We start from the raw sequence: 288,358 nt of genomic DNA on the forward strand, positions 1-288,358 counted from the left end.
TGCTTTCCAAGGCAATTGCTGAAACAAATAGCTCCATTGTGACTGACGTGGGAGTTCTAAATTAGAGGTCTAGGGACAGATTGCCTTCAGTATTCTTCTTGGGGGAAGGTGGACCACTATCCCCAGAAAAACATCTGGAATAAATAGTGTGAAAAGAAAGCATTAAAATGTTAACAAATAAACTCAAAACAGTGGGTTAAAGTGATTATCGATCCACGCTGGAGTAGACTAGATGAAGCGAAAGGGAAAGAATAAAATAAGGTAACATCTATAACCCCAAACTTCTTCAGTGAAACCTGCACAGGAAATGTTGATGACACCCCCCAGTGTCTGATCTGTTTTGCTTCCCTATATCAGTGGAGTGGGTTGTGTGGTGCTAGGAATTGGGCTGGAGTTAGTACATCCATTAAATGGATGAAAACTGCATTTTGCTGCAAAAGGGCTGACATGATCCAGGCCAAAGAAATACAAGTTCATCTTGGAAACAAATCCAAAACAGGAAAAGGTGAGTCTGCATCCAGCTTTGCACTTTATCAGTTTTCTCTTCCATTGAAGTCAAAAGCAGGTTGAAAGCAAAACGAGCTTCTGGTTTGCTGTTGCCACTTCTGCTTCCAAAGTCAATATACACTCCAGTATTTCAACATAGTCATGTTTGCTGCAAATTATGTTGGGATACTATATACATATGTGTGTGTCTCTTAAGATTAAAAGGACATCCTGGCACCATTTTTGTTTTTTAGAGCATGGTTATGGTTGTTAGAGACCAATCATACCACCCCCAGGATATCAATGCAGAAGCTTTTTGGGACAATGTCCGAGGCTAAACCATTTTTTTGTTGCTTAATCTTTCTTCCAAGGTAAGGTCAGAAGTGGGGATGTTCACTGATGTTTGCACAGTAATCATTTGCATTCACAAGTGCTCAGCAAATGAAGCAGTCCATACCTGCGGCAACATTCAGGCATGGCCTGATAAGTGTCAGGTAGACAATGACCATCTCAAACAAGAGAGAACCAAACCACATATCCTTGACATTCAATGGCATTACCATTGCATAATGCTCACCATTAGCATCCTAGGGGACACTATTGACCAGAACCTCAGATGGACCAGCCACATAAATACCATAGCTGCAAGGGCATATAAGAGACTGGGGTATTCTACAGAAAATGACTCACTTCCTGACACCCTAAGTCCTTTCCACAGACTACAAGGCACACCAGGAATGTGATGGAATACTATCTACTTGCCTGGATGAGTGCAGCTTCGATAACTCTCAAGGAGCTTGACACCAACTAAGACAAAGCAGGTCACTTGGTTGGCACCTGATCAACCACCCTAAACATTCATTCCCTCCACCGCCAGCACACACTGGCTGCAGTGCAGTGCAGTTACTCTCTTAGGCTACTGAGAGGACATCTGCCAACCCATGACCTCCAAAAAGGAAAAGGGCAGCAGGCAAATGGGAACACCACCACCTACAGGTGCCCCTTCAAGTCACACACTATCCTGATTTGGAAAAATATTGGTGATCCTGCATTGTCATGGATCTATATCTTGCAACACTCTACCTGACAGTAGTGTGGGAGTACCTTCATTCGAAGGATTGCAATGGTTCAAGAAGGTAGCTCACCACCACCTTCGCAAGGGCATTTAAGGATGGGGAATAAATGCTGGCTTTCCCAGTGACATTAAATCCATAAACATGAATGAATAAAAAATAAGGGTTATGATATCCATTCATGTCTTCCCCACTCCCCCACCATCATCAATGTGACATGCAGATGATCTCACCAAAGCAGCCATTCTACCATGCCACTGTTTAAAAATTCCATAAAACCATGTGAAAAATTTGTTGAGTTTACAAAGAGGGTATCAATTGCAAGAATACGCCCATGACTCTGATCATATCACAAACCACAAGAGTGGATTTCAAGCAGTTTATAGATGTCTCAACCACAAAGTGAGCAAGATGAGACTTTGACTGATCTTGTTCCTCTTGTTTGCATGTGCAGGATTGTTCTTTTTAACCTCTGGTTCCAGCCAAAAGATAGGCACGTGGGGTTTAAAAATATCTCAGTCAGGTATTCACACTGCCCATTTTAATGGGAGGTTTAAGCCAATATGAGAAGCCTTTTGCCCAGGTTGGTCACAGAGGTTGTTAGTTGATATGCAATGCCCCCATGTCGAAATATTAAGACACATTTGTATTTTAGCTTCTGTTCTTGCTTTGCTCTTTGTGATATGTAGTCCCTTCTTATATTACAGAGCAGTCTCTGTTTGATTGACTGCTACTGAGGATATCAACAGTTTTTAATGGTAGAAAATGTTTAGGATAATGCATTAGGGCAATCCACTTTGTCAGAATGTTAGATATGTTTGGTTCAGTATTTTGATAGTTGTAAGGACTCCTGGGGGGACATGCCAATGGTTATACTGAGGCTGGCATGTGCATAATGCAGTTTGGTAGGCTTTAAGAGAGAATATTGCACTGCTTGGCTTTAGCTGGCTTGAGAGTCAGGTCAAAAACAGGCACAAAAGTAACGTTGACTACTTTTGTAAAGATGTGCGCCTATAGTTGCTTTACTTTAACCCAAAAATGACAATATATCTGCTATCTAAATGTAGTCCTTTATTCACTGTCAAACTATAAAGAATTTACTTGTCAAAGTCTTTTTGCCACAAATGTTCTGAAAATCCTTGCTTGTTTCAATGCTAGAGAGTATTGTTTCTGTGTTCAGCATTTAGAACAACCAGTGTAGTATATAATTTTGCAGCCCACTTGATTATACAGTGTTCACTTAGCTGGGTGATTTAATGACCCTGCCTTTCATTTTCCTAAATCTCTTAATTGTTTATTTTGATGGGGCCATTAAATTTATTGGCAAAAATGCACTTCAATTACTTAGGTGTCAAAAGCATTCAATCTAACCTGTAAAATTATGCATTGGTGATTTTACATTTCTCTAATAAATCTGCCCCATCAGTCATGCATTTGTACTCACCCATTTTGCATCCTGCCACCAGATGCTCACTCACACTTTCACTGCTCACAAGGCAGTCATTAGCATATATACCTATCATGCATTTGCACACCAGATACTCAGTCCTGCGTTGTTGTGTCATCCCCAGCCCAACAGACAAGTCATGCACAATTATGCATTATATCCCTAACTACCATCACCAGAGAGAAACACACACACACACACACACACACACACACACACACACACACACACACACACACACACACACACACACACACACACACAAACACCCTGTCCCTTGCCCACCAGATAAGCATGTTCCACTATCCCATGCTCTTCCCACGTTCTGTGACTTTTTAATGAAAGCTTTTTCTTATTCCCTGCGTGTATCCACAAACTCATGAGAAACAATTTGCCACTTTACTCCCTCCTTAAAAAGTACAAAAAAAAACAAATCTGATCCTGTGCTTGTAAAGGCTCATTTGATCATTTCTTACAATCATTGTGCTTTATTGCAGGATGAAGTGCATCCAGCGGTCTATGCAGCAACTCCCTGGGTCACCAGCTGACAGCATCAGCACTCTAAGTACTGAACCTTTCCAGCTATCTGTGCTTCTTGTGAGCAAGTCATTAAGATCACATAATGGAGAGTGGAAACCATTTTCCCTCTGGTTCCACTCTGGCACTCCTATCATAGAGAATGTTGTGTGCAAAAGTAACATACATAAAGTTGTTCTCTGCATTAAAACACAATGCAGTCCATCCCTGGGTTACAAACGCCTGACTTTCGGAGACCCATACATACAGTCGAGTTCCCATAATATCATTAAATTCAAAAGTCCTACGAACAGCAGAACTAGTTTCCTCTCTTTCTCCACCTTTAGTAATTGTTCTTTATTATCTGCCTTATGTGCTTTTGATGCCATTCATTACAATCCGGCGGAGGTATAGTTACCATATCGAGTGATTTTTGTGTATTTTCCAAATTATGGACAAAATCAACTTAAGGACGTCTATAAAAATTGAACCTGTTTATGAGTGTAAGAAAATCTATGGACTACTGTATTTAATTCTATTAGAAGGTGATATAGGAATGCTGGATCTGACGTAGTTTCAGTCCAGATGGCAGGAGAAGCAATAATCAAGCATGTGCTACAATGTGCCGTGAGCATTAGAAATGAAATCCTGGTCTTTATGCACAAAATCATGCTTTAAATTTGTGTTAGAAACAGGGTCTCATGGTGTGAGCACCACTTTGTATTTGGGACTGCCACCTCAATAAGTGGGGATTCATCAAGGCAAATTTGTCCCCATATAGCAAATGATTGATGGCGGACAAGCATCTAGACTTCAATGCCGATGAGACATTATGTACTCAGTGGGGAGCACTCCAGTATCGTACTGGTCAGGATCTATCAGCAGTAAAGAACTTGAGTTCTTATCTTAAAGCAAGGTGATCTCAGGATGAAGAGATTTGCTATTTCAGCCTAGGCAGAGGCAGGACCTTAAGTAATGTAGGTTCTGGCCTTCTCTCGCTGGTAAATGCCTGCTCCTGCAGTTGAAGCCAATGCTGTTCATGAGGAGCACATTCACATTACATTAGTGCATAAAGGATCTCAATGCAATTTGCTTAAGTATGCTGTGTGTAATGGCGGTTAGCCTGATTTTGCGTGGTTTGTAACTAAATCAGGAAAAGCACAATCCAAAAATGTCACTTCAATGCTTGTTGTTGACCACTGAATTCTCCAGATTCTGTTCCCCGGATCCCCATCTGGCGACATACAAAACAATGCCAGTGCAGTTGACTGAAATGAATAACTAGTCAAGAATACACCAACATTCTAAAATATCTTCAAATTACAAGTTTTCTGATTTGGCAGAGTTTGTGTCTATTTTTGAAAAATCATTTTAGTCCCCTTTAATAATATTTCAAAAAAATGGCATCTCTGTGCTATTAAAGTAACTTTTACTGCAGGATTTGGCTCTATTCCCCAATCAATCTTTCTAATAACATTTCTTCTGTACATCAGGTCCCTGGCCATGTTAATCAATCAATCAATTCTCTTCTTCCTCATTGGTTATCTGTTATAGTCTCATTGTGTTTTCAAATTGGTTATTTTCTGCTTTTGCTATTCGCTAACTGGATTGCTTGAAAGCTTTCTCCATAGTATTTAATGTTCAAATAATAATAAACTAAGTAAAAGAATGAATGAACATTGCCAACAAATATAGCTATTAGGTGAAGTAGCCAGTTACCTAAAATCTTTAAAAACAAAAAGGAGTGATGACACACGGACAGGAGCCTTTCTTGCCTGTCCACTCGTCCCTGAATCTTGCATTGCACTCCCACTGAGTGTGGCTACATTCAATAACCATGAGACCATGGCATTCCCACTATTAAACTTGTCAATTAAATAGTGCATCGATTTTTTTACACTCATAAAGGACCTGTTTAAAATATTAATGAATAAGATTGTTATCATATATTGATCAGAGATTATTGATTGAAAACTTCTGTGGGGCTGGTGGCATAGCTGTCTAAAAAACTATGGTGGTTGAGAAAGAGAAGGTTTGTAAATATGGAGGGCTGCCCTGTGACCCAAGTACTTAATCATTATATTTGTCAGTGCTTGACCTTGTGATTGCTTGAAGTATGAACTGGCAGGAAGGTGAAATAAGCTTCAGGCACAAACACTTTTACTGATCTTCAAACAGAAAGAGGTTAAGCTGGAGCAAGTTGAATTGTTAAGCTTACTGCAAACACACAGTGCCGTTAGTTACAATGATTGCTTTGATATAGCACCTTTAAAGTAGCATGATATGACAAGAATGGCTTACCAGAGTACTATGTTTATATGAAGAAAGGAAAGAACTGTCTGGGAAAATGATAATGGGAGATTTTAAACTGCACATCTTTTAGGGAAGAAGCAGTGGTAGCAATAGGACATGGTATAATTTACAATGCTTTCCTGAAGCAACATGAGCCAACAAGGCAGCAGATGATCTTAATTTTACTTATGAATAATGACAGAAAATAGCAGGCAGTCTGGTATGTAACATGATTGAATATCAATATTGGGTTTGAAGAGGAAACAGGAGGGTTACAAATCAGGGGTCAGGCTATAACAAAATGAATTTTGAAGAAGAAAGGAAGGATTTGGCTGGAACTGTATGGGAGAATTTACCGGCTGTCCAAACTATAGACCACATTAGGAATTTGTTAAGAAAGTAATTGATGGATTACAAACCTCTCAATTATAAAAGCAAAACTTCAGCTTTAATGTTGAGATCAATGACATTGGTTAGGACAATTATATAACAATGTAAAAGCAAAGAACAGTGGCAGCAATTTAAGATATACAGAGCATAAATGGGGAGGATATAGAAGTAGTATAAACGTAGTAAAGTGAACAATAAAGGAAATGACAGCCTGATAAAATTCAGCTTGAATGTGACAACTTAAGTGACAATGATAGAGGATAAAGTAAGTGCTTAGCTTTGGTTATCACAGTGATAGAGGAAGAGAGGAGAGCAGTGATTAGTTAATGAAGTGGTGGGTGGAAGACCTTTAATCAAAGACATGGATTGTCCTCAAATGTTAAAGTGAATGTACTTTTACAATATGGCTAAAAGAGTGGTTGGAGATATAAAGCTTAGAGTCAAGATAGAAGGAATATCCTTAATTGGTGAATGATGACAAACAATATACTTCATGGATTGGGAATGAAAAGGAGTGTATGAAAATTCCCCACATAAAAATGGACGTTAATTTCTAAGATATGCAATACAGCATTTCTTATGGCAAGAAATACTATATTGATGACTTAGAAATGAACTAGGCCAAAAATATTGGCTACAAAATTTTTCCGGAGAAGAATATGAAAAATATGAGGCAAAATTGAAATCAGCAAACTAAAATATACTGTAAATGTAGAAACAAATAACTAAGTACAAAGTAACTACAAAGGGCTCCATGTCTTTTTTTTTGGTGTTAAAATGGTGTATTTCTCCCAAAAAGATGGAAATATTGCACAGCATGATTTAACAAACAGTGTGGTCAGACTCCCTTGCATAACATCACACTTCTACAGAAACAGGGCAATTCTAAAAAGCTCCAGTTGTAATCACTGAAATGCACAAGTTACTCTTGCCTCTCTTCTCCTCCCTTTTCCTCTGCCTCTTGCTCCTCCCTCTGCCTCCTGCTGTGTTTGTATTGGCTTCTGCTCCTCCCGTTTCTCCATCTTGGCAGACGATGTCTGAGGTCTTCCGATGGTCAAATATTGCAGGAGAGGAGCACAAAGAATGATTTCCTGGCTGCTCAATACTGCAGGGTGCAGCATAGTGGTCCTGACAGGGATGCCTCACTATTGGGATGTCTGCTCAGCTCCTGGCAGTGGTGTGCTTGTTACTGTAGCTTTGGTTATGTGGTGTATTTGGAGCTGTGAACAGAGTGATCAGCCATTAGAGCAGAGCAATGCCCTGTCCTGCTAAATGCATTCTTTAGGGCAGTGTGGCACTGGAAAGATGTGGCACCACACTTAACCTTCATCATGAGAGCAGTGAGGCGCCAGCGTGAGGTTGGACCTTAGATTTTCTAAGGTCACGGATGTGAGTAAGGACTCCCTCGAGAAAGCTTAGTCTACATAGACATTACTCCACCAAGAAGGGTGGACCAGAATGAAGCTCACTGTGAAGCCTAGGGGGATAATGTATTGGGTGCTGAGCGATTGTGTGCCTTCTATTACTTGGTTTCTGTGATGTCTGGGGAGGTGCCTTTTGCATGCCCATGTTATCCATGAAGAGGAGTGTTAGATCTAGACAAATGGGCCCTTTTATGTTAGTTTTAGTTGCAGATGAAGATCCAAGGAAGGATCGGTCTTCAGTTTGAGCATTGTGGAGTTGTGACTGCAGGTTTAGTGTGACTAGCCCTTTAAATAATATTGTTCCTGAGCCCTCAGCAACAGTGAAAGCTGATCCTTCTGTCAGTGAACAGCAACTGTCGGTTTTCAGACCAGTGTGTTTGAACATCTTGCTGATAATGAATTTTGGGCATTTCACGACTGTTGACATAATTGAGGGAATTTTGACTCTGTAAAATTGTTCAATAGCACAAAATTCTTGTCTAAGCATGAGTGGATGATATTCACAACCAATGCTAAAGCACTCAGAAATGTACAAAATTAATTCACTCAGCATTAGTGTTATTTTAAACCACAAACACCTTTTTTTGGTGGTGTGAAAATTAATTTCTAGTCCTATTGCCACTCTGAGCTTCCATTTTCTGCATTCCAATTGGATACTGAAAGGAAATAAGGTGCAAAGCCAGTACAAGTGACACTTGAAACTTTAATGAGACCTGCTCTTGATTATAATTATCTCCAGAGGAAAAAAATGCTGGCCACAGGGAGCAGGCAGGGGAGTGAGTCTAGCTGGATTGCTGTTTTATAAATCTGGTTATGAACTTGATGGATTGAATGAGCTCCTTCCGTACTCGTTCTGTGATTCCATGTTCAAGTCCTTTGTGTAGCATATAACACTGCCTGGGACTTCTCGCCCAGATACTGATAACCAAAATGTAAGGTGCAGTGGCTTGAGCAAATCACTGGCCAAAGTAAGCTATGAAGAAGGGAGTGGTAAATTTTAAAAGGTCATACGTGTATTAGGCAAGTGGGCAAATGGATGGCAGATTCAGTTGACTATAAGAGAGTGTGTATTAGTAGGAGAGTGGAGCAATGGGAGATGAGTAGTTATCTGATTGTGGATGAACAAAGGGTTTTGTGGGCATAGGTGGATGCATAAAAGCAATCAAAAGATAGCCAAATGTATAGAGGAATGTTTACAAAGTGTACAGTATGAAAATAATGAAGGCAGATGGAGCATTTTTATAACATCTCTTCCCAAGGACAGCACATCCAATGATACAGCACTCTTTCAGAGTGTCAGGATAAACCTGTGAAGTAACATGCACAAACTTATCTTTGACATCTTTACTGAAAGTATAGGAGAGATATTTCTTTGTCACTTATCAGTAGCCTTTTCTGGAGAACTGCATACCAGTGTGTATTAAAATTGGAGGGCTTAAAAATCACAGGCAATTTTCCCAACTTTTGATTGGAGGCTCAAGTGGAAAAATTCAAATGAGAGAAAGAAATGAACTAAAATGAGTTGCTGTGTGGTAGTGTTGTACATTTACTCTTGGGAGGTCATAGGGTAGTTTTGCAAGTGTTAGCCAGCTTGGTGGTGTAATGTCTTTCACAAGTTGTGAGACAGCATACAAGTATGGAATCAGGTAGAGATTTATCACGAGGTAGTACTCTTAAGACTAATTACGTGTTGATCCTTTAAGACTTTCTGGAGACTAAATGTTTGTGACGATGTTACATTGTCAAGGTAAATGTCCCTGTCTAATGGGACCACAATATGGATAGAAGAAATGACAACATGCTCCATGCATAAAGATACGTTACAGGTTGTTTTAGCTCTGGCAAAGATAAGAAGATCAATTGGGGGATGGTATCTGCTGCATTGCCATTACAGGCAAAAGGGTTCACTGGTGAGATGGTGTGCATTGTATCATTGACTGAGTTCAGGGACTTTGACCCTTGAACAAGGAGTGTCATTTTGGAAGAAGCAGTGAGGTTTGTGGAATTAAACAATCTCATAGAATAAAACAATAAACACTGTTTCTCTTTATTTCAAAGACTCGCTTCTTACAGGGGAACACTGAAGAGTATTGGCTATCTATTGAGCCCCTCATTCTAGTTCAGCATTCTATTAAATCAGATCTGTATCTTAATATTCTGTTACAGATCTGTAACATTCATTAACAGATCTGTATCTTTACATGTTTTCTACTCATCTTGGTCCCATAATGCCCTTAACAAAAGTTTATCAATCACAGTTTTGGAATTTTCATTTGGACCTCCTAGTTTCAACAGTTTATAGAAGGGGAGAGTTTCAAACACATTATGTAAACACTTGCTTCTTGGCATCAGATAACCTTCCAATTTTTATCTTGTGATCTCCTGTGGTGGACTCACCCGTGCCAGAAGCAAACCACCCATTTGCCATTGCTGCTCTCTTAAACAGCCAGTCTGCACAGTGCTACCACAAAGAGGTCTGTCTCTTTAAGAATGGCTCCACCATGCCCATTTCCTCAGTCTGAACACGTAGCCTGCAGCCATAGAGCACTGTCCTTTGCTCAGTTTGGGTTATCTCTGGCCTGACAAATCGAAATGACAAAAAGATCTATCAAAGAAAATTAGACTGCAAGCAGATTCCGGCTCTGTTTAGATTGGTAATCTGATCTGTGTCAGACTGAATGTTTAGCCCAGGGCGATGCTGCATCCAAATCAAATCAATGACTGCTGCATTCTGCGGCAGGACACATTTGTGTATAAACATCTGTGCCAAAACAGGATTTGGAGAAGTTGTGCTTAATGCATGATAACAACAACAACAATTTCCATTAATGTAGTGCCTTTAGTGTAGAAAATTGTCCCAAGATGTTTCATTATATTGTTTGCAAACAAAAATTATTGATACCAAATTACAAAAGAAGATACTAGAATCCGTGACCAGCGGCATGGTTAAAAAGGTGGCTTTTAAGGAGCTTCATTAAGAAGGGAAGGGAACCAGAATCTTTTTGGGAAGCACTTCTAGAGCATTGATATCAGAATAGTTGGCTGTAAAAGTAAAATGTTTTTCGGGGGGGAGCCTGAGGCCGGAATTGGAGAAGCACAGATATATCAGAGGGTTATCGGGCTGGAGGAGATTATGGAGATTTAAAGGGGAGAAATCATGGAGGTGTTTGAAAACAAGGATAACAGTTTTAAAGTTGAGGTGTTGCTTAACCTGGAGTCAGTACAGGTCAGCAAGCATAGTAATGATAGGTCAGGACTTGGCCAGCAGGGTTTTGGGTGACCTTAAGCCTCTCTAACCCAGAAGCAGGAGTAGGGCATTCAGCCCATCGAATCTGTTCAACCATTGATCATGCTCAACCATAACTGATTTTCTGCTTTGTCCACATTCCCAGCCTTTCCATGTATCTATTTATCTCCCTGAGTTTAATAGAATTATGGATGTTTTACACAGTTGGTCCACTGTACTTGTCCTTTGTAGCAGTATTTCAACCAGAAGAGGTTATACTGGGGCAGAGGTTATCACTCAGGACATCATCAGTGGTACTCGGCAATCACTGCCTCTCTTTGATGCTGCAGATCCAATAAAGTATCATAGAGTTGCACAGCACAGAAACAGGCCTGTTGCCCACCATGTGCATGTCACCCATTGTATCTATCTGCACGAATCCTATTTACCTAAATCAGGTCAATAGCGTAGATATTGTGATCTTTTCTAAAGATGTGAGAATTGGTCAACACTTATTCATTGTTGGAATGTATCAGCACCTCTGCAAAAAGACCAGACCTGAGGTCAGGAATCCTGCAATAGAAACTTCTTTTTTATTGATAATATCCCTCTTGATTTTCTCCTTTTTTGCCCAGTTTAGTGTTTCTATTTCCATAATAGCATTCACATAGAATCCTCAGAATTTCATTTGGCTCCTTTCCCCTGTGCTTACTTTTTGGTGAATTTCTTACTTCCATTACCTTTCTCCATTTCCATTTGTCTATTCATTACAAATACTTAAACAATTAGCTTTTAAAATATATCTACCTCAATAGCCACTTGCAGTAAAACATTCCATATTCTAATAATCCTTGTTCAGGGAAAACCTTTAATGCAGCATAAATTCTCCACGTGATAGCCTTCAATTTATTCACCTTGTCATTCCTGTGCCAACCAATGAAAAATGGTCTTCCATTCTTTACTCTGAAAACCTGTCATGATTTTGAAAACTTCCATCAGATTCTCCCATCGTTGCCAACTTTAAACCTTCATTCTAATGGATCTTTGCTCTATTCATTTTCCCATGGAACAGGCAAAGGGTGTGGAAAGAGTTTCACAAATGGTCCTTGATGGAGAGCAGTCCCTGCTGCACAGGCTTAGGACACACTCATAGGTGCATGCAAATGCACTCAGATCACACACACACACACGCACAACACACACACACACGCACAACACACACACACGCACAACACATGCACACACAACACACACACGCACGACACACACACACACACATACTTGCCCACCCTCTAACCCCTACTGGTTCACAGTTCACTATCAGTCAGCAACGCAAACTTTGATTTTTGTCAATTCTTCTCACTGTAGTTGGCTCTAATGACTAAGGCTGAGAGTGGAAACTCAGCACAAAGGATCAAGAGCTCAATCCCTTGTCCTGACACTGAAGTTCCACTGTGTATCACTAGCATGCTGCTTCACTTTAATCCTTAAAGAAACATCTGAAATCATGAGTTTTTTTATTCAATCTCTTTCGGCTTAATTTGAACACAAAACTGAAGATGAATTGAGTTGTGCAGTCTATTTCCAAACCTTTAGCTTTTAGTTCTGTGTTTTTGTACCTCCTAATAGCATCTTTGGAAAATGCTGAAATACCTTTATGTTCTTCATTTCAGGAACTTGCACCTATAAGTAATGCTGATACCTCAGCCAAGGCCACGAGACCCAAATCTCGGCGATTACGTTCTCTTGATACTTTTCGTGGGTAAGGCTTTTCTCTTCATTTGACTGTTGCAGTTCCCCCATGTTTGTATTTTAACATATTCTGTTACTATTCTGCTCAGTTTTATTTTTCTTTGTCACTACATTTTAATCAGCAACACACTGGAAAATGCTGAAGCCATCACTCAGCCACCTGAGTCTCTACTTGTTGGAAAATGTCTACTTTATTTATTCAGGGTGTCTCCATCAGGGTGGCAATACTTACAGGGGTTCCTGAAAGGCTGCCATTGTTCCCAGAGTTGTCAGTGTTGGTAGAGATTCTTGGGAGGTTAATGTGCCCTTATCAAGTAAATTAGTTTATTATTGTCACATGTACCGAGGTACAGTGAAAAACTTGTCTTGTATACCTTCCATGCAGGTCAGTTCATTACAACCATGCATTGAGGTAGTATAAGGTAAAACAATAACAGAATGCAGAATAAAGTGTAACAGCTACAGAGAAAGAGCAGTGCAGGTGGACAATAAGGCAAAAGGTCATAATGAGGTCAATTGTGAGATCAAGTGTCCATTTTATTGTACTAGGTAACTATTCAATAGTCTTATAACAGCAGGATAGTAGCTGTCCTTGAGCCTGGTGGTAGGTGCTTTCGGGCTTTGTGCTTCGTTATGTGGAATTGCCTCACAATTCCAGGAGCCCAGGCTAAATTCCGTGTGAAATTTGCATGATTTCACCACGACTGCGTGGATTTCCTCTGAGTGCTCTGGTCTCCTCCCGCGAAGATGTTGATAGTTTAATTGGCTGCCGTAATCAAAGGGGAGTTAGTGAGCATGAGAGAGAATGAGTTGCAGGATTACAGGAAAATAAGGGGGTGAGGGAATAGGACTGGTGGGATTGCTTTTTTGGAAGGCAACATGGACCCATTGAGCTGAATGGGTTCCACCTGTGTTGTAATAAGTAAGTAAGCTCTCTAACAGGAACTTGAGCTGCCATTGAAAATGCAAGATGCAGAAGCTCGTGCAGCAGCTGGACACATGATCGCTGTCCAAGATGTAAAGGGATTTAATAGCTATGACAGAATGGATTGTGCCGTGAAGTGGTGAAAGGTCATCGCCTGGTTACAGGGCACATTAAAAAAACATATTGTTTCTGGTGTGTGTGAGACGTAGTCCATGATGACTCAGAACAGAATACTGTTTATTTCCTTTTGCTGTTTTTTTAAATTATTAAAGTACAATCTGGAATGAGTGGTTTTTAATCTGATTTTTATACTGCACATATTATATGGTACCAGTCTCTAGGATGTTAAACTGCTTGCTGCCATTGCAAGCATATGCTAATTAAGTGAAGTGACTGCAGCTTGTAGGTCTGGGGCTGTAATAAGACAGTTGCTTCTTATATTAGCAGTGTAAATGTTTGTATCCAGGAAATTACTTTCAAGAAACATACTTTTCTATCCAATCAGAGAAAGAGAGAGATCTTATCCGGGAAAGTGGGCAAACAGAATTGAATTTTTTTGAGGCAGTGAAAATTGGACACCTTTGAGGAATCAATGGCGAATTGCGTCTGTGATCATTTGACAACCCGGGGTCTGTAAGAAAACATATATTTGTGTTCATGCAGTACCTTACTATACCTCTCAGAAGTATCTCCAAGCCCTTCAGATGTGTTGAGCCACATTGAAATTCATTGCTTGTACCTCTGCATCAAACATGGCAACCATTTGTGAAGATCCCATGAATTCCAGTGGCGGTTCATCTGCAGTGTTGGGTGATGGAAGAATTTTGCCTATGCACTCAGAGACTCCATGGTCTTTGTGAAGTTATGTCCAGGGTTCTCAACATTCGCTGAAACTGACATTGATTTAAGATGCAAGGATGACATCTTCAACAATTTCGGACAGTCTCAGGACAACACAGCAGTAGCAGCCTACATTATGTGCTTAAATTCTGGGGTTTGTCTGCACATCCTTGTGTTTCTTTTGTAATATCTGAGCCAAGCATGAACCAGGAAGTAGCTTTTGTTTCTGCAGGGAAAATTTGATGACTTTGTTTCATCCTTACAGATTCTTCTTCAAATGTTTTTGGCAGGATAGAGCCCGACGTCAGTGTAATACTCACAGTAGGGTGCCACCTGTCATCCTTCCTTCCTGTGTGTTGCAGGATTTCTGATTTGCACGTGTATCCATGAATGGCTATTTAATATTGTTTCCCAATACTGATTAATTGTTGCGTAAACAACAGAAAACAAAATGGCTTAAGAACTTGAAGCAGATGTAGGCCACGTGGCCCTCCAAGTCTACTCTGCAATTTAATAAGATCCAGTCTGATCTGATCTAGGCTTTGGTTCCACCCCTAATTCCTCTGTAAAACAAAAATCTATCCCAGTCTTGAATATATAAGATAAGATTTCTTGATTAGTCCCATGTACATCGAAACACACAGTGAATTGCATCTTTTGCATAGAGTGTTCTGGGGGCAGCCCGCAAGTGTCGCCACGCTTCCGGCGCCAACCTAGCATGCCCACAACTTCCTAACTCATACGTCTTTGGAATGTGGGAGGAAACTGGAGCACCCGGAGGAAACCCGCGCAGACACGGGGAGAACGTCACCGATCTTTGGGTTAGAACATTCTTAAAGAAGAAATTCCCCTTTATCTCCCTCTTAAATGGGCACAGCTTATTTTGAACTTATGCCCCCTAGATTCCCACGTGAATGGAAACGTCCTCTTAGCATCTACTCTGGGGTTGCCGTTTAATTTTACCTAAATATCATTTTATTTTGAAATTTTGTGTTTCCTGTAGCCAAAATGTCTCTCATCATCCACTTTGCCAATGTTACTGTCACTTCAAGAACTGGTTAGCTTGCATGTCCTTTTTGTTATTAACAGAGTGCATACTATGGACACTTGATAGCCTGAATTTCCTTGGAGCTTCTTTGGTTTTGCCACTGTAACTTTGCATGCTGCATGACAGGAAATGTTTATGTGGTTGAAAGGAAGGAGTTGTTGGTGATTAAGTGTTTGATGCATTCTATTCATGGCTAAATGAAGAGCCTGAATGACATTTCAGACAAAGCAGTTTATAGCCAACTTTTAAAGTACAGTTCTAGTTTGAACAGGGCAAACACAGGAGCCAAACTGTGCAAAGTAAGCCCCATAATGGGTAGTTGAATGATATTTAGTTTGAGGGAAGAATATTGCTCAGGACACTTGTAGATCTCACTTTTTGAATCATGCTGAACATGACAGAGCATCAGTTGGCCATCTCATCTGAAACCTGGCAAGATCATTAATTCAACATGTTCTACGTACTGCATTGAAGAATGCGCTTAGACTTGTACTTAAGTCTACCACCTGAGAAAAGTTGCCAAATCTCATAAAATACAGCTTAATTCTTGGGCACAAAATATTTTGTACCACACAGTTGTTTTGTGTGGTGTTAGATTATTTTAGCAAAATTATTTGGTAACTTCTACGTTTTCTAAAATTTTTACCACGAGAGTCCTGTAAAATCATAGTATCGAAATTATCATTCTAGAAATGGACACTGGAGATAAGCAATGAATGCAGCCTTAGTAACATGTTTAAAATATAAAATGTCAGCAGTTCGTAACCCAGTGCATGAAATTCTCCTTTGGAGTTAAAAAGACACAAATTTACAACAGCTGGAATTTCTGTTATTTTTATACATGCTTTTTTAGAGTTCTATTTTAAGATTTTGGATAACACCAAAACTTAAATAATTTTGTTCAGTCCAGTTGAAGGGTCTCGACCCAAAATGTTGAATGTCCATTTCCCTCCATAGATGCTGCCTGCCTTGTTCTATTTCCTCCAGCATTTCTTGTGTTACTCCAGATTCTAGCATCTGCAGTCTCTTGTGTCTTCATTTGGTTACAACAGAGATTCAGAGAGTTAGAGTTACTTACTTTGGAGAAATCATTGTTCTTTGGCTGTAGCTTAAATTCTACCATGACTGTGGGTAATAAATTTGGGTAGTGGCAATAGAACAAGTGGACTTGTCCATGAAAATTTAGGCAATAGGCCAGGATGGATTCCAGGACGGATATTTTCTGCACATTAACAGATTTTATATCAGAGGGCAGGCAAGGGCTTGGTTTAACATCTGATGGTTTAGCACTCCTTCAGTAATGCACAGGAATATCTGCTGAGATTGTGGACCTTGAACTCATAACTGTTAGATTCAGAGCTAAAACACTCGCCACCAGACCATAACTGGTATTGAACTCTGGATTTTGTAGAACAAAATCTTTTGAATTTATGTGATATTTCATGGAATTCTGGATATTCTTGCTGTCCACATTTTCATAGGCTCTGAGTGGGATGGCAGTTGGTGCAAGGGTTACTGCTACTGCCACAGTGCTCCAGGAGACTGGGAACTCCAGGGGTTCGATCCCAGCCTCTGGTGCTATCTGTGTGGAGTGTACATGACATCATGGGTTTCCTCTGGGTGTTCTAGTTTCCTCCCACATCCCAAGTGCATGCCGATAGGTTAATTAGATACTGTAAGTTATCACTTGGTGTAAGTGTTGTGAAACAGGTTCGGGGTCTCAGAAGGCAAAGGACTCTGAACACAGTCTGGCAGGAAAGGATTTTATTTACAAAAGACAAACAAGGGAAAATGGTAACAGGGATAACACACACACACACACACACACAGAGTTTATAGTGAGCATGGGAAAATCGCAGTGGGGTAAAACACACACACACACACACACACAACAAACTGGGTACATACAATCAAGGAAAAAACAATATGATATCCGCCACCCCTTGACTCATTGCAGGCATGGCTCTATGCTACTAGGGACACTAACTAAGGTGCCTCCAACCCTTAAGCAATGCACACATCACCAATGATTTCTTCAGCGCCGTTTCACAGTGCTTGGCCTGGAGCGAAGCAGGGTGAATCCCTTAGAGCAGACAAAAGAGAGAGAGCCGAGCACATGTGGCATTCTTTGTACTGCTGGAGGGCTGGGGGGTCCAGCCCAGGTAATTTACAAAGGCCAATGGCCAGGTGTGTGCTGATGGGTGAGGCGGGGCCGAACATTGATTGGCGGTAGTGCATCTTCTGATCAGGTAGGGGCAGTGCTGTCACGTGACACAGTGCTGTCATCCAACCAGGTAGGGGGCAGTGCTGCCATGTGACAGCCACGACCCTCCACAATACAGTAAGCTAATGGCAAAAGGAATCAAAGGAGAGTTGTTGGTCATGTATGAGAGAATAAGTTGCAGGGATACAGCACAATAAGGAGAGGGTGGTCGGAACTAATGGGATTGCTCCACCGGGAGCTGGCATAGACCTGATGGGCTACATAGCCTCCTTTGTTGTTGTAAGTAAAAGATAAAGATTGAGATTTGCACTTAATTTTGGTGTTCTGGTTTTCTGCCGTAAATGGAAGAACCTGTAGAATACAGTTCCCAAATCAATGAAAGGATTCTGGAATCTCATGGAATTTAAGCTCAGCAACTTCAGTGTCCAGTTTATCCTTTGTGTATTGTAGTGAGGTCGATTGAGTTTCTAGTCCCAGAAATCCAAGGAATAAAAACAGAATCTGATGAAATCTGCCATGGGGAAGAAGTAGGCTTGGATTATCCCTGGAAATCGGGCTATGTTACTGATTCACGTGCATGAGGTCAGCACTCTTAAGGTGGTCGCAGGTAACAGAGAAGGAGCAACGTTCTTTTCAATGCACTCTGGGTCCACCCATGGCTCTGGGAGTGAAATGGCAGTGCATGTTAACCGAACACAGAAGCCAGTGTACATGGAAATCAAATACTAATCACAATGCAAAAGCAAATTTCAACAGTTTCTGTCCCTGCATCTGGGATATATTAATAAAAATATTAGTAATTTTGTGTTTAAATGTTAAGCTGGGTCTGTTGATGGAATCTCAAAGTTTACAATTTCTGATTGCAAAGCAATTGGTTCTGCTGATTGATGGAGGAGTCAAACCCACTGAAGCAAACAGCAAAACTATCAACACCTCATTAATCCCAGTAAATGAAAACTAGCAATAAACATGGAAAAGCAAAGGCCAGACCAAATTAAAATGGTGATATCTCATGAGCAGTTTGCTAGAAAAACAGAATAATTGCCTTTCAGTTAAATTGTGGTGGGATGACCTTTAAGATCAATTCTTTGAGCAAGAAAGGGATGCTGGCATAAGGCCTGAGAAACACTATCACATAATATTCCAGTGTTCAGTGTTGTACAATTACAAGTGATTTTTTTTCTATAGTGAAATGTGATAACAACTATTTCCAGATTGCTCCATATCACTCTGGAAATTCGATGGGGCACTTCTGTGTGTGACACACCCTTCCATCCATTACGTGAGTTCTGTGTCACGCAACATGGAATGACGTCAATCTCTGTGAAATGCTCTTTATGGAGCATTGCAAGCAACTTGCCCATCACTCACACAATCCTCCCACTGGTTCCCCTTGCTCACTGTTCCCATCTGTTCCCCCACCCCACCTCCCTCATTTGATTCCATGCTCCACCTTTCCTATCAGATTCCACCATCTGCAGCCCTCTGTTGCCTCCACCTCCCACCTCCCAGCCTCTGTTGCAATTCCCACTCTCCCTCCTCCATCTGCCTGTCACCCCTCCTCACCTGGATCCATCTATTGCTTGCCAGCTCTAACTCCATCCTTTCCCTTTGCATACAGGCTATCTCCCCTCTCTCTTTCAGTCCAGACGAAGGGTCTCAACCTGAAATATCGACTGTCCATTTCCCTACATAGATGCTGCCTGACTCACTGTGTCCCTCCAGCATTTTGTTTTTGTTCCAGATTCCAGCATCTGCAGTCTCTTACATCTCCATTATCCTGTGTTTACTGGGCACTCCTTGGACAACTATGTCTTTCAAACACAGGAATACCAACCTTTCTGGCCCACCATGCTACACTTCAATGTCATTGCTCAGCATGTCCCCAGCTCTCCCAGGGCCTCCAGTCATCATGAGCACTTGATAGTGATTCCCAAGGTCTATGGGTGGCCATCCGTACTCCTAACCCTACTAAACCTCAACTCTGACACCCCGCGGCACATTCCCATTACTTTGAATATGTGTTGCCTATTGAGTTGCTGCAGATGGTTTGCTGTAGAAGGTCCATGACTGAGGTCATTAGTGCCCTGTGGCATTGCCCGACTCATCCACCCAAGTGGGCTCATTAGGATTTCTAGACCATGGTATACAGTATATCTTTGTTTATGCTGCTCTGAAAGTTGAGTGTTAATACCTATCAGCTGTTATTCTACATGACAAAATGAGGTATTTTAGTGAAAGTTGGGGTCTTTAATTTCCTTATGTTTCACCCTTAGAATGGATGGACCTACTTAACTTTATACATTATTGCTAAGACGAATTAGTTTGTCTGAACTAGTCTGCCCAACTTCTATGATGACCTCTGATGCAAACAAATCTTGTTCAACTATGAATTTTTCTGGATGGTTTTCTTGATTGTTTTTTCAAATGCTGCCTGGATTAGAGCATATGGAATATGAGGAGAGGCTTAAGGTGCTAGGGCTTTATTCACTGAAAAGGAGGAGGATGAGAGGAGACAAGATAGAGGTATATAAAATATTGAGAGGAATAGATAGAGTAGACAGTCAGTGCCTCCTTCCCAGGGCACCAATGCTCAGGACAAGAGGGCATGGCTTTAAGGTTATGGGTGGGAGGTTCAGGGGAGATGTCAAGGGGAGTTTTTTCACCCAGAGAGTGGTTGGTGCATAGAATGCACTGCCTGGGGTGGTGGTGGAGGCAGATACATTGGACAGGTTCAAGAGTTTGTTGGATAGGCATATGGAGGAATGTGAGATAGAGGGATATGCGGGAGGAAAGGGTTACATAGTGTGAGGGTGGTTTGATGGACGGCACAACATGGTGGGCCGAAGGGCCTGTTTTGTGCTGTATGGTTCTATGGTTCTTTAAGTAGCTTTATCCTAGTTGTTTTTTCATTAAACAACTTATTGTCCTATCTTCGTGTGTTCTTCTTTCTCACCATTGCAAAATATCAAAATCCATTTCATAAGTCAGCTGAAAATAAGCTGCATCAAAAGGGAGGTTAAGAAACCAAATGAACAAACTAGGCATTGACAACTGCATTTAAGTAAATGGTGGTAAAATAGTAATTGATGTAGTCTTACCGCTTTAGGGAAAGAGGTTCCCACTAAATTCTCCACTGAATTTCTTGGTGCCCACCTAAAGTTGATGACCTTTAGTAATGTTCTTCCCCACAAGTGGAAATATTTCCCTCTTTATCCACTCTATCAAAACCTTGCATCATTTTAAAAACTGCCATTAAGTCACCCTCGGTTATCTTCTCAAGAGAAGAGACCCAGTTTGTTCATCCTTTCCTGATGTGCATAACCTTACATTTTTGGCATCATCTTTGTAAATCTTTTTTCTGTACCTATCCCATGTCTCTATGTTCATATTATAACATGATGACAAAGCTGTAAGAGTACTCTTAAGTGTGCTTCAACCAAGATCGAGTATAACTTCCCAACTTTTCAATTCTGTCCCTTGAGAAATAAATTCTAGACTTTGTTTTCTTTTATATATATGACCATTTATGGTAATTTTATTACAGATGGTTTATTATTGGGTTTTTTACTTATAGGTGACTGGTTGGAACACATTCAGTTCCATTAACTAATGGGATTTAAAAAAAATTGCATTTCATGTATTTGCATAACCTGTTTATGTGCATCAATATTTTTGGCTATTTTGCAGTCTGTTGCCTTGTATTTTTTGTATTACCATTTGTCGTTGATGCATTATGATCTAGTGCAAATGCAAGTTCTGAGTACTCTGTTGCCTCTGCCACAAAACAACAGCAAAACATGAGATGTGGTTCAGTTTGTGAGCTGTTTTGCGCAATGTCTTTTTTTGTTTAATCAATGTGTTCCATTAATTGCATAAAACATTTTGTTCCTGACACTCTGTAAGTGGTGGGCCAACCATCATTCAAACCAAAGCTCAATAAATTACATTGCAAAGTAATATAGGCATATGAAGAAAAACTAATATTATATCCTGAAATAAAAGTGTTTAAAATGGATCATTTTATTTTCAAGGGGGTTACAGAAGAGTTGGATATTTAATTTATACAGACAGAAGTGGAACTGTTGGCAGGTAATAAAAGCAAGAAAATGTTAATCATGCACTGCTGGGACATTGACATCTGGATAGAGAAAAGATATGTTAATGTTTTAGTTGCAGGCATGTCAGAAACTCTGATGCAGTGCTTGTCTGGGACATTAAATCATCTTTGCTCGTTTCAAAGGACTTCTGATGTTACTTTAAGCATTTACATTTTTTTCGATCTAATGTGACTTCAAATGCAGAAAGAGAAACCAATCTGAGAATCTCATCTAGTTCCAAACACTTGCATTGGTTGGTGCTTTATCACTAAGAACAGTGGAAGGAATGAGAGCTGCACCTCCCAGTCAGGCAGTCAATGGCGTCAGTGCCAAAACAGGAACAGAAATCGTTTTAGAGACTGCTGTGCCTGTATTCCTTACCTCTGAATCTCTAAGCAATTTCTGGACCTGATTGTTAGCTTTTTGAAAGAAATAAAAAACTAACATCCAGAGAAAATTCTGATATATTTTGTGGGAAGCAAAAGATTGAGGAAGGCACACCTGCCAGACAGAAGGAGCTAATAAAATTGTAACGACTATTATTTGTACATTCCTTGGCAGATTCAATACAGTTGTAAAATTAAGTCTGGGCTTTTGGATGCAGCAGAAACCGTTTTTTGAAATTTCAATTATCCTATGATTTTTATAAAAGAAATTGTTGTTGATGAAATGTGCACTAATCACTAAAAGTTGTGCCATAGGTCAGCAAGGCCACAATAAAAGCAAATGAGGTACCAAGTTCATTTTTAGAGGGTATAGAATTGAAAAATTGGGAAGTTATACTAGACCTGTATTGAACCTTGGTTAGAGGACACTAGAAGTAATTGTACAATTCAGATCATCATATTATGGGAAGGACATAGAGGAATAGGAGAGAGTAAAAAGATTTACAAAGATGATGCCAGAAATGTAAGGTTATGCATATCAGGAAAGGATGAACAAATGAGATCTCCTCTTGAGATAGATATAGATAGATAGATAGTTATTTATGAGTCACACGTACATCGAAACGCACAGTGAAATGCATCTTTTTGTGTTACTGAGAATGTGCTGGGGGCAGCCCGCAAGTGTCGCCACTCTTCCGGCACCAACATAGCATGCCCACCGCTCCTAACCTGTATGTCTTTGGAATGTGGGAGGAAACCGGAGCACCTGGAGGAAACCCACGCAGACACACGGGGAGAACATACAAACTTCTTACAGACAGCGGCGGGAATTGAACCTGGGTCGCTGGTGCTGTAATAGCGTTACGCTAACCGCTACACTACAATAGCCGAGAGTGACTTAATGGCAGCTTTAAAATGATGCAAGATTTTGATATAGTGGATAGAGAGGGAATATTTCCACTTGTGAGGAAGAACATTACTAAAGACCATCAACTTTAGATGGGCACCAAGAAATTCAGTGGGGAATTCAGTTGGAACCCTTTTCCCCAAAGTGTTGAGACTACATCAATTACTATTGTTACGAACCAGCAACAGAAGAAACACACCGAGTCATGTATAAGTGTTAAAAACTACTTTATTAATAACTACTTATGATAATAAGAAAAATAAAAGTAAAAATGTTAGAATGTTAGAAGTAAAACTGTTAAATCTTAAATATTAACCCCAAAAACTAAACTCGAAGTGTGTGTGTGGCAAATTCCCAAACTCCATGTCCAGGAATGGTTCTTAAAGTTCAGTTCAGCAAGCCATAAGGTGAAATGTGAGCAAAGGCTTCTTCAACAACCACTGTTGACTGAAGACAAAACGTAGATGTAGAGAGAAAATAGAGAGAGTAATTACGAAATACAAATGTTCCACGAAGGAACCCATACGACAATCACTGATGATCTCCATTCTTTTGTTCCAAAGTATCTGCCACCCCAAAAGGCATTCGAATCGTGGCCGTCCACACAAATACCTGTTCTCTCTCTCTCTCTCTCTCGCTCTCTCTACCCCCCCGACTGACTCCAACTGACTTCTTCAAAAACGTCATTACATCCTTTATCTTCTGTTGTCGTAACCACACCACACACGCACACAGTATGCTCTATCTTAAAGGGACATTCACCAATAGTAACCTAGTTCATAACACTATTTTACCACGATTTACTTAACTGTAGTTTTCTAGCAAATCTCCTCTATGCCTAGTTTGTTTATTTGGCTTCTTTCCCTCCCTTTTGCTGCAGCTTATTGTCAGCTGACTTATGAAATGGATTTTGATCTTTTGCAATGGTGAGAAAGAAGAACACATGAAGACAGGACAATATGTTGCTTAGTGATAAGTCCCTTAAAGAAAGTAGTGTTTTTTAAAATAATGCAAGGTTTGGTGGAATGAATAAAGAGAAAATGTTCCACTTGCGGTGAAGAACATAACAAGAGACCAATTTTGGATGGTCACCAGGAAATCTAGGAAGGGATTCAGCAGATATCCTCTATCAAAAGAGTGGTGAGACTGTGAAACCTGTTATCACTGAGAATGGTTGAACTATACAGTGCAGATGTATTTAAAAGGGGGCTGACAGGCATAAGTGTGGGAGAAGAGAATCGCAGGCTTCGCTGACAGATTTACATGAGGAGGTTTGAGTGAATCATACATGCTGGTATTGATTAATTGGGCTGAATGGCCTATTCTGTGCCTTATGCAATTTTTGTGTCAAATGTTTCCTGTTTTTTTTTAAGATGTGCTTTTAGGACATGTATGTGAGTCAAAATTATAAAAGCTTCTACAATTGCATGTTCTTAAACACAATACAGTTGATATGTTTTGACCAATGGTGAAATGGTTTGGGACACTAATTTACAGATTTAAAAATGGAATATATGATGTTTCTTTTGTCCTTTTGCCCCTCGATGTTCTTGCTGGTTTCCCTTTGTTTATGCTGATTTTGAGTTCTGTCTTACGTTAACGAGATTGACTGCAAAAACATCGTAAATTGAAACAAAATAGAAAATGTTAGAGGTTCCCAATAGGTCAGATAGCATCTGTGGAGGGAGAAACAGTCAACATTTGAGGTTAATGATCCTTTAGTTCTGATGTGTGTGTATCGCTCCACTGATGCTGCCAGCCCCTGCTGAATGCTTCCTGAACTTTCTGCTTTTGTTTCACATTTCCACCATCTGTACTTTTTTTGCTCCAGTTATCATAAATTGACATTGGCAACATGAGCAAAGAATGTGATTCATTTCCACAGGACATTCCACCCATAATTTTGTGCAGTACATGTTACTTACAGAGATCACTCTCAGACACCTATTTGATTAGCATAACCAATCCAACCTAGATTAGATTAATTTTAAACATTCGTGTGACACTGTAATGATTATAATGCAGACTGTGCAGTGCTATCTTTGAGATGAAGCAAGACAAGAATAATGTAGCTTGTAATTTTAGATTGATAGCTTTGAGGTCAGTCAACTTCACGAGACAGGATGAATCTTCAGAGGTTTACCTCCCCCCAGTTTCCTTATGGTTACTTCCCTCCCCCTGGAGGTTAAGTAAATTGGTGAAACTCCATGTCCCTATTGGTTGTACACCATCTGCTGGAAAGAGCAGCCTCATTGCCTGAATGGAATTTCACTTTCACAGAATTTCTTCCACTCTCCCTCTATTAATCATTTTCATGAGTGCAAATTCTGATGAATAGCCTGCCGTAACTTGAGGTTAATTTTAACAGTGGGATATAGCAATAATCTTTATTGCATATCCAAATGCTGTCAATGGAAGAGCATCCAAACTATAGCCAAGTAGCATGCTAACCCCAATGTTCTGACCCACAGAGCTCTGGCAGTACAATTTGGACATATTTCTTACTTTTTATTTTGCCTTGTTTGAATCTTATGGAGGGCTGTTCTCGATTCTTTTGTCTCCTTCATCTGAGCACCAACAGGTCAATCTTAAATTTAACTAATCTGTTGGCCACTGGCCAGGTTATTTAACCTGGCTAGATTCCAACTACTCTGACCATTTGCAGAACCAGCATGGTTTAGCAGAAAGATGAAGAGCCTGCTTATAACTGGCTTGAGTCCCATGAATGCAGACAACTGGGATTCTGTTGCATCAAGTTTGACTAGAATCCAGGGTGTTTTACCCACTCGACTGAATGAATTCTAAAACTGGTGGATGTCAGAAGGGAACGGGGGTTGGATTTGTCTAGACCCTTACTTTGTGGCACAGGATAAGCAGATCCTCAGGGCCCAAATAGAAAGATAATATCATCTCTTGCTATCCCTTTCCCTTCCTTCAGTTCTATGGAAGCTGATGGTTCATGTGAATTTCAGCAACTAAGTGCAGCTCTGCACTTTCTTACAAATTAGGAGCAAGGAGTAGGACATTTGGCCCCTTGAGGCTTCTCCACCATTCAATAAGATCGTGGCTGATCCAACGGTAACCTTAACATTGCAGTTCTGCCTCCATCTGGTAATCTTTCACCCCCTTGCTTATCAAGAATTCCCTAATCTTTCAAAAATGTACCTACTCCTCTTTAGACACCTCTAATGATCACACCTCCTCAACCTTCTGGAGTAGAACATTTCTGAATTCCAGAGATTCACCACCTTCTGATTGCCACTTGATTCAACTTGTCTTGGTTAGGAATGCTTTGAGCATTAAGTCAGAAAGCATTGGGTTAAAGCTCTATTCTAGAACCAATGCAAAGTGTATGCTGAGACTCCAGTGCCATGTTGAAGGAGCTCTTGCACCTTCAGATGAGATAGTGAACTCTGTTCTATCCTATGTGCTCTTAAAGTTCAGATGAATGCTAAAGATTCTGCAGTACTATTTGAAAGAAAGTAGGGCATTATTTAGTCATTTATGGGATAAGGATGTTGCTCTAAAGGCCAACATTTATTCTCCATCCCCAATTGCTTCCAAATCAAGAAGGCAGTTCCAAGTCAACTACATCACTGGATCTGGAGACACATTTAACCACACTGGGGTAAGGATGGCAGATTTTCTTCCCTGAGGGACATTAATAAAACAGATGGGTTTTTATAACCATCCAGTAGTTTCAAGGTTACTGTCACTGAGACCAGCTTTAATTCTGCCTATATTTAATTACTTGCATTTAAATTCCCCAGTTGCCCACGTGGAATTCAAGCACATGTCTCTGGATCAACAGTTCAGGATTTCTGCTACTATTCCGGTAACTGAACTGCTGCATCGCCATATTACACAGTGGGTCCTCTTTCTCAACAAATGCTGTCAATGACAGAAGGTCTGGGCATTTGTGTTCTCATGGTTGTGGATCATTCTAAGTACACGATAGCCGCTGTCATTTATGGTCCCAGTAACAGTCAGTATAATTACCTGTAATGTGTTCTGTGATGGTATAAGTTTGGTGCTTATGTAAATATAATTCGTTTTCTTACAACTGTTCACAAAAAAGATATTTGAATGGAAAACCAGCCAGGGAAAATGGGTAAATTTCTTATTTCCATAGCACAGGATGATCTAATTATTTAGTTGCAGAAACAGCAAAAAAAATCAATTTGCAATGCAGCTGCAGGTTTCTGGGAATATCTCCCTCCCTCCCTCCCTCCCTCCCCCCCTCTCTCTCCCTCTCTCCCCCTCTCTCCCTCTCTCCCTCTCTCCCTCTCTCTCCTCCACCAACTCTGCTTCCCTTCTTCTCTCCCCATTACTTCCAGTTGCTAAAAAAGTTTGAACCTCAAATAAAAACATATTTGGCAGTTATCCTTTGATCTGTTAAGCAGCTTTACCTATGAGACTGAGGGAATAACTTGTCAATGACAAAGTCACAAGAGGTTTATTGTCTCCCTGTGAAAATTATTTATTATATTACAGTGTTGGGCATCAGTTTTCATCTGTTCACATTGCAGAGTATAAATGGTTGAGTGTAAAGTAGTATCTTAGATGTTGCATTTTTCAGATTCAACATTCACATATAATATGTGGTGCTGCAGTACGGAGCTACATTTCCCAAATGTTATAGATCATTGCTGAAACTCCAAAATCCTGTGGCACGTTGATTTATTCTAATTATTAAATTGTTATTAAATTAACAGAGTTACACCTTTCAAAAATGTGTTAACTTAAAGTGATTTAGATTTCAAATGAACTTTGTGGTTCCTTGCAATATCCCTCTGCCTTCATACGTATCCCTTTATTCTGCTGGTGAAAGTTAAGGGCAATATCAGAAGAAAGGGAATGTATTTTTCATCTGTGCAATTACAACTACAAAAAGACATTTGTACTGGTTCATGGGTAGGAATGGTTTAGAGGGATGTGGCCCAATGCGAACAAAGGGGACTAGCTCAGGAAGGCACCTTGGTCAGCATGGATGACTTGGGCCGAAGGGCTCGTTTCCATGCTGTGTAACTCTGTGACTCTACCTGACCGTCACAAGATCTTCTGAAATACGTTCAGTTGATTCTTCTAGTATACTCTCTAGTTTGTGAGCAAGGTGATTAAGCACAGTTAGAAGTTAGAAAAAGTGGGAACTCTAGGCATTCTTTTCCATATTTAAAATTGATTCCTGACTATCTCCATTCCACAAAGAGCATTTTCATGGCACCATAAGAACTGGAGTGATACTTTTTTTCCAATTTAAACATTTACCCCGATGCAAAGCTCATGGTCTGCTGGACAGCAGTGATGCTGTGTACTTCAAAGACAGAGACAATGGACAGTAGGCAACTCAAAGTGCTTTGTCATGACCAACACTGTCTCCACACAATCCTCTAAATGTACAGGCAGAATAGGTAAACCAATATCATTGCCCTCTCCCAGACCACTATCCCCAGCACTGAGGCTTTGATTGTCCTCAGGCATCTCTAATGGGTTGACCACATCATTTGCATGGCCGAAGTCATCCTTTCATAAAAGGCAGTCCAGTTTAAGTACCATCATTAGCAAAGAGTTTCAGGGAAGATAGACAAAATGCTTCTAGTGCCAGCAACCTGGGTTCAATTCCGGCCACTGTCAGTAAGGAGTTTGTACATTCTCCCCGTGTCTGCGTGGGTTTCTTCTGTGTGCTCCAAAGATATACAGGTTAGGAAGTTGTGGACATGCTATGTTGGCACCGGAAGCGTGGCGACTCTTGTGGGCTGCCCCCAGAACACTATGCAAAAGATGCATTTCACTGTGTGTTTTGATGTACATGTGACTAATAAAGAAATCTTATCTCTTATCTCTTGAAGAAAAGGTAAAATCCTCACTGACCCATTGGAATCTCTGGTCTGTGACCACTTAAAATGGAAAAGGAGCATCTAGGAAGACACCAAGCTCCTTGAGTGACTTTGGGAGCATGTAGAGACCAGGAACAAATAGCAGAAGTACTGCACAAAAAAAGCCTTACTCACCAGCCAACCTGCCTTAGGTCTGGCAGAACCCATGAATCTCCCTTTGGACTTCTAAACCACCTCAGTACCCACAGAAGTGGAGCAGAAGCAAGACATCCTTAACCCCAAGGGACTGCCTGTTAAGAAGAAGGTCCTTTATTTCTAAATGCAAGAGCTTCAGTTTTAATACTCCAGCTCATTTTTATTAAAGGAATTGGGAAACCTGAAATTAAGGGCAAAGAAAAGACGAGGATTTTTGTTCAAAATATTCACCTTTTGTAGAAGAAAATAACATATAAATAGAGATTTCTTTGATACTTTGCTTTAAAGCATGATTTTTTTGGTTGTTTGGAGGTTATATAAAGACAATTCAGCTCTGTGAACCTGTTCTGCCATCAATGAATTAATGACTGCTCTGTGACCTAGCTCTGTGTACTGCCTTTTCCTATATTATACCTCCCATTATCAAAAATTAATCATTTTCAGATTGAAAATCAAAAATTGACCAAGCATCAGCTGCTATTTGCAAAAGAGTTTTCTAAATTTCAGCTGATTGTTTCTGTTCACTGATATTATCAAATGCTTTTTGGAAGCCTAAATAAATTACACTCATAGATTGCCCCAGTCCAATACTTGGATATTTCTTCAAAAAAAAATTCAGTCAAGTTCAGTGGTTGATCTGGTGACATCATTCACTGAATGTGCTCCTGAGCAATGCTGGTGTTATAAAATAGGTGAATTCACCCTACATTTTAGGTGAATTAAACTTTTCATATGCCTTTTCTCCAATTGTCAACCTTTGCAACGTTTGTTGCTTCACTGAGTTGTGAGGTCATTCTCACCCCTGCATTATCTGTGGCGTTTCAACAGTGTCCCATTGACTTTTTCTGCATCCTACTGCTGCATCCACTAAGTGTGTAGCCATCGTCAATTATATGGTGTTTATTCTCCTCTTTCTTTCTGTAGTGACAATTATACTCTATGATGAATGTGATAATTACAATAAATCAACAGCAAAGGGCCAGATATTAAGGCTTTATAGTTGGACAGTGACTTTTATGGTTTAAGGAAAAATGAGTTTGTGCTTAATCTAGTTCTCAGGGATACAAGTCTAGAGCAGAGCAATGCCAATAATTCACCACTAATTGAAGAATGTCACTTCTGCGTAGGAGGAGATTCTCTTCAGGGTTGAAGCTGTTTTTTTCTTAGGTGCTTTGTGAGTTTTGCTAGATATTTGAATACATGGTCAATGTATTGAAAGTCACAAACAGCAGATTGGCTACTAATTTTCACAAGTTTGCATAAGTCGAAGAGTTATAACTTAATATCTTGCCTCCATAATGGGAGAACGCAAGCAATCATAGCCACATGTTGTCTACCTCTGAAGTCTGGGCATTATCTGTTGTGATTTTACAGTTTGTTTCAATGACTGCTAAATTGAGACCGGTTTCTGATGTACACTCTCAGTAGCAGAGTTTCCCTCCTGGGAACAGAGATGAATGCATTAAATCAAAACATATTCACTTAAAGATGGCAGCCTGGGATTTCCACCAGGAAACATTGGTTTGTCAGACAGAAATGGAGAACTTTCAACATGGAGGTGCAGCAAGCAATTTGACTAATTTATCTGAGTTCTGTAAAAATGTGACAAGTAGAATAGATAAGGGGGAACCACTGGATGTTCTGTATTTGGAATTGGCTAGTGGGATGTTGCAGGGATCGGTGCTCAGGCCCCAGCTACTCATGATCTATATGAAGGATTTGGTTGAGGGTACAAAATATCATAATTCCAAGTTTGCTAACGGTGTAAACAGCAGGGTTGTGAGCACAGTGGAGAACACACATCCTTTAAGGGAGTATGGACAAGCTGAATGAGTGGGCAAGAACATGGCAGGTTGAACATAATGTGGAAAAATGCAAAATCAATTACATTGGAGCACATAACAAACAAGGAGTGTATTTGTTAAATGGTGAGAGATTGAGTAGTGTTGATGCTCAAACAGACCCAGGCCTGCTTGTACATATGTCACTGAAAGCCATCAAGCAGTTTGAAGGGCAAATAGTAGCCTTTATTATGAGAGAGTTTGAATACAGGAGTAAGGAAGTCTTATTGCAATCGTATGGGGCATTGGTAATTCTGTACCTGCAGTGTATATAGTTTTGATGTTGGTACCTAAAAAAGAATTCACTTGTTATAGAAGGCATGCAGTAAAGATTAAGCAGACTGGTTGCAACAATGGTGGGTTTGGTGTATGAGGAGAGAGTGAGCTGAGACTGTATTCTATAAAGTTTAGAAGGATGAGAGGAGATCTCACCGAAACTTACAAAATATTTAAAGGGCGTGGAAAATGTTTCTTTTGACTGAGGAGCGTAGGACCAGGGACTGCAAGTTAACAATAAAGGGTAGGCTGTTTGAGACTGAGATGAGGAGAAATTTCTTCACTCGGAGAAGAGCGAATCTTTGGAATTCTGTCCCCCATATGTCTGTGGAAGCTCAGTTGTTATGTTGAGATCGATAGAGTCAAGGGACATGGGTGCAATGCTAGAAAATGGTGCTGAGAAGGAAGATCAGCTATTATCTTGACAAATGGTGGAACAAGCTTGAAGGCTTACTTCTGCTCATACTTCTTATGTTCAAAAAATACATCCAGTGCCAATCATGTCTCCATCATCCATTTTGTGGTGGCCTTGTCCACAAAGCTGTCCACGCAACCAGACTGAACATTTATTATGGCAAGTTTCTGACAATTGCACTCTGAGGAGGCTCTTTAAATTGAACCTGTTGTGAAGGTACAATGATAACTTTAAAAAGACACCATTAAAAACTATATTGTTTACTAAGACACTGACTACTATACAGCAATAAAGCTTGTAAATGATCCTGTATAAATTTTCCAAGTTATTTAAAATCAGCTTACTCAGGTTTCGGATAGACTGTCTAAAAAAAAATTACTTTTTAAATTGGTACAGTATATTATTGTCACATGTACCGAGGTACAGTGAAAAACTTGTCTTGCATACTGTCCATACAGATCAATTCATTACAACAGTGCATTGAGGTAGTACAGGGTAAAAACAATAAAAGAGTGCAGAATAAAGTGTTACAGTACAGAGAAAGTGCAGTGCGGATAGACAGTAAGGTGCAAGGTCATAACAATGTAGATTGTGAGGTCAAGAGTGCATCTTATCATACAAGGGAACCATTCAATAGTCTTATAACAGCGGGATAGAAGCTGTCCTTGAGCCTGGTGGTACGTGCTTTCAGGCTTTTGTATCTTCTGTCCGATGGGAGTGGGGAGAACAGAGAATGTCCAGGCGGGGTGGGATGTTTGATTATGCTGGCTGCTTTACCGAAGCAGCGAGAAGTGTCGACAGAGTCCGTGGAGGGGAGGCTGTTTTCTGTGATGTGTTGAGCTGTGTCCAAAACCCTCTGAAGTTTCTTGCAGTCATGGGCAGAGCAGTTGCCGTACCAAGCCGTGATGCATCCAGGTAGGATGCTTTCTGTGGTGCATTGATGAAAATCGGTGAGGGTCAAAGGGGACATGCCAAATTTTTTTAACCTCCTGAGGAAGTAGAGGTGCTGGTGAGCTTCCTTGGCCATGAGTTGGACCAGAACAGGCCAATGGTGATGTTCACTCCTAGGAACTTGAAGCTCTCAATCCTCTCGACCTTAGCACTGTTGACGTAAACAGGATCATGTGCACTGCACCGCTTCCTAAAGTCAATGACCAGCTCTTTTGTTTTGCTGACATTGAGGGAAAGGTTTTTGTCATGACACCATATTACTAGGCTCTCTATCTCTTTCCTTTGCTCCGACTCATTGTTATTTGAGATACGGCCCACTACAGTGGTATCATCTGCAAACTTGTAGATGGAGTTAGAGCGGAATCTGGCCACACAGTCATGAGTGTATAGGGAGTAGAGTAGGGGGCTGAGGATGCAGCCTTGTGGGGCACCAGTGTTGAGAATAATCGTGGCGGAGGTGTTGCTACCTGTCCTTACTGATTGAGGTCTATTGGTCAGGAAGTCAAGGATCCAGTTGCAAAGGGAGGTGTTGAGTCCCAGTTTAGGAGCTTGTAGATGAATTTGCTTGGAATGATAGTATTGAAGGTGGAGCTGTAGACAATAAACAATAGTCTAACATGGATGTCTTTACTTCAGAGATGAGTGTAGGGCCAGGGAGATGATGTCCACTGTAGACCTGTTTCAGCAGTAGAGAAATTGCAGTGGGTTGAGGTTGTCTGGGAGGCTGGAGTTAATGTGTGTCGTGATTTTATGATAAACCATTTTTATGATAAACTAATTTTAACTTGTATTAACAGTGCTGAATCAAATTAATCATGGAGTTATAGAGAGATACAGGATGGAAACAGACCCTACATCCCACTGAGTCTGCACCAACCACCCATTTACACTGATCCCTCATTAATCCCATCTATTTATTCTTCCCACCTTTTTATCAATTCCCCCAGAGTCTACCAATCACCTACCACTGGAGGCAATTTACAGTGGCCAATTAACCTACTAACCTACATGTCTTTGAAATATGGGAGGAAACTGGAGCACCCTGAGGAAACCCAAGCAATCACAGGGAGAACGTGCAAACTCCACACAGACAGCATCTGAGGTCAGGATCGAACCCGGGCCTCTGGCACTGTGAGACAGTGGATCTACTGGCTGTACCATTGTGCCACCCAATTTCTTTAAGTGGAATTTCTTTAAAAATTAAAAGCTTGCTTTCTACAATAGTGCCAATTGCATCAGCTCATTGAAAATTTCATTTGCCAATTATACGAATTTATTTGAGCTGACACTTGAGGAAAAAATTCTTTTTGGAAAACTAACCTAATTTGTGCCAGATTGCAAATTGAGCTCACAGCAAATCTTTATCTCTGGACTCTGCCTTGTGATGGTGGTCCACATAGTGCTTATGGAGTTCTCTGTTTCAAAAGGGTAGCACAGTTGTGCAGCAGTTAGTGCTGCTGCTTCACAGTTCCTGGGACCCAGTTTTGATTCTGGCCTCAGGTGTTGTCTGTGCAGAGCCCGCACATTCCCTCTGTGACCTCGTGGGTTTCCTCTAGATGTTCTGGTTACCTTCCAAATCCTAAAGACGTGTGGGTAGGTTAATTGGCTACTTTAAACTATCCCTCAATATAGGTTAATGGCATGAAGAATCAAAAGGGAATTGAAGGGCAGTACAATGGCATAGAAGGTAGAGTTGTTGCTTCCTGGCTCCAGTGACTTAGTTTCAATCCCGAGTTCAGGTGTTGTCTGGAGGTTGATCTCCCTGTGATCACGTGGGTTTCCTCAGGTTCTCCGGTTTCTTCCAAAGACATGCTGGTTCACAGGTTAATTATTGTAAATTACTAAGTACTTGGGGAGGCGATGGGCATGTGAGAGAGAGTAGGTGACAGAGAAATAAGAGAGGGAATGGGATTAATGGGAGTGCTCTGAAAGCTGGCATAGACTTGTTGGGCTGAAGAGGTAAGAAAATCATTGAGACTGGCAACAGCATGCCCTCACAGAAGACAGTCAGCCATCAATAAACCTAGTCTTCAGCATTAGCTCATTCTTCACTCCATGCTTCAGATGTTCTTTAAATCTGCTTGATGTGTAACATATTTAATAGAGACTTTGGACATTCCGAAGTCATATTTATAAGCATCTGGTGGAGATCCTTTAAATCCCTTAAATAGGAAGCTACTCTTATGCGAGCTTTGACCTTTATCTGACCTGTCCTATACAAAGCTAAAGTTACTTAATGTTGCCTCTTCCTCACAAAATGGCACGGGGAAAGTTCATTTCCCTAACACTATAACCTTACACTGTAATGAGGATGAATGTGGCAAATAATGAGTGAATTGGAGTGCATATTAAGTGTTAATTGTGACTGCTGAAAAGCAATGGTGGCTTGTAAATTTAATCGGTGCTATTGCAGTCTGGCTTCCCAAAGGGCGCATTATCTTTCTGTAATCTACACAGCTTGCTCTCCTGTACTCATAGATCCTTGCAGGGGGATTGATGGAAAGGAAGGGCCAGTGTATTAAGTTAATGACTTGGGTGGGAGATCAGAGGTGGAAAAATCCATTTCCAGTCATGGCCTTGATAAGCGGAGACCGAGCATAACAAATGACGTGTTTCCCAGTTTACCAAAGATTGTAGATGGGACAGATAGAACATACAGGGATTTTGAATGTTTCAGTTTTTATTTTTTGTTCAGTTCAAGTGTGTCTTTCCTTCTCTTTTGAACAAATCCAAAAATCAGGTATTTTTGATTTTGTTTTAACCTTTGGGCAAATATTTCAAATTTCTATTATAAATTGAAACTAAATTGGTACTAATAATAAATAATTCCTGCACATTTAAAGTCTTCTGTTATCACCTGCATTTTTACTACTTGGGTTTTTTACTCTCAAGATACTCAGTCACAGTATATATGTTACACAAACAACTCGTTAATAGCCTAGGGACAATGTCATTGGAGAGTTGCATTCTTAAAGCAAAATGCACGGTTAGTATTACAAATTATAATGTCAACAGAGTTTTTTCAATGAAAAAATACATAAGCCAATCTTTTAAAGTAGGTTGCTGTTTTCTGCTATTCCTAAGAAACAAAAAGATTCAAGGCCTAAGTATACATTAGAAAACTCAGGGCACATTCCTGTGCATTTCGATAGCTCTTAGCTCCCCTTACAACACTGCATCAATTGGTATCTACTGATTATATTGGAAACTCTCTGGGATCTTTCTTTATCTCCGCGCCTATTGTCAAGCCTTTGTCCAAAAGATAATCTGTATTTTAAGTTCCCATTTACTTCAGTCATCTTGAAACAAGATGCCTTAGTCATGTAGGGTTTTGGTTGACTTTCCCACTCCCTTGCCTCTCTGCATTGAAATTCAGACTGAAAACATAATCTCCCACTCTTTGTTCTCTCTCAGGATTTCCCTGCTATGGAACCTCTTATCTTCCTGGTCATACTTTCTTCCTATAATTTTCAGGTACTTAAAGACACAATTCACCTTCTGATGAAAGATCTCTGACCTGAAATGTTTATTCCTCTCTCCATGTGTGCTGCAAAATTGCTTTTTCCAGCATTCTCAGCTTTTATCTCAGCATCCAGAGTACACTGCTTTTGTATTTGCACTGATCTATCTGTCTGACCGGTCCTGTCAAAGGGAAGTGGTATCACAGATGGAGGGGTAAAGTCATCCCACATGGTCTGTGATAACTTCTGAATACTGAAGATGGTGGGTATCAAGACCACAGGTCCTGGAGATTGGTGAGTGATTAAATAACCTGTATAAGAACTCATAACCGTGGTTAAATAGCAATGGCAGAGGTACTGAGTCAATGCACAGGTATATGTACTAAATCTTTTAGTTTCTCTTGTAATAAATGCCATGAAATCCAAACACTCAATGGAATATGTGACTGAATTGATCATCTGGTTCAAAATCTGGCACAAAGACAATGTGTCTAATGTTCTTTCTATGCTCTAAGGTTGGTGTTAATGTGAATTCAAAGGAGGAAGCCAAGATCTTACAAAGAAAGCTCAGCAATATTTGCATCCATGTTGAACAGTGGTATTGAAACTTGGACGTTGCTGACTTATATAGCTCATTATCACTTGTCACTATATATTGAGCCACTGGAGGGAGCCCTGCTCCCTGCTTTAGGGCCAGATTGTCCAACCTACTGGCTGGTGGTTCTTGGAGTAATTGCCAGTCAGAATTGCTGGATTGTTGGAATAAGTTGCCTGCAAAACTGTTCCCTCACTGCGAAACTGGGAAGTGGAATCTCATATTTCCTTACAACACAGAAGAAGGCAATTCAGCCCATCAAGTATATGCACTTGGACCACCCCCATAAGTCCAGTTACCCCACTTATCTCCCTGTTAACCTATTATCGCCTAAATGCCGATCAACTTCCAAAGTGCTGCCACACACCTACAACTAGGAACAATTTACAATAGCCACCATCACATCTTTGGGGACGTGGGAGGAAACCGGATCACTTGGGGGTAACCCATGCAGTCACAGAGTGAATGTGCACAGTCCACAAAAGCAGTGCCTGAGGTCACGATTGAACCCAGGCCACCAGTACTGTACTGCAGCGGGACTGAATGGTGCACCACTGTGTTGCCCCATAAACCTCCCGACCTTTATATTGGCCAATAGATGCCTCCATTCAGTGATCCGGTTCCCCTGAGATTTTTGGTGTAACTTGGAGCAGGGCCTCATTTTCATTTACATATTTAAGAAACTGCACAAAATGTGACACAGGCTGCATATTTCAATTCAGTACCAGCTGACCAGAGGCTACTCACCAAACAATGCTGAACTATCAGGAGTTCCATTAAATTACAGATAATAACCTAGAATCAAAGTGATTTCAAGATGAGACTTAAGTTGCAAAGTGAGAATTGCAGATCCTGCCTGCATTTGATTTGCCTGTCTGTGTTCACCATCACATTTTTGAGGAGAGTCCATCGCAAATGTGGCTTTCTGTAATAAAATGTATGCTGCATTCCATCTAACCGATTCAAATATTTCTGGAACAGACATAAGTTAAGGCTGAACAATGCTTAAAAAAACTCAAAAACGGGATAGAATTCCTCATGTTATCTGCTTGTCTCTTGAGATTGCCGGGGTCTGAAATTAGGTGCCAATTGAAAGAATATTGCCCTGGGCTCCAACTGTCATAATCAAAGTCAAAGTCGAGTTTATTGTCATGTGCACGAGTGCAATGAAAAACTTACTTGCAGCAGCATCACAGGCACATAACATCAGATAAGCAGCACTCACAAGAAAAACATAAATTAAACATAAATTATACACAATTTTAACAAGAGAGAACACATTTAGAACCCAAAAAGAACAAAGTCCATTGTAGTGCAAAATGATCAAAGTGGTCATAGTGTTGCTATACTGTGGTGGTAATTAGGTTTGTGCAGGTTGGTTCAAGAGCTGAATGGTTGAAGGGAAGAAATTGTTCTTGAACCTGGTGGTGTGGAACTTCAGACTTCTCTTCCTCCTGCCTGATGGTAGCTGTGAGATATTGGCATGGCCTGGATGGTGGGGATCTTTGATGATAGATGTTGCCTTCTTGAAGCAGCGCCTCATGTAGATACTACTGATGATGTGCCTGTGATGTATTGGGCTGAGTCCACTACTCTCTGCAGCTTCTTATGTTCCTGTACATTCAAACTGCTGTACCAGACCATCTAGCTGTTAAAGCTATTTTTCTGCAGGTGACCATTGAAATTAATGGAAAAATTCAGAGAAATTAAAGAATCATCGAAATATACTCGGGTCTCAGGAAGCCATCATCTACACTTCATGACCACCGGAATGGTTCAGAATTAACCACAATTAGGCAACATTTTGGTATCCTGAAATGGGATAACATTCAGGTCATCAAACTGCAGACTAAAAAACCAAAGTTGCCTTTACAAGCTGTTCCGAGTTATGAACGGATTCTGTTTTTACAGATGTCCACAGGTTCATTTTGTCCATAAGTCGGAAAATACACAAAACCACTCGATACAGTAACCGTGCCTTTACAGTATTGGTGTTGATGAGGGCCAATTAACATGAAATTAGTAAATTGGTTCATTATTGTCACATGTACTGAGGTACAGTGAAAAACTTGTCTTGCATACCGTTCATACAGATCAATTCATTACACAGTGCATTGAGGGAGTACAAGGTAAAACAATAACAGAACACAGAATAAAATGTTACAGTTACAGAGAAAGTGCAGTGAAGGTAGACAATAAGGTGCAAGGCTATAACGAGTAGATTGTGAGGTCAAGAGTCCATCTTATTGTGCTTGGGGACTGTTCAATAGTCTTATAACAGTGGGATAGAAGCTGTCCTTGAGCCTGGTGGAACATGCTTTCAGGCTTTCGCATCTTCTGCCCTCAAACTCATATCCAAACTCTTAGACCTGAGACTTAACTCCTCCCTTTGCAACTGGATCCTTGACTTCCTGACCAACAGATCGCAATCAGTAAGGATAGGCAGCAACACCTCTGCCACGATTATTCTCAACACTGGTGCCCCACAAGGCCGCATCCTCAGCCCCCTACTCTACTCCCTGTACAGTCACAACTGCGTGGCCAGATTCTGCTCTAGCTCCATCTACAAGTTTGCAGATGATACCACCGTAATGGGCCATATCTCAAATAACGATGAGTCAGAGTACAGGAAGGAGATAGAGAGCTTAATGACATGGTGTCATGGCAACAACCTTTCCCTCAATGTCATCAAAACAAAAGAGCTGGTCATTGACTTAAAGAAGGGGTTGGTGCACATTCTCCTGCTTGTGTCAACAGTGCTGAGGTTGAGAGGGTTGGGAGTTTCAAGTTCCTAGGAACCAATAACCTGTCCTGGTCCAAACACGTAGATGCCATGGCTAAGGAAGCTCACCATTGCCTCTACTTCCTCAGGAGGTTAAAGAAATTTTGCATGTCCTCTTTGACACTCACCAGTTTTTATTGATGTACCATAGAAAGCATTGATCCAGGTGTATCATGGCTTGGTATGGCAACTGCTCTCCCAGAAGACTGCAAGAAACTGCAGAGAGTTTTGGACACAGCTCAGCACATCATGGAAACCAGTCTCCCCTCCATGGACTCTGTCTACATGTCTCACTGCCTCGGTAAAGCAGCCAACATAGTCACAGACCCCACCTACCCCAGACATTCTCTCTTCTCCCTCCTCCCAGAACATTTATTTACTGTCTTCCCCTGTCAAGTTACTGATGTGGTTGTATGTAAATAGATTGTAACTGATACAACAGTGGTCATGTTGATCTTTTAGGGCATTGGAAGAAGCCTTTTGTATTATTGATCTGAGGAGGTGAGAGTGTTGAAGTGCTTAGCCATGCAATGAAGAATCAAGGTGCCATTGGTTAGTGTTACAGAAGGTTCGCTTGCAGAGGCCTCCGTGCAGCAAATTATGGGACCTGGGATAGCTGTGGGTGTTTTTTCAAGCAATCTGAAGACGCTGCTGTTGTTGGTCATTTTGGAGAATAGTTTCCTGATTTTACTGTATATATTCTTCTCACCAGCTTGATGAGGGATGAAATGCTGTGAGCTGCCTTGCTTTTCCACTCAGACTTGACAAAGGCAAAGTATGATATCAAGTCTCCCATGCTAGTTCACTGTAATTCCAGTCTTGAAACAACAGTCCGTACTATGCTGGTGTAATGTTTGGTGCCAAATTGGAGACACTTAATGTTCTTCAGATGCATCTAAGAACAGATTTTGTTTTAATATAAATCATCTATGGTTTATGTGGGCTATGTGCATTGACATTCAAATGTCCTGGTACTCCTAATGACAGTTTATTAATCTGTATGTATACATTGTAAATTAATAACAGTTTAACTTGTGATCACCTGGAAGCTGACATAAACCTTACAGCTTGTTTGCTGGGGTTTGAAGACAGATGAATCAGGTCTCTTAGCAGATGATTTGCAAATGTTGACTTTTCCAGCAGGTGTTTGGATCTCTTCTTAGTCTAGTCCTGAAGTTATTACCTTATTTCTATTTTCACTTTACCTTGTGGAATAAATAATCTCTTTCTGTTTAAATTGCACCTGTTCTTTTTCAGCAAAAGGTGCCTAAGGATCAGGGAGTTTTCTTTGGCTAGTATTCTGCAGCTACAGTTTCAATCTGCAAACAAACTTATTGATCCTTTTGTATAAAACCAACCCTCTTGACTGTACCCACGTTGAAATGAAGCACCAGATTTCCAAAGCACAAGTAAATACAGTACGATAAATCTGTTTTTTTTCCATTGTTCCCCATTAAGTACTATGTACTTGATCATTTATCTTGAATCATTTTGGACATTGCCATTGTGTTTGAGCTAATTATTGAGACTAATTTTAGAGCAGTTGAATACATGTACTGTAACTTTTTTTTTGGTAAGTTCACAAGATGAGGGTGTCACTCGTAAAGCCCAATATTTATTTCCCATCACCAGCTGTCCCTTGACTGAATGATTTGCAGAGCCATTTTAACCAACAGGATGAGTTAACCATGTTAGTAGGACTTGAATCTCATATAGATGCCAATAGAATTTCTTTCCTAAGGACCATCAGTGAACTGTATGGAATTTTAGGACAACCTAGTGGTTTCATGATCACCATTACTGATACCAGGCTTTTCTCCATACTTATTTAATTAACTGAATTAATCTTTGCTGGATGGGAATCAATAGTCCAGTCCTCTGGATACCACTTCACTAATTTAATACTGCTGCTCAGTGGACTGCAAGTTTGGTGCCAGTTTTGAGGTCTTGGTCTTTGAACAGTTCCTTTGCCCAATTGGCTAAAGACTAATGTGATGGTGAATTTTGGCATCAATGTATCCCTCTATTGAAAGGTGGCTCCCAAGTTGGCTCCCATTTTTCCAGGGTCTTGTTGTGAATCTTGATTATGGGAGAGGGGGAAAGTGGGTTGTCAGGGAATGTTAGACGTGGCATTGTGGACTATGGCAGATTAATGAAGGACCATTGTTCAGTGGTTATTTAGTGCACGGTCTATCCTCTCGCACACTTCAGAGAAGGATTCAATGACAAGGAGCTCAGTTCCTGAATGTGCAAATATATAAGCATTGTCTGTACACTGTAAATCAATAACTTGCAGAGGTCAACACCCCCAGTGTCAAGTCTCTGAGCATGCTCAGCCAGCTGTGGTGGGCAGGCCACAATGTCAACATGTCCAACACTAGACTGCTGAAACAAGCACTGAACTCTAAGCTCCATCAGGGGAGGAGAACTCCAGGAAGACAGAGAAAGTGTTTTAAGGATATCCTGAAAAGATGTAACATCCCCATATCCATAGGAATCCCTGACCTGTGACCGATCAAAATGCAGGTGGAGCATCTGGGAAGACACCAAGCACCTCGAGTCTCTGTAACAGGAACACAGGGAGGTGAAGTGGAAGGAGTGATTAACATCCCAAACAGATGACCCAGCCACCCCATCAAGCATCTCCTGTCCCACCTGTGACAGAGTGCTCATCCCACATTAGTAACCTCAGAACCCACAGAACTGGAGAAAAAGCAAGTCATCCCTGACTTTGAAGGACTGCCTAAGATGCTACAAAGCAGCATTTTTCATTTGGATATACAATAACCTCATTGCTTGATGTTTGTAGGTTTTTAAACTGACAAAAGAAATGGTAAAACTGCTGTTTTGATAAGAAATTGATACCTTAGTTTAACCAATCCTTGTCTCTGATTCACAAATTCATATCTCACTCCAGGATTTGAGCTCATGGTTTAAGCTGTCCTTTCAGTGCCATAAGAGGGAATGCTCCAAGCTGTCCTCCAGATGTTCATTTGGGCCATTTTTGGTGACTTAACGTCAGCTCTTCCAGGAAGAGTGGTGAGTTCTTGCGTTGACGAGCTGCGCAGCCAATTTCCACAAACAGGAATGAGATTCAAAATTAGTCCAGCTGCTTTCTCAATGATGTGGGTTGAGGGAGAGTATTCGCTAGGTCAGCTTCCACTCCCTTCGATGATGATCTGCGATCTTTAGCGTCCACTTGAGCAAGCTGATAGGTTTTGGTTTAAGATCTCATCCAAAGTGCTAATAAGTGCTTGGCGCTGACCAGATGATTTCAGCGTACGATTATTCCCAGAAGAAGCGTGATCTGAGCACACTTATGCACAGAACTAGTTCGTCGTCCAAATCTCTAGCCTACATACATCCGATTGCTTCAAGGTCCAAATACGCACTGCGGTACCAAACCAGTTTTAAAGCCTGCTCTGGGATTCCTCGGGCCTTCTTGACACATTGAATAACTTGCCCGAAATCTGTTTAATTGTGATGGGAATATGGGCCCTCCCACCCCTGCTCTCACATGCTTTGGCTATTTACTGGCTAGGAAGGGAGCTCTGTGTACAGGCACACCTGCGCAGAAGTGTCGCCTGGCCAAAGAAATTCAAATCAAAGCCAGGCAGTCTACACCAGGCGTGGTCTGATTGCACCCACTGGTGTCAGACTGATGCCGACAAAATAAATACAACTGTGAATCCTAAGCTTCCTTTACGTTGTGAAGAGCAAACCTGTGATAATTTCTGCTGCCTTATCTGTGCTGTATCATTCTTTGGTTATAAGATCACGTTTAGTTACTCTGCTGCTCTCCAAGTGTTGCCTTATTCCATGAAGCTGTGCTTTGTGTTAATTAGCTTGTCTGCTTCCTTTATGCTCACGTTATTTATGAGGATTTGGCAGCAAAACCAGCTGGTGATTTTTTTATGAGGGTCTGTTTCAATTAAGAGGGACGTATTCCCAGGAGAGCCATACATAGGAAAGCGAAATCGCTGTGCCCTGGCAGGGAATTGATGGAGGAAGTACAATGTGTGATGGATCCAGTGGAAACTGGAATTTCTTTTCTGTGGACAATTTTAGGTGAATACGTTAAGTGCAAGTGACAATAAACAAGCGTTTCAGAAGAGTAACTTCCATTCATTGCTCTTCCAGTTTTGCATTTGGAAAAGATGTACTATTAAAGGATACAGGAAAGCAGGGAGGCTGAATGAGGTACTAACGGGCGCAGTGAGTGAAGGGAGAGTGCAAATACATGTTGAGACTGAGATGAGAATAGATTGAACATTGAGATATTAAAGCATACAGTGAAGGATTTGTTCAGAGACACAAGAGGCTGCAGATGCCAGAATCTAGGGCAACAAACAATCTGCTGGAGGAACTCAGCGGGTCGAGCAGCATCTGTGGCGGGAGAGAATTTATCAGAATCAGGTTTATTATCACTAACTTGTATGTCATGAAATTTGTTGTTTTGTGGCAGCAGTACAGTGCAAGACAAAAAATTACTATAAATTACAAAATAATTAAATAGTGCCATAAAAAAGGAGTAACGAAGTAGAGTTCATAGGTTCATGGACCATTCAGAAATCTGATGGTGGAGGGGAAGAAGCTGTTTCTGAATTGTTGAGTGTGGGTCTTCAGGCTCCTGTACCTCCTCCCCAGTGGTAATAACAAGAAGAAGGCATGTCCCGGATAGTGAAGCTCCTTAGTGATGGATGCTGCCTTCTTGAGGCACTGTCTCTTGAAGATGTCCTTGATGGTGGGGAGGGTTGTGCCTGTGATGGAGCTGGCTGAGTCTACAACCCTCTGCAGCCTCTTGCAATCCTGTGCATTGGAGGCTCCATACTAGGCTGTGATGCAACCAGTCAGAATGCTCTCCACCATACAGCTATAGAAATTTGTAAGATTCTTTGGTGACATACCGAATCTCCTCAAACTCCTAATGAAGTAGAGCTGCTGTCGTGCCTTCTTTGTGATTGCATCAATGTGTTGAGCCCGGGGTAGATCCTACGAGATGTTGACACCCAGGAACTTGAAGCTGCTTACCTCTTCCACCGCTGACCCCTCAATGAAGACTGGTGTGTGTTCTCCTGACTTCCCCTTCCTGAAGTCCACAATCAATTCCTTGGTCTTGCTGATGTTGAGTGCGAGGTTGTTGTTGCAACACCACTCAACCAGCTGAACTATCTCACTCCTGTACGCCTCCTCGTTGCCATCTGAGATTCTGCCAACAACAGTGGTGTCATCTGCAAATTTATGGATGGCGTTTGAGCTGTGCTTAACTACACAATCATGAGTGTAGAGAGAGTAGAGCAGTGGGCTAAGCACGCATACTTGAGGTGCACCTGTGTTGATTGTCAGCGAGGAGGAGATGTTATTACCGATCAGCATTGACTGTGGTTTCCTGATAAGGAAGTTGAGGATCCAGTTGCAGAGGGAGGTACAGAGGCCCAGGTTTTGAAGCTTGTTGATTAGTACTGAGGAGATGATGGTGTTGAACACTGAGCTGTAATCGATAAATAGCAGCCTGACATGTTTTGCTGTTGTCTAGGTCCTCCAAAATAGCCTGGAGAGCCAATGAGATTGCGTCTGCTGGGGACCTGTTGTGGTGGTAGGCAAATTGCAGTGGCTCCAGGTCCTTGCTCAGGCAAGAGTTAATTCTAGCCATGACCAACCTCTCAATGCACTTCATCACAGTAGATGTGAGTGCTACCGGTCAATAGTCGTTGAGGCAGCTCACCCTGCTCTTCTTGGGCACCAGTATGATTACTGCCCTTCTGAATCAGGTGTTAACCTCAGACCACAGCAGTGAGAGGTTGTCCATGAATACTCCAGCCAGTTGGTCGGCACAGATTTTCAGTACCCTGCCAGGTACACCGTCGGGGCCTGACGCCTTGCGAGGGTTCACCCTCTTGAAGGATGTTCTGACATTGGCCTCCGAGACAGAGCTCACAAGGTTTCCAGGTGCTGTGGGGATTCACGCAGGTGTAGTGTTAGTCTCCCTTTCACAGCATGCATAAAAGGCGTTGAGCTCACCGGGGAGTGAAGCATCACTGCAATTTATGCTGTTAGGTTTTGCCTTATAGGAAGTAATGGCATGCAAACCCTGCCACAGCTGTCGTGCATCCGATCATGTCTCTAACTTCACACGGAATTGCCTTTTTGCTCTCACGATGGCCTTCCGTAGGTCATACGGCCTTGTTTAGACTGGGCAGGATTTTAATTAAATCCTGTTTGGAGATAAATGAGAGATGAACATATTGTAGTAGGATATGGAACAGTCTTGAGGAAAGTGAAGGAATTGTTGGAAAACATCCCACGAAAAAACCTTTGAAAGGCATTTGAACATGTACCTGGATAGGAGAGGTATAGAGGGATATGGGCCTAATGCAAGCAAATGGGATTAGCATAGGTAGGCACCAGAGTCAGCATAGATGAGGTGGACTGAAAGGGTCCATTTTTGTTCTCATTACAGGCTTACAAAAAAAGTCTTCCATCCGCTTCCCATACATAGGACTAGCTCAGGTTGATATCTTGGTTGGCATGGATGAGTTGGGCTGAAGAGCCTGTTTCTGTGCTGTATATGTTTCTATGACATTTACACCTCCCCATTGCCTCATTCCGAACCCTCCTGCTCTCATTGTCAATCACTTATCTCCCTCTCAGAGCTCACCTGTTCAGATTTTGGGAAGTATTAAAGCTCCCGATGCTGGAGACCTGGAATAAAATGTGAAAAATGAGATACTCACCAGGTCAGGCAGCATATATGATGAGAGAAACAGAGTTAACATATCAAGTTGATGGACTACCATCAGAGTTAGAAAAGTGAGAAAACATCTGTGTTTTAAGATGCAGAGATGGGGAGAGGAAGAGAGAACTGAAGGATTATCTATGGTGATCTATGGGCGGCATGGTAACGTAGCGGTTAGCGCGATGCTATTACAGTGCCAGCAATCGGGGTTTGATTCCCGTCACTGTCTGTGAGGAGTTTGTATGTTCTCCCATGTCTGCATGGGTTTCCTCCGGGTGCTCCGGTTTCCTCCCACATTCTAAAGACGTACGGGTAGGTTAATATGGGTTTAAAATGGGCAGTGCGGACTTGTTGGGCCGGAAGGGCCTGTTACCACGCTGTAAATAAAATTTGAAAAAAAAGATGGAGACTAAGATTGTCCAGGTGACAAAAATGTTGTTGGTGCTGTCTCTGGGAGATGGTGATGAATGTTTGTTAATCATAGCTGATCTGTCTGGAGGAGTGTTAGGAAGAGATGAATTAGGGTAGTAGAGACAAAAAATACAATGCTGGAACTATGAGATGCAGAAAATGGCAATTGCTAAAACCCTGAAATAAAAGAGAATGCTGGAAGTATTCAGCAGATCAGACAGCATCTGTGGAGAGACACTGAATCACTGAATTAATGTTTACATCAGAAAACTTGATTATCTGAAATAGTTGAATTAATTATTGCTTTCTGATATGTGCAACATGCCTAGATGATAGATGTGATGTTCTTTGAGCTCACATTGGGCATCGTTGGAACTGCATAGAAGACCAAAGACATGGAGAAAGAACACAATGGATGGGAACAAAATAGAGAATTCAAGTGACTAATAACTGGAAACTCAAAGTAGCCCTTGTGGATTGAAGGTGTTTTTCAAAGCGGTCGCCACACTGCACTTGTTTCTCTAATGTCGAGAAGACCATATTGTGAGTTGCGAGTGCAATACACTAATTTTGAAGAAGTACAAGTGATTTGCTGCTTCACATGGAAGGAGTGGGTCCTTAGTACAGGAAAGTTCTATGAGAAGGGGAGTGTTTGGTCTAAGGGGAAGAACAGACCAGGGTGCCATGGAAAATGTGTCGGATGGTGGAATTGCTTTGAAGGTGTTGGAAACTATGGCGGATTAGTTCTGGCTCTAATGAGCCGCATCCAATGCAATGGTTGCTGTGTTTATTATGACACTAATTATGTTTCTAAAAATACTTCATCGGCTGGAATGTGCTTTGAGATGTTCTGAGCTCATGAAAGGTTCCACCTACTGCAGTTGCTACTTTGTTTGTCTCAAACTTCAATGTAATGTTCTGGATTCACTTCTCCCACATATTCATCATATATACACACAGGAAATGCTTTGCCAGATCTCTTTTGTGGTTGGAGTGCAGGTTCTGCATGATGCTGTATTACAGTGGATGGTCCAGTGAAATGTTGAAATATGGGACTTGAGCTTGATAAAACAAAATAATTTTTGTTCTCAGTTTGCTTTATTCTCGAATTACAACTGTTGGCTTTAATCTCACTGAGCTGTATTTTGAATGGTGGGACTCAGACTGTGGTTAGTGACAGAACCTTCTTCCATTGATTTTCTTAATTGCTGTTGGACTTCCTTTTGAATATCCTGTGACTGACAACACTCAAATAAATCATGAGGCAGACTGAGCAAGCTGATCGGAAGAACATGACATCATGACTTCCATCCCTGTTTTCAAGAATAACCAGAATTCTTTAAGACCAAAAGCCTTTGTCTTTTTTTGCAGTCACAGTAGCCAGTTCTGATCACACAAATTGTCCTTTAAAAGATAGTGTCTTGCAGCCCACCCTCAGGTGCTTTTCTGCTCCTGATTGACCCATTGCAAATCTAATGGGTGCAGTTTAAAATGCTACAAACAGAGAGAGAGAGAGAGAGAGAGAGAGAGAGAGAGAGAGAGAGAGAGAGAGAGAGAGAGAGAGAAAACACGTGACTATAATGGGAGAAATGCTGGAAACACGCAGCAGATCTGTCAGTATCTACAAGGAGATAAGACAGCTTAATATTTCAGGAAGCTCTTTGCCAGAACTTCCTTTCCTTTCTAATGGAGGGTATACATCCAAAACATTGATCTACTCTTTCCACATTACAGGTGCTTATGGCTCTGCAGTGGTCTTCCATCATTTTCTATTTTATGCATTAATCATTAAAACTGCGAGACTAGCTGTTCAAAGGCGTGCAATGTTTAAGTTGTCGATAACTGTCATATTATCCTGAGTACAAATAACAAAGGTCTCAAAATTATATTGTAGGGTAATAATTGTTTGCTTAAAAGTCTTTCGCTCACTGTCTAAAAGCCATTAACTTATTTACAATAAATATATTACAGCTTTGGGTAAAATAACTGTAAAGAATTTCACTTGATAAATATCACAAAACTGCAGATGCTGGAAATCTGAATAAAAATGGAAAATGCTTTAAATGATCAGATGGCCAGATAACATCTGTGGAGATAGAAACAGAGTTAATGCCCAAAATTAAAGAACCTTCATCAAAACTGGGAAAGAGAGAAGACAAGTTAGTTTTAAGGCATAGTGAGGGCAGAAAAGGATGAATAGGACAAAGGGAATATTTCTGATAGGGTGGGATTGCCATGATAGTGAGCTGTTGGTGAAGACTCTTGGTGAATAGATTAAAGAGGGCAATTAGAAAGGGAGAAAAACAAAGGGACACAAGAGTTGTGAAATACAGATCAGAGCTGTGGGAGTGATCCTGAGCTTCCAGTTGTTTGCCGCTATAATTCTCCACCTCACTCCCACTTTAACCTATCTATTTGCGGTTTTCTGTGCAGTTCCAACAAGGCTTAACATAAAATTGAGGAATAGACCCTCACCTTCCTTATGAGCACGTTGCAGCCTTCTGAACTCATTATCGAATTCAACAGTTTCAGCCAACTCACTTTCTGCCTGTATCAAAACTAGCCAGTTCTGCTGCAAGGGTATCCATCTCAGAATCAGAATCACAAACAGATTTATTATCGCTGACTTATATGAAATTAAATGTGTTGTTTTGCGGCAGCAGTACAGTGCAAAGACATAAAATTACTATAAATTACAAAAATGAATAAATACTGTAAAAAAAGGAATAACGTGGTAGTGAACGTGGTGGCTTCATGGACTGTTCAGAAATCTGATGGCGGAGGGAAAGAAGCTGTTTCTGAATTGTTGAGTGTGGGTCTTCAGGCTCCTGTACCTCCTTCCCGATAGTAGTAATGAGAAGAGGGCATGTCCTGGATGGTGAGGGTCCTTAGTGATGGATGCTGCCTTCTTGAGGCACTGCCTCTTGAAGATGTCCTCGATGGTGGGGAGGGTTGTGCCTGTGATGGAGCTGGCTGAGTCTCTGCAGCCTCTTGCAATCCTGTGCATTGGAGGCTCCATACTAGGCTGTGATGCAAATAGTTGGAATGCTCCCCACCATACATCTTTCAAAATTTGTAAGAGCCTTTGGTGATATACCGAATCTCCTCAAACTCCTAACAAAGTAGAGCTGCTGGCATGCATTCTTCATGATTGCATCAATGTGTAGGACCTTTGATAGATCCTTCGAGGTGTTGACGCCCAGGAACTTGAAGCTGCTCACCCTTTCCACTGCTGACCCCTCAATGAGGACTGGTGTGTGTTCTCCCGACTTTCCCTTCCTGAAGTCCACAATCAATTCCTTGGTCTTGCAGATGTTGAGTACAAGGTTGTTGTTGTTATGACACCACTCAACCAGTCGATCTATCTCACTCCTGTATGCCTCCTTGTCGCCACCTGAGATTCTATCAACAACAACGGTGTCTGTAATATTAACTCAGTGTATAGTGGCACTGCCTGATCTGAGGTGCAGTTCTAATAGCTCTGACCTGCATTTCACAGCTTTTTCATGTCCCTTTGTTTGTTTTCTCTCTTTCTAATTGCCCTTATTAATTGATAAAACAGATGTCTTCATCCACAGCTCACTATCATGGCAGTCCTGGCCCCAAAGGTATTGTCTTTGTCCAATCCATTTCTCCTCCACCCTCTCTGCAACTTAAAACTAACTTGTTTTCTCTTTCTCCCAGTTCTGATGAAGAGTCTTCAACCTGAAGTGTTAACTCTGTTTCTCTTCCCATGGATACCGCATATTTCCAGAAATTTTTAGAACATAGAACAGCACAGCACCGGACAGGCCATTCAGCCCACAATGTTGTGCCGATGTTGATGCCAATTTATACTAAATGTCCTCCTCCTGTTTATCATCCATATCCCTCCATTCCCTTTATCTTCATGCCTCTATCTAAAAGCCTCTTAAACTCCACCAAACTGCCTGCTTCCACTACTACCCCAGGTAATCTATTCCAGGCACCTTCCACTCTCTGTGTAAAAAAAACTTGCTCTTCACATCGCCTTTGAACTTCCCCCCTTTAATCTCAAAAGCATGTCCTCTGGTGTTTGACACTTCTACCCTGGGGAAAAATTTTTGTTGAACTATATTAGTTCTTTGTTTTAGATTTTCCACCATTTAACTTCCAAAGTTCTAAGTTTCAAGTCTAAAATTAAGTATTTAACAGTGTCTGTGGGGCGGGTAACCAAAAGAAACAATACACAGAAGCTTGATAGCTTAGAATCAATATAAAACTGAAACAAACGTACAATTAACAGCGGCATTGTCCAGAAGTTCTATGGATACTGCTATATGTTTAGGAAGATTATTTGGGATGGTTTCCTGCAAGGACTGGCTGATTTATAAAAGGGAACATTAGGTCCTACCCTTTGGTAACTGATAGTAGGATATTTTAGAGAGAACTGCATTCCCTCTGTGAAAGACAATGGAACTTTTTAAGAAAAGGAATGTGAGGGAAAGCTATACTTATTCACGGCTAGTGGTGTATTGGTATTGGTATTGTACCGAGGTACAGTGAAAAGCTTGTCTTACAAGCCGATCGTACTGGTCAATTCATTATACAGTGCAGTTACATTGAGTCAGTACAGAGTGCATTGATGTAGTACAGATAAAAACAATAACAGTACAGAGTAAAGTGTCACAGCTACAGAGAAATATATAATAGGATATATAATAGGAGCATTATAGGTGCATATATATAATAGGTGCATATATAATAGGAGCTTTCATTATCTTCTATCAGAACTCCAGCCCATAAGGAAGCTGGATAGTCAAGCAAACTTTCAATCTCAAATGTTGCAAGAGCAATATACTGCATGTAACATATGCCTTATATAATAGTGGTTGTGAATAACTACCACTGTTTTAAGACTGTACCACTTTAAGAATTGTATAATGTAACCAACTGCTCTCAGTGTCCAGTACTGGAAGTTGCAATGTCTGCCTAGCTTTGTGGAGAGAGCCACAGGAAGAAATGCTGCCTGAATGTTTAAAAACTTTTCTTGTTAATAGTTTCACTTACCAACTATTTTCTAGTGACTTAGAGAGAGAGAGAGAGAATGCTTAAAACACTCAGCAGGTTAGCTAGCATCAGGTCAAAGAACTTTCATCAAAACTTTCGAAGCTCTGCATTGCAACAGCCTCATCCTGAAAGGATCTTTGATTCCTTTTCTCCTATCATTGGTCCATTTTTATTTCCATAATAGATTTAAGTCCCTTCTTTGAATTCCTGAATGAGAAATCATGGAGTGGTATCGCAGAGATAGAAGACATTCAGACTTTCATGTTTGTTCTCTGCCAAAGCTTTCAATTTATTCATCATCCATCAATAATCCCTGGATGCTCCAGGGATTAAAATTTATTTTAGTTGTTTCCTAAGGTTTTCTTAAAGCCTTGAATGACTTGAAGACCATTGTCCACTTGACTCACTGACCAAAGGCCAATTACTACATTGTGCCAATATTGTGTCATCAGATCTTAACTTGCTTCAGCCGCTTGCAGCCTTGTAGGTTTAATTTCATTTCAGGACTTGAATATTACCTTAGATTTGAACAGTAAAGCAGCATTGAAGGACTGCTGCAGTGTTGGAGATTCTGCCTTTTATCTCAGATGTGAAACCATTCAATAAAGAATTGTTTGTTTCCTCTAGCATCAAGCCAACAGTACCCTTCCAGTTAGTAGTAGCAAAAATGAATTAGCTTATCATTCATTCTTAAAACCACAAAAGGTTTGGATAGAATGTACAGGTAGAATGGTATTTCACTTGTGGCAAGAGCAAAACCAGAGAGCACCAGTGTAAGAAATTTGCCAAAGAAATAAAAAGAATTTAGGGAAAACACCTTTAAGCAGAGTGTTTTAAATGTGGAACGCACTATCAAAAATGTGTAGCGAGGGAGAAATAGTATTAATACATTTAAAGGGATGTTACAGAAAGAGATGACAGAGAACAGAACAGGATTGGAAAGGTCTGTTGATGAGTTAGATGAGGAAGAACAAGATGAGGCTTTAGAGGAATACAAATGTCAATATGTACTGGTGGGCTGAGTGGTATTTTTCAGTGCTGTATGTTCTGTGTAATTACGTATTAGTGACATCGGTCATTTTAGATCTTAATGTACTAAAATGGTTCCATTTTTACCACCTATATCACAGTGGCACTTAAAATCTGATAGGGAGCTACATAAATGCAAGTTCCTACTCAAATTAATTTCAGCTCTTATTTTCTGGTTATTTTGATAGCTGTGAAACCTTGTTGTACCTTTACCACTTCTCAGCCCTGTTTCACCTTTACAAATTATTCTATGCTCCATTAGTCCCATCTGTTGACTGCCCTCTGCTCCCAGCCATGTTTCTGCAATGCCAATAATGTCGATATTGAAGCTGGCTAATTCCAATGGTTTAATCATAATGCTTCTTCCATTAGTATAAAAGCATTTTAGCTTATCATTCAGTCTTTTTGGATGCTTGTTTAAACCTTTTATTTTATTTATTTCTATTTACCTTGAACATTATTACTTCCTCTTCCTCTCAATAAGTAATGTCCAGTTGCTTATCTATGTTCAATACAGATTCTTTTTAGCTGTTTCTCTTATCATTTTAATTGAACAACAGTTCTCTCAGGTTCTGATCCAATTTCTCAGCCAACCATCAATGTCTGGTTCCATGTACAACTTTACACTATTTTTCCTTTGTAACCATGTATGGATTGTTGGTGTCATCCACAATACCAGTATCATTTGACCATCCTTAATTCCCCAACACACTGAAGGAGGAGAACCACTTTCTTGAACTGCTGCAGATACTGTGGTCACATATCACTGACAATGCAGCCCAGCATAGATAGGGAGTTAAGGATTTTCATCTACTAATGATATATTAAAAAGAATATATTTCCAAGCCAGGGTATTGTGCAACTTGGAAGAGAACTTAACAAATAACTGCAAATATATAGTCCCTGAAGTTGACCATTGGGTGCAGGTTTCATCGGAAATAGCTTGTAATTAGATATTGTGAAATACGAGAGTTGTGTACAGCAATGCAGCATCTCCAGGGAAAACATAATGTGTTTTGTTCCTTCAAGAAAATACAAACCACAATTCTATTAAGGGTTATCAATTTCTGATCTTCAGCACTGAATTGGCTAAATCTAAAGATTATGTTGGAAAACAAAGTGTTGGTTAGTTCCTGTTGAATAATCAAGGACTATGCAGTATGGCTTCAGATATAGGCTAACCGTCTTTTAATTATGCATATATAGAAGTCAGTTGATGCACCTTTTTCACACACTGATACTTTTACAGTTATGTATAATCACTGTTCTTAACTGACTGTGTTTTTGAGCTTCCCAATCATCTATTTACATGGATGCTTGTAAATTGGTCCATGCACCCCCCCCCCCTCCACCGCCATGGGTCCCTTCTCTTTCCTTGCTATCACCCTGCCAGCTGAGCAGTCAGCAGTTATCCTAGCTCAGTACAATAGATCTGTTAGGTTTACCTTTGAAAAATGTGCGTGGTATTGCTTTCTTCTACAATGTAGTCAGGATTTTGTTTTTACTTGCTTTAGGTATATTGTATTGTGTGTTCTTATGAATTGGTCTAAAGCTGAGCATCATTTTCTCTCATTCACTCACCTTTGACACAATGCATCAACTAACAAACTGTTATTGCAGAAACCTATCTTTGACTGAAACTGCAAGCACAGTACAACAATGCCACAGTGAATGATCATGTGACACAGATAGGAGCAACCTACCAATCTTAAAGGCATCGGTTTCCTTTACAGCTAGTAGATATGCCATATTATGTCCCCCTTTAAAAAGATGTGAAGAATGTTGTACAGTCAAACATGCTTGCTTTGAAGGCTTGTGTACACTGATAAGTCAAAACAGATCAATTGTAAACTTGTGTGTTGAATTGCATCAAAAAATATAAACCTGTAAATGAGGTTACTTTCAAGAACTTTTATATCAAGCAGCAGCTCTTCGACATGTTGCAGGTTTCTTGTTCCCGATATAATTTTTCTCATAGTATCCTTTGCTCTGTATCTTCACTTTACTCTCAATCTTCCAGGTGATTGTGTCCCTGATCCACAACAGTTAAATACAAATTAACTCTTGTCTTGTAGAATATCCCTGCACACTCAGTGCATTCATTTTACTCCATTACTCTATGACCTTCACTTTTATGCTCTCTTTACTCTGATTTATACTCATATTCATACCTTTGGACACTCTCATTCTAGTGCTACCCCTCTGTGTACATTGTTTCTCAGACTCTCCCATTCCTGTGCTCCTTCTTTCCACTGTTGCTCCCTTGAAGCTTTGACTTACAGACATCATCACCTCTGTTTCCCATCTGGAGACATATCCTTTGTCTTTTATCTTTGCTGAAACTCCTCAAGGCCAACTCTGCCATACTTGGGTGCATATTACAGACTTCATCAGTATTCAGTCAGCCTCTATCTCATTGAACTGATTTGCTGTTTGTCTGGTTATCCCAATACTGTTTCCAGAATGTCATCCATTCTTCTCTCAGAATACTTCCATCTGTAACTCGGTACTTAGAATCTCCGAAATTAACAGACATCTGGTCAAGTACAAGCATTTCAACAGTGATTCTGCAGGTTGTCAATCATTGATAACTCAGGCTCTGGTGTATATTGTGGTCTTCGTTCAAGCTTTGTGCGCATTTCCTAAGACTTTCTATAAATCTTCCTTTCCATACAGTGACCAGACCTTCTTGTTTGTTATAGCTTCCCTGAATCAGTTATGTCCAATGTATCTTGCTGCCTTTGTTTCTGTCTCCTTAAGCTCAACCAAGTCCAAGGGAATCTTTCTGAGAGGTTCCTTTCTGACATCTTTGGTGACTATTCCCACTTGTTTAATTTAGCAAGTTAAACATCTTACTTAACTGTTTGATAAAGAGTGTCTGATGCAGATTCCTCTCTTTTGTGTCATTTCATAGACTTTCATTTTCTCCTACTCGGATCTCTTTATCAAGCTATTGCTTTGGTCATGCTCACTGTATTTACCAATATTTCACTCCGATTAAACTCAAATACTCTTCTCAAATTCCTTTAGGCATGGCACCTTGGCTTTACACCAGACTTGGTCCAGGCACCAGGACTACTGGTCCTTTATCCCAAATAAAGGATCTAGGTGTTTTTTAGAGATCTCTGAACCTGTTCACTTGGTCCCGATTCTTCACAAGCATCAGAGAGCCTCAACCATCTACTTCCACCTTCCCTTGAAGTCTTACTATTTTAACTGGCATACCCATCTCTGTGTAGCCTGTGTAATTGCATATTCTAGACAACTGAGCCAGTTCTCTTGCAAACTCTGCAATAGCTTGCCCATCACTTGCTCAGCCTCTGTCTGCCTCTGTGGTGCTTTCCATGGTATAGGTACTGAGGCACATCGTTCCTACGCTACACCCTTTCCTGATGCTGGCTCATGGATGTACTTCTTGACCCTCTAGGGTACTTCCTCTCTTCACTTGTACCATTGGCTCATTTGCATGTCTGTCATTTCCTTCCTTGACACTGTGCTGAATCAAGGGATTCTGGTGGGAAAAGCCTCGTTGTCTGTTTCTGAGTGTAGTCTGGCACAACTTTTTTTGGAACAACTTCGGGCCATGGTGCATCCCAGTCTTCACTTCTCCAGAGTATATGCATTATAGGACATTATCTTTCATTAACAGATAATTGCGCTTGTGAGTATCTCGCCCCATTACTGAGTGGACGTTGCAGTTTCCATTACTCATTACAATGTTTAAGTTGTGCTTGTGAACTGGCTGCAGTCTTTTGCCATGATGTAGCTGAGGCCTATATACAATTCAACATGTCTTCCTCAATGTTTTAGTTAATTTCAGTGGTATTCAGAGCACCCCTGGGTGGATTCATAGGTGTATTTCTTTGCCTTCAAGAAGATCGTGGGCTGAAATTCCTTGCCAGCAATGTTCTGTTTACCTTTGCAAACTGGTATCAGATGTCCAAGTTTAATATAATAATAAAAGTGGCCTGCTTTATGTGGGCAGCTGGAAGCTACATGGTTTCCATGACAATAGCAAATGGGGTCCTTGCCTTTTGCAATCATGTGAGCCAGAGAATTTTCGCCTCTCATGTTTCCATGGTCCTGTCGGAACCAGTCTTAAGCTTCATGTAACGAGGTGCTGTTGGAAGAGACAAGGCTGATGGCGCTATTACTGCTTTGCCACTAAACTCACAACTGTACTTTAAGATGGCTGAAAGCCCTTAAGGTGTCTAGGTGCTGTTTCTACTGAAAGGGCAATTCATGTTGTCTTCTCAGAAGGTCTTCTATGTTGAAGGGTTTGGCCTGTATTCTCTGTGCATTGATCAGTTCCTCAATGCTCAGTCCAAGAATATTCCAAATTATTCCATCTTGTTAAGTCTCTCAGTCTGACAAAGTAAATCCCAATGTCTCCTTTGGCATCCGATCATGAGTACTGAACTTGTAATTCTGATATACTTCAGATGCGCTGAATTGAAACTATACAATAGCTTCACCACAATTTCATCAAATGAGATGTATGTTACACACTTTTTGCTTGTGTCATGTGTCAGTCACCTGTATTAATATTATGACATTTTTCCAGTCAAGAATCACTGCATTTTATTCTTCAACATTCTTGTCTCTACAATACTTTTAGCTGAGAAAAATTTCTTGACATGCTCCACAATACCACACCTTCTATGCCTTATCATGTTTCCCATGCTCTCCAATTTATCCCATTTCTACCATTTTTGCAATCTCACCTTGAACTACTTTTTTTGCATGTGCTAATGGTATTTTATTTCGATTCTATTTTTCATACTTCTGCAGATTTGCAAATTCACCCAGTTTTGTTTTCTGCAGCTTGGGACTTCCTTACTTCCTATCTTCGTCACCAGTGTAGTGTATTACGAGGAACAACCTATCAACCTTAAGGCAGCAATTTCCTTAACAGCCAGTAGACATGTAGATAGCATAGAAATGAACCCTTCCACCCGCCACTTCATTGTGACCTTTTTTGTGCACCTACATTAATCTCATTTTCCGGTATACAATGGATTTTGTTGGCAATGAATTTGTTCTGAGTTATAAGTATTAGGGCTGTCCATCACTTAGTTCAGGGTGAAGCAAGTACAGACATTCCTTGAGTATCCCTGTGAATGGTTCCATGTGGTGGATTAACTCCTCCTTGTACCTTAACTCTTACACATTATGTCAGCTATGTGAATTGCATCATTTTACACTTTGAGCATGAAGTGGAGCCCAAAGAATAAGATTGTAATTTCATTTTGGAAACTTTCCACCCTGTTTTGAGATTGCAACATTGCATACCACCAGAAACTTACATAAGCCCTACCTCTAAATTAGACAACAATGCAATTAATTTCATAAAGGATGTATCAATTTCCATGTAGACAACTGAAGGTGCGTAACACACACAGTAAGTTGCTGGAAGCAGCAGTGAGATGCATGTCTATTTTAGTGGTGGCAGAAAAAGGAGAAATTGGTGACGACATTGCAATAACCATGCTCTCTTCAAATAGCTCCAAGGAATCTTTAATGTCAATGTCAATCTTTGGAATGGGTTTTTAATTCGATATCCCTTGTGGAGAAGAACAGGAGGGGATGGATGGTGAAGTGCAATCAAAGGGAGAAACAAGAAGGAATGAAAATTTCTGCTTGTATTTTTTTCCTCTACTAAAAATGCTGCTTTTGCACAGAAAGCCACTTCTGAAAGGGTCCATTAAAAGCTTTGGTCATTTAATGTGGATTAAGCTTTTATCTGTCTGGACAGTCATGAATCATTTTAGTCATCAATAAGAATTTCCCCAGAGGAAGGAGAAATCCTTCAGCTGCAAAGTAGCTCCACAACAGGAGCAAAGGGTAGATTTTGCCTCTGTTGAAAAATTCCTGCTTCAAAAATATCACTTCCTCTTCACAGTTTGCTGGTAAATAATTTTGAAAGAGTAATTATTGCTTCATCAAAACTAAATAACGGTGATAGGTTTCCTGCACAGATCATGTAACAAAATCATTAAACAGTTCTTCATAAACAGGGAGTTAACCATTTTATTGTAGGTGGTGCAGTGACCAGAAGAGATGGTCACTGTTTGAGTGCATCACCAATCTTTCACGGAATCTTTAGGCCATGATGCAGCAAGCATTGCTTGTTGTATCATAGCCTAAATGATACAACATAAATGATAAATGCTGCTTGACCTGCTGAGTTCCTCCAGCATTTTGTCTGTGTTGCTCCAGATTCCAGCATCTGCAGAATCTGTTGTGTCTCGGGCTTGTTGTCTCTTGATGTTTTTAATCTCAGTTGCGCAATGTGATGGGAAAACTGCAAAATTGGGTGTACTGAAATTCTGAGATCACAAGATCACAAGATAAGGGAGCAGAAGCAGGCCATTCGGCCCATCGAGTCTGCTCCAAGGAAAAGGGAAAAAGAAATGGGGTGGGGAAAAAGAGAGAGAAAAAAAAAACTATTCTAATCCCATTTGCCAGCCTTATCCCCATATCCCTTGATACCCTGACTATTTAGATATCTGTCTATCTCCTCCTTGAATACCCCCACTGATCTGGCCTCCACTGCTGTGCGTGGCAAGGAGTTCCACAATTTCACCACCCTCTGGGTAAAGAAACTTCTCCTCATCTCTGTCTTGAAACTGTACCCTCTAATTCTAAGATTGTGCCCTCTGGTCCTGGACACGCCCACCAAGGGAAACAGCCTAGCCACATCTACTCTATCCTTACCTGTCAACATTTTAAATGTCGCTACGAGGTCCCCTCTCATCCTTCTGTACTCCAGCGAGTACAGTCCAAGAGCCGACAAACGCTCATCATACTTAAGCCCTTTCATTCCTGGAATCATTCTCGTAAATCTCCTCTGAACCCTCTCCAACGTCAGCACATCCTTCCTAAGATGCGGGGCCCAAAACTGCGCAACAAAGAATCGTTTGCCCTCTTGATGGATGTGAAATATCCCATGGCACTACTTATAAGGAAAAGTGAAAGTTCTTCTGATGTGCTAACCTACACTTAACCTTCAACCAGAAACTTGAAAAACAGATGATCTGGCCATTTGCTTAATTTGCTATTTGTGGGATTGTCCATATTTTGTACATTACAACTATTCATATGAAGTGCTTAGTTGTCTGTAAAGTGCTTTGGGATGCCCTGAGGTTGTAAAAGGTTGTAAAATAATTGTAAGTCTTTCTGTTGTTTCCACCAGCTGTGCTCCCTAGTATAATCAATCCAACATTGCAGGAAACAATGGAACAGCAGGTCCAAGGAAATGTGAGGCTTCTTTTAAGTTAAAGGCAGCTTTTGGTATGAAGTGAATGCCTTTGTGATTTCTCACTAAATCTCATTGTTAATGGCAAAGTTCAGCTCACTTATGCAGAATGCCCCTGAGCATTGAATAAAGTTCGGAAACATTACATAAATGCACATATTTGCAAAAGAGCATAAATTTATGCATACTTCAAAATGTTTTGCATTCCTGCCTGGGTAAATTTGGAAAATGGTTGGAGCCCCAATCTGTCTTTTTTGTTTCCAACTACTTTCAGTGATTGCATTGAAGTATTCTTTATCCAAATTAGAATGATTTTAAGTCAAGTAATCGAATCACTTCTCTGAAGTGGGATTAGCTAAAAGTGGTGTTGAAACAGTTAATTCCCTGTGCCAGGAACTGATTCATATACAAGTAATGATTAGCTGTAACTGGAAGTGAAATGGTTAATATCTGTTGCTAGAAATAAACTAATTAGGGCAAAGGTGATAAGAGAGATAGGAAGAGACGATCAAATGTTTGATGACAAATGGAGTGGGAGATAGTTTGGAGCCAGTGGGAAGAGGCAGGTGAAGTGTGGACCTACTGTGTTAAAAGGATTAGTAAAGCCCTTAGTTTAATAATGTAGGCAGGTGTGTAGTAGCATATTGAGTTTGCAGTCAATATAGGCTCTGGACCACAATGTTTCATCGGACAAATTGGTCCTGAAATTCACCAGTGTCTGGAAAGACGTGTTAAAAATGTAGAGTGTTGTGGCCAACACATGTTTTCTGTAGGGATTTAGTAATGCAGGATCCTATTGTGCATGAGTATTGGGCATGTTAGAATAGGGCTTGAAGGCTTTCTCTTCATTTGTTCCACCATTGCATAGTGAGTAAAGGAAAATGCGTAGATTGTGCACCCAAGTAACAGGCCATGATGGACAATGGGAAAGGAGGGCAGAGGGGAAGGAGGAATTTCGCAGTTAAGTATCAATGCATTGGGGTTACAGCAGTTAATTCAGGTGGGGCTTGGTGGTTGCAATGGCAGGTAGAGTTGGACTCGGAATAGGTGGTGAGAGATATTTTTTGCTCTAAGAAGAGCTACCTTAAGCCAGTTCCAGAGTGGGAGCTGCTCCTCTTGGACCCTAACCCACTCTAAAGCAGACTTTGCATAACAGTGAAAATAATGGAAGAGGCATCACGATGTGCGCTGTTTAGGTGGCTATGCGCTCTAGCATGTTACATCACATGGAGGGCTCAGAAGGAAAATAGTGAACTTTGCGGACTGTCTGACAAGTCATTTTCACAATTTCCCAGAAATTTTTATTGCATAATGAAATGAACATTGTGCTATGTATTTTTTTATTAAAGACATTTGGTTTTGTCTAAGCTAAAGAAGTGTTGATTGTTTTTAATATGTTACACTTGAGTACAAGTAATATGGAAAATTGTACTCATTAACATTCCTATGACACAATGAGTGCAAAAAGACTACGTACATGTGTCAGCTGTAGCTCAGCGGGTAGTTCCCTTGCCTCTGGGTCAGAGGTGGTTTAAATTCAATTCTGCAGTCTTGTGTACTAAATGCTAGGATAACGCTCTAGTGCAATGTTGGGGAGTTCTATGCTGCCAGAGGTACCATCTCTTAGATGAGATGTTGGATTGAAATCCTGTCTACCTTCTCAGTTACACGTAAAAGAACCCATGACAATATTTTGAAGAGAGCAGGAAAGTTATTCAACGGTATCATTAAAAGCAGACTATGTTTTTATCCTGCTTGTGATGCCTTGCTGTCTACAAATTAACCACATGTTTCCTACATTACAAACAGGATCTGCATTTTAAAAGTACTTTCTTTGGGTGTTGTGTTGTAGGATGTTTTGAAGTTAGAAGCAGCAGAGCAGAAATAAAATCTTCCTTTATAATGAAAAACCTCATCACACTCTGTAGAAAAGTCCCAAGGTGGGACTACCTACCAAGTGGGGCTATCTACTAAGCTTGTTGGGCAATGGATTGTATTGAAGAGAGGTGATAGTTATTTATGCACTCGGATTCAGCGGAGGCCCACAAAGTCAGTTCATCTGTGCACTGAGCTTTTCTTTGAGAAAATGATATTGGCCAGAATATGCATTTATGAAGGGTGCAAGAATTGTCTCTCTACCTTTCTATCTCCAAGGGAAGCAGTCTTTAGATGCATTGAACAGACGCTGCATGGAGTAAAACTCCAACCCAGAGGTATGAGGGGGTCTCCTGGCTACTTTGTAAACTTGTACCGAGTCTTCTTACTGATGCTCCCAACCATGCTCCTAAAACATTGTACATTTACTCTAAATCTGTAAGTTTAGTCCTAATTATGACCATATGGATCTCCGTGCAAGTCTCAGGGTGCAAGTTGGTGAAAGTCACTTTAAACATAATCTGGCTGGAACTAGTTCTGTGATTATTCTTCTGAATCTGTCGTATTCAGTGTAAAATTGCTCCTTATTTCACTAGATTGTCTCCAACCTGTCTGAATTATCATAATTCTTTCACAGACCAAATGAAAATATTTTGTTCCATGACAACAAAGACTAATATAAATTGCTCAATGTTTCTGGGTTTCTGAAGGAACCTTCTCCATCTGATGGCATCTTTTCCCTCTTAATGTACAAGATATATTGCACCAGTATATAAAGGTAGCCCTAATGCAATAAGGCATGGTCATCACATTTCTGTAATATGCTGCTTGGATATAATACTGCCATTATTCTGTACTTCATTCAACCTGGATTACAGTGATATAATATTGCTACTATATGTATGTTGAACAGTTTGAAAATATATTATAACAGTTTAATATTATACTTTCATAAACTTTTAAAAGACTGTTCTAAACATCTGCCATAAATATCTTCATTAATGTCGTGTGATCAGATCACAGATGTACCTCGATCACATCTAGAACCAGATGTCACAGGATCAGAATAAGGGATAGGCTGTTTAGAATTGAGATAAGGGTGAATTTCTTTACCCAGGGTGGCGAATCTCTAGCATCCTCTATCACAGAGGGTTATGGAGGCTCAGTCACTGAGTTCACTTAAAAGAGAAACAAGTAGATTTCTGGATATTAAGAGAGTTAAGGGATGGAGGATAGTGCAGGAAAATGGTGCTGAGGTAAAAAATCAGCCAGACTTTGTTTGATGGAGCAGGCTTGAAGGGCTGGATGGCCAATGCCTACTTGTTCTTTTGTTCTCAATAATATAGTATGATGCTTGAATCTGTTATTATACACCCCCTATATAGTGCAATACTATACTGCTCTAATACACCTAAATTCAACATTTATTCACATGGATGGATTAAGTGGTTGTTTTGCAAATTTGTGATGAGGAAGATTCATTAAGGCATCTGTAAGGTAGAAATTTGCCCTTGGGTTGCTATTGCTTAAGATCAACAGAGCATCACCCGCCCTTTGTACTGTTCTGAAGACTAGCTCCATTGACTTCAAAACAAAGGTGAATTTTCAGCCTGAAGGTAAGGCGAGTTTTGACTGTGTTTGGTTTCCTTGATGCAGCAGCCTGATGGTTTACTAAGTCAGTTGACAAGAAGTAGATTATTGTTAAAATAGTTGGGGTGTCGAGGGAGCACCCTCGCATCAGCTCGTCACAGCTAGCAGGCAATTGTTCCCAGGCTTGCACAGAGTGAGGTCACTGTACCAACCCAAACATTTGCATGATTCATGGAGCTAAAATCACACTGTGCCTTGAGAAAATTTACTGGTTTGAATGAGCCAATTAAGTTAATTAGTTAACTAACCCATTACTCTTTACATTGCAAAGGAATAGAATATTAAACAACGAGTCAAATCAGGTCAGACTAATCCATCAGGGGAGGTGTAAGATTGAACTTGCTGCCTGGAAGGAGGTGTTAAATGTGGGTTGTTCTGCTGTCATTGGTCACCAATCTCTCAGCATTCCCTCTTTTCCCATTGGACTCCATCCTAATAGAATCAAATTTGTGTCCAAGAGTAAGAAATATATTAGCAGCCACATAAAATAAAAACAGGAGCGGGATGCAGTGTTTGGAACTTTTTTGTCACAGAATGGTCCAGTGACAGAAACAACACTGTTGGCAGATCTGGAGGTGCTTGATAGCAGATTAGAAATATCCACACAACAGTTCATGAAGTCCTCAAGTGCAGCTACTAGAGCAGCTAAAGGAAAGACAAGCCTTTAACAAACGTATGACATCTCAATGCACCTGCCAGGCAACGCACTTGCTTTCATAAAACATAGGGGCAGGAATAGGCTGTTCAGCCCTTAGAGTCTGTTCCACCATTGAGTATGATCACGGCTGATCATCTATCTCAATTCCATATTCTCACTCTCTTCCCATATGCCTTGATGCTTTTTGCATTTAGAACTTTATCAATCTCTTTAAAATTCTTCAGCGTATCAGCCTTTAAGGTCCTTTGTGGTGGTGAGTTCCACAGGTTCACCACACTCTGTGTGAAGAAATTTCTCCTCATTCACAGTCCTAAATCTCTTGCCCTGTAACCTGAGGCAGTGACTCCTCATTCTAGACACACCAACTAGGGGAAACATCCTCCCCATATCCAGTCTGCCAAGTCCTGTCAGAATTTTATAGGTTTCTATTAGATCTCCAGTCATTCTTCTAAACTCTAGTAAGTACAATCCTAGTTGGCATAATCCCTCCTCATATAGCAGTCATGCTCTTCCAGGAATCAGACAGGTGACCCTTCACTGCACTCCCCCTATTGCAAGAGTGTCTTTTCTTTGGTAAGGAGACCAAAACTCCACATAGTACTCCAAATATGGTCTTACTAAGATCCTGTATAATTGTTGCAAGACAACTTTGGCTCCTGTACTCAAATCATCTTGCTAACTATTTGCCTTCATAAATATATGCTGAACCTGAATGTTTGCTTACAGTGACTAATGTACAAGGACACCGAGTCTCTTTGTATGTCAGCACCTTCCAAAGTAATACAATTTAAATAATACGCAGGAGACAGAAGAGACTGCATAATCTGGAATCTGTAGCCAAAAAAAAACTAGCTGCTGGAGGAACTCAGTCTAGGTGAAGGGTCTCGACCCAAAAACTCAGCTATCCATTTGCTCCACAGCTGCTACCTGATCCACTGAGTTCCTCCAGTAGTTTGTTTTAAACAATACACAACCTTTTTGCTTTTGCTGCTGAAGTGCTTTACTTCACTTTACTCCAGGTTTTACTAGTTCCTCATTATCCAAGAGGGATAAGGACATAGACTTCTTGTGGATAACAACAATGCAGATACCACTAGACTCTATCCCTTTTACCCAATATATCTCCCAAATAAACATAAATATGCCTTATAATGTTCTAAAAGAATTACCATCCATTAATAATCATAGTAAAATATTTAACTACCTGAAAGAAATTGATATTAGCTAACAGACTACTTCCCTTGTATGTATTGTTACTTGCAAGCAGTGATCAGTTTTGAAATCACAAACTGCAGCTGTATCTACAAAGACTGCTCTCTCAAACAGTGCAAAGCAGGGAATCATTTGACATAAGTGATCTTGAAGCAAATTATTTTACATAGACAAAGATTGTATCCTCAACAAGTATAGATATATTTGTCAAAAAATTCCGAGATGCGGTGTGGGGCTGACCTTGTATGTGGACCCATGGATAGCAAATCAGCTGGCTACAGGGACTGAGTGTATACTGCTTCTGAGTGTAGAAAACCCAGCAGCAACTTTGTGCACAGAAAGATCCCACAAGAAATAGTACGATAATGACTACTTAAACTAATGAATTAATTTGAATTGTTACATCTGAATGTGTGCTGGCTGAGAGAGAAACGAGCAGATAATGGGAAAGGTGCTACACTGGAAGGATCCATTCCACTCTGAGATTCAACTTGAGAGCTTGAAAGGTCCCTGCCATTGGATAGAGGGAAGTTTCCAATGGGAACAAATTTGTGTTTCAATTGTGAATAATGTTCTCATTTAAAACATCTGAAGTTGTGCACATCACTAATTAAATATGTATTACTAAAAATGTGCACTGTGAGGTCAATGCTAAGTAAGCTTTTGTTGTTTAACTGAACAGTTAGGTAACCTCTCCCTAATCTCACCATCACCCATGTCCTTTGCCTTGGTGAATACCGACGAGAGATACTCATTAAGGATCTCAATCGCTTTCTCTGGCTCCAGGCACAAATACCTCCTTTGTCCTTGATTGGACCTACTGTTTCCCTAGATATCCTCTTGCTCCTAATATATGTATAAATGCCTTGGGATTCTCCTTAATCCTACTTGCCAAGGGCATTTCAGGGCCTCTTTTAGCCCTCCTAATTTCTTGTTTCTTTCCGGTTTCCTTTATATTCCTCAAGGGCCTTTTATGATTTCACCTTCCTATAAACCTTAGATATATATCAGGCATGCTGTATGCTTTCATATTGCTGTTTCTGTGATCTTGCTTTGTGAAGACCAACTGATGTTTTCTCCCATTACAACTGTGACTTCAAAAGTTCATTTTGGGACTTGCTGAGGTTGTTAAATTGGTTGGGAGACCGAGGAATCAATTTGAACCCGGTCTGAGGGAGAGAGCAATTAATAATCTGCATTTTGGAATTGGAATTGGTTTATTATTGCCACTTGTACCGAGGTACAGTGAAAAACTTGTCTTGCACTCTGTTCATACAGATCAATTCATTACATAGCGCATTGAGGTCGTGCAAGGTAAAACAATACGTAATCCAGAGTAAAGTGTCACAGCTGCCGAGAAAGTGCAGTGCAGGTAGACAATAAGGTGCAAGGTCATAACGAGGTAGATTGTGGGGTCAAGAGTCCATTTTACCATACTTTACCCATTTTGATCCCAATCTCTTATGTTTATTTGCAGTGCTGACCAGCAAGGCTTTCTAGGTAGATGAAGGTTCTGCTATAACAGTCAGGAACCTCATCAGCTTAGATCCATGCGATCCCAAAAGAATTCTGGTCAAGACTCAAAGCCACCAGTTTTCCACTACCGCTGCAAAGCCACCACAGTTTTCCCACTAAATGGAATCAGATCTGTGGCTGTTCAGACAGAAATATGCCTGAGTTACAAGATTTCGCTTCCTTGACTGTAAAGTTCTTTGGGACGTCCTGAAATCATGATTGGCTTTTGTGGAACAAGGAGCACCAGACCCCAAAAAATCAAGGCCATGGACTCATCCATGCTTCTGATCTACCCATCCACAGTGAGGCTCCTCTGACCTCCTCTCTGTAATGTACCTACAAGTAACCATTCTGGATCCACTTTGTTGACCTTTTCGGGCTTGATGTGAGTTGGTGGTGTTCATGAGGTTTGTCAGTAAGAATGTGTTTCAGGCCTTTAATTCAAATGTCAGTTGTCTTTCTTGAAATATTTCTGGATGAACCCACTAGGTGGAGCACCTTGCTGCACCAACATACCAGGCCAGCATGAAGAGGTCACTGATAGCCACTCCTGGGACACTTTCTGTGGCAGCAAACACCTCCTGCATGGGGCGATGACAGAAATTAACACTAAAGGAAATAAATTTCCTGTTATTCTGATCTGTATCTCTGTTAGTAGTCATTTTATTTCTTAACTGAAAAGCGTAAGTTAACAAAACAGTAAATGTTAATTCTGCTCAGCGAGTTGTTTTGACAATTGCCCATGTACGCAGCTGTGAACAGAAAGGTCCCTAACTCAGCTACATGTTATCACGAAAATTATGGGGAGGGGCTGAAGAACAGGTGCTGAGTCCTTTGGATTAAAAACCATTATGGATATTATCCCACTTAATGGTACAAAGCAGGAAGCTTGATGCTCCATTTCCAATCAATAGGGGAGCAGAAAGCTGGCTGGTCAAGCCCAGCGCCACAGGATGGATGACAGTAATTAATCCGCTCACTTTGGGGGCAGAAAGGAAGAATATCCTCTCTCCACAAATACATCAGAAATGAAGAGTCGCTGTTTAACTGCCTAGATAAGACTTTAATCTCCCCTGTTATCTTAGCCGGGCCATTAAAAATATAGCAATGCTGGCCGCGCACACTGGTGTAATCAGGTCCATTAGTTGCCACAGCAACCAAGACAAAGGTTAAGTCATTTTCCAGTAGACGAGCACCGCAGATTATAGCAATATGCCACCTTATTGTCAATCTTTTTAATTAAAACCTCCTCCTTAGGCTGTATTAACAGAGGGGGTCTCGTGGCCACAGTAAACATTAAGGGTTGAATTACCTGTCTCTAATTTCCCGTTGCCCTTTGAGGCTGCTGATCTTGCAGAATTATGGACTGCTCTACAGTGAGGTGGTGCACAGATAAGCTAGGTGAACACGGAGCTGGGCAACAAAGAAACAGGAATAGTTAACACAGTAAATGCAGTATTAGACTATTGTTGCCTAGTGGTTATATTACCAGACCAGAAGTCTAGACTGATAAGACCTGATTTCAGGTCCCAACATCATAGCTGAGAAATGTAACTTCAAGGAATCAAATATTGTAGATCTGAAATCAGTAAGAGTGGAGGGGGGAGACTGAAATTACTAGATTATTATTTAAACAAATGGGATCACTTGCATTGTTCAGAGAAGGATAGAACCATAGGACCGTAGAACACTACAGCACAGAAAACAGGCCATTCGGCCCTTCTAGTCTGTGCCAAAACTTTATTCTGCTACTCCCATTGACCTGCACCCAGTCCATAACCCTCCAGACCTCTCCCCTCCATATATCTATCCAATTTATTCTTAAAACTTAAGAGTGAGCCCGCATTTACCACGTCAGATGGCAGCTCGTTCCACACTCCCACCACTCTCTGAGTGAAGAAGTTCCCCCTAATGTTCCCCCTAAACCTTTCCCCTTTCACCCTAAAGCCATGTCCTCTCGTACTTATTTCTTCTAATCTAGGTGGAAAGAGCCTACTCGCATTTACTCTGTCTATACCCCTCATAATTTTGTAAACCTCTATCAAATCTCCCCTCAATCTTCTGCGCTCCAAGGAATAAAGTCCTAATCTGTTCAATCTTTCTGTAACTCAACTCCTGAAGATCCAGCAACATTCTAGTAAATCTTCTCTGCACTTTCAATCTTACTGATACCCTTCCTATAGTTAGGTGACCAGAACTGTACACAATACTCCAAATATGGCCTCACCAATGTCTTATACAACCTCACCATAACATCCCAACTCCTATACTCAATACTTTGATTTATGAATGCCAGGATGCCAAAAGCCTTCTTTACAACCCTGTCTACCTGTGACGCCACTTTCAGGGAATGATGTATCTGAACTCCCAGATCCCTTTGTTCCTCCACACTCCTCAGTGCCCTACCATTTACTGTGTATGTCCTACCTTGATTTGTCTTTCCAAAATGCAACACCTCACACTTGTCTGCATTAAGTTCCATCTGCCATTTTCTGGCCCATTTTTCAAGTTGGTCCAGATCCCTCTGCAAGCTTTGAAAGCCTTCCTCGCTGTCCACAATGCCTCCAATCTTAGTGTCATCAGCAAACAAAATATTGTCAACTTTATGCCCTTTGAATCTTACACATTGAAATAACATGTTAAGAAAGTGGATTCCATAATATCTTGTCCGTGTGGAATCATCACGGCACAGGAGGTCAATCACCCTGTTGAGTCCATGCCTGCCTTTTGGAGAGCAATCCACTTGGTCCCATTCACTTGCTCTTTCTGGCAGCTCTTAGGAGCCTATTCAGTTCTCTTTTGAAAGCCCCAATCAACTCTGTTTCATATCCTAACAGGTTATGAGTACTATGTCATCACTGCTCTCCGGGTAGAATACATTTATTAGCCAGCACTGACAGAGTTAACAATCAACAATTACTTGTCCGATTCTTTAAGCTTTGGTAGGGTGAGAGTACATGTATATGATTGCATCGTGGTTCTATTGCCACCCCAGAAGTCCAGACTAAGAAGACATGGTCTTAGACCCCACCATAGCAGCTAGGCAATATAACTTCGTCGATCTGGAAGGAAAAAGGTGGAATTAGGAATGATGGGTGAGAAGCTACTGGATTGCTGTGAAAACTCATCTGGTTCACCTACATCTTCTAAGGAGGGAGATCTGTCATCTTGGTCAGTCCAAGGGTTCCTTTAATCCCCTTTTCAATGATGGTGGCTCTTAAATCCAAAATTGTCTAGTGCTGCTACTTAACACCTTCAGAGATCTGGGTTCATTCCTGACCTCTAGTGCTGTCTTTGTGGAGTTTGCATGTTCTCTCTGTGACTGTCTGGGTTTCCTCTGAGTGCTTCAATTTCCTCCTACATCCAAAGAAAAATGGGTACTTGATGGTTAGCATGGGCTCAGTGGGCTGAAGGGACTGTCTCCATGGTGTACCTCTCTATGACTCTGTGCTGCTTGGGAAGTTACTTGGTTGCTGTTAATGACCCCTTAGTGTAAGTGGGTGGTAGGAGAATTGGGAGGGATAAGTGGGCATGTTAGAGAGGATTGAGTGGGGGGGAATGGAATCGAAGGGAGCCTGCATAGACTCGATGGGCCAAATAACTCCTTCTAAGTTACAAGGAATTAAAACTATAAGAAAGTCACAGTTCAAGAAATGAACAATGTTCTTGCTTTGCCAACAATGCCCTTATCTCATGGATGAGAAACTTCAACCATTTACAGTTTGGAGAAAAACTTGTTAGTAAAGGCCTCTTGTTCTTCATTAACTCTTGATTCGTCTCACTGTATGTACACACCTGCTTGTAATAAATTATTTCATCATAATTTTTATCTTCTTCCAGTAAATAAGCTCCTTTAACATTTATTGCTCTCAAAGGGTGCTTTATAAAATCCCTTTCAAAACAATTTATGAATCTATAGCAGAGATGTCAGGGTTTGGAGTTGTTTAGGCAAGAAGGCTCTTCTTTGCAACATGCCCCAGAGCCTCTGATTAAATTAATTAGCTGGAGCAGAAATCTGACTAGCTCACCTACCTTGATGCATGGCACCACCACCCCTCTTCCCCCATGCCACATAATGCAGTGTGTTAATGTGTCTGAGGCTAATGATTTTTGGAATTCTGAGGTGTCACGATAGACGCGCCTGAGTATTTCATTGAACTAATTACTTTGTGGTGCAGTAACTTGTGATGTAGGAAAACATGGCAAAAGTTTTGCACATGACCAATTCCAATGAATAGCAAGAGATGTTGGTGATTGAGGGTGGAAAGTTGGCCTCAGTGAAAGAATCACTACTTGCATTAGAACTTTGCTCTTTTCCAAATAGTGCAAAAGAATAATTACATTGCAAGAGAGCCTTCCTACCCAAGTGAAGGCGTACAGTCAGAAAGATGAGCACAGCAATTTCTACCACTGTAAACATAAAGATAATTGGCTAAAATCAATCTCTTTAAATATTGGAGACCTTAAATATTAATTTCCCTGTTGTTTGAACATGGGGGTTAACGAGTTTATTTTAAGTGGATTCACACCTCTGTTAACATAATAAAACAACTAACTTTGTTATTCGAAGAGTCAAAACTCAAAAAAAAATTGTTGGGTCCTTAATTAATTGAGTTTGTGTAACTGATGATAGGCCTAGTCTATTTGCCATCTATGTGGTTGATGCCAGAGGTGAAAAGTACCCTAAATAGCCTGCCACCTGCCTACCACAAGAACTGACTTCATCATTCTAAACTCTAGATTATGATGGAGGAGGGGGGAGTGATATAGTTCATTTTGGATGTATTTGGTGTGATAACGCAATAGTGAACTAATGTCCTGCTTAACATCCTCTCCACTAACCTGGGGATCCTGACTGGCCTGACAAATGAGCCTGTTCAAAGAGCAGACATATTCTCCCTGGGGTCTGATTTCATGTTACTATCTGTCGGAGCTTACTGTGCTCAATCTGGCTGCTGCAGTTGTCAGACTTCATGAGTGGTTGTAAAGTGCTTCATGAGTATCAGAGGCCATGAAAGGTGCTATGTAAATGGAGATCTTTCCCTTTGAAATCCTGAAATTTGGAGTCTCTGAGTAGCAAAACATTATGGAAGTTACTCTGCCCTTTAAGTTTTCCAGTCACATTGGGAAATTGTGAGATAAATTTTGATATACTGTGTTATAAATATGATGCCCAATTTACTGGTTTATAGGAAGCACTGTAATTGTTAATATTTTTATGTTGTTATCAATGCTCTGCTAGTTAGGTAATGATCTTGCACTTTGAAATAAATGTTAAACAAGTGGAATCCATCACTTCCACCTATCACCTCCCAGCTTCCGATGCCATTCCCGCTCTCCCCTCTCCCCCATCTGCCTATCACCCCCCTCACCTGGATCCACCTATTGCTTGCTAGCTCTTGCTTCACCCCTTCCCTCCACCTTTGTATACTGGCGGCCTTCCCTCTGTCTTTCAGTCCAGATGAAGGGTCTCGACCCGAAACGTCGACTGTCCATTTCCCTCCATAGATGCTGCCTGATCTATTGAGTTCCTCCAGTGTTTTATGTGTTACTCCACGTTCCAGCATCTGCAGTTGCTTGTGTCTCAGGAATCCATAATGCCTTGGCAGTACAGAATCATAAAATTGTTACAACACAGGAGGCCGCTTGCACCATCAAGTCCATAGTAGCCCTTTGCAGAGCAATCCAGTTTGTCCCATCCTCTCACACTTCCCCTACTCAGAAGTTCCCATTTGAGGGTTCTGATTACAGGAAATAGAGAGTTCCAGATCATAGCCACTCTCTGGAAAAATACATTTATTAACCTTCTCTGACAGAGATTACAATAAAAACATACTTGTGTTTTAGTTTTGTTGATGTCAGAGTGGAATTAGTACAATCTGCAGAGCATCTTGAGTTCTGATTACTGAGATGAGTTAGTCACGCTTCAGTCTAGGAGGAGGTTCAGTGGGTGAACTTAGTGTTAGTGGGTGGAGATACAAGGAAATATTATGAAATATGGGCTTTTCACCCTTCACTACAGCTAATAATAAATCTTTTAAAGATGGTAATACTGGTTCAAATTAATAGGATAAGGGACTTTAGGCTACAACCAATAGAAGGTAAATTAAGGACTGACATAAAAAAGATTTTCTGTAATGTGGGATATTGGAGGCAAAATTCAGGTATCATTGAGGAAAATATGAGGGAATTATAGGGTTTCACCTCAACATGACCTGGCACTGGCCAAACAATGAGTAGAAATTGTGCAATCACAGATAAGGATTTCCACTTACAGCTTCCCAAACTTCTCTTTCTGAGGTCCTTAAAATCATCAAATATAGCTGTTAATATTGACACTTACAGCAGTACACATGCGTCCAGGTAGATTTAACATTCACTGATATCCAGGAAAGTGGACAATGTGGACTTTTGTAGAGCTAAGATGTAAAAGGAAAGGTGGCCAGAATATAAAATAGGCAACTGACCCTCTACTGTCAAAGTTCAAATCCATGCTAAGTATTTCAGACAAATAACTTCTTCCATTTTCTAGTATATTTTATATTATAGATATTAATACTATGGATTGTCTGAATTATCTTCACTTTTGCCCATTCACTCCTTATGCTGTGCTGCAGTTCGGACTGTGAGTGTGGACCATCTAACCCAATGGACAATTCTTCACACGTGAGTTTAGATGGAGAATCCTGATTGGACACTCATTTTGACGCTGAATCTGTCAATAATACTTGTCTGCAAGTGCACATTTTTGCAGCAGGATGTACAATGATCAACTTTGGGAACCTGGGGCTGATTCCTCTCACACACATTCTTATTTAAGAACAGTCTAGGCACTCCTTTCCACATCATGGCTGAGACCACAGATAGAACCTGGGTGCCCTGATCCAGATGGATCAGTGTTAGCCCAGGAAGTGCATCTCTAGGGAATGCCACACTGTTGAAGGTGCTACCTTTCTGTGAGATATTAAACTGAGGTCCTGTCTGCCCTCTCAAGGGGTAAACATTTTCATGGCATTATTACAAAGATGAGTAGCGAATCAATCTCTTTTTCCTAGCTAATTCATCTCTCATGCAAAACCTACAATAACTGACTGTCTGGTCATTATCACATTGCTGTTTATGGGAATTTTCCACTTGCAACTTGCCACTGCATTTCCTACATTAAAGCAATGACTACAGTCCAAAATTGCTTCATTGATTGTAATGCACTTTGGCACGTCCTGAGGTTGTGGAAAATGCTATATAAATGAATTTTTTTCCTTTAAACCAGTGGAAAAATCTTGTTACATTAGTTTCTGTGGCTTTTATTGCTTTTCAATGTAATGTGGTCCTTGAAAATCTGGTAAGATCCTACAATGTCATTTTTAAGAAAAGGGAGCTTAAACAATAGTTAACATAAATGTGCAACCATTGAAATTCCCTCTTATCTAGCTTGCATTGCTGTGAAGCTGTTCCTTCCCGAAGATCTAACCCTGCAGTTTACAAACCTGTGTCTCTTATGAAGAAGAAAGGAACCTAACTTGGGTTCTTTAGCTGTCAATACTTATACTTGTGTCATTTACTTATAGCTGCAATAGCTCATCAAATGGATCTTTCCGATATACCACAGGATGGTTAGGGAGACGACCTGCTAGAATGCTCTAGCAACTGTCCTGGGACTACAGCTTTAACAGCATAAACTTCAATAAAATGAAAGAGAAAACATTTTAACTTACAAAAATCCATACACTTAAAACCGCTGTGCTCACTTAACAGGTAAGTAGAGCAGAGTGTACCCACTTAGGTGAGTAAGAGTGACAGCCTGTTGTAAAACAAAGAGGAACATTTGTCATACCATCAAGTCTAATGTATTATAGATAATGCGGAAATTTTAAAAATCAGCATATGCGTGGAAATTTGTGTTGGTAAGCGGATAGGAGTAAATGCTGGGTGACTAATATAATCAATATTGTAATAAATAGGAAATGGGCTGTCCATTGAAAATGATACATTAATCATAAGTATCACTTCTATTTATCTATTGAGGCTATCTTCCTGAGTATGTAAAGGTGCTTTTATATTTGGAACTTGTCCGGTTCCGATTGGGGAAGAACCACATCCTTGCTTTGTTCCTTGTAGTTTGAGACTACAGGCTTATGGTTTTTCTGGTGCAGATAAAGTTTCAGCAATATTCTTGCTGGCCTGGGTGTCCACTCCTTCATGTTAGCTGCTGAAACTAGCTTTGTTAACCTTGTAGCCATTTCAGTGGCCTGCATTTTCAAATATCTTCAATTCCTATCTGGGGAAAGCAGAGACACTTTTAACAGGATTAATGCAGCAAGGTAGCATATGGGGACACAGTCCTGTAATCTGACATGTAGAGCCAAGCCATGTTGCTGATGTTTTTAGCCAGGTTCCACTGGGGACATGGCAGGAGGATTAGTGGCTGTTCCATAGATTTTCACTGCTTTTTACTTACATTAATGCAGACAAATGCAGATCTTGAACATTCACTCCAAGGATTGGAGCACAAAATCGAAGCTGAAGTTCCAAAGTAGTACAGAGGGAGTGCTGCATTGAGGTGCCTTCTATCGGATGACTTAAAAATCCCATGGTACTATTTCTAAGAAGGGAGCACTGGCTGTTGGAAATCCCTCAACCAATCACCAACTAAAGTGATTGGGCTAGAAGTTCTGCCTCAGTTACAGGCACCGTCTGTGCTTACCGTGCAGAGAAAACACTTCCAGGTTATCCTCAAAGTCTCAGTGAAGAGCACTGATTTTGACAGTAGAGAGTCAGATGCATGTGTATAGCAGTCACTCTGCAGAAAGCTGGCTGCTGTCTTTCCCAGACTGCAATGGCGTATCAAATAGTAATTCACTGGATGCATGCATCTTGTCCTAATGTTTTGATGGGCATTAAATAAGAACAGAAGAAATAGAAGCAAGAGTAGGCTACTCAACCCTTCATGCCTGATTTGCCACTCAATAAAATTATGGCTGACCTTTTACCTTATTGCCACTTTTCTGCGTTAATCTCATGTCCCTTGATTCCCTTAATATCAAAAAATCTATTAATCTCTGTCTTGAATACGCTGAATGCCTGAGCCTTGACAGCGCCCTCGAGTAGGGAATTCCAAAAAAATTTCTTCTCATCCCTGTCTTGAACGGCTGACTTAATTTTCAGACTGAAGCCCTAAGTTCTACCCACTCCAGCAAGGAGGAACATCATTCCTGCATCTACCCTCAAACTTCATAAGAAGTTTTTATGTTCCAATGACATAATCTCTCATTCTTGTAAACTCCAGAGAGTACAGGTCCAATCTACTTAATCTCTTCCTGTAAGATAACTCCACTATTCTGGGAATCAATCAGGTTAAATTTGGTTGCACTCCCGCTATTGCAAATATACCCTTCTAAGGTGGGGAATCCACCTACTCGGTACTCCAGGTATGGTCTTGCCAGAGCCCTAGATAATTAGTGTGAGATGAATTTACTCGTTCTCAAATCCTATTGCAATAAAAGCCAACGTACTGTTTGTCTTCCTAATTGCATACTATATCTGGACATTAGCTGTACAAGGATACCCAAGTCCCTCTCAACACCAACACCTCTCAGTCTCTCACTTTATTTTCCTATTTTTTCTGTTATGACCTTGGACATCCACTTAACCTGTCTATAACCACTGCCCCCTCACCCCCAAAGTTTCTCCGCATTCTCTTCACCGCCCACATTGCCTTTAAGTTCTATCAGGTCTCCCCTCAGCCTTTGCTGCTCCAGAGAAAACAACCCCAGTTTGTCCAATTTCACCATATAGCACATGCCTTCTGATCCAGGCAGCATCCTGGTAAACCCCTTCTGAACCTCTCCATAGCCTCCACATCCTTCCTACAATGGAGCTACCAGAATTGCATGCAATACTCCAGATTTAATAACCTCCATGTAACCCCACCCCATCATCTTCCCTCCCCCTTTAACCCTTCACAGTATTGGCACAGCAGCAATTCTCATCTTCTGATCATACCTTAATTTAGTAACATCACCATTGGCTGAGATGCTCAACTTGCCAATGCCCTAAGCTCATGAATTCCCTTCCTAAACTCCACTGCCTCTCTGCCACTGATTCTTCCTTTCAATCATTCCTTAAAACCAATCTCTTTGCCAAGCTCTTGGTTAACTCACCAACTCTAGCTTAGTTTGATAAAGTTCTTGTGAAGCTGCTTAGGATGTCTTTGGTGCATGAAAGGAGTTATATAAATGTAAGTTGTTGTTCTAATTTTCTCATTCCTATTTGAAGATGTCTAGCCTTGTCATCTTCATGACATTAGAAAGAAGTTAGGAATTCAACGTGAATGGTTGTTAAAGGACACTATGAGTAACAATGCCTTGCATTTACTTTGTATCATTTTATGTTTGGTCTTCAGACATCAAACTGGTCGATAACCTTCAATCCTTGGCATTTATGCTCCACTCTCTCAATCACATTTTAAAATGTTTGTTATTGTTAAATCCACCAATTGTTACTTTGGATTTGCTTTGTAAGGAACTCTAACTGTCCCTGAAAAACAGTGAGATGAGCAACTGCCTTACTCGTTTCAGGTTAAGAGAGGAATATTGGTCAGGACTTTGTAAGACTCTCTACTCTCTCTCTGATGGGTTTTTAATGCTTACTTAAAGGAACAGGTGGGATTTCAGTCAGTGTTTCAGATTATATTTCAGACAATGTACTACTCATTCCTCCATCTTGGATTATGTGTTACAACCTGGATATGATTGTGAGCCCACAAGTCTCTTCTTCATTGAATTAGCCAATGCTGCTAACTTTACAACCTTACATCTTATATTCTTGCACCCATCCATATCCTCCCTTTCAATTCTTAAATTTCAAGTTGGGATCAGTGACAACATATTGGTATTAGTTGATGTTCTGAACTATCTTACCGTTACAGCTTGGTGAAGGGAATCAAGTTTGTGCAGCCCAAACATTTTTAAAGATTTTCTGCAATGTTAACACACTTCCTTGCGTTCCTTGCAAATCTTAGTTTGGAGACCCACTTTGCAAACCTTCAAAACATATTGTTGATTACCGCTGTTTCCTAACTTTTTTAAGGATCACAGCAAGAGAAGCAGAGTTGTCATTGCCCTTTTGTAGAGAGAGCTCTGATAATGTAAAAAGTCTAGTGAGGTTGGGATTCTTCTCTTTAAATCAGACCAGGTTAAGGGAAGGTTTAAATAAAGTTTCAAATTAATGAAAAGTTTTGTTAAAGACGATTAATTTCTCCTGAATGGAGTGTCAGAAGCTAGAAAATGCAGATTTAAAATAATTTGCAAAAGCAGAAAGGAGAATTATTTTTGAAGTAGCAGGTTCTGATCTATAATGAGTTGTGTGAAAGGGTAGTATGTTAGATTCGATTGTAACTTTTAAGATCAGACCAGTTAGCTAACAATTTATATGGATCTTGCAGAATTGTGCTTGTACGTGAAACTGACTAGACACTAGGGAGCCCTTGATTCAACAATCAAATCATTGCATGCAATAACTTTGTATGACAGTGAATGATTATTCTGTCACAGCGACAGAATTGTATGAAAAAGGTTCTTGCACTTATAAGGTACTACTCCTCTGTCCTCAGAATGTTCACTACTGATTTTGCTACCATTGAGTTGTGTATTAAATGTAGTCATTCTTGAATAAGTGAATTTTATTAATTTCTTGTCATGGAATTTTAAGAAATTGTGTGTGTTACTTGTATAATTCCTTTGCCTGTAAAGTTCACAATTCCAGTTGATTGTTGTTCTTCCTTTGTCTGGTGTATGTATGCTATGAATGAATGTTTGACTTGAGAAATCTCTCCCCATCTGAAATTTCATGGAGATGACCAAAACTCCTTTACTTTGTGTTTCTTGCCACTGCATGACCTCTTTGAGCTCATCTTCTGTGCAAGAGCCAGCTTCTGCTCCCTTGCTGTCTGCCTCTGCTCCTTTCCTATTGCTGTCAAATTGCTAACCACCCATCTTCCCTTCCAGGACCCTTGTTAGTTGATAATGTTAATGGTTTTCTCAGGGGCTCTCCGCTCTCCTTAAAATTATAACACCTAATCTCAAAATAAAACCATTGACCCCCCCCCCCTCCTCCCTGTTATTGCTTCATCCCCAAATGTTTCCTCTGCAATTTCTTAGAACTTGGAGCCTCTGAATTCCAATTGAATCCTCCCAATCGTATTTTCAACTCTGCCAGTGTAATGATATGACTTTGATTGAAATTGTGAACTAAAGCCTATGTCACTGTGACATATCTGCTGCATCCCTTTTCGATCTGTGTGCAGCCCTTGACGCAGTTGTCTATACCATTCTGCTCCAGCTCCTCCTCACAGGTGATAGTACCGCAAATGCCTGGTTTCATCCCTATCAAATGAACCATATTCACCGAGTCACTAGGTATGACTTCTTGTGATCAGTTCCACAGCTGCTCTCTAAGGATCTGCCCTTGCCCCTTGTATTTCTCATCTACAGGTTGGTCCTCAGCAACATCTCCCAGTGACAGTTCCTACATGTACACTGATGAAACCATGCTTGACCTCACTGGAATCTCACTCAATCCCTCTACTGTCACTATCGTGCCTTGTTTTTGTCACATACAGTTCTGGATGAGCAGAAATGTTCTCCAAATAAATACAGCTCCTCCCCAGGTTAGGACAGGGTTCTCTTCCTGTGAACTGTTTGTAACTCAAACAGTTCACAAGTCAGAAATGTGGCAGGGCAACCGAGTTCCCACACAGCAGGAGATGCCTGCAACAACACAGCTTCCAGCAAATCCACCCTGCCGGTCTCCCAAACACTCATTCATATATAAGTTGAGCATTTGTAAGCTGAGGAGGACCATCATGTTTGGTCTCCTATAATAAACTTAACTTCTATCCCTGATTCCATTCTATTCCCTGGCAACTGCATTAAAAAGAATCCCAACATGCACACTGTCCTATTCACCCATCATGCCTGTGCTTGGTGACCTAAGTTGTCCCTCAGTCGATCACTGCCTTTATTTTGTAAAAATACTTATGCTTGATTACAAATAAGAACATAGAACAGTACAGCACAGGAACAGGCCCTCCGGCTCATGATATTGTGCCAAACTAATTAAGTTAATGATGCCTAATTACACTAATCCCTTCTGCCTGCACATGGTCCATATCCCTCCATTATCAGCACATTCATGTGCCTATCTAAGAGCCTCTTAAACACCTTTATTGTATTTGCCTCCACCACCAACCATGGCAGTGCATTCCAGACCACTCTCTGTGTAAAAAAAAATCTTGCCCCGCACATCTCCTTTGAACTTGCCCCCTCTCACCTTAAATGAATGCCCTCTAATATTAGACATTTCTACCCTGGGAGAAAGACACCAGCTGTCTACTCTATCTAAGCCTCTCATAATTTTCTATCAGGTCTCACCTCTCACCTTCGCTGCTCCAGAAAAAACAACCCTAGTTTGTCTAATTTTGTCTTCTAGCACATGCCCTCTAATCCAGGCAGCATCCCAGTAAACCTCTTCTGAACCCTCTCCATAGCCTCCACATCCTTCCTATAATGGAACTACCAGAATTGCATGCAATACTCCAGATATAATAACCTCCATGTATGCCCACCCTATCTCTGTGGTATTCCCTCCCCCTTTAACCCTTCACAGTATTGGCACAGCAACAATTCTCATCTCCTGATCATACCTTAATTTAGTAATATCACCATTGGCCGAGATGCTCAAGTTGCCAATGCCCTAAGCTTATGAATTCCCTTCCTAAACTCCACTGCTTCTCTGCCACTGAATCTTTCTTTCAATCATTCCTTAAAACCAATCTCTTTGCCAAGCTCTTGGTCAACTCACCAACTTCAGCTTAGTTTGATAAAGTTCTTGTGAAGCTGCCTAGGATGTCTTTGGTGCATTAAAGGAGCCATATAAATGTAAGTTGTTGTTCTTATTTTTTCATTTCTATTTGAAGGTGTCTACCCTTGTCATCTTCATGACATTAAAAAGAAATTAGGAATTCAATGTGAATGGTTGTTAAAGGACACTATGAGTAACAATGCCTTGCATTTACTTTGTATCATTTTATGTTTGGTCTTCAGACATCAAACTGGTCGATACCTTCAATCCTTGGCATTTATGCTCCACTCTCTCAATCACATCTTAAAATGTTTGTTGTTGTTAAATCCACCAATTGTTACTTTGGACTTGCTTTGTAAGGAACTCTAACTGTCCCAGAAAAACAGTGAGATGAGCAACTGCCTTACTTATTTCAGGTTAAGAGAGGAACATTGGTCAGGACTTTGTAAGACTCTCTACTCTCTCTCTGATGGGTTTTTAATGCTTACTTAAAGGAACAGGTGGGATTTCAGTCAGTGTTTCAGATTATATTTCAGACAAGGTACCACTCATTTCTGCACCTTGGATTATGTGTTGCAATCTGGATATGATTGTGAGCCCACAAATCTCTTCTTCAGATTTGTGGACATTAACAATTAATAGACAGGTTGCATATTGCTTCAAGTTCCTGGGAGTAAATATCACCAATAGCCTATCCTGGTCCAACCACATAGACACCACAGCCAAGAAAGTGCACCAGCACCTCTACTTCCTCAGGAAGCTAAAGAAATTTGGATTGTCCCTGTTGACCCTCACCAATTTTTATAGATGCACCATAGAAAGCATCCTATCCAGATGCATCATGGCTTGGTACGGCAACTGCTCTGCTTGAGACTGTGCAAGAAACTGCAGAGAGTTGTGGACACAGCTCAGCACATCATGGAAACCAGCCTCCCCTTTATGGACTCTGTCTACACTTCTCGCTGCCTCAGTAAAGCAGCCAACATAATCAAAGACCCCTCCCACTCCAGACATTCTCTCTTCTCCCCCCTCCCATTGGACAGAAGATACAAATACCTGATAGCATGTACCACCAAGCTCAACGACAGCTTCTGTTCCACTGTTATAAGACTATTGAGTGGACCTCTTGTATGATAAGATGTACTCTTGACCTCACAATCTACCTTGTCATGGCCTTGCACCTTATTGTCTGCCTGCACTGCACCTTCTCTGTAACTGTAACACTTTATTCTGCATTCTGCTATTGCTTTTCCCTTGTACTACCTCGATGTACTGATGTGATGAAATAATCTGTATGGATGGCATGCAAAACAAAGTTTTTCACTGTATCTCAGTACATGTGATAATAATAAACCAATTTACCAGTTTTGGTGGATCTTCAGTTTGGGAATATGGATAAAGTGAATGTATTATTAGAAACACTGCTTAACATATCTCCCTATTTCTGTCTTTACAGTTTGGCACTAACACTTATGGTCTTTGGCAACTATGGAGGTGGCAGCTACTGGTTCTTTGAACATGCCCCATGGAATGGTATTGTAATCGAAATTACTTCTGGTTTGCATTACCAAACAAAAAGCATAATATGTAATGGATATTTTGCACTGCATTACACAGATGGAACCCCATGTATTAGTAATTAGGATAGTTACTAACTTTTACTTTCAAGCTCATTGCTCTATTTGACACTTGGGGCTTATGGAGAAAGTACAAAGTTTTGGTTTTCTTACAGAATTAGGCTTTGAATATTTTTCTTGATTTTCACACCTACATTGACAACCTAACACATCACCCCATAACCATCAAAGAGTATGTTTGGAAAACCCTTTTGACTGGCAGACTTTTTGGAGGGGACAGGTGGAGCAGAAAGAGTTGGAGACATACGAAACAGGGGACAGGCATTCAAGGCTAAGGCATAAAATAAGTGCAGAAAGCAGAAGCAGCTTTTGCATTTCATTATCATGCCTCAAAAACATCATTCAGAATGAACAATGGTTATTTGGGCATCAAGACAGGCAAGCGAAGAGATGTAGAAGTTACTGCTCAGTCAGTGGCCAGAGTGCTTGTTGCTTCCACAATATCCTCCTAAGAGGAGAGATATGAACTAGATAGTGGCTACACTGATGTTGCTGTACTTCAGGCTAACAGGAGATCTATCCAGCCTCTCCTGTTATTGCAGCTGATTATTTTACAACAAGGGTGGTGTAGTTGGGTGTGGATGTGCAGGCCAAGAACCAACAGTAATTATGTATTGAAGACAGTCAAGTTTTGTCCTGAGAATTTTATAAGATTCTTCAAATGAAGTACAGATGTTATACAACATCAGGCATATGGGACCAGAGTCTTTCCGAAGTCTAATGCAGAGCAAATTGAATGCACAGAGCTGAAAGTACAAATCCTTGCCCATTGATTCAAAGTAATTCTTTTATGAAAGCAATAAATCAAAAATTATTTGAGAATTAATATTCACCAGAGGTCTGCAACCTGAGTCTCTGGTGTTATTGATTGACATATTCCTGAAGGTTTTAAACCTCAAGTCAATTTTGAAGGAAGCATAATTCTGCAGGGCCACATGCTAAGCATCCACAGTACCATTCAGGAAACTTAATAAATCTCCTTTTGAGAGTGGGGGATGAGGTACTGGAAAGTGGGGGTGGGGGCTAAGGCTTACGTGACTTGAGGGCAAAATGGACATTGGACTAAAAGTGTGATTGATGGGGAGCAGAAGGGAGTGACCCTGCCTCCGTCAGTTGCTATTCCTCGTCGCTCCACAGGAGGGAGGATCCATGGAGGCTAGGATGCTTCCAGTCAGAAGAGATGGAAGGAAGACTGATGACAGGGGTGAAGAATTGGGTGATGACATGGGTGATGATGGGTACTGACAGACATGGGCATTTTCAGCAAGCTTTCAATGATGGCAGCAAGATGGGAGAGATTATTCAGGGGATTGGTGATGGGCTAAGTGGGAAAGGCCTAATTCTGCTCATACGGTCTTATGGAATTGGTAGTCTGATTATGGCATACAAATTTCTTTATATTTTTGATCCTAAAAAATACCTTGGAATTCTGAAAATATTCTGCTGAAGAATTACATACATGTCTGTCACTTTGCACGTACTCTTTCATATAGCAACTCATTTCATATTTTCCAGGATTGACTGTAGCTGACCTTGTGATGCCTTGGTAAGCAATAATGGAACTGAAGATGTATTTATACCAAGGATTCTCACTACTTGGCCCATGGTTACAGACCATACACATGATGCTTTTGCTGTATATTTATGCATCGCCAAAATCAGAAAGGAACTGGCTTTCAATGAAATAGTTGCCAACAAAAATCTACCATGATTAATGCTTGTACTATATTAGATAGTGTATCAGAAGGGGTGGCCAACAGCTGGATCATCTTGTCAGGAAAAATGGCAGATGGCTGCTTTAGAAAAAGCTAACTATAATGGTGGGATGTTGGATTGGGTTGTGGTTAAGAACAGATAAGATGGAGAGCCATCTTCAGCGGGAATCTGGGGTTGGAAGGCCTTTATTGGATTAGGCCACATTGCTGATTCTGCAGCAGTAATCAAAGAAAGGAAGAGAGAATTTCTTTTTGGATAATCCATAATTTCAGAGCACCTGAAAACATGACACTTGTTGGATGATGACTACGGTACTATTATTTGTCCATATATGATAACCAATTAATTACAACTGTGATTTGTTGTTTACACAACTCTGGTCTATCCATGCTGAGCCTAGCACCACTATCCTCAGGCATTGGGCACAGCGTATAGAATTTAGACTATAGAATTCTTCATCCATTGACGTCTTGCCAGAAACACACAAACACAGCAAATGCTGGAAATACTCAGCAGTCCAGGCTACATGTATGGGAAGAGAAACAGAGTCAATGTTTCAGGTCAGAGACCCTTCGCCAGAATTGAAAAGGAGAAAAAAGAAGCTGTAAAGCTGCAGAGCGGGTGGAGGAGAGATGGGGGGGGGGGGGGTGTATTGATAGGGTAAAACTGGGGTGACCATGGGGATAAGCTGTAAATAAGGTTACCTGGTCAGTAAGTGAATGGGAGCAGTTAAAGAGTGAGAACATAGGCAAAACAATGCAGGAGTGTGAAATGCAGAGCAGGAAGACATGCCTGGTGGGTCAGGCTGGGCATGTCCTTCACTCCCAGAGTAAAAGAAAAGACAAACAAGGGAGAAAACAAAAACAAGCTGACCTTATATCACACATGGCTAACTGACGCAGACTGAGAAAGCAAGTTACCTGAAGTTGCAGACTCCAGGAGGCTGCAATGTGCCTAGACGGGAGATGAGCTGCTATTCCTCAAGCCTGCGTTGGACCTCACTTGTAACAGTGCAGGAGGGCACAGACCATTAGATTAGAGTGGGAGTTGGATGGGGAATTAAACTGGCAGCAATGGGAAGCTCAACGTCGCCCCTGTGGATTGAATGCAGATGCTCCGCAAAGCCATCACTCAATCTGTGTTTGGTTTCTCCGATGTAAAGGAGACCACATTGTGAACACTGAATGCAGTACACTAGATTGGAAGAAGTGCAAGTGAACCACTGCTTTACCTGGAAAGACTTTTTGCGTCCCCGGATGGTGAGAAGGGAGGAGGTGAAGGAACAAGTGTGTCTTACCTGCAGTTCCAAGGGAAAGTGCTGTAAGACGGGGAGTGGTTGGTGGGAACAGAAGAGTGAAGGGGGGAGTCGTGAAGGGAACGGTCCCTGCAAAATGCTGAAAGTGGAAGATGTGTCTGGTGGTAGAGACTCTTTGGAGGTGACAGAAATTGCAGAGGATGATCTGTTGGATGTGGAGGCTGGTGGGGTGGAAGGTGAGGACCAGGGGATCTCTATCCTTGTTTTGTCCCGGAGGAGAGGGTGTGAGAGCAGAGGAACAGATGAGATGAGATCAAGGACTTTGTTAACAATGGAGAGCTTGTGAACGCAGATGTGTAACTGTAGAATGATTAAGTTAACTTTGTTAAGGACAGAAGGGGTTGGTGGGGGATTGGTGGAATAGGGTATTACTCTGATATTTTAATAATGTTGATTGATTGTTTGATGGGGGAATGATTCCCAGGATATTGGATAATTGCCCAGCATGTGCTGCCATGCAGTCTTCAATATCCACCTGATCATTCAGCCGCACTTCAATTTAACACCCTTATCTGGAGACTCTCAGTGTTATTCTGGACTGTAAGCATGGACTACATGAATTAGAGAATGTACTTTAGGGGATCCATCAGGAGGATGCCTGGTTTGGAGAATCATTCATACAGAGTGACTTGGTCAGATCTCTATCCACAGGTAGGCAGAAGGGAAAGTGGACATTTAATAGTTTGAAGAGGTAAAGATTAATTACTTTGATTTGGCAGTCACTGATGAGGAGTCATTGTTAATTAATGGATTGAGGAGAAAGTTAAGAAGAGTTTTAAGCAGAGAATTAGCAAATTTTTTGGTACAGAAGAGGCAGGATAACATGTTTTAATAGGAAAAGCAGAAACAGGAACGTATAAGAAAAGGAGAAGAGGGCCAGGCAATGGGATTACTTCAGGATTGTTATAACTTTTGACAGCACAGGCAAGTCGGGTTGAATGGTCTCTTTCTGTACTTAAGCTACAATGGAACTTGAATTCAGAATCTTCTGAGTCAGATGAATGTTCTGCATTATGAGCTAAACTAACAAAATACAAATGGTTTGAAAACAGACCAACTGGTCACCAACAGTTCTCTTGTGAGAAGGCTTCAGTGCTTGTGAACCTCCATGTTGCTCTCACACAATCCGTGCATAATAAGAATCTCCTGCAATATCCTTTGCTGTCAATCAAAAGTTGCACATCTGGATTCACTAATGCTAGCGATCCCACATAGAAAACTAATGGGTAACCCTGGTGCACCTTTCACCTCTGAATAACTATCTGTGTGGAAGTAATGTGGTCCTAAAGAAGGACAAGATTGTTTTGGCAGAATTGAGTTAGTAAAGAATTTCCTCATTGCATTGCATAATGCCCAGTGTCTGCTGAAAGCATTGATAGGCCCAGACAGGCTGGACCAGACGAGTGTAAACTTCAAATCAGAGCAGCTAACCTGAAGTAGAGTATGATGCCAGAGCATTAGATAACCGAGTGAAGGACAATCAGGGTTCTGTTTCAGTACGATTGTGGTTGTTGGTCAAAAAAGCACTTTAAAAAGGTTGAAACAGTAACTGCAAAGAATTATTATCCACTTCACAGACCATTAAAATTAATGGCACGCATTGTAGAGCAACGTAAGATGGAGCTTAACCGGCTCTACAATAGTTGATTTAGTTTGGGATGGTAGACATTACTGTATGGTACTAATGAGAATTGACTCAAGATAAACGCAGTCCAGAACAAGAAGACATGCATTTATAGAGCACCTCATCATATCTTTCAACGCTTTTTTTCCCCAAGTGCTTCATATGCAGTCAATTACTTTGAAGTACTGTGACTGTTACTGTGTAAATGAAAAACAAAGGCCAGTTGTTGCTGGCAAGATCCTAAAAACAGCATTGAGATGACAAACTCTTTTCTGGGGTGAGGGGGTGGGTTTTGAAGGGAATAAATGTGGGACAAGACATGGGAGAATCCCTTGTTTTATTGGTTTCATATTTCATCAGAATGAGATCGTTGCGATACTGCAGCACTCCCTCAACTTCACTACTGACTCAGTCCGGATTATGCACTTGTACCCTGAAGTGGAGTCAGAGACCCAGAGGTATCTGGTGCCATCGAACACTAACTCACAAGAGCATTTCACCACCTCTTCTCTGATTCAAGAACATGTAACAACAAGGAGAAGAAAGCATGGGTCCATGCACATTATTCTTCATTTCCTATCCCTCAGTTTTACTGCTGTTTTACACAATTTTTGATCCAACTGTGAATATAATTCTTTCAATGCTGGCAGCTTTAAGCTGTTACTTTAAAGGTCTGCATACATGCCCATTTGACATTGGACTAGTCTTTGTATTTTTTTTTGAAAGAATCAATTATAAATCTGAAGTAAAAAGTTAGTATCAATAATGGTACTCATAAAACTATTGGATTGTTGTAAAAACATACCCATTTCAACAGTACCCTTAAGGCAAGACAGCCTGGCTGGTCTGTGTGTCTTATTTCTTCTACAATGACACAGCTGGAAGCTGGTCAATGCCATCTTCTGGGAGAGCAATCGCATTAGTCCCAGTCCTCTTTTCCTCATTTCCCTGCTCTTCTGCAGTTGTGACTCCAGATTCACCAACATGTGCCCTCTACTGTGCCCTAGAAGGTCAATCAATTCAGGGTATTGGTATTGGTTTATTATTGTCACTTGTACCGAGGTACGGTGAAAAACCTGTCTTGCATACCGATCATACAGGTCAATTCATTACACAGTGCAGTTCCATTGGGTTAGTACAGAGTGCATTGATGTAGTACAGGTAAAAACAATAACAGTACAGAGTAAAGTGTCACAGCTACAGAGAAAGTGCAGTGCAATAAGGTGCAAGGTCACAACAAGGTAGATCATGAGGGCATAGTCCATCTCATCATATAAGGGAACCGTTCAATAGTCTTATCAGAATGGGGTAGAAGCTGTCCTTAAGTCTGGTAGTACATGCCCTCAGGCTCCTGTATCTTCTACTTGATGGAAAAGGAGAGAAGAGAGAATGACCCGGGTAGGTGGGTCTATGATTATGCTGGCTGCTTCACCAAGACAGCGAGAGGTAAAGACAGAGTCCAAGGAGGGGAGGCTGGTGTCCGTGATGCGCTGGGCTGTGTCCACAACTCTCTTCAGTTTCTTGTGGTCCTGGGCAGAGCAGTTGCCGTACCAAGCTGTGATGCATCCAGATAGGATGCTTTCTATGGTGCATTGATAAAAGTTGGTGAGTGTCAAAGGGGACAAACCGAATTTCTTTAGCCTCCTGAGGAAGTAGAGGCGCTGGTGATCTTTCCCGGCCACGGCATCTACGTGATTTGACCAGGACAGGCTGTTGGTGATGTTCACTCCCAGGAACTTGAAGCTCTCAACCCTCTCGACCTCAGCACCGTTGATGTAGACAGGTGTATGTACACCGCCCCCTTTCCTGAAGTCATTCAGAAGTAAGTAATATTGCTTGCCCCTTGAGCAAAGGAACTGAAGATTTTATTCTTAGACTATTGGCTCATCCCATATATATCAGTTGGACATCTACTATCAATAGTCATGGACCTACTGCAGTTTCTTTGGCTGAACTGAGTTTTATTTCATAAGAAAGCTTTTGTCCTTAAACTTCTGAATATTATCGTACGAATTTTTAAAATGTGCTCATAGAGAACTTCTTGTTCACCATTTCAACAGAGGACTTTAACTTTTTCTTCATAAATCCACTGAGTAACCCAACTTTTCAACAAGCTAAATGCTGAATGAGTCTCCAGAATGCACCCCCTTGTAAAGCAGCTCACTGGTTTGAGTTTTCTGAATGATGCTGATATAATGATGGTCCATCCAAAAAAAGACAATCAGTCCTTTCCATTCCATTGGTCAAGCCTGACCTCTTGACTAACCCTCCCTCTGAACTTGGCCTCCTAGGTAACTGTGTCCAAGACCTACCTCCCCAGAACAATCCTCCCACTGAATATACCCGACCTCATACCAATCTCCTTCATCTGAAAGAACCAGCCTTCTGTCTGATCCTACTTATGAAAGGTCTCCTGAATAAAATAAACTCTGATGACGTTTTGTGAAACACCTTCACTTGGAAAGCAGGGACTAGGAGGAGTTGGCATGGTTTTGTGCAGGGTCACAAATCTGACTGAGTTTTTTGAGGAGATAACTAGGAAAATTGATGAGGGCAGAGAGGCAGACGTGGTTTACATGGACTTTAGTAAGGTTTGTGACAAGGTCCCACATGGTAGGCTGGTCCAGAAGGTTAGTGCACAAGTGATCTGAGGCATGTTGGCAAACTGGATCCAAAATTGGCTGCATGATAGGAGGCAGGTGGGTGGTGGTGGATCGATATTTTTCTGATTAGAAATCTGTAACAAGTGGTATACGCCAGGGATCAGTACTGCGACCTTTGTAGTTTGCAATGTATTTTACTTGGATGATAATGCAGGAGGTATGATTAATAAGTTTGTAGACAACACAAAAATTGGTGGAGTTGTAAATAGCGAAGAAAGTTGACTAAGGATACAGTGGGACATATAAAGTTAGAGTAGCTGCAGGTGGAATTTAATCCAAACAAGTCTGAGATAATGCACTTTGGGAGGCCAAATGCTGGTATGTTAGGCAGAGTAAATAGCAGGGACCTTAGGACCATTGAGGTACAGAGAGACCTTGGGGTGCAAGTCCATAGCTTCCTGAAAGTGGCGACACAGGTGGATAGGGTAGTGAAAAGACATTTGGTATGCTTGCTTTCATAGGCCAAAGCATTGAGTATAAGAATTGAAACATAATGTTGCAGCTGTACAAAACATTGGTTAGATTGTACTTGCATACAGTTCTGGTCACCACACTGCAGGGAGGATGTGGTAGCAATAGAGAGAGGTCAGAAGAGATTCACCAGGATGTTGCCTGGAATGGAGTCCTGTAGTTATAAGGGGAGATTGGATAGGCTAGGTTTGTTCTTACTGGAACATAGGAAAGCTGAGGGGTGACCTTATAGAGGTTTATAAAATTATGATGGGCATAGATGGAGTAGATAGAATCTATTTAGCAGGGCAGGGAAGTCTAGAACTAGAGGGCACAGGTTTAAGGCAAGAGGGGAGACATTTAAAAGAAATCTGAGGATAAGTTCTTCCACACAGAGGGCTGTGAATATCTGGAATGAACTGCCAGTGTAGGTAGTGGAGGCAGATACAGTTACGACATTTAAAAGGAACTTGGATAGGAAAGGCGTAGAGGGATATGGACCTAATGTGGGCAGGTGGGATTGGCAAAGATGGCATCATGGTCAGTGTGGACGAAGTGAGCCTGTTTCTATACGTTTCTATGATTCTGTGAAACAAGCCTACCTTTCATTGGAAAGAAAGCAGAATATATTGGATACAGTCAGCCTGTCAGTCAGCATCTGTGCAGAGACCAGATCAGCTCATGTTTCAATCTTTCATCAGAACGAATAGTTCAAAGCTGCTGAGCCTGCGTTTCAAGCATTTTGTTTTTGTTTCCAGTTTCCAACACCTTTGCCTTTCAGACTTTCATGAAGCCTTCTGATTGATGCTCTCTCTCAGAAAACCTTTCCAGAGCCTTAGAGTGGCACTTTGAACATAACCAAGCCTTTCATAAGCCTCCTGAATGCCATTTTCTCAGGATAATTTGTGAAATGTTCATAGCTAAGTTGTTAGAAATTGCTGACAACATTTAGTACACAAGCACACATGCACTCACTCATTTACATGTGCATTTGCAAACATAGGCATGTACTCACACACACATGCACTCTCACACATTCTCCCATTCACAGAGACATACTGAAAGTATTTTCAGCTGTATAACAAGATTATATTGATACATAACAATAAACATTAAAAAACCTAACTCAGCACAAAACCATACCCACAAATATTTCCATTTGACTTTGTTACACCCTAATGTGTCTTGCTCCACAAAGGTTGCAATGGAAGATATTCAGAATTGCTGTAAACAGTTTATTATTAACAAATTATAATCTCCTGATTCAGATAATTTGATTAACAGTTGGTCTGTTTTTAGTTTCTTTGTGCAGACTGAATATATTGTGATATGTTTAATGACTTTGTTCGTGTTATTAAGCCGGTGAACTCACACTTGTCATTTATCTTTGAAGAGTAGAACTGTCTATTTAATTGACAATATAGTCTACTATATAAAAATCAGCTGCTGGTGATTATTTTTCCAAAGTGATGATATCAATTGAAAATTCTGCGCAGACAAGCTATTAACAGCTACTCTGAGCCAGTGCCCAGTTTCCTCATAGTTTTACGTTGTAGAGTGTGTTGTTTTTTGCCTTTATTTCCCCACTTTCAGTTAACACTATCCTTTGCTCCACACCATTCATGTAAGAACTACCTTTATAGTTGGTTGTCACTCAAGGTTGATTTGCACCTTGCTTTGCTTTGTTGCTCTGTCTGAGGGGATGCAATTGACTTGTACCCAGTGTTTTGAATGCAGCTTGGTGACATTTAGGAGCTGGTCACTGGGCACAAACTGCCTAGCTGGTTACATTCCACATACTGTTGAGCTTTTCACAGTGGAATGTGTGTGATCAAAGGCAAAAGTGACAAATGGTAACTTGTGGTGTGTCCTTAGGTTTGTTTTCATCATTGGTACGTCTGTAGCCCTGTCCTTCAGTGCTATGCTCCGACGAGGGGTCCATCGATTGCAGTTGCTACGAAAGCTCACCTGGAGAACTGCTATTCTGCTTCTGATTGGTGCTTTTTTCACCAACTATGGCCCAGCTGATGGTCCCAGTAAGTATATAATCCACACGGTACTGCTGTTCCAACTGGCCTGTCTCTTCCCATGCTTTTGATAGAGCAAGTGAAGATCAAAGACCTGAGCTAGAAATCCTCTGCATGAAGGAATTACAAACCCAACTGCATGACACAGTTCATGTATGGTAACACCCATTTGATCACGGGTTCTCTAGATGTGAGACACATGGAGGCATCAAGCCACATGCAGTAGTATCAAGCCACATTTGATGCCACTTCTGCCACATTGAGTTATATGGCACAACTTAAAGGGCACTAACAGGTAGGTCCCCTTTGGGTTTTCTACTTATCTCTTTTTCCACTCCCCCCATTCTGCAGGTCTCTTGCTTATGCCCTAGCTCCTAATCTCACTGCCTATCACATCAGCAACCTCTGTACATCAACGCACACCATCCCTCATCCCACATGCTCCAATCCCACCCTCAAGATCCCAATTCCCCCTGTCACAAGCTCTGACCCTCCTGCCAGTAACCTGTAATGATCTACCAGAGTAAACAGAAGAAAGATTTATTTGAGCATTTACTTACACAAGTCTGATTCTATCGCACATAATGTGTTTGACCTGGTACCTTTGCAATGTAAGAACCTTGACTAAAATAAATATAATGCTGATGTTCACAGGAGCCAATGATAAGGTGAAAAAGGTGCTATTTTCTCCTGGGATTTTCACCTTAATTTCCATCTGAACAGATAGGTAGTCCATTCCTGATCATTATATATAAAGTGGAGCACCTCAAACAAAACTAGAGCTACTCACCACTGCATGGTCCCAATAGCCTCTGCTGAAGGAGGGAACCTGACCTTAATGTAGATGCTACTATTGTTCTTCTTGAGATTACCACTGCGCCACACAAGACTGATAATAATTGCAAGAACCATTTGTAAGGAGATGTATGTGGCCAGGGGCATTTCTTACTGATTTGTATGAGGAGAAAGAAGAGAAATAATTTGTAACATTGTCTTGTTTAACTTTGGTCTAGGACGAAGTGGGGTCTTCACAGGTGGGGTGTGCGATTAGTTCTTAAAGAACCAAGTTTATGGCTCAACCAGTAAAGGTAGAAATTACTTCTTTTGTCTGTGAGTAGTGTAAAGCACTAAGCACACAAGTGCACAGGCTGAGGTTATCACTTCTTGCTATCCAGGAAGCTTTCTGTACCAGACTGAATGTCGCTCAGTTTCACAAAATGACTAAAGACATTCCTGGCTGGGGATGTCCAGACAAACATCGAGTTATCAATGTCAGGCATTCCAAAGTGAGTACTTTGGTCTGCAGTACTCCATATTAACATGCCATTATTGTTTCTCACTCTGGGGAAAAGATAGCTTGTTAATCCAGTTTCTGAAAATATTGATGGCAATAATCTGATTCAGGGATTTCTTGTGAATTATGATCAGATCAACTATTTGATACCAGACAGTCATATGATTTAATACCAGTCTCAAAGGCAACAGTGCAATCTTTCAATAAAATATGACTCCCTTTAAAGGCCACCATCTCCTCCTCCTCTGGTTTCATAAAACCTTTTAGTTTAGGAATTGGTTTAATCCTGACTTTGAGCGAGAATGTAATGTCAACCACATACCACTGGGCAAAAACTGATGTACAAGAACCCCAGTCAGAATCGGCCACCTTGTGGTATCTGGTCGCAGCTAGTGAACTGATACTACAGTGGTCCCAAATGGCTGTGTGTTGGTCTCAAAGATCTGATCATTTTAGATGTTTATGCCACATGGAAAAGTTTCCCACTGCCTATGCCATGTATGCTCCTCATAATTTTGTATCTTAATCAGAACTTCCCTCAGCTTCCTCCACTCCAAGGAAAACAAACCCAGTTTCTCCTCACAACTGAAATGTCCCATGCTAGGCAACATCCTGGTAAATTTCCCCTGCACCCTCTCCAGTGCAATCATGTCCTTCCTGTAGTATGGTGACCAGAAACATACACAATACTCCAGCTGTAGCCTAACCAAAGTTTTGTAGAGTTGTACCATGACCTCCATGCTCTTATATTCTAAACTACGGCTAATGAAGGCAAGCATTCCATATGCATTCTTTGTCACCATATCTGCATGTGCTTACATCTTTTTAGATCTGTGAAAGTGTATACGTTAGTGGAAAACAAAAGCGAACAAAGAGATAAGAAGAGGCTGGATTAATATGCCTCTCTGACACTGATCAAATAGTGAATGCTTAGTAATATGCTTAAGAGCAGTGCAATGTTTACTAGAATAGAAGTGTGGCTAGGCTGAATTAACAGACATTGAATTGTTCTTGCACTTTTATAAGTCAAAGCTCTTTTCCTTTTCTTCACTTTAACTCTCCTGACAGAAATTGCATCTGTAAATGTTATGGAGGTGCAATTTAGTGCACATCTCTGAATAAAGATGGTTTTTAATTAAGTAATGAGCAGATTTTAATAAATCTCTTAGCAAGAGTGCATCTAAGCTCAGGGTTAATTCTCTATCCAGCTGATGATTTATGTGCTGCTGATGTGCTTGTTCTGTCACATACAGAGTGCTGACCGCATTTAATCACTTAGGCTGCTTCATTTTGGCATTTTTCCTTTGTGTTGTTTTAGAATTATCGGTAATACTTGAGAGGCCTTGCTCTTCCAGCACAGCTCCCCATGTATATCCATGTCAAATTCTGATCAATAATGCTAATTGTGAAGGAGGTCTCATGGAATTCTATGGTCACATAAAATAATGAATGTCTGGGATACATTAGCAGGTGGAGTTTTCCAGCGATTAAGTGTATCATTCAGTGTTGGCAAAACAGCTTTGATAGTGCCATTGGTGATTCTGCTGACAAGGCTCCTGATTTTCATGTTAAAACAGGCATTGTATCAGAATGCTTATCTTACTGACATTCCCACCAAAGCTCCTGATCGACACCCTCCCCATCCCAAAAACAAAACCTCCAGAAACAACCTCAAAATTGTGCAGCCACACTAAATCAGTCTTGAAGGTGCACAGTAAAAATATCAGATCGCCTAATTCAGAGGAGGCTCTAAGATTATAGTTGGGAAAGGAATTGTAAATGAAGTGGTGAAGCTGATCTGTCCACTGATATTTAGTCAGTGCAACTTTTGACCTTTGTGTCAGGAGGCAGCGTGAAGTATATTTAGATAAGGAATCTTCAGAATCAGAAGAGGCTGTTGTAAACATCAAAGACGTGATATTATAGCTGTAACATAGACTAACATGCCACTGCTGGAACCAATAACTTGCAAGGTATGAAATGTACGCCTTATCATTTTGTTCACTATACTTTAGTGCAGAAGAGTGAAGAGTGGGTTGCTTTACAGCCTTCTGGCCTCAACAATGAGTTCAACAGCTTTAGACCATTATCACTGCTCCAGTTTTATTGGACAGCAGATGCTGGTAATGATTCTGCTGTATCCATTTACACCTCCTTTAGCTGTTCTTTTACTCGCCCACCCCTATTTTTGGCTTGGATCATCATGCCTGTTGTTATTTAACTACTGCTGTCTTTTACATGATTACTGACCCTCCACTGTCTTATCCCACGACCCCTACCCACCCTCCATCAACTTTTCCTTGTCTTTGTACTAAATTTATCTTTTATTTTACCTTATAATGACACAGAAAGAGCATTTCTTTCAGTCCTATTCCCCCTCTCTTTATTTTCCTATATCCTTGCAAGTTATTCTCTCTCACACATATCCATCATCTTCCCTTTGATTCTTTTTGCCATTAATGTGCACTAAAGAGTAATTCACAGTTGCCAATTAACCTACCAGCACATCTTTGGTCCGTGAGAGGAAACCAAGCACCAGGCGTGACCAATGTAGCCCCAGAGAGAACATGCATTGCCCCAAGGTCAGGACTGAACCCATGTCCCAGCTTCTGATGGAAGGTCATTGGTTTGAAACAATAATCGTTTATCTCTTTTTCCTGATTGCTGTTTATGTCCAGCATTTCCTCTTTTTAATTCAGATTTTCAGCATCTGGAATTTTTATTTATGCTTTTAAGTGAACTTTGAGTTGCCCAGCATTGTCAGTCGAAACAATGTTGAACACAGAAAGTGGCTTTTTTAAAGACCACCAGAATAAACCCCAAATCATACAAAGAGAGGAAAATTAGGAAATTAAATCATACTTTTATTTTCACTGTCGACTGCCTACTCCATTCTCTGTAGCAGCCACTCCTTTCGGAAGGCTGTTGTTGGCATGACCACGTTATGTACTTTTTTCTAAAAATCAACTCTGGTTGTGATCATCTATGGGATTTGTTGAAATCATAGTTCTCAAATTGCCTTGTATTACTGCTGGTGTTAAATGTTAAGGTGGTTACAAACCAAGCTTTACCTTGGAGACTAATTGTTCATTCTGGCAGTTTTTTGGCCATGTTTTCCTTCCTCCCCATTTCCTCCCCAATGCATATTCGTGTTTTGGTTCCCAGGGCACTTAAGAGAAAATGGCACAAACCTCTCTTAACGTGAGGTGGGAGGGAGGAGGTGGAGACATGGCCTGCAGGGTATGTGCTTAATCCACTCTGTGCAGCTGCTAACTTGGAAATGGAGGAGAGGCTTACAGGTCACGAGGAACCTGAAAGCTCTGTGGTGCTGCTGGAGAACTAAACTCCTGGTAGGTTTTGCCTTGGACCAGCTTCTGGTGAGACTTCAGCCTGAGAAGTCATCTGTTCCGCTATATTAGCATAAAGGAAAACTTGTGCTTGTGTGGTGCCCTTTATGTCTCTTCCTCAACATACCAAAGTGGTTTGCAGTGAATTTAAAGTTATACAGGAAATGCAGCAGCTAATTTTTGCATAACAAGCTCCCATGAATGGCATTGCAATAGTTTTCTTTATTGATGGATGGAATTGAGGAGAACTCCCCTGTTCTTTTTAAGGTAGTGCCATGGGATCTTTTATATCCATCTGGAAGCAGCTGGGACCTTGATTTAATGTCTCATCTGAATGATGCCTCTGAACAGTCCAGCTCTTCCTCAGAACTGTAATTAAAGTTTTGTGCACAATGCCTTGGAGTGGGTCTTGAAGCCACAACTTTCAGTGCCAGAGATAAGAATGCTCCCCATTAGCCTATGCTTATAACTTCTTATCACATTCTTTTCTCTGTATCTAGAACTAATGTCCTGTGACTCTGCCATAAATATGACATTTGTTTCCATGGTTGCAGAATGACTCTTTGTCCTTTGCCCAGTTGCCCATTATTTCTATGTTAGCTTTGAGAATACATGTCAAAAAGACAGTTTAACAGCAGTGTATGTTTAGTATCACTTGCTATGAAGATATGTTCTTTGAATGCTACAGCCTTCAGAAAGGATGTTCTGCTTATAGCTTTTTTTATATGGTTATGTAGTGAAGCACCACAGGTTTGTTCCCTCAGAATGTTCCTAATTAAAAAAAAAGCACCGTAAGCCCGTAAGGAGCTGCCGAATAGACAAGTCAATGCACAAAGAAACCCATAGAGACCATAGGCAGTGATGGGAAGAGGGTGGAGAAAGCATGTGAGGAATCACCAATATCAAGACTGATCCTCCTCTACCTAACGACCAGACAGGATCTATTCAGCAAAGGACATATTTTTAGTTTGTGGTGGAATGCTGGCAAATGATTTCTTCCCTAACCTAAGGAATCAAAGGCCAATTGCACATACCCACCTGCGACTCCTGACTATGTATGGTTGCTGACCAACATGTAGGCCAGGATTCCAACTTATCTGCTTGGCACCTCTTTATAGGTTCATGTGATTTTTATGTAACTGGGGACAAACCTGTGGTGCCTCACTTCAGGTTATAATGGGACTGGCCTTCAGCATAGAGCCAACCCGTCAGGTACAGCAACATCAGCAAGAAGTTAAAATGTCTTTCTTCTTCTTTCATAGTATCATGGGAAAGGGCCAGAATCCCTGGAGTTCTGCAACGTCTTGGGTTCACATATTTTGTCATTGCCATAATGGAGACTTGTTGTGCTAAAAAGGATCTGAAACAATATGTGGTGAGAAATTTTTTCTGGTGATCAGTTGTGCAACACCGCCATGCAATATTTTACTTGCTGTGGAAATTATTGCATTTCCTTCAGGAGGCAAGTGATCCATTATCTCTCCCAGCCTTTTAAGGCAGTACCTACAGTGCCTCAGAGACAGGTTCTCACCTGTGTAGAAAGTTGCACGTCGTCACTGTACTACAAACCACTGGTCTTATTTATGATCCATTTTGACCACGATGACCATTTCAGGATGTTTTTACCACCAAACTGACAATGAGTGGATTAAAAAGATGCTCTTGAAGTAATGCTCCAGGGCTGAGCTCTGAAACAACTTTACTCTGAGACCAATTGTCTTAGACTGTAACTCTGCTATAGTATTTGTGTGTGTGCATGTGTGCTCTCTCATTCTTAACTACATTTAAAAAAGAATCAAGTTTTTGGCTGCTAGTTGGATTCCCAGTCAGCAAGATATATAAGATATAAAATATCTTTATTAAACACATGTACATCGAAACACACAGTGAAATACATCTTTTGCGTAAAGTGTTCTGGGGGCAGCCCGCAAGTGTCGCCATGCTTCTGGCGCCAACATAGCACGCCCACAACTTCCTAACTCATACATCTTTGGAATGTGGGGGGTGAAACTGGAGCACCTGGAGGAAACCCACGCAGACATGGAGAGAACGTATCTGTTCCTGTCCATGGTGTTCTAGGTAGGATCTCCCCAGGGCCTTATATAATTGGAGCAATACATCAGTATTCTTGTACTAAAGTCCTCTTTGCACTAAAATCCTCTTCCACTAAAGTTCTCTTGCAATGAAGGCTAATGTACCCCATTTACTCTTGACCTGTGTTTTCTACTATCCCCTATTTCTATCTACTACTTCCAAGAAGTTGTCTGGATCTTCTTCCATGAAGAGAGACACAAAATATCAGTTATATTTCTCTGTCCTTTCTTTATTTCCCAATATAATTTCTCTGTTCTCAACCTGTGAGGGTCCCACATTAACTTCTGCTAGTCTTTAGCACTTTACATATTTGTTGAAGCTCTTACAATCTGTTTTAATGTTTCTGAAATTTGCTACCCTCGTATTCTGCTTAAACATTACCTTTCAGAAAATGCACGGCCATTTTTCAGGCCTTGTGTATGACAACTTCAGTATTTCTGGAGTGTCCTCTCACAGAACAGGAACAGCCTGGGAGAAAGTCATTTGAATGAATTTTATACTCCTGTTCGTCTCTTAGATTCCCCTGTAGTTTCGGAAATTATCTTTGCAACTTCCTCCATTTTAATGTCCTCTCTGTGTCCTTTTGACCCCTAACATCTTGTGTACTTCCCTTGCATTGCACCTTTTAAACAGCCTTCAGACACTTCTGCATTGCTCTTCGGACGTCCTTCCCTTATATCCCCCATCTCAACACTTCTCTCTTCCTTACCTTAAAAAGTTTTTTTCAAAACACAGGCCAAACTTTTCTGTCCACACTCAAACTCGTTGTCAGTGCTCTCTGAATTCTGAAATTTTGTCGGGCTTACTGTTTCATTTTAAAACAATGTTTTAAGACCATTTCTTTGACTTAGTACTAACTTTACATCTCTTAATAGCCAGAGCTGGACCTGCCTACCATCAATCCATGATTCCTTTTAATTTGCACATGTTTGTTTGTGTATTTGATTTACAATACTTTTACCTTCTCATGCATCTTGTGTATGACATGATTATATCCTTAGGACCGTATTTGGACTCCGGTTAGGGAAATTCTCATCTACTGGCTCGAGTGGACATTTATCATCATACTGGAAATATTGTGGCTGTGTCTCACCTTTCTCCTACCTGTCCCAGGATGTCCCAGGTAAGTTCAACCTGGGCTGGGGTAACCAGCTTTGCTTTGAGCACTTAAGATACCCATGGGATATATTGTTTATCCAGTAGATGTCCCTGGAAAACTTTATGCTTTGAACACAAAGGGGGAAATTGTCTGCTACCAGAGCCAAAGAGCTTCCCTCAGCAACCACACAAGCCAAGAATTCATTGGCCTGCTGCTCATGACTTTCCATTTGTTGATTGTAGTAACACAGTGACTGAGCCGTAAGGTCCAAGCTGTGTACAGTGGTAGCGACAACAACAGAAACTATGGCAGTAATACTTTGTGTGTCTGTTCCCAGTGCTACCGGTTTAGGAAGCTGGGTGGTCTCTGCCTTTAGTGGGTGACAATAGCACCCATCTAGTCATGGGCAGAACTAGAAGTGTAACCAACAGCAAAACATCATATTTCAGGGAATAAAGATTCACACACTAGGAGGAACCTCAGATCCTTACAATTTTGCCGGAAGTTACTCTTGAGAAACATCAGTGCCAACCTGTTACACCAAGCCTTCTGAACAGGTGGGTGAATGAGCTTACATACGTACGACACCTTTCAGGTTATCAAAGTTCAGAAAGAAGTATCAGAGTTGCAACAGATCCTCAGTACGGACAGAAGTGTCAGCCTCAATCAAGTGTTCAAGAAATGGCCTGAAACCCACATACTCCTGATTTCAAGGCAGTAATGCCACCACTGGACCAAGAGGACAGTCACCTTTGTAACTTACTATTAATTCAATGCCTTGGTACACACCTCTGTTCCACTTGCTTAACCGTATCTTCCTACATAAACTGTTAATTCAGAATACCAAATGTTAGTTTCTTTCTGACAGTACACTTGGATGTGACTGATTTCAGAGGTCAGAGGTTTGACTTGGGTTTTGATACGTTTTACTGGGGAGGAGAGAAACACTGAGCTGAAGGCAGGGAACTCCAAAGAGCAAGCTGGAAGCCTCTAAACCTGGGGTACAGGGAAGCACACAAGAGGTCAGAGGTTGAGAGGATGCAGAGGGAACATTAAGGTGGAAGTTGCAGAGATGGTTTCCAAAACCATCAAGGAACATAACATGGGAACAAGAATTTTAAATTAAATCAGATGACTTTCTCTTAGGCTGTTTCAGTTATGTGAGGGAACACTCCAGAAGTATTGAAGTTGTCACACATGAGGCCTGGAATGTGCCTGCATATCTCCTGGATAATAGGAACCGGTCACAGTAATGAAGCAACTCATGAAACAGATGCCACCTTGTGTGATTTATACAGCCACACAAGCCAGTTTTCTTGAGTCTGTCTCAGCACCTCTTCTGTTTCACTTCTGTTCACGTGCTGGGAATTTTGGATGAACAGGTCTAGCGGGTCCCACTCAGCTGCTATGGGAACTCTGTTTACTTGATGGGCTGTTCCTTTTGATTAATGGCTCATATTACAAACCTTGCTAGGGGATATTAGATAATCATATTCTGTCACACACAAATGGGTGGATGGAATGAGAGGGCATCCATCTTCAGCCCTGCTCAGCCAGAGGTGTGCCGCATTTAATTTAGAACTAATGTTGTGATTTTTTTCCCTCTGTCTTTCAATATTAAGCTCCTAGAGGCTACAGAATGCATTTGCAAAGAAGGTGAAGGCATATACGTGATTTTAGCAATAATTCCTAAACTATCTGTACAAATGAATACTTTGTCATGTTATTGCCAGAAAGTTTTCCATATCTTTTTAAGTATCATTAAGCCTGGAACATGCTGTTTTCTCTGTAGCTGTGTGTGAGTTTATACTCTGATCCTATTGGACAGCAGAGTCATATGGTGTGCTTGCTTCTCAATCAATGTAATAGGTAGACAAACATTCAGTTCTGTATCAAGAGTTTAGAGACTCAACAAATAAATATATGCTGTTTTATAAATAATTTCAAAGCCATTGCAATCTTCATCACATCCATCGTTTGAACAAGTTTGTTTTTCTGGTTTCAATGTCGTCTTCCTTCTTTTTGCAATTCTCACAGTGGGTATATGAACATACAGAGGATGGACTCTGTCTTAGGTGGTAACACAACGCAGGCAAGAGGAAATTGGCAATCAGTTTACTCTCTGTATCTTCTTTCTGTAAATTCTGTAAATACTGCAGGATAGCAGGTAATTTAAACTGAAAAAATAACGTGCTTTATTTGTAAAGGACTTTACATTGTGTAAAACAGAATTTCTTATGTGGCTTCTTCTGCAGAACCAGGCAGCTTCAGAAGCCTCCACACCGAAACATTTATAGCATAGAAAGAGCAGTTGTTAAAATTTAAAAAGGGGTGCACACATAATGTTGCCTAATCTGCATATGTTGCACTCTCCAAAGAATTTAGAATACTGACTCAAATTCTTTCCCATAGCTTGTTTTTTTTAGTCATGTTTTACTGTCCCCACCCATATAGTTTTGTATGTGTGCATGATAGAGTCCCCAGAAAGCAGGCACAATAGGGAAGAAGAGTATGGAATGAAATTGGACAGCTCTTTCCAAGAGCCAAGATGAGCAGGACAAGCCAAATAACTGCCACTGACCCTGGAGGAGCTGACTGGCTCCATCTGTTCCTTTGAGTCAAATAAAACTCTCGGAAGTGATGGCTTACCGGCCGAGTTGTACTTGGCTCTGTGGGACTGGATGGGCCCAGACCTGCTGGAAGTGTACAATGCTATGCTTCGGGCTGGCAGCATGTCAGAATCCATGAGGAAGGGCACCATTACTCTCATCTACAAGCAGAAGGGGGAGAGGGAGGACATCAGAAATTGGAGACCCATCTTACTGTTGAATGTGGGCTATAAGATCCTGTCCAAGGCCATCGCCAACAGGGTCAAGTCTGCTCTGGGACAGGTGATCCACCCGGACCAAACCTGTGCTGTACCGAGCAGGAAGATCTTTGACAGCCTTGTGCTGCTCAGAGATACGATTGCCTACGTGCAGGACACCTGCCTGGTCAGCTTGGACCAGGAGAAGGCCTTCGACAGGATATCACACACGTAAATGTTGGATGTGCTCGCCAAAATGGGCTTTGGGGAGGGAATCAGGAATTGGATCCAACTGCTCTACACAGACATCTGTAGTGCAGTCCAAATCAATGGGTGGGAAACAGACAGCTTCCCCATCAAGTCTGGGGTCAGGCAGGACTGCCCTCTCTCCCCTGTCTTGTTCGTGTGCTGTATAGAACCCTTTGCCGAATCCATCAGGAAGGACGAGAGCATCAGAGGGGTGACGTTGCCAGGCAGTGAGGTCACCCAGGTGAAAACCTCCCTGTACGTGGATGACGTCGCCGTCTTCTGCTCAGACCTGAGGTCTGTTCACAAATTGACCAGTATCTGCAACCAGTTTGAGTTGGTATCAGGGGCCAGAGTCAACCGCGTGAAGAGTGAGGCCATGCTCTTCGGCAAGTGGCCCGACCGATCCAACGTCCCCTTCGCCGTCAGGCCTGACTATCTGAAGGTGCTGGGGATCTGGTTCGGAGGGGCCAGGGGATGTAATAAAAATTGGCGGGAGCGGATTGGGAAGGTGAAGCAGAAACTGGGACTGTGGGAACGGCGCTCCCTATCGATAACTGGGAAGAACTTGGTCATCAGGTGTGAGGTGCTCTCAGGGCTGCAGGTGTGGCCTGTTCCTCGCTCCTCCGGCTTGGAAATCACCTGTGCCATTTTCCGGTTCTTCTGGGGATCCAGGATGGAGCGGGTCCGACGGGTCACCATGCACAAGTCCCTGGACAATGGGGGTAAAGGTGTCCCCAGTGTCGCCCTCATTCTGGTGACCACCTTCGTCTGTGGCTGCATCAGGTTGTGCGTGGAACCCAAGTACGTGGGCACCAAGTGTCACTACGTGCCGAGGTTCTACCTGTCCCGGCTGTTGCGAAGGATGGGCCTGGTCCCATGGCCACACGGTGTCCCAGTCAGCTGGACCTTGCCGCCCTACCTGTCCTTAGTGGAAAAGTTCTTCCGGACCAATACCTTGGACCATAAGTCCATCAGGAAGTGGTCAGCACGGAACATCCTGCAGACACTGCAGGAGAAGGACTCGATGGACACTGTGGGGTGGTTCCCGGAACAGACTATCCAGACCATCTGGCAGAATGCCTCATCACCAGAGCTCGCCAACAAACACCAAGACCTTGCTTGGCTGGCGGTGAGAGGGGCCCTCCCAGTCAGATCTGTCCTGCATGGTTGGGGCATCACCCCCAGGGCGCGCTGCCCCCAGAAGGACTGCGCTGGGGACGAGACGGTCGCCCACCTCTTTGTGGGCTGTGGGTTTGCGAGGAGGGTGTGGTGAAAGATGCAGGGGTGCTTGTCACGTTTCGTCCCCAGCAGCTGCGTAACAGAGGATTCTCTGATCTACGGGCTGTTCCTGGCGACACACACAGAGACGGACATCAACTGCTGCTGGAAGGTCATCAACTCAGTGAAAGATGCCCTTTGGTCTGCCCGAAAATTGTTGGTCTCCCAGCACTGCGAGATGTCCGTAGGGGAAAGCTGCCGACTGGCACATTCCAGGCTGCAGGAGTACGTGCTGAGGGACGCGCTGAAGCTGGGCGCAGCCAGTGCAAGGGCTCGGTGGGGAAGGACGACAGTTTAGGGTTCTTCTGCCACAGGAGAGGGAGGGGTGGGGTCAGGCGAGGAAGCCCCTCAAATATTGTAAATATGGGATTGGGGTATCATACCAGAGAGCCACACGTGTGGCATTGGTGCTGTTTTTTTAATATAAAAAGGTAACAGTAAGAATGTAAAGGTTTGAACTGCTTTATTATTGTATATAGTTTCCTTTATTATGAATAAAGTTTATTTTGTTAAAAAAGTGTTCGTGTGTGCATGTGTGTGTGTGTGATTTATTTGTGTTTACATCAATTGTGACTAATCACATTGAAAGTTGTTTCTTAAGAGCCCCAATCTCATTGGTTTTCAAACTCTGCTGTAAGGAGAGGCTTTCTTTACAAATTCTGCATTCTACCACAGACTTCCCATTGCAGTTTTCAAAGACAGTGCAAGTTCCATGGACAAAAAGATTGCAGGTCGTTTGCTTCCTCAATCACTGTAGGATTCAGGCTGACCCAGAAGTAACAGAAAATCTGGGAAGGACGGGAACCCAGTTTGTAGAGTAGAAATTTCATGCAGGGCCACCGGCATGGAAAAGGTGAACCAGATACACTATAAAACTCCTCTCTCTTGGGTAGTGGATCATTTTTAGGTCAATGTTTGGAGTAGAATGCCACATGCTATATCGTTACCTTGAATTTGTGTGAGACATGTGAGAGAAATAGATACCAAGCCATGGGATAGAATTTGAGTCAGTATTCTAAAATCTTTGAAAGAAATGTTTATTTTGGAGAATGTAAATTTAGGTGGATTTCCTCACCTTTCCAGAATGCTGCTGGTGACCAACTTTCTTACAGCTTCACTAATGAGCTGACCAGGTAGATGATTCCTGCATCACTGCAGTCTCATCACATCTTCCCTTGCGATGAATTGATTTCCCTGGTTGCACCTCTTTTGCTGCAGTTCGTCTCCTTGCTGCTCTTCTGTGATTGGCCCCAGTTGTCACAATATCTTTACAGGAAGGTAGAGAACTGGGCAAGCATTGCACCCTGTGGAAATTAAATCAGATGAAAATAATTTGCATGCTTGGTATTTGTTTCCTGCAGTTTTGTTTATTACTGTCAGAGCAAAATAATTCCTCAGAAATGCTGATGCTCTGCTTTGAAGTCCTGAACTTCCTTCTCAGAGCTTTGTTTTATCCCAAGCAACCCAGTATAGATTCATCCATAATGTTTTAGTTATTTTCCTTGCACAGTAGTTATCGGGGTGTATAATTCCTCATTACTGTGTACAACTCTTGTCTTAATCCAAGATTTATGTAAATTTCTCAAAAGGTAATTCTCCTGCACTGTTAGACTTCCATGAAAAGAGATAGTTACAGCATGTCAGTTTTATAAGAGTACTTTCTCATGGGTTGCATACAGTGGGAAGATTATTCCCAAACAGAGTGGAGACGCCTAGTTAATTCCCTAACATAAAACCCGGCAATTGCACTGCTGTAAGTGACTGCAGTGGCCTTTTTTCATGGAATTTGTATGTGATGATCCTTCTCCCTCTAAATTTTTCGGGAGGAATGATGCCATGGTTATCTGGAGAAATATCTCTGCATTTTCCAAGAGAAGTTACTGCAAATTATCTGCTTAGTTCTATTTCCTTTACTCTTTAAATATACCATTTTCTGAGTAAATTGACTTATTTTGGTGTCCAATAGCTTGTTTTCCCTGAACCCAGCTCCACGCATCACAACACCTCCAGCTCATTGGCTAATACAGTGCTGCCATTACACAGTCTGTTCGATATGAAGTTTGACCAGCAATTTATAAAGGGAAACATTTGTGAAGCTGTAAGATTTTGGATAAACCATTAGTAGTCTAACTTCAAAATCTGTTTGTAACTGGAACACTTATCTCTGCTGTCTGCTGTATTTGGATAAGATCAAAGATATTAAAACTAGACTGCTTCTGATCGCTCTATATTGGAAGATAGATTCATTGCTCAACCCTGACTTATGTCACTGTAATTGACTTCACAGGGGTTACCTTGGAGCTGGAGGAATAGGAGATGATGGAAAGTTCTCAAATTGTACTGGAGGGGCAGCAGGCTATATTGACAAATGGCTTCTGGGAACGAATCACATTTATAACTGGCCAACATGCAAGCTAATGTCTCCGTGGTACTCATGGCCTGAGTTGCGATCAATTACACTGAAATACTTGTATGGGAAATGCTGGATGCTGTGCAGCACTGGTAGAGAGAACAAAGGTGGGTCTCACACTTCTGGTCAGCAACCTTTCTTTGGAAGTGGAGAATGTTACTGATGTAACAGTAAGTGTAGAGACTGGGGGAAGGAGAGGAGAAAAGGGGAAAAGTTGAGGTCTGTGAGAGAGTGGAAGGCAGGATCATTACCAGCAGCCCTTGAGACCAGATGTTAGAATTTGATATCAAATCCAATAAGATATGAAGTGTTTAATTGAAGAACAAGTGGTTTTCCTCTGTTGAGCTTCATTCACTGTCAAACTGTAATCCTGCGCATGCGCATGAGAAGGAAGGCAAGTTTGTTGTGGAGTTCACCCAGAATGTGTTTACCCCAAACCAGGATAGAAACTGCACATAGCAATAGAAATTGCTTGAAATGCCCAGCAACATGAAAAGAGAAGAAAAAAAGGTTAATTTTCAGGCAAATTAAGTCACATAGGATCTAAAATTGGTCATACGAGACAGTGATAGAGGGGTATTTTTCTGGCTGGAGGTCAGTGGTGTTCTGCAATGTCAGGGCTGGGACCTCTGTTCTTTGTAATATATATTAATGATGTGTGTGAAAGTGTAGATGATCTGATTAGTAAGTTTGCAGATGACACAAAAATTGATGTAGGTGTGGATAGCAAGGACACAGCAGGATTTAGATCAGTTGGAGATTTGGGCAGAGAAATAGCAGATGGAGTTTAATCTGGACAAGTGTGAGGTGATGCATTTTGGAAAGTCAAATGCAAGAGGAAAGTACACGGTAAATGGCAGGACCCTTAGGAGCACTGATGTACAGTGAGACCTTGGGGTGCAAGTCCATAGCTCTCTGAAAGTGGCAACACAAGTGGATAGGGTGGTAAAGATGGTGTACAGCATGCTTGCCTTCACTGGTCAGGGCACACAAGTTGGGAAGTCATGTTGCAGCTGTACGAACCATTGGTTAGGCCACATTTGGAGTACTGTGTGCAGTTCCCGTTGCCACACTATAGGACGGATGTGGAGGCTTTAGAGGGTGTTAGAAGAGGTTCACCAGAATGTTGCCTTGATTGGAGTGTATTAGCCGTAAGGAGAGGTTGGACAAACTTGAATTGTTTTCTCTGGAGCATCAGAGGCTGAAGGGTGACCTGATAGAAGTGTATAAAATTATGGGATGGGGTAGATAGAGTCTTTTTTCCAAGGATGGAAATATCAAATACTAGAGGGCATAGGTTTAAAGTGAGAGGTGGAAAGTTTAAAGGAGATTTGCAAGGCAAGTTTTTCACACAGAAGGTGGTAGGTACATGAAACGTACTGCTGGGGCGGGGTGGGGGTGTAGTGGAAGCAGATACAACAGCAACGTTTAAGAGGCATTTAAAAGGATATGTAAACAGGCAGGGAAAGGAGGTTAGGGACCATGAGCAGGCAGATGGGATTAGTTTAGATTAGCATCATAGTCGGTGCAGACATGATGGGCCGAAGGGCCTGTTCCTGTTCTATCTTCTTTATTCTATGTTCAAATGACCTTTTGATTGAACCACCACTGACTTATGCCCAGGATCTGCATTTTTTGATCACAGACTTGTGAAATTAAAACATATCACACTGGAAATAGTCAGCACGTCAGGCAGCATCTGTGGAGAGAAAATGAGTTGGCTTTCAAGGTCAGTAATCCTTCACTAGAGCCCAGAAGGACCATTGGTCTGAAACAGTATCTCTGTTTATCTCTCCACAGATGCTGCCTGGTCTGCTGCACATTTCCAGCACTTTAGTTCAGATTTTCAGTATCTGTTAACTTTTGCTTCAAGTAAATTTGAAATCCTGAAACATCAACATTCTACCTTTGCACATTATTGTAATGATCAGGTGAATCAAATGTGGCAGAACCGAGGGAGTCTATTATTATAGAACAGCAAACATGCAAATTATGTTGAGTGTTTAAAACAGGGACAGAGCTGTTAATGCACACTTCCAGTGACCTGGGTTTGATCCTGACCTCAGGTGGTGTCTGTGGAGTTTGCACATTCTCTTTGAACGTATGCGTTTCCCAGAAAACCCCAATTTTTTCCACATCCCGAAGTCAAGCTGGTTGGTAGGTTAACTGGCTGCTGCAAATTATCCCTCGTGTAGGTATGTGACAGGGGAGCCAGGAAGGATGTGATTGGCTTATGAGAGTGAATAGTTTGATGGGAAATAGGTGGGGAAATGGGACTAAAGGGAATTCGCTGAGAACTGGCATAGACTCGATGAGCTAAGTGACCTCCTCAGTTTGTCAAACAATATTAAAATATATGAGAAAACCTTCATCTCTATTCCTTAACTGCAAATATCAAGATAACATGTATATTCACATTCAAAACCCATAGTGGGTGGCACTGTGATGTGATTAGACCCTTTTTATCTCAGGCCAAATGTTTTCAGTAGAAGTGAGAGGAAGTGCGATAGACTGCCAGCAATGGCAGAGGCACACCTACCAGGCTCCAACAAAGTGAAGGCTCAAGTTTCTGTCATCAAGTTGGATTTTTATGCCATGGATATGCCTTAAGGTAATCTTGTGGATGGATGTCAGTGGTGCCTCCTACTTGAGGAGAATTGCTGTGATTCCCAATCCAACAAAACACACACAATTCTACACAATACAGCCAATAATCCAACACCCTTGGGGCTTTAGTGGTGCTGGACTGGCAGATATTGGGTATTAATGCTATTAATACATCAACACTTTTAATTCACATTTTTACAGTTGTTACACAATGGTGTAATAAAATTTCCAGTGAGCAGGTGAGTTTAAAAGGAGCCCAGGAAACAGGGCCCTGGTGAGTTTAAAGAGAGTGTGGGAAACACTACCCTACTGAGTTTAAATCAAGCACTGGAAATGGGGCTCCAGTGAGTTTCAAGGGAGTGTGGGAGAGTTTAAAGGGAATGTGGGAAACAGGGTCCTGGAGAATATAAAGGGAATTTAGGAACGGGACCCAGATGAGTTTAAGGGGAGCGTGGGAACAGGATACCGGTGAGTTTAAAAGGAGGGTGGGAATGGCACCCTGGTGAGTTTGAAAGGAATGTCGGAACAGAGCCCCAGTAAGCCAGATGTTGAACCATTGGGATTTCCGAACAGCGGGACAGTAGTTTACTCGAGATTTACTGTTTAACACACCTCTGTCCAGCACTACTCTGCATAACACTACACAACTCAATGTTACATTTAACAACACAACTATGCGCCACATTATGCTGCACTACAAAATCAAACAACACGATATTTTTAAAATGATATCCTTTTGTATTAACAGAAATCTTCTGGTGTTTCATTCTAGTGAAATAAGTCCAAGGTCCATGTGAGCATAGAAGTCATCACAGAGTCAGTCGAGGCATTTCTGAACAATTTGAATTATCTTACACTCCTATACTTATCTTGTATTTCAGAAGCTGTATTACACTACTGAGCCATTCGATCCAGAAGGAGTCCTGGGAACAATCAATTCGGTTGTAATGGCCTTTATTGGATTGCAGGTAAGAAGGATGAGCAAACTTCACCTACATCAATACCTGTTTCAGGTTTAAATTGATTTTCCCTAATTCAAAAGTCCTCATTTAAGAATTTCATTTCCGATCATTTTCGTAAAGCAGCCTTCTATCATGAAGTAGATTATATAACAGCGTTATAAAGGAAATCAAGAACATACGAAAACTTCTGGAGGATGCACAGGTTGGATCTTGGTCATTCACACAAATTCTCTGTTGAACTTCACTGGAAGAAAATAGTTATAAGTGTGCAGTGTGAAATAACTTGGCTTCCCCAGTTTGGTTTCTTGGGGCTATAGGTTTACAACAACAACCCACTTCTTTCTTTTCATGTTGGTTCATGGAGGGCAACAAAACTGATCCCAACTTGACATGGATGAGTTCTGATGAAAGATTAAAAGAATTTACCGGCATCAGCTTATTGGTTACATTACTACATTAGTATCCAGAGGCCTGGACCATGGGTTCAAATCCCACTATGGCAACTTGGAGATTTAATCTACCTGGTATCAGTAATGTGAACTGTAAAGCTACTGGATTGTTGTAGAAATCCATCTGGCTTACTGAGGACTTCCAGACAAGGAAATCTGACATACTCACCTCATTTGGCCCCTATAAGACTCCACACCTACCAATGTAGTTGACTCCTACAGCATCCTTGGTTCAGAATCAATTAGGGAATTGCCAACAAAGTCCACGTCCAGTAAATAAAATAAAAAGTCCAGTTAAAGGAAAAGCTAACAAAAAACAAACTCAAAACATAAGTTGCATTTATTGAATCATTTGGCCCACTGAGTCTGCATCAACCATCAAACACCCACCTTCACTAATCCTACATTAATCCCATTTTCTTTATTGCTACATTCCCATCAACTCCCCCCAGATTCTACCACTAACCAACATACCAGGGGCAATTTGTAATGGCCAATTAACCTACCAATCTGCAAGTCTTTGGGATGTAGGAGGAAAGCAGAGCACCTTGAGAAAACCTATGTGGTCATGGACTCTGCGCAGACGACACCAGAAGTCAGGATTGAACCTGGGTCACTGGAGCTGTGAGATAGCAGCTCACTAGCTGCACCATTGTGTTGCCACGTCTGTTTAACAGGACAACAGGATGATAAGCCTAAGGATGAGATATAAGGAGGAACACATAAAAATTGGATTCGAGAAGGATTTAGAAGTGGAGATTTAGAGGGGGATTATCAGAACCTGGGGTTTAGGCAGCTGGAGGCATGACTGGCAAAGTTGGAGAAAGGGATTGTAATTGAGGCCAGAATTAGAGAGACCAAAAGCTTGAGGTGAGACTGGGAGATTGTATGGCTGTAAGAGAATGCAGAGATAAGATGGCACAAGAACTTGATATGATTTAAATACAGGATGAGAATTTGAGATATTTGGAGACCGGGTCAGAGATGGTCAGGGCAGTGGTGATTGGTGTTCAAGACTTGATGGCAGTTAGGGGACACCCACTTTCAAATAAAGTAGAAAAGCAGGACCTACAGAACAATATGTAAGAGTCATAGAGTCATACAGCATCGAAACAAGCCCTTTGGCCCAACTCATCCATGCCAATCGAGATGTCCATCTAAGCTAGTCCCATTTGCCCATGTTTGACCCATATCCCCCTAAACCTTTCCTATCCATGTACCTGAAAGTTATCAGTAAAGAACATATTGAATAAAATAGATTCTTGGAATCAATTACAGACCAGGGAAATAGAGGTAAAACACTGGATATTCAATTTATAAATTGGGTGATGCAATGAAAGGACATGGATATGTGGGCTTCAAGTGGAGAGTTTAAGCACAGGCAGTATGAGCTTTGATGGGCCAAACGACATGTACTTTGTGGGAAGGAGAGCCACATTTTAAAATGGTTATAACACAACTCGCATCGTGCCCTCTGTAAATTCAGTGTTCCATTATGCTCTGTGTACGTGATGAAATGCCTCCAGTGGAAGCTCCCACTCAGAAGAAAATAAATGAGGTGCTGCTGCTAATGCCTTTCAGCTGTTCCTCTCCCTCCTGAGAAAAAAATAGAGACATGTTTTCTTCTGATTTTCCACGCAGAAAATGTGTCTAAGGTATGCTTGCCTGATGTCTCTTACATCCTCCTTTGTGCTTGTAAATATCTGATCAAGGTGGTCAGGATATAGCCAATGCTTGACGAATCTTTTAGGATGATGTGAAGGGTACAATGTTATGACAAGCAGACACACAATTTGCATGACCCTCATCAACCCCCAGCTGCTTCTGAGGTTGCAGTTAGCACGGACTGTTTTATTTGTTGAGTTGCAAATGGAATTGCACATTGCGCAATTATCGGCAAATATTTCCACTTATAATAGAAGGAGGGTCATTGGTAGGGCAGCTGAAGATGGTTGGGCCCAGGGCACTGTTCTGAGGATCTCCTGCATTGATATCCTGGGCTGAACAAGCTGACCATGAACATGAACTGGATCCACCTTCCTTTGTGTGAGGTATGACTCCAGCCATTGGAGTGTTTTCCCCTTCATTCTCACTGACTTCAATTTTACCAAGGCTCTTTAACACCACTTTAATTCTCCATCCCACTCTGACCTGTTAGTCTGTGACCTCTTGCACTGTTACAATGAGGCAATGCAAGCTTGAGGAACAGCACCTCCTGTTCTGGGCAATCTTCTGGACTTAATATTGAATTTTACAACTTCATGTAATCTGATTTCTCTGTTTGTGATATTAGCTCCAACAACTGATCTGCTGGAGGAACTCAGCGAGTCGAGCAGCACCGGTTGGGGGGAAGGAATTGTCAACATTTTGCTTCGAAACCCTGCATCAGGACAGATGACATCACCATCGCGTTTTTTCTCCCATTCTTTTCTCTCTGGGAGTGAAGGACAGGCCCATCCTGATCTGCAGGGTCCTGATGCAGTTGAGGGGGTAGAAATTCAGTCTTGATCACCAATGCTCAATGCACTCATGAAGGCTCCATGATAGAATCAATTCAGAAATTAATTTCCACGATTTAAATGGAATTAAATTTTGGATGTGAACTACAATTGCAGCCACCATTGTATTGTCAGTTAGCACTCATGGCGAATTTTGTCTCTGCCTTCAGAGAAGGATAGAATGGTTATAGCATTGAAGGAGGCCATTCAGCTTGACGAGTTGATGTAAGAGCAATTCAGCCTGTCCTGCTGCCCTTCCTACTCCTTCTCTCCACAGCTCTGTAAATACTTTCCTTTTCGGTACTTAACCAGCTCACTTTTGAATGCGACAGTTGGATCATTACTGATCCCAGCAATGCATTCCAGACCTTACCACTTGCTCTGTAAAAGAGTTTCACCTTATGTCCTTTCTAGTTCTTTTGCTAGAAATCCTCATTTTATCTCAATGAAAGTAATTAAATGGCTCCGAGATTTTCCATGGCTGTGGAAGGCAATGAACAAAGGCAAGTTAATTCTTTTCCTTTCTTTCACTGATACCAAAATGTGTCTGGGAGTCACATACAGACTGGGAGTTTCACTGATCCTGCCCATGAAACTCATCATAACTTGTTTTTCTGAGAATGAATATTCCATGGCCATGTTCAGATTTTAGCAGCAAGCGACTCCAGACAGATAGTGTCATCATGGCTGATATTCTGTGAAGAATTTATGATGTCATTAACTAGAGGTTAAAGGTCAGAGAAGATATGGCCTGTCTGCGACATAGTTGGGATAACGTAAGTGGTTCACCTTTTTTTAATCAGAGCGCTAGAAGTGATTGAATGAATATTTCAGTGAGGAAAGAAGTAACAAATCAGTAACTATCTGCAAACTGAAGACATTTAGAGCCAATGTTAAAAGAAATCACACACTAAGGACAGAGCAAGAACTGCAGAACCACAGATTGATTTAGCCTTTGTACAATGTGGTGTATGCTTAGAGCAATGTCCTTCAATTTGGTTGACTTGATGGATGAGCGAAGTACATGAACAGGCTTAAATCTGGCCTAAAGACCTAGCAGGACTATCTCTGCACGCTGATGATAAATTATGTGCAACGCTTTTTGACAGAGGTGTTCTCTTTCACTTTTGAATCTAACCCAGGTCAAAGTGATTGAAATTCCACCTCTTGCTGAAGTCTTTAGAAGATCAGGAAGTCAGGGACAACTGCAACATTTGATTAAAGTAAATAGCCTCTGCTGTATTGTGCATTTGTTGTTTGCAACTGAGATTGAATTTCTACTCCTTCAATTTCCTTAAGATGATCATATCCCAAGTAAATGGATATTACCCTTATAAATACTCAACTGACTTTGGATCTGTCACTATGTAGTCAGTGTGTTTACACACCTAGGCCTCTATAAAGAACTTTTGTTTTCCCGAAGTTTGATTTTAACCAATTTAGTTTCAGCTCTTTTTTTAAATGTTTCTTGTCAGTTTGGCTCAGCTAATAGCCTTGGGGACAGAAAGTTGCCTGTCTGGGCCAAGTAAAGATCCTTTGGCACTATTTGAAGCAGAGCTAAAAGATCTACAGGTGTCCTGTGTACGATTCTGCAAACAACATTAGGTAAAACATAATAATTGATTAATTACTTCATTGCTTTTTGTGGGATCTTGTTGAGTGCACAATGGCTTCCACATTTCTTAACATAGCAACAGCCACTGTATTTCAATGTAGTTAGCATTTGCTTAGAAATTCATCCATCAGTTGTGTGATGCGTGTCCTGTAGTTGCAACAGTGCGTTCCCTACCTTCATCCCATCAACTTCAATGGAATGACAATTGGAACTATAATATAATGCAATGAGGTGATAAAATGGCACATTTAGTGCCACTGATGGGGAATGAATTTCTAGACAAATACACTTTGTGAAGTTTGAGAAATATGATATGTCACGATATAAGTACAACTTTTCCATACAGATTCATGCAAACAAGGAATTTCATTTCATCCTGGTGTATATGTCAATAAACTAAACTAATCTGATCTAATCTAGATTCATACAAAATACTTTTAAATAGTATCTTAAAACACTGATATTTATCGCACTACTTGCGAAAAATTCTTGATCCTTCTGTAGAGATATTCTGAGCACGAAATTCTTCTTGCCATAACCCCATGAGTTTCTGGGCTGCAATGACAATAGAGCATCATGGAACTGTAGTGAAAAATCACTACAATTGTCGTGATAGAATTAAAAACAATTTCAAAGGTAGCAAAAACAAGAACTCTGCAGTGCATCATTCGTGAAAGGCACAGATTTATATGGTACTTTATCACACCCAAATGCTCCTCACTTACAAATATAGCATGAAATGTATAGATTTGCATTATGCAAACTACTATTTGTTCCCAGTAACGTCTTCCATCAATTTTCTTAAAAATCCACACTTAGTCTATCTTAAGTAATTGGTGCCTTTAGGAAAGCAATAGAGAAACAAACTCCTTACAGATGCATGTACACAGCTCTATCAATGCATGTGGAACACATCAGGATAGAAATTACACACAGCCCTTAAACAGAGTTAATTCTGCTGTTGGAACTTGGTGACTAGTTTTGTCAGCTAGTTTGGTTTTGTTAAGGTGTCACAATCCTGTTTATGCTTTTAAGTTTCCTGTGGGCTTTCTGATCTGCACTGTACACTTGTTTTTGTTTTGCCAGGAATCACAAATAATTCCTGCAAGAGAAGTCTTCCTTTTTTTCCTGTATGCAAAAACCACACATGCTTAAGAAGTTGGAAAGGAAGTTTAGTCTTAAAATGGGTAAAATAGAATACTTAGCTTTTGAGAATTAATTGGCAGCTAACCATCGATACTTCATTTAATTAAATTGACCAAATTTAGTAATGGTCACCTTGAAGTCTACACAGCTGTGTGAAAAGGCAAAGGAAAATGTTCCTTGGAATGTATCGTATTTCCACCTGACTTGCATTAGCAGCTATGCTGTCTACACAAAACTCCCAATTGGGTCCAGCTGCCTTCTGATGTCACTCGCTCTGATTGTGAATTCCCTGTACATCATCCGGAATATGGAGAGAAGCATGCAAGGGAGAATTCCACAACACAATTTAAAGAGACAGATACACAGTCTTCGCTAAAAGGCTTTCAATCAGTTGTCATAAGAAGAAAAATAATATATTTACCTATGGGAGATGGGCCATTTAGGAACAGTTAACAGCACTTTGCATTGGAAGATCTGTGCTCCAGACATTGTAACTGCAACAACCAGTGAATCTTACAAGAGAATTTAAGGTTATCTTCTCCATACCGTTCGCATTTGAACGTTACTTTGAAAACCAGATAACCTTGTGTTTCTTACAACTAATCTCCTGCCAACTGCAAACAACGGTGATGCTTTCATTTATATACCATTTTATCACTTCAAAACATCTCAAATTGTTCACACAATTTATACAACCTTATAGTGTAGACAATCTACGTTCTGCAAACAATGAGATGAATGACCAGTTAATCCACCTTGGTCTCTTTCCGTGCTGTAGGTGTTATTCAGGAGGTCAGAATGACAATTTGCACAGTTAGCCTGTAGCTATAAACGATGTGGGTGAATACATACCATTACATGGTATTTACATGCCAGAAGTAAGTCAATCCATCCATGTCAGTCTTTATGCACTGTATATGACTGCTTCCACCCTGTTGAGTGAATTTTCAAGAATTTAATTGCTCCCAGTTGCTGAGCAGCAACATTAAGTGTCCTTTTTAGGGTTCCATTGGATTTCAGCAACCTGAAAGTGAAGAAATACAGGGAATTCAGTGTTTTCATGTGATAAAGATCAAGAAACTGTACCATTTAAGATCCATGACAATAGCAAGATGCTACAATCACAAGGATACAAGTTTTTTTTTGGCTGTTGCTAGTTCAGATATTCTTGTTTATGCTTATGACTCAAGTGGAACAGAGTTTTTCCAAGAGTCTGCAGGCTTAAGTGTTGTTAATCAAAGCCTGTGTACCAAAGAGGACAATCCGGGTGTTCCCAAACCAAAAACCATGGATGAACCAGGAGATCCACTCCTGACTGAAGTCCAGGACTGTAGCATTCAAATCAGGTGACCCTGACCTTTGTAAGAAATCGAGATACGACCTCCGTAAAGCTATCAGAGATGCCAAGAGACAATACCAGTCCAAAATCGAGTCCCAGACCAGCCGTCACTTGTGGCAGGGTTTACATGCTATAATAGGCTACAAAATGAAGTCGGGCAGCATCGTCAACAACAGCGCATCCCTTCCAGATGAGCTTAACGCATTCTGTGCACATTTTGAACAAAAGGGGATTGGGATGTCACCATCCACCCCAACAGCCTCTAATCCACCAGAACCCATAGTCACCGTTGAGGACATAAGATCAGTCTTTTGGCGAATGAACCCACAGAAAGTATCTGGCCCAGATCGTGTCCCTGGCCTTGTCCTTAGATCCTGTGCTGATCATCTGATGGGGGTATTTGCAGACATTTTTAACCTCTCCCTGCTTCAATCTGAGGTTCCCACCTGCTTTAAGATAACCACTATCATCCTAGTACCTAAGAAAAACAAGATAACGTGCCTTAATGACTACTGCCTGGTGGCTCTGACATCCACCATCATGAAGTGCTTCAAGACAGCAGACGGCATCTCCCTGGCCCTAAACTCATCTCTGGAGCATCTGGATAGTAAAGACACCAATGTTAGACTATTGTTTATTGACTACAGCTCTGCCTTCAATACTATAATTCCAAGCAAACTCGTCACCAAACTCCGAGACCTGGGACACAAGTCTGCGTCCTCAGCCCCCTACTCTACTCCCTATATACTCATGACTGCATGGCCAGATTCTGCTCTAGCTCTATCTACAAGTTTGCAGATGATACCACCGTAGTGGGCCGTATCTCAAATAATGATGAGTTGAAGTACAGGAAGGAGGTAGAGAGCTTAGTGGCATGGTATCATGACAACAACCTTTCCCTCAATGTCATCAAAACAAAAGAGCTGGTCATTGACGAGGAAGGGGGGCGGTGCACATGCTCCTGTCTACGTCAACAGTGCTGAGGTCAAGAGGGTTGAGAGCTTCAAGTTCCTAGGAGTGAACATCACCAATAGCCTGTCCTAGTCCAACCACTTAGACGCCATGGCCAAGAAAGCTCACCATCGCCTCCACTTCCTCAGGAGGCTAAAGAAATTTGGCATGTTCCCTTTGACCCTTACTGATTTTTATGGACGCATCATGGCTAGGTATGGCAAGTCCGGGACCACAAGGAACTTCAGAGAGTTGTGGACAGAACTCACAGAAACCAGCCTCCCCTCCATAGATTCTGTCTATACTTCTCACTGCCTCAGTAAAGCAGCCAGCATAATCAAAGACCCCACCCACCCAGGATTCTCTCTTCTCCCCTCTCCCATTGGGCAGAAGATGCAAAACCCTGAAAGCATATACCACCAGGTTCAAGGACAGCTTCCATCCCACTGTTATAAGACTATTGAACAGTTCCCTAGTATGATAAAATGGACTCTTGACCTCACAATCTACCTCGTTATGACCTTGCACCTCATGGTCTACCTGCACTGCACTTTCTCTGTAACTAACACTTTATTCTGCATTCTGTTATTGTTTTACCTTGTACTATCTCAATGCACTGTGTAATGAATTGATCTGTATGAAAGATATGCAAGACAAGTTTTTCACTGTATTTCAGTACAAGTGACAATGACAAACAATTCCAATTTCAATTCCAATATATTTAGAAATTTGTAACATTGGATATCACAGATTTTCTATATTCATGTCTGAGCTCACTAAAGGGTGAACTATTTCACATTGCATCCATCAGCTCCATGACACTGAAGATACAAAGCTGTTAGATTTCAATTCCTTGTATACAAGCTTTTTAAACTGCATTACCATAGTTAGAAATCAGACTTTTTAGTTGTTGCACTGGAAGCTTTATCTTGTGTCTAATTGAAACATTAGAGTGCTTGCCTACATAATAGGCATCACTATCTTTCAGAGTCAATTGAAATGCTTTGTGATGTTTTAAATGATTTGATGTGGTGGAATTCATTCTTGGATCATTGCTATTAAATTATCGGAGGGATCTGAGTTCGAATCCCTCACAACTGTTATCCATCCTGACGCTTTCACTGGTGACATTGATGGAATGCTACACTGTTGTACCTGTCCAAAGCCAAAATCCCATGCTCTCAACACTGATGGTCCTACAACTTCATTTGGAGATAGAAAGGAGTTCTTGCTGTATTGTTGCCAACATTTTTCTGATAACTATTAACACCCAAGCAGACTAAGTGGTCACTTACCTCACTCCTGCTGGAGGGAGACGTAGTTATCCATGTAGGTGTAGGACAACAAGATGACTTCAAATTAGTTCATTATGATAAAGGACTTGTGTATTTTTCTGAGTAGTCACAGTCAGGTGCTAAACTGAATTAAATTATTCCTATTACAAAAGTCAGTGCAGAAGTTGAGACCTTAATGTTTTATGTTCTTTAAATAGTTAGGATCAAATTGTACACCAGCACAATTTTATTGCCTTTTAAATGAGGAATAATGAATACCACCGTAATTATTGTCACTGTGGTGTCATCTGCCTGTGAAGAGGAGATGGGTGTGGTGAATAACAGAGCAAGCTACTTAGTTAGCAGTTGGGTAAGGAGCAGAGAAACAAAGTACACATCTTCTCCGGGAAAAAGCAAGGTAACTTCTCCAGCAAATGCAGTGAGTAAAAGATAATTAGATATACATTCTGTGTAAACAAAAACAATCACAACAGTCACTTACAGCAGCATGGTCACCAAACTTGACCAACAGTGGAATTATCCAATCATCACACACTGGCTGAAATCCTCAATAACTACAGGATTTAAACAAAAATGGGACACATGAGGTTATTTAAGTTTCTTATTCTAAAGTTTTTCTTCAGTTTAATTTTTGTTTGAAGGAGTTATTTATTGCATCTTAGTTTATTTAGTTCCTGTTGTAATCAGCGTGGACCTTGCTCTGGTAATTAATTACATGTTAATAAAATTATCTTCTCTCAACCAGGTACCGTATCTCAGGCACACATTGTTTCAGTTTTGTTACTGATTGTTAATTACTGAGAACACATTCTTTCATTCTTGTTTCTATTAAATGTATCTTTAACATCCATCAGTATGGTTCTCGTTGATCAGAAGAAAACCCTTAAGAGGTGAAATAACACTACACAACAGTAGTAAATAATGTATTAAATTATACCTTGATTCAACCGTGTTTGATTATATTCAATCACGTAATTGCAGAGGGAATGATGAATGAGTGAGGATAATTATGGAAAATATTTCTTTGCTGCTGAGGTGACAATTAAATCAGTTACTGCTAGGGAAAAGTAAATAGGAGCTTTGGGAGTTTCAAAAATATTGTAAGTATTTTTGTACAAAGAGGTACTTTGAATTTTTTTGTTATGAATGTAAATGTTCTACAACAAGGCTTGACAAATAGCAAAGAATTTGAGCTGTTTTTCTGGTTTTGGTTGACGAAGCAATGTAGGTTGGAACATCAATGGGAGATAAATACTTGAAAAAGAAAATAATTCAAGATAGTGGGACTAACTTCGAGATGCCACAGTAATATACAGGTCCTCCCCAGCTTAGGAACACTAGACTTATGTACAGCCCGTACTTACGAACGAGCATTTGGGAGACTGGCGGGATGGATTTGCTGGAAGGAGCCTTTGCAGACTCACTGTCCCAGTTGGTCTCTTTTGCTGTATTGCTCCACATCAATATTTCTACAGTACAGGTCCTTTCCAGGTTACAGCTGGGTTCCTTTCCTATGAACTGTTCATAAGCTGGACAGTTCGCAGGTCAGAAATGCATTTGCGAACCGAATTCCCACACGGCAGAAGATGCCTGCAGTCCTGCAGCAGTCGGCAAATCCATCCCGTCAGCCTCCCAAATGCTCATTCATATGTAGGGGCTGTACACAGTCAGGTGTTCGTAAGTTGGGGAGGACTTGTATGTTATTGTGGCGTCTATAATGTCCACCTAATAAATAGATATATGCAAACACATAGCATGTAGTTTTATAGGATCCAGATTGTGTCACCACATGAGCAGGAATCAGAGCAGTTGGCCTGTTAGTAATCCAGTTACCTTGCTTTTACAAACTAACTAAGTCCTGTATTTATTGCCCTAGATTTTGCCTGAATGATTTACACCATTAGTAACATTAACGAGTAATTGCTTCCCACCCCAAAAAATAACATGCAAGTGAAAAATGCAATATGAATTTGCAATATGTTGTAACTTTGTTAGATTATGGTTTCTGATATATCCAGAGTTTTGAAACCATCCTTCCAACAATTTTTAAATACATTCAAACAGCAGAGCAGCTGGGCTCTGGAGCCATTAACAGGGAAGTTCTTAGAAGTAGCCATCCTATTAGAAAGCTGAAATTTGTCAATCAGCACCCTGTTATAAAGAAGCTTAATGAAATGAATGCTTTTCATGCTGTTGTGACTTGCTTTGGAAATTTTGATGCTTGGTGGTGAAATGTTCTGTGATTGATGATCGGGTCTGGCCTTACCAACAGCTGGTGACCATGTGCTGTTCTTACCTTCGCCATCACTTACTGGAACACACAGGTTTAGAAAACTCACCTTCGTCGCGGCAGAGTGCATGACCTGTCAATCCACCTTTCACTCACAATACCTATTCAACACTACAACATTCATTAGGAATATTAATTTTCCATTGTACTTTGCCTAGATCAAAGACAACACTTCTATTTTCAGTCAGCAATGGATACCTCAACCAAATGAATCAGCAGCATTCTAGCCCACCCTGGATGTGGAATAATAAGAAACCTCTGGCAGTACTGCATCCTTTGGGACCTTTGCACATTGCTTGAATTTATTCCAGTCTGCTTCCAAAAACAAATGAAATTTATTTTGAAGACTGCTTTTAATTGGACAGGTTCTGAATTATTTGAACTTCTGACCATTAATACAGTAATACAACTTTTACCTCAGTGCAGAATTGTGCGGTGACTTTTTTTACATGAACTCTGGGGAAAGAGCAGGGGACGGGACAGCTCTCTCAAAGAGCTGATGTGGAGACAATGTGCTGAATGTCCCCTTCTGCACTCACTCTGTAATTCTGCACTAACATTATGTCACATAGTACTGAGATGGACAAGCATTTTTTTAGGTGATATTAGTTGAGCAGCAAATGTGGGACATCAAAAGAAAACAGTGGGTCTTTAATGTTTCCCTGATCCACAATAGATAGTGGTAAAATGTCTTGTGTTAAGCATGACACTTCTGACAATACTGTGCTCCCTCTGTATTGTAGTGTCAACCCACATTACCCACTCAGTTTCTGAAGTGGGGCTTCAACCCACAGCCTTACCTTCAAACCTCGGCAACACAGATACCATCAATGGGTATGTTCATATTGAGAAAGTGAGTGAATCAGTTCATTCAGCTTGCTTTGTGTTATATTATGATCCTTCATAGACAGAATATCACTTCTGCAATGTCTTAGAGGAAAATCTCTGTAGGCATAACAAAAAGCTGAAGCAGCCCATCTATATACAACAGCTGTTGTTATGGCATCTTTTTGGACGATATTTAAATGCTGAAGTGCACTGTAGTTTAATATCATTTAGGATTAATTAATGTAATTGAACCTATGAACTGGATGTTTGAAAATAACTGACCTTTTTAAATTCCTGTAATGCTTCGATACATGACTCATTGAGGGCCTTGTTGCTTTTCTTTGCCTGTGGTTGACTTAGTAGGGTTTACTTTGGAAATGTTTTAATTGATTAAAGCTAAGAAACATGATGAAAAAAAAGATCTTTTTATCCTAATGGTTATAAAAGTCCCAAGCAGAAGAAGTTTGAACAGTTTTACCAGGAGAATCTGGTGGATTACTCTTGGCAATACCTGTCCTTGAGATAATTTTTACTGTATTTTTATCAGACATTGGTCAGAGTTGGTGTCTACTTCCCAATCTCAGTGATTTCCTTAATGTTAAACAATGGACATAATATTTTGTATCTGTGAAAAGGAACTTACACATCCTTTCACATGGTAACTTTCACATCTTTTCAGAATGTCCCAATGTGTTTTACAGTCAATTAATTATTTTCCCATGTGCAGTCTCTGTCGTGTTATAGGTGAAAGTATTTTACAAACCTTAATCTTAGATCATTGTACCATGGCTCAGTCTATCAGTGCATCCACTGACTACAAAACTCTTAAGGTCAGAATGTATAGCATGGAAGTAGATTTACATGCCTGTTCTACATTATTTAAACCCAGAAGTGTAATCTCACTTCATTTGAAGACTACAGTTGATCTTGATTCCAATACAACTCCACAGGGGAAATCATTGTTTGAGTACAAGTTCAGAAAAGACATTTTAGCCTCACAAGCTTTCACTCTGAGGCCCACGTACAATCTGCATTGCCAGCAGCTTAATTCCTCGAAGGAAATAAATGAAAAACTAATGGGAAAAACTTTCATATTATACTCACATCTTTTCTCATTTCACCATGTGTTTGATGAGAAATTTCATTTCTGAACAAGGCAACCCTTGATTCACTTGCTCACTTCACTTTAGCATAAAGATAAATCTTGCACTGGTGAGCACGTGATGGAATTCATATCCAGAGTGTTCAAATAAAATAATTACGGGAGCTTGGTGGTTCGCTCAGTTTGGTGTGGGTGAGAGCTCGGGTGTTCAGTTTGAATTTCTTTTCTCTGATCTGTTAAATGATAGTTGAGGGAACTATTCACAGCCTCAAACTGTGAATGGCAACTTTAATGTTCGCATGTTAATTGGCTCATGAGGGAGCTAAACCAGGTCACTGGGTGGTGAAGTGCTGTAGTGGTTAGTGCTGTTGTCTCAATAGCTCCAGCAACCTGGTTCAATCCTGACCTCGGGTGTTATTTGTGTGGAGCTTGGATGTTTTCCCTGTGACCAAAGTCAAAGTCGAGCTTATTATCACATGCACAAGTACATGTGCAATGAAACACTTACTTGCAGCAACATCACAGACACAGCATCATATAAGCAGCATTCACAAGAAAGACATAAATTAAACATAAATTATAGAAGAAAGAACACAATTAGAACAAAAGCAAACAAATTCCATTGTGGTGCAAAGTAGTCAAGGTGGTAATAGTTGCTATACTGAAGTAGTGATTAGGATTGTGCTGGTTCGTTCAAGAACCGAATGGTTGAAGGGAAGTAACTATTCTTGAACCTGGTGGTTGGGACTTCAGGCTTCTGTACCTTCTGCCCTATGGTAGTTGCGAGAAGTTGGATTGGTCAGATAGTGGAGATCTTTGATGATAGATGTTGCCTTCTTGAGCAGCGCCTCATATAGGTATTTTTGATGGTGGGAAATCACTGGGGGAATAGGACTGATGGGAATACAGTGAGAGCCAGAATAGACTTGGTGGACCAAATGGCCTCCTATGTGATGAGAAAACATAAAACATGAAAAAAATGGCTCCAACATCTAGCAATAGGAGCTTGGAATCAGTTCAGCACCTGTTGAGGACTCTTTGATCCAATAACTAAACTGAACATCTCTGGCTACAGGGAGCTTTTGATGACTGACCAGACAGTCCATCTCAGCAGTGGAGCCTGGATGAAGAGTCTGGAATTATCAATGCTTCCCAGTTGGCTAGAGATAATCCTGCAAGCCAATGCCCATATAGGTAGGTTGTTCCTTGATGGACAGTCAGCAGGTGGCATCTCTGGTAACTTATCCAAATACAGCTGTCTAAGCTCTAGCCATACTCTTCACATACATTGAGGAATCCTGAGGCCATTTTCCTTCAGTGCATTCTGATGCATGAGCAGAAAAGGCTAAAAATCTAACAGATAATTGTTATATTTCTTATTTTTAAGGTATATTTTCTTATACCACAACAATTAACTGAAACAACTAATATTGAAAATAATGCTCTTCTTCAAATTTTGTAAAATGAAGCTTTGGTGGCACCATCTCCTTGGTAGCCAACAGAATGGCAAGAGAAATATTGCTCCAGTAAAGGCCCAACCAGTAATATAAACAGTTTATATTCTATTTCATTCCTTTATCATAGCCAAACATCCCAAAGTCTGCATAGGAGAATTGTAAAAGAATATTTAAGTGCTTTTGGCATTGGTAGGGCAGATAACCAAATACCTGAACCAAAAAAGTAGATTTTAAAGGGAGTTTTAACAGAAGAGAGAGAGGGGTAAAAAGTTTAAAAAAGCATTCCAGGGTTTAGGGTCTTGGCATTAAAGCATGGTCACCCATAGCAGAGTGATTAAAATGGGAGATTCACCTTGTGGGAACACAGGTATCTGGGAAGGTTATAGCATGGAAGATGTTGTGTGGCTTAGTAGGGGTGATACTAAAGTAGGATTTGCACAAAGTTGGACAACGTACAACCTCACAATACTATCATGTGGTTGCACATCTGAGTGAGCCAAAACTGGAGCTTCACTGACAGTGGGTCAGTCTTATCCATTGAGTCAGTTTCTTCCACATGCAAGCTCATGTGTGATGCATAAGAACATAAGAAATAGGAGCAGGAGTAGGCCATCTGGTCTGTCGAGCCTGCTCCACCATTCAATAAGATCATGGCTGATCTGTCCGTGGACTCAGATCCATCTACCTGCCTTTTCCCCATAACCCTTCATTCCCCTACTGTGCAAAAATCCATCTAGCTGTGTCTTAAATATATTTAATGAGGTACCCTCTACTGCTTCCCTGGGCGGAGAATTCCACAGACTCACAACTACCTGGTAAAAGCTGTTTCTCCTCATCTCCATCCCCAATCTATTCCCTCAAATCTTGAGGCGATATCCCCTAATTCTAGTCTCACCTACCAGTGGAAACAACCTTCCTGCCTCTATCTTATCTATCCCTTTCATAATTTTATGTTTCTGTAAGATCCACTCTCATTCTTCTGAATTCCAGTGAGTATAGTCCCAGGCGACTCAATCTCTCCTCAAAGGCTAACCCCTGCATCTGCAGAATCAACCTGGTGAACCTCCTCTGCACCACCTCCAAAGCCAGTATATCCTTCCTCAAGTAAGGAGACCAGAAATGCACGCAGTACTCCAGGTGTGGCCTCACCAGTACCCTGTACAGTTGCAGCATAACCTCCTTGCTCTTAAATTCGATCCCTCTAGCAATGAAGGCCAACATTCCATTTGCCTTATTGATAACCCATTGCACCAGCAAACCAACCTTTTGCGATTCATGCACAGGCACTCCCAAGTCCTTCTGCACAACAGCATGCTGTAATTTTTCACCATTTAAATAATAATCTGTTCTATCTTTCCTTCCAAAGTGAATGACCTCGCATTTACCAACATTGTACTCCATCTGTCAGACCCTTGCCCACTCACTTAACCCATCTATGTCCCTCTGCACACTCTCCACATCCTCTACACAATTTGTTTTTCCACTCAATTTAGTATCTTCAGCAAACTTAGAGATGCTACATTCGGTCCCCTCTTCCAAATCGTTAATGTATATCGTGAACAGTTGCAGGCCCAGCACCGACCCCTGTGGCACCCCACTCACCACTGACTGCCAACCAGAGAAACACCCATTTATCCCAATTGGTTTGTTCATCACTACCTCTGTAGTGACAGTGATTGTATCGAGGTCCTCACCTCCCATCACATCCATAACATCTCCCTTTGGCATGTTAGACGTGTCCTCCACCATGAAGACTGACACAAGATAGTCATTAAAGGCCTCGGCCATTTCCACATCATCCAATATTAATTCCCCCTTCTCATCTTCCAAGGGACCTACGTTCACTTTAGCCACCCTTTTCCACTTTATATAATTATAAAATCTTTTACTATCTGTTTTTATATTTTATGCTAGTTTACTTTCATAATCTATCTTCCCTTTCCTTATTGCTTGCTTAGTGATTCTTTGTTGCTTTTTAAAGTTTTCCCAATCTTCCAGTTTCCAACTACTCTTGGTGACTTTGTATGCATGAGCTTTTAGCTTGATGCCTTCTTTTATTTCCTTAGTTATCCAAGGCTGGCTCTCCCCACCCTTACTGTCCTTGCTTTTAACTGGAATATACTTCTGTTGAGCACCGTGAAAAATCTCTTTGAAAGTCTTCCACTGTTCCTCAACTGTCCCACCAAATGGCCTGTGTTTCCAGTCTACACTAGCCAGCTCCTCCCTCATTCCATTGTAGTCTCCCTTGTTTAGGCATAATACACTGGTTTTAGTTCGAACTATTACACCCTCCATTTGTATGAGAAATTCAATCATATTATGATCACTCTTTCCAAGAGGATCCCTAACTACAAGATCATTAATTTTACCTGTCTCATTGCACGGGACCAGACCTAAGATAGCATTTTCCCTTGTAGGTTCACTAACATGCTGTTCAAGAAAGCTAACACGGATGCATTCTATGAAGTCCTCCTCAAGACTGCCTCGACCGACTTGATTTGCCCAATCTATGTGGAAGTTAAAGTTCCCCCATGACAACTGCCATTCCATTCTTACATGCATCAAATGTTTCTCGGTGTATTGCCTGTGCCACTGTAATGTTATCATTCAGTGGCCTATAGACAACTCCCACCAGTGATTTTTTCCCTTTACTATTCCTAATCTCTACCCAGATGGACTCAACGTTCTGCTCCTTAGACCTTATCTTGTCTCCCACTATCGCCCCGGTCTCATCCTTAATTAAGAGCGCTACCCCACCTCCTCTACCTTCCTGCCCATCCTTCTGTATTACCTGATATCCCTGAATATTTAATTCCCACTCATCTCCACCCTGCAACCACGTTTCTGTAATGGCCACTAAATAACACCCCTTTGTACTGATTTGTCCCACAAGTGCACTGACCTTGTTTCGAATACTAAGGGCATTCAGATAAAGTGCCCTTACACTCATCGTCCTTTCAGAATCTAATAACATTTGTGTTTGACTTTTCTGTACTCCACTCTTATTTTTCTCTTTTCTAACTTTTGCTCTGATCTCTGCTTTGCTTCCCTCTGTCTTTCTGCATGGATTCCCATCCCCCTGCCATATTGGTTTAAACACTCTCCAAAAGCATTAGCAAACAATTCCCATAGGACATTGATCCCCGTCGTGCCCAGCTGTAGACCGTCCTGTTTGTACTGGTCCCACCTCCTCCAGAACTGGTTCCAATGCCCCAGGAATCTGAAACTCTCCCTCCTGCATCACTGCTCAAGCCACATATTCATGCATATATGCATGGTGGAGTGATGAAGAACCAGCACAGATCTATTGTGGGTGTTGTACTACTACATCTATCTGGTTTGTACAGTGTGAACTAAACCCTGTCTTGAAGAATCTTTTGTGTTGTAAAGACATAAAGTCTTCAATTAAAAGAGATTCCCTTTCACACTATCATTTTAATTATTGATCTTTATCTCAGAAATGATGAATGGTAGTTTATATTGGAGCCTTTAATTCATACGTGTAGATACAAAAGTATTTTATTTGTGGATTTTGGCTGTGTACGATTAAACAACTGCACAGTTGCAGGATGTGAGTGCTATTGTGGGAAATCAATGCACCACGTTGATCCAGTAATGAGTACTTAAGCAAAACATAGGCTGCTTGCTGCAGGTAGGAACATTACAATTACATAGGTTGCTTAAATTGAATTTCACTCTTTTGGTAGAAATACTACAAAGTGAAAATCATCATAAACATGTTAAGAATGTTGCAATAAAAACTGAAAATGGTGTAAACTCTCAGAGGAGTCATTGACCTGAAATCTTGGCACTTTCTTTCTTTACATATGCTGCCTGACCTGCTAAATGTCCCCAAAATTTTCTCGTTTTATTTCTAATCTTGTTTTTTTTTTGGTTTTCATTTACAATACTGTATTCCTCTTTGATTTTTCTAAGGCAGATACCTACTCCAACCTTAATGTCAGAAGATTGTAGTTCCAGCCCTTTTGTGAAGTTGTGCTGTAAACAGGACTGGCATTGAAGGAGAGAGGCATTGCTAATTATATTTTGCAGATAAAGTGTAAAACCAAGGCCTCATCTGGTTCAGGTGGATGGTGAAGATCCCATGGCATTTTATCAAGAAGACCCAAGGAAATCTCTTGGTATCTTGGGCAACATTCCCACCTCAACCAAGACCATACAAAAATAGATTATTGGATCATTTTGTTCACTGGCTGTTTTTGTTTTGGGAGGGGGGTTACAGTATGCAAAGTGGCTGTTGCATTTTCCTACAAAACAATGGTTGTCATTTATCTGCATACTCCGAGGAAGTATTGAGATAGGAGCTCACTCTTTGCTTGGCATCAGATGGAGACTATCCAGCTGAATGCATTCATTGGACACAAAAGAAGGAACAAAATTCCCCTTTCCAAAAGCTTGCAGTATGATTATTAAAAAGTCACTAAAGGAGAAAGTAAATGAGCATTAGTACCCCAGTCCAACATCTCCTGGAGTGTTAGACTAAAGTTGGATAAGCAATTAAGAATTTATTATATTCTGCCATGGATTCTCTTGTTAATCAACTGCTAATTATTTCTCAATAAGCTTGCAGTATTGACGTCACAATCATTAATCCTGTAGTGTGAAAATCTGCACACGCCAATGACATGGAGTACATTGGCACGAAGCCCAGAGCTAGACAAAGAAAAACCCCATAAAATTATAACTGAGGATCATATTAAAGGAGCAATGTGATTTTGAATGCAATAATTGGATTGATGTGGAGATTGTAAACCAGTTGTACATCACCTCTTCTCGTTTATTCCGTTTCCTAATCTTCACCTTGTAATTGTTCCTAATGAATCATTACTAAACTCTATAAGGATTAGCAAAATCCCTTCATTTAAATTAAGTAATTAACCTCAAGTGTTATGTGCCCATCTGATGTTACGGGAGGACTGACCAGGCAGCTTGGAAGGAGGAGCTACAGCAGCAATGAGTTGGTTGGAGGAGGTGGTGATGGAGGGGGAGTGGTGGTGGTGGTAGGAGCAAGTTGGTAGTAGTGGTGTGGGTTAACTGAGGCAGCAGAGGACCAGAATTAGAATTGAATAGGCCGGAGTAGAACTCTTGCTCTCCAGGTTCCGCTAAAGGAATTTTTCATTCAGATGTCACTTACTTACCAATAGATTCAGATGGTGAAGAGGCCATGAAAAGAGTCCCACTCGTACACAGATTAAAGTTCCATAAGAGACCCATCTATGTCTTTGGATCTGTTGGAGCCTTACTCTGAAAAATGTGTTGGTCTTTCTACTGTTGCATTAAATATAGAATTCCATGACATTGACTCCATGACGATGAATGAACAACCATACACAGACTACACTGCCATGGGTTTGATAAGCTATAGCTAAATTGTATGTACCATGAAGAAATTGTGGCCACTAATTACTGAGAGCTTGGAACAACCAAATTAATTTTGCTTTGGATAATTAATAGTCATGGCCCAGAAGCAGCTTGGATGGAATGGGGTTAGAGTCTAGGTTGCAAAAGGAAAATTGTTAATCACACTATATCCCACTCACCTGTTGGTTGTATCATCAACTGGTCTGGATGTTGGTACTGAAGGCGATGAATCATAAGTTAACACAGCTGTATCGGTGTTTCTCCAAAACAAGAAAATGTCCTCCTGTACGTTCAGGCTACATCAAAATTTCAGCAGTCAAACGACAGTGCTTTAATATTCAGCATCTTCCTTCCTTCAAGACGTTCCGATTCCTGATTCCTCTGCTGCCTAAAATCACTGATTTGTTCTTTTTTCCCAATCTCTTCATAGGCTGGAAAGATCATTCTTGTGTATTGTCCTAATCATTTCAGCATCCTCAAGCGGTTTCTGATCTGGACCGTTTTATTGGTAAGTGAAGTAGGCTGCACCCAGAACAAATAATTTTCAAAGGCAATGAGGTCAAGTTGATTGTCCTGCTGAAGAGAACAGAATTTGCTAAGATTTTTACAAACTTCAGACTATTGGAAATAAATGAGTTCGTGCATTTGTCAAAATGACCAGCAAAAGAATTTAATGTGAATATGCTAACTCTGTTGTTACCCTTCTCTATGCAGTCTTGGCTCAAAAACCGCTCTGAGCTGTTTTTATGCCAATAAAAAAGTAAAGTCGGCAGAGAATCAATGTGGACGTTGCTAATGCTCTTCTTCAATATCTAGAACATTAACATTTCTCGCTGGCTATTTTGAGACAGAGAGGCCCAGAAATTAAATTGGGTAGCAATTTATTCATGTTAAATTACTCTGTTCCCTCTGTAACCCTCCTTTGGAGGACGGTGAGGCAGCTAGGCCATATTGTGCTGGGGGCAACTATTGTTGGCAACAAACAATCTGCTGGAAGAACTCAGCGGTTTGAGCAGCATCTGTGGGAGGAAAGGAATTGCCAAAAGTTTGGGTCGAAATCAGGGTTTTGACCCGAAACATTGGCAATTCCTTTCCACCCACAGATGCAGCTCAAACTGCTGAATTCTTCCAGCAGATTGTTTGTTGCTCCATATTCCAGCATCTGCAGTCTCTTGTGTCTCTATTGTTGGGCACTGCATGGACAACCAGCTCCACAGTAGTGTGCCAGCCTGGAACCTTTCCAAGGTAAATCCCATGCTTGTAAGTGAAAATCACAAAGACTGCGGTTGCTGAAACTCTAAAATAAGAACAGAAAACGTTGGAAATACTCAGCAGGTCAGGCCATATGTGTGGTAAGAGAAACAGAGTTAATGTTTCAGGTCGAAGACTGAGAAGGAGACAAAGGAAGCTTGTTAAACTGCAGGGAGGGTGGTGAGGTGGGGATGCTTCTGATAGGCTAAAACTGGGCTGACCGCAGGGATAAGCTGTGAACAAGGTTATCTGCTCAGTAAGTGAATGAGAGAGTAAAAAAAAAGACAAAGGAATGTAGTAGTGTGAGATGCAGATCAGGAAGGCATGTCCTCCGCTCCCAGAGAAGAAAAATGAAAAAAGAGAAGTGTAAAACAAACTGAGCTAATATCATGATGACTAACATTGACAGAGAAATCAGGCTACCTGAAGTTGTAGAATTCAATATCGAGTCCAGAAGGCTGCAAAGTGCCCAAACGGAAGATGAGGTGCTGTTCCTCAAGCTTGTGCTGGGCCTCATTGTGACAGTGTAGGAGGTCACCAACCAATAGGTCAGAGTAGGAGTGGGATGGAGAATTAAACTGGCAGGCAATAGAAAGCTCAGCGTTGCCCCTGCAGTCTGAATGGAGGTGTTCTGCAAAGCGATCGCCCAATCTGTGTTTGGTTTCTCCAATATACAGGAGACAACATTGTGAAAAACCAAATACGATACACTAGATTGGAAGAAGTGCAAGTGAATCGCTGCTTCACCTAGAAAGGGTGTTTGGATCCCGGGTTGGAGTCCTGATGCAGGGTTTTGACCCAAAACGTCGACAATTCCTTTCCCCTCGCAGATGCTGCTCGACCCGCTGAGTTCCTCCAGTAGATTTTTTTTTGCTCTAGATTCCAGCATCTACAGTCTCTTGTGTCTCCAGTGAAATTGTCGAGTTCTGCATGAGTGCAGGAGGCAGCACCAATGCAGTCATCCATGTACCAGAAAAAAGTTTGAGGGAGTTTGCTCGGGTAGGACTGAAACTGTTACCACTAGCCCTAACACAAGCTTGAGGAACAGAAGCCCATCTTCTGCCTGGGTATGTTGTAGCATGCAGGGATTATTATTGGATTCTACAACTTCAGGTAACCTGATTTCTCTGTCTCTTTCAATCATCCATCTGTGATATTAGCTCTCTTTTTTCCCTTCATTTTCTCCTTTGTAGGAGAGGACATGCCCAGTCTAACCGGCCGGGCATGTCTTCCTGCTCTGCATTTTGCACTCCTACATCATTTTGTCTATGTTCTGTTGATGTTCTCACTCTCTAACTACTCCCATTCACTCATTGATCAGGTAACCTTGTTTGCAGCTTATCCCCAAGTCACTGTATTTTTACCCTTCCCCAACTCAACGGGGAGGGTGTTGAGTTGCACCCTCCCTGCAGCTCAACAAGCTTCTTTTGTCTCCTTTCCAATTCTGATGAATGGTCTTTGACCTGAAGCATTGACTCTCTTTTTCCCGCCTTGGATGCAGCGTGACCTGTTGACGATTTCTAGCATTTCTCTCTTTATTTAAAATCCCATAACTTGAAGTCTTAGAATCTCTCTTCCTGTGGCACTGAATTCCCCTTGAGGTCCCAGACCCAGCTGTCCCCCATGGTCACTGATGGGTACCTGAATCCCACCTCTCTCAGGGCTCCTAACCAGTTGCTAACCCTACCCTCTTCCTGCGGCTCCTTACCTGATCACAAATCAGACCTGACCTTGGGCCCCAGTCAGGCCCATAACTGTTGACCCTCTCCCCCCCATGACCCAGCTAATAGAACTGCTGCCTCGCAGCTCTAACGACCCAGCTTCAAGCCTGATCTCCAGTTGCTGTCAGTGTGGAGTTTGCACACTATCCCTGTGAATTGTCCCTGGTGTGAATGAGTGGTAGAATCTGCGGGGAGTTGTTGGGAATGTGGAGAGAGTAGGGTACAGGGAAAATTAGTTGAAGAACAGGGGAGACTCAATGAGCCAAAATGTCGTCCTTTTATAGAACATAGGACAGTACAGCACAGGAACAGGCCCCTTGGCTAACGATGTCTGTGCCGAACATGATGCCAAATTAAACTAATCCCTTCTGCCTGCACATGATCCATATCCCTCTATTCCCTGCATATTGATATGCTTATCCAAAAGCCTCTTAAACATCACCCTCATATCTGCCTCCACCACCACCCCCGGCAACACATTCCCAGTACCCACCACCCTCTATGTAAAAAAACCTGCCCCACACATCTCCTTTAAATCTTCCCCCTCTCATCTTAAAGCTTTGCCCTCTAGTGAAGAACATTTCTGCCCTGGGGTGAAAGATTCACCCTGTCTGTCCTAACTATGCCTCTCATAATTTTATAAACTTCTTTCAGGTCTCCCCTCAGCCTCCAACACTGCAGAGAAAACAATCCAAGTTTGTCGAACCTCTCCTTATCGACCTTCTAATCCAGGCAGTGTCATGGTAAACCTCTTCTGCACCCTCTCCAAAGCCTCTACATCCCTCCTGGAATAGGGCAACCGGAATTTCACACAATACTCCAAGTGCAGCACAATAAAAGATATCATAAGAAAATATGAAAAATATATGAAATATGGCCTCAATCCCTGAAATGTGCAATGTTCATACAGCAGGGCCCAAGACTCCACTAGAGTTTGCAATAGCAGGCCCATTGTCTAAATAGTCACAGGCCCACTGTGTAGTGACCACAGTGGAGTGGACTGAAATATCCAGCAAAAAGAGTGATCGGTAGTCATTAATTGTTCTTATGGCTCTCTGAGCACTGAAATGCACAGCTGCCTGTTTGTGGAATGAAGCACAACAAATGAGAGAAGAGGAACAGAAAGAAATAAAACATGCAAAATGAAAACCCCACCAAGTTCGAAGAGAAATGGAGTTACAGTCGTGACCCAAAATTTAAAAGATTCCTATTTCCTCAAACTCATGGTTCCTCTATCCTGGCCACCGTAGAGTGTCAGACTGGGACCTATCGAAATCCCATATGTTTGAGTCTCAGGGAGCTTCCTCCCATAGTTGTGTCGGCTGTATCTTCATATGTATTATGTCTGCTGTACCTCAGTGGTTGGTGCTATTGCCTCTGAGTCAGCAGTACGTGGATTCAAATCCCACTTTACATAACTTAGGCTGATAGGCCAGTACTGAAGACACACTGCAATGCTGAAAGTGATGTCTTTTGGATGAAGCATTAAACAGATGCTACGTCTGCCCTCTCAGGTAGATATTAAAGATCCCAAGGGTATTATAGGATGAAATATTTTCCTCCAGTGTATGAGTAGTTATAATAAAACTGAATGGATTGCTAGTTTCAGAGGGCAGTTTTACAGTCAACCACATTGTTGTGGGTCTGGAGTCATGAGTAGGCCAGACTGAATAAGGATGGCAGATTTCCCTCCTTGAATGATATCAGTTAATTTAGTGAGTTTTACGATAGTTACGTAGCTGCATGGTTGCTGTAAGAAGGCTAGCTTTCTTTAAAAAAGTTCATTTATTTATGTTATTTAATTAACTGACTTTAACTTCCACAGCTGCTGTGCTAACCGTTTATTTCATTGCTATTTGGAGTAATGTGTACAAACTAGCTGTCACGTTGCCTTTCTTTGAATTGCTTCTCTTAGTGCGGATACCACCTTCTCCTCATTTTAAGAGACTCAATAACTTGAAAACACTTACTTGACCAAGTGTTTGGTCATACTCATCCCTGCCAATTCTCTTTAGGCTTGGTGTTCATAATCTACCTTAACAATAATGCTATAAAACAAAATTTCTCTGAAGTTGTTGGAATGATGACTCCATTGGTGTGTTAGAAATTATGGGGGACACGTTTGGATTATTACCTTCATTATGTAGGAAGGTTTGAGTAATCTCAGTTAATGGTTTGGTGCAGAGCAGAGAGGGTGGTGCAAAGTCAGGATGCCACCCTTTGGATGAGATGCTAAACTGAGGTCCCATTAGCCTGTCCTTGGGGGTTAAAGATCCCATAGCACTAATGGACCAGAAATAAAAGTCATTCCTTATCCAGCATCCCCAATAACACAATAACTCTTAATTCATTCATCTGATCTTTGTGGTTTCCCTCTGTGATGGCCTGAAGAGCAACAGTCAAGCACTTCAAAGTAGATCATTGCATGCAAAGTACTTTGTGGCTTTTTGAAAGAGGGAATAAATTAACTGTAAAGGTCAGCTTCTTTTAGTTTCTTTGTTGATATTTTCCTAACTTGTTATTTTGAGATGTATAAGGAATAAATGGGAATCAATTGTTAAATGGAAATTAAGTGACATATAAGATAGAACCAATACAAAACATCTGGTTATGAGTGGGAAGTAAAAGCCTAATTTTGCAAAATTGTCCGTTAAAAGGACAGACATTATCATGTTTAATTTAGTAGGAAAAAAAATCATAAAATTTATGGCTTATTATGCCTTAAAAGTTGTAAAATGTCACCAACTACTCTTTGTCTATATATTGCAATGATGCTTAGGGTAGAGCATTCCAGAGACGTCCAGTCTGCTTCTGGAAAGGAGATGGGTGGGGAACCGGTTAGTTTGCCCACCTCTAAAATCCTCACAGTCCTGACACCCTGGCTCCAACCTGTTGCTCTGGCAGCACCCCCCCCCCCCCCCCCCCCCCCAGCCCCATTCTAGACGCCCACTTCTGGCCACACATCTGCCTCTGTTCCTAACCCTCACCTCCAGGCACATACACAGCCCCATTCCCAACCCCCAGCCCTGGTGCACACCTGGCTCCCTTCCCAACTTTGCAGAGATTCAGCTTTGTACAATGCAGGTATTTTTGTAATCACTTAAGTACCTTTGGTTGTTAGTTCAAATAGCTAACTATCTTTCAATGTATCAGTGAGTGGTTGAAATAAAGATAAAATAACATTTATATAAGAATAATCATACCCAAATGAAATATGTTAGTGAACTATTAAACATTTAATCATTAAGCCAGTTTCTCCACAACACGATCTCACTAATAATGGTGAGATGAACCACCAGTTTAGGTGGGAAAGCTGTAGAACTCCCTGCTGCTCTTGGAATAGAACCTTGGGCTCATTACTGTCCACTAGACCACCAGAACTGTGCTTTGGAAAATACAGCACCCTTTTGATGCTGCACAGGAGTATCAACTTAGGTTATGTACTGTGCAGACTTGCAGCCCATGCTGGTGATATTGCAGAGTCTGATTCTTTCTCATCTGCCGGATGAAAATCCCCATCACGTTCTGTGACAAACTGCAGTCTTCTGTCACTTTGTTTCAGAAGCACCGAGTCCTCTATCCATTATACAAAGATGTGCAGCCCCTCACATCATATGCGGTTCAAATCACCACAGCTTTGGATGAATCACGGACAGTAGGATTTTTTAAAATCAACCTTTCTCTGTTTATCTATACATAAACAAGGACTCCCATGTTCCAAAAGTTAATGGGTGGCTGGTTGAGATCCGTTCCCTTAAATTGATGAAGCCAATTTTCAGAAAGTGATGATGTAATGATTTATAACCTGCCTCCGGAGCATTTCCTATGTCTACACAGAACGCTTTAACTTGTGCATTGAATCCATCTGAGATTCATTGAAAATTGTGCTGTCTCAGTGGTACTTACAAAGAAGTGTACATCCGATGGCAGGCCAGGAAAGAATTCATTACCTTTTTGTCCACTAGATTACCAAAGCCACAAGGGTGCAATAAATACATTGAAATGGCGACTTACATACTGATCATTTTCAGGTTCCGGAGGTGAATGGACAGTTTTCTATCAACACTGTTTCGCCTGCTTAACTATTGAAGAGAAGAGACCTTTTTCTCTCAGTCTGGAGAGATTTCAACAAACTGCTACATCCTAGCAAACTACAGCAGCCAGTTGTCTAATAATGTAAACAGATAAAACCACACTTCCACATTGATTTATAACATTGAACAATATGGGCAGTTTAGAGAAGGAACTCCAGAGCTTGCGATCAAGGCAGCCTAAAATGCAGTCACCAGTGATGGAATGAATTAAATCGGGAATTGGCAAGAGTGTGAGTCAGGGGAATGAGGAACACCTGGAGAATTTAGGGCGTTAGATTGATAGTGGGGGCAAGGGTGTGGAGAAACTTGAAAACCAGAATCAAAGAACTAACAGATAAAGGAGAATTTCTGTCACATTATTTGTGATGTTTATTCAATGAAAGAGTTCGCTTTTTTTCAAACTCTATGTGGCATTCTTCTGATCCATAAACGTATCACCTAATTGTGCACAGATTCCTCACTGTTAATGCTAATCGCAGGTCTTTTATGTCTTAAAGGGAGAACTGTGCTGGAATGGAGACTTGAAAAATCATAGAACTGTTGTCACCAAATTATCTATGGAACTGTTGTCCAACTGTAACCTGTGCGCAAATATGGAACCCCATGCTTGTGGACAGTTTACCAACACAAGGAACCTGAGGACAAAAATGGTGCTTGGTTAACAGTCATTTGTCCAGAAATTCAATCATGTAGGGCTGGTTTATTATGTGTTTAAACATGGATTTAAAATGAAATAAGTTACATTTGTGAGGATTTTCAGGTCAAGTGGTACCGGCCATGAAATTCAGTTGGGCAGATCCTTACAGTGAGTCACAGTTGTGACTCCAACATGGTTTCTGTGTCAGGGAATATGGGATGATATCTTTTTGGAGCATTACCAGGGAACTGGGACCTTGTTGTCCATGGGGCACATCTCATCAGGCATTCACTGGACAACCTGGTCATAATCCCATGGTGCCAATCTGGATCCTTGGATCCTTCTCTCTTTCAATACTCTGACCCCATGACCCTGTCAACCTGTGACAATATTCCATGATGAACAGCTGATCCCAAGATCCCTTCCTCTGATGTGTGGGACATACTCTCTGTTGTATCTTCCAGAAACCTATTCTCACTCCAAACCTGATGTAAAGCCCAAGCACAATCCACCGCCCTTACCAAATGCTACAACCTCTTTTCTCTCTCTGTAACAGACACCACACCAAAAATTTTCCTCCCTGTCATGTCCAGAGTCCCAGAGTGCCTATGATGGTTAAGCTGCCCTTCTCCTGGGCTGCAAGCGCTAGTGAGTGCAGAGCTGTTAACTTGTAACTGAGGCTGCATCTGAAGAGTCCCAGGGAATACACAAAATAGATGAATCCTTGATTGGTGGGTGCACTGAGCTCAGCCTGTTTATATTTGATGCACCATTATTAATAGCAGAGAACTTCAATGTTATTAACATAGAAATTATTTTCTTTATTTGCTGATTTTTCATCATATCCTTTGCAAAATGATCAACTTTTCATTAGTCTCTGGAAAAAAAAACGGAAATGAAGGAAATAATCAACAGAACAAACAGCATCTAAGGAATGAGAAACAGAGTTAACATTTCGGGTTGAAGACTCTTTGTCAGAACATTCAGATGCTGCCTGATGTGCTGAATGTTTCCAGCAGTTTTTAGTTTTAATTTCAGACTTGCAGCATCTGTAGTTTCTCTCTAATTGGTTTGGGTAAAATAGACAAACTGGACAGAAACTAACATCAAATTTTACTTTCTGACTGAAGTTGCCCCCCCCCCCCACCCTTAAATTTTATGGTGATTTGCTGCATTGCATTGGACCTTGGCCCTCATCATTTCAGGCACCTACTGTCAGCATTATGATACCCTCAGAGTGAAGTATCATACAAATCAGCTACTGATTGAAATCTCCCTTGCCTACGTGAGAGGTTTATTCTCAGAGTTTAGCCATGAGACAGAATTCTATGGCAGTATGCTTAATATTTCCAATTGACCAAGTCCATTTTCCTGGAACAGTAATCCTTTCCTAAGTGCACCTTGTCCAGAGAAATTACTGAAGTACTTCAACCCACTTCACATAAAGCAATTGCTAATGCTTTCAGTTTATATTCTACTGCTTTGCAAAGTGCCTGAGGAGCCCAGTTACTAGGACATATTTGTACTGTGTAAACACAAGCAATGTAAACACACAGAGAGGAATTTAGCACCCTTTGCCTCTTGTCTTCAGAGCCTTGGTAGTTCTACAGATTTCAAGCAGGAGCCAGAATGGCTGCTGGATCCAGTGAAGGCATTGCATCTCAGATGAATAAGACAAAAAGACAGACATGTATCTCCATACTAAAACTAGAACATCCTGTAAATCCTCAGCAGGCCAGGCTGTGTCTGTGGAGAGAGAAACAAAGATAATGTTTCAGGAGAAAATTTACAAGAATGAAAATGGCACAGATATAAGGGAAGGATGAACAGGCTGAGTCTGTTCTCTCTTAAGAAGAAAGCTGAGGGTGAGTTAATACAATTACGAGATGTCTTGATAATGTGGATTCAGAGAGGATGTTTCCACTTGTGGCAAAGAACAACAAGAGGCCATCATTGTAAGGTAATTAACAAGAAAGCTATTAAGGGATTCAAAGGAAACTTCTTTTCCAAGGGGTGGTGAGAATGTGGAACTTGCTCCCACAAGCATTGATACATTTAAGGGCAGGCTGTACAAGCATATGAGAAAGGAGGAAATAAAGGGGCTTGCTGATAAAAACAGCGGGAGTCTTGAGTGGAGCATAAATGCTGTTGTGGACTGCTTGGGCTGAATGGCCTGCTTCTCTGTCATATATCCTATGTAACCCAATGTAATCCTAAACTCTTGCTGGCCCTTCCCCATGACCCCCCTCAACACCCAACCACCCAACCCTGGGGATCCAATAGATGATCGCGTCCTCCCACTACCAGTCCTCCCACTACCAGTCCTCCCACCCTAATCTTGATGAAACTCCGTCTCAATAATCCCCAGCCCCTAACTGATGCTCATCTCTCTTCCCCACAACCCCTCTCCCAGCTCCAGACTTCTCTGATTTCCTGACTCACTGGCAGAGTTCAGGGAGTAGAGGACTTTCCCACTGTAAGTCTGACCCAGCCTGAGGCATGGGTCCTATTGAATTTGCAAGCAGTGGGCCCAGAAGCAAAGAGTTTGTTGCCTCACCCCAAAGTGACTGTTTAACACACCTTTGCAGGCACTGTCCAACTCATTGGCCATAATTGGAACAGGTCTCCCGCAGTTTCTGCTGCATTGATTGAAGTTCTACCCCTTGGATAAGCAGACTCTTTCAGTAGTTATTGTGGATTTCAAAGGTCTCATGAGACTGTGTGAAGATGGGTACTCCTGATATCCTTGTCAGTATTCTTCTCTTGAAATCTGGCTATTTATCTTGCTGCTGTTCCTGGGATCTTCCTACTTGCAAAATGGCCGATACAATTGCCTGGGAGTCACTGTACCTTTATATGCAAAGTATTTTAAAATTTTGATGAAATGCTTTATTAAAGCAAGTCTTATTTTCTGAATTAAAATTGTAGGTCTGTCAGGAAATAATTGAAACGAATAATTGTTCGACTGAAGATTTAATTACAGAATGGTTCATGCTAGTCTGTCAATGCCTGCTTTCAGATCCTCAACCCAGTGAAATATGGTCTGGTATCTCATTATTGGTTCATGTCACCAGCTGTGATCCTTGTCACTAATGTAAACCAACAGCACAAGGAAAGAATCAAGCCTAATTCTCTTATAAGACAATACCAGAATGACAGGAGCAGGCAACACAATTGAAAATATGACAGAAGGCACTTTAACCAACTGATGTGATTTTTCCTTGAAAAATATGAGAATTGTATGATCACTCATAATCAATTAAGCACGGCCACTGACATCACTCGTGAGTTAATTGTTATGTACTGGTGTGATTTCCGGATTAATACTTCGTTTTTGAAAAAATAAAAGTTCCAATTTTACTGTCGGTTACATTATTTCAGCATCAGCTTGACTCAGTGCTAACTCTCAGTTTATTACATCCCTTCATAGTTACATGCAATGAATTAGACTGAAGTGCATGACTGCTGTGCAAGCGAAAAACAGCAGCAGTCACTTTCCACAGCAAGGTCCACTGAGAAAGGCAATGGGTTGATTAATGAATGACCTGCTCTTGTGGATTTTTGCCTGTAGGTCGAGTTTTGACATGCACATTTTACAAATAGGACAATGGGATCTTTGGGTGTGTTGGAGCAGGTGGTTAAGTAATTAAATGAATCTGGAGTTAAAAATCTACCATTAGTTGTGGCGATTCTGAAATTATCAATTGTTGTTTAAAACCCAGCTAGTTTCTCAGGAAAGGAAATCTGCCATCCTTATTGGGTCTGGCCAACATATGACTATATGTTCTATATTGCAGTACATTGTAGAAGGAGGCTATTTGGCCCATTGAATCCATGCTGACTCACGGTGCGATCCCTATAATCTATTCTTCCTATATTCCCATCAACTGCCTCCAGATTCTACCATTAAGGGCAATTTACAATGGCCAATTTACCTACCAACCAGCACATCTTTAGGAGCCACCAATGAAATCAAGACTTCACTGCTTTCTGAAATGGCCATGCGGGCCGTCTACGGGTGAACACTAAGTACCAGCCTTGCCAGTGATTTCCTGTTTGAAACATGATACGGACGACAAAGCAACAGTTGGTTTTTATCCATTTGTTCATGGGGTTTGGGCTTCAGTGACAGGGCCAGCATTTATTGAACTGAATGGCTTTCTGGGACACCTGAGAGGGCAGTTAAGTGTCAGTACATGCTAGTGGATTGGAATCACATATAGGCCAGACTAAATAAAGGCAATGGATTTTCTTTACCCAGGGATTTTTCAACAGTCAGGTGGTTTATTCCAGATTCATTATTGGTATTGGTATTGGTTTATTATTGTCACTTGTACCGAGGTATAGTGAAAAACTTGTCTTGCATACCAATCGTACAGGTCAATTCATTACACAGTGCCATTACATTGAGTTAGTACAGAGTGCAGTGAGGTAGTACAGGTAAAAACAATAACAGTACAGAGTGAAGTGTCACAGCTACAGAGAAAGTGCAGTGCAGGTAGTCAATAAGGTGCAAGGTCACAACAAGGTAGATCGTGAGGTCAGACTCCATCTCATCATATAAGGGAACCGTTCAATAGTCTTATCACAGTGGGATAGAAGCTGTCCTTAAGCCTGGTGGTACGTGCCCTCAGGCTCCTGTATCTTCTACCCGATGGAAGAGGAGAGAAGAGAGAATGACTTGGGTGCTACTGTGAGAATTAATGTCTCATGCTTCTGGATCATTGGTCTGGCCCTCTGGCTTATTAGTTCACCGATGTGACCATCCTGCTGCCATTGGTTGTCCCACTGACTGTAGATGAGAAGCTTGAACCCAGACCTCCTGCATTTTATGTGAGGAACTTCACCATGGAGCTTGGCTATCTGACCTGAGTCTGGCGGGACCCGACTATATGTGTTGGGTTTATGTCAGGTTGGGTGTGAAGAAGACTGATGTTTTTCAATGAGGTTCCCCCAGCTAGCTCTTTATAAATAAACATGCTAATGCTCAGGTCTTTATAAATAAATAGAATGCAGATAAATAAATATGTGTTAAATATATTCAGAGGCCCTGAAATGCTGGGCCAGGTGACGTACTCTGGGTGCCCAGGACAGGAGGTGACAGTCAGGTTAGGTCAGAACAATTACAAGCCCTTGAGATTGTGTCAGGTACAGACTCCCAGTGGTTGGGTTCTGATTGCTAGTGGTTGACTCAGGTTGGTGGGGCGTGGTCAGATTTTATTTTTATATCTGAGAAGATCTCTAGTACACTCTGAGCTTCTGTTGCCTCTGGAAAGTGGAAACCAATTTATATCCTGATGGGCAGGGAAGAGGCTGAGGTAAACATTGTTACCACTATGGGCTGTTTGGGCTGAATGGCCTGTTTCTTTGTTTATCGGGCTGAGGTGCTGTGATCTAAATGTCTTCTAAAAGTACAATATTTTATTCTTAAATATATGCACAGTAATTGTACCACAAAGATTGCTCACTTCATTTAAATAGTTTCTACATTGCCCATAAGGACATGACTGGTGGAATATAATTTGCTCATAGTTAGAGTAGTTACTTAAAGATCAATATCAATAAGGATCAGTTTTCAGCAAGGGATTTCTACCCCCTTGGAGTTGTTGGCAAAGCTTTAACTGTCTGTAAATATACAATGAAACACTGTCATTCATGTTGTAAAAATGCATCTCTGCCCTGACAGTATGGTTGCATCATTTGTTAATACCTGACCTTGAACTGAAAGGTTTGTTTTAAACTGGTGTCCATGCTTAAACAAGCCAGTGTCTCAATGGGTTTCCCAAACCTGACTGAACCCCAAATATAAATTGAACATCGAAATCAGACTCTGGAAGAAGGTGGGGTCAAACCTTTTGGTCTTCTTGGCTCATCCATCCAAGAAGGACCCCAATTGTCCACATAATTTGAAAAGTGAGAAGGAGCATTAGTCCAGTGTCCTGGCCAATATTTGTTCCTCACTGAAAATCACTATAATGCTCAAAATCCATCCTCAGTCTATTGGGAGAAACATGCAATGCAGTAGAGGATGCACCATGTTCTCTGCTTCCAAAATACACTTCTAGTGAGATCAACGGCACTCCACTTCATCACAGTGAAGTATGCACCTGCTACCACACTGCCTGCATGCAACTGAAGATGAATTTCTACTCTATTATCTGGAATGCAGTTTATGGGAGCATGCTATACACAAATTGTCTTCCCCATTTCCTATCTAGCAATTGGGACCACACTTCAAAATTATTTTTTATGCTCTACAAGGTTGTGAAGCAGCTACTTAAAATGTGGGTATTTCCTTTTCTTAAGAAAAAAATAAAGGATTCCAGATCTAATTCCTGTGTTGTCTCAGTCTGAGTCTGCCCTGCTAGTATACTCTCTGTATGGATAGCTCTCTGGATGGAGTATGTGGGTCTTAGAATGTGCATTTACTTGTTTAACTTGTTACCCCTTTGCCCTTTTGACAAGTTTCAGTTTGGAGATTTATTCTGGATTTAATTTTTATATCAAAGATATTCCCTTAATGCATTTTTTCCATTTTTCAGTAGCTATCTGTGGAGTTTATTACACAATGAAAACATCTTAAATATTGCCATAAACTTCTATCGTTTTATTTCTTGTTCCATGTGCTCAGAGATTGACCAAATCCTTATTTCCTGTGCTCATAGGGATTTATTTCGGCGGTCCTTACAAAATGCAGCGGGGAGGAAGGGTTCATCCCCATCAATAAAAACCTCTGGTAAGCATTGCTTCAACAATCTGGGAATAGAGATTCCATTGGAAAAAAATCAAATGGGAGTCCTTTAACTGGAGCCATTTAACATGTGCTTACATGGTTTCTCAGTCCGTTAAGAACAAAAGAAAGTTGTGTTTGCATTAATTCCTCTCACACATCAGAAATATTTCAAAATGCTTCAAACAAGCTGCAGTGTGGTGATTGTAGCAACTTGGGCAAATACAGTAGCCAATTCGCTCTCAAAGGGCTGAAGTGTTCCTTCTTCTTCAGGCCTTTGCCTCTTCTACCTGTCACCTCCCTGCTTCTTACATCTCCCCCCTCCCCCACCCACCTACCTTCCCCCTCTCACCTGGACTCACCTATCTCCTGCCAGCCTGTTCTCCTCCCCCTCCCCCGACTTCCTTATTCTGGCTTCTGCCTTCTTCCTTTCCAGTCTTGATGAAGGGTCTCGATCTGAACATCGACTGTTTATTTCCCTCTATAGATACTGCCTGACCTGCTGAGTTTCTCCAGCACTTAATGTGAGTTGCTGCAGTAGCCATTGTTACGTGGAGTGTGATCTCATTAGCAATGAGATTAATGACCTGTTAATCAGTACACTGTTGGTGGCTGGGGGAGATTTGATATCATATCTCTGAGAAAACTCCTCGTGGGAAGGTGGAGTGTTGCTTTAATTCAGTATCTGAAGGGTGATAATTAATCTCTCATAAAACCATGTGAATACCAGTCTGCATTATATGATCTTTCCTGTCGTAGGATTAAATTCACAACCTCTGATCCAGTACTGAGACAGCTATCACTGACTGAGATGGCACTTAAGATTGAGTACCTTGGAGAGGATGAAAATGGAATACAATTACTAGTGATGTGAAATATTGTTTGATTTCATTGCAAAATACGAATAATAGAAGTTCTAAAAGCAAAAAAAACCCTGCGGTTCTCAAAATCTGAACTGAAAACAGAATATACTAGGAATACTCAGCTGGCCAGGCAGCATCTGTGAGGAGAGAAACAATGTTTCAGGCCAATGACTTTTCACCAGAACTAGGAAAAGTTTGACATTGCATGTTTTAAGTTTAGAGAAGGGGGAGGGGTTGATGACGGGAATGTCTGTGATAATGTGGAGGCCAAGTGAGACCAAATGACACTATGAATGATTGGTGGTATCAGGAGAGAGAGGGGGGTGGAGGCTTGTTAATTGCAGCTGATCTGAATGAAAGAGATATAAATAGAAGGAAATGAATGGGGCTAGAGGAAAGAGACCCGGTGGGGTGGGATCTTTGGTTATGCTGGCTGCTTTACCAAGTCAGTGAGAACCATAGACAGAGTCCATGGAGGGGAGGCTGCTTTCTGTGATGCGCTGGGTTGTGTCCACAACTTCCTGCAGTTTCTTGCGGTCATGGGCAGAGCAGTTGCCATACCAAGCCGCGATACATCTGGATAGATGCTTTCTATGGTGCATCGATAACAATTGGTGAGAGTCAAAGGTAACTAGCCTTTCTGATGAAATCGAATTTCCAGTCTTTATCATTCGAGAAATAAAGTGCCAAACTAATGAGGCTAAATGCCGATATGTCCCAAGGCCGATTGGCGTGCATGCTATTATCTTAAAGGAAGTGACTGTAGAGTTAACGTGTGTGTTGGTTATAATCCACCAAAACTCCCTGGATTCTGAAGAGGTCTTCAGAATTGGAAAACTGCAAATGTAACAGCATAGTTCATGAAAGGATGGACATGAAAAGCTGGAAACTATAGGCCAGTTAGTCAAACATCTGCCACTGGGGAAAAGCTAGAATCTATTATTTAGGAGTTAATTACAGCACATTTAGAAAACTGTATGCCAATGGTTTTATGAGGGGAAATCTTGTTTGACAAGAATTCCTAGAGTTCTTTGAGGATGTAACAAACAGGGTGGATAAAGGGGAACCAGTCTCATCCCTATCACAAAAGTTCCATTTGTTTTATGTTCATTCAAGGAGTGTGGGCTTTGTAAGCTGAGTCAGCATTTAATTACCCTTGAGAAGGTGGTGGTGAGCTGCCTTCAGGACTCCAGCAGTCCTTGAGGTGTTCTTCCCACCGCCACCCGCCCCCCCCCCACCCCGCCCATTCTCCGCAACTTAAAACATGTTCAATTTCTATCGTTTCCAGTTCTGATGCAGGGTCATTGACTTGAAAAGTTGACTCTCTCTCCATAGCTGCTGACTGACCTATTGAATATTTCCAGCATTTTGTCTTTTATTGTAATGGAATTTCTTCCATTTTTAATGGACCCAAGCCCTGATCTCTCCCAGGGGTGTACTACAACTTGCAACCTGGGCATTTGAGTGTAGTGATTCAGTGAGCAATATTTCCATTATCAGATATTGTCTGCTTGTAACATCCACTTGCCAAACATCCTGACCCTTATAGGAAGGGCTCAGCTTTATAACCTGGGGCCAAAACAGCCCCAGCAGTCTGGTGTTTAGACGTGACAGTGATAGGAAAGGAGTGATGGATGAGGGGGACTATTCCTAGAAGTGGGATAGTATAGCTCCTGTCAAATTGAATGGGCATTTTTGGGAGTCTGGCTGTTGGATTGGGATGACTTGTGGCTCTTGTCCACAATCACAGAGCAGAGAGGATGGAGGGAGTGAGGATTGGACAATGTTTGTGATCATGAGCCACAGAGAAATGAATTTGGGATGGAGGACTCATGTATAGATTGCAGGAAGTGGGAAGCAGGTTAACTTGCTGGCCCAATGGGGAAGCACATCTGTTCTTCCTAACTTTGCCTACGTTTGCTTAGAATTTCATCCAGGGCCAGTAATGCTAAACACTTAATGTGGAAGCATCAGCTAGTTGTAATTTGGCTCTGAAATTAATGTATTGGAGGTAGGCTACTTACTATAGATAAACTTCTAGACCATTGTAATTCATTATAAAAGGACTGTCTCTTCACTTGTTGTGGCCCTTGCACCTTATTTGTCTACCTGCACTGCATTTTCTGTGTAACTGTAACTGTAACACTATATTTTGCATTCTATTACTGCTGTTCCCTTTGTTCTACCTTGATGTACTTATGTTTGGAACCATCTGTATGGACGGCACGCAAAATAAAGTTTTTCACGTATCTCAGATACATGTGTCAATAATAAGCCAATTACCAATTACTCCCCTTCTTCACCCTCCTCCTAATATTATTATTTTCTCTTTTGATCTGAAAACCTTGACACTCTTTCAAACCCGCTCTCTGTGAATGAGTTCTTCATATTCAAAACAAATATATCCCTTAATTTATAATAATGATCTTGAAATGTATATTTTGTGTGTAAATTCAGAATGCCAAAGCTCGGTGTACTTTTGGTGAACAGCATCCCTTCTTCACATTAAGGACAGCTTCTACCCCACTGTGATAAGACTATTGAACGGTTCCCTTATATGATGAGATGGACTGTGACCTCACGATCTACCTTGTTGTGACCTTGCACCTTATTACACTGCACTTTCTCTGTAGCTGTGACACTTTACTCTGTACTGTTGTTGTTTTTACCTGTACTACATCAATGCACTCTGTACTAACCCAATGTAACTGCACTGTGTAATGAATTGACCTGTACGATCGGTATGCAAGACAAGTTTTTCAATGTACCTCAGTACAAGTGACAATAATAAACCAATACTAATACATTCACAAAAGACACATATGCTTGTGTAATTATCACTAAACATTCAGTTCCAACTTTGTTTCAATGTTACAGATTAGCAAATCATAATTGAAGCTAGAACCTAGGTGATTATTAAATTATCATGTAGCAACTACATTTATTACCAAACACAATTATTTCTGCCTCTGCAAATTTTGCATTCTATGCTTTTCCATGTACTTGTGAAAATAAGCTTGTTAATTTTCACTCAAGCTTCTGAAGCAAATCGTTTCAAACTTACAATATATGAAAACATATTATATATTCACATATACAATTAACCAAGTTATTATCAGCAATTAAAGTAAATTTAAAACCATAGTTTACGACTTAAAATATTTAGTGAACGCAAATTTCTGCAGAATTTAAATATGCTTCAACAGTGAGAATTTAACCAAAATGATTTTTGAAACTTTCTTTTCCTGTCATTTATTTGCAACTGACAGTACTCTCCTCAGGAACATTGACATCTTACCTACTGTGTATTAATGAGGTTGTAACCTAAGCAAATGTTTTCCACTATAAAATTAAGTTGGTGCTGGTGCTGTAATGATAATGGTCGGGGGGAGGGGAGTTGAGGATGTTGGGGAAGAGAAGAAAGGGAAAGAATAATTTCTTCAGGCCAAACTCACAGCACCAATAATTTATGGTGTCTTTGCTGCACTTGAAAGTGGTGCAATTTGGTTTGCTGTGATTTTGAATCAAATGAAACCAAATAACATTTTAAGATCAATTTAGATCAGTTACAAAGTCAGAAAACAGCACCTGAACCACAAAACAACCAATTCCAGTAATGAATTCCACAAGCTTTTGTATTGTGCTTTTCTTAGGGGTCAGAAATGTTACTATATGATCAGCTTGCCAGAGTGCAAAAATCACCAAATCTGCCCAACCTATAAAAAAGAAATATTTGTGAAGATGCACCTAATATCAGACCCAGACAAATCAAAATCTGCAAGAACAAAGTTAATCCCTGAAATAAAGTGAAAGCAATGCAAACATTAAAGAAGGACCCAGTGTGTGCAGTGAAGAGTTTAGCCTCTGCATCAACACTAGTTACTTGGCCCAATCTCAGGAGGCAAGAACCCAATAAGTTGCAACCGTGTCCAACTGAAGAGACAGGGGAAGCCTCTCTTTACATGGACCATATCTGAGGGTGCTAAGTTAATAGGTTATTTATGTCAATCTACTTGTTTGCCATATATTATGTTTTAAATGATTGGCATTTTCAGCTAAAATTAAAACATCCTTTATGATATGGGTCTCTTGGAAACCTTTTCCTCTGGCCTGATCTCAAAGCAGTATTGCAACATAATGCACCTATCAAAGGGGAGAGGGTGGGGAATGGGTTGGGGAAGGATGGGGAAGGGGGAGTGGGAGAGGGTGGGGAGGGGGCTGGGGAGAGGGTGGGGAAGGGGGCAGAGGAGAGGGTTGGGAAGGGGAGAGGGGGAGGAAGGGCGGGGAGAGGGTGGGGAGGGGGGCGAGGGGAAAGGGTGGGGAAGGAACGGGGAGAAGGTGGGGAGGGGTTGGGGAAGGAGGGTGGGGAAGGGAGTGGGGAAGGAGGCGGGGAGAGGGTGGGGAAGTGGGGGGAGAGGGTGGGGAGGGGGGCGAGGGGAAAGGGTGGGGAAGGGGCGGGGAGAGGGTGGGGAGGGGATTGATGGGGACAGGAAGGGGGAGGGGACTGAGGGGACAGGAGTAGGACAGTAATGTCAACGAATACAAAAGTACAAACATGGAGTTCTGTCAGCAGCAGCATCACTGTGCTTGCCTTTGAAAGACTGAAATGAGAAAATAATGATACCAATTGATCAGAACTTTAAGTGATTTGGAAATAAAGGTGGCTCTCTGCCAATGTTAAAGCACTTCAGCTCATTAAAATAATCACTCCTGATTTTTGTTGTTTATTCATTTTCGTCCTCGATTGAAATTATTTTGCATACATTATCATCTGTTGGAAACCACATTATGTTGTATTGTTCATTGATTATCTGCCTCTTGACAAACTTGAGCTGCAGCATGGGGCAACAATGTATTTCCTTTCAACGTCAGTTTTCATTAGTGGTCAGGTTATGATTGGAGAAACAGACAGTGACAGTTAATGTACTTAAATGCTGGGCTGATCTCATATTTCCAGTGATCCGAAAGGGAGCTTCTTTCTTCTCTTGACCCTCATCCACGGAAATATTGTTATCGCTGTGAATATTCCATTAGGAACCATTGATTGTTATATTGTGAGCTGCTGCCTCTAAAGGAATTGTTTACTTCCTGAAACATCCCTGAATTCAGTTTCACCTTCAGTGGTGTCTGTGCCTTCAGCTGTTAAGGCCCGACAATCTCGAAGTCCTTTCCTCAACGTCTCACCCTCCCCGCCTCTCTTTCCTCTCTAAAAACACTCTTAAAATGTGTTTCTCTGAATACACTTTAGGTCATCTGCCTTCATATCTCTTTTTGTGGCTCAGTGTGAAACTGATAGCACTCTTGTGAAATACCTATATAGAACCAAGTAGTTGTTAGATAACTAGTACTTGGATTTGTACTCACAATCTAGGTCACACTCCACTGCGGTACCAAGGAAGTTCTGTTTTTCTCAAGGTTCTGTGAAGTTTTCCACATCTTTAATATTTGAAGGGTGGCTAGTCACCTTAAATTTACCTTACTGGAACCGAGAGTGTGGCTAAATATACAAAGTTTACATAGAAATTCAGCAACCAGCTGAGGCAGCTGTTCATATATTGAACTGTTATTGGATCTTGTTTACTTGTTCTGTGAACAATCAATTGAATCAGAAGAGGTCTAGATGTCATCAAAATATTCTGTTTTTTTCAGTTGCAAAGCCATTAGTGTTGATCAAAGCTTTGGCTACCTTTAGTCTTTCTTGTTGGACATCGGTAAAGTAGTTATCAGTCGATTCTTTTTTTCCTGATAACCCTTTTAGGGTCCCAGGGTCCATGTTCATCAGCTCTTTGTTTGTGTCATATTTCCATGCAGGTGGATGTGGGAAACTCTGCCGGCTCTCAGGTTCTCTTTCCTCGGCAGTTCCCTGGAATTGAGGATGACTTACTTCCATTGCAGGCCTTTGAATTCTGAGGTGGCGGATGAGGCAATTGTGGGATCTGCAGACTCTAAAGTAGCAGGTGTATGGTTGGGTAACATGGGAGCTGGTTCTCCTTCTATGTTTGTTGAGCTTCCTGAACTCCCAGCAAAGAGACTCATTCTCAATGCCTTTCTGAATGTGCCTTCTCCAATTTGATCTGTCCTTGAATTAGAGGTTCCCATGAATGACTGAGGATGTTGTATATTTTCAAGGAGGTTTTCAGAATAAGCTTGAGTTGTTTCCTCTGGACTCTTGGTAACCTCCTGTCATGTTTGGAGTTCAGGGTTGAATTACAGTGTGGATGTTGCCTCAGGTTATCAGTCGATTCTTTTTTCCTGATAACCCTTTTAGGGTCCCAGGGTTGCCTCAGGTTCACTATGATCACAAACAATGTACTCACCCAGAACAACATCTAGTTACACTCATTGAGCTGCATTGAGCAAACCACGTCATTAACAATCCAGACAGCAGATTTCCAAAATGTATAGTCTATTCCAAACTCTGTCATGGGAAGAGATTGCCAGGCAGACTGTGGAAAAGGTTCAAAGCCTCCTTGACTCTTGGGAATCTTGAGCCCATGACTGCTCAAGAAGGAGCTTTTGGGATGTCATTGAGAACTTCAAGTCCATGAGTCTGGAGCACTCAGAAGCCCTGCATAAATGGTGGAAGGAGCAGACCACTTCACTAGCTAGCCCCCCACGCTCCCCATCGGTATTGTCATACGGAAGGGTCTACAGTTCCCACTTGGGTTTCAACAGCCATCTCACAACCTGCAGAACTGGAGCGGAAACAAGTCATCCTTGATCCCGAGAGAATGCCTAAGAGGAAAGTAAAGGTCAACAGTAACATTTGCAAACTGTAAAATTTTCTGTTGTTTCATATCAAGGAAAGGACCACTGTTAAAAAATGTAAGCTTTTGCCTTATTCGTTCTATTTGTATGACACAGAATCTAACAAGATACTGTTTCTTCTACAATATCTAAAAATTCATGAATGTGCTTGTGGTATTTTGGTAATATTCCAATAGTAGAGGTTTGCTATGGTAGATATGGAGCGGGTATTATCATTTCTGGAGAATCCAAAATGAAATATAAGACAGTCACTAATAAATCCACTGGGCATTCAGCAATATAGAATATGGATCTGGGTTTTACAGGGAGTCTCCTGTCCTTTGTTCCTCACTGAAGTAACACCGTCAAAAACAGCTTAACAGAGCATTCATCTCATTGTGGAACATGGCTATCAAATAGGAGCTTTCTTGTAGCATTTCTTGAGATGTTATGAACTATCTATAAAGTTAATGTCTGCATAATTTAAAGTTGTGATTCCATAATCTGGGATTTCTGGTAGGGAATCATGCACGTGACCAGTGACTGTGTTGTATTCATTGACCTGAGTGTGCTTACCATGAATACGATCTTCTTCAGGAACCTCTGGATCCTGTTGAATTGGTACTTGATTTGCTGATGTGTTAATTTTATGTCTTTGTAGGTCCCTGTCCTTCATCACCATGACAGGCTGCTCCTCTTTCATCCTGCTGGGTCTGATGTACTACGTTATAGACATGAGGGAGTGGTGGGGTGGGGAGCCATTCATCTTCCCAGGTAAGTAGCCAGAACAGTGTCTACATGCTGTACACTAACCCTAATTCTCACTATTCAAGCCGTAAGCACATAGACTGTTGTATTGTGTTTGAGTAACTTGGAACAATGTAACTTGAGTAACTTGGAAAAAGCCCCTGGATAGCTTGAAATCAAAATACTCTGGATGCTGGACATCTGGTAATGGGCTTCCCTACCGAGGGCCAGAGACAGCAGAAAATGGCGAAGATGTTCAGCAGGCCAGACAGCATTCGGGGAGGGAGAGAGAGAGAGAGAGAGTGAGAGAGAGAGAGAGAGAGAGAGTGAGAGAGAGAGAGAGAGAGAGAGAGAGAGAGAGAAGAGTTAATGTTTCTGTCAATGATCTTTCTTCAGAAGGTGGGATATCATTGAGGCAACTTTTAAGTTTTGTGAATGATGTATTATTCATGTGATTGAAGTATGTGTTTTGATGCTCCCATGCACGGGTGGTGAAAACGGAGGTTGCATGTCAGCCAAGGTCTATGTTGCACAGTAAAATATCCTGAAGCAGTTATCACAATCATCAACAGAAAGGACAATTGTGCAAATCATAAACAATGGCACTATCTGTGCCCTGCTTCTCTCATTCTGAAAAATGCATGGTTTGGTTGTATGCTGTTTTCATTCTTGATTGGTTAGGCCAATCCATTGAAACAGTCCATCAATTTAAATTGATAAGATATTAACCCTTGGGGATAATAGTGACAAAGCCAGGTTAACTAACACCGCTGTTCAAATAACGAATGGAAAAATAACAGCCAGAATTGATATAATGTCTTTAATATGGTGAAATGTTCCAAAATGCTTCACCAAGGTGCTATCAAACTAATTTAGACATCAAGCACAGGAGATATTTGGCTCGTTCAAAGTGACTGGATTTAAGGGGCATTTTGAAGGAAGGAAGAATGGTGGTGAGGTTAAAGGAAGGGATTCCAGAGGTTAGAACATCGATAGCTGAAGGCGTGACCAACAATAGTGGATCAAATAAATTCAGGGATAATCAAGAGACCTAAATTAGAGAGTTACAGAGATTTCAGGACTGGAGGAGATTTCAAAGGTAGGGAGGGGGAAACTGTTCTTGGAAATAGAAAATGGTGATGAGAATTTTAAAATCAACCCAGTTCTTAATAATGGGTCAACTTAGGTCAGCAGGCAAAAGTGTGAATGGAATGATGCAATTAGTGAAAGTCAAAAAACTGCAGATGCTGGAAATTCAAGGTCATGTTTCTTGGACCCCTGCGTACCTGACATGATTTATGCATCAGCGATGCATGCAATGACTTCATTCCCTGTGCAATCTGTTTGAATCTTTTCAGAGGAACTTAGACCAGGAGCAACCATCACCAGTCACTCTGAGGACAACCTTTTCACTAACTCATTGCTTGAATGAGGCTCTCATAACTCTTTCTTCCTCTCCCCACTGTACAGATCCTTTTCCACACATTCTGATCTTAGCATCCAGCTCCCTGTTATCCAACCCCATGATTCTCCTGGATTCCTCACCCCGAGACCGAGTCCCAATTCCGTCTGTCAGAACCCCCCACCCACCTCCAACTGAAGACATTCTCAGATGCAAGGTTCCTCTACAGACGCAGAAATGAAAGAAGTATTTTTACAATACAATATTATTAGAACACATAATACAAATGAGGCAGAGATATTGACATACCATAAAAAGTCAGTTAGTTCAAGACTAGAATTTCGAGCCATAAGTTTCAGATAATTACAAAAAGTACAACAGAAAAGTCAGGAGAAAGCTCAGGGGTAATCATGCACAACCCATGATCACAAGTTGAGGCAAAGGGGAATTCAAGGAGAAATTGGATAAGAACTTGAGAGATAAAAAGCTGAATATATTGATGGGGTTAAATGAAGAAAGGGTGGGAAGAGATTGGTGCTGGGCCTGTTTTTGTGCTGTGAATAAGCTGTTGAGTAAACGGCAGACAAACTCAATTAGGGGACCAACATTTATTTTTTAGTCAATGGAATCCAGTTGGTTCTTGCAGTTACTCTGCCGGAGTTTGTCATAAATCCACTGGTAAACAAGAAAAATCTTGCATGTGCTGTGAGTTCCAGCTGATTTGGGGTGATAATTCACCGTGTGGTTTGGTGCACTGGACAGGTAGAAATGGGCATGCACGTAAAATGTCCCAGCAAAAAGAACAGCCTGAACTGTCAAAGAACAGCATTCATCAGATTATCTCTTTCACCTTGGTGGCTGAAGGGGAACAGCTGGAATAATAGACCAGGGTTGGCTGGGAAATCCCTCTCTTTTCTCCTCTCAGCCACTGAGAATCTGACCAGTGGGCAGCTGAGAGAAATTTTAAGCAAGACGGACATAGGGAGGGGATGAATGAAAGAATGGTCAAAGGAAGTAGGGAACAACACACAAACCACTGGAGAGACTCAGTGGGTCAGGCAGCAGCATCTACGGAGGGAAATGGACAGTCGACGCTTCGGATTGAGGCCCTTCATCTGGTCCATTTCCCCCCACAGATGCTGCCTGACCTGTTGAGTTCCTCCAGTGCTTTGTATGTTGCTCCAGGTTCCAGCATCTACAGTCTCTTGTGTCTCCAAAAGAAATGAGGAACCATTTAAATGTAAGGCCAAAACTGTTCAGGAAAGGAATCTTTGAAGGTAGGACTATGGGTAATGAACTGTCAGCTAGGTACAGCAGTGGAGGCCAGGTCATTGGAGGCGTTTAAGGAAGAGATAGACATATATCTAAATAGCCGGGGTATCAAGAGGTATGGGGATAAGGCCGGAAATTAGGGTTAGAATAGTGTGTTTTTTTTTCACCTGCCCCCACCCCCCCCCCTCCAATTTCTCATTTCTTTTTTCCCTTTTCCTTGGAGCAGACTCGATGGGCTGAATGGCCTACTTCTGCTCCCTTGTCTTGTGATCTTGTGAGCTACCAGTCGTAGAGATTGTGAATAGGAGAGAAGTTGAGTGCATACAGTTGAAGTTTGCTAAACAATAAGATTAAAATCTGAACCAAAGCCAATCTGAGCCCAAGGACTATAGTAAACCCACATGTTGAGAAAAAGAAGCTGCTTCATTTGATCCCTGCACTCTCCCAACAATCGTGCCCTATCATGCAGTACTGAGCCTCAGTGTATGTATTTGTAGAGAACCAGCCCAATCCAACTCCAGCTCCAGATCTTATCTTTTTTATATAGAACTATAGAATGTTTACAGCAAGGAGGCCCATCTTGTCAGTACTGGCTGTCTACCAGAACAACTCACTAGTTCCAAGGCTCAGGTTGGGTATAGGTATAGGTACTGGTTTATTATTTCACTCGTACCGAGGTACAGTGAAAAACTTGTCATGCATACCAATTGTACAGGCCAATTCATTACACAGTGCAGTTGCATTGGGTTAGTACAGAGTGCATTGATGTAGAATAGGTAAACACAATAACAATACAGAGTAAAGTGTCACAGCTACAGAGAAAGTGCAGTGCAATAAGGTGCAAGGTCACAACAAAGAAGATCATGAGGTCAGAGTCCATCTAATCGTATAAGGGAACCGTCTTATCACAGTGGGATAGAAGCTGCCCTTAAGCCCGGTGGTATGTGCCCTCAGGCTCCTGTATCTTCTACCTGATGGAAGAGGGGAGAAGAGAGAATGACCCAGGTGGGTGGGGTCTTAGCCAGGCAGCAGTGTGTAGGACAATAGAGTGAGAGTCTGGTAGGCCATGGAGACTAATCAAAATCCTCCTTGCTCTGTGTTGATCACAGGAATGAATTCAATCTTCGTTTATGTCGGACATTCTATACTGAGTGGATACTTCCCATTCAGTTGGGAAATGAAGTACGAGAATACTCATGCTGAGCGCCTCCTCCAGGATCTAGTGGGCACTGCTGTTTGGGTTTTCATTGCATATCTGCTGTATAGAAAGAGATTCTTCTTAAAAATATAATTGGACAGGAATAAATGGAACCAAGTAATGTGGTTTGAGTGTAATTAAAAAGTGCATAATCTTATTCATTTCCTTCTTGTTCTTTTTTTCACTTTTGAGCCTAAATTGATCCTGATCCTTAACACTGGGTGACGAAGTAAATCATTTTTGTTTTTATTCCTTGATTTACATGAGGCCCTTTTCTCTAAATATGCCCGTTTTTATATAAAAACTCTAAATCTTCTGCTGTGATGAAAACCATGAAATTATCCTTTGGGCACAGCAAGCTATGGATGATTGACAATTAGAAACATCATCCCAAAGCACTTCAGCTTTCTCTGAAGCACAGTGATGGCTGCTGTATGGTTAGGCTGTGTATTACCTGTAAAATTACCTGAACATCAGCACAACAATGCAATAAAGCCTCAAGCTTAATTTGACACACCTTATTAAACTGATTGAAAATCACACACTCGTTATCTTTGACGTAGATTTTCAATTTAGTGTTGAATGCTGGACTATGTTTGTGGTTGATTGGAGTCCGCAAGGAATGAATTGAGACTGACTAAATTCTGTTTACTTCAGACCTTTCCAATAGCCCATACATCTCTCTTACAATTTCAGCACAGGTAGATCGTTCAGACTATTGTGCTTTTGTTACTATTTTTGCTATTTTTCTTTAAATCATACCCTTTATTTTCCTCCATCTATGGGTTCTTTTTTAGCCCCTTTGAATACAGAGCTTCACTATTAAATCTCTCTCCGAACTAATTTTTGGAACCTCTGAGGTTTATTTCTCCCAACACCACAATTAACTTTCTTAGCCCTACTTGAAAGCTCAAACACTTCACACCTTTTTTGATAGGTATTCACACCAACCATCTAGCAGGTAGTCAGAATGGTCATGATTTGATCCAGGTCTATCAATAAAAATAGTTTTCTTAACTATTACTAAGCGATGTGCAGGAGATCGGGCAACGTGTTAATGATTGTCCAAACGGCAGAGAGTTGTGGACACAGCTCAGTCCATCATGGAAACCAGCCTCCCCTCCATGGACTCAGTCTGCACTTCTCGCTGCCTCGGTAAAGCAGCCGACATAATCAAAACCCCTTCCACGCTGGACATTCTTCTCCCCCCTCTCAGTAGACAAAAGATACAAAAGCCTGAAAGCACAGCTTCTATCAAGGACAGCTTCTCTCCCACGGTTATAAGACTATTGAATGGACCTCTTGATGGACTTTTGACCTCATAATCTACCTCATTATGGCCTTGCACCTTATTGACTGCCTGCAATGCGCTTTCTCTGTAACTGTAACTCTATATTCTGCATTCTGTTATTGCTTTTCCCTCTGACTACCTCGATGTACTGATGTGATGAAATGATCTGTATGGATGGCTTGCTAAACAAAGTTTTTCATTGTACCTCGATACATGTGACAATAATAAACCAATATACCAATAATATTCATGATGTGTTTAGAGTCATCAACATTGTCAAGACCATCAACAGCTTAAACAGTTAAGAGTCTATTGTTCTGAGAGCCAAGAATGGAGGAGAGCTTATAAAGGAGTGAGAGGCAGTCAATGCCCACTGGAAGGAGCACTTTGAAGAACTCCTCAATCCAAACTCTGTCCTTGACTTGAGTGTCTCACAGCACACCATCCAGCCCAGTATCTCCACCACCCCACACACCTGTCGTGGAGTTTACTGATCCAACACATGCATCGTCAGCCAACCCAGAACCCACTGTACTGGAGTGGAAGCAGGTTATCATCAAACCTGAGACAAGTGATAGTTCAATGGCAGAGGAGATTTGCAAATCTATAAGTTCTCATGAAGACTGTAGCTGCCGTCTGTCATAGTAAATAGTGATAGCAATTTTTTTAAAAGGTACTTGAATGTATGCCTGAAGGAAAATAATTTGCAAGTCCAATGGGAAATAGCAGGGAATAGGACAATGTGTGTTCATTAATAAAGGCACACTTCAAATTGTACCATGATCTGATGGAACAATTTGAAGTAGAGAATATTCACCTTGTGTCTTGGCCAACATTCCCTAAGCAACCTACAGCCCAGAACCTGGTCATTTATTGCTTTGCTCTTTTTCTTTATTCACATTTCAGCTATGAATGCTACTGGCAAGGTTGGTATTGAATGCCTGTCTCTGCTTGCCCTTGAGAAAGTGATGACTCACCTTCTTGATCTGCTGGAGTCCTCGTAGAGAAGGTGCTCCAGTGGCAACGTGGGGTAGGCTTTGGGGATTTTGACCCAGTGATGAGTACAGAATGAGTACTCTGGTCAGAGTGGACTGTGAATTGGCGGGGAACTTACAGGGAGTGGCTCTTTGCCTGGTCCTTATCCTGCTGCAGAGTAGAGGTTGGATTTGGCAGATGGTGTCAAAGAAGCCTTGGTAGTTGCTACAGTACATCATGTAGATGGTAAGTACTGCATTCACACAGTATCTATACTGGGACTAAATGTTTAAGTGTATTGCTGTAAACTGAATATTGTTGAATTTCTTGTGTATCGTTAGAGCTGCTATTATCAGAGAAGTGGAGAATATTCAGCCACACTCCGGATTTGAGCCATGGTTGAAAGACTTTGAGGAGTCACCACAGAACATCCAGTCTCAACCCTGCTCTTATTTATAGAACTGGTCCAGTTAAATTGGAGGGGAATTTGGCAATAGCGATGCCATTAATTGTCAAGGGGATCGGTTACACTCTTTGATAGGAGATGGCCATTACCTGGTTCTTGTGTAGCACAAATATGACATGTTATTTATCATCCCCAGTCAGAGGCTGTCTGAGTTTTGCTGGCTGCAGCTTGAGTTGATTTGTTTTCTTTATAGTATTGTACATGGAGTAGTTACTCCAAAACAAATCTCTGTTCTTCAAATAGTTCGTTATTTGTTCAGCACTTTGAGATGTAATGAGGCACATTATAAATATGTGTATTTCCAATTTTTTTAGACTTTCTGCAAGCTTTAGTTTATGTTTTACAAATTATACTTGTTACAAAAATGAAAATACTAATAGTCAAAAGCTAATTAAAAATAATGATATATTTGAAGTACCAGTTAATAGGATTTGGTGCTCACTTAAAGAAGGTGCTTTGTGTCATAAGGCAAAATGACCCTGTCAAGAGTGGCAGTCGTCATTTTTAGGGATGATATAATATTCACAGTAAACCATAATTATGCAATTGGCTCTTTGTATGGTAACATATGTCAGCATTTTTCATGTCTGATATCTGTGAGCTAGATTACTATTTGATGCAATCTCTTATTAATGTTATATGAGGAGAAAAGCCAACTTAAGGTTTCAATGAAGCCGTCTGTCAATTCACTTCTACTGTCATCTCATCTTTGGAATAGTTTCAGTTTTGAGTTATCGTTCTACATATCAGTAATTAGTAATCGGTTTATTATTGTCACAGGTACTGAGATACAGTGAAAGGCTTTTGTTTGCATCCATCCAGACAGATCATTGCATACATAAGTACATTGAGGTAGTACTGAAGGAAAAAAAAACAGAATGTGGAGTATATTTTTGCAGTTGCAGAGGAAGTACAGTGCAGGTAGACAAATAAAGAGCAGGGGCCATGACAAGATAGAATGAGAGATCAAGAGTTCATCTTTAGCATATAAGAGGTCCATTCAAGAGTCTTAAATCAGAGGGATAGAAGCTGTACTTGAGCTTGATGGTACGTGTTCTCAAGTTTTTATATCCTATGCCAATGGGAGGGGGAGAGAAGAGAGAATGACCAGGATAGGAAGTGTCCTTGATTATACAACTGCTTTCCCAAGGCATCAGGATGTGTAGACAGAGTCAATGGAGGGGAAGCTGGTTTTCATGATGGACTGGGCTCTGTTCACAGCTTTCTGCAATTTCTTTATGATCAAGGTGTGCAGTGCATCAGAAAATGTAGATCCTTGCTGTGTGGCCAGAAGTTGAGGAGACAGCTTAGTAACCCAATCTGATGTTCACTTTGCCCCCTGAGCTTTCTTTCTCTTATTTAATTGGAGGTCCGAGTGATAAAAGGGCCTTTCATTTGTCGGTGCCATTTTTGGAATTGTCCATTAACTTTCCCAACTGCTCTGCAGTCTAATGTGGTTGTAGCCTCAGAATGGACATTAAGCAGCTTGAGAGATTGGTCAATCATGTTCACTCCATTGAACCCAGAAACTAAGGCCATCCCCCAGCAGCCGAGCCTAGAGTGAGCACAGATCTAAACCTGTGATATACGATACATACCGAAATGTGATGACTGAAGGTAAGAGTTTAAAAAAAAGGAATATGAAAAGAAACTTGCAAGGGATAAGAAAATTAAGACAAAATATTTCAATTAAATTTAGGAAGAAGTGGTGGTTACAAGCAATGTTGGACTCTTTGAAAACTAATAATGGTGTTAAGTAGTAAGATATCTTTATTAGTCACATATACATCAGAACACACAGTGAAATACATCTTTTGCCTAGAGTGTTCTGGGGGCAGCCTGCTTCCGGCGCTGACATAGCATGCCCACAACTTCCTAACCCATATGTCTTTGGAATGTGGGAGGAAACCGGAGCACCCGGAGGAAACCCATGCAGACATGGGGAGAACGTACAAACTCCTTACAGACAGCAGCCGGAATTTAACCTGGGTTGCTGGCGCTATATTAGCGTTACGCTAACTGCTACACTACCATGCCTGCTCTGGACAGATTTATAGAATGATTATTTTGCTTATTATTGGACAACTCAAGAAACTAACACTGAATAAGAGATTTTGATTCACCAAAAGTAACGGAAGTAGAATTATGATGATGAAGAAAATAATGACACAGAAGAGCAACAAATCCTCAGGCTCAGTGGTTTCCATCCAGGTTATTAAAGGAATTACATGAGAATATTGTAGATACCCAAAGTATAACTTTACAAAGTTTCCATAATTGTATGGATTGGAAAATTAAACTATTAACTAGTTTCATTTGTGAAAGATTATAGAGGGAAATCAGAGAAATATAGACTGCTTTACATGATTGATGAGGTATTCACTAGAGACTCTGGTTACACTGGGAGTTAATTGAACATCTTGGAAACTTTCAATCAGTTAGAAAAAGCTAGCATAGATTTGTAAGGGAATGTCACACCTGACAAGATGTGATTAAGGTCATTGACATTGTAATATTTAAGGGTGTTATTTAAGTGGATTTCCAGGAAGCTCTTGATAAAGTTAGCTAAAACTGAAGCTCTTGGAACTGAAGGCAAATGATTGGGTGGGTTAGGAAACTGGCAGAACTGAGACAGAGTAAGGACAAGCGGCGGGTACTCTATGTGAGAGGATGTGATTGCTAGTATCCCACCACAATCTCTCTGGTGTCTTACCAATTTATAATATTTATTAATGATATTGACACAGATGATGGTATCAAAATCTGCATGACATAATGAAAGATGGCAGTGCAGACAGAGGTTTGCAATTAGAAAGATATATTAATCGATTATGCAAATGAATTTCTGTGTGGGTAAATGTGTAGTCATCCATTTTAAACACAAAAAGGGCAGAACATTTTTAAATGTTGAAAGGTTGGAAGTCTGTGCATTTTGAGACAGGAGGAGGGATTTAGAAGAGTGAAGATGTGAGTAAATTTCCAATACAAAACATAAGGCCAGTGATAGCAGGAGGTTTCAACTGTTGTAAAATCAGCTGTGGTTAGAATCAGTATGGAAGGATGAGAGGGTACAGAATTTTTTAAATATGCCAAAGACATTTTTTTGAAAGAAAGCCCAACAAGGGTGAATAGTTCTGGATAGATTTAGGGAATGAGGTGGATAAATTCTGCTATGAGAAGTTTTGACTAGGTGTGGATATTCTGCAGGTCAAGCAGCATCTGTGGAGGGAGAAACAAAGTTAACCTTTCATGTTGGTGAGCTTTTAGCGGAATTGGATCAACTTGAAAAGTTAACTCTGCTTCCCTCTCCACAGGCACTGCCTGACCTGCTTGAGTATCCCCAGCATTTTTTGACTTTATTTCAGATTTCCAGCATCTGCTGGTTTTATGCTTTTGAATTGGTTGGAGTTTAAAACCAGATTTAATTGAAATTTTTTAGCCGGTGAGTTCCAGACTCCATCCAAACTGAATGGAAAAAAAATATCCTCACACCATCTCTAATCCTTCAAATAACTTGACTTGAAGTTGGGTCTAAATTCATTTGAGTCCATAGCAAAGTCTGACACTCCAGAGTAGTACCTTGGTTCTACTGCATTGTCAGAGGTGAGTTGATTAGAAAAGGTGTTAAGCTAACATCAGTTCCAATGCTTCATTTCCCTTTATGTCCAGCTGAAAGAATGGATGTGGTCTTTGTTTAATGTCTCATCCAACAGATGGGACCTCTGACAGTGCAGCACTCCCTCAGTATTGAACTGCAGTGTCAGCCTACATTTTGTGCTGATACCTTTGGGAAGGAACTTGAACCTACAATTTTCTGACTCAGAGACAAGAGTCCTACCCACTGAACCACTACTTCACCAAAAATTATTTTTTTTAGCTACCAAATGTTTTCTAACTGCTGTGAGTGCAGTCCTGTGCATGCAAAATGTTGTGTTTGACTTGAATATTTTTTTTATCCATTGGTAAGAAAATAATTTAATTGCCCATGAGATAATGATAATGATTGAGCCTTCCACAGGCCCACATGATGGAGGCACTTCTATGGTGTGTGATGGTTTGGATACAACTGAATGAGTTGCTTGGATGTTTGGAGTCACATTCCTATGGGTATGGAATTTCATAAAGCTCCAACCAAGGTAGAAAAACAGTAGGTTTCCTTCCTTGAATTACATCAGTGAATTAGAGGGAAGGGTTATGGATCACCAGCGGATATGTGTAGTTAATTACTTGAATTTAAATTTCCCTTCTGCTATGATGGGATTTGAACTCATTTTTCTGAATTATTAGTCAAGGCCTCCGTATTATTGGACTGGTAACATAATCACTATGCCACTGTACCCCGGATGACAGCACTTCAAAGCATCTGAAGCAGTTTGAGTGTTTTGAGAGATGGAACAAGGGCAATACAACATCTGTTGTCTCCCAAAATACACGGCATCAACTAACTGAGACCTTGAAGGCACCTCAAAATTTACATGCATTAATCTGGACCCCACAAGGAACTAGTCTGAGATCCTCCTTTGATTCACGTAACTAATGAAAATGAAAGGTTAAAGAAAAATTAGGCAGTGGTTGGACTACAGCTTGAAGCTCTGTGAAATCAGGTGGTCACATCAGTTGTTCCGGAGGGAAATCCAATGTTTTGTTAAGTTTGTAAATTAATTCCTTACTATGAATGACTGGTCTGATTCAGAGTGTGAATATATTATGCACTGCTTCCTAAAAGTATAAATTTTCCTTTATAAAATTGCAGTAAATATATTTGTTTTAAATATATCAATACCATGTAAAGACAGCTGAACCCCTTAATTATATGAGCACTTTCTAGCTGGTTTGGTAAATATATTGATCTCTTATACAAAAAACAGCTGAACCGATTCCTCTCCCTTTCCCATCAAGATTGCTGCAGCATTATCACACACATAGGTCCCCAAGGATTTGGCAAAAGTCTGCTTTATAAGAGTTCATCATCGCAGAGGAGTTTGCCATTTGCTCATTGACGGTACTGCAAGGTGGTCGTTTTGATTACTTAAAAACAAAATCCTGGTAATGCAATTTACAATCAATTTCCCTTCTCCCCCAAACTGCCAATCTTCAGGACTATCCTGACTAGTCCAGGAGATGAAGATTAATGTCCAAGATGCTGCTGCAAGCAACCCTGGAGAAAAAACATAGAGATGCTTAAAAACTATTCACTCATTTTCTTTGCATACTTCACTTTATCAGATAGTGTGGGAAGGAAGCTGTTTCATGGAAGCATCCATTCAGTAACAAAATTTATTTTGTTTTTCAGTTGGTTCAAAAGACATTATGCATGAAGATGGATGTGTCAGCTGACCAATACCAATACCAATACCAGGGTTAGGGGTGGGGATAGTTGGAGGCAAGAAGTCATGAGATGAAACCTCCAGGGATGCAACCACTCAGAATTAGAAATTCAAACCAAACCCCAACAACTTCTGGTGCACCTCCATGTGGTGAAATGATAAAAGATGAAGAGGAACAAAGCTTTCTTTGATCACAGAAACCCAGAATCCTCTTGATATCGGACTTAGGATCGACACACTGTTGTTGGTTTATAGCCACTTTCCTCACAATTAATTAGATCACAAAACAAGACAAAAGTAGCCAGCTTTACACATTCCTTAAATGGTGCAAGTTCAGCATTTCATTGACATCTGATGTAGGAGTGCTCAGAGATATGTATGTGATCCACCCAGTGTATTATCTGGTCTTTTCCCAGATTTTCCCTTTACATTATTCCCTCTGCATTATTAAAGCAGATCATTTGGACTTTATCACATTGATTATACTGCAATATTACTTTGTGATTGTAGGGTGCTCTGAGATGTCCTGAGGTTGTGGTAAATATTATATAAATGTTGTTTCTCCTGTTATTACAATGGTGACTGCACCTTAAAAATATTTCATTGCCAGTAAAGTATTTGGAAATTTAGTTAGAGTTGTGAAAATCGCTGTATGTAGCCAACTTCTTTTCTCTCCATGGCTGAGACACATTAATGCCAGTGTAACACCTCACAGTGGCCTCTTGCCCAGTGTCAGTGCAGGATAAAGATTGAACCTGAACCTGAGACTGCATTAGGTGGTTCAAGGGGATGCTACCTCCCATATGTAGAAAAATGGAACTTGTAATGCAAATAGTCACCGTTGAGTTAACTGCCAGAGTAATAGCTTGAGGTTACATGACAACGTCACTGTGCTGGAGTTTACAGCCTGCAGTTAATCACTTGCATTCTCTGCTGAAATATTTGGTCATTTCCTTTTGTATTCCCACAGTTTTTAACTTTGTTGGAGAAATTTTCCAATCCAAAATGGTGAGCTATTAGGTGGCAGGGAAGAGCAATGTACAATGTAATGCTGTCACGTGGGTGGGCCAAAGCAAAACCCACCAATCAAAGGCTGACAAAAACTTTGACAGCTGGCTGAACCACGCCTCTGAGCTTAGCCAGCTTCTAACCTGTTAAAAATTTTGAATGTTTCTGAATATCCCTGATAGTAAGAACCTTAAAACAAATAAACAACTAAATCACATTAAGTTATTGCAATTTGAAAAAGGAATTAAACACTTAAAACACTTCAAAACTCTTTAAACAATATAAAAACATTGAGGCAAATGAATTTAACAATGTAAATGATCTTACACTTGCCCTTGTCCCTTGCAGCTGTTTCTGCCTTTTCAAATAAAGGGGTTTGCTGAGGAACTGCAGCATGTTCGTGCCTTGCCTTTGGATTTCATGGGCAGTCTGACAACAGAATACAAACTGGAAATTTCCAGTGGAACTTAGCCAATAAGTGTGGGAGTCCTTATCTTGAAGCTCAGGGGGACATATGCCGACAATTTGCTCTGGAAATTCCGTCCCACTATGTACAAAAAGAATACAACTCAATGATGGTGAATTTATTTCAACATATATCTCTTGTGCATAAGGTCCCTCTTGGTTTAAGTACAACCTAAAGTACACTGATTTTTATGGATTGTCAATATTCAAAGATACAAGCCCTTTCTATCAGTGCAATGATTAATAATAATTTGTCTGATAAGAGTAGCATTTGTTTCGCACTCCTCTGTAAACCTTGTACAATGAAGAGGTGTATCAGAGTGCTGCAGTGATATTCAAATTCTGTGTATGTACTAAAACCAAATATTTGCAAACCATGTCTAAAGACAGAGCTCTGGCACCAGCCCTCTTTCTAGAAATCGATGGTCCTGTCTGCAGCCATTAAGGGCTATTTTGATGGTAATTGTGAGGTAATTACCCTCAGTTCCCTTCCAACCTTTAAACTACCAACTGTTTATAATTGATACTCAAACTGCCACGGACGGTAAATTAAGATGTCCAATAGAACATTGCAACAACAACTTGCATTCCATAGTGCTCTTTGGACCAGATCTGTTGAGGTCTAATGAGTTCTCTGAGGTTACCTGTAAAACTCCGTCGGAGAGTACGCTGTTTCTTCCATACCTCTCCCAGGCACTACCTCCCAACAGGTGCCAGATCCCAAGCTCATCCACAAGGTGTAGGGCCTTTCCAACTGTAGGTGGCCATCTCCATGCTTGAATGGCATTGAAAGCCAGTGAGGTCTGGCTTCCTGGTTCAATTGCAGTTAATGTTCTAAAATCGAGCAATAGATTTTTGGATAGCAAAGGAATTGAGGGAGGTAGGGTTGGTGCCGGAAAGTAGCGCTGAGGTAAAAGGTTAACCATGATCTTGTACAATGGCAGAGCAAGCACAAAGGGCCAAATGGCCTCTCCTGCTTCTATTCCTTACATCCTTGTGTTCTAAAATAACCAGCAGCATTACAGACTACTGAGAAAGTATTGTAATGATAGTTCTTTCCCTGCTTTTTGCCTGACCTTGAAGCACATTCCTCTTCGTATTTGTAACTGAATTATTTTTGTTGTCTTGAATGGTCATTTGTATCTAGAAACAAAAGTTTTGAGGTCCACTTCATGACCACGTCTTGCTTAAATAATCAAGTTACCAAGCTCTGATGAAGGGTTTCAAACCTGAAACATTAACTGTTTTTGTTTCTACAGATGCTCCCTGACCCGCTGAGTTTTTTATGCATTTTCTGTTTTTATTTCAACATCTGCAGGGCTTTTTGATTTTCATTTACTTAATCTGGGATCACCTCATAAAGTGTTAAAAAGAAGCAGTGAAGGGTGATTTCAGGGATATGAGCACCAACCATTGTTGGGATGGTAACACAGCTCACTGTCTGCTATGGGTCTGGGCTTCTATCCCTGGCTGTAACCCCAAGATACCTGGTACCTCAGCAGAAGGTGGGGTGTTTGGACTCACCCCTGTGACTCACGCTCTGCAACTGAAGGACAAATGTTCCTGTTGTTCAAAAAAGCCTAACTGTGGAAAGCAAGAAACTGAAGGCCAGTGTAATCCAGGAACCCAGAATGTTTGCCCAGGACAGTCAGTTTGACCCCAGGCACTCAGAATTAAGCCTTGCATAGCCTGGTTTGGCTCCAGACACTCAGAACACAGCCCGGTACAGCCTGGATCTCATCGCAGACAATTTTGGGACAAAAACTAAAAACCAAAAAAAAAACTGGAAATCTGAAATAAAAGCGGAAAATGTTGAAAACACTTAGTCAGGGAGGCAACATCTGTGAAACAAGAAATAAAGTTAATGCCTTGGGTCCAAGACCCTTTGTCAGTTTTGATACCAAGAAATAAAGTGACAAGGGGACATTAAGCCCTCACAGTATCCTTCTTGCAGCATACCTGGGACACACTGTGTGTTGGAATGTTCACTCTATTGTCTGGCATTTCCTAAACCTCCTCTTCTGGACAGACGACCAATATCAATAAACAACAAGTTTTCAGAATATTGAAATAAATGATTGGAAATGTTGCTTAGTGACCAAGTATCATGCCATTCTTTATGTGGTTATGATCTTTTCTGTGAATTTTGACCTCATGAAAATGTGAGATGCTAGAATGATAGTCCCTGAAGTTCCTGCTTAACTCTGTGGATCCCAGCATGTGGGTTCTCAGTAATTCCCAGAATGGTGTCCAAGGACACCTTAAGGACCGGTCAGCAGATATTTATGCACCATATCACAGAATAGATGCATCTGCTCATTTGCCACAGCCAACTGTTCTGCAAAATCTTGTTGAGATTTGAGAAATTTCTATAGATGTACGGTAGAGAGCATTCTTACTGGTCGTATCACAGCCTGGTATGGAGACTCCAATGCGCAGGATCATATGAGGCTGCAGAGGGTTGTAGACTCATCCAGCTTCATCACGGGCACAACCCTCCCCACCATCGAGGACATCTTCAAGAGGCGGTGCCTCAAGAAGGTGGCATCCATCACCAAGGACCCTCACCATCTGAGACATGCCCTCCTTGCATTACTACCATTAGGGAGGAGGTACAGGAGCCTGAAGACCCACACTCAATGATTCAGAAACAGCTTCTTCTCCTCTGCCATCAGATTTCTGAATGGCCCACGCACCCAAAAACACTACCTCATTATTCCTTTTTTTTTGCACTACTTACTTATTTTGTAATTTATAGTAATTTTATGACTTTACACTGTACTGCTGCCACTAAACAACATATTCCACAGCATAAGACAGTGATAATAAATTTGATTCTGATTCTGATCACTTTGGGGAATCACCCAGTCTGTTAAATTATTTGGCATGGGTTAACCAAAATTTGAGATGTCTGAAATAACTTCTCTACGCTTCAATTCTTTCCATGGTAGTGTAGCGGTTAACGTAATGCTATTACAGCACCAGCGACCTGGGTTCAATTCCGGCCACTGTCTGCAAGGAGTTTGTACGTTCTCCCCGTGTCTGTGTGGGTTTCCTCCGGGTGCTCCGATTTCCTCCCACATTCCAAAGATGTACGAATTAGGAAGTTGTGGGCATGCTATGTTGGTGCTGGAAGTGTGGTGACACTTGCGGGCTGCCCCCAGAACACTCTACGCAAAAGATGTATTTCACTGTGTGTTTCGATGTACGTGTGACTAATAAAGATATATTTTATCCTTTTTGAAATGTATCCCAGTCTTGGTTTGCTTTTGTTAAGCTCTTTGTGACTTTTGTGTCTGAGTACACAGGATCCTTTTGCTCCACTTACACTGGAAATTCTCTTATGTCTTAAAGGCTCTCACTTTCTAAAGCCAGGTTGGATATTGGCCACAAGGGGAGAGTCAGAGGCCAGCATTTAGTCAGGGTTGTGCGGTCACAGGGTTGGAATTGGGATCAGTGGAACTGATCTGTTGTGGCAGTGAAATGAGGAACAGAACATCATGTGGCGGGGAGAGATCTGGGATGGGGGCTGGCATGGAGATTCTGAAGGGATTGGGGTTATAAATGCATCTCATAGCAGGCCTAACAAATTTTCCGGATGATACAAAGTGACCCAGAAATGGTTATTCAGGGACAAAAATGATTTTCAATTCACAGAAAAGAATTATATAATTGATTTTTTTGCCATTAAACCCTTAGCAAGGGTCTTTGATGGGTGTGTGGTTTCCTTTGTGCTCCAGCAAAGTGCTCCACCTCACTGTCTGCACTGAAATTAACATACTGTTTAGATATTGAGTCTGCGGCTTTATTAATGTAATTGGTAATTGGTTTATTATTGTTCTGAGATACAGTGAAAAGCTTTTGTATGCATGCCATCCAGACAGATCATTCCATACATAAGCACATCGAGGTAGTACAAAAGGTAAACAAAACAGAATGCAGAATATAGTGTTACGGTTACAGAGGAAGTGCAATGCAGGTAGACAAATGAAGTGCAGGGGCCATGGGGAGGTAGATTGAGAGATCAAGAGTTCATCTTTAGTGTATAAGAGGTCTGTCCTTGAGCCTGCTGATGCACGGTCTCAGGCTATTGTATCTTCTGCCTGATTGGGGGGGGGGGGGAGGTGGGAAGAAGAGATAATGACTGGGGTGGGAGGGGTCCTTGATTATGTTGATAATGTACTTTGTCATGGTCCTTCCTTGTATCAACAGTAGTCCCCATTTAGATGTAATCTGCAAATTTTGAATTGTATTTCCAATTGCCAAATCAAAGTTATTTACAAGAGAACTTGGAATGATTTCCAACCACCACAGGGAAACAGTTGGAGGGAGAAGTTGGCCATCACTTACGTTGGTACAGTTGGTATTCCATAACTGCAACTGGTCTGCAATTCAGGCACTGAAGATAAAGAGGAAAACCCTGATGCATAAATGAGCCCAAGTTAAACAAAAAACAACCTTTTACTTCATCTACTCCTCTGTGCCCTGGACCCTTTCAAAAGGTGTTGATATTCTTGCTTTGCATCAACTGCAGTTAGCAAGAGAGTGTTGAAAAGGTTACTGGTTATATGATATTTAACTACAGATACAACAAGTACTCCTTAAACGGGGGGAGTTGCTAATGGCCCTTAGGTTCTGTAACAGCAAACACTTCTCAAACATGTCACTAAAACTGTTCAAACAGATTTTATTACAAATCTTATGAAATGTCAGGAATATAGAACAAATGGAAGCAATCATGTGTGTTTAAGTATTCTTGTCAAAATATTGATGGCCGTTAACTACATATACATAGGTTGAACTCTCTCTCAAGCTTCTCATCTCCTCCTCTCTATTATTCATTCTTCCACACTCAGCTCTTTCCATCTTATTATTCCCTTTTCCACAATGATCCAATAAAACTTCCATAAAACAGGGTGAGACTTACACATGGTAGTGAAGTGGTTAGCATAATGCTATTACAGCGCCAGCGACCCTGGTTCAATTCCTGCTGTTGTCTGTAAGGAGTTTGTACATTCTCCCCGTGTCTGCGTGGGTTTCCTCCGGGTGCTCCGGTTTCCTCCCACATTCCAAAGACGTATGGGTTAGGAGCTGTGGGCATGCTATGTTGGCGCCGGAAGAGTGGTGACACTTGTGGGCTGCCCCCAGCACATTCTCAGTAATGCAAAAAGACGAATTTCACTGTGTGTTTCAATGTACATGTGATGAATAAATAAATATCTTATTTTGCTCTGTTGCCCTGGGCTTTCTCATTTAAATACCACACCTTCGCTTCTTGCAAGTTCTGATCATCTTCCTCTGACCCTCTGAATCTTCCAGCCAAAATCATTTTCTGTCTCTTTGCCTTTGTTAATGGCACTCTTGCCCTGAGCACTAAGGTTGTTGAAGAGCTGGTCTAGGGCCTGAATACACTATCAAGGTCGATGCTCTAGTTCAGGATTGAGGGAGTGCTGTCCTGTCAGAAGTGACATCTTTTAAATCAGATGTTAGACTAAGATATAGTATGATTTGCTTTGGACTTCTGTAGCGGTGTTTGAAGACATGCAGAAAGATTATCTGATGCCTTCCATCCTTGGTCTTTCTCTGTTCATCATACAATTGTTATCCCATGATGACATCATCCATACGCCTTGGGTTGGCCCTAATATATGCAAATCTATCAATCTATCCCTTTGACGTTAGGTGACTTCTTCCACATTCCCTGTGTTCCTCTGATCCTGGATGATTTCTTGTCCACACGTTTTTATTCACCATGTTCCTTTCATTCTGTTTTTATTCTTCATTCACTCTGATCTATCATTAGCAGTTGTTCACTTAACCCCAGACCCTTGTAATCCTTTGCTGAGACCACTGTAACTTGACACGTTTTGTCTAAGAGGTTCCTTACACGGCATCTTCAATTGCTCTATCAGTCTTAGTGACTCCTCATCTCCTTCACTTTATGTTCGGAGTCCATCCCAGCCTCTGCAAAAAGCCTTGATGTGCTCCTCCAGTGCATAAGTCTCCGAAATAAAAACAGAAAACGCTAGTAATGGCCAACAGGTGAAGTAGCATCTGTGGAAAGAGAAACAGAGTCAAAATTTGTCAGAGACCCTTTGTCAGGAGAGAAAACCAGTTAGTTTTAAGTTGCAGATAAGGTCAAGGGACGGATGGCTAGGACAAAAGGAACATCTTTAGCGGTTCTGACCAAGGGTCACGACCTGAAACGTTAACTCCTGTTTCTCTTTCCACAGATGCTGCCTGACCTGTTGACTGTTTCCAGCATTTTGTGCTTTTATTTCAGATTTCTAGAATTTGATTTTCACCTAGACTTCTGTTCGTAACCTTGGCACCCTCACTGAGGTTTCAACCATCATTACAGACCAGAGCTACCAATAGGTGTGTTGAAGCAAGATGCTTTTGCCTCTGGATAGAAGATCTGGATGAGCCAAAATGATGATCCAACCAGTTGTCAACATGGTAGATTTAAATTGTGCATCTTGCGTTGATATTGTGCTGATCCTGGTTAAACCTGAATAGACGACAAAGGCCATCTCACTCTCCTGGGAGTTCTGAGAAAGTGCAAAGTTTTTTTCAGTGTTTTGATTAAATTGTTGTCTCATTTCCTTTACAGGGTTCACCATAACAACCTATCAACGTATTGCAAACATCTAGGTGGGAAGCGGATTTTACAACCTTGGTGTAATTAGGATTTTCAGCTCCGTTCAATCATCTTCTTGTGGTACATGGGGAAGCTCCTGCAGACAATTGCAGCAGATAACTCAGAAGCAGGTGAGCCTTTACTGTTTAATTGTGAGCATCAAACTTCCAGCATTCTGCAAATAAAGCAAAGCAGGCTAGACATAGCTCATCCTACAATCAGGAGCAACAGCTTGAGCAAGACAAATGAACCTTGAAGCCAGCTTTTACACAGCAGAACAATATTCTGCACTTAATGAAAGGCTTAATCAGTTTCAATGTCCTTCAGCCCCCCACTCTTTTTCCTGCTGTAGGTGTGTGAGCAATGAACGACATTATAAATCAATGTAATAATAAGCTGAAACTGCAGTACACACTCATGAAGTGGTTAGATGTGGCTTTACACCCATGGTTCCCTGCTGGCTGAGTCTCTGATTCAACTGTAGTTTTGCAGGAAGCCCCAGACTTCTTAACAGATCATTTGCAAGGTTTCCATTTACTACTCATCCTTTGTTACAACTGAATGGTTTACAAAGATACTTAAGAGGGCATCTAAGACAACTGGTGCTTGGATCATGGTTATATGGAACATAGAACAGTACAGCACAGGAACAGGCCCTTCGGCCCGCTATGATTGTGCTGAACATGATACCAAATTAAACTAAGTCTCTTCTGCCTGCACATGATCTGTATCCCTCCATTCCCTACATATTCATGTGTCTATCTAAAAGCCTCTTAAATGCTGCTATTGCATATATAGGCCAGATAGCATAAAGGCAAGAAGTTTCCTTTCTGAAAGGAGGTTAATGGACCTGCTGTTTCTTTGCGACCACGAGACAGCTTGACAAACAAAGTCCAGCGTGCAAACTATTCAGATTTCAAACACAGCATGAAGCTTTAAACAGCTACAGAAATAGTGTGCATATACAGTGGTGAAACACAATTGCCAGATAACGACGTCAACCTTTAACCTGTTATGTCCTTTCTAAAAGATTAATTGTCAATAGGATATCTATATAATATTTCAAAAGGCATAACAAACTTGCCATTCATTCCCCTTCAAACTGATGAAAGACAACAACTAGGTTTTCTTGTATAACAATTGCTGTTGGGTTGGGAAGGATATCTTCTGTCCTTTCATCATTTAGTTTGAGAAGGTTGTTCAAATATGAAGCTCTTGAAGGTTCAGTCATCATTTTACTTGCAGACATTTGGTCTCCCATGCTACCTATGTCCAAATGTTTTGCTTCTAGACTTGTTAATAATGCAAAATAATTAGTGAATCATTATCCAAAGTAATCTTCTGAAACCTCATATCGTGTTAGCTTGAATCAGTTGGAGATGCTCTCGTCTCTAAGTCAGAAGGCTGTGGTATCAAGTCCATGCCAGGATCTCGGCTCATGACTGAGGCGGTCAGTTCATTGTGATAGGGGATGGAGTTTTGTATTGGCGTCTGGCAGGATTTTTAACATGGACTCTTAACTCAAAATGCTGCCTATGTGCCTGTTTGATGGTTCAAGTTATCATCTGACAAAACAGAAGTTCATTTGTCTAATACACTGGCAAAACTGTCCTGCCTTTGCCAACACTACCAAAGACAGGCTATTTCCTATTTACTGGGCCAGACTCGGCAGTGGTCATTTTAGTAAAATTATCAGCATAATCTTGGCAAAATCATTGGTTCTTAGCATCAGTGATGCAGGAAACTGACCCCAATTTTGGGATTTTCCACCGATGTGAAGTTTAACATGGAAGTCCTGAAGCAACAAACAATCTGCTGGAGGAACTCAGTGGGTCGAGCAGCATCTGTGAGAGGAAAGGAATCATCGGTGTTTCAGTTTGAAACCTTGCATCAGGACGGGTGACATTAGTATAGCTATTTTCTCCCTAAGCAACAATTCCTTTTCCCCCACAGATGCTGCTCGACCCACTGAGTTCCTCCAGCAGATTGTGTATTGCTCCAGATTCCAGCATCTGCAGTCTCTTGCGTCTCTGTGGGGGCCCTGAAGTTGCTGTCTGTGGCTCAGTGTTGCTGCCTAGGCTGCAGAGCTTTTCAGCCTCCTCCACCACAATCAAATGGAAATCACTTGAAATGACATGACCCCAATACTTTAGGTGGCAGTAAAATACCCTGGAAACTACACACTTTGTTGAGCGAGATCTATGTGAGTTTTGCTAATGGGGCTTTAAACCACAATGCCAAGCAAACCATCTGGCCTTATAAAAACTAATATAGTGCAGGTGTCTGTAATTCCTGTAGATAAATATTCCAAAATGAAAAGGATTTTAAAATATTTTTATTTATGGTATTTCAGGTTCCTCCATAATCACACACATACGTCAGAGTCTATACTCTGTATAATAATAATATTCCAAAAAGCAAAAGTGCGTATCTTGCTGTATGTGAGAGTTCTGGCTTCCCTACCAGCTTGATGACATCACATCTATTAGAAATTAGGCATCCCTGTAAACAAGGGTTGGAAAAGGGAAAATTCACACCATGGAGATACTTTAGTCTTTCTGGAGGGGTTTCTTTGAGGTTGACTGTGAGTGTTTTTGTTTCACTGCTGACCACAAGTTCTAGGTCTTTGTGATATCTTGTTATGTATAAGATGACCACTCAGCTTTTGCATATAACAACCATCACTGAACTTCATTGCAATAAATTGTATCTGAAGTACTTTGAGATTTTTTAAAACACATGGTATGATGCTAAACAAATGAATGCCTTTCTATTTTTCACCTTGTTTTGCTTGGCATTTCTATAAGCACTTTGGGTGTTTTCTCTTAGTCTGTATGAAATTGGAATTAGTTTAGTGAAAAACTTGTTTTAGTGAAAAACACCGAGGTACAGTGAAAAACTTGTCTTGCATACCGTTCATACAGATCAATTCATTACACAGTGCATTGAGGTAGTACAAAGTAAAATAATAACAGAATGCAGAATAAAGTGTCACAGCTACAGAGAAAGTGCAGTGCAGGTAGAAAATAAGGTGCAAGGTCATAACAAGGTAGATTGTGAGGTCAAGAGTCCCCTTATAGCACTAGGGCACCGTTCCAGAGTCTTATAACAGCAGGATAGAAGCTGTCCTTGAACCTGGTGGTACGTGCTTTCAGGCTTTTTTATCTTTTGCTCGATGGGAGAGGGGAGAAGAGAGAATGTCCGGGGTGGGTGGGGTCTTTGATCCTTTTGTCTTTCTGGAGAGCTTTCTTCGAGGTTGACTGTGAGTGTTTTTGTTTCTAGATGATATCTTGTTATGTGTAAGATGACCACTCAGCTTTTGCATATGACAACCATCACTGAACTTCAATGCCATAAATTGTATCTGAAGTGCTTTGAGATAATTTTAGAACACATGGTATGATGCTAAACAAATGAATGCCTTTCTATTTTTCACCTTGTTTTGCTTGGCATTTCCATAAACACTTTTGGGTGTTTTCTCTTAGTCTATTTGAAATGTGTTAAGACACATAAAAATGGACTGTCAGAGCTTCTAAACTATGTGAAAATGAAAGGACTAATGAGGACAAATGTGGGGCCCATGAAGAAATGACAGAGGAATTAAACGACTACTTTGTGTCAACAAACAATCTGCTGCAGGAGCTCTGGGTTGAGCAGCATCTGTGGGGGGGAAAGGAATTGTTGACGTTTTGGGTCAAAACCTGCGTCAGGAGAGGGGAGACAGTTGGCATAAAGAGGGGGAGTGATGAACCAGGGGCCAAAGATGATTGGTGGACTGAGGGGTGGGGGTGGGGAGGTGAAGGATGATGGGCAGATTGAGCCAGGTAGGGGAGGGAGAGGGGTGGAGTTGGGAGGATGGAGGCAGACACAAAAAAAAGGAGGAAGACGGAGCCAGGAGGGGGGAGCTCATCTACTTTGCGTCTGTCTTTGTGGAAAAAGGCACAATATACCTGCCTGAAATATCAGAAATTCAAGGGTGAAGAACTGATGGAAATAAGTATTAGTTAAAAAGTAGTACCAGGCCAGCAAGTTAGATTAAAAGCTGATAAAATCCAATGATCTACATCTCAGAGTTTTGAAAGAGGTGGCTGTAGAGATAGTTGATGCTCTGGCTTATCACTGCTGACAATTCTACGGATGCTGGAGTTGTTGCTGTGGATCGGAGGGTAGCAAAAGTGACTCCACTCTTTAAGAAGGGAGGGAGACAGAAAACAGAACAATCAATCTGGTGGCCTAATTCCACTGTTGGAGAAGGTGCTGGGGGTCTATATTGAAGGATATAATAATGGAATGTCTTGAAAAGAATAATAGGCCTGAGCAGAGTCAGCATGGACTTATGAGAGGAAAACCATGTTGGATTAATCCACTGTAGTTCTTTGACAATGCGACCAGTAGAATAGACAAGGGGAAACCAGAGCATGTAGTGTATTTGGGTTTTCAGGGACCTTTCAATAAAGGTCCACAAAGGAGATTGGTCAACAAGCACAAGGAGTTGGAGGTGACCTTGGTGAGGCTGCACCTCGATTATTCTGTATTTTGTTCTCATTAACTAAAAAAGATAGACCTGCCATGGGGAGAGTGCAGCATAGGTTGACTTGGCTGGTTCTAGGAATGGCAGGTTCGCTGTAGGAGCAGTGATTGGGTAGGCTAAGCCTATATTCCCTAAAGTTTAGAAGAATGAGAGGAGAACTTATTGAACATACAAAATTCTTACATGACTTGACAGACTGGATACAGGGAGGTTGTTTTCCTTGCCCGAGGAGTCTGGAATTAGGCATTGCAGTCTCAGAATAATGAGTAACCATTTAGGATGGAGATGAGGAGAAATTTCTTCATGCAGAAAAAGATAAATCCTTAAATTCTCTGCTTCAGAAGGCTGTGGAGGTTCAGTCACAGAATTCATTCAAAACCGTGATTGATATTAAGGGATACAAGTGATATGGGTATTGTGCATGACAATGGCACTGAGGCAGAAGATCTGTTATGATCTTGAAGAATGGCTGTACAAGCACAAAAGAACTAAATGGCTTACTCCTGGTCCTATTTCTTAAGTTATTTTTTCAGGGGAAAGTGTGAACGTAATCCTCGCTATGACAAATCTTAGTGTCAAGTATCTCGCATTTGGGAATATTGCAGGTATCAACACACCGGAAGTAACACTGGCTGGTCTCAGCCTGGGAGAACAGCCTTACTGATCACTGCTACTCATTTATTTAACTTTGTAGCACATGTCACAAAAATACCTGAAAGTGCTTCATTGCGACACTCGGTGAAACAGCATGTCTTATGATTCACTACAAGCACAGCCATCGGAGATTAGCTAGCCCATCAGTTGTCACTAATATCTACCAATATTTTAATATAATTCAGTTTATAATCATAGTTTTAATTTCACAGAATTTTTGTTAGTTTTATTTATTGCTGATATTTTATATATCTTTTGCTTTAAACAATATATTGCAGAAGTAAATAAACCTTTGTGTTCATAGATTTTAAAATACAAATCACAATATATTTACATCACTTGATTCCTTCATTTGACTGAGTGGTTCCTTCTTTATTACTCCTATGACCCATAGTTTTTGTTTCTCCTCCAGTCTAGTTATCAGGTAACATTTCAGGTAGGCAAAACAAATTTCTTTTTGGGTGCAGTTTTGGGAATGTTGTGGAGTTTACATACACTAATGTTACATTACACAATAACAGAGACATTGCATCTTTCACCTAAGCATACACTTCTCCACTCATTTGGGTGAAGAGATTGTACTTAGAGATATTAGATAGTCTGTTTAATTCGCACGAACATTGGGAATAATATAAATAACTTGAGTGGAAATCAGGGTCCATGATTAAGCTGTGGAAGAACTGGATTTGATAGAGTAAATGGCCTTATTCCATGCTTTCCTCTCCTTTAATACTCACTGGTGAAAGCTAAAGATCAAATTCCACATTTTATTAACTCAGAACTAAAAATTCTAGTGAAGTATATTAAAAACTTCAATAACATTTCCTTCTTACCATCAAGAAGGGCAAGAGTAGCAATGCTGTGGAAACACCATCACCTCTAAGCTCCCCCACATTCAGTTAAAGAATCCTCCTTTCCTACTAACATTGAATGCTTACTAAAATGACAGAAACATCAAAGAGCTGCAAAGCCCATCAGAAGAAATTAATCAGGAGATCTACCCTCTGCTGTATTATATAAATAATACTGGCAGCATCTTAACGAATTACAAAGAAAAATGTAATAGTGCGGTGGGAGTGAGGAGGTGACACAGGGGTCAAATGATGAACATAAACTACTTGACTTTTGTGGTTTATGCTGTAATCTAACCCTTTTGATTGGATTACCCACAACAAGGGGGAACCAGTATCCTTTCTGCAACCCTGTTAACTCAACACACAGACTTAAGGCTATGCATCAAACACTGACGTTCAGTTTCTGGTCGAAATATTTTATAATTGTCCCTCTCCTTGTATAACCGTAAACTGAGATAGAATGATTGAATTCACCTAAATGTTGTTTTTTTTAAAAAAAAGAAGAGAAAATCAATACTAATCTTTTAAGTACCTCTGTTTCTTTTTAATGGTTTCAGAAATTACCTGTTTTTCTTTCCTCATTTATTCGAATCTGAGCTGCCACTATAACTATGAGGTTAGATGGGGTCAAAGATTCCACTGGAAATGTGAATCTATCCAAAATCATTAACAATAAACCTGCCTTAGGAGAATTTCTAAAGCAATTTTTTTCCTCCAAAAAGCTTGTGGCTGCACCCTCTGTTTAAGAGATTTCTGCCTTTTATCATAAAGTAGATATGCAGCTGATTTATGAAAACCATCCTGTGAAATATTTTAGATACTTTAGTGGATCCACTTTTTAATAGCAAAATCTGTTTACAAGTACAGACCTTTGCAAATACATTCAGTAGCTTTGTGTGATTTTGTTTGGCTGACCTTTTTGAATGATGGTTTAGGACAGGTCTGTATTGTTGGAGAATATTGATCAGCCGTAGGCAGCATATGGCTCCTAATCTTTATCTGATAGAGAGCCATATGATCCCTGCAAGACCCCAGCAGGCGGTTATTTGATCTGTCTCTCTATATTTCCACTGTCATTCCTGCAGATTAAAATTAGGACAGAAATCCTAAAAAAGCTTTCCCGGATCCTCCTGTGGAATTTTCTCAGTGAGGATATCGCCAATGCATGTTGTTTCATCCACAATGTCAAATGGATATCATACTTTCTGTCTGGAAATTTCGAGGATTCTTTGCTATGGTTATTCACAGGTAAGACTTCAGAAATCTAGGAGACATGCAAAAAAGGTCATATTATATAGGGATAGTGGGTTTTTTTTGTAACATGTTGATTGGGAATGGATCCAGTGCAAAGGTCATGGGGTACACGCAGCCTTAAAGAAAGGGTGTACTACAAAAATAGAACACATATTGTAGATCATAGTTTTTGTGTGTGTGTGTGGAATTTCATGGCATGTATGGTTTCCAGGTCTATTTAGATCTATTCTGATAGGTTTCATCACTTGACATTATTACACCAAATGTAATCAGTCACATGATGGAACTGCTTCAGTGACCGACCTCCAACCTATAGCCAAGCAGCCCGGGTTAATTCCAGAAGGACACCTGACCCAGACTTGTAGTTAGCACGGAGTTCACCTGTGAGCTTCTGCTGCAGTGACATTACCACACATCAAGCCCTAGTTCTGGTGAGGACGAGTCTGTCTCCCTGCGGGCACAAGTTCATCTCCAGACAGCTGTGTTGGAAGGAAGGTCCATTCCGTTATGTTTGTCCACCTGGCATGCATCCTCTAGGCTGGTTCACTCTGCAGCCTGAATGCACTTAGTGTTGCACACATGGCATTAATTTATCATATGGGTTCCTGTCAGTAGTTTTTGGAAGATTTTATTTAATTTTGCGAGATTCCCAGACAATCCTGGATGGTTGACAATCCTAGTGGCTGAGGGAACATGCACACAGCCTCATCACCACTGGGACCAGGACTTCTACTTCATTTCACCAAGGAACAATAAAACTTTTCTCTTTATGGACGGTCACCAATCAGTGAGGTAGTTTCAGCAATTTACCTGTTCATGTCTTATTTCCAATATTTTGTGGGACTGAAGCCTCTTTCCTGCCAACTGTAAGGGAACCAGTTAAAGACTTTACTTGTCACCTTAGTGATACAAAATCCGCATCAAGATTCCACCGTGATCAAGCCTTTTGCAGGCTCATTCAGAGAGGCTAAAGGATGACTGAAAGGATAATGTAGGCATAAACTAAGGTTACTTGATTGGCGTTTACATCAAGTAACCTTAGTTTATACATTCATGAGCTAGGACTGAATAGTGAAATTTTGGTTCATAAGTGGTTCTTAACAGGAGATATTGGATTTAAGTTCGTAAAAGATTATTCTGGCCTGGGATATCGAACTTCTCAGTTTGAAGGCAGTGTCCAGAGATAAGAGATTGTTATCACAAAAGAAAGCTCTTGTATAAGAGTAGAAAATATAGATTATACTGCAGGTCAGTTAGCAATTTAGATTATCATAAAAATCTACTTAAAAAGACTGGCATGAAAACCAATTCAGTGTTAGTTCAGCATTTAAAAGGATCAGTGAAATTCAACATAAAAAGAGCAATATTTCTGCTGTGTGTTTACTTTTACTATGGTTTATTACAAGATTTGAACTTTGCATTTGCAACATTTACAATTCATGATTAAGGTTTGTACAACATCTTATGACACCCAGATAACAAGTATCTCCTCAAATTCCTTTCAGCAATGAATGCCATGTTGTTTTGGAGTTTTGGGTATTTTCTTCTACTTTTATGGTCTCTTTTTCATTTGCTGGCCTTTGTCTATTTTACTGTGGCTACAGTTCAGGTTCATGTAGTCTCATGCAGTCATGAAGTTCACTCTGGTGTGACAGATAGCTGTGCCTTCCTGCACTCAGACACACATCCTTCTTTCCAGATGATGCATCAAACCCCCCAAATGACTCCTCTAAGTCTCCTTCTACATAGATTCAGAATTTAGCCCTTGGACAAGCCTTCAGGCGTTATTAGTCTCTGGGCACGTTTCAGCTACCCAGTACCACCCAATCCACACTGGCCAAAGCTTCCAGAAATAGACACTCCATAGATCTTGGTTACCCCTCGACAGATTTTGCTTCATGAACACTTCATGGGTCACAGAGGGTACTTACTAATTTTAAGAATGTGTCTGTGTTGTGATAAAAATGATGCTTTCTGGTCTATTTTAGACGAGACTTAGTTTGTGGTTTATGGGATGGCCAACTTTATTAATTCCCATTTTTAAGGATTTATTACACTAACTTTAAATTTACATTGTCTTTTATGAATTGGCAATAACATATCTATCGATCATTGTATTGACTATGCAAAACCAAAGTTTAATAGACTAATGCAAACCTTTCTTTTATTTTATGTTTTAATACTTACCATGTTAAATTTTCAATCACATTGTCACAAAACATTTCTAGTCTACTAAGGTTTTATACGAAGTTTCATTAGATGCTTGCCATAGGAAAGATAGCTGTAGGCAAATTTGCAAAGGTGGATTTTTCCAATGTATCATTGAGTTGGCTAAAGATTATAACATCAATAAAATGATAGAGACAGCAAGGGTGCAGTGCACAATTCCACAGAGCAGAGGCTGGGGTACAACGCTCCAGGTAGGATGGGCTCCTCTATAAACCAGAAGAGTTTTACTTCTACACTTTGGGTCAGAGACCCTGTGGGTATCGGTGATGGGATGGTGGTCAGTGAACATGGGGATGGTGTGGATGATGGAAGTTTGGATGAGTAAGATTTTAGAATTTTCTGTGTTTGTGCAGAGTAGGTGTAACCTAACAGCAAGGCTGAGGTTAATCTGCATTTAAAGTAGACCACAAAATGTGAACCGGCACTTTGCTTGGCTCCATGCTGTCCTCACGTCACCTCAGATTACAGAGATAACTTCTCTTTGACTGAGCAGGCTTGTTAAATTGTCAGCATGGCTCAGATGATAATGGTTATGTCAGAAGGGTCAGAACTTCGTTGAGAGAATACAGCATTGCTGTGGATGCCATCCTTTAGACCGAACTGGTGTTGTGGAATAGGAAAACACTAATGATTTGGGAAAGTGCTGACCAGCTCTCTCGATGTTTGTCTTCAATTAATACCCATGATAATGGATACATTTGTCATTGTGGGATCTTGTGTGTACAATAATTTTCTTACACAGCTGCCATTGTCCTTCAAACTACAAGAAGTATTTAAGACAGGTGATCATATATCCCAGGAGCGCATATCCTTTACAAATGCATTACAAAGGGAATGCTGCACTGTCAGACATGCTATTTGTTGTATGCATTATTGAATGAAAGCTCCACCTGCTCACTCAGTGGACATAAAGGATCAAATATCACTATTTTGAAGAAAAGTTGGAGGGTTCTCTCTGGACACCCGGCAAATATTTACCCCACACTCAGCCTTACTGAAAAAACAGATGCCACACTGTTTGCGAGATGTCCATTGATGTCCATTGCCACACTGTGAACTTGCTGTGCACAAATTAACTACCACAGTTCTTATACTACAACAATGACTATACTTCAAAAGTATTTCAATGGCTAAAAAAGCACATTAGGCTGAAATGCTGCATAAAGACAAGGTCATTTTCCCTCTTTCTTCCATTTATTTCCGATCAGCTGGAATAGACTGTTTCAATTACCAGGGGAGCCCCTTCCTACACAGTTTATTTAAAACAAAAATTGATTTGTACTGATACACAACTTTGCTGACTGGATGCCCTGATCTACAACAAACGGTTCCAAAGTACCCTTATACCCATAATGAAGTTATTGTGCCTCTATTTAAAACAATTATAAACTTCACACCTAGATTTGAAATACATTGTCATCACTAGGAATACAATAGAGAGTTAAAGAGTCATAGAGTCACAGGGCACAGAAACAGGCCCTTTGGCCCATTGTCCATGCTGACCATCAAGCACCCATTTACACTAATCCTACACTAACCCCATTTTATTCTCCCCACATTCCCATCAATTCCCTCCAGATTCTACCACTCACCCACAAGCTAGACCAATTTACAGTGGCCAATTAACCTACCAACCTGTACATCTTAGGGATGTTGGTGGGAACCGGAACTTTTAAATACAGTTCTTTAAACAGAGGGTTAAGATTTCTTCCATAGTGTTTACAGATTCACCTGGGCCAGAAAAATAGCCACAAAATTGGATCTCTATCTGGTCCAGGTGTAGGGATTTACCTTAAAAACATCACAAGATCACAAGATCACAAGACAAAGGAGCAGAAGTAGGCTATTCAGCCCATCGAGTCTGCTCCATGAGCTAAACTAATACTAGTCCTATCTAGCCCCAATTTCTGGCCTTATCCCCATATCCCTTGATACCTTGACTAATTAGATACCTATCAATCTTCTCCTTAAATGCCCCCAGTGATTGGGCCTCCACAGCTGTACGTGGCAAAGAATTCCATAATTTCATTATCCTCTGGCTAAAGAAATTTCTCCTCATTTCTGTTTTAAACCGGTACCCTCTAATGCTAAGATTGTGCCCTCTAGTCCTGGACTCACCCACCAAGGGATTGAATCTGTAATACATTTCTACTGCCATCTTGGATATTCTAAGTTGGTTTATGTTAGTGAGCAGAGCTTTGCCGATTTTCAGTAGTGTTGAAGCTTGTTTTCACTCAGTTTAATTTAAGAGTGGCCCAGAGCATTCTGTATGAATGTCAAATCACTGATTGTTTGCCTAACACGCCTTCTTCCATTGGACACACTCTTGTTCTTAAATTAATAATTAATTGTGATGGATTTTGGTTACGGATTGCTGGTTTTAATGCATTAGTATAATAAATCTCTCTCACATTCTTTTTCTTAGGCTCATTCTCATCCAATTAAAGTACGTACAGGTTTCCTGTAGATTTATGTTTTGAATCAGAGCAAATATAATCTGTATCTAGGCAGATGTTGGATCAAGGTAAATATTGTCTGATAGCTACCAATAAAACCAAATGAAATCTAATGATTGGATTCAGATTATTTATCAACCTCCTCTCTCTCTCCAGCGGCCTGCAAATTCTAGCCATTTGTTATTGCCAATAGAGTGTGCACACTGAGGATTAAAGTAATGGCTAGTGTTGGTACATAGAAATAAAGACCGACCTGCATTTAGAGTCATACAGCACAGAAACAGGCCCTTCACCTCACTGTCTATGCTGATCATCAAGTGATCCCATTTTATTCTTCCCACATTCCCATCAACTCCCAGATCGTACCCTCACCTAATCACCAGGGGTAATTTACAGCAGCCGGTTAACCTACCAATCTGTGTGTCTTTGGGAGGTGGGAGGAAACTGGAGCTCCCGGCAGAAACCCAAGTGGTCACGGGGAGAGCGTGCAAACTCCACGCAGAGAGCACAGGAGGTCAGGATTGAACCTGGGTCACTGGAGCTGCGAGTCAGCAACTTTATTAATCTGCACCACTGTGCCACCTGTATGTAGCATCTTTACGTAGCACCTTGTACAACCTTCACCCAATTGTAGTCAGTCTTGTCATATACAAAATGCAGCAGAAATATTTGCTCAGCGGGCTCTAACAATCAGTGGGAAATAGTCATACTGAGATACAGCATGGAAACAGGCCCTTCAGCCCATCGAGTCTGTGCCAATCATTAACCACACATTTGAATATTGGCCAGGACACTGGGGAGAACTTGATTTGAATGGTGCTATGGGATCTTGGGAGAGGGCAGAAGAGCCTGGTCTTGTGGACTTTACTCCTTTGTCAGTATCTCAACTAAGAGGCAGCACCTCTGACACACTGATGCTTGTCAGTGCTGGAGTGGAGCATTGGCCTGAAAGCTTCATGATTGAATATCTGGAGTGAGACTTGAACCCACCGATCTCTGACTCAGAGGCAAGAGTGCTAACCACTGAGCCAAAGCTGACATCATTAGGTACCCAGCCTTTAGCAGAAATGTGAATAGGAATTGGGAGTGGTGAGAATGGGGAATTGCAGTGCTGGGTTCCAGTGATCAACACATTCTCTGCAAATACTCCAAAATATGTTTATACATTGAGGTGAACAGCCTTCCCCTTGTATTGGAAATTCTATTCATAGATTCATGACCTATCTTCCCCATTTCAATAAATGAGCAACAGCTTTCTGAAATGCATCAATAACCAACCCACAATACTTAGAGTACTGAGTCTTGAAGTAAAACCGCTATTGAATAGACTATGAGAATCAAGGGGTCATTTAATAGCTAGAATTGATCATGTTATTCTGAAAAATGAATTTTAAATTGCTTTATTATGTCACAAAAATATTGCAAACATTATTATTACGCTTCAGTTAACTGATTAGGAGAAAAATTTGAGTGATTTAATTAGTACATCAGAATCAACATCTTGTTACAAAGAAATTATCTTGGATTTAAATTACAATAAATTCAAATTAAAATGAATAATCTTGCAATTAGGTGGATAAAACTTGAACTGCATCTGGATCACAATGAACACATTTGTATATAAGCCTATATTGTATAAGAAACTTAAATTGTGCTGAGCTACAAATGGTAAATGTGCTCTGGATCTGTCCTGACCAACTCCCTGCAGCCACTGCTGGTTCTTTATATGCTTAACAAACTCCTCTGTTTTCCATCTCTAGCCTTTTAAATTTGTCTGAGATTCATCATGGATTGTAGAGGTAAAGTATCCCAGTCCAACTGTTTGCAACTTCCATCTCAAACCCCTCTCACCTTCCTCCTCCTCTTTTTACCTTCAATAACCAGTCATTCATACAAAACCAGTGCTTATTTTTTTCAAATTATTTCACACTGATGTCGCTTCCATATACTTTATATCCTAACATATTTCCTTATGACATCGAGAGAAACCAGTTCCAGCCCATCAAATCTATGCTGGCTCACAAAGCATCCTATTCCTCACTGATTTTCCCTATAACCTATTCTCCCCACATTCCCATTAACTCCCTCCTGATTGCACCATTCATCCTCCCCTCCATGGACTCTATCTTTACCTCTCGTTGCCTTGGTGAAGCAGCCAGCATAATCAAAGACCCCACCCACCCAGGTCATTCTCTCCCCTCCCCTCTCCCATCAGGTAGAAGATACAGGAGCCTGAGGGCACGTACCACTAGGCTCAAGGACAGCTTCTACCCCACTGTGATAAGACTATTGAACGGTTCCCTTATACGATGAGATGGACTCTTGACCTCACAATCTGCCTTGTTGTGACCTTGCACCTTATTGCACAGCACTTTCTCTGTAGCTGTGACACTTTACACTCAATGCACTCTGTACTAACCCAATGTAACAGCACTGTGTAATGAATTGACCTGTACGATCGGTATGCAAGACAAGTTTTTCACTGTACCTTGGTGCAAGTGACAATAATAAACCAATACCAATACCAATCTATCTGAGGGGAAATTTACAGTAGCCAACTAACCTACCAACCCACATATATTTGGGATGTGGGAGGAAGCTAGAGTATCCAGCAAGAAACCTTTGCAGTCACAGGGAGAATATGCGAACTCTACACAGACAGCATCAGAGGGTGGGATTGAACCAGGATCTCTGAAGCTGTGAGGCAGCAGCTCTACCAGCTGTGCCACCTCGTCACTTTGTATTCCATGGGTTTATTAATTTCATTTTATACCCACTCCCTGAGCCGGTTTAAGAATCCTTGGAATAATTTCCAAATTACTGGTAGTGGTTTGCAAGCATTGAGTCAGAAAGGTGCCACCTCAGTATGTACCTAAAGCAGGCAAAATAATTTCACTGCCTTTCAGTGATAGACTGAAACCAGAGAGTTCAGACCAAGTGTGGAAATCAGGTGATGTTGGGAAAGAGGCAGGGACAATTAGTAGATCTGCACACAGGATATCTCAATCCCTATTTTTAAATCGTAGATTCTACGCTTTAGTTTTATATTTCTGGATACTTTTCCTAAATGTAAGTACTTAAAGAGACAATCATGTTTTTGTTTGGCAAAATGATGCAGTGGAATGTTTATTCTGAGTTTACTGTGGATGCTCCACCTACTCACTTAGACAGCCAGGATCCTATTTTGAGCTGGGGACACCACCCACCGCCCCCCCCCCCCCCCCCCCCCCCCAGGCTCCAGGACAGTGTAATCCCAGCAACAACTCTGCCAGCGTTATCTGGCTATCCTTCTCATTGTTTGTGGCATTCGCCGCACATAAACTGGGCTCTCCCTGCGCAGCACTTGGAAAATAGCTGAGAGACTGGCAGGTTTTGAGGTTGTGAAGAGCGATCTATAAATACAAGGTTCTTTATTCTAAAATTAAGCTTTAAGTGCACTAGAGGCAGAGTGGACTGGTGCGCTGATTTACTGATTTGGGAAGAAATTTATTTCAGCCAATTGACATAACAGTGACTTTTCCAGCGAATATCGACAGTATGTTAGAGGCAGTGAGACCGGGCAATGGTCGGTCCAATGTTTTCTCGTATCGTAGGCAATGGACCTGTTGCAGACGACAATCCAATTCTATTGCCATTCAGGCAGGGTTTAATCTGACCAGGTACACGCCGCTTTTCTGTCAAAACCCGTGCACAGAACCCGGGGAAGAGCGTGTGCGTAAACACTTGTGAACATTCAGAGAATGAAGTTATTGGTGCTGAAAACTAAACACTTTTCCAACTGCTTAATATTCCGAGGCGCGCCGTTAAAAAGTTGTAAAGAACAGATTTTAAAAATAAATTATTGTACACCAACAGACACAGTGCTGATATTGGCCACAACTGAAAAGGTTGACAAAGTCTGTCCTCTTTTAGCAGCCACTCGTTCCTGCCTCTGCCCTGCGAACGCTTACGGTGCAGAGCGAGGGCTGTACTCTGCAGAGTGAAATTTCCCATCCGATGAGATTTTGCCCTTTCCTTACGAAAGTGAACGTTTTGTTGCTCCCTTGTATCCCACAGAACACGCCTCCGCGTAAAACATGGCAAGTAGGCTCAGAGACACTGTGGCCAACTTTACCACAAAACGGGCAGGCTTTAACTCATGTGGTCCGCACCACTGGATCTGCGCATCGGCGCGTCCCGGCTTTTGTTAGTCAGACTCCCTCTGTTGAGACCAGTCACTTGAGATGAATTACAATTACCAATCTCTATGACTTGCAATTTTTCTACCATTTATTCGATTTATTTACTTTGGGCGTGGTTCCTCCTTTGCTCCCCACATCATCCCATCTCTAACTCCTCGTTAATGTAATTTCTTGGGATCCTTTTGTGCGCTTGTGCCGCTCCTCATTCCCATCCTTTCTGAATCTATCAGTTGTTGGGTAGAATTATATCAAAGTCTATTTTTTCCCCATTTTAATATATTGCCCGCACTCATCTTTCATTTGGTTTGACCACGTCCGTTTTACGGGGAAGGTAAATTTCTGTCCCCGGTATCCCTAATCCTGCATTTTCGCGAGCCCTGCGACTCCGGGTTGATTCGCCGCAAACGCCCAGGACCGGCGACAGCAAAGAGCGAGATTTCACGCAGTTTCCAAAAGAGCCGTTATCTCCAGATCCAGTAAGTGTCCGCTCCTTCCTCAAGTGACTTCCCTGCTACTCCCAGCCGTCACCCACCCAGTTCCCTTCTATTTATTTACTATTTGTGGCGCTACTTCTTTCCTCCCCACTCCCCACACCCTCTGGCACTCTGAAATCAATATTTACCTTTCTCCCGGCCACCTCCACATCTATTTTCTCCCACTCTGTCTGCTCTCATCTCCCCGACCCCCGAGCGTATTAGCTTTCAGACGTTGCAACTGCTTTATTCTCTGATTGCTTGGTCCTGTATGTTGACGTCTGGCAGACCTTTTCCCCTAATTTGGTTCGGTCTCTGGACTCCCCATTTGCCACTATATCGCTCCACTCCCTACTACACACGCACGTTGAGTTTGACCGCTCCGTCTCCCCATCACCCACTCCCCATCCCCACGGAAAGCCAGCAAGCGCCTTCCTTGTCTTGTTCTGACCCACAGCGTCCCCAGGAGTCCTGTTGGAGAATTTCCCAGGCAGCTGAGTCTGATTTCCAATTAACTTTGCGCCGTGATCAACAACAGAAAATAACCATCTCCAACCAGGATCAGGATGGGGGCAGTGTGAGAGAGAGAGAGAGAGAGAGAGAGAGAGAGAGAGAGAGAGAGAGAGAGGCGGGAGGAAAAAATACCACAAGCAACCTTTCAGACTAACAAAAAAACCCTCAGCTTGGACACAGAGGAACTGGTAACGGAGGAAAATAACAGCGAGAGGCAACCTCCAAGTGCATGGAGGATGTGTCCACTGATAAGGTCCTGGACGTTATTCGCCTTATTTCTTACCGAAGGTAAGAGGGTTTTTTTTAATATAGTGATACATGCAAGGTGAAAAGTTGCAAGAGAGATTGCACTGAACGGTGTAATTTCACCTTGGGAAACTGACATGGGATGAATTTCACCACGGGATGGAAACTTTGCAGGATTTTTGTTTAGTGTGGAGTTTGTTTTATGTGTAAGGCGGTTGCAAAATTAAACTTTGTTTAACCTTCGCTGACATGGCTCTTCCGCAAACAGGAGGTAAAGCTCCCTTCCCGTCTAAAATAAATAATCAAGTTGCCAGTTCGTGGTGATGGAGACACCGCATTCAGCTCCGTCGCTGGTTCTGTCCGTCTCTTGGCTGGCGGACTCGCCGTCTGCTGCCGGTTCCCCCAACTCTCCTTCATTGAGGATGAGAGTATCGCTCCAACATCAGCTGCAGTCACCGAGATGGTCTGAACTTGTTATTATGAGCGCGGTCGGGGAAGGGGAATTCGGCTGTTGAATTATCTGTTGGTGCTAAAAAAGAGGAAATTTTCGTGGATGGAGAAGACAGAAACTACAAAAGAGAGGCGAAAAGTCTAAAATGAAAGTAGCGCAGACAGCACAATCTGTGGATTTAGATTCCGAATTCTCCTGACCGTATCGCTTTGAAATGTACCAGGCAGAGAAATGTAATGATCCAGTTCTGACCATTGTTAAAGGCCGGTTGGTTAACGGTGATGAGTTCCATCAGCTGAAGCTTAGCCTGTCAACACGGGAAGGGGATCAGATTCAGAGGCAGAAACGGCCAATGGTGGAGATCTGAAATAAACGTAGAATATGTTGGAAGTACAAAAGTCATCACCAATAAGAAGGAAAGGTCCATACTTGGGGTAGACTGTACTGTCTGAACAGTGGAAGTTCTTTTCCCGGGTGTTTCTGACTTTTTGTGGATGTTGAGGGCGATTTGTCCTGTTTTCAGTGAATTCCCACCGTTGCGCAGTTGGACATTTGAAAACTCACATTGTGCCAGAACCTGTTTTAGAGATTGGTGTGTAATGCGTTTGCAATTAGACAGGTGTTGAATGTTATTTCAGAAATAACCGAGTATTTCAGTATTGCAATGATATGATTTCCGCTGCTCCTCATTGATCCGTAGTATTAAAGATTCGCTGTTTCAGATGAATGTTTCCTGTCACATCGTGAAGGGATATGAAATGTGGATCTTACATGTTCAGTTGTATGTTGAATATGTCGGTATAATTTACGTCGTTTATAGAAAATAAATTAACCAGGAATTATTGGAGAATATACTTCAAATTGTTGATCTGGCTGAACATCACACAACCTAGTCTTTTTAAATTTTTGCTGTTGTACATTGATATAAATATGATTCCTGTTTTCCTTTTGGGCAGTCAACTATTCCTCGGAAATAGGGGAAATTTTCTGTGTCTGTTTGTTAATATTGTTATGGGGGAGCAAGGACATCCATCGTCTCCCACCACCATAAACCAATTACTACCGGGAAAATATTTATTTAAACAGAGATTTCAAAGAAATGTTCAAGCAAATGTTTATAATAAGTAGTCACACATTAAATGGGGCTTCCTTTCACACAATGGACACCTATAACAGAAAGGAGAAAGTTAGACTTATACAACACCTTTCATAACCTCCAATGTCCTAAAATGCTTCACCAACTGTTCTGTAGCTAAATTTGCCAATGGTATAAAATAGAAGGGTTAGCAAATCGTGAGGAAGACCAACAGAGGATACAAAGGGAAAGAGATGTTATGCAAGTGGCCGAGAACTTATTAGATGGAGTACAACATGGGAAGATCTGAGGTTGTCCATTTTGGAAGGAAGATAAAAAAGCAAATCATTATATAAATGGAGTATAACCACAAAATGTTGGGGTATCTAGAACAAGGTGCAGATAGTTTCAGAATAAGAGTTCACATATTTCCGATGAAGAGGAGAAGGAATCTCTTCACTCAGAAAGTGGAGAATCTTTGGAATTCACTATCTCAGAGAGCTGTGGGCGTGGAGCCATTGAATATATTCAAGGTGGAAATTGACCGACATTTAAACTACAAGGAGTCCAGGGGTATGGGAGCAATGGGAAAGTAGCATTAGGCAAAGACTGGATTACGATGAACGGCAGAGCAGGCTTGAAGGGCTCACCGGCCTACACCTGCTCTTGTTTCTTTTGTTTTAATGTACTTAATGAAGGCTTTTTAAAATATAACTTCTATTATAAAGTAAGAAGTGCAGAAGTCAATTTATACACAGAAATCTCCTGCATAGAGAGAAATGACCAGATAATTTTAGTTTGGAGATATTGCCTGAAAGATGCATACTGGCTAGGAGGCTGAGGAAAGTCCCTTTCAATTCAGTGAACAGCACAAGTCGATCTCGGTTCAATTTTTCATCCAAAGGATGACACCTCCAACAGTATAGCGGTCCCCCAGCAGTGTGCTTAGGTAGTGAGCTTGAACTCACAATGATCTGATTAGGACACCATAGCAGAACCTTAAACCTATGCATTGGGAGCACTTAAAAGTTTTGGATGAGCAGTGGAAGGAATGTACCACCTCACAACATAGCCCAGGCCACCCTGACCCCTCTTCCCCTTCATCCCTCCGCCCAAGCTGGCCTTGGACCAGACTCCATTTTTTGATTAAGGAGATGGGTAAGAGTGGGCTGCAACACCCTGGCAGTAAAAATGTGTAGGAGCACAGGAATGTCTCAGCTGCATCTTTAAACATGTTCTTACAAAGCTGCTCTAAATGCAACACCATGCATGTCTGTATGCTGATAAAAGTCTTGTGTCTAGCACACGCCTATCATGCACCTGACACCAACTGTAACAACCTTAAAGAGGAGGTTTACAAAGCAAGTCACTGCACTGGAGTCTAAACCTAACAGTCACCTGCAACCTGCAGTTAAACTACTAACGGCCTCACCTTTGTTTATTTAAAACCTAATAGCTTTGTGGCCTTCATCACAGCAGAAAAATGAACCATTATGGATTTAAGAGAACAAACTTGCATTGATTTAGAGGCTTTCAGATCTCCAGTCTTTAAAAAAACACTTTGCAGAGATGAAATGAACTGAGTTATATTTCACACTTGGTTTATACATGATTTGAGAGGCAGTGGAAGCAGATTGAATAATTAAAAGAGAGCTGGTTAGCTACTTGAGGGGGGCAAAATGCGGGAATCTGAGGAAAGAGGAGGGGAGTGTTGAGATTCAGAGAGCTGGCACAAACAAAATGAAATGATTGGTTCCATTTTTTGCTGAAAGATTGGATAAGTACGTTAGAATTGTGTTCACTGTTATAACTTCAATTATTCCATTAGTTTTAAAATAATGATCTGAAAGAAATTATTTTGGATAAATCCTATTGCCTCTCATTGTACCACTGATGCCTTGCTTCTAGCTTTAACTAAGAAATACCTACTTCCATGCCAAGAAGAGGTAATATGCCTCAAAAATCTGCTTTGGCTATGTCACCTACAATGGTTAAGATGCAAGATGGAGCTGGAGTGTGGCGACTCGTTGCAAGCTGCTCTCTGCAGATCTACTCATTATAATTATTCTACTCTTTTAAATCTACTACCTCAATGCACTGGTGTGATGAAACGATCTGTACGGATGGCATGCAAAACTAAGTAATAATAAAGCAATTTTAGCTATTCATAGATCCTTCTTGGTTTACTTTGTCTGGAACTACTCTTGAGGATCTGATCTTACCAGACTGTCCTTGCGTTGATTTATTTACGAACTAATGATTGTTCTCTATTGAGAAAGGTATGTAAGGAACACAGCACTACTTCTAGCTTTAGATTCAGTCCTGCTGAACTATCTGCAATCTTCCTTCTGGCTACGTTTCAAATCAACAAAGCAGAAAACATTCATTTCCTGGTGATATTTCTGATCTTGATAACTTGACCTGTCCCCAAGGCAGGAGCCAGGCATTTAAAAGCAGCTGCCAATGACTTCATTCAGCCATGAAACTTTGTACCTTTTTGTTTTCATTTTCCCACAGGATGTGGATGTCTTTGGTAATGCCAGCATTTATTGTCCATCCCTAATTGTCTCCAAGGTTTTAAGAGTCAACCACTTTGCTGTGATTGGAATTACTAGAGGCCAGAATGTATAAGGATAGCAAATTCCCTTCCCAAAAGGACATTCATGAATCAAATGGACTTTTACTACAATCTGAAAGTTTTCTGGTCTCATTACTGACACGAGTTCTTTAATGACTTGAATTTAAATTCCCCAGCTGTGTGTCATGGTGGGATATTGAACTCATGTCTCAGGATGCTGGAACTTAACCTCTATACCAGCATACCCCATGTTGTTTACTCACACAGTGCATTTTGAAGAGATGCACTGGGGATTGATCAGGGCAGATCCACTGTTATCACGCCAGTTGTAATAAAATCTCTTTGTGCTATCTAGTTTTATGCCGACTTCATAGTGATGATGGTTACTATTTTGTTTAAACGGAAGCACAGTTGTGAATTATATTACCATTATTATCCCTTGGGGAGGAGGTGTTGTCCATTCATTATACTTTTACTGCACACACCTTCACCTTTCTGGTGACCCTCCTAGTCCACCTACACTGAGATTAACCCAACCGCACTTTTCCCCCTCCCTGAGGTAATACACCAAGAAGCAGAACAACAGAGATATCTTTCTAAACTTTAGGTCTTGTGCCTCCCTAATCCCTTTAACCTTAGTGCAAATAGTTTGTTGCTTATTTTCTGGTTAGCATGCATTGTGTGGATCACTGCAGGTGAGTCAATTACCAGATGGCCCAGAATTCTGTTAAAGAGGCAGAAGATGACGAAGCAGCAAGTTGTGATCTAGAGTGCCCTGGATCGAAAGGTAGTGGAAGTGGATTCAATAGTAGATTTCAAAAGAGGATCAGATGAGTACATAAAGCAGAAAAATTGAAGGGAACAAGCAAGGAACTTTCAAAGTAGACCACTCTTTCAGAAAGCTGACAGACAGAGGCACTTCAGACTGAACAGCCCCCTTCTGTGCTGTATCATTCTACACACATGCTTCTTTGAGAATCCATCAAACCTGTTCCACCAGGACATTATCAGCACTTCAGGGCTAGAAAAGCCCTCGTTGTTTCATAGAAAAGCCACAGAGGCAGTCTAAAATTTATCCACAGGTTGCTATATCATCAGGTCCTGTCATTCTGATATGTTAACTGGCACTTCACTTTAGTTGTTGTTTGTGGGATCCAATATCATCTGATGTAAGACAAGAGCCATTGCACTTCAAATGAAATGAATCAGACTTATTATCACTGATATATGATGTAAAATATATAGTTTTGCAGCAGCAGTACAGTGCAAAGACACAAAAATCTATAAATTACAAAATAAATAGTGCAAAAAAAAGGAATAATGAGGTAGTTCATGGTTGTGTACGAAACCCTCAAACATGATGAGGTGCTATATTAATGCAAATATTTTAATAATTAACTCAAACCCTTAAATATGCTTCACAATTTCGCACTTTGTCCTGTCTTAAGAGAAATGTTAAAATATTTTAATTTATCCACTGCTGAATATTTCCAGAACCCTCTCCTGCCTTTGTGGGCAGGATGTAAAAGAGTTGAGTACATTTGTCGCAAACAACATTATAATTTAAATAAAGGTCACATATCTCAAAATTGCAGTAAATCAATCAATTTCTAAATGACTGAATGGATTTTTGTATGTACACTTTATTTAATAACTTCAGTTGCTCTAAAGTCATTGTGGGTTAGCTTGGCCTAATCTCTTTCACTCACAGCTCTGTGCTGTGTTTCTGCTGTGGTCGTCTCCGTCAGCTGTGGCTCAGTGGGTAACACTCTTGGCTCTGTCAGGAGTTATGATTTTCTAATCCCACTTCAGACTCTTGAGCACGGATATCTAGACTGACATTCCATTACAGTACTGAGTGGCTGCTGCATTGTCACAAGTGCCAAGTGTCACAAGTCACAAGAAGGAATCCGGTGGGAGAGGACAGTAGACCATGGAATAAAGGGAAGGAGGTGGGGAATAGATGGGCAGATTATGAGGGTGCGGGAGGGGAAAGAGAAGGGGTGAGGGGCGACGGAATGAGGGAATATGAGGTGTTTCAGGTTGGAGGAACAACACCTCACATTCCGCCTTGGTAGTCTCCAACCTGACGGCCTCAACGTCGATTTCTCCAACTTCTGGTAACCCCTCCCCTTTTCTCTCCACGTTTCCTCCACCCCCTCTTTGTCTTCCCTTATTCCTGTGGCCCCCTCGCCCCTTCTCTTTCCCACCCCCCCCACCCTCATGACCTGCCCATCTATTCCCCACCTCCTCTTTATTCCATGGTCCACTGCCCTCTCCTATCGGATTCCTTCTTCTTCAGCCCTTTGCCTCTTCCACCTATCACCTCCCAGCTTCTTACATCACTCCCTTTCATCCCTCCTCCCCCACCCACCTACCTCCCCCCTCTCACCTGGACTCACCCATCACCTGCCAGCCTGTGCTTCTCGCCTTCCCCTGACCACCTTATTCTGGCTTCTGCCCTCTTCCTTTCCAGCCCCGACGAAGCGTCTCGACCCGAAACATCGTCTGTTTATTTCCCTCCATAGATGCTGCCTGACCTGCTGAGTTCCTCCAGCGTTTTGTGTGTGTTGTTTGTATATGTTATCAGTGTGACAAAATTAATTCACAGCTGTTAACTACGTATAGCCAGATATAAACACTGTGCCCCAATAAGGCTCTTTACATGGTGGAAAATAGTGGGTCCTTTCTAGTTTGTGCATATTTCCCCCTGTCTTACCCCCTTTCACTTCTCTCTGATCCCCTCTCCTCAAGTGTTCCACTTAAATTTCTCTTTTCTCTACTCCTCCATCTATCTTCCCCCTCCCCCTCTTCCAATCTGACTACTAATGCAGGCAGATGCCCCGATGTGAGGAGGTGATGATGAAGACTGACACGGCTTGGCTTGTTGTCATTATACCCTTCACCCTCCCTGTTCCCGAGACACCCCTTTAAAAAAAAATGTATTTATCTAATAACATACCCATTCCCTTCTGCAGTCAACATTGATCGATAAGGATAGTGTTTTAGTGAGTAATGTGGGCAGAGGCAATGAGGAGGGAGTTGGTCAGCATTGAGTCAGAGACAGAAAAACATTTTCATTGTACTTAACGTTGCCTGTGTAGTCAGATAACAAGAGTAGTCAGATAGTGAATGCTATTGTTGCATAATTAATTGTGGAGACACATTGTCCAATCTTTAATATTAGGAGAGGGATAATCTTTGAAGCCGTATTATTGTTTTCCTCAAAGAATGTGGCTGGATTCGGATCTGCTTGTTGTGCATGCCAGCCATAATCTGATTATGGAACAAGTCTGAGGGGTTGAATGGCCTGCTTCTGTTTCAGTGTGTTTAAAGTAATAATGCTGTGAGGAATTCATCCTGTGACCTTGGACAAGGTAGTCCTCGCTCCTGCTGTTGTGTCCTGGGTATTCCCACTGTTAGGCATATCAGTCAATTTCTGTTCCTCTCAATTTCAAAGGTCCAGAAATTAAAGATGGTCACACAGTTCTCCAGGTTCCTGCAGAGGAGGTGAGGCAGAGAGAATCGGCCATCCTCTCTGCTTCATTGTCAGTCTTAATATCAACAGTGCATAGCAAATGGCAGACAATAGCTCCGACTAAATGAATTACAACATAATAATTTAATCTCAGCCATCAGTTGAATCATGAGCATAAAAGTTGAGTCATGTGTGAATGTCATTGAAACCTGGTCTGGAGTCTGTACTGCGGATACCTTGCTGCTGCTCAGGGAGGGCAGGTGTTACTTCAGGAGGTCCCCTACTCCTTTACCTTCAGGTGTAACAAAAATGTACGGGGATATATTTTTTATTTATTTATGGGATGTGACCCTGACTGACAAAGCCTGCATTTATTTCCCATTACTAAGCATAATTGAAAAGGCTGTGGTGAGCTGGTTTCTTGAACGGCTGCAGTATGCATGGTGAAGATGCTCCCACACTATTGTTAGGTAGGGAGTTCCAGCTAACATCAGATTAGTTTATTGTCAGTGAAATTCCTTGTGCAATGAAATTCCTTGTTCACGTGAAGCTCGCAGAGTAAACAGTAGATAAGATAAGATATTTATTTATTAGTCACATGTACATCGAAACACACAGTGAAATGCATCTTTTTGTGTTACTGAGAATGTGCTGGGGGCAGCCCGCAAGTGTCGCCACTCTTCCAGTGCCAACATAGCATGCCCACAACTTCCTAACCTGTACATCTTTGGAATGTGGGAGGAAACCCGAGCACCTGGAGGAAACCCACGCAGACACGGGGAGAACATACAAACTCCTTACAGACAGCGGCAGGATTGAACCTGGGTCGCTGGCGCTGAAATAGCGTTACGCTAACCGCTACACTACTGTGCTGCCATATATGGTAATAATAAACAAAACAACAACAACATGATGAGTGCAAAACAACAGGAACGACAGTCAGCCCACACACCTGGATGATCAAGATCCCCCTGTAATTTTTCATGACCTACACTGCCTACAAGGCTAGCTATTTTTGTATCATCCGCAAACTTACTAACCACGCCTTGTACATTTACATCCAAATCGTTTATATAAATTACAAACAACAAAGGTCCCACCACCGACCCCTGTGGTGCACCACTAGACACAGGCCTCCAGTCTGAGAAACGACCCTCGACCATCACCCTCTGCTCCCTAGCACTGAGCCAATTATGAATCCAATCTGCTATCTCCCCTGGATCCCATGCGATCCAACCTTCCAGACTAGCTTGCCATGAGGGACCTTACTAAAGTCTGAATAGACAACATCCACTGCCCTACCACCATCTACCCTCTTGGTTACCTCTTCGAAGAACTCCAAGAGATTTGTCAGACACAACCTCCCAAGTAAAGGGCAAGAGGTTTAGAGGGGATATGAGGAAGAATCTTTTCACCCGGATGGGCTACCTGAGGGGCTGGTGGAGGTAGGTATTCTTATAATATTTAAGAAATACCTAGACAAGCAATTGAATTGCCAAGGCATAGAAAGCTGTGGGCCGACTGCTGGTAAATGAGATTAGTATCAATAGGTATATAATAGTCAGCATGGATGTGGTGGGTCAAAGGTTGTATGAATCTTTGACTTTATGCATGTCCACAGATTATTAAAGATCATTAAACAGGTAGGTAAGTCCCTTAAGAAACTATATGAGATTCTCTAAGACACAGGATACAAGACCATTGTAAAACCCTGTGTTCAATCCTGACCTCTGGTTCTGTTTATGTGGAGTTTGTACATTCTCTCTGTGACTGCATGGGTTTCCTTCCACATCCCAAAGGCATTCTGGTCAGTAGGTCGATTGGCCACTGTAAATCGCCCCTAGTGCGTAGGTGAGTGGCAGAGTCTGCGGGTAGTTGATAGGAATGTGGGGAGAATGAAATGGGATTGGTCTAAGATTAAAGATCTGATACCGTTTGAGTGGGTACAAAGGAGACTCATGACAAAAGGTTGCCAGTGCTGGTGAATTATGGTTAGGAGAGATTGTCTTGACTGGGATTGCTTTCTTTGGCACAGCGGAGGCTGAGGAGAGATTTAAATATTTTTATTGATTTTCAGGATCTGGGCATTGATGGCAAGACTGGTGAGAGGCAAGAGCTCTCATCACATTAAAAAAAGTGCTAGGTCATCATGTGACATGCTGTACCTGAAAGAGCCACAGACCAAGAAATGGGAAGTGATATTAGGGAGGACTACACTTTGTTGGCATGACCATCATGGGTCAAATAGCCTCTTCTGGTGCCTTAAAGTTCTGCAGTTCACTGCTAATAAGATGTAGTGGTGAAGCTGTAAAGTGAGGCTTGTTAGGGTTGGGAGCTGAAGTGCATACAGTGTCCGCCCCGTTATTGTAACCATGAAGGGAGGGCACAGGAACAAGCAGGAGCACAGCCTTCCCCATTAATTATTATCAAGGATACACATGTCTGTATAATGTGTGTCCAATTTAAATTTGAATACGGGATGTTCTCCTGAACTGAGTCACCACATTGATGGGTCTGAACCCAGAGTCCAAACCAGGGAAGGATGGCAGGTTCCTCTCTCTGAAGGACATTAGTGAACCAGATGGGTTTTTAATAGCAAGCAGTAGTTCCACGGTTTCCATTCACAGAGAGAAGCTTTTGTAGTTAATTATTTTTCCTTAAATTCCCCAGCTATCGTGGTGGGACTTGAGCCTGCATCTCTGCTCCTATGGTCCAGAACTCTGGAGATTAGACTGGTAATTTAGCCACACGTTACCGTACTTGTAACTGCTGTAAACCCCCTGCATATGGTTGTGGTGATCATGCTGCCATTGAGATTGGGCATTGTTTCTAGAGTTTGACATGTAAGTGTGTCAATCATCCATAGTTTTAGTGGGTTAGGAAATAGTTCCAGTCTTAGTTCTGTCGTTGGGAATTGTACCAGTGGACATTGTATTATCTGGTTACTGCTCCCATGTCTCTAGGTGAGAAAAGCTGCCCCTCCATGGGTAGAAAATGTCTGGTTTATTACAAAAAATTCTCCAGTCAGTAACCCAATGTGAACAGAATTAAAAGTAATAGTAAATAGTTATGAAGTATAGCAGGTAGTGACCTTTATTATATAGAAGAGCCAGACCTCATAATTCATCGGCAACAACAGTCAGAGATGAGCTATGTAGGCTTACTCATGAACAGAATGTAAAATGGATTCCACCCCTCCCCAATACACATAGAATATATAATTAGTACAAGTGTCCCTGTCAGATTTATGTTTTTTTTGCTATTTATTGATTTTTTTGAAGGGCTCAGAGTACTTACTGACATAATTGCAAGGTATTGGAATGCAACATTTTGTTGCATTGATCTGCATTTTATCTCACCTGAGACGGAAATAATAGAATTGGTCCAAGGTATATCCTTTATTTATTTATTCCCAATAAATCTAATATTGCTCAGGAAGATATGTTCAGAACAGTGGGATAAGATGGTAAATTATCTCCACATGACAATGCAATAAATCACAAGGATACGAAAGAGGCACAATGTCTTTTATCTACACATCACCATGTCAAATTTCTCGAATCACCTCACAATATACAATGAGTTACTTCAAAGTGCAGTGGCTATTGTTAACTAGGCAAATAAAGGAATTTTTCACATCCAGCAAGACCCCACAAAGAAGAATGAAGTGGGTGAATCAGTGTTATTGGTGAAGGAGGAGCATTTGCCCAGATACCAAGACAACTCAGCTCTTTGATTGGTTGACATGAGAACCAGAAGCAACAACAGACTTGACCTCCCATTGAAACGAAGGCACCTGCAGCACTACAATTCTGAACTGGAGTTCTAGCTTAAGTAGGGTTCCAAAAATTTGGAGTGGAGTCCTACCTTCATTCCATGGGTGAGGACCTTACCAGGAAGCAACCCATGGCTAGGTACAAGTTTTTGTGTTGGTTTAAAGAAATAATTCTTCCACTGCCCACTTACTCAACCCCACCACCGCTCCCCACTTGTTCCTGAATTAACAAAAAAATCAAATCAATTGTTGTACGAGCAGATGGATCTACAATTTTTCCCTAGATCTCCTGGAGTTCTTCTATTTAACTCCACTATGCACAACAGGTTTCCTGTCTGTGATACATTACCACACCTGTGAACTAGTTAGGGGAATAAACTGAACAGGAAAGTGACATACAGCATTAATATTCCTCTGAATGGGCTGGAAAATGTACTAAAACTCCCAAGAATGGATAGCCGTTGCTCAGTTAGATAACCTTTTGACACATTTACAGAAAACATCTTGCATATATTGGTGATAAAATTGCCCTTTGTCCTCCAGCAATTGCTTGAATCTAGTGGTGCATGGGCTGCCCATCCACTCCAGGAGAATATAATTTGACCCTCACAACCCAATTCCCTATTATCAAAGGCTGTCTAATATGGCACAAGTTGAGATTGTCAGTGAGGAGGCCCATAGGGATTAATGCTTGACTGGTGATGGGAGAGTTCTTCAAGGGAGTTCTTCTTGAAGATCCAGAAGATATCATTAGGTGCTACTTAATGCATACTCTTTCCTTCCATCCTGCTGCAACCTTTCCTTCTACCATCTCACTGAGCACGTCTCAATAATTGATGCATGCGAGCTCTGAAGAATGTAATCAAAGAACTGCAGCCTTTGGTTTTTGCTTTAATGAAATAAACAGCTCCTGATTAGAAAATTAGGGTTTTATTTTTTCCCCCTTAAGATCCTATTGTAAATGCTTCTCAATGGTCCTTGTGCATTTTGCTTTAAGAATGTAATGTGTATACTATGCATAGGATAACTGAACAATTAAATTTGTTTGGTACCGGTATTGCTTTGTTATTGTCACATGTACCGAGATATATTGAAGAGTTTTTGTTTTGCATGCCATACATAATCACATCGAGGTAGTAAAAAGAAAACAGAATGCAGAATATGGTGTTGCAGTTACAGAGAAGGTGCAGTGCAGGGAGACAAATAAAGCACAAGAGCCACAGCGAGGTAGATTGAGGGGTCAAGAGTTCATCTTTTAGCATGTGAGAGGTGCGCTCAAGAGTCTTGTAACCATGGGATGGAAGCTGTCCTTGAGTCTGGTGGTTTGTGCTCTCAGACTTTTGTATCTTCTGCCTGATGGGCGAGGGGAGAAAAATGACTGGAATGGGAGGGGTCCTTAATTATGTTAGTTGATTTCCTGAGGCAGTGGTAAATGTGGACGGAGTCAATGAAGGGGAGGTTGGTTTGTGTTATGGACTGGGCTGTGTTCACAACTCTCTGCCATTTCTTGTGGCCTTGGGCAGAGCAGTTGCCACACCAAGCTGTGATACATCTGGATAGGATGATTTGTATGATGCACCTATAAAAATTGTGTCATCTGGGTCATGCCAAATTTCCTTAGCCTTCTGAGGAGGGCATTGGTGTGCTTTTTTGGCTGTAGTGTCTATGTGGCTGGATTAGGGCAAACTGTCGGTGATACTTATGCTTAGGAACTGAAGCTCTCAACCACCTCCACCTCATTTGTTTCTGGATGGTTAATAAAATACACTAGTTGGTAAGGTGACTGGGCATCACAGAAGCAGAAATAGAAATGCAGGTGGCAATGGACATCTCAATGTGCAGACAGCTGCAGTTCATTATAGAAACAGAAATTTGATACATTTGACTTGATTTTTGTAACTGAAAATACTGCATTTTCCCCACATAATGATAATAACTGCAAAACACCCCAAACTGCAAAACAATAGCCCCAAAAATTCAAATCTTCATATGTTAATCTATTTATTACGTGTTTTTGTGGAATATCAGAAAGTATTAGACTCTGAGCACTGAATAACATGAGTTAAAGACTCCAAAAGAACAAAGCAAAATGTCACCATGTAACTATTTTTGGGAAAAAAAATGTCTGGGTATAAAACCATTTACCAATTGGTTCTGACCCTTTTTGTACTCCTGCCCAACCCCGTTTGACCGTGTATCAGCTCATAAGCTGTTGTTTAAGGAGGTTAATTTCAAATAATTTGGTGGGGAGAATGGAGAGAGCTTGGCCTTGTTCTAAACTCTTGATTGTGCTTTCTCCTGTGTGTCCAAAGCTTACAAATTACAAAATGTTTTGTATACCAATGCTTGTTCAAAGCGATTCTAAAAGCACGAGTTACCTGTACGTCTTTGCAACGTGGGAGGAAACTAGAGCACCCGGAGGAAACCCACGCAGACACGGGAGAACGTACAAACTCCTTACAGAAAGTGACAGGAATCAAACCCTGATCGCTGGCTCTGTAATAGCGTCGCGTTAACTGCTGCTCTAACCGCTACGCTACCATGCCGCCGCCGTGCCGTGCGTAAAAAAAAAATGAAGTGAAGCTTCTCGCACACATTGGTGAGTGTGTCATTGAAAACATATTAAATTTTCTGCCCATAATGACTGCTGTCAATGGGACCATTGGATTGAATTAGTTGGAAGCATTGGCCTCATTGAGTTAGATGACTGAAAGTTCTAATCCCATTAAAGTCATGTGTCCATAGCTGGGCCAACACAGCACTGCATTACGAAGGACATTTTCCATCACCATAGGTGCTGTTCTTTGGATGAGACATTAAACCCTGGTCCTTTTTGTTGATTTGCATTGTCAGGAAAGATTTTGTGGTATTACTCAGAGAGTGGTGAGTTCTCTCCACAATCAATGCCACCAATAACACATTAACTGGTAGTTTATCTCCTTGATGTTTCCAACATCTTGCTTTCAAAAGATGTTACAAAGCTTTTGAATGGTCACTGCAGTTCAAAAAAACTGATTGAGTAAACAGAGACAATGACAAGATGCAATTTTTAAAGTAAAGTGCCAATCCATCTTGACCATTTTATAAAGTGTGCTCAGTAATATCAATTGAGATCTCTTGACAATCATAGATTTTGAAAGCAGCAGCACAATTTGCAAACTATTATTCAAGCCAAGAGCATAAGTAGAAGCAGGAGGAGGCCATTTGGTCCCTCAACCCTGCTACCCCATCCAACAAGATCCTGGGTGATATTGTCCATTGTGTGTACCCCAGAATTGTTTCCCTGTATACCTGGATTCCCTTAGTATGCAAAAATCTATCCATCTGCCTTTCTCCTCCTCTTTCAAATGGAAAGGACAAATAACTGCAGGAAAGGGATGTGTTAAAATTATATGTTGAGGTTTGATAACTAGTTAATGACACCTGGCTAAGTTAACTGGATTTTTTCAGTCTTTGGAGAAACAAGACACTGCAGATGCTGGAATCTGGAGCAACAAACAATCTGCTGGAAGAACTCAGCGGGTCGAGCAGCATCTGTGGGAGGCAAGGAATTGTCACCGTTTCGGATTGAAAGCCCTGCAGGGGGGTTTGCTTGATATGCAAGTTCAGGGCAGGAGCTTCCAATGTTTTGAATATACCGATCCACTGAGCTTCTGGTGTAGAGAACACCAAAGATTCACAATCATCAGACTGAAGTGATATTTCCCCATCTCAGGCAAATTGGCTAACCTTTAATCTCAGTATTATGGCTTCTCATTCCAGATTCACCAGCCAGAGAGCCATGATATCAGCCTAGTGGAAAAAACAGGGGAAGCCACCATTGTAAATATAAGCAATGCATGGACCAAACCAGTCAAGCTCATGATGACAATTAATACTTGTGAATTATTCAATAAATCTAACTATTATATCATGTTTTTAAAAGACATGAAAGAACACTATTGTAACAATGCAACCTCCTCTACAGATCAGTTGGTACGAGTGCATTAACATTAACAATAAACCATGAAAACTGGGGTTCCTATCCCAGTAGTTAATGTGAAATTCCATGCAAATTTGTAGCAAGGGATAACATGAGTCATACACTAATTATAACTGATTAATTTTTCAGTTCATCTCTATTATTTTGGGAATCTTCACACAACATTTCACAGTATTTTAAATGTCAATGTGATACTATTATTATACATTGCAAAAATTGCATTGACACCTTTGATTGATGGATAGCTACTACACGTTCAGGTTATCTCACAATGGTAGAGGATTGTCTTGTGAAAACATGGAGTCCCAGTAGTGCTGGCACCCTTTATAAAAGAATATAATGAGGAAAAATGTGAGGTTGTCCTCTTTGGTTTAAAGTGTAGAAAGCAGAATATTTTTAAATGGTTAGAAACTAGAGGAATTGTTATTTAGAAGGATCTGGGTTGTCCCTGTAAATGGATTATAGAGTATTTATGTACAGGTGCAGCAAGCAAACAGGAATGCAAATGGTTGGTTGTTATTTCATGAGGGTTTGATTCAAGTGTAAAGATGCCTTACTGCAAATATATAGAGCCCTGGCAAGACAGCATTAAAAATATTTTGTACAGGTTTGGTTCCCCTACCTAAGGAAGGATATACTTATGACAGGGGGACTGCAACAAGAATTCGCCAGATTGGTTACCAGGATGGAGCGCTTGTCCTGTGAATTGGTATTGGTATGACTGGGTTTACATTCTTGAGAGTTTAGAAGAATGAGATGTGATTTCTTTGAAACATACAAAGCTCTTGGATGGCTTGACTGAGTGGATGCAGAGATAATGTTTCTTCTGGATGGAGTGTCTGGAACCAGGGGTTATAATCTCAGAATAAGGGGTCGGCCAATCTGCAGGTCAAATGAGGAGAAATTTCTTTTCCCAGAAAGTAGTGAATCTTCAGAGGACTGTGGAGGCTCACTCACTGAGTATATCCAACACAGAGATTTTTGTATGTTAAACAATCATGTAGTTGGCATGGGAAACAAGCATGAGGATAAGAGATAAACCACAATCTTCTTGAGTGGAAGAGCACTGGTGAGGGCCAAATGGACTATTCATACTTCCTTGTATTTTCCCATTTAAGCAATTAAGGCATGTTCAGAACAGTACACTGAAGTCCAAAAATCACAAGCGTGATCAACCTGAGGGGTTTAGAATATCTTGGAAGAGGATTAACAATAGGAGGGATCGATTTGAAGTCTGCAATCTGATTGAAAGGATTTAGTTAAACCACATCAGTGAAATTAGTAATGTCTATAGCCATCATTACAATCCCCAAATTAGATTACTGCCTTTTGAAACAAAGTGAGTGATAATAATTCTAGTTAATATTTTTGTTTAGTTTGGGTTTCCTCACATTGATTGGAGGGGGACAGCTAATAACTGATCCATGGTGATAATTGGATTGAGGGGTAAATGAATATAAACAAGGCAAATATGCAAAGACAGCAGAGTTTAAATACTGGGAAGTTCTACCTCGGAAAGTAACATCATCATGTTGTCAATGAAGTTTTATGAAGTAAGAATATTGTTCAACTATTATCCAAAATCCAACTGTTATCCATCACACCTCTTTCTTCTAAATTCTCAAGAATGTAGACCAAGTCAGCTTACCTTATTTGAATTCAGCCTTATTGAGGATGGCAGTACTAAAGCCTGAGTTCAGGGTGATTCAACTTAAATGGCCAAACAAAGTTGTCTTGATAGTTCCGAGTTATCAGTATTATCAACCATGAGTTCTTCATCTACTTGCTGTGAAGCACACCCTGTGGGAAGTCCATCAAATTATGGGAAACGGTTGTCTTCCCAAGGGCTTAACAATGTTCCATTGTTTAAAGTCACTCAAGTACTCTTGACCCAGATGTCTATCCTTCAACAATACTTCCTCATTCATGATGAAATTTGGAAAACTGAATTGGGGTCATAAGAAGTCCCAATTGACATCATGTGAGAGAGATCTGTTCTAAGTGCAAGTCAGATCTGGATATTGTGTGGGTTTGAACTTGCAATGTCCTATCAGCACAGGCCTATCTTTACAACTGAGAGTGGACTACAGCAGAAATGTGCACCTTGAATGCTGTACAGATGCATGTAAAGTATGCATTTTTATTGCATCAGTTACAACTTCATGAAATCTCAAAACACACTCCCAATGAAACACAGTTTGGCCATTCTTGTAATGCAGGATGATTATTAGTGAAGTTGTTTGAAATATAAAAGTTGATATGGTCTCCTAGAGAATTCCAAGTTTAGATAATGCCAAAGGAGCGATTACTTCCATCTGAGAGGATGGACAGGACCTGGGTGAACAGTGAAAGCTCCAACAGTGCAGCACTCTGTCTGTAGTGCACTGACATACCATCCTACACTATGTGTCTGGAGTGGGGCTTCAATCCATGACCTCGTATCACATGCAAAGGACCAAAGTTGCTGCATGTGAGATGACAGGTGTCCACCCTTCGCATTTGATTTGAATTTTATTATGACTCATGTTGATGTCACTTTCTTTAGAGGTCTCTTCTGACCATTTTCACTGTGGAGCAATAACTGTTCACTGGGACACATAATCAAATTAAATTTTGACCTTGTCATTTAATCTTTTAACCTATTGGTTATTTCCGACGCCTGGACATTTTGAAGTTATTTATAAGCAGTGTTTGACAGAGTTTTATTTAAAGATGAAGGTTTCTTTTTAGATAGTGTGGCTTGAGTTATTCTGAGTATGTAGAATTATGAGTTTAGATTTATTTTTAAACCACGTTGGGCCGGTTTATTTTTGAATCTTTGATTTTGGACTCTATTTTAAACTCACTTTTCCCTGAACCCTTCTCAAGGGTGAATAACTTTCTTGTCATGGGGAGATCAAATATTTAAGTTTTCTTTAATTATTGCATCTCATTTGCTGCAAACTCCTCCAGTTGTACAATTCTTTTCCTACGTATTGGGTTTAAGTGCACACCATAAATGTTGAGTCTACAGCTTGAGTACTGAGTACAATTCTGACCACAACATTACAGGAAAGGTGCAGGGTGTGCTGCACTGGAGAGGTTGCAGAGGAGATTCATGAGGATGTTGCCAGAACTGGAAAATTGAAGCCAGGAGAAAAGATTGCATTGTTTCCTTTGGAACTGAGGAGGCTGAGGGGAGATTTAATTGAGGTATATGAAATTATCCAGGACATGCCCTCTTCTCATTACTGCCATCGGGGAGGAGGTACAGGGGTCTGAAGACCCACACTCAACATCTCATGAACAGCTTCTTCCCCTCCGCCATCAGATTTCTGAGCGGTCCATGAACATTACCTCGTTATTCCATTTTATTTTGCACTATCTATCTATTTATTTATTTATTTATTATAGTAGTTTTATGTCCTTGCACTGTACTGCTGTGGCAAAACAACAGATTTCACGACATACAAGTCAGTGATAATAAACTTGATTCTGATTCTCTGGGAACTCGGTAAAGTAAACAGAAAGGACATAATTAGTGCAGGATGGGGGTCACATACCTGGAGGCATAAATTTTAAGCAACTGGTTGATGGATTAGTATAGGGATGTGGAGAGTTTTTTTCCACTCAGAGATGGTAAGGATCAGGAATTCACTGCCTGAAAGGGCAATGGAGGGAGAAACCCTCATCATATTTAGAAATGGCTTGATGACCTGTCCTGGGCCCAGCACAGAGATGCAATCATAAGGAAAGCGTGTCACCATCTTTACTTTCTTAGGAGGTTCGGATTATCACTGAACACTCTAACAAACAGATATATTGTTGAAATTATCCTGACTGGTTGCATCGTGGTTTGATATGCCAATTTGAATGTGCAGGAATGTATGAAGCTGCAGAGAGTAGTGGACTCTGGCCAATACATCACAGGCACGTCCCTCCCCACCATCGATAGTATCTACTTGAGGCGCTGCCTCAAGAAAGCAACATCCATCATCAAAGATCTGCACCATCTGGGCCATGCCATCTTTTCACAGCTACCATCGGGCTGGAGGTACAGAAGCCTGAAGTCCCACACCACCAGGTTCAGGAACAGCTACTTCCCTTCAACCATTCGGTTCTTGAACCAACCGGCAAAACCCTAATCACTACAGTTTAGCAACACTGTGACCACTTTGATCACTTTGCACTAAAATGGACTTTGTTTTTTTGTTCTAATTGTGTTCCTTCTTGTAAACATTGTGTATAATTTATGTTTTTCTGTGAATGCCGCTGATATGATGCTATGTGCCTGTGATGCTGCTGCAAGTAAGTTTTTCATTGCACCTGTGCACACATGGACTTGTGCATGTGACAATAAACTTGACTTTGACTTTGAAGACCTGCAGGACAATGGACCTGGTGCTGGAAAGCAGGATTAGGCTGGGCAGCTCTTATGTGACCTGCACAGACACAATGGACTGAATGGCCTCCTTTGCTGTTGCCAATGTTCTATAATTTTATTTTCAATGGTACCTCCTATTAGATTTCTGTGCATGTTATCAAGCTTCAGAAGGATAGATATCATAATGATATCGACTGCTAGCCAACAGAATGTATGACTGCACCAACACAAATGATTGAGCTCCAGCACCATTAGTCCTTGACATCACTGGGAATCCATACAACATTAGATGGGAATAACTTATATTTGTGCAAGAGCTTTCACATTCTCAGCATGTCCCAGAGCATGTTTTGACCAATGAATTACCTTTGTAGTTGCTGACAAAGGGAAAAAAAAATTACATACAATTCCAAATGTTTTTACAACCAATAGAGTACCTGGCAGATGCAGTCACTAGAGTAATATTGGTACTGTGGCATAGAAAGGTTCAACAAACTATAGCAGGGCAGTGATTGGTCTGTTTTGATGTTGCCGTTGGAGGGAACAGGGGCCTGAGGATCTCGGTTCTCCTTCAAAATAGTGTGATGGATCAGGAATTCTGAAGGAGTGCTAGAGAGAGAAACCCTCAGCACATTTAGAAACTACTTGATGTGAGACAGAAGAAAGGACCTCGGTTTGGCATTTCTTCCAATCGAAACCTCTGCTGTCCAAGTTGGAGTCAATCTGGATTTTGAGTTCACGTCCCTGGAATGAGACTGGTGATTCAGAGGTGAGAATGATCCAACTGAGGCCCATCTGACCAGCATGGGCAAAGGTACCAGCCAGCTCATTCACAAGAAATGGCAATGGGTCAACTGACCAGTTAATTGATTTTTCTGTGGTTGTTTTGATGGGTCGGTTTGTCCAACCTCTCCTTATAGCACATGCCCTCTATGCCAGGGAGCATCCTGGTAAACCACTTCTGCACCCACTCCAAAGCCTCCACATCCTTCCTATAATGGGGCAACTAGAATTGAATACAATACTCCAGATGTGGCCTAACCAGAGTTTTATAAAGCTGCAACATAACTTCCTGACTCTTGATCTCAGTGCCTTGACTAGTGAAGGCACGCATGCCGTACGCCTTCTTCAGAGTAAAGGGTGTAAGGAAGCGTGATTGTGGCTGAGATGGTGGGAAATGGAAGAGCTCTGAGAGGAGCCCTGTTGGATCATCAGCAGAGGAATACTAATGGACCAGAGGATAAAAGGCAGAAGGGAACCGTGCTGTGCCCTGAGGTCCATTAGGATGGGGTGGAGGTGGGGTGAGGGGGGGGGGCGGGAAGCATAAAAACGTAGGAGAAAAAGCCAGCTTGTAAATACCCATAGGGAATGCTGCCAACTGATACATTCCAGGCTGCAGGAGTATGTGCTGAGGGACGCACTGAAGCTGGGTGCAGCCAACGCAGAGGTTCTGTGGGGAAAGACTGCAGTCTGGAGTCCTTCCACTACTGGACATTGAGGATCTGAGCCTCCCCCCCCCCCCCCCCCCCCCCCCCCCACAACAATGGAAGGGTGTATCACCCCAGTGGGCCACATGGGTGGCAATGGTGCTATGTACAACGAAGGATATGCTTACACTACTGAATGTGTTGGTAATTGGTTTATTATTGTCACGTGTACCGAGGTACAGCGAAAAACTTTGCTTTGCATGCTATCCATGCAGATCATTTCATCACATCAGTACATCGAGGTAGTACAAGGGAAAAGCATTAACAGAATGCAGAATATAGTGTTACAGTTACAGGGAAAGTGTAGTGCAGGCAGACAATAAAGTGTAAGGCCTGTGATGAGGTAGATTGTGAGGTCAAGAGCCCATCTTATTGTAAAAGAGGTCCATTCAATAGTCTTATAACAGTGGGATAGAAGCTGTCCTTGAGCATGGTGATATGTGCTTTCAGGTTTTTGTATCTTCTGCTCGATGGGGGGGGGGAGAAGAGAGAATGTCTGAGGTGGGAGGGGTCTTTGATTATGTTGGCTGCTTTACTGATGGCAGCGAGCAGTGTAGACAGAGTCCATGGAGGGGAGGCTGGTTTTCGTGATGTGCTGAGCTGTGTCCACAACTCTCTTGACGAAATGACACCAAGAATATAAAGAGTTTTGCACTCTGTTTACTCTTTTGCATATATTTTTAAATTATGAATAACATTTAGTTTTGAAATAAAAAATATGACAGCACCTGACTTATTGGAGGAGACAAAACCTTTGTGAGAGGAACTTAATATGAGGGCAGCAGAAACCTGCCCGCTTACCATGTAATCAAACAATCTCGGTCCCTGTCAGTAACTGAGGCAGGGGCACAATGGCAGCCCTGTCCTTGTTGAAATCATGGTTCCCCTTCACTCCTGCGGAAAAGCAGGCTCTTCTCAACAACTTGGCTGCTTCAAAACAGAAGTAAGGGAATGCTAAACTCTGCTAGAAACTAGGAAAAGAAAGGATAGATGCTGATTGGAGATGCTGCATAGTTTGTCAGACTAAAGAGTTTGAGCAATTGAAATATTTCACAGTAGGTTCATTGGTTATTGAAATTCACTTTAGTGAAAGTTTGTTTGAATGTTTGCATGGCCAATTGTGTAAGAGCATGTCTCTAAACAGTGTCTGCAACCTGAGAGCTAGAAACTGTTAACCCTTTGTGCTCTTCTCTGTTGGTTATTTGATTTCTCTAAGTGCAGATACTGGCAAGTTCTCATTTAACCTATGAAATGGAGATGATTTTTGACTGCTGTGGGGAATTTGAGGTTGCTGGTTGAGGTGTGTGCGTTGTTTGAACGTATGTCTTTACATGATCAATACCTTCTGTTATTCCTTTGTGTTAAAGCCTCAAAATTTGAAGGGTTTCCTTAGGGTGTGTTTGATTGTGTTTGATGCTTTCCTGTGTTCTGCCTTTGAGAGTAAATCATATTTTGTTTGAAGTGTGTGAATGGTCTTCTGTGAATTTTGAAATGTTGTGTGCAGCTTGGCAAATTTTGAGTTATGGGAGAGAGAGAGACATGAGGAGAGAGAGGGAGAGAGAGACAGAGTGAAAAATAACTGTTTGAATGTTGGAATTGCAGAGAATTGATGGAGGTACTAGATTTTGAGTGAGAACAGTTGAGGGCTGAGGAGAGGTAATAATCAATTACCTGCAGAGTGGAGATATAATGGCTTAAGGATAAGATGTAGCTTTGAAATTAAAGCACAGTTATGGTGTTTGATTCTAAATCACCATTAAAACTTGTGTCTTAATTTGACTATTGTAAGAAGTTACTTTTATTCCAGTCCAAATTAAACTGAATGGCACTGTTTAGTTTTCATTCAAATACACAAGTGCAGTTTAATTCATTTGCTGCAAGTGTGAGAGTTCATTTTTTTTTGGATGATTTCCTCCCACACAGAGGTATTGCTGGGTGTGAAGAAATGATAAATTTGATTGATTATGGATGTTGGCTGGGTTTAAATGTAATGTTTGATTTTGGATTCCCAAGACAGATTTTGTGTGAGATTTTAAAAGTCAAAAGGCAGTGTAAAAAATTAATTTATTGTAGTAGCAGACTTGCACTGCATTGCTTGAAATGTTGCCAAAGTGGATAAGTGCAGAGAAGTTAACCCTTTCACTGAGTGTTCTTTCGTTCTGCCGAGAAAGGATGGAATTTTAAAAGGGGAAACAGGGATGAACTTTGACAGAACCTGCAGTCCCAACCGTAAGGTTGTTTCTAGGTTGGAAATGGAAAAAGAAATAACTCACAATATATCGAGATACTGGGACATTTTTGGGATTAAATTTACTGATGGGGATTTGTCTGATTTTTGAAGTCTGAGACAGGACAAGTAGGGTAAGGAATAGTTGATTAATGACTTCTTCTTGGTGAACTTTGTGTTCTGGTGATGAAAGATGAAGGATGGCTTGCATTGGAAGGTGTGGGGAAGTTGTAATGAGTGTGTGCAGATGTGTTTGGTTGTGAAGGAGGCAACATTGTGGTTAACGTGGCTTGAGAGAGTGAGTGATGGCTGCTTGGTATTTGTTAAGTAAGGGGCAATGTGAAGATCAGAGTTATGTGAGACTCCACCTGCTTTTTATCCTTCAGTATGAGAGTTTAAGTTAAATATCACTATGAAAGTTATCATTTTTTACAGTTTTTTTCAAAGGTTCCCAAAAGACAAGCCTGTTTGCTTTCCTGTTTTAAGCAGTTGCTTCTTCCTTTTAAATTTCTGTTTAGTTCCCTTTTGTCTTTCCCCTTGTTTATTTTCAGTTACTATATTGTGAATAACGTGAGAGTCCTGAGCTCTGGTTATGAGATTCACACCTATTGAAATTAGGAATATTGAATTGGTATTTTGGGAACTTGTTTGAGCTACTGGGAGATCACCTCAAATGTTGTTTGCCTTAATGAGAATGTTTAACGAAAAGATTAGTCATAATAATGACTCTTCATTTTGCAAAGCTTTTGAATCCTTTTTTCAATACGGCCAGAAAGATAGATCAACTCATAAAGGAAGATCGAAACGTTAGCTCTGGGGCAGCTGAGAATGATGTGATTCATGATGTATAGTAATTGGGTAATAAAACAAACCTCTTACAAGCACTTCAACTCACTGTGGATAGCCCCTGTTGAGAGTGGAAAGCATTGACTTGGGTAGGGGGGCAAATTGTACATGTACAATACAAAATGTTGTGTATATATAACTATTACAAATAAAACTATAGTTATATATACACAACATTTTGTATTGCACGTACTTAGTGTCAACAGGACATAGAATCTTCCAGCAAGGAAGAGAACTGAGTATTAATATATCTGTTGTTATTCTAGCTTTGAATATAATATTGACATCCTTGAACCTGAAGTCTAGACTAATACAACCAAACTACTAAATGAACCAATTTCAGGTAACTTGCTGCCCCTCTGTCCCTTTTCTCTCCCTGATCTACCCAGTTCCTCCTACACTCACCCCAGCCTCCCCCCCCCCCCACCCCGTTCCTTTCCCCTTCTCCACTCACTCCATCTGCCCGTCACCCACAGACTCCTCCCACTGGGTCCCCTTCCCCGACCGTTCCCACCTGCCTCCTCACCTCCCTTCTTTGCTTCCAGGCTCCACCTTCATTTTCTATCAGATTCCATTGTCTGCAGCCCTGTGTTGCCTCCTCCCAGCCTCTGTCGCCATTTCCACTCTTCCCTCCTCCATCTGCCTGTCACCACCTGGATCCACCTATTGCTCACCAGCTCTTGCTCCACCCCTTCCCCTTGGCGATTTATACCGGCTATCTCTCCTCTATCTTTCAGTCCAGGTGAAGGGTCTCGACCCAAAACGTCGATTGTCCATTTCCCTCCACAGATGCTGCCTGACCTGCTGAGTTCCTCCAGCATCTAAATGAACTGGACGTCGTTCAATGTGTAAAACGAAAGCAGAGTGATGTGGGGACAGACATACAAAACATCGGAATGAGTCTGTAACGGCAACTGGGGAACCACAGTTGAGGAACTGGGAACCACAGTTGAGATAAACCTGTGAATAAGACTTCTGTCGCATGGTCCAGTGACCATTGTGATCTGTTTATTATATGTAGAAATGACCAAGAAACAATTATAGAAGCAGTAAAAGATTGACGAGATTCGTCTGGGATCCAATCCAAAGATTAACGAGTGTCATCTGGGATCGTTCCCCAGATTGACGAGATTTGTTCGGGATTCAATCCAAAGATTTTTGAGGGAGGTCTGATAAATTCTTTTTAATTGGCTTGTGTGTGTGGAAACCAGCAGCAATGGATATTAAGGCATTTTTGGAGTCACCAACCCAAAAGGGATTGGAGGTGGCGAAAAAGGATGATCTGATAAAGATTGCTACAAGGTTAAACCTTACAGAAGTAAAGCAGTCTATCAGCAAGAACAAGTGACTCCTTGTCCTGAGGAGTCATAACGTCAGTTCTCTCCATTCATAGACCAGATTTACCCAGGATAACAATTTACGTTATTTGTTTCCTCCAGAGTCTAACCGTCTGCAGAAGTTCATTGGTATAGGAACTTTTCAAGGTGCTGATGAACTCAAATAGTTCAAACAACTTTCCTGTGAAAGTTGATGACACAGGATCAGTTAGAGTAATTTAGTATGTACAAGGAATAAACTCGACAGTCGCAAAAGGAGGGGTTTGCATTAATTGATTGTCACAGATGTGATTCTTTTCCATCATAAAAGGAGTGCTGCAGGGACAAACGTGGGCTCTTTGCAAATTGGGAAATTGTTAGGTGCACAGCTTGTAGACGAGGGCATCTGCTCAGTAAATGAAAATATAGAGAATGATATAGAAACCATGCAGTAATATCGCTAAATATAGCGATGGTGGGCCATTGGGAGTCCTGAAGTTTCCTAACCTACAACCTGATGACCAGAACTGGGGCAAGTATGAAAGGTAGTCTGCCTTCTTGTCCAAAAATGGGGTTTGTTGTGGGGAAAATTGAATTATGTAGGAGTTTAGGATTTTGGACATGTAGTGTAGAAGGAATTAGCAAGAAGAATTACCCGTGCCTGTATAAGAGATAGTGGTTATCTCTAGCTAGTTTAGGACCTTGTACTTTCCTATTGGCTAGCTGTAATAGGAACTGTCCAAGGCTAAAGTTAATGAGACTGGTGTAAAACAAAGGGTGCTGCGCTTAGCAGAAACATCTGCCAGACCCACGGTTCCTCGATTATACTCGGGTATGGAGATAAGGGCACGGCAGCTGGGCATCCCCATGGCAACTGGGGGCCTCAGTAGCAGCCACCAGGCTAATGACAAGGCGGAATAGTGACCCTTGACAGGAGTGTATAAAACACTGAGCGTTATGCAAATATGTAAAACAAAAGAGAGGGAGAGGGAAGGGAGGTCGAGGGAGAGAGAGAGATCGGGGAGGAGCAAAAGAGATAGAAAGAGGGAAGAAAGAGGGTGAGAAATGAAAGACAGAGTGGAGGGAGTGAGAGAGAGAAAAAGAAATATATATTCTGCAGATATATTAAACAAAATTAAAAATAATTAAAATTAAATAAAATTAAACAAGATATTAAATGAGAAAAAACAAGAAAGAGATCGAGACAGTGAGAGAGGGAGGGAGAGAGATCAAAAGAGGGAAGAGAGAGAGGGAGAGAAATAAAAGGCGGACAAAGGGGATAGAGTGAAAGAGAGCACAGGGTAGAAAGATAAGTGTAGAATATATATACAAAGGACCAGCACAGAAGTGATGGGTTAAAGAGCCCCGATTTCTTTCTGCAAACTTCTGGTTTTGGTTACATGCTCTTTGGGAGGTGAGTTCATTTAGGTTTAATCATCAGAAAATGTTGGCCCATGTGTATTCTTGGAAAACATGCCTCATAGTTCTGATTCTTTATTGATTATCCTCAAATCCCTAACGACTTGCAAGGTAATTTTTCAAAGTTTACAGATGACACAAGCATGGAGCATAGAAATAGTGCAAAGGTATAGTAATAGACTGCAAAAGGACATAGGATGTCAGAATAGGCAGACAATTGGCAGATGAAATGTAATACAGAAAAGTGTGAGGTGATACATTTTGGCAGGAAGTATGAGAAGAGAGGATATTGATGAAGTGACGCAGTTCTCAAAGATGTGCTGGGGCAATATGACCTAGATGCAAATCTGTATTAATCTTTGACAGTGATAAAAGTCATGTTGAGACAAGGGTTATTGAAGAATTTGGGATCCTTGGATTCTTAATTTGAGAAAGAGAGTACAAAAGTAGAAAGGTTATAAAATACTGGTTAGACTACAACTAAGTATTCTGGTCACCTCACTTTAAGAAGGATGTGAAAATCCTAGAGAAGGTGTGGAAAGATTAATTAGAATTGTTTGAGGAATAAAGGCTTTCAACTACAAAGTTAGAATGAGGAGACTGAGGTTGTTCTCCTGGAGGCAAAGTTGAAATTGGATAGAGGAGTACAAGGCCATAACTGATGTGGATGAGATAGAGAGATGGATCAAGAACTGGGAATATGAAGTGATGGGCAAGGGGGTTGTGAGGAAAGTCTTTTTTATGCAGTGGTTGTGATCGGGAACTCTCTGTTGGGCAAAGAAAACAGAATCAGTCAGGGCCTTCAAAGGGGAATTGAACAGAAATGAAGAAAGATGAATTTAGGGATTTGTTTAGGAAGAATAGGACAGAATATATTGCCTGACAAAGAGCCAGCATGAACTCGATGGAACAAATGGCCACCTCCTCTGCCAGAATGATAAAATAATTCTGTTATTCTTGATATTAGTTTACTGAATGTCTTTATTTTGTATCTGGGAGCCAGTTTTATTTTGGTTTCAACGCGCACTACCACTGTGCCCCAACTGACAAATGTACTAAAATGTGGCTCTATATTTCTTCTCTGGGTAGTATGCTCTGGTACTTCAAGTTGATTCTTTGTTTTGGGCCCAATATTGCTATCTGCTGTAAATGGCGGACACAGCTGGAAGGATTTGCAAGACTACAAGGATCCACATCAATAGAGCATCAGCCACAGACACTAGCAAAAGACAGCCTTGCACCAGCAGTGTTGACATTTTTCCTTTTATTTTTCTGATTGGTTGGGATATCCTTCCGTGACCAAGGGCAGCAACTCCAGCACTTCACTCCACTGGCCATTCATTATGTACGACCTGGGCTTGGAGTTCTAGCTGGCTAGACGTACTGGAGGAACATTCCAACCTCGACACTCCGCTCCTTGTTACACCAAACACCTTGGTGCTTCAGAAGGCTCAATGAATGGAGACTAGGACATGTGGCAGAGTTTTCATGATTCATTCACAACATGTGAGCATCACTGGGAAGACTGGCATTTGTTATCATTCCCTAAATATCCCAGAACTGATAAGGCAGTGTAACGTGTACCCTTTTGGTGTCTGAACTCGCACATGGGCCAGGTAAGGGCAGCAGACTTTCTTATCTGAAGGATGTTAGTGACGCAAAAGGTTTTCATGACAGTTCACTAGTTTCACAGTTACTGTTATTGATACTTGTGACTTGTTACTGATAGGTGCTTCCTGTTTTAACAAACAGATTAATCTGTTGTCTTAATGTTTTTCTTGAAACATTATGTTAGGGAAAGGAATCTTTTACAAAAACGTGAAATGGTTGCAAGCAACAATATCTGGTTTAGTATTGGCTTGTTATTGCCACATGTACAGTGAGAAACTTTGTTTTATCCATACAGGTCATTTCAAAACACAAGTGCATTGAGGTAGTACAAGGGAAAAGAAATAACAGAATGCAGAATTATAGTGTTACAGTTACAGAGAAAGTGCAGTGCGGGTATCAATAAGGTGTAAGGGCCACGATGAAGTAGATTGAGAGACTGAGACTTGGAAGATGTCTGTTCAGTAGTCTTATAATAGCAGAATATAAGATGTCTTTGAGCCTGGTGGTATGTGTTTTCAAGCTTTTGATTCTTCTGCCTGATGGAAGGCGGGAGAAGAGAGAATGTCCAGGGTGGGAGGGGTCTTTGATTATATTGGTTGCTTTACCGAGGCAGTGAGAAATGTAGACAGAGTCCATGGAGTGGAGGTTGTTTTCCATGATGTGCTGATCTGTGTCCACAACTCTCTGCAGTTTCTTGCAGTCACGGACAGAGCAGTTGCCCATACCAAGCTGTGATGCATCTGGATAGGATGCTTTCTCTTGTGCATCTATAACATTTCTGGTTTTAGGAAGATAAGAAAAGTAGAAGGCCATTCAGCCCCTCAGGCCTGACCTGTCATTCAGCTAAGTCATGGCTGATCTGTACTTCAATCCCATTTATCCATTTTACATCTATAATCCTTGATGCCTATAGAACATTATCAATCCCAGTCATGGAAGTTTCAATTGAGCCCTCACACCTGCAGTCCACCGGGACAGCGAGTTCCAGACATTTACAATACCAGATGCAAAAATAAACATTTCCCAATTTCATTCCTGAACAATCTTGCACTAATTTTAAGAATTTCCTCCTTCTCTGTATTCCATAAGGAACATGGGATAGAGAGCAATAAACCATTAGATCCATTAACCATGATAACCACCTTCTTTGGATCTCCTTCAGTTTCGATACTTGAGAATCCATTTCAAGTTGATACATCCTTCTTCATTGTTTAACCATTTAAGCCTTAGTATTATTTTGGTGGCCCTATCCTGTGCCTCCATTTCCCCCACTCCCCTGTGTCTATGGTATGGGTCTGGAATCACGTACAAGCCAGATCAGGAAAGGCTGACAGTTTTCCTTCCTTAAAGGACATCAGTGGTGCTCCCGTGACTCCAATTCAATCCTGACCTCTGGTGCTGACTGTTTGGAGTTTGCATGTTCTCCCCGTGACCCCGCAGGTTTCTCTTGGGGGTTGTGGTTCCCTCCCACATCCTAAAAATGGGTGGGTTTGTATATTAATTGGCCACTGTCACTTGCCCCTAGTGTGCAGATGCGCGGTAGAATCTGCAGGGAGTCGATGGGAATGTTTGGAGAATAAAAATAGGATTAGCGTAGAATGAGTGTAGATGGTCGGCACAGACTTGATGGACTGAAAGACCTGTTTTGTACTGTTTGACTCTATGGCTATCAGTGAGCCAAATTGCTTTATAAGAAAATCCAGTACTGATAGTACTTTTTTAATTCCAGGTTTATCTTAATTTAAACTCTGATCCATCTCGGGATTTGAACTCCTGTTTCTGGACCTCAGGATTACCATTCCGATAACTTGCTACTCAGAAGTTCCTGCTCTGTGAATGCACCACCTGGCAGCAATTGGATTAGGGGCATCAGTGCTAAATGGACACATCCCTGAGGGGTCCAACACATGAGCTCCCTCCTTCAAAAGCTGCACCCCACTTTCACATTCTTGGTTTCCTAACACCTTCAAGCTAATGGCCCCTCATTTTCCCTCACAAATCAGATGGCTGGTATTCATTGCTAGCTGGTTGAATGATACTTAGTTGTTGATCCAATTACCTCGCATCTTATCTCCAGTGTTTGTATAAACTAATAAACAAAATTGTTTGAAGTAGATAACAGAAAGCATTTTGTTTAATGTCCTTATGATGTTAGTTTTGGACTGCTTACAGCAGTGTCCAGAAGACTTTAGCACAATCCTAGAACTCAAGAACATAAGAAAATAGAAGCAGGAGTAGGCTACCTGCCCCTCAAGCCTGCCCTGTATTTTGAGATGATCATGGCTGATCTATGCTGGCCTCAACTCCTTCTCTGTACCAGATCCCCATAGCCCTCAATCCCTTGAACTTTCAAAACTGTATCTACCTCTACTTTAAAAACCTGTGATGATCTAGCCTCAAAACTCTCTGGGCATGAGAACTCTACAGATTCATTACCCTCTTTAAGAAGAGATTTCTACCTACCTTCCTTTTAAATGACTTAACTTGAACCTATGTCCCCTTGTTTGAGACTCTCCCACTATTGAAAAGATCTCGACACCTACCTTCTCATGCCACTTTAGAATCTTATATGTTTCAATAACATCACCCCTCATTTTTCTAAACTCTGAAGAATACGGACCAAACCTATTTAGCCTCTCTTGGTAGGACAAGCTCTTAATCCAAAAGTTAGCCTGGTGAATCTCCTTTGGACTGTCTCCAGTGCTGCTATATCCTTTGTTAGGTAATGGGACCAAAACTGCAGTATTTCAGGTGTGGCCTCACCAACACTTTGCACATTGTAACAAAACTTCCCTATTTTGAACCTCCAATCCCTTTGAGTAAACACCAAGGTGCCATTTGCCTTCGTAACTCTTTGCTGGACCTAAATGCTAGCTTTTTGTGATTCATGCACTAGAACACCTAGATCTTTCTGAACTTCACTCATTTGCAGTCTCTTTCCATTTCGATAATAATTTGCCTTTTGACTCCTCTTACCAAAGTGTGTGACCTCACACTTGTCCACATTAAGTTGCAGAGTTTGCCCCACTAACTCAATCTCCCAATATCCTTTATCACAATATCCTCGAGAAGACAGACAACAATAAATAAAGTTGGTGTTAAATGTGGAGCGGAAAAATTACTGCCCATTTAGTTCAGACAGTGCAGATAGGCAGTAGCTTTGCAGAGTCAGTCAATCATACGCTCCATTGAAGTATTCTCCCCAACAACTTTGACTTCCCTTCAATAAGGCCCATCAAGATTTAGCTTCTTTATTGTAATGCAGTAAAACTTGGGAAACATTTTAAAGGAACCACCCACTGAGCATCATAAACATAGACACAACCAATGGATGTCAGTGTTTGTCCAGCAGACACTAGGTAAATCCCTGCAGCACCAATTCATGTGGCTGTTCACTTTACAGAGAGGTAGAGTTTGAATCAAATGAAAATGGAGGGAGGAGTGATTTATTGATAACAGGGAAGAAGATAAAAGGGAGAAGATAATGAGGTTGGGAGGAGTGGGGCGGGAGTGGTGAAGATTTTGGAGGAAGATGCATAAAGCAAAGGAATAACCATTGGCTGTTGGACCTTCTCCCTGCTCACCCCTCTGTCAAACAATAAAGGGCTCATAAAGATAAAAAAAACTGCAGAGCTGGAAATCTGAAATCAAAACAGACAATGCTGGAAACACTCAGAATGTCAGTCAGCATCTGTGGAAAGAGAAACAGAATTAATACTTCTAGTCAAACACCCTTCATATGAAGTGATGAAGAGTCTTGCACTTGAAAAATTAACTTTTTCTTTTAAAGAAAGGCTCGTGATAACTGATTCTGACTGCAGTAACTCAAACTTTAGTTTAATTTACTAATCCTTGTCAAGAGACTTCTTTTCCCTAAAGAAATTTATTTCATGTCTTACAAAAGAGTCCTTTTTTACTTTGGAAGTGATTAATGTTTTTCTAATTTACTGAGGTCTCCAGATGTGATTCTGAATCCAGCATGAATAAGGCAGCAATATTTTCCCCTTCAGAATGCATTTCCTGTTTGAGCAATTCCTTGCGTGGTTTCTTTCCTCAAGATCTTCATCAATAATCTTCACCTGCTCCCTGTACAGTGCTCTTCCAGTGACAACGACAGGCTGGGATAGTACATGCTTTCACCCAGTGCTTCTGTTGTTGAAACGCACACCAGACTTTGTCTTAGCTTTGCTCTGGGGTCTCTATTGCACAGGTAGGGATATCTGTCCACTTTATACATAGCTGTGAATATTCACTTTATGTGAGAATGCAAGAAATCGAAACATCTAGCCGCAAGAAGGTGTTTGCCCATTCAATTAAACCTTGGCTGATCCATTACCATGTCCAATTTCCCATTCACTTCCAATATCCTTCATTCAAAATTGGATAGGAAAGGTTTAGAGGGATAAGGGCCAAATGCAGGGAAAGGGGACTGGCTCTGGAAGGTACTTTGGTCAGCATGGATGATTTGGGCCGAAGGGCCTGTTTCTGTGCTATACATTGATCTCAGTCCTGACAATCCACTGCTCTCTAGGGTAGAGGTTGGCTACCATTCTGAGACCAAAGAGACCTAACTATAGATATTGGGTTGTAGCCACAATTACAGCCATTACAGTCATGGCCAGGTTATAGCTATTGCTGTATAGCCACAGACTGAATTGCAGCATTTGACTCTTAAATTCAGACACTGCAGGAATATTGTGAGAAACCATTGAATTTCTTTGTTGCTAATAACATTGATGATGAAAATAAACAAAGGTTGGTGTGGGTGGGAACAGCTACTAATGAGAAATCTGCTGAGACTGGAGAAGCAGTTAATTAAAAAATTAAGGAATTGGTGGATTTGTTGAAGAAAGGCCAACCCAAAGCCAAGCAAGTATAATTCACGATTAAGGCAACAAAAAGAAACAGTAGCCGAATACCAACGCTGAACTGAAGGAGCTATCACAAACTGTTATCGTGGAACACACTCTCTCCGATGCTGAGGGACCGATTAGTGAGTGGGGTCAATGAAGATTGGATCCAGAGGCAGTTGTTACCAGGGGTGAATCTGACCTTTGACAACACACGGAAGATTGCCCAAGCAGTGGAATTGGCAAGTAAAAACATGCAGCACAAAGACAGGTTAAAACCTTCCAGCTGGTAGTTGTTGCAGTTCCCAGACCAAACCTGTTGGGAAGAGGCAGGCTGAAAGAAATGTCCCTGGAGTGGAGGAACATTCATCATGTTAAAGTGGGAGAGGCAGGACCATTACAGAAGATGCTTGGGAGACACTGAGGTTCGCAACGTTGAGCTGGCCTGATTGAGGGATACCCAAGCCAAAATTCATGTTGATCCCAAGGCTCAATCACAGTTCTTCAAGCCAAGATCATTGTCTTGTGCAATGAAATCAAAACTAGGAGCAGAAATAAAGAGGCTTCTCAGAGAGAAAATGATTGAACCTTCAAAGTACTCTGAAAGCGCTGCACCAATTGTACCAGTGTTCAACCTTGAGAGACAAACACCGGCAGAATCTGGAAGATGGGTTGAGCAAATTGGAAAAGGCAAGCATACATTTAAAGAGAAATAATTGCACTTCCTTGGCAAATGAAGTACTTGGGACATTGTGTGGGTGCTGAAGGACTGCACCCAGTTCAAGGGAAGGTTTAAAAAAAAATACCCAAAAATCCTGCCAGAAGTAATGTAACTGAACTGAAGGTGTATCTTTGATTGTTGAATTATTATAATAAATTCTTGCCACTCTCAGCAATACTGCATCATAAGGATGTGAAGTGTAGGTGGACTGAAGCTGAAGAAAAGGCTTCTGTGCATTCCAAAATTTTCCTCAGACTGCTGACGTGCTGGTCAACAGAGTAAATTTTACCTTGTGATGTATCATCATGAGGTCTTGGTGCTGTAATGTCCCATGGAATGGAAGATGGTGATAATATTTATGTCCAGAACATTGACAGCATCCAAGATAAAATAACCTCATCTGGACAATGAAAGTTTAACATTCATGTTTGGAGTACAGCGATTCTGTAAGTACGTTTACTGTTTTCACAGATCACAAATGCCTGATTCCCTGCTCCACTGAGTGAAGCCAGTGCTTCATGTTTCCCCACGAGATAAGATAAGATAAGATAAGATAAGATAAGATAAGATAAGATAAGATATCTTTATTAGCCACATGTACATCGAAACACACAGTGAAATGCATCTTTTGCGTAGAGTGTTCTGGGGGCAGCCCGCAAGTGTCGCCACGCTTCCGGCGCTGACATAGCCTGCCCCCAACTTCCTAACCTGTATGCCTTTTGAATATGGGAGGAAACCGGAGCACCTGGAGGAAACCCACACAGACATGGGGAGAATGTACAAACTCCTTGCAGACAGCGGCAGGAATTGAACCCGGGTCGCTGGCGCTACAAAGCGTTACGCTAACCGCTACACTACCGTGCCTGCCCAGTTCAGAGGTGAGCTTTGACCTGGAGACTATATGAATCCAACATTGTTTCCTAAGCAGGGAAATACCATGGAAACATAGATGCTCTCAGTCATCTTCCAATGCCAGAGATGTTTGCTGATGAAGCAAAAGTGTTTGTCTCTCAAGGTTTAACACTGGCACAATCACAGAGTACCTTGAAGGTTCAATTACTTCCTCTCTGAGAAGCCTCTTTATATCTGCCCCTAGTTTTGGTTTCATCACACGGAGGTATCGTGTCTTCTGGACACTATACCTCCAGATACTGTGCAAAGTAGACGGAGGACAGCAAAAGATCCTAGACTGCCTCAAATAGAGGTCAGAACAGAGAGGAGGTCTGTAGGAAATTGAAAGATTTTGTTATTGAATCAGCTTGGGAGCTGGAAATGTAATAAGGTATATAATTTATGTAGTAACATGTATAACAATGAATATGGTTGATAGAAGTTGTCCTCCAAGCCAACGGGAGTAATGCATGGTAGACTGGTCCGGAAGGTGAGATCCAGGGTGAGCTAGCTAGTTGGATACAAAATTGACTTGGTAGAAGGAGTCAGAGGGTGCTAGTGGAGGGTTATTTTTCGGATTGGAGGCCTGTGACCAGTGGTGTGCCACAGGGATCGGTGCTGGGTCCCCTGCTGTTTGTCATACAAACAACTTGGATGGGAACGTAGGTGGCGTGATTAGTAAATTGGTGGATGACACCCAAATCATTGGTGAGGTGGACAGTGCAGAAGGTTGCCTAAGGTTACACCAGGATCTAGATCAACTGGGAAAGTAGGCAAAGGAATGGCAGATAGAATTTAACTCAGACAAGTGTGAAGTGATGCATTTTGGGAAGTTAAACCAGGGCAGGACTTGCACAGTAAATGACAGGGCCCTGGGGAGTGTTGTAGAACAGAGAGAGCTCGGGACACAAGTGCATAGTTCCCTGAACGTGTCATCACAGGTAGAAAAAGTGGCGAAGAATGCTTATGGCATATTTGCCTTGTTCGGGCAGGGCACTGAGTACAAGAGTTGGGATGTCATGTTACAGCTATATAGAACATTGGTAAGACTGCACGTGGAATATTGTGTGCAGTTCTGGTTGCCGTACTATAGGAAGGATGTGATTAAGCTAGAGATCGTGTAGAAAAGATCCAAAAGGATGTTGCCGGGACTGGAGGGCTTGAGTTATGAGGAGAGACTGGACAGGCCGGGACTGTTTTCCCTGGAGCGAAGGAGGCTGAGGGGTGACCTTCTAGAGGTTTATAAAATCACGAGGGGCTGAGATAAGGTGGATGGTCACAGTCTTTTTCCCTAAGATAGGGGAGTCTAAAACTGCAGGTGATAGGTTTAAGGTGAGAGGGGAAAGATTTAAAAGGGACCTGAGAGGCACGGAGGCTGATGGATATATGGAAGGAGCTGCCAGAGGAAGTGGTAGCGGTGGGTGCAATTACAACGTTTAACAGACATTTGGACAGGTTCATGGACAGGAAAGGTTTAGAGGGATATGGGTCAAATGCAGGAAGCTAAAAAGCAGGACCTCAAGGGTGTTAATCTCTGGATCGCTGCCTGTCCCATGCACTAGTGAGGGTAAGAATAGAAAGATATGGCAGACGAATGCACGGCTGAAGAGTTGGTGCAGAGGCCAGGGTTTCAGATTTGTGGATCATTGGGATCTCTTCTGGGGAAGATATGAGCTGTACAAAAGGGTTGGGTTACACCTGAACTCAAGAGGGACCAATGTCCTTGTGGGCAGGTTTGCTGGAGCTGTTGGGGAGGGTTTAAACTAGGTTGGCAGGGGGATGGGAACCAGAGTGTTAGGGTCAGATGATGGAGCAGTTGACGTAAAGGTAGATGCATTATGTGGAGAGGCTGTGAGGAAGGATAGACAGTGAATAGGTCATAAACGCAGTCACTTGGATGGGTTGAAATGTCTTTAATGTGAGAAGTACTAAGAATAAGGGTGATGAATGAGCATTTCAGAGATATGACTCCCTGACCTTTAGCATAGCCATGTACAGGGATAGGAGCAGACAATATGGGAAAATTTTTAATTAGGGGAGGGCTAATTACAATGGTATTAGGCAGGAACTTGGGAGCGTAAATTGGGAACAGATGTTCTCAGGAAATGCACAAAAGAAATGTAGAGGCTGTTTAGGGAACACTTGCATGGGGTTCTAGATAGGTTTGTCCCACTGAGACAGGGAAAGGATGATAGGGTAAAGGAGACATGGTTGACAAGAGAGGTGAGATATTTAGTCAAGAGGAAGAAGGAAGCATACATAAGCTTTTGGAAGCAAAAATCAGGCAGGGCTCTTGAGAATTATAAGGTAGCCAGGAAGGAACTTAAGAAGGGGCCTAAGAGAGCTGGAAGGGGATATGAGAAGGCCTTAGGGAGTAGAATTAAAGAAAACCTCAAGGCGTTCCACATGTATGTGAGGAATGGGGGATGACTAGACTGAGGGTAGGACCACTCAGGGATAAAGGGGGAAACATATGCCTGGAGGTGGAGGAGGTAGGGGAGGTCCTTAATGAATAGTTAGCTTCAGTGTTCACTAGGGAGAGGGACTTTGATGAATGTGAGGTCAATGTAGAACAGGCTAATGTACTGGAGCATGTTGAGGTTAAGAAGGATGTAGCATTGGAGCTTCTGAGAAACATTAGGATAGATAAGTCCCCGGGGCCAAACGGGATATACCCCAGGTTACTATGGGAGGCGAGGGAAGAGATTGCTGGGGTGTTGATGATGATATTTGCATCCTCCCTGGCCACAGGAGTGGTACCAGAGGATTGGAGGATGGCAAAAGTTGTTCCGTTGTAATGGGGATAATCCTGGGAATATCAACCAGTAAGTCTTATATCAGTGGTGGGCAAGCTATTGGAGAGGATTCCTAGGGACAGGATTTATGAGCATTTGGAGAAACATTGTCTTATTAGGGATAGTCAGCATGGCTTTATGAGAGTCAGGTTGTGCCTCACGAGCCTAACTGAGTTTTTCGAGAAAGTGAGAAAACAAATAGATGAAGGTAGAGCAGTGGATGTGGTGTATTGGGACTTCAGTAAGGCATTTGACAAGGTTCCCCACGATAGGTTCATCCAGAAAATCATGAGGCATGGCATCCATGGTGACTTGGCTGCATGGATTCAGAATTGGCTTGCCCATAGAAGGCAGAGGGTGGTAATAGATGTAAAGTATTCTGCCTGGAGGTCAGTGACCAATGGTGTTCCACCGGGATCGGTTCTGGGACCCCTGCTCTTTGTGAGTTTTATAAATGACTTGGATGAGGAAGTGGAGGGATGGGTTAGTAAGTTTGCGGATAACACAAAGGTTGGAGGGGTTGTGGATAGTGTAGAAAGTTGTTTTAGGTTACAACAGGATTTCGACAGGATGCAGAGTTGGGTGGAGAAGTGGCAGATGGAGTTCAATCTGGAAAAGTGTGAAGTGAACGAACATGAAGGCAGAGTACAAGGTTAATGGCAGGATTCTGAACAGTGTGGAGGAATAGAGGGATCTTGGAGTCCAAGTCCATAGATCACTCAAAGTTGCTGTGCAAGTTGATAGGATGGTTACGAAGGTGTATGGTGTGCTGGCCTTTGTTAGCTGGGGGATTGAGTTCAAGAGCCATGAGGTAATGTTACATCTCTATAAAACTCTGGTTAGACCACACTTGGAGTATTGTGTTCATTTCTGGTCACCTCATTATTGGAAAGATGTGGAAGCTTTAGGGATGGTGCAGAGAAGATTTACCAGGATGCTGCCTGGATTAGAGAACATGTCTTATGAGGAAAGGTTGAGTGAGCTAAGGCTGTTCTCTTTGGAACGACGCAGGATGAGAGGCGACTTGATAGAGCTATATAAGATTATGAGGGGCATAGACAGAGTGGACAGCCAGCAGCTTTTCCCCAGGGTGGCAATGGCCAATACCAGAGGACATCCGTTTAAGGTCAATGTTCAGGGGAGATGTCAGAGGAAGGTTCTTTACACAGAGAGTGGTGGGTGCCTGGAACGCACTGCTGGGGGTAGTTGTAGAGGCTGATACAATAGGGGCATTTAAAAGGCTTTTAGAAAGGAACATGGAAATAAGAAAAATGGAGGGTTATGGGTTGTGCAGGAGGGAAGGGTTAGATTGATCATGGAGTAGGTGTTCATATAGTTTGGCACAACACCATGGGCTGAAGGGCCTGTACTGTTCTATGTTCTATGATACCTTGGTTGGCATGGACAAGTTGGGCCGAAGGGCCTGTTTCTGTGCTGTATGACTCTATGAATTCACCTTGACAGAAACAGGTGGTCAGCCATCATGAATTGCAAATATTGAAAGGGAACACTTTCTTTTTAAATGTACTTTTCCTTTGAAGTGTTATCTTTTTGTTAATGTGTACAATTCCCCTTAAACGATGAGATAAAGGCAGGGAGCACTTTTAGTGGGGGCAGGGTGTAATTACAACAGGTTGTGTCCATTTTAAATTTGGATATGGGAATAAAGATTGAATCCATGATTTTAAAATGGGGACTGAATTTTGTCTCTGTGCCCTGTTCAAAATATCCCTGGCCTCTCACCCTGCCACACCAGATTCCTAAACTTGATCTGACACCTTGTGTGCAATGCAACAGCTGATCAGTGTGTGTTTATATGCAAGTATGTGATATGTCATCCAGACTGGAAGGGACAATACCGAAATGTGTTGATGAAGGGGAACGATGTACCACCAATGTAACAAGGGCTGAGGGAGATTGGTAGGCCAACAGTAGTGGTCATCCACTGAGTAAAGTCTGAGATAACGCTAGCCATTAAAGGCATTTTGTTTCCACAACAATATGAGTATGGGCTGTACCTTCTGGAAGATGACTTGGGGAGGGGTGCAGAATGTTTCTGGGACTGAGTGTATTCAGCTTTGTGGCAAGACAGGAGACACTGATTGACCTCCTTGGAGCAGAGAAAGTTAAGGGGATAGTTAATAGAGGCATTGAAAGTTACGAGGGATCGGGACAGAGCAGGTGGGAGGGGAAGTAACCAGAGAACGCAGAAAACTGACAAAAAAAGGCAAACCCGAAATGAGGAGAAATAAACTTGCTCAGCGAGTTGTTCTGATTGTGAATGCACTGTCTGAAAGAATGGTGGAAACAGATTTAGTAACAGTTTTCAGGAGGGAAGTGTTTATATAACTCAGAAGAAAAGTAAAATGCAGCGCTATTGGCAATGAGTGGGGAAATGGAACCAACTTTTCAAAGGGTCTGGCATAGACAAGATGTGCCCTGTGGTCTACTTTTTGTGGTGTAGGAAAGGGGAAGCAAACACAGGAGCCCTATTTCTTCACTGGGGAGTAAAGTGTGTGTAATGTTGATAAAGAATGTGTTTATGAGGTTCCAGCCTGCGTAGCATGGGGGAAAACTGTTCCCAGCGTCTCCAAGTCCCAGTGTAACTATAGAGGACCTGAAATGGAGAGAACACTACTGATATGTCTCCAGCCATGAGTACTGAAACACGTCACTCCTGATTCCTTTGCCAGTTTGTGGGACTTAGATAAATGAAAACTGGCATCTGTGTCTGACTGCCTGACATCATTTCAAAACAAAATTATCATTTGGGTGTGAGGCACATTGCACGGTGATTAGGTGCTTTATAAACTCTACGTCAATTTGAAATCTTAAGTTGTGATTAATGGCTTTTTGTTAAGAAAGGACATTAAATGATATAGAACCAAGGGAAGCACAGTAAAACTCCGATTATCTGGCACACTTGAGATTTGGAAGTGCCGGATCAGCAGATTTTCCAAACTATTGGATGTTATTTCCATTAATAGATTAAAGTAATTTTAATTTACATTTCTTAAATGTAACACAATATTATAATAAATTTTCCAGTGAACCAAGTAAGTTTAAAGGGAATGTGGGAATCAGGGTCATGGTGAGTGGAAATGGAGTGTGGGAAACTGGGGACCGTATGGGTGGGAAGGGATGTAAGAACTGGGGTCATAGTGACTGGAAACTGAGTGTAGTAATTGGGGCTCTGATGGGTGGGAAGGGATGTGGGAACAAGGTCCCGGTGAGTGGGAAGGAACACAGGAACGGGGTCCCGGTGAGTGGAAATGGTGTATGGGAACCGCGGTCCTGATGAATGGGAAGGTAACGAAGCAACATCGCCTGGTGAGCCAGATGCTGAACCATCAGGGTTCTTCAAATAGTTGGATGGTAAATTAGTGGAGTTTTTCTGTAAATGGAATTATACCTTGTTCTAAATGATAGAATGGGGGATGTGGCCTTTTCCAATGTTCCCATGTCATTCTCCCAACCCTAGAGCCCAGTAACTTAAAGATATAAATGGCTTTAGGAAGATAAGAACCTAAGGGTTACATAAATCTAATGTGCTTAAAAGCTCTGCTTCCTGTTGGAGCAGTGCCCAGGATACTGAAACTCCATCACGTCAAGCTGTTTGTCTTACAGGAGCACCATTTCAGTCTGTTAGTTTGGCTCACGATGGGAAGCTTCAGCAGAGCTCTAACTGTGCACACAAAATACTTGCCCTTTATGGCAACTGCTGATTGAGACAGTGGCCAGGTGCAGCACCAGGTGTACCCAACATTGTGCAAACATACTGTTTACCCAGGAGACAAGGGTTTACTGAAGAAAGATTAGTATTGGCTCACCTGTGCCGCCCACTTAATTGCAGCCAGGTGAATTCTCTCTCTCTCTCTCTCTCTCTCTCTCTCTCACACACACACACACACACACACACACACACACACACACACACACACACACACACACACACACACACGAAAATTATTTCTTTAATGGTCAATATATCCGGTGCTCCTTCTGCCTATTGGATGCACATGTGTTGCATGGTCAGACAATGCAGGAGTTAGACTGAGTTATTGTTTCCACAGTGCCTACAAAGGTGAATGATTTAAGGGTACTGAAGAGTGGCTCTGTGAATGCTGTTGTCAAGCCCAATAACTCTACACACCATTGTCGTAATATACAGAGCAGCCATAGATGGGTTTGAGGAAGAAGATTGACTGTGTTCTGTGCTGTCTGGTTTTAGGTACTTAAATTAGCTGAGCATCTCCCACACAGGTTTTGTTTGATTCATTCTTGGGGTGTTGGAATTGTGGGAGTCTAATGTAATTGTTCCTGAGAGGGTAGTAGTATATAACTTTTCTGAACTTCTAAAAGATTTATCTTCTTGGACCGCTGCAGGTATTGTGGTGAACAGCTCCTACATTGCGTTTTAGGATTTTGATCCCATGATGGCAAAGGAACCACAATATATTTCCAAGTCTGGATAGTGTGTGACTTGGAAGGAGAGGGGGAACCTATGGATGGTGGTGCTCCCATGAGCCTGCTGGGTGGCAGAGGGCAAGGATTTTGGAAGGACTACTGAAGAAGCTTCTGCAGTACATTTGTGGGTGGTCACACTGCAGCTACTGTGCACTGGTGGCAGAGAGAGTGAACGTTTCAGATGGTGAAGGGACTGCTGACCAAACAGGCTCAGATGGTGTTGGGGTGAACTGTATGTGAGGAGATCGGGCGGCCAACACCTACAATCGTGCCAGCTTGCTCCTCGGATTTCTAGGCAGTGGGATGCTATCCCGGGGGCAGAGGATGCACTCATCCCCTCATCCCAGGCAAACAGAATCTCTGCCAACCTGAACGTCAAATAAAAACCGCAGATGCTGGAAATCTGCAATAAAAACAGCAACACTCAGCATGTCAGGCAGCATCTGTGGAGAGAGAAACAGAATTAATGTTACAGGTCAAAGGCCCTTTGTCAAGGATTCTGCAAGGAGCAGAGTTTACTAAAAAAATATAAATGTACTAGAAAAGGCATGAAACCAGATCTTGCTTGCTTGGGATTTGGTTACATAACAACAGTGTAAATATGGCATGATTCCACTTAGATCGGAACTGTAATATAACCAGCTCAAGCTTCTGCTTACATTGAAACAGCAGTGTGTAACTGTAGTGTGCTTCTATTTGCACTGTAGCAGTGAGTAAAGTATAATTGAATCAATGAGATCACCTTAGCTTGTTCCCATCTGTGCGATGTGATTTGTTTCACGCTGATACCAGTTGATGTGCTATGCAGAACATTGACAAAAAGACCCATCTATCTGGAAAACATGACTCTACAATTTCCCATCTTTGATTTCATTTGGGAATTTGAAGGATTTACATGCAATGTTTTCCCGATATACACAACTGCTCTTCCATGCTCCATTGTCCAATACTGGAAGTGCAGGTCCTGATACTGAGTCAGGCTTTATTTGACAGCCTGCAGTGATCTGTTAAAGTCCAGCATCCATTTATTAGCTGGAAAACTACTGGAAATGCCCCAGTGAATCTTGTGTATGATACCAGTGGCCAAGATCCCAAGCCAGTATTGACTATTTATAAACCAGCCTGTAGTACAAATGCATTATCAGACCTATTATTCTTTCCATTACTGTATACTGTAATTGCAGCTTTTCTGTGAGTTGGTTTCATTTACTAAATTATCACTTTGCCTTCTAATGTGTTCAGCTAAATCTCTGCATCTGCAAAATCTCCTTTTATGCTGATTTACAATAAATATATAACTTACTGTCAGGTCTCTTGCATAATGCACAATTCACTATTTTAGAGGGATGCTTTGTTATGTCTGAATGTCCAATTCTGCATCTCCCTGCATCATTTAGAGAGTAATGGTTCTTAGGATCATCCTTTGGTCCATGAGAAGTCAAATGGACATTTTTCATAATATTTTGATTTTCAGAAATGGATCCTGAAGCCAGTTATAAGCTTTTTACAGTGTAGGGCTTAACTTCTCCGTTTACTAAAAATGAAGAGATTTATATTTTTTGATATTTATTTATATATATTTAAAAAGTAACATAAATCTTTCATGTGTGAAATCTAAAGTGTCTTGAGTCTTGCATATTACTCTGTGAGCTGGTAGTCTCACATGTTAAGAGAGCACTGAATACAGGGAATGGTAGTATAATGGTTAAATTAATGGACCAACAGCTTGAGCCTTGTACCAGTAATGTAGAGACACAGGTTCAAGTCCCATTGTGGTATCGGTGAAATTTAAATTCATGTAATATGGAGGTTATATATCAGTGAAAGGTATGCACAAATCCAGATCCAGCAATGTGGTGGTTTTAGTTAAAGGGAGATTAGGAATGGCAGCAATGTCTATGCCCTGTGAACAGAAAAAAAATTTAAAAATTAATAACATCGTGACATCCAAATCTTCACAAGGATCTCATTGGCTGTAATTGGACATTCTGTGCTTGTGAAATATACCAAATGCAAGCCATTCATTTTTGTCAAAAGCATGAGCATTAATTCAAGCCCCTGTTTGCCTGCTTCTTTGGGTGGGTGAACAGTAAATAATACCCAAAGGTGGCAGGACAAATGGATAAGAAGCAAACTGATAGTTTCTTTTATCAACCAAGATGTACTATAGAAGACAAGGGAGATCCTGCCAGAAACAGGTTAAGAGTCAGGCCACAGCTCGAGGACAGAGCACTAGAGAGGAAATTTATGTTGTCAGGGTTGGAGGAGGTTGATCATGAGGAAAGATCGGCGAGATTAGGATTGCTTTCTTTAGAACTGGGAGGGAAGTAAAAACAGAAAACTTGATCTCTCTTTTTCCCAGTTCTGATGAAACATTACCTGTTTCTCTTTCCACAGATGCTGCCTGACCTGCTGAGTGTTTCTGGCATTTACTGTTTTTATTTCAAATTTCCAGCATCTGTAGTTGTTTGATTTTTCATTGGATGCTGACAGACTGTTTAATTAAGATGTATAAAATTATGAGATGCCTGGTTGGAAGGACTTATTTCCCATAGCAGAAGATCTAGGGAGTACATTTAAAGAAGCGCTTACAAAAATTGGGGAGAATGGAGTAAAAATGTTTTCATCCCTATAGTGATGGGGACTGGAACTCATTAAAGGATTGTGACAGTGGATACCTTCATCATATTTAAGACAGCAGTCACATCACAACTTGATGTACACTAACCTACAAGACTACAACTGAGAGCGAGGAAGTGGGGATCAGTTTTAATAATGTTGACATGATGGGCTGAATGGCCTTCTCCTTTGCTGTAGGTTTCTGTGATTCTATGACTGGATCCCTTGGCACTTTATGAAAAAGAACAGGTATGTTTCCCCCTTAATCTTATTGCCCTTGCAAGGTGCGGCCAATGCCTCTCTGCGGAATTTGCTGCATTTGCCCAGGTAATTGTAGTGGAGAGAGAGCACCCACGTAAAGAATAAACAAAACAGAATGGAGACATACTTACCAAAAGCAGAGGGTGGTGTGGTGGTTGGCGGTGCTGCCTCTCAGCTCCAGTGATGTGGGTTCGATCCTCACCTCCAATGCTGTCTGTGTGGACTTTATACATTTTGCCGGTGACTGAGTTGGTCTCTCCTGGGTGCTCCAGTTTCCTCCATCATCCCAAAGTGCAGATGGAAGCCGGGAGAGTTGGAGCAGTTTGGGGGGTGGGGATGGAGAGTGGCGGGGGTTGATGGGAATGTGAGAGGAATTGCTATACTGTAGATTAGTAGGTTAGTATCGTCAGGGTGGGCTGAAGGGCCTGTTTCTGTGCTGTATGACTCTTATGCGATTCTAAATTCCATGAATGACCAGTTTCAACACTGGAATCACAGGAGACTGCAGCTGCTGGAATCTGGAGCAAAAAAAAAACAAACTGCTGGAGGAACTCAGCGGGTCAGGCAGCATCTGCGCAGAGAAATGGACAGTTGATGTTTTGGGTCGAGACCCTTTGTTTTTTACTCCATTTTCAGCACTGATTGAATGCTAGCCTGAACACTCCTTGAAACAAAGAGGTCAGTGGTATTAAATGGATATCCTGAGGGGCTTAGACAGAATAATTAGATCAGCCAGTCACTGAACAAATTTTGCTGCACTGTTCTGTATCCTCTAATATCCCCTACCCTGGGCAAGCATTAATAAATTTATTTTCTCTGTACAAACACCAGCTTTGATTGAGGATGTGGTTACTAGATTAGCAAGCAGTAATCAATATAGTAGGATGAAGATGGTCAAAGGTACAGGGATGGTGGTTGTGTAGTGGTTACATTACCATGCTAGTAATCCTGAGATCTGAGTTCAAATCCCACCATGGCAGCTGTGGAATTTTAATTTAGTTAATGATTGGGAATTGAAGGAAACACCAGTTGTAAGTAATGGTGACTACAAGGCCACAAAGTTGTCATGAAAACCCATGCTGTTCCCCAATGCCCTCCAGAGCAGGAACTCTATCTTCCTTACCCCGTCTGGCCAGTATGAGACTCCACATCCTCCACTGTGGCTGAGTCTTAAATAGTTTAGCAAGTCAATCAGTTGCAGGGCAATTAAGGACCCCAGATTCTGAAAAACGAATAGATTATAAAACTTTATATATATGAGAGACTCCTTTTCAAATAGTATGATCATGTCAAGCTAATCTTGTCTATTATTTTTACGTATTCATGAGTTGGTGTTTATTAAGCTGCTTGGGTCACAGGCTCTGGAATTCTCTGCTTCCCTACCTTTCTCTAAGAGACTTCTGCAAACCTATCCCTGCTCTAATGCCGTTCAATGCCAGTATTTTTGTTGAGGCAGTTTACTGTGGTAGTGGTGCCATATAAATGCAAGTTGTTGTTGTTGATTAGTCTGGGCCTGCAGTGGAATACTGAACCTCACCTGTCTTCAAGGATGTTTTCTGTTCTAGTTTCCAGCAGAATGGGGCAGCACTGGTGCAACACACACAAAATGCTGGAGGAACTCAGCCAGTCAGGCAGCATCTATGGAGGGAAATAAACAGTCGACGTTTCCAGTCGAGACCCTTCTTTGGGACTCAAAAGTCCTGATTTCTGATGAAGGGTCTTGACCCGAAACATCGACTGTTTATTTCCCTCTATAGATGCGGCCTGACCTGCTGAGTTCCTTCAGTATTTTGTGTGTTGTTGCTTCAGATTCCAGCATCTGCAGAATCTCTTGTGTCTCCGGTGCAGTATTGGTGTAAAGATTCCAGTCTCCTCCCATTTACATCGTTCCCCTGCAGTCAATAGGTAGAAACAAACACAATAGATCCAGTACATAAGTCCCATTTGGCCAGGAGATCCCATATTCCCTATATTGCTGCCTGCAGGAATATCGTGTGTGTGTGTGCGTGTGTGTGTGCGTGTGTGTGTGCGTGTGTGTGTGCGTGCGTGCGTGTGCGTGCGTGTGTGCATGTGTGTGTGTGTGCGTTACACTGTTCATATGAGATGCAAAGGGACCTTCAGTCACAACAATCAACAGACTGCATAAAGCAATGGTCAATCTTTATGGCTAGTATACAAAGAGAGTTCTATTGAAAGTTTATCAACTTGAAACATTAACTGTTAACCTATAAATGCTGCCTGACCTGCTGAGTATTTTCTGTTTCTATTATAGAAAGACACACTTGCATTTAGGTAGGACATTGTACAGTTTCAGAAGTATCTCAGGAGCTCTACAGCCGGAAACAAGTTGTGAAATCCAGCAAGCTGTGCTGCTGTTGATGCTTCACATGAACCTCCTCCCACCTGCCTCAGCTGCTACCATATTTCTCAAGTCAAAGTCAAGTTTATTGTCACATGCACAAGTCCATGTGTGCACAGGTGCAATGAAAAACCTAATTGTAGTAGCACCACAGGCACATTAGATACTTGCAGCATCAGATACAAAACATTCAGAATCGGAATCCGATTTATTATCACTGACTTATATGACATGAAATGTGTTGTTTTGCGGCAGCAGTACAGTGCAAAGATGTAAAATTACTATAAATTACAAAAATAAATAAATAATGCAAAACAAAAGGATGGCAAGATAGTGTTCATGGGTTCATGGACCGTTCAGCATCTGATGGTGGAGGGGAAGAAGCTGTTTCTGAATCGTTGACAAGAAACATTCATGAAAAAGACATAAATTATACAAAATTATACAAGAAAGAATACAATTAGAACAACAAAAAACAAAGTTCATTGTAGTGCAGGGTGATCAAAGTGTTGCTATACTGAGGTAGTGATTAGGGTTGTGCAGGTTGGTTCAAGAACCGAATGGCTGTAGGAAAGTAGCTGTTCTTGAACCTGGTTCTTGAACCTTAATTCTGTTCTCCTCCATTTAGCTTCTTCTGTACACATTGTCTGTCAACCAGATAGGGATTGTGTTATTGTAGGAATGAAATGACAACTGTAATTCTGTTAAATTTGGGAATCCTTCACTGTAGAAATGAGAGGAGTGGTAGACACTTACACACAGACGCAGCTGTATTGAGCTGACAATTTATGTGGACTTCTGATACAAGCTGTGACCTTATCTCAACAATATAATCTCATCTCTAGGTTCAACAATGAGGGCACTCTCTTGATTTATAACACAATTTAAGGGCCTCGATGAGATTATAGGGTTGTAATCTCTTGCAAAGATCCATTATTCTCTGAAGGTTCAGAAACATCATTAAACTATGGCCTGCAGCGAATATGGTTCTCCTAATCAGCATATCCATCTCTAACCAGAAATTAGCCTCTCCTCTCTCCTTCTGAAGACATCTCATTTCTGTTGCTGTGTTTTTGAAAGTTAATAGTAAAGAGGGCAAGAGGCAATTACAACACCAAGATTCCATATTAGTCTCAATTAGCTCATGCTACACTAAACTGTCCATCATTCTGTAGATAAGCAAAGAGAAGGAATAAATGAGTGACTCTGGTATTAGGTGGAGATGTGGTGCACTCCATTGGTGGGAACTCAGCCACTCCATGCACAGGAGATTATGGAGAATAGTTAGATTTGGGCAAGAGTGAGGAGACATATGTAGACGCATTGACAGCGTGGTAAGTACAGTTCAAGCAGATAAATGTGATGTACATAAGAACTCAGCAAGTTAATTGACTTTTGTGCAATCTCTATTTACGCAGGGACTTTAATGTAGCAAAAATGTGATTCCTTCACAGCAAAAGGTTATTGACAGTGAGTCACATAGGAAGATTGGCCAAAAGAGGTGGGTTTTGGAAATTTAAGAGAGCAGTAAGGAGGTGTAAGATTTGGGGACGGAGTTGTAAGACCCAGGCAGTTGAAAGCATAGCCATCAGTGGTAGAGTAACCAAAAATGTGTGGATGGAGGGGTCACTAATGGATGAGCACAGATTTTTCAGAGAATTGGGGGAGATTACGGAGATTGCAAATGACAAGGACATGGAGCAATCTGAGAACAGGGAAGAAAATTTTAAAATTGAATTTTTAACTTATTAAAATTTAGCTCTGTGATGTATATGAAAACAGATCTAGGAACACAAAGCCTTATAAGTTTAAGTTATTGTTTTGCTGTTTGCACCATGTTTTATGTGGCTGCTGGAATGATACCTGGACATGGTCTGCCTCTTGATTGCCCTCGATTATTGAAAAAAAACTTTCACGACTTCTTCCAAGGCAATGCCATAAATCTTTTTCCTTGGTGCCTCTCCTAATTGTTTTATTGACATGTTCTATGAAAATATTATGATAAAAAAGGTGGCCCGAATCAGAATGTTTGGTTTAAGAAGCATTAGAGATTACACAGCAAAACCAGTTAGGATTGATCCCAGTGCATGTAATGTAATGATCTAATGTAACTGTGAGCAGCCTCATGTCTTATAGTTTCCTCTTGTGTTTTAAATACACTTCCCTGTTTAGATACAAAGAATACAGGTTTAGTAAATTGGTATTCACAGCTCATGTGGGGATGCATGTGGTGTGGAGGCAGGGCTGGGTTGGGGGACGGTGGAGTTGCTAGGTGTAGTGCATCTGGAGATGGGCTGTGAGTTGGTCTTGCAGCGCTGGTAAATCTTAACTATTACGATCTGTAGGAGATACCAGGAACTTCAGAACAAGGGTGTGTACTTCAGTGCTGATTAACAGTGAGTGACGAGGGTAATTACGCCATTATGTTGGATTCTCCCATGAGGTACTTCTGTACTTACTCACACATTTACCATAGTGGATGTTAATGAAATCATCAGATTTATGTATGTCTGAGATCTGGTATCCTGTTGCTATGACCACAGCTTCACGAGTAATTTTTCTGTATTTAGAGTTATGGAGTCATACAGCATGAAGAATATCTGTTGGCCCAAGTCCATGCCAATCATCAAATATTCATTTCCACTAATCACATTTTTATTTTCCCATCCTCTCCTTCTATGCTCTACTGTTTACCAACACACTGGGGAAAAGTTACAGTGGCAAATTAACCTACCACGTGACTTTGTGATGTGGGAGGAAACTGGAGCACCCGGGGAAACCCACATGGTCACAGGGAGAGCATGCAAACTCCACACAGACAGCAACTGAGGTCAGGATCGAACATGGGTCGCTGTAATTGTGAGATAGCAGTTCTACCAGCTGTTGCCAACTTACGAATAGTTTATGCAGGTTGCTGTTTATCAAGAGTAGCCCTGCATAATCTTCCAGTAAAGAAGTACCTCTATCCTGAAAACTTTTCTCTGTCTATTTAGCACAAAAAATATACATTATTTTTCAAAACTTTTGAAATATACCTTCAGTGCAATTGCAAAGTTTCAGTATTTAATCTCTGTAACCAGGCCAGCATTTATTGCCAGATGCAAGGAGCCCCTTTGGAAATAGTGGTGGGGCCATTTGAACAGCCACAGTGTGTGTGGCTGGCTGTGTTGTTGGCGAGCAAGTTCCGAGATTTTGACCCATTTTGTGGCAGTGAGTGGTCATCCAATACAGGACGTGAGTTACGGGCAGAGGCCGGATAGACAGAGTGTTTTCCCTGGAGTGAAGGGGCTGAGGGTGACCTTATAGAGGTCTGCAGGGCATAGATAGGGTAGATGGTCACAGTCTTTTTCCCAGGGTAAGGGAGTCTAAAACCAGAGGGTTTAAGGTGAGGGGGGGAAAGATTTAAAGGGGATCTGAGGGGCAAGTTTTTTACCCAAAGGGTGGTGGGTACATAGGATAAGCTGCAAGAGGAGGTGGTAGAGGCAGGTACAATTACAACATTAAAAAAAACATTTGGACAGGTACAAGGATAGGAAAGGTTTGGAGGGATATGGGCCAAATGCAGGCAAATGGGATTAACGTAGGTGGGCATCTTGGTTGGCATGGACGAGTTGGGCCAAAGGGCCTGTTTCTATGCTGTGAATCTCTATATCTCTATGAATCTTTGAGACATAGAGTGTAACATCGAGAGGAATTTTTTAAATCATTGAAGCCTCCAGTTTTAACTTGGTGACCTCTCGTATTGAAGAAAGTTTATTTATAAAGAGGACACTAGAAGCATTTGAGTGTAAAATGTAGCAATGTGACTTGGAGGCTAGCGGGATTATGTATGCACATTGTGGATTGGGTTCACCCTCTCAAAGTGACCTCTAGATCCAGTAGCTCCGGCTTCTCGGATTTCAAAGTGAGGTCTGCCCAATCTTCAGTTTCAATCGGCTTTCAATTTGCAATCGATATAAATTGGTCCCACTGGACACTAGCTCCAGATGTTGTTGCCTACCCTGGCTGGGACACCCTCTAGTGTTCGTTTTAAAATTTATTTTATGTCTACCTTCCGCTGTATGTGGCTCTGTGTTGGTTCTTCTATGGTAGTTTCCCTATGGTGCTTCTGGGATACTTCATTTGGGCTGGGTTCTTCCATTCCCAATCCAGTGCCAATTCCCAGACTTACCAGCTGCCCAGAGGTGGGGGAAGCATCTGACACCCAGCAAGACGGTACGGCACAGTAGTGTAGCGGTTAGCGCGACGCTATTACAGCGCCAGCGATCGGGGTTCGATTCCCATCGCTGTCTTGTAAGGAGTTTGTACGTTCTCCCATGTCTGCGTGGGTTTCCTCCGGGTGCTCCGGTTTCCTCCCACATTACAAAGACGTACAGGTAGGTTAATTTGGGGTTTAAAATGGGCGGTGCGGACTTGTTGGGCCGGAAGGGCCTGTTACCACGCTGTAAATAGAATGTTAAAAAAAAGCCAGTTGCCCTGTGTTGTACCAGTAACAGGCAGTGCCAGTCTCCAGAGGATTCTCAGTTCCCAGGCAAGGAAACCTGCCTGCTGAGTATATGCCAGGTTAAACCTGCTGAAACCCATTGACATCAATAGGAAGAAAACACTGCCTAGAGAATGTGAGTGGAACTGGAGTCTGTCTTAATTATTGGAGACACAAGAGACTGCAGATGCTGGAATCTGGATCTTTGGGTGTTTTCTCATAGTCTATTCCAAACGTGTTAAAACATTAAAAAATGGACTGTAAGAGCTTCTATATTATGTGAACAAGAAAAGATGAGCAATGGCAAATGTGGGTCCCATAAGAGTAAAGGTGGGAGAATTTAAAGTGGGAAATGACAGAGGAACTAAACAGTTACTTTTGTCAACAAATGATCTGCTGGAGGAACTCAGCAGGTCGAGCGGCATCTGTGTGGAAAGGATCTGTTGACATTTTGGGTCAAAACCCTGATCTGAAATGTCGACTGTTCCTTTCCCCTTCACTGTTTTAATTATTATTTAATTAAAATGGTCTCAATATTTTAATTGTTTTTATGCAGGTGTGTATGTTGCTTTATCAGTTTAAATGTTAAAAATAATTAATGTCATTAAGAATTTTAAGTTTCCAAATTTTCAATGAAAATCAAAAACAAAACTACAGATGCTGGAAATCTGAAATTAAACTGGTAAATGTTGGAAACACTCAGCAGGTTGGATGGTGTCTGTGAAAAAAGAAATAGTTAATGTTTCAGGGCCAGAACCCTTCATCGGGGACAGCTTTAGTCATCGGTAAGCCTGGGTGTGAGCCCTCATCACCTGTCGAAGTCATTTTGCTAGGGTGGGGGGCGCTTGCCCTGAACTGGCTCCTTGGGTACACTGAATCTGAATCAGATTTATTATCACTGACTTTTGTGTCGTGAAATTATTGTTTTGCGGCAGCAGTACAGTGCAAAGATATAAAAGTACTATAAATTACAAAAATAAATAAATAATGTTAAAGAGAAAGGATAATGAGGCCATGTTCATGGACCGTTCAGAAATCTGAGGGCGGAGGGGAAGAAGCTGTTCCTGAATTGTTGGGTGTGGGTCTTCAGGCTCCTGTACCTCCTCCCCGATGGCAGTAATGAGAAGAGGGCATGTCCTGGATGGTGAGGGTCTTTAGTAATGGATGCTGCCCTCTTGAGACACTGCCTCCTCTTGAAGATGTCCTCGATGGTGGGGAGGGTTGTGCCCGTGATGGAGCTGACTGAAGGTCTGGGAGTCGGGGTCCCAGAGAGAGACTGCACACAGGAACTCACTGGGACAAACAGGATAGTCCAGGGATGCAGCCAACAATTTGGGAGTAATTTACCTTATTAAAGATGCTGTATAAAAGCTGTTGTTCTGCACAGCCAAAAATATTCCTTGTTAAGTGCTATTTGTGATTCTTGATTTGTGTTTCTATTGGTTTGAGAGACACCAGCTTCAGTGTGCAGTTGTAGCCCCACCAGAAACAAACTTAATATGAAGTTGGCAGGTCTGGTGTGGAGCGGCTGATCTCAGTGAACTTGCAGCCAACAGTCTAGGGGAGCAGATGGATCACTGAATCTTGTGCAATATAGAAGTGCCTTTCATATCTTGGTAAACCTTACTACTCTGAAACTATTCATAATTTTGGTTGATAAATAGATTGAAGATTGAATGGTCACTTTAAAATCAGCGTTGAGGGAAATAAAAAATTCAGACTATGTCCCACAGCTCCTCGAGGAGCAACCATCTGTATCTATATAGCATCCTTAATGTGGTAAAATATCCTATTAGGAACCACATTGAACAAAATTTGCCACAAAGCTACAGGTGAATTTAGGACTGAAATTCTTGGGCAGAAAGTAAGCTGTGAGGACCAGCTTCAAAGAGGAAAGAGGAGCAGGAAGGTTGGAGAGGAATTTCCAGTTTACTCCTTTTTTTAATGCATTCATTGGGTCGGATTGTGCTCAGCCTGACTGTTGCCACCTGCCCAACTTTTTGTTTATCTTCTGCAGCTTCCGACATCATTGAGACCGCACAAACCGAGGCCTCACCCTGGACCTACTAATAAATTCATTGAAAACACATTCAGCATATAAATTCACTAAAACCAATGCTATTAGTAATAAAAGCACACTGCTCCATTTCATTTCTGTTTTGCATTTAGACCAGCAGCCCCATTCAAATGAATGGGGTCATACTGGGTGCAGTAGGCATGGCTGGTGTGTCACTGAAGGGTCCGGTGGAAAGTATTGGGTCTCTCAGTTCAGTACCTTGTGGAATCGATGTTGGAATCAGTGCTCAGTGCCAACAGGGAATAGGAGCTTCCACTAATGGCCATCTGACCACCTGTGCATTCAGCTGCGTTGCACAGGTGTGGAACTCTGGAACGCATTCATTTGTGCACCGGAGTGGCCAGCAGTTCTCTACAAAACTGACCGCCAGCCCTCAGCACAATTAGGTTATTAGTGAAATTGTATTGAAGCCATCAATTGCTGGAGATCTTGATTCAAGTTACCTGACTGGTTCTAGTGGAGGGTGCAGAGGATGTGGGGAGAATAAAGTGGGATCAGTGTAGGATTAGCGTAAATGGTCCGCTTTGGGAGTCTCCGACCTGATGGCCTCAACATTGATTTCTCTGACTTCCAGAAACCCCACCCCTTTTTCTTCCCCCCCACTCCTTGGTCTTCCCTTATTCCTGTGGCTCCATTCCCCCACCTTGATGACCTGGCCATCTCCTCTTCCCCCACCCCCACCCCCCATCCTTTATTCCATCGTCCACTGCCTTCTCCTATTGGATTCCTCCTTCTTCAGCCCTTTGCCTCTTCTACCTATCACCTCTCAGTTTATTACATCTTTCACCCCCCCCCCCAACTGAACTCACCTGTCCCCTATCTGCCTGTGCTCCTCCCCCTCTCCCCACCTTCTTATTCTGGCTTCTGCCCTCTTCCTTTCCAGTCCTGATGAAGGGTCTCAGCCCGAAACGTCCACTGTTTATTTCCCTCCATAGATGCTGCCTGACCTGCTGAGTTCCTCCAGCACTTTTTGTGTATTGCTCCAGATTCCAGCAGCTGCAGAATTTCTTGTGTCTCCAGTGTAAATGGTTGCTTGGTAGTTATTATGGATTAAGTGGGCGGAAGGGCCTGTTTTCCTGCTGTATGAGATAGAAGAGCAAGACAGAAGAAGAAAATACATTTGTTTTGTAAAGACTAATTAACATAGGTTAAAATGTTTGGGAATCACTTCTGTTGTGCTGTGTGAGGGGTCTGTTTATTTCAATTCACATCTCCAGAATAACTACTTAGTTCAGTGGAATTAAGCAGTGTATCTTGAAACAAAAAGTGATCATCCTGAAAATATCCTCAGTGCATCTTTCATGATGTTCCAAAGAACTTTACAGAAAATGAAGTATTTTCACTTTTGTGGCAGCAAATTTGTCCACAGCTCCCACAGAGCTGCTGCAAATCAGGTAAATCTGGTATTTGTGTGGGGTTGGCTGATGGATAAATGTCACCCAGGGTGTCAGGATGTCTCCCCTTCTCTTCAGGATAATTCCATGGATTTTTTATGCCCCTCCCCACATGAGATCCTGGTTTAACGTCCTAATCTGGGAGACATCATTTCTCACAATGCTGCTTCACTTGGCATTGTACAGGAGTTCCACCTTAACACCTGAGAACCTTTCAAGAACACCAATCCTGTTTGATTCCAGGCTACAGGGTGCCACTGAGGAAGCTCAGTCCTGCAGTGTCTAGGCTGACAGGTGACCTGGAGGACTCATAGACCCAGTAAACACCACATATGACTGGAAACTGGGTCAAATCCAGACAGATCCCAAGTCTGAGTCTCTGGTGTAAGTCTCAAACCCATAACCTTTCTCCAGTGCAGATGAAGGGTCCCGACCCGAAATATCGACTGTCCATTTCCCTCCATAGGTGCTGCCTGACCTGCTGAGTTCCTCCAGCATCTGGTGTGTTGCTCCAGATTCCAGACTGTTGAGTCACCTTTTATCTTTGCTAACCGTTGAAATGCAACTAACAATACAGGGTGGCCCAATAGCTCTCAGTCTATGAACACTGAGATGTTAGAAATCTGAAATAAAAACAGTAAATGCTATAAACACTCAGCAGGTCAGGCAGCATCTGTGGAAAGAGAAACAGTTAACGTTTCAGGTTGAAGGCCCTTCATCAGAACTGAGAAAGAGGGAAAACAAGTAGGTCTAAGTGACAGAGAAGGTGGGGGGAGGGAAAAGGGTGGAACAAAGGAAACGTCTTGTAATGGAGTGAAATGATGTAGCCATTGAATGGACGGTGGAGTTCCTTTGTGTCGTGTGTTGCTGATGTTGTGAAGTCTGGGTGATATTGTCTAGTTGGACCCACTGGGATATGCGCGGCAGATGGGAATATACAAATGAAAGGGAAAATGGACGAGGTATGGCAAACACAAATGGCCTTTACTGACACAAACAGAAGGAAAGAGCAAGTTATCGGAAGTTAGACAATTTAATACTGATTCCTGCAGGCTGCAAAGTGCACAGTTGAAAAATTAGGCGTTGTTTCCTGAATGTGCTTATGAAGTCATAGAATCATACAGCAAGGTCGCAGGTTCTTCCACTCACCATATCCATGCTGGGTCATTGAGTTGCTATCTGCCAATCAGTGAGACCACGGTTGATCTGGTGTTGGCCTCGCCACCATTTTCCAGCCAAATTCTCATAACCAATAACTCTTCTACGGACCAACGGTTTGTGACGTACTAAATGAGAGAAATGTAATTCTCATGTTGAGCCCTGTGCACAGATCCTGACTTCTGCCTCTGTCAGCAGGGGTAACGTTTAGACATCACTGAGGAGAAATAAGGTTTGCTTTTATAAATATAATATTGGCAACTCAGAAACAGGCCATTGGGCCAGCTGGTCTATGTTGGTGTTTATGCTCCATAAGCCTCCTCCCATTCCATTTACTTGGTAACCCCGCTGTCAGGATATCCTTCTAAACACTTCTCTAACTTGCTTCCAGCTCTTTTGAGAAATTAATCTCTTAGAACTGTAATTCTGCTACTAAATTACATTCACTTCCTTAAGAGTGCTGTGTAAAAGTTTATTTTGTGATTCTTAAAGTGCTTTCCAACTCCTGTCTATTAGCAGAAATGGTATTTTGGATGTTATACCTGCTGATGAGCAGTGTAGAAACAATAGGTGGTGTGTCTTGAATTGGGTCCATTGGACAATGGGATTACAGGATCTACTGAGGGTCTACCCTGCTGAAAATGAGACCCCAGGATGGGGAACCAGTTTTGTATCACAATGGAATATGATTCTCATTGCTAAAGGTTTTGATGGGTGTTCAAAGATACAAACCAGGCAGTCAGTTTGATAGTTAAATTGTGCAATTTGTTCATCCTGCCTTGTGTTGTCAAATGTTTCAATGCTGTTCAGAAGGAAGAATAATGTCCTTAAGTGTGGCTGTCCAAGATTTCTGTCCTTGTGGACCATGTAAGTCCATGGTGTCAAGATTTATGAGGGCCAGATAAAGTTTTCCTACATTACAACAGTGACTTCACTTCATTGGCTGTGAAGTACTTTGGAACATCTTGAGTTGTTACATTAATGCAAGGTTTCCCATCTTTATTAATTTCCACATATCTTAAGCCACTGTTACTGACAGACCTTGATGTTGGGACCTAGGATTTAAGCTACCAATGAGGCTACTTTGCTAAAAAGAGCCCCCTCAGGAGTGAGGCCATGGCATTCCAAGCAAGAACAACTAGAAGTGGGAAGGAGTATCCTGGACTGGATGTTGAGGTTCACTGTACTGATGCAGCCTTTACTGCTAGAGTTTGGATATTCATCTCCCACCCTGTGCTCAGCCTGTATTGCAGTATGAATAAGATGTACAACATGGAAACCATGTTTGTGAACACGAAACATAATGTCCTTAAGTAGGCTTGACTTCATGTGTATTGAGTGTTTCTGCTCTTAAGGGGCAGATGATATTACAACTTCTGACTGGGGTGTCCTCTCAAGTTGAAACAGCAATCTTCAGATATAACAGAAAGCATTTTACCGGAAGTGAAGCTGCTTTATTAATGTAATCATATCCACACACTGCAAAAAAAAAACCTTGCACATTGGTTAACAGGGTTTGCTAATGCCATTAAAAAGGCAATATTGATTTATTCTATTAATAATCTTCTATCGATGGTCCTGGATAGATTTCACCAATTAAAGGAGTATCATCTTCCCTCAAATATCATTGGTCTGGATGAGCTTTCAACTTTTGATGCACGGTGATGCACCATTGGCAAGGCGCTAATGGTAGTAACAGTGTCTAGAACAGACACAGACACTGTTTGGAGAAGTGCAGATACTGATTAAACACTGTTTTGGTACCATTAGCCCTCCTGTAAGGAGATTTGCCCTAATTTATTTAAAAAGAAACTTGTAAGGCCTTCTTTCCTGAATGAGGGGGTGGAAATAACAGGTGTACAAGCCTCCAATGGGAAGAAAGACATCCACTTACATCACACCGTTAACTACCTCAGGACATCCCAAGGTGGTTTAGAACTAATGAAGTATTTCTGAAGTCTAGTCACTGTTAAGCAACAGCCAAATTGTGCACGGCAAGCTCCCACAAACATAAATAGATAATACCCAGATAATCTCTTTTAATGACACAAGTTGGATAAGTGATTTGGGGAACTGCCCCTGGGATGAGTGAATATCCATCTTTGTCTGCTGTTGGATCTGAAACTGAGACATCAGTGAGCTCCATCATTAGAATCCGAAATGATGATTAATGGAAATGGTTTTCATTTTACCTCAAAGCTGGTGGATGGAGCAGCAGTTGTGGGTGATAGAGATTTGGGCTTAAGTTAGAGGGACCTTGTACTTTAATTCCTGCTGTTAGTCTGTTCTGGCTTGTGAAGTCTTTGATAGCTACTCACTGTTAACAATCCTGTCTACATTACTGTCTCTTCATATCTGTATCAGCATGCAAATATTGTCCATCTGTTTAGCTACCTAACTTTATAATCACTCTACCATTGGAGGTCATGCTATCAGCTACCAAAGCTCTAAGGCCTAGAATTCACTCCCTAAACTTCTCTGCCTCTCCTGTCCTTTTAAGTGCTCTTTGGGAATGCTATTTCTTTGACCAGAGTTTTGGTTGCCTGCCTACTTCTCCTCAAGCCCAGTGTAAAATGTTGTTTCTTAAGTCTCTGGTGAAGCATGTCGGGATGTTTAACTTAAAAATGTTGTATAAATGCCACATTGCTTTGTCATGTGGTTTCCCTCACAATTTGCTGGAATAAATGAAACCTCAGCAAGGCAAATCCATTCATTCTGTCAACCTTTCTCCTTATGGAGAATTCACGTGTAATTTTCTGAGTCATAGAGTCATACAGCACGAAAACAGGCCGTTCGGCCCAACCGGTCCATGCCAACCAAGATTCCCATCTAAGCCCGCGTTTGGCCCATATCCCTCTAAGCCTTTCCTATCCATGTACTGTCTAAGTGCCTTTAAATGTTGTTATTGTTCTGCCTCAACCACTTCCTCTGGCAGCTCATTCCATATACTGACCACGCTCTGGGTGAAAAAGTTGTCCCTCAGGTTCCTAGTAAATCTCTCCCCTCTCAGCTTAAACCTATGCCCTCTAGTTCTTGATTCCCCAACCCTGGGAAAAAGACTGTATGCATTCACTCTCTCTCTGCCCCTCATGATTTTATATGCCTCTGTAAGACCACCCTTCATTCTCCCACACTCCAATGAATAAAGTCCAAACCTGCTCAACCTCCCTTGAGTCCTGGCAACATCCTCATAAATCTTTTCTGCACTGTTTCCAGCTTAATGGCACCTTTCCTATAGCGGGGCGACCAAAACCGAACACAATACTCCAAATGCAGCCTCACCAACATCTTGTACAACTGCAACATGACATCCCGACTTCTATACCCAATGCCCTAACTAACGAAGGCCAGCGTGCCAAAAGCCTTCTTCACTACCCTGTCTACCTGTGACACCACTTTCAAGGAGTCATGTACTTGTACTCCGAGGTCCCTCAGTTCTACAACACTCCCCAGGGCCCTACCGTTTACTGTGAAATTTCTACCCTGATTTGTCTTCCCAAAGTGCATCACTATGCGCAAATCTGAGTTAAACTGCATTTGCCTTTCCTTGGCCCATTTACCCAGCTGATCAAGATCCCTCCGTAATTCTTGATAACCATCTGCACTGTCTAATAACCATCTCCACTGTCTGAGCAACTCATAAAATGACTTTGAGGTGAAAAGATGCCTCTGGTATTATTGGTGGAATGTCCGATTATTTGCTGCTATATGTGGATGGTTACGCAGGTAGTGCACAGCTTTTTCCTCTGCTAGTGAAGAAGAAGCTGCTGATGAAGACTGAGTCTACAGCAGAGAAATCGGCCACTCAGCCCAATGAGTTTACTCCCTGCCCACCATTCAACACTTAAACCAGACAGCACACCCTCCTTTCCTTTTCTCCCTCATACATATCGAGCATATATATGTTTTTATGGTATATGTATCAGGAGCTCTCTGTGGGAGCAAGTTCCTCATTATCACGTTTACCTTTCGATTCAATAAACAAACTGCTGGAGGAACTTAGTGCGTCCAGCAACATCTGTGGGGGTGGAAGGAATTGTCAATGTTTCGGGTGGAGATCCCTGCGTCAGGATTGAGTGTGGAGAGGGAAGATAGACAGTATGAAGAGGAGAAGGGGAGGGGTGAGACGGGAGCTAGTAGGTGGTAGGTGGACTGAGGAGGGGTGAAGGATGATGGACAGATGGAACCAGATGGGAGAGGAGGTGGGGTGGAGTTCAGAGACAGAGGTAGGTGAGTGACAGGTGCCTGTTTGATTGTCTTATTCTGAAGCAACTTGGGATACAGTTTCTCTGATCTCATCTTAATCTTCACCAGCAGGTTCTCCTTCACTAGCAGAGCAATAAGCTGTTAAAAGCACTGTATAGGCAGACACGGTAGTGTAGCGGTTAGCGTAACGCTGTACAGTGCCAGTGACCAGGGTTCAATTCTGGCCGCTGTCTGTAAGGAGTTTGTATGTTCTCCCCGTGTCTGCGTGGGTTTCCTCCGGGTGCTCCGGTTTCCTCCCACATTCCAAAAGACGTACGGGTTAGGAAGCTGTGGGCATGCTATGTTGGCGCCGGAAGCGTGGCGACACTTGCGGGCTGCACCCAGAACACTCTATGCAAAAGATGCATTTCACTGTGTGTTTTGATGTACACGTGCCTAATAAAGATATAAATACGAGGTGGTTACTTACTCAGGCACAGAAGGAGGCCATTCAGCCCATCATATCAGTGCCGACTCCTAGCGGAGCAACCTCATCAGTCCCTGTCCCCTCTAGTCTGCAACATATTCTCTCTCTGATCAACCCCATAAGGTAAATTCAATGCCATTTACCTGCACTGATATACCACAGCCAATCACCCTATCAGTGCACCTTTGGAGTCTCGGAGGAAACTGGAACACCTGAGGGAAACCTATGCAGTCATGTGGAGAATATATAAACTCCACACAGACCGCGGAGAGGCAGCAGTGCGAACTGCTGCACCACCGTCCTGTTGTTTGGGTTAAAAGAAAGTTTCTCTTGAATTCCCATAATATGTATTTTACGTTTACGCTACAGATTCCTCGTCCTCCCAGTTGACTCTGTTTCTCTGCCCAGTTGAAGGCCAATCTCAGGATGTGTGCCTTCTGACATGTGTGCCCGGGTTGGTTGGCACATGTGTTTTAAAGTACTCATCCGTATGTGCAATGCTTAGAGTGTTGGCTAGACCTACCTGTCAATCTTCCAGATGCTGGTTTCACTCTCAGGAACCCAGCTTACAGAGGTCCATTTAAAGAGATAATTTGCTATTCACTCCCAGAGCAGTCCCATCCCTCCCATTCCCCTTGCCAATGCAACATTCTCTCTCACATGCCCAGCAACTCCCTTTTGGTTCTTTTGCTATTTCCCCACACCAAGGGGTAATTTACAGTGGCTATTTAACCTACAGTTCTTCTTTGGAGTATGGGAAGAAACCAGAGCACTTGGAGGAAACCGATAAGGTTACAGGGAGAACGTGCAAACTCCACATAGACAACACCTGAGGTCAGAGCATAGCCTGGTTCCTGGAGCTGTGAGACAACAGCACTTAGTGCTATACCATCCTGACTTATAGGCAACATAGACATCATAGAAGTAGAGGTATAGGATCTTTTACATCCCACAGAGAGGGCACGCAAAGCTTCAGTTTGCGACTCATCTGAAAAATGTCTCTCTGACAGGGCGGCACTTACTCCTGACAATCATGTATCAGCCTGAACATCTGTGTTCAAGTCTGAAATGGGATTTGAACCCACAAATTTCTGGTTCCAAGATTAAAGGGCAAGTTGATAAAGAGGTCACAGTTCCCTCACCCAATATACAATTTTCTTAATGATGTCTGAGCTTTTAATTCTACTACCTCAGTTTCCCAGCAGTTGATCACTGTCTGAAGGGGTAGTTCTGATATGAAGCTTTAAATTTATCTTTTGCCTTCACAAAATGTTTCCCTCTGTTTCACTGTTTCTATGTGATATGAAATGGTGTTCAGAATATTCATCAGTTACATGTAGATTTATGTATAATGTACAAAGTTTCTTAGCTCATTAGAAAGGAGGCAGGAACTCTATTCAAACCTTGTTTAAGAGATGTCTGGACAGGTTCATGGATAGGAAAGGTTTAGAGGGATATTGTATTAGCTCAGGAAGACACTTTGGTTGGCATGGATGAATTGGGCTGAAGGGCCTTTTTCTGTGCTGTACAGCTCTATGCCTCTGTCACTCTTTTGACTTTTGTTTGCATTGATGATCCAAACAGTCAATGTAAGATTAGAAAAGATGCTTCTTATTATTAAAATACAGACACGAGGAAAATTGGGTTCAAACAAGTTCAGAAAATGTAGAAATTTCAGTGATTTTGAGTTAAAAAATTTCCTTTATAAATTTTGGCAGCAAAGCCAAAATGTCTTTGTCTTTTTTTCATTTCTCTCTCCATTCTGCTCTTTCTTTCTTCCTTTCTCCTTCTGTTTTTCTTCTCACACATTTGTTTTTCCATCCAGCTGCCCTTGGATTATACTTCCCCAGGAAGACCTACCAAGCCACAGTATACATCGGCCAGCCAGCAGACACTCCACTTCTCCAGGTCTATGCTTTACCCGATGAGGGGGATCACAAGGCTTACTTTGGCTTCTGCAACAATCCATTGAGTGGATTCCGACATCACTGGTTCAGAATCGATGAGCGATCTGGGGTCTTTTACCTTAACAAGACACTAGAAGAGAGTGACCTCAATGTGCTGGGTAAGTAAATCCTTTGTATTGCATGGTAAGTAATGAAGTATTAATATTTGGATGGCATCATCACATAATATTAATAAATTAAACCAGTTATTCTGTGGTACAGGAATATTTAGGGGGAAATGCCGTTTATATTATTTTGTATATTATTCTCCAAAACATTCAGTAAAACACCAATAATCTGGCTTCCGATCGTTTGGAATCCTGATGGTTTGGCATCCAGCTCTCTCATTGGTTCGGAAGATGAGCTACAGGTCCAGGGTGCAGGTGGGGTGTGGGCCAGGCCTGGGGTCCTGGGGTGTGGGCCAGGGCTGGGGTCCCGGAATGTGGGCCAGGGCTGGGGTCCCGGGGTGTGGGCCAGGCCTGGGGTCCCGGGGTGTGGGCCAGACCTGAGGTCCCAGGGTGTGGTTCAGGGCTGGGGTCCCAGAGTGTGGGCCAGGCCTGGGGTCCCGGGGTGTGGGCCAGAGCTGGGGTTTGGGCTGTGGTGGGTTGAGTGTGTTAATGGAGATGGGTTTGGGGTCAAGAACGCCATGGGTCAGGAGCTAGCATTCAAAGTGTTTCTCCTTCTCCCTTTAAGCTCACTGCAAAGTTTATTTTATCACTGTGTAGCATATAAAAGAAAGTGAGAGAAAAGTGCATTTGGGTATTTATAGGAGTAACATCCAATCGCCTGGAAAACTTTCTCTGGCACCACCAAAGTTCCAAGGGTGGTAGATTTATTAGAGTTTTACTAAATTGTTTTGCATATAAATGCCAAGAAGTTACATCCTGTAAAAAAATTTATGCATTATATAATATGGTGCAAAACTGATCAAGAAATACAATCTGAGAATCTGCAGCACACATCATGAAAATAAATTGCTGAGTTCTGTGCAAGCTGAATGGTGATGTCATTCAGCATGCAACAAAGAACAAGCTGGTCAGACAAACGGATAAAGCCTTCATAACCCTGATCGGTAAACAATGCACTAACTGGAACCAGATCGCCCTCAACCAACAGGAGGTTTGTGTGTTCAAGTCCCACTCTTGATATTAGAGTACAGAAATCACTCCAGTGCAGTACTAAGGGAGCATTACAATATTGGAGGTTTTTCAAATGAGAGGTTCAAATGGGGGTGTTCTGCTCTCTTTGCTGGCATAAAGTATACCAGGATATTATTACGAAGAAGGCCAGAGGGTTGGGGTTTTCTCCGGTGACCTGATCAATATTTAACTTCACACACAATTAATCTGGTCACGGGTGCATTGCTGTTTTGGAGGTTTGTGGTGTGCACATTGGTGCTGTGTTTCTGACATTCCAAAAGTGATTGTGCTTCAAAAGAAATGGTACTTCAGTGGCTGTGATGCATTTGGGACATTCTGAGCCAATGGAAAGTGTTATAGAAATGTAAGAAGTATCTCTTCTTTCATTAATTTTACTCTAACTGCTCAGCTGGTAGGTGAAGTATTAAGGCACAGAGACCCAGGCAAATTTTTTCTCCCCTCTGCAACACACAACCCAAACATATGTCTAGTTAGCTGATTTAAGGTTGGAGAAAGGCTTATAATACTTGAGTTCATCCAGTAAGACCTAAGAATTAGGATAAAGGCCAGGCACAGATGTTGTTCCTGATTGCTAACCGTAGGTCAGGAGTGTGTGTGTTCCTACTAAATTCATAAAATCACATTAGCAAAGACACAGGCTCTTCAACCCACAGAGTCTGCATCGACCATCAAGAACCCAGTCACATTCATCACATTTTATTCTCCCTGAATTCCCATCAACTTGCCACCCCCCCCTCCTCCTGCCCCAGATTCTAACACTCAGCTACGCACTAGAGGCAATTTGCAGTGGCCAATTAACCTACCAACCCGCAAGTTTTTGGGATGTGGAGGAAAATGGAGCGCCCGGAGAAAACCTGCAAGGTCACAAGGGGACTGTAAGAACTCCACACAGACGGCACCAGAGGTCAGGATCAACCTACCAGGTCGCTGGAGCTGTGGGGCAGCAGCTCTGTGAGCTGAGCCACTGTGTGTTGTAATGGGAGTTTGCTGGCTGCTTTCAGATCTTCCTCAAGGGGATGGAGGAAAAACCACACAATGGACCTCTCTCACCTACGTCACCCAGGTAGTAACGTGTTCTTTTATCTGAAAGGGTTTACCAAGCAAACAGTGCAGAGGGATGAACAATGTCAGCAGAAATATAATTATTAACCTGTGCCTGCCTCAGTTACTGTACCTTGTCAAACATCAACACTCTTAGTCCCAGTGGTCCAGATCCCAGTGATGTCAAAGCAATTCATGGACAGACAATAGCACACACAAAACAAAAATTAATTTGATTCGGTGCAAAGCATTTAATCTTCCGTAAAGATGAGGGTGAGACTCCCTATTTAACAGAGGGTGTTGATGGTAAGACTCTACTCCTAAGTTTTTGTCTTGTGTCAGATGCAAAGTGACAACCTGCTGACTCTGAGGTGAAATGTTCACTAAGCTCAACAATAATATGTGGCAAAGGTCAAAAACCTTTGAGAAGCCTATGGTTGGAATATTAGCTACAACTATGTTGAGTTCTTAAAGTGAATATATTTCCACTAGAAAATGTGCACGTTTCATGAACAACTTGCCTTTGTGTAGGGCCATTCATGGGTTAAATTATCTCAAGGTACTTCAGAGTGTTGTCAAACAAAAAAAAAGTCACAAAAAAGCTGCTGGAGAAACTCAGCGGGTCAGGCAGCACCTGTGGAGACAAAGGGAGAATCGATGTTTCAGGGACAGTCTTGTCTATCCCTTTGCCTCATAGATGCTGTCCGGCCCACTGAGTTCCCTCAGCTGCTTGTTTATTGTCCCAGATTCCAGCATCTGCTAGCCCTTGTGTTTTTACACAGTCACATATGGAAATACCAAACTAGAACTTGGTGAAGGAAGTAGATTGTAAAGGGTATTTTGAGGGAGGAGACATAGGTAGGATGGTGAAGATCCAGGTGGGAATGCCACTCAATTTTAACTGTGTCTTGTTCAGGATGTTTCTGATTCATGCATAGAGTTACATCTTTTTTTTTCTCATCTTGTCTGTTGCAGGCAACATGGGTGGACCAGAATTATACAAGATCATGCTGCATATCTTTGCTGCCCCTGAACCACATCATGAGAAGGAGTGCAAAGGCACAGGTCATAATTATTGTGGTGAATAAAATCTTACCATCCTGTGCAACATCACAGTGGAAGACCTTTGCTTTGGAGAAGTGGATTCCAAGGTTCAAATTATTGAGAACAATGATCCTGCAACTTTCTTTCAAATGAATTCCCTGCCAAACCAGTACCAATGCCAACATGCCAACATTTCCTATCACCTCGGGACAGGTAACTGTGGTGTTCTCAGGGATGGGTACAGGTGGAACACTGGGAGGGTGCTGTAGGGTTTGTCTTTGTGTTGCTTTTGGGTGGTTCATCCTTACAACAAAAACTTTAAAAGGAATTGACAGAAGAGACAGATAGAAACATCTTCCTCTGGCAGTGAGGGAGTTCTAGGGGACAAAATATTACATCAGATTCACAGTAGATGCCAACTCAATCAATCATTTCACATCTGACACCAATAGGGTTTTGGTAAAATGTAAGAGGTCATAGAGTCAAGGCAGGTGAATGAGTTAATGGTGATCAACCCTGATTTAATTGAATGGTAGGATTCAAGGGCCTGTTATTCATGTGGCTATGTTCTGTCAATTACAGAAGGGCCACCCAAAAGTGACGCAACTTACAGAGGGCGTGGAAGATAATGTTGCCTTATTTCAGGTTTCTTCATGGGCTGGCACAGTGGTACATCTAGTAGAGCTACTACCTCACAGCTCTAGAGACCTGGCTTCAATCCTGACCTCTGGCATTGTCTATGTAGAGTTTGCACATTCTCCCTGCAACTGCAAGGGTTTCTCTGGGTAAAGAAGTCCTGAAGAAGGGTCCTGACCTGAAACGTTGACCGCCTGCTTTTCTCCACGGATGCTGCCCGGCCCTGCTGAGTTCCTCCAGCATCATTGTGTTTTACTCTGGGTGGTCCGGTTTCCATCACTGAGATGTACATCAATTGGCCACTGTAAGTCTCCCCTAGTGTGTAAGCGAGTGGTAGAATCTGTGGATTGGAATGGAGCTCCGCACTCCTCTCCTGAATGGTCTGCACCCGACTTTAATGTTCTGTCCCCAGGTTCTGGAACTCCCCCAGTGCCAGTGGAAGACATTTCTGTCCATCTTCCCTGTCAATTCCTTTCAACGTTCTCCGCAATGTGGGAAGGTGGGATGAATGAAATGGGATTTCTACTTAAATAATAGTGACGCAGTAAAAAAAATAGAATCAATGTAAATAGGTGCATGATGGTCAGTACGAAGTCAGTGGGCTGAATGACCTTTTTCCATGCTGACTCGTGGGTGAAACAGCAATGGAAGAGACCCAGCTCTGTAAGCATATTAGTTGATCTTCAATGGCAAGATTTATCCTGGTGAACCTACCAAGATGCTGCTCACAGTGAGCTTGAGGATGCAGTGGATGTTCATTAATAATGGCAAAGTAAGCAAACCTTTCTTTGAGCAACACTTCTCAGTACCAACATGAGGGTGTAACAGTATTAATGCCCTTCAGGGCAATTATTGCACCTGCAGGACCATTGGGGAACATGAAATGCAGGAGTGTTTCATCCACTCTCCCTGTGTTAATGCCCAGGCCCAGAAACAGAAAGTCTGTCCTTTAAAGTGCGAGTCCTTTGTCCCTCGGCTGATGTATTTCTTCAACAACAGCACCACCTGGTGTTGGGCAGACCCTGAGGTAAATCTAAACGCAACTTCTCACATTGTGGGAAGATCCTGGAGTGCTTTAAAAGTAATATTTCATGAGAAAGGACTCTGAATGTTATATAGGCTAGCACTATCATTTATCTTTGCACATAAAGATCCCACAAACACACATGTTGTCTGTGCAACAGAACTGTATATATCCAATATCATTGCTAATTGATACTGCCGCTGTTGTAATTTGCCAATATCATTATATCCTGGCAATATCACCCTGCACCAGCAACTTTACTGTAAACTGGAAATGCCGTTATATACTGGCAGTATTGCTATCATTTGACATCGTTGCTGTGTTTTCAATACTGCTGTTTATTGACAACATTACTATATCCTCTATGTTGAGTCAGTGGGTAGCACTCTTAATTCTGACTCAGAGAATTGTAGCTTCAAAACTCATCCCTCTGACCAATATTACTAAAATCACTATCTGATTATTAAAATATTTCTACCAGTAGGAGCTTGGTGTGTGCAAACTGATTGCTGCATTCCTCATATTCCCAGCACTAACTACACTTCAAGGTATATCAACGGCTGTAAAGTGCTTTGAGATGTCCTGAACAGGATTGCCAAAGAATCTGTGTGCTGTTTTGAACCTTTTTTCTTTTTGTATCCTGAACCATGAACCCTGGGTGAGGTCTCTGGACCTTTAGAGCAGACTAGGAACATTACATTACTGATTTATTGGGAAATAGCAACAAGGTAGATTCGTGAGATTGAATAACGTCTTCACCTCAGAGATCTGGGGAGGGCCTGCCACTGGCAATATGTTACCTCCCTCGTGAAAGTATTGAACTCATGCTGTCAGTACAGGGGCATCATTATTGAAGCTGACAAATGAGACTTTGCTTGGTGCTTTAAACAAGGTTGACAAGGCTAATCCTTCAGATTTTATAAGCACTGGGCTTGATCTATTTGGTAAGTGGGGCTGATTTTTCTGAGGGCACATTGGAAGTAACAGGAAACAGGAGGAGACATTCAGCCCCTAGATCTTGTTTCACTGAGTAATTAGATCTTGTATTGTAATTGTATGTATGTGGGTTTCAGAACCCTGAACACCATTGCTTGACAAAAATCAATTTTGCTTATGTGGACGCCTCCACCCCCCACTCCCCTCTCCTGACCGTTGGCTAAAAGTACCAGGAATTTGTAGGGAACAGCACCAAATGTTACTCCAATGCTTTCATCTTTCAGATGCTTCAAATCCATTCAGGATCAATGAAGAAACATCTGAGATCAGTGTGGTAAAGCCTCTTGACAGGGAGCAGACGGAGACATACGACATCATTGTCAAGTGTACGTTGCGGACGCTTGCCCAGATTATTCAAGTTGAAAGATCCTTGCATGTAACCGTCCTCGACAAAGGCGATAACGCCCCATATATCCTTGATGGCAATGACACAGCTGAGGCTTTCATTGAGTTCAACAGGAAGGAGGTAGGACTTCCAACGAGATTTGGCTGAAGATTAATGTCTGTCTCCTGCTTATGGGTTTTTATTTGGCAATAGTGGAAGTAATTATTTTGAAATTTCTGGGTTGTCCCACAAACATGAGCTCTCAACACCCGTTCCAGACATTTCTGAATGACTCGTTTAAATGGTTCTGCATTGCTGTCTCTCTGGAAGGCCCATACTAAGCATTCACATGCCCTCTGTGCAGTTAAATCTAAACCTGCGTGTGCAAGCTTCAGCCCATTTACAAACAAAGCAATATGCATTAAGAGATTATAGCCCCTTGTCAAATCCTCAGGATGCCATCACTTTCTGAGCAGTTCAGTAACAGGTTCCTTATTGGATATTCTATTCCCATAAAAAACACAGAATTTCTCTGCTTTGAATTGCATCTGCTGCCTGCCTGTCCAGTCCTGAGGATGCTCAAGTCTTCCTGTGGCTGGTCCAGGTCAGCTTTAGAATCCACAGCCTTCATTGGCTTTGTGCTTATCAACAGCAGGCTACTGATTGCACTTGAGATGCCCGGGTCAAGGTCATTGATGGAAATATTAAGAAGAGTCCAAAAGAGACCCTTGTGAACTTCCAAAAAGAATTGGCTGAGGATTCATGTGTGTTGCTGTTTGTGAGACAGTGGTCAGTAAAATCCTTGTACCATTTGCCTATTCATCAACCAATTAACTTGTCTGTTGCAAAATATTTCCTGCTTTCTTTATGTTCAGTGCTGGAATGGAGAGGTACAACCTTCCCAGGGTAACTGGGAAATGGCTAAATTACTGAACCAGTAGCCAGATTTCTAACCTATCATTTTGGGGACTTGAGTTTGAATCCCACCATGGAATCCAGGGAATTTAAATCTGAGAAATTAAGTCAATTTTGATTTTTTTTAAAAGGTATTCTTAATAATCATAAATTGTGAAGCCAGCCCATTGTAATAAACATCCGCCTGGTTCACGAATGTCCTTCAGGGAAGGAAATCTGCCGTCCTTGCCCAGTCTGGCCTCTGTGTGACTCCAGACCCATGAATGTGGTTGACTGTAAACTGTATCCTCCATTCAGAAGCAGTTAGGGATGGACAGTAATTGCCAACATTGCCGGTCATGTCCGCATCCCATGAATGAATAATAAAAGAACTGATATCGAAGGGAACTACATTCACTGCTTGTACCTACTGAGCTCTCTATCCACACTGCCATGGAAAGCATATAGCAAATATTGAATCATTTCAGTTAAATTGGCAAGACCTCCCATACGTGACCCTATTTGATTTATGATTTTATTTCCTTCCACTTGTTCCAGGGTCTTATCATTAAAAAGGTTTTCCATTATTTCACTAACAATGGGTGTCAGCTCATTGGTCTGTAGTTTCCAGAGGGTCACTTCTAAAAATAAGTGTAATGTCTGCCATTCTTCAGTCCCCTTGGCACGTTTTCAGTAATTAGTGTATCTTTGATACCATTAGTAATTCCAGTTAAAGTAATTCAGTGCCTGGCCTTTTCTTTCATACATTCTTCCTCACTCGAGCCTCAGTTTACATATACTCCCACACCATCTCCTTTTCTCCTGATATTGTCTCTTCTGAACAATTTATTTCTTCCAGTTATGTATCCCATTAACTGCAATCGTTTCACCATGTCTCCTGAGACACTAATGATGTTCAATTTATCAACCCTGCAAGACCTCCAGATCGTCCATCTTCCCTTGTTAGATGTTCTGCATTAATTCACCATTCCACTGCTTTTTACTTCTCCCAGTTGATTTATTAACATTTTGACTCTGTTATCTCCCACTATTGGAATTATAAATTAATTAAAAACTTTGATTTCCATTTTTACTGGTGCACGAGAGAGTTTGCTCCAACGTGATTGCTTGCAGCTTCTGTAACTTCCATAAAGTTTAACTGCTGCTACATCACATCTACCTGTTGCACCTGTCAACCCCCTCTGCTCCCACTTTGCCTGAGTGGAGCCCATTTAGTCTACAAAGGCTCTCCCATTGCAAACTCATCTAACATTTGAGGAGGTGCCCCATATAGCAGTAACTTAGAAGTTGGGAATGGTGCCAAGCTCTTCCATTAAGCTCTGAAGCTCTATAGTTAGTTAACTTCTACCTATGTTGAGCATAAAAAAATTGGTCCTCCCATCCTCCTGCTAGCATTCTGTCAAAGTGGATACCCGATATCTAACCCCGTGCTTCCTGGAAGCAGGTACCTTGAGTTTCCTTGTGCCTGCATCTAGAGAATGCGTTCTATATACCAAATAATCAAATCCACCAATACCCACCTGCTTCAGTTTTTCTCCCTCTCACCTTCCTTAACAGGCTGCTGGATTGTCCAACTGCCATGCCCAACATTATGAGCTCTGGCTTTTATCTGTCAGCCACAAGGTTTTCAATTCAAGTCCCACTCTGGAAGCTTGAGCATATGATCTAAGTTGATAATGATGCGCCACTGTGGGAGGGCTACACCGTGGTTGGAGCAGCTAGCTGGCTTTGGCTGAGACATCTTTAAATCATTACAAAAGATCCCCATTCTGACCAAGAGCAATGTGTGCCTTGTCCAATGTTTAACTTAGCATATTAAAATAAATTATCTGGTGAATAATCACATTCCTGTTTGTAGGACCTTGCTGCGTGCAACGTGGCTGTCGTGTTTCCTATATTACACTTCAAAAGAACTTCATTCACTGTAAAGTGGTGTTGGGACATCCTGAAACAGCTGTGAAAGGTGCTACATAAATGAAGACTTTCTTTCTTTCTGTCACAGCCATTTCTTGAGTCTTCATTTCCCCCTCTTTTCAGGAACATGGGCAGTAGGAGAGGAGTGTGATCATTTCCCACAATCTGAACTATGTCTTCCGCTTCCTGTCTAACACAGACCCACTCTTCTCCTGTACCTGCTGTTATTTGCTATTGTAATTTGAGTGTTTTTTTTTTCCAGTAATTCATCTGTAAAATCTTATCCCTCCCTAATACATAGGTGCCAGTAAGGTAGTCTGCTCGAGCTGAGAGAGCACTGACCATCATGCAGATAAAACCTTCCAGGGTCTGAGGGGCAAACCTCGCACGACATCCATGTAGTATTCTGTTGTCGTATGTAGCATGATTGTTTGACAAATATAAACCCTCTTCAATTACATTTCTTGAACTGCCTGCCCTTTTATTTTCCCTGTCTCCTTTTTTAACTTTGCTGAGGCACCTTCCTCCCTCCCTGTGTCCCATTCCGACTTGTCAGGAAAGTCATGATCCCTCGGTTTCTCTCTTTGGTTGCAGTTCCCTCTACAGCCGTTGTTCTACAGCATGAAATACATTACTGCTTGGGAAGAATATAGTGTCAGTGATGGTGGGACAATGGGAAGGTTGGAGGGTTGTGGGATTGGACTACTCAACCTGATGATGTTCTCCAGTGGAGGCTTAATGGCCAGATAGTGAATTCAATTGCATGCTTCATACAAGGGCAATGAAGATGGGTCTCGATTTTATACAATACTAAAGTAAATGGAGACCAGAACTGACATGATTATAATCCGGTGCCTTTTTCCCATATTTTTATTTCCTTTGAACCTCGGTCAAAACTGTCTGAATCTTACTCAATGCTCATGCTGCACTGTCACTTAATGCCCTACCCTCAATTGCAAAATGGTAGGAATTACAGCTTCTGCAATATCAGGCCTCTATTGCAATGGGCAAATCAGCCAAGCTGCTCCCACCCATGCTCCCGGGGTCTCCACCATGCCCTCTCCCAGGACCAGCTAACACCCCACCCAGGCTCAGCCATTGCTGCATCAGATGCCAAGAACCAATGACATTCATGGACTGGCATAATGATGTATGTTGAAGAAAAATGGTAACAAAGATAAAAAACTCCACAATCATGATATAAGGTTATGATTTATGTTGCTTAAACTATGTTTCATTCCAGAAACATTTGCAAATTACCATAATCAATTAAAGGAGATACTTTCCACAATTTTGCCTTTCTTTTCCATAAGTCAGTTGGAATTTTTTGAAGTTTCTCTCACAGTTTAGGGAGGGATTTGACGATCGCACACATTCCAGATCTACTTTGTCCTGCGTTTGCTGTTGCCATTGGCAATGCTTGTTTTGAAGCTTGTTTTTCTTTTGCAGCACACTGTGGTGGCAGCTCTCTTTGTGTATGACACTGACAGCACCACTAAGTACACAACTACTGTGACACGGAATGACACATGGATCACTGAGAACTTCCGTGTGAAGCCCACAGCCTTGGAGATACCGGCCAGCGTGGACAGGCCTGCCCGGGGGACGGTAAACAAATACGGTAAACCCTCACCAAAAGCCTTCGATTTGGCAAAGAGTGGCTGGGTCAAATAGAGATCAGACTCTAAAATAGCAGTGGAGAAGGCTGGAAGTGCCCAGTTAAATAACGTCACAAAGTGTCTTTAAGGCACAGGTTTGGCCCCTTGGACAGGTTTGCAACTAGGAGAAGCTAAAGGTCATTATGTTGGCCTTTAGTGCAAGGAAGCTGGAATACAAAAGGAAGGAACAACACACAAACTGCTGGAACAACTCAACGGGTCAGGCAGCATTATGGAGGAAATGAACGTTGAGTTTCAGGTTCACTAGTCCAGATGAAGGATCTTGACCTAAAATGTCAACTGTCTATTTCCCTCCATAGATGCTGCCTGACCCACAGAGTTCCTCCTGCAGTTTGGGTGTTGCTCCAGATTCCAGATTCCTGCAAAAGGAAGAAAATCTTGTTGTGTTAACATTGGGACCATTTTTCAATTTGATCATCTATCCTTTGTTTTATCGTTAGCTTTTGTTTAGTCTTCATAAGGGTCTTTCAAAGTCAAAGTGGAGTTTATTGTCACATGCACAAGTACATGTATGCATAGGTGCAATGAGAAACTTACTTGCAGCGGCATCACAGGCACATAGCATCAGATAAGCAGCATTCACAAGAAAAACATAAATTAAACATAATTTTTACAAGAAAGAACACAGAAAACAAAAACAGTCCACAGTTAGATGCTGTACAGAATTGTAAATGTTATAGTTTCCTCAGTAGAACTTACTGGTCAACAGCCAAACTTGTGGCCTGCATAACATTCTGTTCATTCCTTTACTGAATGGAATGGTGAGCATACTGATTTCTCCAAGGAAGAGGGCATGATAGCTCAGCCTACACCAATTTCAATATCTTGTCACATCCAGATTGCATGATATGCAATTTTCACTACATTCTGCTGTGTACCAGAACTACTTCATGACAAATGTTTCCCCCATACTGAGCAGCTCCAGCGATTCAGCCTGTGAGGTTCACACAAAGCCGATCTTCAGTTTTGTGCCTGTGTGAATTCAGAGGAGATTCTCTCCTTTCACAGTCTGTCTTCTGATGAGAGATAACTGAGGAACCTCACTAACATCTATTCTGTGAGCCCTTTCTGGACATACAAGGATTCACTGTTTGAAAGCTTGAGACAGATGGATGGTAAAGGTCAGCAGATCAATATTGCAATGACAGATTGAAACACTAACTGTTAAATCAGTAATTGTCCAATCCATTGGACAATAGTTGGATCAAAATTCAATGAGATTGATTGAAACTGGTTGACTGCAAAAGAGATGGAGCAAAGGTGTGTTGCTGTGAGTCATACAGTCAATAAAGATTTATGGCACAGTAGTTACTCATCTACCCATTCTATCCATACGAGCCAAACAAAATCTGTACAGCGATATCCCACTTCCCAGCTGTTAGTCTGTAACCTTCATATGGTCATGCAGGTACCTTTTAAAAGTGCTGAATTTCTGTGCCTCCTACCCTGTCAAACACTGAGCTGTAGACCCTCATCACTCACAAAGGAAATGCTCACATTGGCATATCAAATTCAGCTTTTCCACCAAGTTACATATCAGGGTCAATCTTATCAGTTCAGACTATTGGGACTATAGTGTGAATTGATTCTATGCCATGAAGCCAGCAAGAGTGCAGAAGAGATTTACGAGGATGTTGCTGGGACTCGAGGGACTGAGTTATGGAGAAATGTCGAGCAGGTTGGGACTTTATTCATTGGACCATAGGGGTATGAGGGGTGATATTACAGAAGTGTATAAAATCAGCAGGGGCGTAGATAAGGTGAATGCGCACAGTCTTTTTCCCAGGGTTGGGGAATCAAGAACTAGAGGACATAGGTTTTGGGTGACAATGGAGAGTGTTAATAGGAACCTGAGGGGTAACATTTTCACCCAGAGGGTGGTCTAAATAAGGAATGAGCTGCCAGTGGAAGTGGCTGAGGCAGGTACATTGACAACATTTAAAAGGCACTTGGACAGGTACATGGAAATGTCTAGAGGGATATAGCCAAATGGGACCAGCTTAGATGGGAATCTTGGTTGGCATGGACCAGTTGGGCTGAAGGGCCTGTTTCCGTGCTGCAGACCCTCTAATTCTTCTGAAAGTTGCAGCTAACCTGTGCCTATCAGTAGAAGGATTGGAAATAGATCAATTGATTTGACCAATATTAAAGGATATGAAGGTAGATGAGTAAATGCACTGGTAGGTTGATCTAAAGGAGGTTCCAGAGGAGGCTTGTGTGGAGCATCAGCACCAGTCTAGGTTGTGTGGGCCGAGTGAACTATTCCTCTGCTGTGGACCCAGTGTAATTTGATATATTTTCCTGTTTTATTCAGAGCTGATACTGAAGAGAAGCCTGTCAGTTTCGGAGAACCGATCCTTCAGTTTGGACGTACTGGTCCAGGACACAGAGTACAGTGGCTCCAACAGTTCAGTGATGCTTCACTTCAATGTCACGGTCCGGCCTATTGTCATCGAGTTCACTGAGAAAACATTCTACTTCTCAGTGAACAGGAATGCAGGACGTTCTGCAAAGGTGATCGGTGATTGCTTTATTTAAATGACCAGATTTTCAGCAAGATGAACAGCAAAACTAGAACATCTGAGGAAATTTAATAGCAATTAGTATGCAGATGTAATTTAATGCTGGCTGTGCGCAGTCCATTAATCTTAGCCTTGAGTTCTGACTCTACTTTTGAGGGAGAAGCTTGTAGACTGTGGGCTATTTTTACCAATGAATGTACAATGGATTTCCATAACCTAACCCTTTCCTTCAACTATCGATCAAACCAGTTCTAAAATATCAGTGTAATCTCTACAGTGTCACTAACTCTAGCAGAGCATTCCACAGCCTCACAATCCTTGGTCTTGTACTTGTATCCCACTTGTTCTAGTTAATTCCTAGATGGAATCCTCTCTTAGTGTATGCCACTCCTCTAAAATGAAAGACTTTATCATGTTTTCTCAGAATTTCAGGATATCCGACTAATGAAGTATTTCTGAAGTGTAGTCACTGTTGTAGAATAAGGAACATAACGTCTAATTGGAGCACAACAGGTTTCCACAAACAGCAATGTGAAGATGACCAGATGTTGGATCTGTCTTCCCCTCTTCCAAATGCGACTTAACTGCTTTCTTGCTCTGCCTAGTGGATTCATTTACAGTAATCCCATTCACACTGCATTAGGTCCATATCCTCCTATGCCTTGCCTATTTGTGCCTGTCTAAATGTCTCTTAAATGTCTAAATGACACCACCTCCACCTCTGGCGATGTGTTCCAGATATCAACCACTTCCTGTGTAAAAATAAAACTTTCCCCTCAGATCCCCTTTAAAACTCCTAATGAGTTTATCAACCCTTATGTGTCCCATGAATGTAACACCTCCTCCTTAATATCGACGTGCTCCAAATTATCCACGTATCCTTCCCTGAACTCACTATCTTCCACGTCTTTCTCCTTGGTGAATACAGATGAGAAGTATTCATTTAGGACTTCGCCCACATAACCTGGCTCTGCATGTAGATTGCTCTTCTGGTTCCTTAGGAGACCTGCTCTCTCCCCGGCTACCCTCTTGCTCCTGATATACCTATAGAAAATTCTTCTAAATATTATAGAATGTAGATATTATACAAGTATATTATAGACTATAGATTATATCTGTGGGCCTGGTTGGGTTTAGTTTGGTTGAGTTATTGGTATTGGTACTGGTTTATTATTGTCACTTGTACCAAGGTACAGTGAAAAGCTTGTCTTACAAACCGATCGTACAGGTCAATTCATTACACTGTGCAGTTACATTGAGTCAGTACAGAGTGCATTGATGTAGTACAGGTAAAAACAATAACAGTACAGAGTGAAGTGTCACAGCTACAGAGAAAGTGCAGTGCAATAAGGTGCGAGGTCACAACAAGGTAGATCGTGAGGTCATAGCCATCTCATTGTATAAGGGAACTGTTCAATAGTCTCATCACAGTGGGGTAGAAGCTGTCCTTGTCTGGTGGTACGTGCCTTCAGGCTCCTGTATCTTCTACCTGATGGAAGAGGAGAGAAGAGAGAATATCCTGGGTGGGTGGGGTCTTTGATTATGCTGGCTGCTTCACCAAGACAGTGAGGGGTAAAGACAGAGTCCAAGGAGGGGAGGCTGGTTTCCGTGATGCGCTGGGCTGTGTCCACAACTCTCTGCAGTTTCTTGCGGTCCTGGGCAGAGCAGTTGCCGTACCAAGCCGTGATACATCCAGATAGGATGCTTTCTATGGTGCATCTGTAAAAGGTGATGAGAGTCAAAGGGGACAAACCAAATTTCTTTAGCCTCCTGAGGAAGTAGAGGCGCTGGTGAGTTTTCTTGGCCGTGGCTTCTACATGATTTGACCAGGACAGGCTGTTGGTGATGTTCACTCGCCGGAACTTGAAGCTCTCAACCCTCTCGACCTCAGCACCATTGATGTAGACAGGTGCATGTACACCGCCCCCTTTCCTGAAGTCAATGACCAGCTCTTTTGTTTTGTTGACATTGAGGGCAAGCTTGTTGTCATGACACCATTCCACTAAGCTCTCTATCTCCTTCCTGTACTCCGACTCATCGCTGTTTGGTTTGATTTATGGTTAAATATATATTGGTATTGGTTTATTTTTGTCACATGTGCTGAGATACAGTGAAAAGCTTTGCTTGCATGCCATCCAAAACAGATCATTCTGTACATAATTACCTGAGGCAGAAAGAAGAAAACAGAATGCAGAATATACCCAGACCACTACAATTAATGCTGCCCTTGGCATTGATGTCCACATCACATGAATAACTTTAAGATAAAACAAGGGTTTGAACTCTGTACCTTCCAACTCAGAGGTGAGAATGTTAAGCAATGTCAGTTGCACTTGATAGTTGGGGTGTTATCTGTGTATTGAACTCTTCATTGTGGATTACAGATTGGAAGAATTTGCATTGCAAACTGTCAGAACTTTCAAGCTTTAAGTATAACCTACACACTGGTGCCAGTGATCCACAGTGAAGAGAACATCACGCAACAGGACAAAGGCTGCTCATCTATTGTAGGAGTTCTGAAGCAAGCCGAAGACATATTTGGGATCCTGTACATCAATGATGTGAAGATGCTGAGAAACAGCACGTGCTACAAACTTCACTACATCATCATTGCTAATGAATCACTGAGCCAAGGAAGAGGCAAAGGCCAACATTATTGTCACGCTCGAGGGCACATGTGCGTATCAGTGCTTTTTACTTTGAACTCCTGCTTTTCCTCCTTTATTAAGTCTCTTCCTTCATTAGTGCAGATGAGAAAGAAGCGATGTGGTGGTAGGGCAGGACTGTAAAGTCAATCCGTGATTTTATCGAATGGCAGAGCAGGCACTGGGGGGTCCTTATGGCCAAGGCTTCTTTCGTCCATCATGCCCAGTTTAAAGAATGTGACTGATCTGGGAAATGTGGGCAGTTATTGTAAAAGGGACTGAAGAACAGATGGATTGCACAGGGAGAGGAGGGAATCTCCTGAGTATTCTTACGTTATATTTGGGAACCTGTTTTGAAAAAAAATATTCCCAGGCATTGCTGGAAAGGGCTTTATTTATTGCCATTCCCCAGGTGGTCTGAGAAGGTTTGATGCAACCCAAATGGTGCGCAACATCACTTCAGAAGACAATTAGCAGTCACCCTTATCACTGTAGGTCTGGAATCATATCGAGACCTGACCCATAGGTGATATCTATCCCTAAAGAATGATGGTGGACCTGTTATATCCACCATCCAACAAATTCACAATGACTTCTACTGATAAACACATTTTAGTTTTAATATTTTTAAACTAAGTTCAAATTCTTATGTAGTCATGGTGGGATTCACAACAGATTAACATTTGGTGCACATTGGCATATTGCCATGATATAAATGCATGGATAATTTCACGTCCCTACTGTACAGGTTTGCATAGTTCAACACCAATTATGCAGGATAAGCAAAGAGAGTAAAGCTGTTTAGCCCATCAAACCCACTTGTTCCATAGTGTAGACATAACACACCAGGAATTATAGATTCATTCTGCATTGTCTAAGATCTTTAGATTTACTCCTTACCCCTCTGTGATTGTGGAATGACCCGTGTGGCACAGAACACAATTATTCTGCCACATTTCGTGCGCATCTATGACAAAGCTCTAAGAACAATTTAGTGCCACCTCAGTGGAAGGAAAATTGGATGTGCTCGATAAGAACAATTAGGAATGGCATAAATGTTGACCTTGCCATTGATGCATGCATAGTGAAAAATTAATAAAGTAAATAATGTGTTGCAGGACAACTGATCAAAGAGCAAGATGAAGAATTACCCCATCCCTCCGATCCAGTTCCCCTCGTACCAGGGTTCTTTATTTACCATGTGGCGTAATTATTCGCAGTTAACTTTCTGACATCAGAAGATAATGCATATGTTAAGATAGGGAGAGCAAGGTAAATCTATGAAATTCTCCACCTCAGAGGGTTGTGGACACTAGATAATTATGAGGTAGATTCACTTTTGAAAGATCAGGGAGTTGGGGGCTATGGGAAACTAGCAAAGAAGAATAGTGGAGGCCTGGGAAGATCAGCCACAATCATGCTGGATGGCAGGTAGCTTGATGGCCTCCTGCTACTCCTATTTTCTTGGGTTCTCTGTTCTGGCTATGAACATGTTGAAAGTTTGGACCATTTTGGTCTTTACAAGCTGCACCAACTTGGCCTAAATCATTAATCCTGTTTTAAGACATCAGTTGATGTTTCCACCCGGATGTGATTCACTCCTTTGCTGTTTGTAAGTCGAAATAACACCATATGATAACGTCAAATGAGAATGTGTGTGATGTTTTAATACAGCTCACAAAGGAAGATTTGAACCAGGGCTGAAAATGCATCGAATTAACATATGTTTCTTCTCCCTAGACAAGGACAGAATAATAATTGCCCAAAATCTGTGCAACAAACAAGCAGCGGTCGGGAGTGCGAGGAATGTGGTGGACTTGGAACGTTAACTGGGAGATGTCAGTGGCGACAGGGCAACGAGAAGGGTAAGAATGTTCAGTAATAATTTCATGCAATAGCACGTCTTTCTGGCATGCTTGTTATGTATAATACTGGCTGCTGAATGAGTGAACTAAGTACATGTCAGTATTAATATTTAAAATTATTTAATGTTTTCACGTCTCAGCAATGAATTGGCATGTAGTTATTGTTGTTAGGCAGAGCAAGAAAGCAGTTAAGTCAAATTTGGAAGAGGACAATTGGTCCCTGATCTTTCTTCAGACAACGTTTGTAGGACCTTGCCAGTCACTTGAAGTATTGAAAAAGGCAGGTACACAGCAAGACAATTTTTGTTAACATCATAAGGCTCTGCTTTCTCAAATCACACCAAGAGACCTCAAGCTCAAAAAAACTTCAAAATTTTCCTGATTCTAAGATAATCTGAATAGAGTCATTGAGTCACAGAGTAAAACAGCATGGAGACAGGCCCTTCAGCCCAACTCGTCCATGCCGACCATGGTGCCCACCAGTAGTCCACAAAGAGTTCAAGATTTCTGAACAGGAAGACTGACTTCAGAAGTGAAAAAGCTTTGATCCAATTTAGATCCACCTACTGCTGCTAACTGGCTACTTTTAAGAGACTTTTTGACTCTCTTGTTGGATCCCTTGCCCTGTGTATGAATGTCGAGTATCATTAATGTGAATGCTTCATTGTCATAGTAAGAGAATATTGGACTGTTAGACATGTTGTCCAGCCTGAGATGTTAAGCTGACATTTCTGTCCAACAGATAGGAGAGATTCCAGGGCAAAATTTGTTCTGGGTGTCCGACCCTGCATTGCCTCCATTAGCACCATCAGAAAAGCAACTCCTGTGGGATCTTGCTGTGCATAAAATGGTTTCATGTTTCTCTGTAGACAGAATTTCACATTGTGCGCATTACTCTGAGATGTTTCCAAGACTTGTGATAAGCCTAACGAATGTGAGGACGAGAATCTTTGACAGTGACCACAAACTTGTCAGATGAAATGAGCCTAAATACATCAGGAGGAATGGAACAGAAGAACATATTGAAGATCCTTGTGAAGAAAGTTGAGGGTAGCATGGGGCTTTTGGGCAGAATGGCTGACTCGTACTATACATAACATTCCAATCAATCCATCACTGTATGCTGCTAAGAATCCAGTTGCATATTGGTGAATACAGTGCTTGGTTGATTAGTTGATGTGGCATTTCTAATCTCTTATTTATTCCTGCAGGAATATCCAAAAACTATTCTACCTGCTCATCAGATCTCTCCAGCTGCCCTGATGGATATTGTGATGTGGTGGAACAGAAGAAAGGCACGTGTCCACAGGACTGTATAGGTATGTAACCAGATCCCACACTTTGCATACTAAATCTCGAGCAGTTCACCAGAAAGAGCAAATAGATATTGAGTTGTGTGTGTACACAGAGCTGTTTCTTCAGTTATATTCAGACTCTGGATCCCTTTGAAATTTATCTAATTCTATCCCTCCATCCAATAAAGGTATGTGAACAATCTGAGCATTTTGCCTACACCCAAGTTTCTTTTTGGCCTTGGTGCATTCCTTTATATCTGTCAGCTTCTCCACCCCCTCTCTCTTGCTTCTTCTATTTTCACAGATCTGTACTTTGGTCCTTTCCTCCCCAGACTCTATCTCCAATACTTTTACCAGCAGCAGCAAAGCAGTAGAGTAAAATTCGGACAATCTGCTACCTGATTCTTTAGAAATCCCAATGGTCCGGCATCTAGTTCATCTGGTTCTGTTTCCTGCACTCCCATTAAGCGCAACGGTGCCCTGTTCCCAACTTGTGTTTTAAATTCACTGGGCTTTGTTCCCAATCTCCCTTTAAACTCAGCTAGTTCACTGGAAAAAGTATTATACTACTGTGTAGCATCTAAAAAAAAGATTTAAAGTGTCTTGGGATACTAATAGGAGTAATATCCAATAGTTCAGAAAGTCCCAAGGGTGCCGAATTACTGGAGTCTTACTGGTATTTCTCATTCCAAAGACACCTCTCTAAACTTTTAGATCCCTTCTCAATGCCTAGACCTTTGGTCCCTTGGGTACTCCGAATCATAGAATTGTTGTGGCACAGGAGAAGGCCATTTAATCTATGGAGACTGTGTCAGCTCTGAGTAGAGAAACCCCATGAGTCCCATTCCCCCTGTAGACCTGGCAATTACTCTCTCTCAAGCATCTCCTTTGAAAGCACTGAGTGATTTCATTTCCATCACCCTTATAGGCGGTAAATTACAGATCGTCACCACTCTCTGCATAGAAAAGGGTTTCCCTCACATCCCACTTGTATCTTTTGGCCAACATTTTAAATCTATATTCTCTGATCCTTGAATCATCCAGTTATGGAAACAGCTTTAAAATTTGAGGTAGAAGGTACAAGGGTGAAGTGAGGATATTTTTTATGCAGTGGGTGGATATGATCAAAACAGAATCCATCAGTATCTTCAAAGGGGAATTGACTAGATGTTTGAAAGAGAATAATTTGAGGGGCTATGGGGAAAATGGGATTGGTTGGATTGCTCTACTAGGAAGCTTCCTTCTGTGCTGTATCAGTTCTACAATTCAATGCCCGATGTTCATATTTTAAATGAGAATCTCTGAAAATGATGAAAGAAACCTCAGAGTTAAATCCTGCTATTGGACTGGATGTGAGGAACATCCATTGAAAGTGCTGGTTTGAAACCCACCCACAAAACAAAGAATCATTGTTCTGGCTTTGTGTTATTCTGGGAGATCTTCATCCCTCATAGTTTGTAGTTCCTGAAATCCTTGATCCTGGACACCATTAAAATGAAAGGAGTACCTTCAGAACTAACAACGATTCTCAACCTTGCGTTTTCCCTAAGCAACCAAGAACCAGTTATCCACTATTTGGGGGCAACAACCTCTGCTTTTACCTGTTGTCCTCCCTGACCCCACACCAGTTATGTACAGAGAGCGGGAGGGATCGTGCTCAAGCTTCACAGCTCTCTCCCGTTCCTTCCTTGAGTCATGTCAGATGTGCACGTTCAGATAAAGAAAGGACCACCTGTCAAATGTCACAATGTCTGGCTTCTCCTCGGTATTCCAGCCCAGAATGGGAATTTGACAGGATGGAGAGATTAAGACTGAGGCCAACTTACTTTAGCAAGGGAAACCTGGTAGATTAGTGACTGAGGAAAAGATTAGTTCTTTCTAATGGCAATAATACCTTTCCTCCATAAACCTGTCTCATGTGTTCTGTTTAATGATTGATTTAGAGTGGGACAAAGTCGTTGGTGGATTTGAACCCGGAGAGCTGGGAGGAATTAAAGGAGGCTTTGGAACTTGTGTGTGCTACTCTGATAACAAATGCATCTGCCAAAAGGATGAGTTTGTTGGTACGTTTACTGCTGGAATTGTTTCCTTACCATTAGCCAATAAGGGGTAAATTTTCCAAAATTTCCGAACATGGAGGTCTCACAAAGTGGTTGGGGATGTCATAAAATACTGAGCATACTATGCCGAGATCTTCTGGTACGTGGGCAAGGCTGTGATGTATTTTCTGTTAAGTGCAATTGAACCAATGGGTGCTGGGGCTCTAGTTCATGAATATATCAATTGAAAGATGATAAAAGACAGCATCTCATTCCAACCCAGCACATGGTGCAATTTTGTTCACTACTCTTCCCAATCGCCAATACTGGCCACCCATGGAGGAGCCAATGACGCCCTGAGATGAATAGCCCCCAGTTTAACCTTTGGTCTAAAGGATGTTACCTCCACAAACCAACGCTCCCTTAGTACGGCACTGAGGTACCAGCATATCAACTCACCTCTGGAGGTTCAAAAGCATATTCATGTACTGTATTTCCTACTTAGGTTTCCTTACAACATAGAAGGCCATTCAGTCCATCAATTCTATACCAGTTCTGAGAGCAATCCCATTCCTCTACTAATTTTTTCTTCATAGCATATTCTTCCCCCATTCCCATCCACTACCACCAGATTCAACCACTTAACTACACATTAGGAGCAATTTACAGCAGCCAATTATCAGATATATCACCAGGTCTTTGGGATATGGAAGGAAACCAGAGCATCCGTAGGAAACCCACACAATCACAGGGACGATGTGCAAACTCCACACAGACAGCACCGGAGGTCAGGACTGAACCTGGGTCGCTGGAACCGTGAGGCAGCAGCTCTTCGGTGGAGATACAGGGAGACAGTTTGTCATTGTATCTTCTCTTTAGTTAATTTAGTGATAAGATGTGAGAAAAGAAACACCTCTCTCCAAGGTGCTTGGTATTGATCTGGAGAAGGGTGCATTGATGCTAATCATCCTGGTGGAACCATCATGGGGTTTTCTGTTCCATTTCATTCACAGAGATGGTTTGCGATGATCTGTGTAAAACCATTATTGCAGCTGCGGTGATGTTGTCCTTCATCCTGTCTGTGCTGCTTTCCTCCTATTTCATTCACCGATACCATAAAACCACTCCCAAGCCCCCAATCGCCTCAGCAGAAATGACCTTCAGGAGGCCAGCTCAGGCTTATCCAATCAGCTACTCCTCCAATAATATCCGGAGGCCTTCTATAGATTCCATGGAAAACCAAGTGGCTGTGGATTCCTTCAAGATACCAGTGAGTGCCATTTTATTGCATTTTCTACTGAGCCCTTTAAGGATCAGTCTTATGAAAGAAGAGCTTGTATAAACATGCACATGATACCTGTTCATTTTGATCCTTGTGCGTTTATATCAAAAGTTTTCAACAGAATCATTAAATATTTATATCTATGTTTGTTGATTCATTAACATCACAGCATAACGAATAAAAGCAGAAAATGCTGGTAATACTCATGTGGTCAGGCAGCATCTGTGGAGAGTGAAACATTTCAAGTTAATGACCAGAAAAGGTTAGGAAACAAGTGTGTTTTGAGTTGCAATTAAGGTGGAAAGGTGGAGAGAACGTCTGTGATAGGCTGGAGATCTAGAGAGAACTGAATGGCATAAATGTTGGTGGTGCTGGTAAGAGAGGGTTGTGCTGGTTAGTTCATCATAATGGATATGTCTGGAGGAGATGCAAATAGAGGCGTGGGGAGAGGGAAGGCTGGACCTTTGAGATACAGAACAATGCAGGTGTTGGAAATCTGAAATAAAAAAGTAAATATTCCACAGATCAGGCAGCACCTGTGGAGGGAGAAAAACACAATTAGCGTCACAGGTGTCTGGTTCTGACACAAACTGGAAAGGCTGGTTATCTGAAGTTACTGAATTTGTTGTTGAGTCCTGAAGGCTATTACGTATGAAGTCAGAAGTTGAGATGTTGGGCTTCATTGTAAGTGTGTAAGAAGCCAAAGACAGAGAGGTCAGATTGGGAGTGGAATTGAGAATTAAAGTGACAGGCAACTGGAAGTTCATGAACCTGCAACATTACCTCAGGTTTTCTCCCTCCCCACATGCTACCTGACCCCCTGAGTATTTCCAGCATTCTCTTCAGACTTACAGCAGTTGTAGTGTCCTGTTTCTCGGTGTTTCAGCATTGATTTTATTCTCTTTCACTTCAGTTCTCATTCACCTCCTTCTACTTACGCTTCCACCAGACAAATCAGCTGCAATGATCAAGCCTTCGCCATCCTCTCCCAGCTGACACCGGCCAAATTTATATTATTCAGTCTCTTTTGGTCTTGACCCTATCACAGACATTTCCTTTGTTCTCTCCAGCCCTCTCCATCTCTGAAACTTAAAATATACTTTTCCTAGTTCTGATGAAAGCTCATCAACCTGAATATTAACTCAAATTCTCTCTCAGCAGCTGCAGACTGACCTGCTGAGTATTTCTAACCCTTTCTGGGTTTTTTTCCAGACTTCTAACATCTGCATTTTTTGTTTTTCAATAATGGATAGGAGCAGGAATGTCATTTAGTGCTTCAGTTCTGCTGACTTTCTACCTCAAAGACACTACTCCACCTCGCTATCTCTCGATTCCCTGGATGCAAAAATACGTATTGAAAATACTCAGCCACACAGCATCCAAAGCTGCTTGGGTTAGAGAGTTCTGAAGATTCACAAACATTGGATTGAAGGAATTTTATTTCTTTCCCATTCTAAATACCCCAACCAAGTTTTAACCCAAACTGCCAAATCGCCTCAAGCATGCCGCCCAGTACACAAATTGATGGGCCATCAAGTGGGGCAGAACATAAAGATCAGGTGTCTGATTCAAGCCCACCCATTCTGTCGAGGCACATTAGGTTACATCTGGACTGTTAATTTCTGTGCATGCTAATTTCTGAAAAACTCTGTTTGTCTGCCAAGTCAGGCAGAGAGCCAGTGGAGGAGCTTTGAATCACTGACAGCGACTTCCTGACTTCTGCATTAAACAACCCACGCGCTGAAATCCTATAGCTGCTGTCAATTCCATGGAGGTCATTGGCAGTGATTGTTAAAACTCTTGCCGTTAATACAACAGTAAAATCTGGATCATAATTGCCAAATAGGCTATCATTTCTATGGATGAGTAGGGCATCATCTTCATAGAGAACATAATTTCCATTTACTCATTTCAATACAAGATACAATTTCCTCATCAGGCATGTGAAAAGTGAAAACAAGAGATTTAATTTTAGATTAAATTGTTCACACATATGATCTGTGAGGTGTTATTTCAGTTTATGGATTTCTTGAAATTAATACTCACAAACATTAGTGGACTTAGATCCTATGTTTCAGTGATTTTAAGTGGCTGTGTACCTTTCTCTGTGACAGGAGGACCCTAAGTGGGAGTTTGCAAGGAAGAATCTGGTCCTGGGTAAAACCCTTGGGGAAGGAGAATTCGGGAAAGTCGTGAAGGCTACGGCTTTCAAACTCAAGGGCAAAGCAGGTTATACTACCGTGGCTGTCAAGATGTTAAAAGGTTAGGCTGAATGTCTTCCAAGTGTTATTGTGATGTGCAAATATAGTAACCTCCTACAGCTGGTATTGAGTGGCTTTAGCTCCCAAATGCGAGACAGTCTCACAGTTATAGATGTTTATCGGTCAAACTGAAAGTATCCTGATTGCAGACTTATGACTTCATTCTCAATTGGAATGTCACCAGGAGACCAACAAACTGATTAGTCAAAACCCAGCCTTTAACCCAAGTGTGTGCTTACAAATCAGTGCATAACGTGCAGAATTATGAAATGATGTGGCAGGGAAAGAGACCAGTCCTGAAGCAGGGTTTTGACCCAAAACATCGATAACTTCCTCCCCCCCCCCCCCCCACAGATGCTGCTTGACCCGCTGAGTTCCTCCAGCAGATTATTTGTTGCTCCATCTGCGGTCTCTTGTGTCTCCAAAGAGACCAGTTAGCTCATCATGCCTGTGCTAGCACTTTGGGTGACACCATTGTAGTAGGGCTGCTGCTTCACAGCTCCAGTGACTCAGGTTCCGTCCTGACCTCCGGTGCTGTCTGTGGGAGTTCTCACTTTCTCCCTGGAATCACACGGGCTTCCTCTAGTCACTCTGGTTTTCTCTTGCATCCTAAAAATGTGTGGGTTGTAGGTTAATTGGCTACTGTCATTTCCCCTAGAGTGCAGGTGAGTGGTAGAATCTAGGGGAAGGTAATGGCAATGTGAGAAGAACAAAATAGGATTTGTATAGAATCAGTGTAAATCATGGTTTGCACAGATTGGTGGACCAAAGGGCCTGTTTTTGTTGTGTTTGACTCTGGTGCTCTCCAGTCAGGCCCACTCCCATGTTCTTTCCTCAGATTATTGCAAAATTTCTGTCCTTCCAGGCAGAATAAAAAATTATATTCCGGTGAGAATGAGCCACCGGACTCATCTTTGCACAGGTTACATTCGCTAAAGCAACTGATCACAGCAATCACTGAAGGATTGAAGGATCCAGATTATCCAACCTCCTGGCTGGTGGAAGGAGAATAACTGAAAGACTTGCATTTGCATACCACTTTTCATCCCCAAACTGCTCTACACCTAGTTTTTCAGTTGTAAGGTTGGAACTGCAGGAACTAATTTGTAAACAGCAGGGTCCCACAAACAGCCTTAATGACCAGGTTTTTAAAAAAATAACGTTTATTGGCCAGAAGACTGGGGAGAACTTCCCGCACTTTCAAAAAAATAACAGGATCCTTAATGTTGGAGCGAGGATCGATCTCAATTTAATCTCTCTACTAAAACAGCACATTTGAGTGTGCAACACTTCCTTCATGCAGTACCAAGGAGCCAGCCTTGATTTTTGTGCTGAAGGGGAAATTGAAGAAAGCATTACTTGATCCATGGTCCAGTTTTGATTGTGGTTCTCTGAAGTACTTCCAAATGTATTTCATATAAGTGCAATTTACTGCTGCTAACTAATGTTGTGTGGCAGTGGACGTTAAGTGCAATGATGGTTGTCTTGAAGTTAACTTTACACCCTTCTGTCTTCTGTCTGGCAGAGAATGCCTCTCAGAGTGAATTACGAGATCTTTTATCTGAGTTCAACCTGCTGAAACAAGTGAGCCATCCTCATATCATCAAACTATATGGAGCCTGCAGTCAGGATGGTAAGTAAATACAGGGCACGCAGGTGATATTAGCAACAACTTTGTTTATACCCTGACGCATTTATTTTAATAAAGATGTTAATCCATTTATTTTAAAGTTTGGGTTAAGATTAAACATGGAAATAAACCATGAGCCCAAAATATAGTGTAATCACAAATAAATTCAAACGGGAATTTAGCAGAAACTTCTTGACCCAAGGTGTGCTAAGACTTGTGTGTAGTTGAGGGAAATAGAAAAGATACATTCAAGAGGAAGTGGATTGATGCATCAATGAGAAAGGAATAGAAAGATAGATCGCAGGGGCGAGAAGTGTGGGAGGACACTTGCGTAGAGCATAAATGCCAGCATGGACTGGCTGGGCAGAATACAGATGGTCCCCAGGTTACAACAGGGTTCCGTTCTTGAGAACAGTTCGTAACCCGAACCGTTCATTAGTCGGAAGTGAACAAAACCAGTATGTGGGAGAGGATCGCAGGAACAGCTGTGACGGGAGGGTGAGCAGGCGTGGGAAGAGCGGCCGCCAGCCGGCCTCACTGACTCAATGAGTGAGTCTGTTCGGCTTGACCCAGCCCTGACTGTTGCAACTTGGTTGGGGGAGGGGGGAATGGGCTGGAACGGTGGGGAAAGAAGGCACGCAGACATACCCTGTTCCCACCCAGCAGGAGATGTCTGCAGCAGCTGGCAAGTCCATCCTCATCCACCCCCACTGTGCTACTCCTAACCTATTTACATTTAACCTTAGAGCCATAGAACCATAGAAAAACTACAACACAAAAAACAGGCCATTCGGCCCTTCTAGTCTGTGCCGAAACATTATTCGGCTAGTCCCATTTACCTGCCCCCAGCTCATACCCCTCCGGACCTCTCTCGTCCATGTATCAATTTACTCTTAAAAGTTAAGAGCGAGGCCCACATTTACCACATCAGATGGCAGCCCATTCCACACTCCCACCACTCTTTGAGTGAAGAAGTTCCCTCTAATGTTCCCCCTAAACCTTTCCCCTTTCACCCTAAAGCCATAGAATCAAACAGCACAGAATCAGGCTCTTTCGCCCATTGAGTCTGCACTGATCGTCAAGCACTCATTTACACTAATCCTATGGAAACCATACTCATCCTACCCTAATCCCATTCTATTCTCCCCACGTTCCCAACAACTCTCCCAGATTCTGCCATCACCACACACTAGGGGCAATTTTACAGTGGCCAATTAACCTACCAACCCACATGTCTTTGGGATGTGGGAGGAAACTGAGCACCAGACGAAACCCAGCAGTCACAGGGAGAATGTGCAAACCCCATACAGACAGCAACAGAGGTCAGGATTAAATCTGGGTCACTGGAACTGTGAGGCAGGGGCTCTAGTATCTGCATCACTCTGCTACCCTAAAACGCCTTTGCATTTAAGTACATTTATTATTTTCCTAGCTTTTCATTGGCTACCCCTCAGTCTTCTGTTTTCCAGTGAAAGATTTCCAGCTGTCAAAGCAGTGGTCGTTTTCAAAGGGTTTGTTATGAACCCTGGGGTTTCACCTTCGTCACAATGATATCATTAGTGTGATATGTGGCAGACAGTATGTAGAGACTGGGAAAATCCTGCTTCTTTCTTTGGCAGGTCCTCTCTATCTTATCGTGGAATATGCCAAATACGGATCACTAAGAAGTTTCCTGAGGGAAAGTCGCAAAGTTGGTCCCAGTTACTTGGGTGAAGGCAATCGAAACTCTAGTTATTTGGATAATCCAGATGAACGGGCCCTGACCATGGGAGATTTAATATCCTTCGCCTGGCAGATCTCCCGTGGAATGCAGTACCTGGCTGAAATGAAGGTGAACCTTAATCTTATTTGTTGTTGACTTTGGTGACCTGAACTCTTGTGACATTTCAAGAAGATGAACCGTGCATTTATATCTAAGTCTTACTTATGAGTCGTTCCTCGGTTCAACTGCGCTCTTGGCTCTGTTTGTAGCACCAGGAAAGTGCAGAGGTTAATTCAGACCAGCAAAGACTGGGATTCTGGCTCAGAACTCTGGATTGACATTACTGGGATGCTCGTATCTGGTGGCTGTGGATGGTCCCTCCCCTCTCTTCATTTTGGTTTTTGGGAGTCCACAAAATGCTCCCCAGTATGTTGGACTCAATTCTATATTGGTAGTTATAAACAAAGAAGCAGCACTAAGCCATCTGTGAAACCTTCCTCCAAATTACTCTGAACTCACTAATGAAATCAGTTAGGTAATATGTCAAAGTCAAGGTTGAGTTTATTGTCATATGCACAAACTACATGTGTGCATAGGTGCAATTAAAAACTTGGCAGCAGCATCACAGGCACGTAACATCAGATAAGCAACATTCACAAGAGAAACAAAACATAAGTTACACACAATTTTTAGAAAAAATAACGTTATTAGAACAAAAAAAACAAAGTCCATTGTAGTACAAAGTGGTCAAAGCGGTAATAGTGTTGCTGCACTGAGGTAGCTCCCGTGGTGTTAAGCATGTCACTTGCCACTCTCTTGAGATAACGAGTGAGTGACCGCACTCTATATCTCCACTCAACAAAAGTCTTTCATTACAAACTTCACATCCTATGAGCCAGATCTTCTGAGCTCACAGTTTAATCAGATGTTCATCTATTTAACTACCTCTGTTCGTCATTTTTTTTTAGCTTGTTCATCGTGACTTGGCAGCTCGGAATGTACTGGTCGCTGAGGGGCGTAAGATGAAGATCTCCGATTTTGGGCTTTCCAGGGATGTGTATGAGGAGGACTCTTATGTAAAAAGAAGCAAGGTATTGTGTACCACCTTTAGTCTTTCATCATCTGAAAGACCTACTCTGGCTCTCTGACTTCTATTATATGCAAACTGTAGCGGTTGCTACCGCGGAATGAAACAAGACTCTACTCAGAGGGTTGCCAAACAGAACTGGTTTATTTTCCCGCCTTGCGCTGGCCCTTTAAGGGAGAAAACTCCCGCCCAAAAAAACTGGCAATGACGTAAGTCCTACGTCATCAGGACTTTCCCACGCGCGGGTTCTCCCCGTCGCTCAGAAAGACGAGGCCCGCCGCCATCTTGGGCCTCGTCGCTCCGACACCGCACGACCCGACTGCCGAGCCGGTTCGCCCGACTAGACGGTGAGTCGCCACACAACCCCCCCCAGAACCGGCGAGACAGTCCCCAAGGTCCGTGGGCTGTGCCAGCTGCCGCTTAGGGGGGCGGCCTCTGTGTCGCGGCGTGGCAACCTCGACAGGCTGTTGCAGATCCAAATGGGCCGGTTTGAGGCGGTCCGCCGTGAAAACCTGTTCCCTGCCTCCAATGTCCAAAATAAAAGTGGATCCATTATTCCGTATGACTCGGAATGGTCCCTCATATGGTCGTTGCAATGGCGCCCGAGGTGTGCCCCTGCGAACGAAAACAAACTTACAGTCCCGTAGTTCCTTGGGCTGGCAGGATGGGGCTTGACCATGCCATGAGGTGGGAGTCGGGGCCAAGGCACCAAGCTTCTCGCGCAGTCTTTGTAGGACTGCTGGGGGTTGTTCCCCTTGGTCCCGAAGGGCAGGTATGAAATCCCCGGGGACAACTAGTGGCGCCCCGTACACAAGCTCAGCTGACGAAGTGCGGAGGTCTTCTTTGGGGGAAGTGCGTATGCCGAGCAGGACCCAAGGCAGCTCGTCAACCCAGTTAGGACCCTTCAGGCGGGCCATCAAGGCCGATTTTAGATGGCGGTGAAAACGTTCCACCAACCCGTTTGATTGAGGATGGTAGGCCGTGGTGGTGTGCAGCTGCGTCCCTAGCAGGTTCGCTAATGCAGGCCCAGAGACTGAAGTGAATTGGGTGCCTCTGTCTGAAGTGATGTGGGCCAGAACGCCAAAACGTGAGACCCAAGTTGTGAGCAGCGCCCGGGCGCAGGAATCAGTTGTGATGTCAGTCAGGGGGGTTGCCTCAGGCCACCTTGTGAACCGGTCCACGATGGTAAGGAGGTACCGGGGCTCCTCTTGAAACCGGCAGAGGGCCCACGAGGTCGACGTGTATGTGGTCGAACCTCCTACGGGTAGGCTCGAACTGCTGTGGTGGGACCTTGGTGTGTCGCTGGATTTTTGACGTCTGGCAGTGCGGACAAGTCCTGGCCCACTCACTGACCTGTTTGCGCAGGCCATGCCAGACAAACTTGCTGGCGACCAGTCGGACAGTAGATCTGATGGACGGGTGCGCCAACCCATGTACGAGTCAAAAACGCGTCTCCGCCAGGGCTGCAGGGACTATAGGGCGGGGCTGACCATTCGCAACGTCGCAAAGTAGGGTTCCGCTGACCTGGACCAACCAAGAATCTCGGAGCTGTAGACCCGAGACTGCGGTTCTGTAGCTGGGCAGTTCGTCGTCGGTTTGCTGTGCGTCAGTAGGGCCGTTGTAGTCGACACCCAAGGATAGGTTGTGGATGGTTGGTCTGGAAAGTGCATCAGCAACAACATATCCTTTCCGGAGGACATGTTGGATGTCAGTTGTGAACTCGGAAATGTAGGATTAAATGTCTCTGCTGACGAGCTGACCAGGGATCGGAGACTTTGGAGAAGGCAAAGGACAGAGGCTTATGATCGGTTGAAAGCGGTGAAAGGCCTGCCTTCTAGAAAGTAGCGGAAATGCCGGACCGCCAGATACAGCGCTAGAAGTTCCCGCTCAAAAGCGCTGTACTTCAGTTCGGGCGGTCTAAGGTGTTTGCTGAAAAATGCCAAGGGTTGCCAGCGGCCTTTCGAGTAGCTGTTCTAGTACCCACCCACCGCAGGTGTTGGACGCGTCTACCGTGAGGGCAGTCGGGACGTCAGTCCTGGGGTGTACCAGCATCATGGCGTCTGCCAGGAGCGTCTTTGGCCTTAACGAAAGCAGCCGCAGCCTCGTCAGTCCAGATGATGTCCTTGCCCTTACCAGCCAGCAGCGAGAACAGAGGGCGCATGATACGGGCTGCTGCAGGGATGAAACGATGGTAAAAGTTGACCATCCCAAGGAATTCCTGTAGGCCTTTGACTGTGTCGGGGCGGGCAAAATGGCGGATAGCATCCACCTTGGCGGGTAGGGGTGTTGCCCCGTCGCTGGTGATTTTGTGGCCGAGGAAATCGATAGAGTCAAGTCCGAATTGGCACTTGGACGGGTTAATCGTGAGGCCGAAATCGCGGAGGCGGGAATACAGCTGGCGGAGGTGGGAAAGGTGTTCCTGGCGGTTACGGCTGGCGATCAGTATGTCGTCCAAGTAAATGAACACGAAGTCCAGGTCTCGGCCTACCGCGTCCATCAGCCGCTGGAAGGTCTGCGCGGTGTTCTTAAGGCCGAACGGCATCCGAAGGAATTCGAACAGGCCGAATGGGGTGATAATCGCAGTTTTGGGGACGTCATCCGGATGGACCGGGATTTGGTGGTATCCCCTAATGAGGTCCACTTTGGAAAAGATGTGGGCCCCGTGTAAGTTCGCTGCGAAGTCCTGGATGTGAGGGATGGGATAGCGGTCCGGGGTGGTGGCGTCATTCAGCCTGCGGTAGTCGCCGCAGGGCCTCCACCCTCCAGTGGCTTTGGGGACCATGTGCAGGGGGGAGGCCCAGGGGCTGTCTGACCTGCGAACAATCCCCAGCTCCTCCATGTGACGGAACTCTTCCTTTGCCAGGCGGAGCTTGTCTGGAGGTAATCGCCGTGCTCGGGCATGAAGGGGTGGCCCTGTGGTAATGATGTGGTGTCGTACCCCATGTGTGGGCCTAGAATTTGTAAATGAAGGTGCCAAAATCGATGGGAATTCGGCTAGGAGCTTGGCGAAATCGTCGCCAGAAAGGGAAATGGAGTCCAGGCGCGGGGCTGGTGGGCTGATTTCTCCCAGGGGATAGGTCCGGAGAGTGCTAGAGTGAACTAACCGCTTCCTTCGCAGGTCGACTAACAGGTTGTGGGCCCGAAGGAAATCGGCTCCTAGGAGTGGTCGGGCGACGGTGGCAAGGGTAAAGGTCCAGGTAAAACGGCTGCCGCCAAAGTGTAATTGAAGGGTACGGGTGCCGAAAGACCGTATCGTTGTACCGTTGGCGGCATTGAGTAGAGGACTTGGTGGCCTGTCACGAGTGTCGCGGCCTGTCGGGGGCAAAATACTGACCTCCGCTCCAGTATCAACGAGGAAATGCCGTCCAGATTTCTTGTCCTGAACGAAGAGGAGGCTCTGTCGGTGGCCAGCCGCCGTAGCCATCAGCGGCGGCTGGCCTGGCGTTTCCCTGAAACTTGCAGGGTGGGCGGCATCGACGGGCCTCCGCACCCCACCTCTGATGGTAGAAGCACAGCTGGTCACCCGTGTCGTCGTCTACGTTCCTGGGGCGTGGCTGCTCGGTTGCTGGGGCCGGGCGAGGGCGGGGCGTTGGGCTCGCGGCCTGGTGATTTGACTGACGGATGAACCGCCTCTCGCGCTTGGCCCTCCACAGGACATCTGCCTGGGCGGCCACCTCACGGGGGGTTGCTGAAGTCGGCGTCAGCTAACAACAAGTGGATGTCATCGGGGAGCTGTTCGAGGAAGGCCTGTTCGAACATCAGGCATGGCTTGTGTCCCTCGGCCAATGCCAGCATCTCATTCATTAGGGCGGATGGGATCTGTCCCCCAGGCCGATCCAGATGAAGCAGGCGGGCGGCGCGCTCACGACGGGAGAGGCGAAGGTCCGGATCAAAAGGTCTTTGAAAGCCGGGTACTTATCTTCCTCCGGAAGCGACTGGATGAAAGTCTCCAACCTGGGCAAGCTGTCTCTTGGTCCAGAGAGCTAACCACATGGTAGTACTTCGTGGAGTCGGAGGTGATCTGCCGAAGGTGGAATTGCGCTTCGGCCTGGTCAAACCAGACGCTGGGCCGAAGTGTTCAAAAGGTGGGCAGCTTGAGGGCCACTGCGTTGGCTGCTGCACTGTCGTTCATTTCGCGGGTCCAAAAGCCGTTTGGACCGTCGGGGTCACCAATGTAGCGGTTGCTACCGCGGAATGAAACAAGACTCTACTCGGAGGGTTGCCAAACAGAACTGGTTTATTTTCCCGCCTTGCGCGGGCCCTTTAAGGGAGAAAACTCCCGCCCAAAAAAAAACGGCAATGACGTAAGTCCTACGTCATCAGGACTCCCGCGCGCGGGGTTCTCCCCGTCGCTCGGAAAGACGAGGCCCGCCGCCATCTTGGGCCTCGTCGCTCCGACACCGCGCGACCCGACTGCCGAGCCGGTTCGCCCGACTAGACGGTGAGTCGCCACAAAACTGACATTTCTTGTATATAACCCTTTCACCATGCCAACTTCGGACAAAATTACTGTTGGTTATGACCAACACTGTTTATGGTGACTGCTTGTAGCAGAAGGCCATTTCATGAACAGTGTCTATCATTAGCTTGGTGGGTAGTGATCTCACCCTGAGCCAGGAGGTGCCAGGTTCAAGTCTCATGTTTGAAGTGTCACCTTTTGGATAAGATGTTAAACCAATATTTGTCACATTTACAACACCAGCATAGATCACTTGCTGTGTTAGCTTGCTGTGTACAAATGGCTGCCCAGCTTCTGACGTCACAAAATCACTACACTTAGGAGAAACAAATATTTTTTTTGGCTGTAGGTTATTTTGAATGTTCTTAAATGGATGACAAAAGTGCTGTTAAAATGCAAGTCTTTCCTTTCTTTCAAGAAAGACTGATTTGTATAGTGCCTACCCACAGCCAAAGCGTTTCAAATCAACAAAGCACTTACGAAATGTGGTCACTGTTGTAAAATAGGGAAGGTGTGATGGGGAGATGATTAAATGGGACTTGGCCTGTTTTTGCTCATCATTCCCAAGATGTCTTGATGCCTCTTCCTCCTTCATCTATGGGTTGCTTAGGGCATTTTCTCTTTCCCATATTAACAGTTGTACATAATTACAAATTGCTTATTAAGACATTGTTGTTATAGAAGTGTAGGGTCACAGAGTCATACGATACAGTAACGTCCTTTGGCCCATGAAGTCCATGCTAACTGTCAAGCATCTGTT

General features: G+C 41.8%; 2 protein-coding genes across 2 annotated transcripts in view; both read left to right on the forward strand.

Annotated features, from left to right (window-relative positions):
* Positions 1-10,785: 10,785 nt before the first annotated feature.
* Positions 10,786-157,306, forward strand: LOC127584581 (heparan-alpha-glucosaminide N-acetyltransferase-like). Its single transcript, XM_052041356.1, is given in 13 exon segments — positions 10,786-10,854; positions 12,528-12,616; positions 82,078-82,154; positions 83,774-83,804; positions 91,902-92,056; positions 97,957-98,093; positions 99,790-99,911; positions 106,508-106,638; positions 110,123-110,205; positions 130,982-131,059; positions 144,920-144,990; positions 153,256-153,368; positions 157,125-157,306. Coding segments are annotated over 13 exon segments (1,338 nt in total).
* Positions 157,307-190,733: 33,427 nt separating this feature from the next.
* Positions 190,734-288,358, forward strand: part of ret (ret proto-oncogene receptor tyrosine kinase) — a 104,865-nt gene continuing 7,240 nt past the window's right edge. The window contains 17 exon segments of the mRNA XM_052041534.1: positions 190,734-190,818; positions 253,957-254,196; positions 257,254-257,535; positions 260,203-260,444; positions 264,582-264,753; positions 267,126-267,325; positions 269,718-269,963; positions 269,965-270,010; positions 271,543-271,548; positions 271,724-271,843; positions 273,055-273,162; positions 275,082-275,201; positions 276,191-276,447; positions 278,574-278,721; positions 280,246-280,353; positions 281,970-282,181; positions 283,021-283,143. Coding sequence (XP_051897494.1) covers positions 257,472-257,535; positions 260,203-260,444; positions 264,582-264,753; positions 267,126-267,325; positions 269,718-269,963; positions 269,965-270,010; positions 271,543-271,548; positions 271,724-271,843; positions 273,055-273,162; positions 275,082-275,201; positions 276,191-276,447; positions 278,574-278,721; positions 280,246-280,353; positions 281,970-282,181; positions 283,021-283,143 — 2,172 coding nt within the window. The 5' untranslated portion in view covers positions 190,734-190,818; positions 253,957-254,196; positions 257,254-257,471.

This window comes from Pristis pectinata, chromosome 30, assembly GCF_009764475.1.
Source record: "Pristis pectinata isolate sPriPec2 chromosome 30, sPriPec2.1.pri, whole genome shotgun sequence".
Taxonomy (NCBI): domain Eukaryota; kingdom Metazoa; phylum Chordata; class Chondrichthyes; order Rhinopristiformes; family Pristidae; genus Pristis; species Pristis pectinata.